Raw genomic sequence first — 272948 nt, 5'->3', positions numbered from 1 at the left:
GCTCAGTCCCTGCTCCTGCCAACCTAGCAGTTCGAAAGCACGTCAAAGTGCAAGTAGATAAATAGGTACCGCTCCGGCGGGAATGTAAAAGGCGTTTCCGTGCGCTGCTCTGGTTTGCCAGAAGTGGCTTAGTTATGCTGGCCACATGACCCGGAAGCTGTACGCGGCTCCCTTGGTCAATAAAGCAAGATGAGCACCGCAACCCCAGAGTCGGTCACGACTGGACCTAATAGTCAGGGGTCCCTTTACCTTTACTAGAGTTACAGCGCCTGCTGCGGCTGTAGAGACCGATGCAGGAGAGACATGTTTTGTTGTAGCTGGGGCAGATGAAGGCGTCCGGTTGTGCTGCTGCAGATGCACCATGGCATTTCTTCTCTCTGCAGTCATTCCTGCTCTGGTCACTGCTATAGATACATGACTTGACTGCCTATCTTCAGGCACTATGGTCATCTGCAAGGGATTCTCACATGGCAGGATTAATGTTGCCAGCCTGCATGTTAGGTTAGCAGACATCTTTGTTGTGCAGAGTTAGTCCGCCAATGGGCCTGGTTCCTGAAGCCAGCTCTCTCCCCCACCTTTTGATTTTCAAAAGGTGATTTTCAGTTTGACCAAACTGCGGGAGGCAGTGGAAGACAGGAGTGCCTGGCATGCTCTGGTCCATGGGGTCATGAAGAGTCGGACACAACTAAACAACAACAACAACATTCTTCTTCTTCTTCTTCTTCTTCTTCTTCTTCTTCTTCTTCTTCTTCTTCTTCCTATTATTATTATTACTATTACTATTACAACACTTTAAAACTGTCTTCCCAGTGACTTCTCTGGTTGGTTCTTCTCAGCATATTGAACTTATAAGAAAAAGACACACACAAACACAGTTTAATATTTATAATTCCTAGGCAGTTTACGTAAGCTATGGAAACCAAAATATAAAAACCTCTCTCTCTCTCTCTCTCTCTCTCTCTCTCTCTCTCACACACACACACACACACACACACACACACAGCGCACTAACATAATTATCGATAAAAACAGAACCACACAGTTGAACATTATAATCCAGGGATAAATATCCTGCTGCATCTTCAAGAGATGTTCAGAACTAAGTTCTGTTTCCAACTCTCAAACTGTAACTGGGCGTTGGGTGTTCCTGATGGTGTTTGTCACGACCAGGAAATGCTGCTTGCTCTGAACATGATGGCTATGCTCTGTCTCCACAGCTGGAGGCAGTAATGCTTCTGACTACCAACGACAGGGACTGGACAGAGGAGGAATGGAGGAGAGCACCTCCTCAGCCTGACCCTTCCAGAGAAGAAGAAGACCATTCAGAATTACAACAGGGGTTTGAGGGAGGTCACAGCTCAGAGGCAGGTAAGGAGAAAAGTTGGGAAATAATGGGAGAGGAGGAGGAGCAGGCAGAGGCAAAGAAGCAGTTGGCTGTCATGTTGTCACTAGAAAGCATTCCAGGCCCACCATCTCCCAGAACCTGGCGAGCCTTAAAAGTAGGAGAGCAAAGAGCTCAAAGACAGAGGGCACTAAGCAACAGCCATAGCAGGGAGGGTTTGCTGTTGACAAATGAGGAAGTGGGAGAGAAGGAAAGATGGAGATTTACTGGGAGCAACGCCGTTATTCCAAGAGGATGCATTCCCAAGCCTCTCTCTGTGAATATTGCATAAAAATCAGATGGTAAGGACTTTTCCTTGTCTATCCATTCCTGGCAACCTTCCGTGGGGGTTGGTTCCTCTGCCGCCGGACACAGGTGTAACCTTTCCTTTTCAACCAGGCTCTTGGCTGATTAACATACTATACCCTTTTAAATGTGTTTGTGGGATTGGGGGGGGGAGAGAGAGTTATTGCGTTGTTTTGCCCTTGCTCTTGTTTTTATTTTGTTTTTTGTTTGCTTTTTATCGTGCATTTTTATGTCCTGAGATCTACAGATGAAGGGCAGCATAAGAAAGAAAGAAAGAGAGGGAGAGGGAGAGAGAGAGAGAGAGAGAGAGAGAGAAAGAAAGAAAGGATCTTTGAAACTCTGTCTTGCATTGTGATGCCCAAAATCTTACTGAGGCATTAAGGCTTTGCACCTAGCAGGTAAAAGTTGCCCATTTCCATAAAGCAGCATGTTCAACACACAAGCAATGGTAGACCTTCACCTTGGTATTTACTGTGTAATCGTTCTCTATTTAAGAGACAAAAAAAAAGGTAAAGAGAGATGTACAAACACCAACACACACACTCGGCCACACAGGCAAGACAGGGAGATTGATTTCTCCATCAAACAGGAAGCAGACAAGTTGCCTCTGACTTTCATCTTCCAGGTTGCTAAGGCAACTGTTCTCTTTTTCTTTTCTTTTCCTCTTTTCTTTACAGTGTTTTGTTTTGCCTTTAGAAAATTGCTCTGTGTTCATTAAAAGGCTTTATTCTCCAGTGGCCTGCCTACATCCCTCTCCTCCCCCCAAATCATAGCATCCTTTAGATAAATATACTTCTAATGTACTTTATTTTGTGGTTTCCTGTGTGATGGTAAACAAAAACAAATTAAAACTGTGACAAGCGCAGCCATGGGAAAATGATCCAGATACCTCCTTTTCTATTATGTTTATAACATGAGCCCATTTTTCATTTGCTCGTCATTGGAAGGTAAAGTGGAACATTCTGTTAATTGGGGAATCAAAGATGATGCAGAGATTCGGGGAAGAGAGCAGGGTCCTCCATGGACTGAACTACCTGAAAAATGTAGGGGTGTTGCAGGGCTGCAGGCAGCTAAGCATGTGGAGAGTTGAATCAGTGGTAATCATAGAATTGTAGAGTTGGAAGGGACCCCAAGAGTCCCTTCCGGCTTCTCCCCCAACATAAGAAATTCGGCACCCTAAGCCTGCTCCTCCCTTCCTTGCGTTTCACCCCTCTGCGCAAGCTGGGCGACAGAAGTGGCATGCATCCCTCCTGGCCAGCCTGGCTAGGTGAGGCGCTGGGGCTCTCAGCAGCATCCTCGAACCCCTTTCCTCTCTTCTCCACTGGAGGTGTGGCTTTTCCCGCCACTGGAAGAGAAACGGCTCCTCAGGAGTTTCGGAGGCTCTCTGTATCCCAACGGCCCCCCTGCCTCCCTCCCCTGTTCCGATGGCATTCCCCTGACAGTTGGAATCTCCTTTCTTGTCATTTTAACCCGTCAGTTCAGGTCCTACCCTCCGGAGCAGGAGAAAACAAGCTTGCTCCATCTTCCATGGAGGTCCTGTGTGAGTGTCTGGAGGCGGCTGGAGGATGGATGGTGGCTAACAGATTGAGGCTGAATCCTAACAAGACAGAAGTACTGTTTTGGGGGGAAAGGGGGCGGGCAGGTGTGGAGGACTCCCTGGTCCTATATTGGGTTACTGTGCCCCTGAAGGACCAGGTGCGCAGCCTGGCAGTCGTTTTGGACTCACAACTGTCCGTGGAGGTGCAGGTCAATTCTGTGTCCAGGGCAGCTGTTTATCAGCTCCATCTGGTATGCAGGCTGAGACTCTATTTGCTCGTGGACTGTCTTGCCAGAGTGGTGCATGCTCTAGTTATCTCTCATTTGGACTACTGCAATGTGCTCTATGTGGAGCTACCTTTGAAGGTGACCCGGAAACTACAACTAATCCAGAATGCGGCAGCTAGACCGGTGAATGGGGGCAGCCGCCGAGACCACTTAACACCATTCTTGAAAGACCTACACTGGCTTCCAGTACGTTTCCGAGCACAACTCAAAGTGTTGGTGCTGACCTTTAAAGCCCTAAATGGCCCCGGTCCAGTATATCTGAAGGAGCGTCTCCACCCCATCATTCTGCCCGCACACTGAGGTCCAGCGCCGAGGGCCTTCTGGCGGTTCCCTCATTGTGAGAAGCCAAGTTACAGGGAACTAGGCAGAGGGCCTTCTCGGTAGTGGCACCCGCCCTGTGGAATGCCCTCCCACCAGATGTCAAAGAGAAAAGCAACTGCCAGACTTTTAGAAGACATCTGAAGGCAGCCATGTTTAGGGAAGCTTTTAATGTTTAATAGACTATTGTATTTTAATATTCTGTTGGAAGCCGCCCAGAGTGGCTAGGGAAACCCAGCCAGATGGGTGAGGTATAAACCAACCAAAATTTGGACTTGGAAGCCTGAGCATGGTCTAGGGTGTGGAATGCTATCTGGAACAGAGGCAGGAACCACTGATTCTCATCTGGTTCCGAACCCAATACCTAGCTTACTGTGGATGCCAAAAGTGATTCCTTAGATGGTGTGGAGTTGCTGAACTAGATTCCTGGCAGGTAGGTCACTGTTACTTATTGGGAGGGGAGCGGTGAAGCAGTAGGGAGCTCAGTGTGATACAAATTAATTTTATTTTTTTATTATTTATTAAATTTGTATACCACCCTACAGTGCTTTTTTTTCTTTAAAAAATGTTTAGGGGTACTCTCATTTTGACTCAAGAAAATAGCCATTTTATAGTTCAAATCGGGGAAAAGAAATACAGTAAATGGACAAAAGTACAAAGAACATGCATTATCACACAACACCGTTGTCCCATCTTTTTTTTTGCAGAGTCGTCATTAACTTTACACTTCTGTCCTGGCTGTGATGATGAAAAATAGTTGGTAATTTTCCTACTCATATTGAAATACGGCCCCTCCATGAGGCCAAACTTTCATCAGGAAAACACCACACATCCACATTCCACACTGCTTCACACATTAAACGCCCGCTTCTGTCTGAGACTCAGGAAACACTGGGAAAGGGAATGAGGCCGCCATTGGAGGTAGCAACGGAACTGACGATTCACCGTGCTAGAGAATAAATTAATTTTTTTAAAAAAGTTTCTTCTCCCATTAGATTCACAAAATGTTTAGGGGTGTGCGTACCCCCAGGAAAAAGCACTGCCACCCTGTAACCACAGGTCTCAGGGCAGCACCAGTGGAGTCGATCTATATTTGCAAGTCACCTGATGGAGATCTACTGAAGTCTCTCACATGCCCAGAGGCTACGAATTTGGCAAGGTGTTGGCCACCCACTGTGACATTGTGCTTCATTTCATTTATTAAATTTGTATACTTCCCTTCGTCCATAGATCTCAGGGAGGTTCACAGCACAAAAATATAAGATTAAAAACACAAAACACAAAACAATAACCCCCTCCCTGCTAGGCTAGGACCTGGGAGACCAGAGTTCAAATCCCCACTCAGGCACATAGCTGTCAAGCGTCCCTTATTTGGAGGGACAGTCCCTTATTCCAGCGCCATGTCTCGGCTGCTGTCCCTTATTGATGGATGTCCCTTAAATGCCCCTTAAATGATGTCTCTTGAATTTCAAAGGAAGCAGCTCCTCTCCCTTCCTGCCTGCCGGCCAGGGAGGAGGGAGGCTCCAACTGTGTTGCTTGGCTGTGTTGCTCACCGAATAAGAAGTCTAAGAATGACTGGGGGGTGGAGCTTGCATGCCTTGTGCTGATCAAATTGGCTGTGTTGCCTGGGGACTCGCCTTTGCTCAGCGCTTCCCAGCGGAGAGGTGACGGTGGTTTTCCTTGAGGCTTCGTTTGGCTGCTGGCTGGGCTTTCTGCCTTTGGCTCAGAGGGGCTCAGAAGTTGAACATACCTGTGCTGAGTGCTCGGATCGGAATCGGATGGATACGTCATCGATGGCCCACTCACCCTTGCCAGCGAAAAGGTCTGTCTGGAGCGGGGGCACATGGTGGGGGGAAAGGAAAGGAGATCTCGTGGGGGGGGCTTTTGAATTTGTTTTGGAGGCTCCTTCGATTGACTTATGGGGGGAAAGAAAGGAGCTGGTTGACTAAAATGGTGGGTGACTGGCGATCTCGTGGCGAGGGGGGAAGGCTGTGTGTGTGTGGCTAGTTAATGCAAGCTGAGGGGGGTTTTGAATGCTGGACAGCATTTTGTTGCTGCTGCAAACTTTGCAGTGCAAAGCCAGGCCGGGGAGCCATCTTAAGTTGAGGCTGCATAGGCCTTGTGGTGGATGTGATTCAGATTCTATTCAGTTGAACCTCTGGTTACAAAGTTGGTTGGACAGTGTTCTCGAAGCTACCAGCATGAGTTTGACCAGACTGCAGGAGGACAGGAAGACTGGAGTGCCTGGAACAGGTGAGGCTGCTGGTCCCTTATTTTCAAGGCTGCTGGTCCCTTATTTTCAAATCTGTAAGTTGACAGCTATGCTCAGGCATGAAGCTCATTGGGTGACCTTGGGCCAGTTACCAACACTTCGCCTAACCTACCTTACAGGGTTGTTGTGTGAGGATAAAAAAAGGGGAGGAAGAGAAGTATCTAAGCCACTTCAAGCTCCTTGGAGGGAAAAGTGGGACAGAAATGTAGTCAATAATAATGTTCATAAAACTCTCTAAGCCTTACAGAATACAGAGAAAGGGTTGTGGGAAACATTCCAGATTTTACAGTCCGCTCTGGAATTTGGACGGAGTGGAACATTTCTATTTCTGGCACAAGGAAAATGTAATGGAGTGAAGGCAACATCTGGGAAGCTCATTCCTCAAGGAAGAGGAGCACTGGAACATTGGTTGGGAAAGTCTAATGAGAACTGTGCCGATATTCTGTGATATTCTGCAGGGCCCGGTGCCATGAGTAAAATTTCAACAGACTAAGTGATATTGCAGGCACTTTAACCATTGCACCACATGACTTCATAGTTTGGGTCCTGCTGGCCTTCCCCCCTCCCCAGAAAAGTGCACTGCATGTTTATAGGAACACTGCTCTGGAAGAACCCTATTAATTTTATTTTGCTTTCCATGAGGGCATGGCTTGAGCGAGAGGAAAGAGAACAATGCATACTCCAGTTTTGCCTGTCTAATGTTAACTGAGGACTAAGCTACATTAGTCAAAAAAAAACACAACAAAACCAATGCCTTCAATACATTATAAACATGCAACACCAGATGGCGCCAGAGAGCAAACAAATTTTCTAAGCCTTTTTTACAAAGGGTTTTTTCCTCGCTTTTGTTATAACGATTTAATTTCGGACTTATTTGTAGAGGTTTTTTCCCTGTGTGCAGATCCACCCCCAATCTTCAGGAAAAGTCTTGTGTCATTTTCATGATTTGTACAATGTCGGCATATTGTGGATGCTAAATAAATCAAGTTGCAGGAAGCCAAAATGGTGCATTAAGCCCACTGAGCCTTGCAGGAAGTGTTCCTACAAAAAAACCAAGTTTTAAGCTGTGCGCAGCCACTGGACTCCTCCTTGTGGTACGCTGGGCAACAGTGCAGCTCCTTCTCAGCCAGGCCTTCAAGGGAATGTGAAGAGTTGCAGGCCTGGGAGGAGCTCATTAATTAGTATATAATCCATACATTAAGTGCTACATCATCTGGCCACAGCTCTCCAGGGTTTCAGGAGTCTTTTCCCAGACTTACCTGGAGATACCAGGAATCAAACTTTTGACTTTCTGCATGCAAAGCACTTGCAAAGTATACCTGAAGGAGCGTCTCCACCCCCATCGTTCAGCCCAGACACTGAGGTCCAGCTCTGAAGGCCTTCTGGTTGTTACCTCACTGCGAGAAGCAAAGTTACAGGAAACCAGGCAGAGGGCCTTCTTGGTAGTGGCGCCCGCCCTGTGGAACGCCCTCCCAGCAGATGTCAAGGAAATAAGCAACTATCTTACCTTTAAAAGACATCTGAAGGCTGCCCTGTTTAGGGAAGTTTTTAATGACTGATGTTTTATCGTGCTTTTTATATTCTGTTGGAAGCCCCCCAGAGTGGCTAGGGAAACCCAGCCAGATGCGCGGGGTATAATTTTATTATTATTATTATTATTATTATTATTATTATTATTATTATTATTACTCTACAACTAAGCTATGGCCCTTCCCCATCTGTTGCCACGTGGCCTCACCTGGGGGCCCCTCCCTGAAACTGGCCTGCTGCCTCAGTTGTGGCACGGGATGCTGTTGCTATCCCATCACCGGTGTTGAAGCAAGATCCATCTGTCAGTCTGGCTGGCTTCTCTACGACGCATAGCAAGGGGCCGCCATCTTTGCCACACGCTTGTGATGGGCCTAGCCCTGACGCAGCAGCTCCAACACCACCAGCACAGCATAAGGTGCTGACTTCTGGCTCGGTGCCATTTTAACGGAGGCCTCTGGAGTCCTTCCCGCAATCCAGGGGGTTGGACTAGATGACCCTGGGTGTCCCTTCCAAGTCTACAGTTCTATGATTCTCCAGAACTGTAGAGCTCAGTTCAGAGCAGGCCGGCTTGGCTGCCGAGACGTAGATCCCATGATGGTGTCTGTCAAAATAAAACCAATTCATCTACCCTCAACCCTGTCTTTGTTTCCTGGGCCCTTTCACAGACAACTCATTATCCTGCCTTCTTGTCTTCCCTCTTTGTTGTTCTGAAGAAGAAAAAGAGGGAACGAGACAGCAGCTTGATGCTTTTGTCCCTCTCTGACTCTTTCTTGGCGCCGTCAAGTTAAAGATGAGGCCTAATTAATTGGGCTTCACATGGCTAGTCTTCCTCAGGCGCATTTTGGCAGAAATGGCTGCCAGACGCCACGAGGCTGGCGGTGTCACGGCGCCCAAATCCTTCATCTCCGTCCTGGGCAAAACTCCCACATTGCGTAGTGAGGGAAAAGGAGGAGGGATGCTGCTGCATGCTAGAGCACAAGCTCTGCACACAGGAAGTTCCAGTTCAATCCCCCAGCATCTCCAAATATGCCTTTGCAAGAGTCCCTGGAATAGGGTGAACACCTGGGCCCCCCCAGGCCAGGACAGCAAGATGGAAAAGTGAGCGAGACTCATGGGGTTTTATCGGCTGTGAAGAAGAGAGAATCTCTCTCTCTCTCTCTCTCTCAAGATATTATCGAAATACAGTAAGCCCACAAGTGACATGCATTTAACTTGTGTGCATTCACTATAGACTATTTATGTATGCTACGACTGCCGCCAGAATCTTAGTAGCCCAAAAATGGAAAACTCAGGAAATACCAACATTAATGGAGTGGCAGACAAAAATGGTCGAATATGTAGAATTAGCAAAACTGCCCCAAAGGATCAGTAACCATGAAGAAACAAAGTTCAAAAAGGAATGGAGTAAATTTGTTGAGTATATAGGTAATAACTGTAGAAGTTTAAAGACTGTAGCAGGATTAAAATAATTCTTGTGATGTGTATAGAATGTAAACAAGAACCTGGGAAAGAGAAAATTTAATATGAAAACTGGATGAAGGGAGGGACAGAAGTCTGTGCGCGATGGAGCGTGTAGTAAATAAGTAGACATATGATGGTTGAACTCTAGAGTATATATTTTGTTTGTATATGTTACAGAAAACTCAATAAAAAGCATTTTTTTTAAAAAAAAAAAAAACCTTTTGCGCATTCAGCTTTACGCCCTTGGATTTTTAAAAAAATTAAAACTGGGCCTGCATCTAAGGGAAAAAGCTCTTTGGCAATCCCTATCGTCATTGCACCCAATATGCTTTGACTACTACATGTGATTTTGGATTTAGGCACATAATCCCCATGTTAAACTGAGGGCTTACTGTAAATCAAACAAACCAAGGCGATAAAAATAATAGATGTACAAAAAAATGCAGCACAGTATATCCGTGAGAAAGCGCCAGGTAGGTGGAATACTTAAGATCACCAGGAAAGCCCAATTTCATGTTTTACTGTGGAGAGGGAGCCCTGTGTGTCTGTATTTGTTGCGTGTGAGATAAAATCCCAGCTGATCATCCTATAGATTTGGTGAGCAAAGCTGTGGTAAAGCTGAAATGGGATGCTTGAGTATTTGGGGTCATGCAAGCTATGCCTGCTTTAGCCCCCTCTTAAAAGCATGGGAAGTGCCCAATGGCTGGACTGGACCAATGGCCCATTTAATCCAGCCATCTCCCCAATTGTGATTCCCAACAGAGACATACTTTCTCCAACAGAAGAGGCAGAGCTTAGCTATCATATCTAGTAGCCACTGGGAGCTGTATCCTCCATCAATTTGTCCAATCTTCTTTTAAAGCCATCAGGGCCGTCTTAAGCTTATGTGGTGCTGGGGTGCAAAGATCTGCCCAGCGCCCCCCCCCCGGTTGCCCAGAGTTGCCAACCTTTTTTTAGGGGGGGAATTCCAAAGTTGAAAGGTTCCCCAGAGTTGTTGACCTTTTTTTAGGGAGCTGACACCACGCTTATCTCTGCTCAGGGAAACAAGCCCGCGGCGTCAACATCAGCAACTGAGTGAAGCCAGGCGCCTCGTGGCGTAAGCAGCGTGTGCTGGGCAGGCCTCTCCATGGCCCTACGTCAATCCCAGGCATGTAGGAGGGCTGGCTCGCTCGCCCCGGAACTCGTGGCACAGAGCTGCCCACAGTAGAAGAGTCTGCCATGGCGCTCTGACCGATGGGCGGGTTTCCCTGGACTCCAACTCTCGGGCCCTGGACTGTTGGCCTGGCATCCCTGAGAGCCCGGCGCCCAGGTGCCCTGCACCCCTGGTGCCTATGGTTAAGATGGCCCTGAAAGCCATCCAAACTGGTGGCCATCACAACCACTGGTGGGAGCAAATTCCATCATATATGCTGCTTCTTCAGCATCAATTTCGTTGGACTGGTCATGTTGATTGGATGCCTGATGATCGTCTTCCAAAGCAACTACTCTATTCTGAACATAAAAATGGAAAGAGTAAAGCTGGTGGTCAACAAAAGAGGTTTAAAGACTCTCTCAAGGCAAATCCAAAAAAAAATGTAGTATAAACACCGACAATTGGGAAACACTGGTCTGCGAGCGCTCCAGTTGGATAACAGCCCATACCAAAGGTGTCATGGGCTTTGAAGACACTCGAACTCAGGATGCAAGGGGGAAAGGTGCTAAAAGGAAGGCATGCTTGGCAAACCCTCACCATGATCAACTCCTGCCCAGAAACCAATGTCCCCACTGTGGAAGGATGTGTGGATCCAGAACTGGCCTCCACAGTCACTTATGGACTCATTGTTAAGTCCGTGTTCATGGAAGACAATCTTACTAGGCTACGGGTGATCGCTAAAGAATAAGGAGGCGGAGATATGCTGGTTTAAGTCTACACAGCTATTAAAAGTGCAACTTCTCACACTAAAGCAGGTGAGACTGGGCAGCACCAGAATAGATAAGAACGTAAGAAAAACTCTGCTGGACCAGAGCAAAGGCCCATCTAGTTCAGTAGCTTCCTTCCCACAGATGGCCATGGGCACTGGTGGAGGAAGGAGGTGCGGTGGGTGCGGCCCAACCTGGGTGTCATCCCTGGGGGGGTTGACATCGCCGCGGCGCCCCCCTGGGATGCTAGCCCCACCCCTGCAGACGGCTAGTCCCGCCCCCGGGTGCACAGCATATGCGCCGCTCCAGGGGCCAGAGCAGCTCTGGCCATGGGAAGCCCACACGGAGCCCAACATATCTGAAACATTAAGGTGCAAAGCCAGACTCCATTTCCTCTGAGCACAATAGCCTTCTGTCCTCCTTCAGTTACCAGAAACTGGCATTCACAGGTAAACTTTGTCCCATACAAACTTGAGGAGAGTCCTGCCGGTTCAGCCCAACGGCCCATCTAGTCCTGCATGCTGTCCCCAAATTGTAGAGCCAACCCTACAATTCTATTATTCTATGTGCGATGGCAGCTTTAGTTGTAACACAGCACCATAGCCCCTGGTTCAGCAGCTAGTTTCTCTTCTCAATGGAACGTCTCTGCCACCTTGTGGCAATTGGGCATAACCATTATAGGAAGGTACGTAGAAGGCTGCTTTTTCTTTTACTGAGTCAGACATGGTGTTCCATCTAACTCAGTATTCCCAGCACTAACTGGCGATCAAACCTATCCATTCTGAAGGAAATCAGCCCTGAGTGCTCACTGGAAGGACAGATTGTGAAGCTTTGGCCACCTCATGAGAAGAGAAGACTCGAAGAAGAAGAAGAAGAAGAAGAAGAAGAAGAAGAAGAAGAAGAAGAAGAAGGGGAAGAGTTTGGATTTGATATCCCGCTTTATCACTACCCAAAGGACTCTTAAAGCAGCTAACATTCTCCTTTCCCTTCCTCCCCCACAACAAACACTCTGTGAGGTGAGTGAGGCTGAGAGACTTCAGAGAAGTGTGACTAGCCCAAGGTCACCCAGCAGCTGCATGTGGAGGAGCGGGGAATCGAACCTGGTTCACCAGATTACGAGTCTACTGCTCTTAACCACTACACCACACTGGCTCTCCCCGGAAAAGACCCTGATGTTGGGAGAGATGGAGGGCACAAGGAGAAGGGGACGACAGAGGACAAGATGGCTGGACAGTGTTCTTGAAGCTACCAGTATGAGTTTGACCAAACTGTGGGAGGCAGTGGAAGACAGGAGTGCCTGGCGTGCTCTGGTCCATGGGGTCACAAAGAGTCGGACATGACTAAATGACTAAACAACAAAACCGACAGCTGCACTCCATGGCTGCAGACAGGAGTCTCTCCCAGCCCTAACTAGAGATGTCAAGTATTGAACCTGGGACCTTCTGCATACGAGGCGATGCTTTGCCACCGAGTCACTGCCCTTCCCAACTTAGGGGCTTGTGCAATTGGTTAGTGTCAGAGACAGGCAAGCCCATCTGAATCAGGCCAATGGCTCAACTAGTCCAGCATCCTATTCTTACAATGGCCAACCAGATGCCTGTGAGAAATCTGCAAGCAGAATCTGAGCACAACAGCACTCTCCTCTCCTGTTGCTTCCAGCAACTGGTTGTCAGGTGTGCGTGCAGGAGCCAGGCCCTGTGACCAGTAGGACTCTGCAGGACTGGGGCCTTCCTAAGTTTGTTCTGAAGAGGCAAGGTGTGGCCATGCAGGTGAGGCCAATTGGTAACTCACAGCACCTGGTGGCAAGAGCCAGGAAGGGATATAAGGCCAGCATTTCCCCTTTGGCATTTTGCCACAGCAACATGTTCCCTGCCTTGCTGCGTTTGACTCCTTGCTTCTTGATCCTTGAACCCCTGACTTTGTGACTCCTTGCTTCTTGATCCTCGGACCCCTGACATCGTGACTCCTTCCTTCTTGATCCTCGGACCCCTGACATCGTGACTCCTTCCTTCTTGATCCTCGGACCCCTGACTTCATGACTCCTTGCTTCTTAATCCTCAGACCCCTGACTTTGTGACTCATTGCTTCCTGGCCCTCGGACCCTTGGCTTCTTGACTCCCTGCTCTCTGACCCTCGGACTCTTGGCTTTCTGACTCCTGGCTTCTGGACTCTCGTTCCTGCTCCCACCCCACCATCTTGCCCCCGGTCCTGATGTCCTCAGCCTGGACTTCAATCACCCGTAGACTGGACCGTGACACTAGTCTTCATTTTGAGGAGCACTTGAAGGAGCTGGGTATGCTTAGCCTGGAAAAGAGGAGACTGAGAGGAGATATGATGGCCATTTTCAGATCTCAGAAGGGCTGTCACATGGAAGAGGGAACGAACTTGCTTTCTCCTGCTCCATAGGACCCGAACCTATGGATTCAAGTTACAAGAAAGGGTATTCCAACTAAACAGGAAGAACTTTCTGACAGAAAGAGCTGTTCGACAGTGGAACTGTCTCCCTCGGGAGGTTGTGGACTCTCCTTCCTTGGAGGTTTTTAAGCAGAGGTTGGATGGCCATCTGCCATGGACGCTTTGGCTAAGATTCCTGCATTGCAGGGGTTGGACTAGATGACCCTTGGGGTCCCTTATAACCCTACAGTTCTATGATTCTATATACAGCAGAACTATCATCTGCCAGACAACTGTTGTCACAAGCTTGGCAAATCCGGACCTATACTTGATCATCAAATAATGCTAATATTATTCACTTGGACTGTGGTATTTGAACCCATGTGCAATTCTAGGTGCCTATTTTATAGTTTTGCTCTTTGTATCCTAATTTTCATCTGCTGTTATAGCTGCTATCTCTGTTTCATATACATCATAAAATGAAACGGAAAAAATCTTTCCGAAAATAAAATCTTTATGAAAATTAAAAAAAAACCCTCATGAGTCCCACCTACACTGGAAGAAAATAATGGGATCTGTTCACATCCCTCATGGTTAGATTACTGCAATGCACCGTGCAAAGAGCCACCCTTGAAGGCTGGGCCACAGGCTGTAGCTGGTGCAGAACACAATAGGACCCTTCCAACTCAAAGATGCTATGATAGACCCAGTTTGGCACCCCCACTACGCACATTTGCGCACGCACACACACAGGCTGTGAGCCTCAATGGTGCCCCTCTGGAGGCTTTACTGGGGGCAGAGAACCTGGCTACCCCTGCCCCCAATGAACTTCAAGGTCCAGATCTGGGTGAGGTCAGCCACAAATGATTCCAGTTTGGATGAGGTCGCTCTAAAGCACTGGTTTGAGCCTTGAATCAGATGGGGGCAGCTAGCACAGCCCTCCTTTCCACCTACACAGTGCTTTTTTTCTGGAGGGGGACGCAGGGGTACACATTCCCCTAAACATTTTGTGAATTTTTGTACTTTTGTCCATTTACCGTATTTATTCCCCCCAATTGAACTATAACATGGTGGTTTTCTTGAGTCAAAATGAGAGTGCCCCTAAACATTTTTTAAAAAAAGAAAAAAAAGCACTGCACCTACCTGTCTGTATGCCTGGCAGAATTTTAGAACTGCTTTAAAAGCAGCTGTAAAAAAAAAAAAACAGAGGAAAAAAAGAGAGAGAAACATGTTTTAAGTTTAATAATGGATGTGTGAAGTGATGAGCACCCTTTGTAGATACTTCTAAAAGGATAAAATGACAGTGGCGCTACTCACTCCCATAAAGCCATGTCCCACGTGATCAAAATCCATTTGGCTTGTTTTCTTTTCGAGAAATTGTGCTCTCCTCTTCTGGATTAAAGAGCAGCTTCACAAAGGAAAGAGGGAAATGGCCGCCTCCTCTGGCATTGAGATTATATCCCCCCCTCTGTTAGGTTTGTACAGTAATCATCACACTGCCGCTGTGAAAAATGAGGGTTTGGGGGCTAATGGAGAAGGCACATTTCTCAGGGGTGGAAAAGATATCACTTGTCCAAGCCTGAATGTTGAAAGGAAGCAGAACAGCCAACCTGGAAACAGGAAGGTTGGATCCTGTAGAGTACTGCTTCTCCTTCCTGCCCAAACTTTCCTTCTTCCTGGCTGATAGCTGCCTATCTTTCCAATCTATCTATGGCGGCTAACAGATTGAGGCTGAATCCTGACAAGACAGAAGTACTGTTTTGGGGGGACAGGGAGCAGGTGTGGGGAACTCCCTGGTCCTGAATGGGGTAACTGTGCCCCTGAAGGACCAGGTGTGCAGCCTGGGAGTCATTTTGGACTCACAGCTGTCCATGGAGGCACAGGTCTATTCTGTGTCCAGGGCAGCTGTCTACCAGCTCCATCAGGTACACAGGCTGAGATCCCACCTGCCCACAGACTGTCTTGCCAGAGTGGTGCATGCCCTGGTTATCTCCCGCTTGGACTACTGCAATGCGCTCTATGTGGGGCTACCTTTGAAGGTGACCCGGAAACTACAACTAATCCAGAACGCGGCAGCTAGATTAGTGACTGGGAGCGGCCGCCGAGACCACATAACACCGGTCTTGAAAGACCTACGTTGGCTCCCAGTACGTTTCCGAGCACAATTCAAAGTGTTGGTGCTGATCTTTAAAGCCCTAAACTGCCTCGGTCCAGTATACCTGAAGGAGCGTCTCCACCCCCATTGTTCAGCCCAGACACTGAGATCCAGCTCCAAGGGCCTTCTGGCGGTTCCCTCATTGCCAGAAGTGAGGTTACAGGGAACCAGACAGAGGGCCTTCTTGGTAGTGGCACCCGCCCTGTGGAACGCCCTCCCTTCAGATGTGAGGGAAATAAGCAGCTATCCTATCTTTAAAAGACATCTGAAGGCAGCCCTGTTAGGGAAGTTTTTAATGTTGGATGTTTTATCGTGTTTTTTATATTCTGCCGAGAGCCACCCAGAGTGGCTGGCGAAACCCAACCAGATGAGTAAAGTAAAAATAATAAATGATTATGATAATCATCATCATGATCCATGGGGGCAAGACCTGCTGGAGATGAGCTGCTGTGCTCATTAGTCCTGACACTCTGCCAAGTGAGCAGTTGCAGGGACTGAAAGTCACCGCCTCTCCATAGTTGTCTAAGTCCCCTCCTCTCTAGGGCTTTATCCAAGGAAGTAGAGACTGTGCCTATGTGCAGCTAATCTCTCCTCCGCCTTTTTCATGCCTCTTCTGGTTCTGGGAGACCAGGGGGGAAGGGAGTTTGTTGCAGCAACAGGAGGAGACACCCATGATTCTTCCCCAGCCTGACTATTCTCTGCCTCTTGGTCTCCCTCCTCTCCTGCTTCAGCTTCTGCCTCTGATTCTGGACTCCTCTCTGCCACAGACTCTCCCAGCTCACTAAGCCCTGTTGCCTCTTCAGCTTCTGACTCCTTCACTTCCATCTTCTCCCTCTTCTCCTTGTGACCACCCATCATCATCCCACCACCACTCCCCAGGCTCTGGGTCTTCTTCCCTTCTTCCCCAGCTGGTTCCTCCTGCCATTCCTCAGCATCCAACCAGCCCATGTCACCTGAGGGCTTGTGGCTCGAGCAAAAAGGAGGGCGTTTTTATTTGCCACGTTTTTATTTAGCAACAAAATCACCACTCAGCTCTTCATAAAAATAGGACAAGAGCCAGGAAAGGTTGCGGATACTAATTAATGAGCAATTAATTGGCTTGGCCATGTGTTCATGATTGCCTGAACAACTCTTTGGGGACTGATATAATTGAGTTGCAAAGTGGTAGGAGATCTGCACGCCGTTGTTCATAGCTTACCCCTGCCTGGGTTGATTTAGAGCTCTTATTTATGGAAGCCCATTCCGTGCCGCAAACTCCACAGATGCCTTGGACTCTAAATCATCGCCGCCTTCAACTGCTGCTCTTTGGCCTGTAAGAGAAATAGATGTTTTCACTTTACCTACACACCAGGGATGGCAGAGCGCAGGGGAAGGCCACGAACCCTCATCTTTCTCTGCTCAGGGTCAGCGATGGATCATTCAGCCAATAAGACTCCTGCTACTCCCGCTATTACTGTCATTTCCGCTCTACTACCGACATTGCTAGCGTAGCTTCAACTGCTACAGCTGCAGCTGTTGCCACTTTCATTGCAATGATTAGTGCATCGTTGCTATGTCCGCAGCAACTACTCATAGAACCAACAGAAACTTATGGACCACTGTTGGTATGCAGACCAGGCTGCAAATTGTCCACCTCTTTCAACTGTGGGGTGTGATCCATGAGAGGCAGTCAAGTACAACATTCCTTGTAATGCTAGAGAAGACATGCAAGGGAATGTTTGGTCCAGCCTGTCAAAACTTCCTGTTCCTCCTGGCTGGAGCATCCTTCCTTTTGCATGTGATAGAAGGTGGGCGTGATCCAACCTGTCCAGGTAACAAAAGGACGAGTCATACAGCACTCCTTCTCTTTTTGACTTCCTTCTTCGTTTGACCAGCTTCTAGCTAGGACTGCTCCCACATATGGGGTAGATCCACATGTACCTATTTGTAACTAAGTCTGCCTTCAGGAATCCAACTGTGAACTGATGTGAGTAAACTTCTCTTATTGACGTTGAATAAGATTGTGGCGTCTTTTAGGAGGGAGAAAAGGGGATCTTACCAGGAAGACACAATTCAATCTAAGGCAGATTGAATTGTATAATAGTGAGAGGCTCACACGAGCCTGCAACCAGCTATCTGCTGTGCATGAAAAAGGGAATGTAACTCTGCTACACAAAGGAACTTGCTAGCACAAGTTAGGAAGGATATTAATAAACAATATATCCTCTCCTGCCACCCTGAACATTCCCACATCAACTTCATGTGACTATGTCCCCAAGCCTCCCACTGTCTTTGCTACCCTGCTCTGAAACTCTCGAATGTTCTTCAAGCAAAGCATGCTCTCTACCAATGAGCTTAAGTCCTGTGAGGTTGAAGGAGTTGGGTATATGCCGCCTGAAGACTATTGGAGAGGTGATAGGATCACCATCTTCTCACACAGATCAGGGATTCCCAATCTATGGTCTACATACCATCAGGGGCCTGCAAGCTTCATTTAGGTGGTCTGCTGAGATGTGAAAGAACACTTACCGTTTAAACTTTGTGGAATTCAAAATACAATTCAATAAAATGCAACATCAAAAATGAAAGAAGCAGTAAAAAAATAAATAAAAGCAATTTTAAACCATGAAGCATCTAGTGCAGCACATTACAGCAGGCAGAAAAATCGATGAGTGATTCCTCCAAGACCCTCAGCAACTATCAAGTGGTCCGGGGATGGGGGGAGTTTGGAAATACTGACATGGAATAAATGTGTTTCCTGTTGCTCCAGAACAAATGATCTGAAATTGCTAGGAAAAAGGATTTACGCTAAAAAAAAAAAAAAAGAATAATATTAAATATTAAATATTATTTTAAAAAAAAGAATATTATAAGTTGATGTTATGAGTTCTTTTAACAGTGGAAGAAACTGCCTTGGAAGTCAGTAGACTCCATTGTCAGATGTTTTTAAGAAGAGGCTGGATGCTCACTGATCAAGGAGTCTGCAGCCAATAGTTTTGTGGGGGTTTGGGGGTTTTTTTATTACTTTTATTTTGCTTTAAGCAAATACAGATAAATAAAAACAACCAAAATTGCAAAAGAAAAATCCTTAATAATAATAATGGGAAAAGCTAAAAAAAACTACAAAAAATATCAAAATACATGGCCTAGAACATAAGCCATTATGGGAAAGAAAAAGAAAAAAGGAAAAGGAAAGAAGGAGGGGGAAGGGGGGAGAAAAAAAGAGAGGAAAATGAGTTAGAATGGCGTGTTCTGTCGAGAACAGAGGTTCCTTTTTGATGAGGGCAAAGCAAAGAGGACATCCAGTCCCTTATTTGATAAACAGATTTTATTTACAGGTGGGTAAGTGGGATTAGATGGTGCTGGAGGAGACTCTTGAGAGTCCCATGGACTGCAAGAAGACCAAACCTATCCATTCTGAAGGAAATCAGCCCTGAGTGCTCACTGGAAGGACAGATCCTGAAGCTGAGGCTCCAATACTTTGGCTACCTCATGAGAAGAGAAGACTCCCTGGAAAAGACCCCGATGTTGGGAAAGGTGGAGGGCACGAGGAGAATGGGACGACAGAGGACGAGGTGGCTGGACAGTGTTCTCGAAGGTACCAGCATGAGTTTGACCAAACTGCTGGAGGCAGTGGAAGACAGGAGTGCCTTGCGTGCTCTGGTCCATGGGGTCACGAAGAGTCGGACATGACTAAACGACTAAACAACAACAAGGAGTCTCTATGGGAGTATATTGTATTTAAAAATGGGATATCAGAGTTTTTAGGGGGCTAACCAGGTTGGGATAGCTGGGATAGCAGGCTTGTTGGTTTTTTCAATTTCATTGTTCTGTATGGGAGAATGACAATAAAGATTATCGTATCGTATCATAACAAACTTCAAGCCTAAAGCCTGCCTTCAGGGACTACACTGTGCTCTGAACGTGAGTAAACTTCTTTTTGTTACTTAGTCGGACACGACTAAACGACTAAACAACAATAACAAGTGGGATTAGAAGTGAAGCCCTAGATCTCTGCCACCTTTGGCATGTCCCACAAGCTCCAGCTCTGTTCTCCACTCCCCCCAATATGTATCAAAATGTGCTGAAAGATTCAGGCTCAATAAAAGAAAAATACTTCTTCGCACAACACATTGTTGGATTATGGAACAGGAGACAGTGATGGCCACCAACCAAAATGGCTTTAAAAGAGGAGTAGACAAATTATCTTATCTTTAAAAATGTGTGCGCTTATGTGTGTATTATAAACAGAATTATGAGAGAGAAAATATTAAGAAATATGCATTTCAATCTACATTTAAATGTGACCTTTCTTGCATTTTTTTTTAAAAAAATGCAAAATTAATACAGAAATGGAACAGCATGAGCTTTTAATGTTCAATTGCAAGTCCTTTCTGTGACCAGCAATAGACTGGTTTCCTTATAGGAAACAAAAACGCACCCATAGCGCATGTTTCAGTGAACGAGATGCTATTCTTTCATTCTTCACCAGGGGGTGGTATTATAAAACACAAAGAAGCTGAAATTGAAGCCGGCAGATTTGTTACTAGAGACCCGTCAAAACCAAAGTAGGGATTTCCAAAGATCCGAAACCATCATCCTCTGGACCTACATTGGTGTGGCCAGTGGCCCATTTAGTCCATACATTTAATTTCTTTTCTTTTCTTCTATGCCACATTTCACTCCCGTGAGACACAAAACAGCTTACACAGTGGCGTAGCGTGGGTTGTCAGCACCCGGGGCAAGGCAAGTAATTTGCGCCCCCTAACCCGTGGATTTGCGCCCCCCAACCCGTGAATTTGCGCCCCCTAACCCATGGATTTGCCCTAACCCCAGATGTTGCGCCCGGTGCGGCCCGCCCCCCCTGCACCCCCCACGCTACGCCACTGAGCTTACATACAATAAAAAAATTACTTCGTGGAACATCACCATTGCAACGTAAATTATATAAAATAATTAACACATCATCCATAAAACAACCCCCGTCTGTAAAACACTATTATCGAAACAACTTTAAAAAGTTGGAAGCTTTTTGCCGCTGTTCTAGGCTGCAATCAAAAGAATGCCAAATCTCTGTTGGCAGATGAGCAGGGTATAAATTATTATTATTATTATTATTATTATTATTAGGGGCAAGACCTACTGGAGATGAGCTGCAGTGATCATTAGTCCTGACACTCCGCCAAGTGAAGATAGTGTTTTTGCTAATAAAGAGTTAATTCCAACTTTGAACAGTGTGATTTATTGCCGGCTCGCTCTTTGACATCAGTCCAGGGATGGGGAGCCTGTGACCCTCCAGATGGTGATGAGAGCTAAATCCAGTGATGCTATGGATATTCTGCTTGAAGCACAATTCAAAGTGTTGGTGCTGACCTTTAAAGCCCTAAACGGCCTCGGTCCAGTAAACCTGAAGGAGTGTCTCCACCCCCATTGCTCAGCCCAGACACTGAGGTCCAGCTCCGACAGCCTCACTGCGGGAAGCGAAGTTACAGGGAATCAGGCAGAGGGCCTTCTCAGTACTGGCGCCTGACCTGTGGAACGCCCTCCCATCAGATGTCAAGGAAATAAACAACTACCTGACTTTTAGAAGACATCTGAAGGGAACCCTGTTTAGGGAAGTTTTTAATGTTTGCTGTTTTATCGCTTTATTAATATTATTATTAATATTACTACTACTACTATTCTGTTGGGAGACGCCCAGAGTGGCTGGGGAAGCCCAGCCAGATGGGCAGGGTATTATTATTATTATTATTATTATTATTATTATTATTATTATTATCCTACAACATTTCCCCAGTGAAAATAGGTACGACCTATTCCAGAAGAAGAAGAAGAAGAAGAAGAAGAAGAAGAAGAAGAAGAAGAAGAAGAAGAAGAAGAAGAAGCAAAAACAACCACAATTTTATTATTTATACCCCACCGATCTGTCTGGATTGCCCCAGCCACTCCCTCTGCTGACCTGAACACCCAAAAAATTCTGTAAGTTCCCACCCACCCCATTCCAAAATGGTATAGTCCAGGAAGGGCTGTATTATGAATTTCTATTTTTATTTTTTCTCAGATTCCTTTTTTATTTTATTTTACATTTGTTACATTCAATTACCCATTTTGACATTCTTTACATTACATTCCAAATTATAACTTCTTTCAGTACTATGCGTATAGATCTATATATGTGTGTACATTTTTCTTATTCCTACCCCTGTGACTTCCCTACACCACATTACAGCTTCTTTTACTCATATTTCTTTTTCTATTTCTATTGTGTCGTGAGTATTGTCTATGTTTCCCCCATGAAACGTCTATCCCTATTTTAGCTTTACAAAATTTAATGAATGTGTTTTGGAACAATATTTTGTCATATATTCTTCCACACATTCCCATTCTTTCCTAAGTTTCTGGTTTGATTGGAATCTAACAGCTGCTGTCATTCTAGCCAACTCTATAAATTCACATAGCTTATTTTGCCTGTCCACTTTTGATGAGACAATGTCCCCTTTCCAAGGAATTTCTTTATTTCCTTTCTACTTCTATCAGCTTTTGCAGTCACAGGGTTAGAGCTAGAAGGAATCGGAAATCTGCCATTTCCACCCTTTGCCTTATAGCCAGTTATAACATCACAGAGAGACACTTTTTAATAATAATAATAATACTTAAGAATGGATAAATATGAAGAAATCTGGAATGAATATTTAAGCGATAAGGCGGATAATGATAGGAGGTGGGGGAGGAGAGAGGGAGGAAAATATTGTTAAAAAGGTGGAGTCATAGGTATATCAGTGTATTCAAATCTGAATTGTCAAATTGTGTTATCATTGTTATTATGGTTTTTGGTGTATGCGTCTTTTGTGGTTGTTGTTTGTATTGAAAAAATGATTAAATAAATTTAATAATAATAATAATAATAATAATAATAATAATAATAATAATAATAATAAATCTTTATTGAGGTCCAAAGGCCCATAGAATGATTTCAGAACAAAATACAGTTAAGACAGCCAACCACAAAAGAGAAAGAAACCGAGGCGGTCTTTTTGTTTTGTCTCGACCTTGATGATCTTTTTTTCTTTTGACTTCTGAAAGAAACTTTGCCACTTTTTTATTGCTGCTGTTGCTCTGAAGCTGGAAGTTTCGCTGCTCCCATTCCCTCCTTGCCCCGTGGATCGGCCCCTCTGCTTTTATGGCAGCACTTGCCGTTTCTGAGCAGTAGGTGGCAGCAGGGGAAAGAAATTTCATTGAGGTCCAGTTGTGATGTTGGCAACTGTGCCGCCATTGGCTGTTTTGCACTCCCTCCTTCCCGCTGCACTCACACAAAACAATTCCTAGACAGAAGTCCTGGAGGACAGGGAACCCCAGCAGCTGCCACGAAATGCTGCTTCCGGGGCAAAGGAAATGGGGGTCAGCAGGTTCCTCCAGGGCAAAAACATTTGTGGAAATGTCAAGAATAAACAAAGGAGTTTGGTAAGAGGTGTGGCATGAGTTTTGCCTATCCCACTCTCAGTGGAACTACTCTATTCCAAACTTTAAAAAGGAAAGCGTAATGCTGGTATTCAACAAAAGAGGTTTAAAGACTGTCTGAAGGCAAATCTTTAAAAATGTAGCATAGGTAAGGTAAAGGGACCCCTGACCATTAGGTCCAGTCATGACCGACTCTGGGGTTGCGGTGCTCATCTCGCTTTATTGGCCGAGGGAGCCAGCAAATAGCTTCCGGGTCATGTGGCCAGCATGACTAAGCCACTTCTGGCAAACCAGAGCAGCGCACGGAAACGCCGTTTACCTTCACGCCGGAGCGGTACCTATTTATCTACTTGCACTTTGAGGTGCTTTCGAACTGCTAGGTTGGCAGGAGCAGGGACCGAGCAATGGGAGCTCATGCCATCGCAAGGATTCGAACCGCCGACCTTCTGATGGGCAAGTCCTAGGCTCTGTGTTTTAACCCACAGCGCCACCCGCATCCCAAAATGTAGTATAAACACCAACAACTGGGAAACACTTGCCTGCCAGCACTCCAGCTGGAGAACAGCCTTTACCAAAGCTGTCATGGGCTTTGAAGACACTCGAACTCAGGACACAAGGGAGAAACGTGGGAAGAGGAAGGCACGCTTGGCAAATCCACACTGTGATCAACTCCCACCCGGAAACCAATTTCCCCACTGTGGAAGGACATGTGGATCCAGAATTGGCCTGCACAGTCACTTATGGACTCATTGTTAAAACCGTGTTTATGGAAGACAATGTTACTCGGCTACGAGTGATCGCCAAAGAAGAAGAAGGAGATTCCAACAATCTGACCACAACACCAACTGTAGACCTGTGACCAGTGTCCCAATTCAGCTTTCTACGTTGCAGAGAATTAAAAAGACTGCCTTTCTGCCTTGTTAAAACCCTGTTTATGGAAGACAATCTTACTTGGCTATGAGTGACCGCCAAAGAAGAAGATGTATTGGTATGCATATATATATATTCGTAGAATGGTAGAGTTAGAAGGGACACCAAGGGTCATCTAGTCCAACCGCCTGCAATGCAGGAATCTCAGCTAAAGCATCCATGATAGATGGCCACCCAACCTTGGCTTGAAATCCTCCAAGGAAGAAAAGTCCACAGCCTCTCAAGGGAGACCATTCCACTGTGTGTGTGTGTTTGTGCGCGCGCACATTCATCTATGCCCACTGCCAGAGACACTATGCCTCTGGCCCTGAGATGGAAAGAAGATAAAAGTCCCGAGCAGAGAAGAATGGCAGATCAAGTCGATGGGTTATGCTGAAATGGCAAAAAACGACCAGAAGAATCAGCAACAGGGAAGACCAAAATTTCAATAAAGAATGGGGAAAATTTATTTAAAAAATCATTGTAAACAGTTAAAACCACTCGTAGGATTGAAATAACACGTGTCATTTAATGGTGAATTTTGGATAGAATGGAGATGTAAAAGATTTGGATTATTATATATATATATTTTTTAAAAAAAGATATTTATTGAGGTTTTACAAAAACATAGGTTCACAAAATAGAAAAAAGTCATATAGAAAGAAAAAGATACAAAAACGAGAGCATACACAAAAAAAAAGAAGAATAAAAATACGAAATACAAAAAACAAATAGATAAAAAAGAATTAGAAACAAATCTGTTTTTTGTAACTTTAAACTCATTTGCTTGTTTCCTTGGCCTCCTCACACCTCCCCTTTTTGTATTCCCATTTAAATAATCAAATCAGCAAATCCTTACCCTCTTTCGTTTATCTTAACTCTATATCTTAACATATTATAACTCTATATTTTCATCCATTATCAATTCATTTTTGCATATTCTTATTAACTTTGTTGCTAATGCCACTTATTTTCAATCCAACATCATTTTAACATTCATTAATTTTACAGTATTTCTGAAGATAGTACAGTATTTAAATTTCTTCCAGTCTTCTTCCACCAACTCTTCTCCCAGGTCTCGGATTCTGCCAGTCATTTCCGCTAATTCCATATAATCCATCACCTTCATCTGCCACTCTTCCAGGGTGGGTAACTCTTGTGTCTTCCAAAGATTTGGATTATTATAAGTGATGCAGGAGGAAATGACTAACAACAGGACCCACAAAGGGGAGGAGGGAAGTCCAGGAGATTCTGTGGAATCTTGTTTTTATGATTTATGTTGGACATTGGATTGTAAAACTTGAACTTTAAAAACCAAACAATATATATATTGTCAGGTTACAGACGGTTCAGGTTACAGACTCCACTAACCCAGAAATATTACCTCGGGTTAAGAACTTTGCTTCAGGATGAGAACAGAAATCGCGCTGCAGCAGTGGGAGGTCCCACTAGCTAAAGTGGTGCTCAGGTTAAGAACAGTTTCAGGTTAAGAACGGACCTCCAGGACGAATTAAGTTCTTAAACCGAGGTACCACTGTATACACACACACACACACACACACACACACACACACACACACACATACACAGTGGTACCTCGGATTAAGCGGGTTTACCCCATATGGGGAGATATCCCATGCAGGCCAGAAGAAGCAGGAAGCAGGAAAAGGAAAGATGGCTATGTGACTTGGCCTTTTACTAGGTTTGGAAGGTTCGCACCCACCTACTGGTCACATGCAAAAGGAGGATGCTCCAGGCCAGGTGTAACAGGAAGTTCAACTGGCAAGAAGAGCATCCCCTGCTCGTGTCCACTCTAGTCAAACAGGAAATGTTGTACTTGACTGCTCCAGTGGATTACATCCCACAAGGTATCTGCAAACAGGAGAAGCACATGAACTGGACTTGTCATGTTTGGCCTTGGAGCAAGCATGGAAGACTATGGGCTTTGCCACCTCACCTCAAGGTCCTTAAGTCCCTCATATGAGGTTTGTTTCTCCTCGTCTTGTCCAAGACGATATGTTGGGAGGGGTTCCCCCCCATCTCCATTTCCATTTCCACGGTAAATTTGCTTAGAGGTCTGGATTTCTGGAAGCAGAGAGAATGCATTTGCTCCATAACCTTTTCGGATCTGACAACTCTTATAAAATCTATTAAACCCTTTAATGAAATCCCCGCTCTGTGGCAGTGCCTGTGAATGAGTGCGGAATCAAAAATTGAATTTAAATTAAAAGGTTGTTTTTGTTGTCCATGTGACTTTGCCAGGATGGAAATGAAAGGTCCTGCATGTACCAACGCTGGCCTGTTTGGTTTTTAACACGGGGAGAATATATATAATATATTCTTTCATTTTGTAGCTTGAGATACGCCTTCAAAAATGATGTCCTTTATTGTGATGCTGAAGACTTCTGCACCCCTGTGAATCTAGAATTACCTTAACTAATACTAGATATCAGTGAGAAAGTTTCTGGTTGAGGCTTCTTGGTTTTCTGCTGGAAGCAGACCAGAGTGGCTGGAGCAACCCAGTCCTTGAAAGGTTTGGGCCATTTATCACATTTGTTCAGTAAGCTGAACAAGAGGTAATAAATGTGTCCTTGGTGTTTTGTTACACAGAGAGGCATGCCATCAGCATACCTACACAAGCAGGTTTAGAAGTCTTTTCAGAGAACAGAGCATCTTCTAGATCACAGTCGCAGTCTAGTGGCTCTGGTAGAGAAACAAAGCTCCATGTATGTGGGACCGCCTCTCTTTTTGCCATAAGAGCACAGGAAGAGCCTCCTGGTCTTCTTCTTTGGTGGTCACTCATAGCCGAGTAAGATTGTCTTCCATGAATATGGTTTTAACGGTGTGTCTGTAGGTGACTGTGGAGGCCAATTCTGGATCCACACGTCCTTCCACAGTGGGGACATAGATTTCTGAGTGGTAGTTGATCACAGTGAGGATTTGCCAAGCGTGCCTTCCTCTTAGCATGTTTCTCCCTTTCGTCCTGAGTTTGAGCATCTTCAAAGTCCATGACATCTTTAGTAGAGGCTATTCTCCAATTGGAGTGCTCGCAGGTCAGTGATTCCCAGTTGCTGGTGTTTATACTACATTTTTAAAGATTTGCCTTGAAAGAGTCTTTAAACCTCTTGTGTTGTCTACTGGCATTACGCTTTCCATTTTTAAGTTTGGAATAGAGTAGTTGCTTTGGAAGACTGTAATCAGGCATCTGCCCAACATGACCAGTCCAACAAAGTTGATGTTGAAGAACCATTGGTGATCTTTGCTTCTTCCAGTACACTAGCATTAGTTCGCCTGTCTTCCCAAGTGATATGTAAACTTTTTCAGAGACAATGGCCCATCTAGTCCAGCATCCTGTTCTTGCAGTGGCCAACCTGATGCCTGTGGGCAGGGGTGTAGCGTGGTGGAGCCAGGGGAGCCATGGTCCTGGGTGCCCAATTTTTGAGGGAGGATGATGGAGGCGACCCCACACAGGTGCCCCCAGCACAGCACAGCCTGGTGCCCCTCTCCACCCACCAAGGGCTTTGCTGTCTGGCCAGGCTCTCCCCTGGGCAAGCAGGCAGAAGGCTCAGCACAGGCCCATTTTGCTCTGGTGGGAGCGGGGTCACTCTGGCGGCATCAGTGGCGAGGGCCACCCACCCCGAGCTCCAGCAACCAACGCTATGTCACTCCCTGTAGGAAACCAGCAACCAGAACTCAAGCGCAAGAGCACTCTTCTCTCCTGTGGTTTCCAGGAACTGGCATTCAGAACCATTGCTGCCTCAAACATTACATTTCAAAGCTATTAAGTATCCCCGCTTGCAGGTAAAGTGTTTGCCTTTACAGCAGAAAGGGGAATTTATTCTGTTCCTTTCAGGACACAATGCATTGCTCCGGCATCACCGCTGCATTATCACAGAGAGACCCTCCTCTCAAATCCCTCTTTCTTCTCCCTCTCGCATTCTGAATCTGCCGCCTAATTAAAATGTTAATGGAATTAAACTGTTGCCTGCATTAAGCCACTGAGCACATTCAAGATCACTTTTGAGGGGCTTGCTGCAGATGGCAAAGTTTCTCTAGTGAGCCTGCTAAACATCGTGAAGTGGGGCGGGAGCAGGGGGCGGGGAAGGTCTCCTCTGCAAACCTTTGACATTTCAGAGGGTGGCTGAGGAAAGTTACCGCAGTGGAGGGTGGTCTCCCTTCCTTAGGCAAGAAGCTCAAGGAAGGCAGAAGTTTGGAGGGTCCCATAAGCCGCCACCCCTGACCGTCCGCCCCATCTCTGGGGCCATATGGCGTGCTGATAATCAGCTGAGCCGCTGCTGGAGGAGGGCTACTCCTTTAATTAGATCAGCTTAGGGAGAACTCAGCCTTCGATGCAAAGCACAGCTATGTCCCTGTTAATGACAGACCTGGGGAGCTTAACCACACTCCTCTGGGAGAAGACAGCGCCAGTGTCCCATTTGGAGGGAGAAGTTAGAGAGTGACTGAGAAAGTAATTAGATATAATGGATTGACAGAATAAGTTACAAGAATATGTGGAAATGGCGCAACTGACCAACAGCCTAAGGGGCAGTTCAAGACAAGAATTTGCACAAAAATGGGATAAATATAAGAGATATGTACAAAAATATACCAGTGGTTTTTCGTCTATGGCAACATTTGATTGACCTTGGATAAAGACATATATGAGAAATAAGAGCAACGGCACAAACTGCTGTAAGAATGTATTAATTAGAGAATATATATAAAGAATAGATTAATAATGGTAGGTACATTCACTATTAGAATAAAATCATGCAATGGGAGTTGACAGGAAGTCCAAAGTCTTTATGATATTTTTTGTTAATAATCGCATAAAAAGTAGCATAAATACAGCTGAAGCTTAAGGTTCGTAATTATGTAAGAAAAGATAAGCATATGGTGTTTTTTCCATTTTTTGTGTACATGATTTATGTGTAATGTATTGTAAGACTATTAATAAAGCTTGTTACAAGTGTATTTTTTGAAAAAAGAGAAAGTAATTAGAAGTGATAAGAGGGAGGCGGAAAAGTGCTTTCCAAATGCCTTTTTAAAAGATTCTTACTTTCCTCTTCCAGCCAAAGGTTCCTCAACTGGATCAAGTCACTATGGGCTGGAACAGTTTTGTGTTACTGGAGGATGGAAGAGTGTCTCCCATTAACACAAAACTAGGTTCCAATCCATTGTGATGTGATCCAGTTGAGAAATATGTTGTGGACCTACTCTTTCATCCCCTCCAACCCATTTGTAATTTCTAATATTTTTTTAAAAATATATATATTTGGTGACACTAAAACCATTCCTGCTTTAGAACAGCCTTCCGTAATCTTTACCCTGGCTTTTGACACCAGAGGCACAGAGTTTCAGGACCCAGTGTGGTTGTGACTGTGATTTTAAACTGTTTCAAAACATATTTTACATCGTTGTTACTTGCATGGGCAACTTTTAGCAAAAGGTCAGGAATGCTGTTGTTATTTTGGTACCCCCAAATTTCCATCATGCAATATGGTGCCTGTTATAGATTGCGGCAGGGATGGGAATAAACACGAAATTAATAGACGGTAGGATTTCAGTTATTCGGGATGTGAAGGGAGAAATACAAGCTGCAGAGGAATTCTTGAGCCAGCCTATGCAAAATGAGCTGGCCAAGCTAGGGCCATTAAGAAACAATACAGGGTCATTGAGGGCCACTGGCAATGCAAGACAACTGTTTTTCCCCCTGCCCTGAGGTGTGAGCAGAGACTGGGGGTTTGGAAGGTTGCCAGGGGAAGTGGGTGTGAAGTGACAGAAAAAGAGAGTTTTTAGCAGGGTGTTCTTGGAAGAAAGAAGGGAAAAGAAAGACTAGGATCCATCTTGGGCAGGCTGGCTGAAGGCTGGCTGGGAGAGATGCCTTGGACTTCAGGGCTGCACTGTTGTGAGGGACAAGCCCAACTTGAAACGGCCACACTGTAAAATCCTCCATGCAGACTGAAGGTGTAAATAGGTGAATCAACAATATTTCTTAAAGCTACAGCAGTCTCCACCGTGTCTCAATTCCCCAAAGGCACACAGACCCTGGTGAGTGCCTGGAACCCCATGGACTCTTGCTGTTGCTCGGCAGAGAGTGAGGTTGGCACACAACTTTTGCAACGGTACCCTTCAGAGGTTTTGAACGACAACTCTCATCATCACTGACCTTTGGTCATACTGCATGGGACTCATGAGAGCTGTACTCCAGCAACATCTGAACAGCACCAAGTTCCCTGTTTCTAGTCTACACCAATTGGCAAGCAGTCCACCAGGGTTTCAGAAATTATTCTTTCCCAGTCCTGCCTGGAGTTACCAAGGATTAAATCTGGGACCTTTCATGTGCAAAGTCAGGGCCGGATTTAGGTTTGATGAGGCCCTAAGCTACTGCAGGTAATGGGGCCCTTTATATGTCCAGCTGTCCTTTGTCCACAACAAATTGTCGCTGGTTTTTGTGTTGAATATATGCTATATGGTAATTTATGGACCTAATAGGTATCTAAAGCCATTTGCACATGTTGCCATTCAACCAGTCCATGCAGAATGTAGGCACCCTATATATAGAAATGAGCAAACCAGTGATACTTTAGGGAGCAAGCTAGCAGGTGGGGCCCATCACTTACATCATAGGAGCCTACACAACACAAAACACTGTTGCTGTATGTAGGTTTTTTTCATTTAATTTTTTGGGGGGGGGGCCAGAAGAGTGGGGCCTTAAGCTGTAGCTTGTTTGGCTTATACATAAATCCAGCACCGTACAGATTGTGTGCTGTACTGCTGAGCTACGGCCCTTTCCCTAAGTTCAACACCTCCATCAAAACTTAGCTTTCAGATTCTCTGTTTCCCTTTGCCAGATAACCGTATGGCAACTCACGTTGAAAACGAAACAAATATCAGAGGCTGATTTCTGAAGACTTACCAAAAACTTTTGCTCGGATCTAACAGAAGTGTTTTGCTGAATATAGTTGAAGGAGCGCAGTCTCTATTTCCGAATTGAGAGGAGGGGGGATGAAAATCCGGGCCCAGGAATCTCAGTTTACCAGGCAGATCAAGCGCGTTTGCATTTATTGGCTGGCTGGCTGGCTGGCACTGCGAAATTGCATGCAACTTCCGTGATTCGGTTTTGGCACGACAATACAGCGCAGGCATCCTTAACCCCATGGGTAGTTGGCAGCCATTTACATTTCCCTCGCTAATCTGTTGCGGAACGTCTGTCCTTTTGAAGGCCCCGCATCAGCCTCCCACAGTGAGCTGAAATCACTCGGTGAGCTTTATAAATTTCCCATGTAGCATCCTTTGGCTCCCTTTGCAGAAGGTGCCATCTGCTTCGCAGCACCCAGCAGCACTGAGCAAGATTCAGGAAGCGGATTCTGTGCGCTCTAAAGGGGATAGAGATCGGAGAAAGGAACTCTTTGATCTGTGGCGTCAGTGGATAGGACACTGGCAGCCTCACCTCGTGGACCACCTAAAACGTCTGCCACTGGCACTCCTGGCTGGACCTGTATGAGGCAGCTAGTATCCTATCTTCTGATCTACCTAACTGCCACTATTAGGTTGTGTGCACACCAACCCGTTCAGAGCACAAACATAGTTTTTCCTCAGTCCATAATTGTTCAATCTGACTTTAACAGATTGGAGAACTGGTCCAAAACCAACAAAATGAATTTCAATTGGGACGTATGCAAGGTTCAACACTGAGGCAGGAAGAACCAGCTGCACAAATATAAGATGGTGGACACTTGGATCGTCAGTAGTACACGTAAAACAGATCTCTGGGTCTTAGTAGACAACAAGCTGAACACGAGTCAACATTATGATGCAGTCGCAAAAAGAAGCTGATGGTATTCTAGGCTGCATCAACAGAAGTATAGTGTCGAGATCAAAGGAAGTAATAGTATCACTCTATTCTGCCTTGATCAGACCACACCTGGAATACTGTGTCCAGTTCTGGGTGCCCCAATTTAAGAAGGATATTGACACGCTGGAACGTGCGCAGAGAAGGGAGAACAAGATGTTAAAGGGTCAGGAAACCAAGCCTTTGAGGAACAGTTGAGGGACTTGGGTATGTGTAGCCTGGATAAAAGGACACTGAGAGGGGATATGATAGCCATCTTCAAATAACAGAAGGGCTTTCACATGGAAGATGAAGCATGCTTGTTATGCTTATTTTCTCTTGCTCCAGAGGTTAGGGCCCAAACCGATGGATTCAAGTGACAAGAAAGGAGCTTCCGACTAAACATCAGGAAGAACTTTCTGACAGTGAGAGCTATTTGGCAGTGGAAGGGATTCCCTCAAAAGGTGGTAGACTTTCCTTCCTCAGAGGTTTTTAAGCAGTGGTTGGGTGGCCATCTATCATGGATGCTTGAGTGGAGATTCCTGCATTGAAGGGATTCCTTCCCTTCAATCCTCAAGATTCCTTCCAACTCTACAATTCTATGATTATTGTTAGAATTCCTGCTCCATGATTACAGTCATGGGATTGTTGTCTTTCACATGACGGTATATGTTTTGACTCCACAGAGTGGGAAGTGACAGAGACAGGATGTTTGTGTTACTGTGTTCCGTGAAGTGGGACTATTGACCTTTGTTCTTTCTCTCTTTGCTGCCTGATGCTAGAGAGTGTTCCATGTGTGTTTATATGTATGCTGTAATGGGAATTGGGGTTGCTTGTGCGTAAATTCCAAACTGCTCCCAGCTGTTGGGGTAGCTAAACCTTTCCCTGATTTGACAGCCCTTACAAGGCGACTGTCTCAGTCACTGGCAGTATCCGTCAGTGGGCGTTCCCTGAACTTCTTCCAACATAAAAGCTGTTTGACGCCAAGTCTCCACCTAGCCTCCCTGCGCGGAAGTCTCCTGCGCAGAGTGGGCGTGGCCAGCGGAGGTCCTGGGCTCTCCCCGCTAGACCCTGTGGAAGGGTCTTGGAGCCCTCTCTCCGAAGACCTTCCCTCCTCCCCTTCTTTCCTGGTGTCACGCCGATTTCCTTCCCCAAGGGAAGTGTTCTCCCTCTCCCTGCTGGTCCCTTCTCCTGCATCATTGGAGAGCCCTACTTCCACTCTGGGCTCCGATGTCAGTTCCCTGACATATGTTATATGTAAATAAAGTAGATTAGCCAAAATGCTGAGTTCTGTCACGCGAGATGCGCAGACTCTGCGGATCCCTAAGTGTGTCAGTGTCAGTTGGCATCGATCGCTGTGATGTTTGGGCTGAAGAAAGCTTTTGAAGCTCCCGAACGATTGACCAGGAGGGAGAGAACATGCCAGTTGGGCATGTGTCTCTACCAGGGTCCTACTCAAGTGTAGGCTGAGCTCCTGACTCTAAGTAATCTCAATTGATTCTAAAATGCTTTGCGTATGCAGGATGAGAAGAAGCCAGCTGATAGATAAACTATGCTGGAGACCACAGGCGGCAGAGAGCTATTGCTGTGCTGCCTTCTGGTGGGCTTCCTGTAGTCTTCTGGCTGGCCCTTGTGACAACGCTAGGCCTTTGCTCTGATGCAGAAGGGCTCATCTTCTGTTCTTATCTACACTATCTCACACTCCTTGACGTGAGAAATTAATTATGTGATGAACTATATTCTAGGAAATAAAAATAAAAAACTGTCCAGTAGCACCTTATAGGCCAACTAAGTTTGTTCTGGTATAAGCTTTCATGTGCGTGCACACTTCTTCAGATACCTTGGTAGTCTGTAGGTTGGAAAGGTTAGAGAGTTGTTTTTCTGTTTTTTCAGTGACTCCAGTTGAGAGTGGTAAGTGGTTTGTCTTTCCTTGTGGAACTCTTGCCAAGCTGGGTGATTCCTTGTAGAGTTGTCCAGTACAGAGAGTTCCTCCTTTATTTGCTTCTGTTTAGAGTACAGAACACTGATCAGATGTTTGAGTAGCTTCTTGGAGAAAGTGTGGCATTGTTTCTTTGCATATTCAGTGGGGCAAGTGGATTGTAGAGGGTTCTTAATTCTAAGATCCTTAGGTATAATGTCCAGGTTCTTGCATTTAGTCAGAAAGGAGATGTTTGTACCTGTGCAAGTTACTTGGTGAGGTTGATGGACTTCCATTTCATGCGGCTCAATGTGGTTCCTTCCATGTTTCTAGATTCAGGTAGGTAGCCATGTTGGTCTGACGTAGTTGGAAAAAAAATGATAAAAAATTGTCCAGTAGCACCTTATAGACCAACTAAGTTTGTTCTGGGTACAGCGGTACCTCTGATTGTGAACGGGATCCATTCCGGAGGCCTGTTCACAACATGAAAAGCCTGCAACCTGAAGCACCATATCTGCACAGGTGCGTGGCACGATTTGGTCTTGTGAGCATGCGTGAAGTGCGATTTAGCACTACTGCGTATGCATGAGCGGTGAAACCCGGAAGTAACCCTTTCCGGTACTTCCGGGTCTCCGTGGGACACAACCTGAAAAAACGTAACATGAAGCAAACGTAACACGAGGTATGACTGTATAAGCTTTCGTGTGCACGCACACTTCTTCAGATTTTCTAGGAAGTAACACAAGGAAATTGTCTACACTGAGTCAGACTATTGGTCCATTTAGCTTAGCATTGCTCGTGCAGCTTGGCTTTGCCTCCAAAAAGTTCCAGATTCAATCCCCGGCATCTCCAGGTAGGACTGGGAAAATCTGAAACCCTGGAGCTCTTCCCCCATGAAGATCAGAAGTGGAGCTAGAGCACACAAGGATGCATCCTCCCCTCTCTCCTTTAAGCCCACATGCATTCAGCCAAACACCTGCATAGGTGCCTAGTTTCATGGGAGACAAAAAGAGAAAATAGCGGAGATGCTCCCATTCCAATCTACAGTTTAATTGTGTTCACGCTGAAGCATGAGCCGAGAGAAGTCTCAAATAAGTTGCACCAGTGCACTGCGGCTGTAGAGTGCAGATAATTTCAGGCAGCTTAAGTAAGTGAGTCAAGGCACATTTGACAGCAAAAGGAGGGGTGCAGAGGTACAAGAGGCACTAGCCAATCTGACCTAGGCGTCCCAACCCCTATCATGAAACCTGCTGTCTGCAGTACTATGGGTGTCCTTTAGTCCTTGTATTACGAGAACAGGTAAATAATATGCCCCTATCTGTTCTCCCTAATATAATTACTAAGCATATATTGAAGAAGAGGAAGATGATTTGGAGACAATAGTCTCCACGCACACACAAAGATTCTCATCTTTCAAAAGGCGCCAGATGCAACACTGGCTCGGTTGATTGCTGCGTCCGTCTGTAATGGAAGTATCAAAAGTCATCACGGCATTTCTCTTCAAATTGAAAGTTTGCCCTTCAGACAGTGGTGTCATCCTAAGGAGAAAGTGGTCATTTAGGAAAGGAATTAAAAAGACGAAGGGGAAAACACCCTTGTTAGCATTCTTTCTGAGTCACCAGTCCGCAGTTGCTTATTCCACTCATGCAGTCATGTAATTTAAAGGCCGATCAGGATATATTTGTGCATTTAAAAGAAAGCTTTCCAGAGGGAGATCGCAGGGGAAGAAACTGAGGAAAGAGGGGTTGTATGAGAGAGAATTAGTGTAATGTACAACATGAAATGTTGGAATGGGAGGGGGGTAGAATTTGATGACTTGTCTAACTTTCCTGTTCAAAATGTTTTTTCTCCTCTTTTCTTTTGAAGATAGACGGAGAGAGAGAGAGAAGGAAGGAAAGTTTTTAATCAACCTAATTTGAGCATCCCTAACGTAATTAGAGAAATGCTTCACTGCTTATACTCCCTGCACACACAAGTTAAAAGCCAGACTGTGGCAGGGTGCATTTCTAATCCATTTACTGGCTCTGCACTCCTCTCTCCGCCTCCTCTCCTCCTAATATTCCCTGGCCCCAAAAGAGCTTCTGCCTTCATTTTGCTTAGGCGTCTGTTCAAACAGGGCATTGTAAAGAGTAAATAAATTATCCCCTGCCCTCGTGCCCTCTTTCTATAGCAGACAGCCCTGTTCCAAACAGCTGCCTGCTTTGTGCATTCAGATACTGGGCGGAAGATAAGAGAGGCAGATCGTCCCGGCTGCAAGCCCACACACTTCCGGGTCAGCACGACTCTTTGTGTGTGTCTCCTCCCCCAACACGCAAACACACACAGACTGCTAGTGACTGTCCCAAAGTGGATCAAGAATCAGAGCTGCGTCACAGCCAGGCAAATCTGCCCATTTCAGTTTCTCTGCTCTTCGGTTCAAGGCAATGTTCTGGTGAAAATTCATCAGTATTGTTATGCAAATTTCTCCTGATATACATTCCCTCCCCCATGCATTTCTTGCCCAATATACACACTTTTGCAACGCTTGTTTCCTCTGATAGAATGCATTTTTGTACTTTACTTTCCCTAACATATGCATTTCAAAATACATTATTAGGATGGAGACTTTCATCGCAAAATTCGGACTGGGGCAAATTTTGAAGGATGGCTGCTTCAGCTGCATTTTGCTTTGTCTTGGGAAGTGTGGGTTAAATTATTCATTGCATTCAGATTCCACCTTTTTTCCATTGAGCTCAAGGTAGTGAGCATGGTTCTCCATCTCCTCATTCAATCCTCACAACAGCCCTGTGAGATAGAAGAGGCAGCGACTGGCCCTAGGTCACCCAGTTAGCTTCAAGGCCATGTAGGAATCTGAACCCATCTGCCTCTTGGGTACCAATCGTTATGTAGTTATTACATGAGAGTTAGTGATGTGATTCAGGGTGAGGGCAAGGAGATTCATTTAGAATTGATAGGCAAATCTATCTAAACTTATGTGCCGTGGTTAGACGGTCACACGAGGACCTGGGAAACCAGGGCTCAAATCACCCCTGCATCCAAGCACTGGTCAAGGGACTCCACAACCTCTTCTGATTCAGATATTATAGAGAAATAGAGTTGAGTGTCATCAGCATACTAATGGCACCTTGCCCCATAACTCCTAATGACCACTCCCAGCCAGTTCATATAGATATTAAATAGCATTGAAGATAAAATAGTGCCATATGGCATGCCATAAAATAGCCCCAAGGGGCCAGAAAGCACTGTCCCAATGCTACTCTCTGGACTCAGTCCTGAAGGTAGGATTAGAGCTACACAGTCCCTGCCATTTCCATTCACCATAGCTAGTCCAAGAGTGGTGTTAAAAGCTAATGAGAAATGAAGAACCAGGAGCAAGGCTGCACTCCTGTCCTGCAACGTCCACACATTGTGCTCCACCATTTCCCACTGTTCTCCAGCAAATTAGCCTTGAAATACCTACGGGACCGCCTCTCTTGGTATGTCCCACAGAGAAACTTACTAGAGCCAGGGCTTTTTCGGCTGTGGCTCCAATCTGGTGGAACACTCTGTCACAAGAGACTAGGGCCCTGCGGGACTTGACATCTTTCCGCAGGGCCTGCAAGACAGAGCTGTTCCACCAGGCCTTTGGCCAGGGCACAGCCTGACTCCTTCCCTCGGCAATCTTTGCGGAGCTCTGGCCCAATAGTTGCCAGTGGCTTGATTTGAATTAATTTTATAATGAATGATTTTAGAGTCTTGTTTGTGTTGTACTTTTGTACTGGTTTATTGTTGTTAGCCGCCCTGAGCCCGGCTTCGGCTGGGGAGGGCGGAATATAAATAAAATTTATTATTATTATTATTATTCTCCAGCAAATGTTGTGTGAAATCCATAAAATATGTAACTGAATGCTTGTCTTAAGCATGTAACTTTCACAGCGGTGTACATGTCTTCTGTCTGAATTGCCATCGCTAAGTGACGGTCAGAATGGGTCAGGATGCTGCCAGCGGCTCCCACCTGGTAGCTCAGGAAAGTATAAAGACAAGGGAAAGTTTCTTACCATCCTTTTTCATTTCAATCTTTACAGAGAGAGGCCATAGAACTTAGCCTCTTGGATAATGGCATTGTCCCAAGTGAATCTCCACCCTCCTTCACTCCCTCTCCCTCATTCGTCATTCTCATCATCTCCTCTATCGGTGCTGCTACATGCCCTCTGTCTTTGAGCTCTTTGCTCTCCTACTTTTAAGGCTCGCCGGGTTCTGGGAGATGGACGGTCTGAAATGCTTTCTAATGACAACGTGTCAACCAGGTGTTGTTCTGGCTCTCCCATGATCTCCCAACATTTCCCCTCATCTGCCTCTGAGCTGTGACCTCCCGCAAACCCCTGTTGTAAATCTATACTGCCTTCCTCTTCCTCCTCCCTGGGAGGGTCAGGATAGGGAGGTGGTCTCCACCATTCCTCCTCTGCCCAGTCCCTGACAGAATGATCCCGCACCATTGATTTGGTATGTTTATGTATTTCATTTAGCACTGTAAAGAACTCCATCTCAAATAACGATTTCACGCACACAGAGGTGCATGTGTGAGAGAGAGCGTGTGGAACGCATGTGCTCTGCGATTAAGCAATGGTCCCTTTTCTAAACCTATTGATTATTAATTATAGAATTTATAGCCTTCCCTGCATCATGAATTGCCTTGTGGTGAGTAGTGACGAGGTAGAATATAATCAAGCAAAATAATTCCTAGCAAAACAAGCCACAATGACTATGTTTTCGTGTTGGAGGCAATACGCCTTTGAATAACAGTTGCTGGAAATCACAAATGGGGAAAGATTTGCTATTGCTGGCTTGATCATAGCTGTCAACTTTTCTCTTTTCTTGTGAGGAATCCTATTCGGAATAAGGGAATTTCCCATAAAAAAAGGGAAACGTTGACAGCTATGGGCTTGATCCACCAGGGTTCTTTTTATGCTATGCAAGCAAAGCTTAACTGTTTATTTTCTCAACTGCAAATGGGAAAGCATGTAACAGAAGTTGCTTGTGTGAACTGGTCAGGGCTGGACCCCTCAAATATTCTATGGGGGGGCGAGGGGACATCAGCCTCTAGGAGTTGGCTCCTATGGGACTGGTTATGAGATGTGCTGCTGGCCGCACTCTATCCTCGTCAAGGTTTCCAGCAAGTCTCTTGCAATTCTGATTCTCAAAAGGGTATCTCAAAGCTAATCGGTCCTGTATACCTGAAGGAGCGTCTCCACCCCCATCGTTCAGCCCGGACACTGAGATCCAGTGCCAAGGGCCTTCTGGCAGTTCCCTCATTGCGAGAAGTGAGGTTACAGGGAACCAGACAGAGGGCCTTCTCGGTAGTGGCACCCACCCTGTGGAACACCCTCCCTTCAGATGTGAAGGAAATAAGCAGCTATCCTATCTTTAAAAGACATCTGAAGGCAGCCCTGTTCAGGGAAGTTTTTAATATTTAACGCTGTACTGTATTTAACACTTGATTGGGAGCCACCCAGAGTGGCTGGGGAAACTCAGCCAGATGGGCGGGGTATAAATAATAAATTATTATTATTATCTTTAAAAAAAAATGCAGTATAAGCATGGAAAAATTGGGAAACACTGCCCTGTGAGCGGTCCAATTGGAGAATAGCTTTTGAGTAAGGTGTCACGGACTTTGAAGAAGCAAGGACTCAGGGCAAAAGGGAGAAACAAGCTAAGAGGAAGGCACGTTTGGTAAATCCTCACCGTGATCAACTCCCACCCAGAAGCCTATGTCCCCACTGTGGAAGGACATGTGGATCCAGAATCGGCCTCCACAGTCACTTAGGGACACACCGCTAAGACCGTGCTCATGGAAGACATTCTTACTCATCTACGAGTGATCACCAAAGAAGAAGAAAGAGGACCTGGCAATCATAGCTGAGGATGCAGGCAGCCACTCCATACCCGAGATTACCTTTCTAATGACAAATCTATTTGGAGAGAGATGCTGGCAGGGTTATGTTATCGCGCAAATGCAAACATACTTGTTTGCCCAGGCAAAGCCAAAGACACGACAAGGTGAAGGCTGAGTGACAGCTGGTGTAGACCACACGGTCCTCCAAGCCAAGCATGCCTCATAACAGGTGCTCCTGTAAAAGAAAATCTTGTGTGGAGCAAAGTTCACCTGCGGCTATATAGGTCCTCAGCTGCAAACACAAATGGCTAAGGACATTTTGTGACTTACTGCCTGCAAAGAGAACTCACGATGCCAGCTTGAAACACAAACCTTGCTTATCATTCCCTTTTCTACAGATCCCTAGCCCTCATCCTTCCTTAGAATCATGGCAGATAAAATAAGGTACTTCCTCGTTCAGCGTATAGTTCAGCTATGGAACTCACTCCCACTTACTTGGACGTCTTTGAAAGAGGATTGGGCATGTTGGAGAGAGCTACCAATGGATTCTAGCTATGATGGCTTTGCTCCTGCCTCCACAGTTGAAGGTCATAATACTTCTGAACACCAGTAACTGAAAACCCCAGGAGGGGAGAATGCTCTTGTGCTTGGTGTTAGGATAACGCTCCCGGCTATCTGCAGCCTCCACGGATCTCCGCGCGTCCTCTGGTGAGCATAGCTCTGAAAAGGCATCCCCTTCTTCTCCAGGGTGCTCCTTTATGCACACTTGCCTTCTCTCTTGACACAGCAAAAGAAATAGGCATCGTAGTTCTAAACTACTATTTATTTACAGAATATTTACGCACAAGAGCATTATGGCGTCGGTTTTCTCCAGCTCCGAGAACAAACAGAACAGCGTAAAAGTGAAAGCACAGTTTCACAGACTGTCATACTGGAAGAGAGATAAGACAGTCTTCCTTTCTCAGGCTCCATTCAGACAGGCATGTGAAATATACCAATCATAAAATCAGCATCGGGGAGCTTGAAATCCTAACACTTGGGTTCTGCTTAAGCGTTTCCGATAGAGGCATCTGGTCAGCCACTGTGAGAACAGGATGCTGGACTACATGGGCCCTTGGCCTGATCCAGCAAGCTCTTCTTATGTTCTCCTGCCTGAGTCATTCTTGTTTTCCTCCTCTCCATCATCCCTAAGCTAGCCTTCCACAACTTGGTGCCCTCCACATTTTGTTGGACTCCATCTTCCATCAACCCCAATCAGCATGGCCAACCATCCAGGATGATGGGAGTTGTAGTCCAGCAACATCTGGAGGGCATCAAGTTGCAGGTGGCTGCCCTAAGCATTCTGGGAAGTGTGGTTCTGAAGGCAAGGCCACTGAGTCTGTAAAGCAGGAGTGGAGAACCTATGGCATAGATGTCAACCGTCCCTTATTTGGTGGGAAAGTCCCTTATCCCAGCGCCGTGTCCCGCTGCTCTCCCTTATTGATGATGTCCCTTAAATTTCTGGGGTTTCAAAGGAAGCAGCTCCTCTCCCTCCCTGCCTGCCGGCCAGGGAGGAGGGGGGCTCCAACTGTGTTGCTTGGCTGCGTTGCTCACCCAATAAGGAGTCTAAGAATAACTGGGGGGGTGGAGCTTGCATGCCTTGTGCCGATCGGCCGCATTGCCTGGGGACTCGCCTTTGCTCAGCGCTTCCCAGCACTGTGTCCCACTGCTGTCCCTTATTGATGATGTCCCTTTGCTGGGTTGCTGCACTGTGGGAACCACCGCTTGAGGCTTTGTTTGGCTGCTGGCTGGGCTTTCTGCCTTTGGCTCAGAGGGGCTCAGAAGTTGAACATACCTGTGCTCGCAAAATCCCTTATTTTGGCTGCTGATCCCTTATTTTCGAGGCTGCTGGTCCCTTATTTTCAAATCTGTAAGTTGACAGCTATGACCTATGGCTATTCAGATGCTGCTGAAATGCAGCTCTCATCATCCCTGTCCACTTCCAATGCTGGCTGGAGCTGATGGGCATTGGAGACCAACAACATCTGGAGGGTTGCAGGCTTTCCAACTCTGCTGTAAATGCTCAAACATCTATAGTGGTACCTCGGGTTACATACGCTTCAGGTTACAGACTCAGCTAACCCAGAAATAGTACCTCAGGTTAAGAACTTTGCTTCAGGATGAGAACAGAAATCGTGCAGCAGCGGCACGGTGGCAACAGGGGGCCCCATTAGCTAAAGTGGTGCTTCAGGTTAAGAACAGTTTCAGGTTAAGAGCAGACCTCCAGAACGAATTAAGTACTTAACCCGAGGTACCACTGTGTATATAAACAAGGGGCTTCATAATTCCATTTATCAAGATGCAGCCATGCTAATTTTCCAAGGTTACTATTCCCCGGTATTTCCAATGTTATTATCCATTTAAGATGTAGATTCTCCATGTCAACAGAGATGTTGAGAGAGAAAAGATCCTTTTATTTTGCTCGTATGTTTCTTCAAGGTGCATCTAGAGTTGATTAGATTTGAAGAATTGCTATTTGAATTTGCAGAACTCTCAAGTATCACAAGCTGTTGCTGCAAGAGTCCTTGTACTCCAAAACACACTGAGGCCCAGGAAAGAGTCTTTGTACCTGCAAGCACCAGAGTCTCTCCCCCCCCCTCCACTTTTATTTGCTTTGTTTGATTCTCCATCTCAGCCATAAATACCCATCACGTGAACTGGTGCCTTCAGCTGTGTAAGTTTCCATGGTCCCTGACAGTTACGGCAGAGACATTGAAGGCTCCTTGTATGATGTTCCTGGTGCACATGCATGTTATGGCTGTGTTTGGGTGATTTACCACACAGAGGCTATTGGGGGGACTACCACATGTCAATTGTAGCCTGTGCACTGGCATGTTCTGACCCATCTACACCAGGTACCCATAGGAGCAAGGCAGGCTGATAGCTACAGCACCATGGATAGCTCCAAGGAAGCCACTTAGCTCCAACAAAGGCTGGAGGAAACAGGAGCAAGACCTCAGAATATTACACCATTACTCAAACTAGGTCTGCACCAGCTGCTCATTTGTAACCAAGCCAAATCTGAGGTGTTGTGATTGGTGTAGAAGGCTCTATTCAGCTTGGGACCAGATTACTTCAAGAACTGCCTTACCCATATATGCCTACCCAACCATTCTGATCTACAGAACTGTGACTTCTACAAGGGCCACATAATGTTCATCCCACACTTGCAAGAAATAGCTCAGTTGGTAGAGCATAAGACTCTTAATCTCAGGGTCATAGGGTTGACCCCCATGTTGGGCAAAAGATTCCTGCATTGCAGGGGGTTGGACTAGATGACCCTCGTAGTCCCTACCGAATCTACAATTCTGTGATTCTATGCTCCTTCTGCGTGGAAGCACCTTCATTCTGGATCTCTCCACCCATTGATATTAGGCAGGGGTCGTCAAACTTTTAAAACAGGGGGGGGCCAGTTCACTGTCCCTCACACATTGTTGGGGGCCGGACTATAGTTTGAAAAAAATATGAACAAATTCCTATGCACAGTGCACATATTTTATTTGCAGTGCACAAAAAAGGGGGGGAATACAATATTTAAAAGGAAGAATGGTTTTAATCAACATAAACTTGTAAGTATTTCAATGGGAAATAGTTCCCACACAAATGCCCGGGAAGGACAGCAAAGGGAGAAACCTGTGCGCTGATGGGTATCGTCCACTGCCTCCAAGGAGCCTCCCTTGCAACACTCACAAGGCAGGGAGACACACAGTCCAAGAGGAACGTGGGGAAGCATTAATTGCATGCGACTCAAGGTTGGCCATGCCTGGGAGTGGAAATTAAGGGAGCTGCAGCCGGATCCAGGGTGGCACGCCTCTTGCTTCCCACCCCCATTTCAGAGGGGCAAGAGGGGGAAAGGCACGCCAAGAAGAGCCTGTCTGGGGGGTGGGGAAGGAGCAAGAACCCCCATCGGAGCCCCTCTCTCCTGGGAAAGACTCGGCCTTTGCTGCCTGGCGGTGCCCCACTTACCAGGCCCTCCAGCAGAGCCCAGCTGTGGCCAAAGTCAGAACTAGAAGGCTTGCAGGCTGTTGGAAACACGCCAGTGAAGGCCACCAACTTCCCAAGTCATCAGGGAATCCCTCTGGTGCTCTTAGTAAAGGTAAAGGGACCCCTGACCATTAGGTACAGTCATGACCGACTCTGGGGTTGCGGCGCTCATCTCACTTTATTGGCCAAGGGAGCCAGCGTACAGCTTCCGGGTCATGTGGCCAGCATGACTAAGCCGCTTCTGGCGAACCAGAGCAGTGCACAGAAGCGCTGTTTACCTTCCCGCCAGAGCAGTACCTATTTATCTACTTGCACTTTGAAGTGCTTTCGAACTGCTAGGTTGGCAGGAGCAGGGACCGAGCAACGGGAGTACACCCCATCACGGGGATTCGAACCGTCGACCTTCTGATTGTCAAGTTCTACGCTCTGTGGTTTAACCCACAGCGCCACTAGGCTTTAAATCTCCCTCAGTCCAGAGAGACCGGTGATAAGCGACCCCTCTCTCCTGAGAGGAGCACACTCGTCTTCTGGCATATCATTGCTGAAGAAAGACTCAATCAGTAGCTCTAAAACTACTTTATTTACAGTCTATAATACAAAGACTCCATCAGCACATCTGTGCTCTTTGAGCACCAGTACAGAACAGCAACACTTTCAGAAGTGAAACTAACTTCCAACAGTACTCCAACAGTACTCAGACTTCCTGTCTCATGCTCTCTCAGACACTCACATGATGTACACAAAAACATAGTACAACAGTACCACTCGCTGGAGCAGCTCAGATAGATAAAAATCCTAACACAGGCCCCGCCTCTCCTGGCGGTGGCCGCAGCATCTCAGGGTCTTGTCAGCCGGGAGGAAGAGGGCAGCCAAGCCAGGCTTAAGACACCTCACCATCGCCGCATGCATTTCATTTCCGCCGTTGCTGTTGCATCTTTATTTTTATTTTATTTTATTATTTGGTTTTGTTTGGTTTGCGCACCTCAAAGGGACCTCCATTTTAGGTTGGGCGCTTGCAATGTGGGGCTTCCTCATTGAGCCGATGATTTGGTTTTACGGCTATAAAAAAATTAAGACAGCAGCGGGTGGGGCAGGTTCAGGACTCTGGCGGACAGGATCCGCCCGCGGACCGTAGTTTGAGGGCCCCTGATATTAGGTAATGGCTTTCACTGCATTCCATTCAGCCAGTGCTAAAAATGTCTTCGCACGGGCAAGCCAACCCAGGCATCTAATTCTGACAGGTAATTAGAACACGTAATTTTATTATATGATGTAGATATTTTTATATCACTATTTTTAATTAATAGGGGGGCAGGAGTCAACTTGTTTCCATATTCCATTGGTATCTTATTATGCATACTTTACATTGTTTAAGTAAACCACTTAGAGGGTTTTGATGATTAGGGGGTATATGAACCATGTTAAATAGAGATAACCATTTTTAAAGTTTTACTGATTTCATCTGTGTTTTAATGATAATCATTTTATGTATATTTGTGTGTTTTTTAAAAAATAAAACATTTCCATAGATTTTAGCTATGCTGTCTCTAGAGTTTTCATATGTGCTCCGCTTAGAGAGCTCTTTGATTAATAATTTATCCATTGTCTTCCATGTTCAGAGCCCCTGAATATCACTTGCTGGAGGCAGTAAACAATTGCCCCCAGACCCTGCTTGGAGGCTTCCCAGAGGCATCAAGATGATGAGCCAGATGGACCTTTGGTCTGGTCCCAGTCTCCAGGCGTCTCCACTGCAGGAAATACGACCCTCTTCTTCTTTCCCCAATGCTAAAGATGTTTCAGCTCATAACAAAAGCCCCATCCTATACACATGGACCATCCGTGCCTTTCTCTAAGGGAGCATTCCAAAGCCAAGGTCCACTGCTAGGATGAGTGAGTAAAGATCCAGTGGATCTCCAGCTCAGCCAGCTGATTTCTGGTGAAGCCAAGCTATGCCAGAGTAAGCACCACATTTCATAAAATTTATACGCCTCTTGATTGCAAAAATAAAATAAAAACAGATGCAAAGATATACTATGTCCACAGCATTCCCCTAATCCACCAAGCTTCTAACTCTATCAAAAAAGAAAATGAGGTTCATCTAACACGACTTATTTTTGAGAAACCCATGCTGAGTCTTAGTAATTACAGCATCCTTTTCTAAGTTTTCTATAGGGTTGCGGTTGGCACTATGGGTTAAACCACAGAGCCTAGGACTTGCCGATCAGAAGGTCGGCGGTTCGAATCCCCATGACGGGGTGAGCTCCCATTGCTCGGTCCCAGCTCCTGCCAACCTAGCAGTTCGAAAGCATGTCAAAGTGCAAGTAGATAAATAGGGACCGCTCCTGCGGGAAGGTAAACGGCGTTTCCATGCGCTGCTCTGGTTTGCCAGAAGCGGCTTAGTCATGCTGGCCACATGACCCAGAAGCTGTACGCCAGCTTACTTGGCCAATAAAGCAAGATGAGCACTGCAACCCCAGAGTCGGTCACGACTGGACCTAATGGTCAGGGGACCCTTTACCTTTACCTTTCTAAGTGTTCACAGACCAACTCTTGAATTCTGTCCTAGGACGTTTCCTGTTATCAGCGTCATGCTCACTGGTTGGTAGTTACCTGGGTCTTCTTTCCCCCCCTTTTTGAAGATGGAGACAACATTTCCCCAACTCCAGTCTGCAGGGACTTCACCTGCTGTTCAAGAATTCTCAAAGATCATAGACAAAGGCTCTGAGGCTACATCCACAAACTCCTTTAGTACCCTTGGATGCAGCTCATCAGGTCCTGGAGATTTGAATTCATTTAAAGTAGCTAGGTGTTCCCTTAATACCTATTTTCCTATCTGGGGCTCCAGCTCCCTCCTTACATCATTTATTCTGTTATCACCAGGTTGGACATCGCCTTCTTTTTGGGTGAAGACAGAGGCAAAATAGGTGTTGAGTAGTTCTGCCTTGTCTCTGTCACCCAATAGCATTTCTTCGTCTTCTCCATGCAGAGGACGTACCATTTGCTTGTTCTTCCTCTCGCTTCAGACACTGCATGGAATAATGTTTTTTTCTTCTTCATTGTGACTCTTTTAGAATGTTATTCATTGTAACTGTTTTAGAAAGCAGAAAGAAAGAAAGAAAGAAAGAAAGAAAGAAAGAAAGAAAGAAAGAAAGAAAGAACGAGCTTGTGGATGTGTTCCACCCCTGACCATTAGGTCCAGTCGTGGCTGACTCTGGGGTTGCAGCGCTCATCTTGCTTTATTGGCCGAGGGAGCTGGCGTACATCTTCTGGGTCATGTGGCCAGCATGACTAAGCCGCTTCTGGCGAACCAGAGCAGCGCACGGAAACACTGTTTACCTTCCTGCCGGAGCGGTACCTATTTATCTACTTGCACTTTGACGTGCTTTCGAACTGCTATGTTGGCAGGAGCAGGGACCGAGCAATGGGAGCTCACCCCGTCGTGGGGATTTGAACCACTGACCTTCTGATCGGCAAGTCCTAGATAAATAAATTTAAAAGTTTGATGCATAAGTAGTGACATACACTGACTGCAACAAACCTACTCATTAAGGTTGAGGAGATGGATTGTATCCTCCACTTTTGTTGCTATACAGTGGTACCTCAGGTGAAGAACTTAATTCGTTCTGGAGGTCCATTCTTAACCTGAAGCTGTTCTTAACCTGAGGTTACCACTTTAGCTAATGGGGCCTCCTGCTGCCGCTACACCGCCGCCGCTGCGCGATTTCTGTTCTCATCCTGAAGCAATGTTCTTAACTTGAGGTACTATTTCTGGGTTAGCGAAGTCTGTAACCTGAAGCATCTGTAACCTGAAGCATCTGTAACCCGAGGTACCACTGTATATATAAAAAAGAGTATCCATTATGGTTAGCAATGGGGAAATATCATATTAGGAGAAGGGAAACTCAAACATCTGCAAGCCCAGCTTTTGGATTTTCCCTCTCTGTGCGCTCTCCTCCATTTCAGCTCCAAAGAACGACAGAGCATTTGCATCAAGAAGAAATCCCAGGAACAAAAGATTTCAGGATCTCTCCAGTAAATCATTGGCCTCCAGTGGTGCAAAAGAACCCTTCTCTTTTAAACGAGATTCGAACGGAGTTCAGCATCGCCTTCTGAGGCTCTTGTCTCCTAGTAGGGGAGGGGGAGGGAGCGGGGAGCAAACTGTAGTGGTGACAGTCTCTGAATTGCTGTTCTGAAGTGCTTTTAGAGGCCAGTCTCTCCTAGCTCATTATTAGCCGTAATTGTTTCACAAAAAAAGGAGAAGTGTCCACTCTTATGAAGAACAGGGACCCAGATGCTGCTAATAGTGGAGGCCTTTCTGATTGCTGCAATTTCCACCACAACAACGCTTTCCCCCCCTCCGCCCCAGCACTGCCGCCAAACTTATGATGTGCATTTTAAAAGAGGGTCTCCGAAGGAAGGAGGGAAAGAGTGCAGAATAAAACACACGCCATTACAAGGAAATAACAGCCCTGGCCCCGAAAGTCCATTAGGGAAGCAGAGATGGACATGTCTGCATTTGATGTTCCCTGAACCCAGCATATAGGCTAATTTGACTCACTCATACATTCAAGCACGAGGCAAAGGAAGCGAAGTTAAGAAAACACACACACGATTTAAAACAATTGTGATACATTATAGGCATCCTATGGAAAGCGTACAGGCTCTGTACTGTGTGTGGCAGGAGTAATTCCATAGGACTGTGGAAACCACCAGACAAGGATGTCTAACTGAATGCACAGCGCAGCTTCTTGGGAATCTCGGCTAGTATGCAAAAATAAAATTTAACTCCAGACAAGTTTCTAGCCCTTATGTGTTTGGGGGACGTGCCTGTCAGGCTCTTAGCAGCTAAGAAGTGGCCAATTTCCATGTTTCAGGAGTCAGTGCATCCCTGACCTGAAAAACTCCCTGTGACCAGGAAAAGCAACATAAATTATGCAAAATAATAAAATAATGACAGAATGTATTAGGCAGATTCAGGGGAACATATGCAAATGTACTCTCTTTGCACACAAGCCACAGAGTTCAGGAGGCGCCTCCCCTATAAGGCAGAATTTCAATTTTACTGTAATGTGCTGAACATACAGTCTCATTTATCATCTGGATCCATCCATGAAAACGTCTTTGTGCCATTATTTTATTTATTTATTTTTTAAATTTGCTCTTGGTTCCCCTTCCACACCTCCCCAATGTGGGAGCGAAGTGGGCCTTCCGAAAGACCACCTGCCCCAATTTTGTCAGGATGCCACCCTATCCTAACTGAGGAAGAAACCCTTTTAAGACAGGCAAATGTGCTATCATCCCAGTTCTGTGCAGTGGCGTAGCGTGGGTTGTCAGCACCCGGGGCAAGGCAAGTAATTTGTGCCCCCTAACCCATGGATTTTAGCACTCGAGCCAGGTAAGGGCAGAGAGCTGCGAGTGCAAGCAATGGATCCAAACTACAAGAAAGAAGATTCCACCTAAACATTAGGAAGAACTTCCTGACAGTAAGAGCTGTTCGACAGTGGAATTTGCTGCCAAGGAGTGTGGTGGAGTCTCCTTCTTTGGAGGTCTTTAAGCAGAGGCTTGACAACCATATGTCAGGAGTGCTCTGATGGTTTCCTGCTTGGCAGGGGGTTGGACTCGATGGCCCTTGTGGTCTCTTCCAACTCTATGATTCTATGATTCAAGCGCGCCCACCCCCATGTTGCGCCCGGTGCGGCTGGCCCCCCCTGCACCCCCCACGCTACGCCACTGGTTCTGTGCATACCTAGTGTAGTCACAGCCACACCATGGCTTCCTGCCTCCCCAAGCAAGAATTCTGGAGTTGTAGTTTGTTAAGGGTGCCAGGAACTGTAATTCTATGCAGAGTAAACTGCAATTCTGGGGCGGGGGGGGCAGCCATGTAAGTTAAATGTATGGCAATGACAATGAGTTTATTCCCAAGTAAGTATGCATGAATTGTGCAGGGAAAATAAAACAGACAGTGAGCTAAGCGCATTAGAAACTCTGTGGTCCCTCTGCAGGCACTTGGCTCAACCATGCACACATACAGACATATGCACACATTTTGCAAACCGTAAGCATTTTGTACATGGGACGCGGGTGGCGCTGTGGGTTAAACCACAGAGCCTAGGACTTGCCGATCAGAAGCTCAGCGGTTCGAATCCCCGCGATGGGGTGAGCTCCCATTGCTCGGTCCCTGCTCCTCCCAACCTAGCAGTTCGAAAGCACGTCAAAGTACAAGTAGATAAATAGGTACCACTCCGGCGAGAAGGTAAACGACGTTTCCGTGTGCTGCTCTGGTTCGCCAGAAGCGGCTTAGTCATGCTAGCCACATGACCCGGAAGCTGTAGGCCGGCTCCCTCGGCCAATAAAGTGAGAGGAGCACCGCAACCCCAGAGTCGGTCACGACTGGACCTAATGGTCAAAGGTCCCTTTACCCTTTACCTTTAGATGGGGACTACTAACCCATCTAGCAGTTGCAGTGAGCTTAAGAAATGGAGGCAGTAGAAAAAAGACCATTCATGCTGTCTTGAGAGCTTTGGAACTAGTCCGGTATGAAAAAACCACCCCCATCGTTCAGCCCGGACACTGAGTTCCAGCGCCGAGGGCCTTCTGGCAGTTTCCTCATTGCGAGAAGAGAGGTTCCAGGGAACCAGGCATAGGGCCTTCTCGGTAGTGGCGCCCGCCCTGTAGAACGCCCTCCCATCAGATGTCAAGAAAATAAGCAGCTATCCTATTTTTAAAAGATATCTGAAGGCAGCCCTGTTTAGGGAAATTTTTAATATTTAATGCTGTTTTGTTTTTAACACCCAATTGGGAGCCGCCCAGAGTGGCTGGGGAAACTCAGCCAGATGGGCGGGTTATAAGTAATTTATTGTTGTTGTTGTTGTTGTTAAAAAACGTAAGTTAAAATAGTCAAATAAATGTGACCTTTAAATAAATGTGAAATAAATAACAGTCAAATAAATAAATAAATAAATAGCGATAGATAAATAAATAAATAAATAAATAAATAAAATAATAGTCAAATAAATGTGACCTTTGCATTAAGAAACAGATTCTTAATGCAAAATTTGTGGATTCTAATTCGATCTTCATCTTTCAGATCATTGCCAGCTGTAGACATTTTTAATACAGTACCTGAGCTTTAAAAGTAAACTCCCTTTTAAAACACACAGATGCAGAGAAATGAATTGAACTACTTGGGGTTTCATTTAAAAAAGAAACTTGAGAAGTTCAATCATGAAATCTAAGTGTGAAAGTTCTCTGCAACTTGCAGCTGTTGCGTACTATAAATTATCTTCCAGTGAAGGACCCTATTCATTAAGAGGGAACTTTTATTGGGGGGGGGGTGGCTTTTAAAAGGGAAACCAGATCATGAAGTAATAGATACAAAGGTCAACAGAGAAAGAGGGTGAGAGGAAACTAGGAGACAAGAACCCATGACCGAGGTGGTAGCCTTTAACCTCTGGCCTTCCAGTTGAAGGGCAATGCTGGATCTCTGAAGAGCAGACTAGGGAAAGCAAATGTTGGTCTGAGCTTAGATTTTTCAAAAGAGTCCACCATCCCTTGTACTTATGCAAACCCTTTTCAATGTGGGTGGTCTAACATTTCACCTTTGGCTGGAGAAAGTCCTGATGAATAAGACCAACACTTTGGGCTCAAATGCATGGGTGGTATTCAACTAAGCTTCACCCATTGAAATGAAGTGGCCTAACTTGATCATGGTCATTGGTTTCAATGGGTCTACTCTGAGTAAAACTTACTTGAAAGCACTGGCTTTCAGGGGCAGAGGCTGCGTGAAGTCAAGGACTGCTCACCTGAGCGCCAAGTTACTTCTTCCCCACCTGCAAATGACAAGTAAATTACAGAGACAAGGATAAGACTCCAGGCTCCAGCACAAACAAGCAGATTTCTATTGTGCCAGCGTGTGAAATGTTCAAGGTAGAAACCTTATACAAGCCCCATTAATCCCTATCCTAGTCACACACAAATGAAGATGTCCCCCCCCCCCAGTTTGATTTCTCTTCATCCCAATTAACACAGCCCCGAAACTCTTTGTGCTTTTAACAAACGGGACACATTTGGCAATGTCTTCAATTGTCCTTTATGCTTCATTTGATTTCTGCAGAATGCCTATTAAGTTTCCACAACTTGAAAGGGAACACTCTGCATCATGCATTTCTCTGTCCTGCCCTTCCCCTGATTTTGCTGCATGACTCAGTTTCAAATTCTATCTTAAAAACTCACCCGGGATGACGAGGTGGCTTCTGATTGTTTTCAAAAATTGTTTTTGGTGGTACATAAAGGAGCAGACTGGGCTGCGATGAGGGGAAGAGAGTAAAGGTAAAGGGACCCCTGACCATTAGGTCCAGTCTTGACCGACTCTGGGGTTGTGGCACTCATCTCGCTTTATTGGCCGAGGGAGCCGGTGTACAGCTTCCGGGTCATGTGGCCAGCATGACTAAGCCGCTTCTGGTGAACCAGAGCAGCGCACGGAAACGCTGTTAACCTTCCTGCCGGAGCGGTACCTATTTATCTACTTGCACTTTGACGTGCTTTCAAACTGCTAGGTTGGCAGGAGCAGGGACCGAGCAATGGGAGCTCACCCTGTTGCGGGGATTCAAACCACCGACCTTCTGATCGGCAAGTCCTAGGCTCTGTGGTTTAACCCACAGCGCCACCCACGTCCAGGGAAGAGAGTAGGAAATACTTTTTTTGCACAAACATCATGCCAATCTCAGATCCTCCAAGTGTCCCTATTTTCTAGGGACAGTGCCAGATTCACAGAAGCTGTCCTGGTTTCTGTTTTGATCCTGGAATGTCCCCCGGGTGTTTTTCCCTGCTGGAACTCACAGGAACTCAATACTGGCACCTCTCAGGTGGGCACAATTGCCATTCTAACAGAACAAGGGAGGTGTTCATGGTGAGTTCTGGCACCTATTTTTCTAGAAAAATAGCACAAGATGTCCCTATTTTCCCTATTTTGGAGAAATATTGGAAGTTATGGGGTTATGCGACCCCTGAGCCAAGGAGATAAGTAACTATGCAACCTTCTGAAGGCACCCCTGCATAGGGAAGGTTTTAATGATTAATGTTTTATTATGTTTTTCTATATGTTGGAAGCTGCCCAGATTGGTTGGGGCAACCCAGTCAGATGGGCAGGGTATTATTATTATTATTATTAAATAGGAGATCCCTATTTTCATTGGAGAAATGTTGGAGGGTATACAATATTCAGATTACGCTCAAGCCAAAATGGGTGGGAAGAGGTTGAGTAACACAAGAGCCGAAACACACGATCCCAAGTAAAAGCTGTTAGACAGTACATAATACCTCTGCTTCTTCCCTAATTCTGTCACCAACTCACTTGTCCACTCATCCACCAGAATGTTAGATGCTTCTACCTTCCACTGCTGCTATTTTGCAGTCTCAATACAGCAAACATGTCAATTCTGTGTCCAGGGCAGCTGTCTACCAGCTCCACCTGATACGCAGGCTGAGACCCTCCCTGCCCGCGGACTGTCTTGCCAGAGTGGTGCATGCTCTAGTTATCTCCCACTTGGATTACTGCAATGCACTCTACGTGGGGCTACCTTTGAAGGTGACCTGGAAACTACAACTAATCCAGAATGCTGCAGCTAGACTGGTGGCTGGGAGCGGCCACCAAGAACATATAACACCGGTCCTGAAGACCTACATTGGCTCCCAGTACATTTCCGAGCACAATTCAAAGTGTTGGCACTGACCTTTAAAGCCCTAAATGGCCTTGGCTCAGTAAACCTGAAGGAGCATCTCCACCCCCATCGTTCAGCCCGGATACTGAGGTCCAGTGCCAAGGGCCTTTTGGCAGTTCCCTCACTGCAAGAAGTGAAGTTACAGGGAACCAGGCAGAGGGCCTTCTCAGTAGTGGCGCCCGCCCTGTGGAACACCCTCCCATCAGATGTCAAGGAAATAAACAACTATCAGACTTTTAGAAGACATTTGAAGGCAGCCCTGTTTAGGGAAGTTTTTAATGACTGATGTTTTAATGTATTTTTAAGCTTTTGTTGGAAGCCGCCCAGAGTGGCTGGGGAAACCCAGTCAGATGGGCGGGGTACAAATAAATTATTATTATTATTATTATTATTATTATTAATCAATCATCTCTATACCTGAAAATAAGTGGACCCAAATCTGACAGATCTGAAGCAGGTTAAGCTGAGTGTCAGTGAATGATCCAAGGTCACCCAATGAGCTTTTGGGCTGAATGAGAATTTGAACTTAGGTCTCCTGAGTTCTAGTCCAATGCTCTAACCACTGCAGAATGCTGTCTCCCCTGATTAATTTATTGATTTAACTTCTTCTCCATGCACTTCTGATTGTGGCTTGGTACTTGCTTCCCATACGGCAGTCACGGTGAGAAAAGCACCAGAAATAATGAAGACTCCACATTTAATTTGCTTATAAAAGGCCCCAAAGACAATGTCCCTGCTTCTGAATGTGTGTGTTTTTCCAATTCTGACCCCTCTTTTTTATTATTACATTCTTCTCGATAGCGTAGCCTTGGGAAATGACAAGAGTGTCTCCCGTTATGATTGAAGCCAAGGAGGAGCAAAGGCGGCGAGATCATCCCTTTGTGAAGTGGAGAAAAAATCCTCTGATCTGCCATTGAACACACACAAGAGAACTTGAGTTGGCATGACACACCTGCAGCAGCGAGTGTTACATTTGGCTGCGAGTGGAGCTCCTACACAGCCTGCATGCCATGGGCAAGGAGAAAGGATAATGTCCTTCGAGTGCAGATCCAACTCTGAATTGGGCCTTTGCTTTGCAGAGAGAGAATTCTCTATCCACATTCAATAGTGCAACATCGCATCCTTGTCGTGCAGTGCCTTTGTCTTACAAATTGAAAACTCGGCAAAGTGCAGGAAGGTGTATGACCCCCTGGCATTGATTCTTTCTCTCTTGAACATTAATAAAAGAATCAGACGAATGCATGTTAATTATGGGCAGAGCAGAATGAATAACACCCTCCCCGATGTTTTATTTCCTCGTTAAAAATAAAATGTTTTGTTTCCGTTTTCTTGGAATCTAGTACTTTTTCATGTATTCAATGTTCTTCTCGAAAGCATAGGCTCAGGGAACGGCCATCCCCACCTCTTTATCACAGGAGCCTTGGCATCATTCACTCAATAAATGCAATGCTCCACTTCAGTTGGTGTTTATTCACACTGATGTCACTGTACAAGTGTAGCGCTTTATGCCTCTGAGAAAATAAATGTCCCAGAAGTCAATACTTGCTTTGATGGACTCAGGAGCTTCTATAGCCATCTAGAGACCAACCACCTGCTCAGTGCAAGAAATCTAGAAGTAAAGCAGGTGGCTGTCCAACCTGTGACTGAAGATCTCCAGGAAGGAGATATCTTCTAGGTCAGTGGTTCCATTGCCAAATTGTCCTTCTTCTTGTTGTTGTTGTTGTTTAGTTGTTTAGTCGTGTCCGACTCTTCGTGACCCCATGGACCAGAGCACGCCAGCCACTTCTGTCTTCCACTGCCTCCCGCAGTTTGGCCAAACTCATGCTGGTAGCTTCGAGAACACTGTCCAACCATCTCGTTCTCTGTCACAGTGTTCCATTGTGCCGGAAGTGGTTTAGTCCTGCTGGCCACATGACCCGGAAAGCTGTCTGTGGACAAACGCCAGCTCCCTTGGCCTGAAAGTGAGGTGAGCACCGCAACCCTATAGTCGGACTTAACCGTGCAGGGGTCCTTTACCTTTTTACCTTTACCTTCCCCTTGGTCTTTTGCAACAGTGGGGCCTCCAAAGTAGCACTGCTTTATTCCATTGGGCTGAGTCCTCTCTCTTGCCACATGTCCTGCCTATGTCCATTTTTATTTGGGTCTCTTCCCACTATGCTCATAACTTTTGATCGTTGTCATATCCAATGATTAGCTTCCCCACCTTTCCATGATATTCCTAACATGATGTCTTCCATGGCAGGCCGTGCTGTTTTAAGCTGTTCATGTTTCTCTGCGTCATAGTCCAGTTCTCCGCTTCACAACACATCACAGGTAATATGCACATATTCAACACTTTAGCTTTCACATCTAAGGAAATATTTCTATTTTTCCATTATAAAGCTGAGTTTTCCTGATTGCTTCATTCTCCTCTCTATTTCCACTGTTTGATTTTCTCTTCCCAATATTATTATTTTGTCCTAAATAGATGTATTCTTCAACTTGCTTGGTTTCCTTACTTTCCATTTGTATATCATTCTCTTGTTTAAACATCTCTCTCTCTCTCTCTCTCTCTCTCTCCCTCTCCAACATTTATAAATCACATCATTTACATTATTCTTCTAACTTCTGACTGTCTTCGCTGATCAGTGCCAATCCCCCATCCTTCATTGTTTTTTAAATGTATTTTTATTAAAGATTTTCTTGGTTTACAAAAGTATGTGCAATGTCTCTGTAGTATTGTTTAAGCAGGCTTACTCAGACAGGCACATTTGACATGTATTCTAACATGCAACTTTATTTTATAATGTATACTTTTGAATCTTCTCATTTCTTTCTGAAAACATTTAAGCTAACTTGTTTTAAAATTATTATGATTAATGATAACCATTTGCCTTCCACATATACGTCTCAAGGCAATGTACACAGTATAATGAAAACAGCTTTTAAAAACCCAGTTAAAAACAACACAGAAAATAACAGCAAATGAACTGTACATGTTACAAGGGAACATCTGTGACAGAGACCCCATTCATCCAGCTGGGAAAGTCTGTCAGAACAAAAATGTCTTCAAATGTTCCTAGAAATTGCAGATAGTGGGCATCTGTCATATCTTGACACTGAAAACTATTCCACAGAACAGGGGTAGCTACACTGAAAGCCCTGCTCTGAGTTACTGTGGAGCAAGTGTCTGATTTTATCAGTAATTATAATGCACAGTGTACATCTGATTTTATTGGTCATTTTAATGTATATTTTATGTAAACCACTTAGAGGTTTTGATGATTAAGCAGCGTAGAAATGCTGCTAAGTCAGGGTTGCCATATTTCTAGAAGTAAAATGCAAGACACAAAAGTTGTTGAGGTTTTTCGGGAATGAAACTCAACATTGTCAAGCAATCAACCTCAACATCCCGGACATTTCTGGGTCATTGTGCGCTTGCATGAAATCATGTGCAAATGATTCTCCCTGTGACCACTCCTCACTGTCCCACCACCACTCCTTAGGTTCAGAGCCATTTTTCCTTGGTAGTTCCCCAGCTGCATCCTCCCACCATTCCTCAGTGTCCAACCAGTTCAAGATAGCTACAGAAGGATAGATCTGGGCTGAACACCAGGAAAAGCAGAGACGTCACCTTGCCAACAAAGGTCCGTATAGTTAAAGCTATGGTTTTCCCAGTAGTGATGTATGGAAGTGAGAGCTGGACCATTAAGAAGGCTGATCGCCGAAGAATTGATGCTTTTGAATTATGGTGCTGGAGGAGACTCTTGAGAGTCCCATGGACTGCAAGAAGATCAAACCTCTCCATTCTGAAGGAAATCAGCCCTGAGTGCTCACTGGGAGGACAGATCCTGAGCTGAGTCTCCAATCCTTTGGCCACCTCATGAGAAGAGAAGACTCCCTGGAAAAGACCCTGATGTTGGAAAGATGGAGGGCACAAGGAGAAGGGGAAGACAGAGAACGAGATGGCTGGACAGTGTTCTCGAAGCTACCAGCATGAGTTTGACCAAACTGCGGGAGGCAGTGGAAGACAGGAGTGCCTGGCGTGCTCTGGTCCATGGGGTCACGAAGAGTCGGACACGACTAAACGACTAAACAACAACAACATGCTAGATAATGGATGGACAGGACTTTCTAACTTTCTAGCTTCTTCTTTAGGTTCCAATTGTGCGCCCAGGGTACAGGGACAAAGGACTGGAGCAGATTTAGATCTTCTCTCTGAACAGAGAGAGAGAGAAGAGAATGGCTTCTCCTCCCTCCTTCCCTTTCTCATCTTGGCTCACTGTTTGTGCAGGAGGCCCTGAAAAGAAAGCGCAAGGCGTCAAGGGTTGCGTCAAGCCGACAGACGTCCAAAGAATGACTCACTTGGGGACATTCCCAAAACCTCCCACTACTTCTCGGCTTCTTTATGTCGCTCCAAGAAATTTATGCATATTTGTCTCACCAACTGATCTCTTTCTTCGGCATCATAGGCTGCTTTCCCCCATTTCCCCACCCACCCCCCAAAAAAGAAAAAGAAAACACCCTCCAGCATCCTCTCTCTCTCTCTCTCTCTCTCTCTTCAACTCCTCTTATTTGGATTTATACCCCATATAATTAGCCCTCTTGATTCATTTGCTTTTGTTTCACATTAATTGCTCACTATTTTGCACAGACTGGCTCCGCCCCACCTCCCTTTTGATTTTTATTTTTTTTTGAAAGGGGAGAGAGGAAGGGGGAATTGTCGCTTGAGCCTGGGCACTTTTTAGTTATTTGCGGAGGGAGGGGGCTCTTAGCACTCCCTTCCATGACAGCTGGGCTTAGAAAAGCTGAGCCTTTGAGTGTCTAAAGCCCATTAGCTGTGCCTGCTTGTTTAATGACGCCTGCAGCCTGGAAGGGGTGGGGTGCAGAGAGGAAGAAAAAAAACCACATCTCCTCCCAGAAGTGTGGCAGGGTCCTTTGTTATTTTAATGGGGTTTTGGTTTATGGAACGCTGCCATTGGCTCACGCCGCTCCTGACAGCCAGGCTTCTCCATTGACTTACAGAACAAAGGCAGAGCTGTGTCAAGTTGGTGCCAAGTTGGAGGCGATGTGTTTGCATGTGTGTGTGTATGTGTACACAGTCAGCAGCCACAGAGATCCACACACAGGCCACAAATTTGCTCATGGTGTTGAGGACCAGGACCCCACAAGACTGACAAGAGCACATTGCCCAGGCTCACATCATTGTTAGCTTCCGCCATCGCGTTATCACCCATTCGGCCAACCACGCCACAAGCTGGAGGGGATGCCTGGTGAAAGCAATGGGGAGGAGATGGTGACAGCCATAACATTCAGTGGGTCAACCTCCAGGCTCCTCTTTTAGACACCACTATGATCCTGAACCAGGGCCAAGGCCATCTGCCCAGGAAAAAAAAAACCCATGACTCTGCCAGACCTGGAATCTGATCTGCAACCGCTTGGAGACTTTTCCAAGGAGGAAGAAGGCAAGTCGTCATCTCCAAAGGTGACAGGCACAGCAAGGCAATCTGGTAGGCTAAATGGCTGGAGGCGTATTTGCTCACCCCAGGCCACTCTCTGTTCCCACCCAACATCTTCATCACTATTGCATACTGGCTTTAGAAACATTTCACATTAACTTATTTCATTGCACTCAGCCAGTCTAAACAGTTGGGTTTCAATGGCAAAGCTATAATCCAAAATCTGAATGTTGAATGTCATGGTCAGTTGTTAATATCCCCTCTACATTAATCCCCACAACAACCCTATAAGATAGGTTAGGCTGAGAACTGGTGTCTGGCCCAAGGTCACCCAGTTAGCCTCATGGCCAAGTGGGGGATTTGAACCCTGGTCTCTCAGGTCCTATTCCAACACTCTTATAAAATAACCCCTCTGCAGCGCCACAAATTCAACTCAATGCTGTAATGTTGGAAAATGTTGATCACATCTCCTACCTGGGCAGTTATCTTTCCACAAGGGCCCACACTGATGCTGAAATCCAGCATTGCCTGAGCTGTGCGAGCGCAGCTTTCTCACGATTGAATCGCAGAGTGTTTGAGGACTGGGAAATTCGCAGGGAAACCAAAATGCTTGTTTACAAAGCTACTTTACTACCAACCTTACTGGACGCTTGTGAAACATGGACCACATATGAATGCCATCTCCAGCTCCTCAAAAGATTCCATCAATGGTGTCTCTGAAAAATTTTACACATCACTTGGGAAGACAGGAAGAAGCAAACATTACCAGTGTTGAAGCAATGAGTCTTCTACATCAACTTCGTTGGACTGGTCATGTTGTGCGGATGCCTGATTATCGTCTTCCAAAGCAACGACTCTGTTGCAAACTTTAAAATGGAAAGCGTAATGCTGGTGGTCAACAAAAGAGGTTTAAAGACTGTCTCAAGGCAAACCTAAAAAGATGTAGTATAAATACCAACAAGCAATTGGAGAACAGTCTTTACCAAAGGTGTCATGGGCTTTGAAGACACTTGAACTCAGGACACAAGGGAGAAATGTGCTAAGAGGAAGGCACGCTTGGCAGATCCACACCGTGATCAACTCCCACCCAGAAACCACTGTCCCCACTGTGGAAGAATGTGTGGATCCAGAATTGGCCTCCACAGTCACTTACAGACTCATTGTTAAAACCATGTTTATGGAAGACAATCTTACTCGGCTACGAGTGATCGCCAAAGAAGAAGAAGAAGATTCCAACAATCTGACCACAACACCAACTGTAGACCTGTGACCAGTGTCCCATATCAGCTTTCTACATTGCAGAGAATTTAAAAGACTGGCTTTCTGGCAAAGCAGTGACACTGAAACGCAACAGGTGGTGCCCTTAGTCGTTTTTCCTGGGGACTTCTGCATAGAACAAACCATGATGGGCTGGGTCATTTAGCCTTCTCAACCTGCTGCCTTCTGCAATTCTCATCACCCCTGTCCATGAGCCATGCTGGTTGGGGCTGATAGAAATTGTGGTCCAAAATTGACCTTGACTCATGGCAATATGAAGCATGTTAATGAGATGGTATATATGGGAAATTAGGGAAATATTAGAGTGACACTCAATTACCCTGTTAAGCGGTGTAGTTCCAGAGGGTGCAAGGTAGAGCATGGAATCCAACACGGAGCTGAGTGCACTTAAGCCCATTGATTCCAATGCACTTAAGTGTGCCTAACTCTGTGCTGAATCACGGCCAAGGTGTCCCAGAGGGAAAATAAAATGAGCAAATGAAATTAATGCCATCAGAGTCACCGTCCGTTATTTTTTAAATATTTTTGGGAACTAGCAAAGTGTCATGTCATCATGAGATTGTGGAAGATCAACAGGGCCTGCTACTTATGAGATGCCTCTCAGCAAAGTCAGAGTCCCATTGGAAATGGAGGCAGTATCCTTCCTGTGGCATAGCCAACCTGGCCCTTTCTGGTCAGCTTACCTCCATGGACTGAATCTGAACCTAAAGAAGCCAAACTATTCGGAAGGAGGAGGAATACACCACCCATTGGTGAGACTACCCCAGTCAACTTTCCAACAATGCTCTGTCCAAGGTCCTGGACACTTCTGCCTTGTCTAAGCCAGATCCTGTTGCCCCTGTGTTTGCTTGCCATTACTGGATGTGACACCGCCTTACCTGCAGTTAAAGGTAAAGGTAAAGGGACCCCTGACCATTAGGTCCAGTTGCAGAAGACTCTGGGGTTGCACGTTCACCTCGCTCTATAGGCCAAGGGAGCCAGTGTACAGCTTCCGGGTCATGTAGCCAGCATGACTAAGTCGCTTCTGGCGAACCAGAGCAGCGCACAGAAACTCTGTTTACCTTCCCGCCAGAGCGGTACCTATTTATCTACTTGCACTTGACGTGCTTTTGAACTGCTAAGTGGGCAGCAGCTGGGACCGAACAACATGAGCTCACCCCATCATGGGGATTCGAACCGCTGATCTTCTGATTGGCAAGCCCTAGGCCAGTGATCAGCAAACTTTTTCAGCAGGGGGCCGGTCCATTGTACCTCAGACCTTGTGGGGGGCCGGACTAGATTTTGAAAAAAATATATGAACGAATTCCTATGCCCCACAAATAACTCAGAGATGCATTCTAAATAAAAGCACACATTCTACTCATGTAAAAACACCAGGCAGGCCCCACAAATAACCCAGAGATGCATTTTAAATAAAGGGACACACTCTACTCATGTGAAAATATGCTGATTCCCGGACCATCTGCGGGCTGGATTTAGAAGGCAATTGGGCCTGATCCGGCCCCTGGGCCTTAGTTTACCTACCCATGCCTTAGGCTCTGGGCTTTAGACCACAGCGCCTAGGGGAAATCGCTTTTCAAGAATGTGTGTACAAGTGGAACCTTGGTTCTCGAACTTAATCCATACCAGGAGTCTGTTCAACTCTCGAATGTTTGAAAACCAAGGCGCGGCTTCTGATTGGCTACAGGAGCTTCCTGCACTCAAGCGGAAGCCCCATCAGACGTTCAGCTTCCAAAAAATGTTCAGAAACTGGAACTGGAACACGGGTTTGCAGCGTTCGAGAGCCTATATGTTCAGGAGCCAAGCCGTTTGGGAACCAAGGTATCACTGTATTGTGCAAAACTGCATACAAAAGCATGTGTATACTAGGAGAAATGTACCCTAAAGTGCTGCTGAAATTTCATATTGATTTAAAAAATAAGAATACAAACAGATGTGGAAATATGGAGAACCAAAAATAAGAATGTGGAAAAAATTAGAAACTGAAATTGACACATCTATGCTAGGGACAAGGGCAGATTTTGGCAATCTTTCATAATATGGCATACTGTGTGAGCCCAAAATTTGGTGACCCCAAATGGATCTTCTCAATTATGGATCTTATCAGTTTGCACCCCCTCAGCTCAGCACCGTGTGCAGGGGAACCACCCACACCACCCTAAATCCAAGCACAATTCAAAGTGTTGGTGCTGATCTTTAAAGCCCCAAAGGCCCTCGGCTTAGTATACCAAGCGTCTTAGTATACTGAAGGAGCGTCTTCACCCCCATCGTTCAGCCCAGACACTGAGGTCCTCCTCCAAGGGTCTTCTGCTGGTTCCCTCCCTGCGAGAAGTGAGGTTACAGGGAACCAGGCAGAGGGCCTTCTTGTGGTGGCACCCGCCCTGTGGAACGCCCTCCCACCAGATGTCAAGGAAATAAACAACTATCTGACTTCAAGAAGACATCTCAAGGCGGCCCTGTTTAGGGAAGTTTTTAATTTTTGATGTTTTATTGTGTTTTTAATAATCCTGTTGGAAGCTGCCCAGAGTGGCTGGGGAGGCCCAGCCAGATGGGTGGGGTATAAGTAATAAATGGTGATGGTGATGGTGGTGAAGACACATGAGGCTGCCATTTTGCTGAAGCGAAGCATGTTTGGGTCTGGCCTTTGCCTGGATGGGTGACCACGTGGAAATTACCCATGTGCTGCTTTGCGTTCCATGATTTAACTCAACAAGGTGCTTTATATTGAGTTGGACCATTGGTCCACCAGCTCAGCATTGTCTTGAGAGTCCCATGGACTGCAAGAAGATCAAACCTCTCCATTCTTAAGGAAATCAGCCCTGAGTGCTTACTGGAAGGACAGATCCTGAAGCTGAGGCTCCAATACTTTGGCCACCTCATGAGAAGAGAAGACTCCCTGGAAAAGACCCTGATGTTGGGAAAGATGGAGGACACAAGGAGAAGGGGATGACAGAGGGCGAGATGGGTGGATAGTGTTCTTGAAGGTACTAGCATGAGTTTGACCAAAATGAGGGAGGCAGTGGAAGACAGGAGTGCCTGGCCTGTTCTGGTCCAGGGGGCCACGAAGAGGCGGACACGACTAAACGACTAAACAACAATAAATATATTGGTCCACCAGCTCAGCATTGTCTATGCTGAATGGCAGCAGCCACTCAGGGTTTTAGGCAGATTCTCCTACCAAGCTGTACCTGGAGATGCCAAGGAGTGAGGCTGGAAACTCCTGTATGCAATTGATACTTTGATAATATGTTTTACCAGTGTATGCAGGGTGGGAATATATCTTGAATTAGCTGTTTCAGGCACTTGAAATGTGATGTATCATCTCTGCCTGGCCCTAATCCCAAAATCTTTCTTTCACCCCTCCTCTGGTTTCCACGAGAAGGTTGCGGATCTTGACACATTTCTGAAAAAACAGAGAGAAGGGGGAATTTTTTTGCTCATATCACCTGGGGGAAGCACGGCCATTTTTTATTTTATTTTTTATTTTTTGCTTCCTCCATGAGCCAATAAACAACCGTTTATTAGCACCTCTCGTCAGGAGCGTTGCCTTTTACGAGCGTTCCTGGAAAACACCTTGCACTCAGCGTTAAAAAGCCCCTGCGGTTGAACTCTCTGAGGTCGCTGTTAATAGGTTAATGAGACCTTCGCATGCCTTTGTTTGAGTGCCTGGTTTTCTAAGATAAAAAACTACCCCGGTGTCGTGAGGAGGCTGGGCCTCTTTATGACTGAGCCCCATTTATTCTGAGTACACAAGAGCTTGCAAATTTAATAAGCAAGAATCCATTTCAGCCTCATGGTCTGCCATGGCAACAGAGAGCACTGGAGGGGGGGTGATGCATAGAGGAGGAAGGGGGACGGCGTGCATTGCTTAGCCTTCATTATTTCCAAAGCCATCTGCTGTGGAGAGCCACAGTTCCAAACTCATTTAAATAGAGCTGGTCTGAAATATGACGGCCGCTCCGTCCAAGATTCGCAACCAGGCTCCAGCAGAGCATCGCACCGTTTTACTCATGTTGTGGTTTAAACTTTAGGGAATGCAGAACGGCGAGGAAATGAGATTGTAAGATTTGCCGGAATGAAGCCTCCTGCCCTGCACCCAAAAGGGAACAAATAACATGCAGCAACAACACTGAGCATTGATTTTGCACTTTCTGGGTGTGCAAACTGCTCAACAGACTTGGCAATCGTTGAAAAAAAGTGTTGCTGGCCTGCACCTCCCATCATCCCTGACCAGTGACCTTGCTGGGTGAAATGGAAAGGAGTCAGATGTTGTTGGACTCTGATTCCCATCAGCCCCAGGCAGCATGGCCAATTGACAGGGTTGATGGGAGTTGTAGCTTAACCACATATTATATGAAGGGCAGGGTATATATATATATATATATATATATATATATATATATACCCTGCCCTTCAGGCTGGGTTTCCCCAGCCACACTGGGAGGCCTCCAACAGAATCTTAAAATACAGTAATGCGTCAAACATTAAAAGCTTCCCTAAAGAGGGCTGGCTTCAGATGTCTTCTAAATGTCAGGTAGTTGTTGTTCTCTTTGACATCTGGTGGGAGGGCGTTCCACGGGGTGGGTGCCACTACCGAGAAGGCCCTCTGCCTGGTTCCCTGTAACTTGGCTTCTCGCAGCGAGGGAACTGCCAGAAGGCCCTTGGCGCTGGACCTCAGTGTCCGGGTAGAACGATGGGGGTGGAGATGCTCCTTCAGGTATACTGGACCGAGGCCGTTTAGGGCTTTAAAGGTCAACACTTTGAATTGTGCTCGGAAATGTACTGGGAGCCAGTGTAGGTTATTATTATTATTTATTAAATGTATATACCACCATCCGAAGGATCATTGGTTCTCCATCCCTGCCTTACAACAACGCTTTAAGGTAGGGCTGTGCTGTTATCTTCATATTGCAAGCTGATTATGTCCAGTCTGGGTACCACAATGTAAGAAGGCTATTGACAAACTAGAACTTGTGCAGAGGAAGGCAGCCAAGATGATCAATGGTATGGAAAGCAGGTCTTATGAGGAACAGTTGAGAGAGTTAGGTAGATAGATAGATACCGGTAATTTATTACAGTCAGAGACCAGCTTATAAAACACACTTGGGGGTACAATCTCAGAAGGAAACCAAACATTTAAAACAATGTATTTTAGCAATAATGTCATAAAGGAGTATGTAAAAATGGATTGATAATAGGTGAAAATGTAAAGTTATAATATATTAAGATAAAATATTAAGATAAAAGTAAAAAGGGTAAGGACTTGCTGAAACAACTATTGAACTAGAATACAAAAAAGGGAGGTATGAGGAGGTCAAGGAAATAAGCAAATGAAAGATAAGACATGGAAAGACTGATTTGTTTTTAATTGTTTTTTATTGTTCTGTATTTTGTATTTTTTTGTTTCTTTTTATTTTTTCTTTTCCTTTTTTCTATTTTTGTAATCTCTTTGAAACTTTAATAAAGATTATTTAAAAAAAAATAAAACACTGTACAGCAATAAATTTAACAATAAATTTAAAATTTATAAATGTGATAAGTGTATAGACACTTAAAACTTTAAGATGAGCTACCACAGAGAGATGACCCACAGTCACCCATGGAACCGAGTTTGGGGATTTTCTTAACAAACTAGTTTGAGTTGGGGGATGGTCTGCGCCTACAGATCGGTACACAGAATCTGGTGACCATCCGGGTCATCTTATGATCTATGCCTAACAGGAAAAGGTCGAATTTTTGCTTTTCCGGGAGGTCAGTGAGCCTCACTTACAGGGGATCAATGGTCTCACTATGTGCCTCTTCATAAAAGGGACATCTAAAGAACAAGTGCTCTGGGCTTTCTATATCCCCCAATGACCAGGCGCAAAGTCTCTGAGCATATGGGACATTTTTAAAGGATCCTTCCAGGACCGGTGAGGGCAGAGCCAAGCTTCAGGAATTAGGTATGTTTAGCCTGAAAAACAGGGAGAGTGAGAGGAGATATGATAGCCATCTTCAAATATCTCAAAGGCTAGGCTGCATGGAAGGTGGAGCAAGCTTGTTTTCTCCTTCTCAGGAGGTTAGAACCGGAACCAATGGATTCAAGTTACAATAAAGGAAATTCCAGCTAAGCATCAGGAAGAACTTTCTGACAGCAAGAGCTGTTCAACAGTGAAATGGACTCCCTCAGAAGGTAATAGGCTCTCCTTCCTTGGAGGTTTTTAAGCAGAGGCTGAATGGCCATCTGTCATGGCTGTTTTAGCTGAGGTTGCTTCATTTCAGGGGGTTGGAACAGATGACCCCTGGGTCCCTTCCAACTCTACAGTTCTATGGTACTCTATTCTGAGCTTAAAAATGGAAAGTGTAATGCTGGTGGCCAACAAAAGAGGTTTAAAGACTGTCTCAAGGCACATTTTGAAAAATGTAGTTTACAGTGGTACCTCAGGTTACATACGCTTCAGGGTTAAAGACGCTTCAGGTTACAGACTCCGCTAACCCAGAAATAGTGCTTCAGGTTAAGAACTTTGCTTCAGCATGAGAACAGAAATCGTGCTCCGGCGGCGCGGCAGCAGCAGGAGGCCCCATTAGCTAAAGTTGTGCTTCAGGTTAAGAACAGTTTCAGGTTAAGTACGGACCTCCGGAATGAATTAAGTACTTAACCCGAGGAACCATTGTAAACACCAGCAATTGGGAAACACAGGCCTGCGAGTGCCCCAGTTGGAGAACAGCCTTTATCAAAGGTGTTGTGGGCTTTGAAAGACACTCAAACTCAGCATGTTTCTCCCTTGCGACTTAAGAGGAAGGCACTGAGTACAAAATTCCCAAGTGCAAAGCAGAGAGTACACACATAAACTTGATTACCATAAATGTTGTGGGGGTTTTTAAAAAAATCATTTTTCAAACATCTTTCTGGAAGAGATGTCTCATAAAGAGCGAGTGATTCATCATTCCTCTCTCACAACAACAGAGCCTTACTGGAACAATTAAACAGCAAAGAAGACACGTCCCATCAAATCATTTTCCTCCCTGAACCGTGACTTATATGGCCCACCTACCTCACTGTAAATGGACACGGTTAACAACACATTAAAGTCATTCCTTCAATAATTTATAAATAAAGTCAGCTATTTCCTTTGTAACACACCATGCTCCTTCTGAGTAGCTTGTCTGCCATAGGTCCCCACACTGCAGTCAGCTCTGATCTGTGGCTTTTGGACAGTGCCGAATTTACATATAAGCTAAACAAGTTATAGCTTAGGGCCCCAGTTTGAAGGAAAAAACTGGATGTACATTTCCGAAATACAGTATAAGATAAAAAAACAAATAAAATAAAACCTACATACAGCAACAGTGTTTTGTGTTGTGTAGGCCCCTATGATGTAAGTCATGGGCTCCGCCTGCTCGCCTACTCCCTAAAATATCACTGGATTGCTCATTTCTATATATAGGGTGCCTACATTCTGCATGGACTGGTTGCATGGCAACATGTACAAATGGCTTTAGATACCTATTAGGTCCATGAATTACCTTTCAAAAAAATATAATATTTTTTATTGGAAATTTTATTTACAACATAACATAAAACCCCCGCAATACAGAAATCCACCCTCATTAAATGTGAACATAACATACAACAATACAAACAACCAAATAAAAGACTTCCTTTATCCTGTATCTGGCCTCCTTATTTACTTCTTACAAGCTGTTTCCTTTATGAATAATTATTAAGATTTTTCTAATTATAACTTAAATATCCACAAAGTCTCCTGCAGACATTAATCGAAACAAGTCCAGGTATGTATTTTAGGGCACTGTTTTGCGAAGTATTCTCTGCATTTTCCCCATGCTTTTTGGAACATGAATTACCATACAGTGGTACCTCTACTTATGAACGCGATCCGCTCATAAGTCTGTAAGTAGAGCGCCGCTACTTCGCGTGCGCAAAGTGCGATAGAGCACTTCTGCACATGCACAAAGCGTGCAGATCGCTTCTGCGTGTGCACGAGCGGCAAACCCAGAAGTAAACACTTCCGGGTTTGCCACATTCGTAACCTGAAAAACAAATGTAACACGAGGTATGACTGTATAGCATATATTCAACACAAAAAACAGTGACAATTTTTTGTTGACAAAGGACAGCTGGACATATAAAGGGCCCCATTACCTTCAGTAGCTTAGGGCCACATCAAACCTAAATCCGGCCCTGCTCCTGGAAGCTGTCAGTGAGAGACAGGGGCCACACCCCGCAAATGGCTTTGGCTGGCTGGCTAAACTAAGTGAGGGTAACCGATGAGTCTCAAACCCTCGGTGAGATAGGGACTTGTCTATTCCCTGCATGCGAAGACAGGCTCTGGTGGATTGAGAAGACGAGACCAATAGCGGTGCGAAGTGTCAAGAAGGTGGTTTCTGTTAGGGTTGCCATACATCTGGACCAGTGCCGGATTTGCGTATAAGTTAAACAAGCTATAGCTTAGGGCCCCACTCTCTTGGGGGCCCCCCAAAAATTAAAGGAAAACTGGATGTACATTTCCAAAATATAAGATAAAAAACAAATAAAATAAAACCTACATACAGCAACAGTATACTTTGATAAAATACATATGTGCAGATGGCTTTAGATACCTATTAGGTCCATAAATTACCATATATATAGCATATATTCAGCACACAAAAAACAGCGACAATTTGTTGTGGACAAAGGACAGCTGGACATATAAAGGGCCCCATTACCTTCAGTAGCTTAGGGCCGCATCAAACCTAAATCCGGCCCTGGTCCGGACATAGCCAGGATTTGGCCATCGGAAACAGTGTCTGGGTGGAAAGTATAGATTTTGGCAAATTTCCTTAAAGATAGTACAGAAACTTCTTCTTTTTTTTTTTTAGGTTTTGCAGAAAAAGCCCAGCATTCTTTGTGTCTGGATTTTCATTTTTTGAAATATGGCAATCCTAGTTTCTGCACATGCTGTAAGAGGGAAATGATGGGGAGATGGGCTTAATAATACATCCTTTTCTGTAACCCCCCCCCCTCCCAGTTTGTGGCATGCTCTGGCAATGTCATTACATATCTTTGAGCCTCAGGTGAAAACATTACTCTTTACCCGGGCCTTTGGCCATTAAACAATCTATGTCCAGGGCAGCTGTCTACCAGCTCCATCTGGTACGTAGGCTGAGACCCTATCTGCCTGCAGACTGTCTCGCCAGAGTGGTGCATGCTCTGGTTATCTCCCGCTTGGACTACTGCAATGCACTCTACGTGGGGCTACCTTTGAAGGTGACCCGGAAACTACAACTAATCCAGAATGCGGCAGCTAGACTGGTGACTGGGGGCGGCCGCCGAGACCGCATAACGCCAGTCCTGAAAGACCTACATTGGCTCCCAGTACGTTTCCGAGCACAATTCAAAGTGTTGGTGCTGACCTTTAAAGCCCTAAACAGCCTCGGTCCAGTATACCTGAAGGAGCGACTCCACCCCCATCATTCTGCCCGGACGCTGAGGTCCAGCGCCGAGGGCCTTCTGGCGGTTCCCTCATTGCGAGAAGCAAAGCTACAGGGAACCAGGCAGAGGGCCTTCTCGGTAGTGGCTCCCGCCCTGTGGAACGCCCTTCCAGCAGATGTCAAAGCGATAAACAACTACCTGACATTCAGAAGACATCTTAAGGGAAGTTTTTAACGTGTGATATTTTACTGTATTTTTGGTTTTTATGGAAGCCGCCCAGAGTGGCTGGGGAAACCAGATGGGCAGGGTATAAATAATAAATTATTATTATTATTATTATTATTATTATTATTATTATTATTATTATTATAAACAATATATGGCCTGTTAAATATGTGAGGAGGGGGGCTGCTATGATGCTCTCTGTTATTATGCTTTCATAGAATCATAGAATAGAATCACAGAATTACAGAGTTGGAAGGGACCCTGAGGATCATCTAGTCCAACCCCCTGCAATGCAGAAATATGCAGCTGTCCCATGCAGGGCTCGAACCTGCAACCTTGGCATTATCAGCACCGCACTCTAACCAACTGATCTATCGAATTATATTATTATTATTTTTATTATGCTCCATAAAATATGCACCTAGAGTTGTACACCACCCTGGGATCTCTTGATAAAGGGTGGTATATAAATTTAAATTATTATTATTATTATTATTATTATTATTATTATTCCACAATGGTTAATCAATGTCTGTTTTATCAACTTCCTGTGGCTCTCATTGTATGGCTATGTTTTTATTGCCATAAACCACTTTGATATATGTTTATGACAGAGTGGTCTAAAAATATTTTCATAACTAGTAAATAGGGCATACAAAAATAAGTTCCTTCAGAGAAATTCACTCGAAAATGCTAATGAATTTTTACAAGGCTTTTTGTTGTTGTTTTTTTAAAAAAATAACACAAATTGCTCTATGAATGTGGAGAACTGAATTTAAGACTAGACAAATGAGAAAGGAAAGTACCCAAACCAACAGATCCATGCCTACTATGGACAGTAGAGGAAGAGGCAGGGAGCTGTCCCAGGTCCTTGGTTAGCGTCTCCTTTTCCCCAAAAGTGCTTTAATTTAGCCTGGGCTGTGCTCAGACTTTCTGCCGTTTCATTCCCAAGCCTTCTATTAAATAGCTCTGTGATTCATTTCCTCTTCCTCCACCACAATTCACTGCATTTATCAAGTACCTTGTCATTTCCAGAATTATTTCCTAACATCACATTCTTCGCAGAATATTGTTTACACAGAATGCTGAAAAGCACATTTGCGAGTGTGTTTCTGAAAGAATGGTTTCTTTCTGATGTTTCATTTATCTAACAGCTGTTGTTTTTGTGCTCTTATCAGTGTTGCTATGGTTTGGTTGCCAATGTTGGTGCCATAATTTTGTTCATCGACCGAACACCTTGAAAAGAATGAATGAAGTGGTGTGTTTTCATTACCAACCACAGCACCCTGGAAAGTATGGATTCAGTGGTGGGGTTTTTCCCCATTACTGCAGTTCGCTTAAAACTCACAGACTAATCCAAACCCCTGATCCACCATGACGGAGGGGAGTTCAGCTTCCCTCTGCCCACGCCAGCTCAGCTCTGCTGGCCTCCAGTGGCAGAGAAGCCCTATCGAGCTCCAATGTGTCCATCAAGAGAGTGGGGACCGGTGCCCACTGGTCCTGATGGGACATAAGGCAGGGGGCCCAACAGTAGGTGGCGCCAGAGCAGATGACAGGCAGAGCCAACTAATTCCCGCTTTGTCTCCATGCATCTCCTCCTCCCTGTCACCTCCTTACTTTTTGTCCTGCCTGCCTTGGCTTCTGCTTTTAAAAGTTATGGTGGTTGTAAAAGGGTTTGTTCAACATTTCTGAATGCTTCCTGGTTTCGGTGTAAATAGCGAATTACAGTGGTACCTCGGGTTAAGTACTTAATTCATTCTGGAGGTCCGTTCTTAACCTGAAACTGTTCTTAACCTGAAGCACCACTTTAGCTAATGGGGCCTCCTGCTGCCGCCGTGCCGCCGGAGCACGATTTCTGATCTCATCCTGAAGCAAAGTTCTTGACCCGAGGTGCTAATTCTGGGTTAGCGGAGTCTGCAGCCTGAAGCATCTGTAACCTGAAGCGTCAGTAACCCAAGGTAAAGGTAAAGGGACCCCTGACTATTAGGTCCAGTTGTGGCCAACTCTGGGGTTGCGGCACTCATCTCGTTTTATTGGCTGAAGGAGCCGGCGTACAGCTTCCGGGTCATGTGGCCAGCATGACTAAGCCACTTCTGGCAAACCAGAGCAGCGCACGGGAACACCGTTTACCTTCCTGCAGGAGCGGTACCTATTTATCTACTTGCACTTTGACGTGCTTTTGAACTGCTAGGTTGACAGGAGCAGGGACCGAGCAACAGGAGCTCACCCCATCATGGAGATTCGAACCGCCGACCTTCTGATCGGCAAGTCCTAGGCTCTGTGGTTTAACCCACAGCACCACCCGCGTCCCTTTTTTAAAAGTTATGGTGGTTGTAAAAGGGTTTGTTCAACATTTCTGAATGCTTCCTGGTTTTGGTGTAAATAGCGAATTATAATGGATTGGAGCAGAACCTGGCTAAGAAAGTGACACAGAAGTGTTTTTTAATACAAACTGGGAAGTGTGGGAGTGATGTGAAATTTCACCTTAATTCTTAATTGATTTATTAATTCAAACACAGGGTTTCCCACTCCACTGCTGCCCTCCCTTCTCTTGTTTCTGCTCCCCCCCCTTCATGAACTAAGAGAAAATTCATTATTTGAGGGGATTCCCGTCCCTTCCATTGCTCCTGTGGCATCCCCTGACATCCCACCAGCACTTTTTTACCGGAGTATTAATTATCGGCTCACCCCTGAGACTGGTTATTATCTCTCCCTCCTTGCACTCCTTGGCTTTCCCTGCAGGGTTCATTCACAGCAAGAAAAAGCAGAGCTTAGACAGCAACTCAAGCAAAGAATGACTGAACCCAAGTCTTAAGTCATCTGACTGGCTGAACAACTCCCAGACAGACCCCAGATTGGTCTCAACTATTCTGCTTCTTGCAGCAACATGTCCTTCATCTGGAAGCTCAGCAGTATGGTAAGAACATAAGAAAAGACAAGTGTTCCTGGACCTATCTAGCTCAGCATCCTATTGCCTAAAATATTATTATTATATTTATTTAAAACCCGCCTTCTTCCCTGATAGGGACTCAAGACAGCTTACAGATAAAATGTTGTTGTTGTTTAGTCATTTTGTTGTGTCCGACTCTTCATGACCCCCTGGACCAGAGCACGCCAGGCACTCCTGTCTTCCACTGCCTCCCGCAATTTGGTCAAACTTATGCTGGTAGCTTTGAGAACACTGTCCAACCATCTCGTCCTCTGTCGTCCCCTTCTCCTTGTGCCCTCCATCTTTCCCAACATCAGGGTCTTTTCCAGGGAGTCTTCTCTTCTCATGAGGTGGCCAAAGTATTGGAGCCTCAGCTTCACAATCTGTCCTTCCAGTGAGAACTCAGGGTTGATTTCCTTCAGAATGGATGGGTTTGATCCTCTTACAGTCCATGGGTCTCTCAAGAGTCTCCTCCAACTCCTCCAGCACCATAATTCAAAAGCATCAATTCTTCAGCGACCAGCCTTCTTTATAGTCCAGCTCTCATTTCTATACATCACTACTGGGAAAACCACAGCTTTAACCATACGGACCTTTGTCGGCAAAGTGATGTCTCTGCTTTCTAAGATGCTGTCTAGGTTTGTCATTGCTTTTCTCCCAAGAAGCAGGCGTCTTTTAATTTCGTAACTGCTGTCACCATCAGCAGTGATCATGGAACCCAAGAAAGTAAAATCTCTCACTGCCTCCATTTCTTCCCCTTCTATTTGCCAGATAAAATAAGAGCAGCTAAAGACACGGGAATGGGGGAACAATCATTTAAGAAAACACACACATATGATCTATTAACGTAGGTGCCATCTCAAGGAGGCCCTGGGTGTCTAAGCATCCACAAAATTTTCACTGTGGGTGCCCAGCCAGGCGATCCAACATGTTGCACACTGTTGCGGGGTGGTCCGCAGGGCCCTCCCACTGCAGCAGTGATGTGTGATGTCACACGCACACACCGGGCCCCCACAATGTTGGACGGGACCTGGTGCTTCTGTCTATTAAAAACTTATAGACATATAGTTGTCAGGTGCCTGTCAGAAGCTAACAAGCAAAGCATGAGAGCAATAGCCCCTTTCCACTCCCCAGCGACTTGTATTTAAGAGCAGGTTCTCAAACTTAATCCATTCCAGAAGTCCATTCCAAAACCAAAGCGTTGCAAAACCAAGATGCGCTTTCCCATAGAAAGTAATTCAAAATGGATTAATAAGTTCCAGATTTTAAAAACAACCCCTAAAACAGCAACTTAACATGAATTCTACTATCAAACAAGACCGTTGATCCATAAAACGAAAGCAATAAAAAATGTACTGCAGTCACACAATCAACACTTCAGTAGCTGAACTGGGTTCCACACAGTTACAAAAACAAAACAAAAAAGCCACAAAAACGCAAAATAAATAGCAAAAACAGATAGACCTCAGCGTAACACTCAAAAGGGAAGTATGGCACTCAAATCGGAAGCGTAACACTAAAAACAGAGCATGTTCGGCTTCCAAAAAAAGTTCACAAACTGGAACACTTACTTCTGGGTTTGCAGTGTTTGGGTTCCAAGTTGTTTGAGCACCAAGGCGTTTGAGAACCAAGGTACCACTGTACAGAAAGTATTAATCTGATGTGCAGAGATCTTTCCTGTTCTACTTAATTCAAGAGGGTTCTGGAAGCTTCTCTGTGTGGAAAAAAATCTTCATGACATTTGGGTTGTTCCTTCTGAAAAGCTGAGTACAGCTGGTTTAAACTGGTTCTGTTATCTCTCTCAGTCAAGGTCATGCTGACTATAATAGGCAGGCCAGAAGGAGCCTGGATTTTCACTTTCTTTTTGTATCTCTCTTCCTTCTGGTGTGGTGTTCTGTATGCTTGGTGTTAAGCTGTAGACTTATTATAAGATAAGTTTAAGTTAAGTCTGCTGCAACTGGATTTCTTGTGTTCAGTGCCAATCCTGAATGTATTGGATTTGCGACCATTCTGCTCATTTCCCTTCAGTAGCAGTAAAGCTCTGCTGGACGAAATGTGGTCTATTTTGGGGGGAATCTTGCAATGTGTTTAAGTTTCTGCTCTGCTAACTATACATTGGAATCTACTCTGGATCAGTATTGAGAAGAATTTCAATGACAAACCTTTGGAAATCATTTCTTATCTTCACAATAATTCCTTTGGGTACTGTTGCTTTCTTGTATGTTGCATCCCCTCTGCTCGGCGCCCCCTTGTGTGGAGGAAATGCCTGCACCACCCTAAATCCATCGCTGCTGAAAAGTCTTCTGAATGTGAATGTTGCCCATGGCCATCATGACAGACCATCACCATGAATTTTGCGAATTCCCACTGACTTTCTAATGGCTCCCTGACTTCCGCCCTACCAGTCCCAAGAGCACTAGCCACCACTGCCAAAGCTTTTAGCATTAACTGAGTAGCTCAGGGGTGAGTCATCTTCAACCCCACCATCAGGGAAGGCCCTTGAGTCATCCTGATGTCCCGATGGATGATGAGGTACAACTAACATGACACAGCATAGTTTTTTGGGAAGCAAGGATTACTTCTTAGACCTGACTCATCCAGATCTATCTGGCTTCTTCCGTAACTTTCTAAACCACTCATTTCCTTCACCCGTTAAGGCTATACTTAAGAACATGCCAACCTTTAAAGAAAATGTCGTTTTGACTTTGACAAAAGATAAAAACCCAAGATGTAATTTCTTTCCTTGTTCTTTCAGTTCTTCATGTCACTACTTTTCTTTCTCCTTAGCCTTTTTTTTTTCAGAGGCCTGGTTGGGTTTCTCCTCCTTTCCCCAGCAATTTCCTATATCTTTTAATCCTAATTCAAACAGGGGCGAGCGGAAAATCTTTCCATGACTCTGATAACAACATCCTCTTCTGGCACATGAACAAAGCATGATATTTTCCTAAGCATTTGTGGATGTGTGCCAAGGGGGATATTTATTCCCCCACGACTGCCAGCAAGCACAGCTTTTCAGAGATGAAAACTGCAAAATCCACCCACCGGCCAACATTGCGAGTTTCTTCTAGGCAAAGTGACAATTTCCTGCCATCGACTCTGCCCCTTGTGGGAGGAGGAAGAAGGGGACAGAAACTGTGAAAAAAGAGACACGTCTTCTCTCCACACACACACACACCCCATGCCTGGCCCGGAAACAAGGTTTTCCCACTGAATCAGATTTCGCAGTGATTAAACTACAGGTTTGGTACAGGTTTTACTATTTGTGCCCATTTGCTCAGGTCAAAATGAAGGTTTTCTGGAGCAACTGATCACCATCAGAACATAAGAAGAACCAAGGCCCATCTAGTCCTGTTCTCCTGACCACCAGAGCAGCAGGGCAGACCCTTTCCAGGGACAGTCCCAGATTTACAGAAGCCATCCCAGAATGTCCTGCTTTTCCTTAGGACGTTCCTATTTTCATCAGAGAAATGTTGGAGGGTATTGAGTTATGCAACCCCCTGAGACAAGGAGATAAGTAACTATACTTATGCGAAAGCTAGACTGGTGACTGGGAGCGGCCGTACTGGCTCCCAGTATGTTTCTGAGCACAATTCAAAGTGTTGGTACTGACCATTAAAGCCCTAAATGGCCTCGGCCCAGTATACCTGAAGGAGCATCTCCACCCCCATCGTTCTACCCAGACACTGAGGTCCAGTGCCGAGGGCCTTCTGGCGGTTCCCTCACTGTGAGAAGTGAGGTTAGAGGGAACCAGACAGAGGGCCTTCTCGGTAGTGGCGCCTGCCCTGTGGAATACCCTCCCACCAGATGTCAAAGAGAAAAACAACTACCAGACTTTTAGAAGACATGTGAAGGCAGCCCTCTTTAGGGAAGCTTTTAATGTTTAACAGACTACTGTATTTTAATACTTTGTTGGAAGCCGCCCAGAGTGGCTGGGGAAACCCAGCCAGATGGGCGTGGTATATATAATAAATTATTATTATATTATTATTATTACTATACAGTGGTACCTCGGGTTAAGTACTTAATTCGTTCCGGAGGTCCGTTCTTAACCTGAAGCACCACTTTAGCTAATGGGGCCTCCCGCTGCTGCCGCACCGCTGGAGCACGATTTCTGTTCTCATCCTGAAGCAAAGTTCTTAACCTGAAGCACTATTTCTGGGTTAGCGGAGTCTGTAACCTGAAGCGTATGTAACCTGAGGTACCACTGTACAGCCTTTAGAAGACATCTGAAGGTAGCCCTGTATAGGGAAGTTTTTTTTAATGTTTAATGTTTTCTTATGTTTTTATATTGGGGTGGCACTGTGGGTTAAACCACAGAGCCTAGGACTTGCCGATCAGAAGGTCGGCAGTTCGAATCCCCGCGACGGAGTGAGCTTCCGTTGCTCGGTCCCTGCTCCTGCCAACCTAGCCGTTCAAAAGCACGTCAAAGTGCAAGTAGATAAATAGGTACCGCTCCGGCGGGAAGGTAAACGACATTTCTGTGCGCTGCTCTGGTTCGCCAGAAGCGGCTTAGTCATGCTGGCCACATGACCCGGAAGCTGTATGCCGGCTCCCTCGGCCAATAAAGCGAGATGAGAGACGCAACCCCAGAGTCGGCCACAACTGGACCTAATGGTCAGGGGTCCCTTTACCTTTACCTTTATGTTCTTATATATGTTGGAAACCGCCCAGAGTGGCTGGGGCAACCCAGTCAGATGGGTGGGGTACAAATAATTTTGTTGTTATTGTTGTTTGTCAGGCATAGAGAGTCCTACTCTCCCTTTGGTAAATTCACAGATAAGAATTAACGAGCAGTTGATATATTTATAGTCCTTTTATTACAGCATCATGTTGCAAGCACAAATACACAGTGCTCTGCAAGGGTGGCTAGTTGGCCACTCTAAATCCTCCTTCTGACTTCCGCAGCATTTTAGGCACCTCCCTCCTCTCTCTGACTCCTTTGCTCTCTGATACATTCGGACCTCCGAGTCTGTGGTGAGAGGGGGTCCCCCACACTCTCAAGTGGCATCTCAATTAGTTGCCCCTTCCCTTCTGGTTCGCTTGTCATTATCTCATAGCTGGGTAACTCCTCCCTAAGCTGTTCAGCTTCCCTCTCTCTCTCTGAACACGCTGTGGACACGGGGGCGGGGGCGACTCTTCCGCCTCCAGCTCTCCATCTGAGAGAAGCTGGTCTGCATAGAATGCATTCCCCAGTCCTCATCTTCACACCATTGCCTGGCATTGTTGTTGTTGTTATTAACACTATGGCATCTTGTGCCATAGTGTTGTAATACAGTCAAAACACTTTTTCAAAAAAACAACTACTAGTGTAGCTGAGTCCTTGGTGTGTGCACATGTGTGTGTGACAACTGTGTGGGGGCTTGTGTGTGAATTGCCATCCTTTTCTGCAGGAAGAAACCCTCCCTATCATCCCAAGCCTGAGTAGGGGGGATAGGAAAGAGGAATGCACTGGGGCCTGTGGGAAGCGATAGACAGAACTTGCATGTACGCATCACACCAGCCTACCAACTGGTCTAAGGGGTGATCTTCACAACTACCAGCTTCCCATCCTAGAGGAGGCAGTTTGCATTCCTTAGTGCAGAAAGTATTGATGTGATGTGTAGAGATCTTCCCTGTTCTAATTAATTCAAGAGGGTTCTGGAAGCTTCTCTGTGTGAAAGAAACAAGCAGAAGGTTCATGATGTTTGGGTTATTCCTTCCGAGAAGCCGAGTACAGCTGGCTTAAACTGGTTCTCTTATCTTTTTCAGTCAAGGTCATGCTGACTATGATAATAAGGCCAGAAGGAACCTGGGTTTCACTTTCTCTTTCTTTTCCTTCTGGTGTGGTATTCTGTACATACAGTGGAACCTCGGGTTACGTACCGTCCTCCTTATGAACACTTCAGGTAATGAGCTCCGCTAACCCGGAAGTAGGTCTCCTGGTAGCGAACTTTGCCCCGGGATGCAAGCCGAAGTCATGCGCCAGTGATGCGACTGCAGCGGGAGGCCCCATTAGCGAAAGTGCGCCTCAGGTTAAGAATGGTTTCGGGTTAAGAACAGACCTCTGGAACGAATTAAGTTCGTAACCAGAGGTACCACTGTAGTATGCTTAGTGTTAAGGTTTAGAGTTATTATAAGTTATTGTAAGTTTAAGTCTGCTGCAGCTGGATTTCTTATGGACAGTGCCAATCCTGAATGTATTGGATCTGTGACCATGATGCTCAGTTGCCTTCAGTAGCAGTAAAGCTCTGCTGGATGAAATTAATTGCCTCTGGTCTATTTTTTTGGAATCCTGCAACGTGTTTAAGTTTTTACTCTGCTAACTATTCATTGGAATCTACTCTGGATCAATATTGAGTAGAATTCCATGACAGTGTAGGTGTTCGTCTAACATTGTATATGCCATCAAATGCCAACAGTGTCCTTCAGCTCTCTATATTGGACAAACAGGCCAAACCTTACGCCAAAGAATAAACGGACATAAATCGGACATCAAGAATCACAAGACAGAGAAACCAGTAGGAGAACACTTCAATCTCCCAGGACATTCTATACAAGATGTCAAAGTAGCTGTATTACTACAAAGGAATTTCAGAAATAGACTGGAAAGAGAAGCTGCTGAATTGCAACTCATTACCAAACTTAAAACCATGGAGAGACCTGGTCTGAACAAAGACATTGGATTCTTATCTCATTATACATGACAAAGCCATTTTTCACCTTCTCACCCCTTGCTTTTTCCTGTAAGACCTATTGCAGTCGTTAAGAGTCGTCAACAGGCTCATCACAGCTATCTGCCAATCACCCATTCCCACCACCCTTCTGAGTAATACCCCTCCCCACCTTCTCACTATATAGAAGGATCTGGCAACTTCTGTTTCAGTGTATCTGAAGAAGTGTGCATGCACACGAAAGCTCATACCAAGAACTAACTCAGTTGGTCTTTAAGGTGCTACTGGAAGGGGGGAAAAAAATTTTTGTTTTGACTATGGCAGACCAACACGGCTACCTATCTGTAACTAGGTGTTACCGGTTGCTCTGGGGCCAAGTAGGACTGTTTCCCTGTTGGACTGATTGGTCCCGGGTGTTAGAATTCTCTTTCACCTACTCTGCACTGTTGCTTAAATGAAATTAGGGTGATTGGCAAAAGACAGGAACCCACATTAAAGAGACTGGCCACAAAACAACAGGAGAGCATCATCTGCCATGCATTTTCCAGCTTTTTGAAGAGCTTCCGGCCCTCATGTTTGCAAGAACGTGTGAAAAGCCAGGTGGAATCTCAAAAGCCAGAGGAGTAGCTGGATGAGATTTCCGGGGATTAGAGATCGGAGAGTCTGCACCCCACCCAGCAACAGCACGTCTGGCAAAATGATGGCGGGGAAAGGGAGAGGACTTAGTCAATTGCCTCTGGAGATCCCCTCCATCCATCCATCCAAAGATACATGGATGATCATGTCATATGCATCACAAGAAATAATGTGTGAAATATCCTGGATATAGAGTTGGATGAGAAGCAGCTGGAGGAGGAAAACGTAGCAGGGATGAAAGACAACACTCATTCCTCGTCTGAGTTCTTAGCAATCTAGTTTTTAAGGCAGATTGTTTATGACTGTATTTTTTTTAAAAAAAGAAAAAGCAGAAAGTGAGCCTTGTCAGCTAAAATGCAAATATTTGGAGACAAAGCATTCATTATGGCAGAACCCGATTTTTTCAGGGTCAAGTCTTTTTTTATTGCGGCAAAATTGATAGGCAGCTGAAATGTTTATTGTCACCACCCTCTGACAGCTTTGACAGTGCTTATCAGGTTGAACTCAACAGCCTGGACTTGTTATTGCTCTATATTTTTTAGTGTAAAGTAATGAGCGGCGGGCTGGGGGTGGGGAGAAGGATCTGAGAAAGGGAGAGAATTAATAGTACTAAAGTAAGTCTGGAGGGAGAGAATTAATAGCACTAATAGTAAGTCTGGAAGAAAAAAGTAGCCTTGTGTTGGTTAAAAAGGAAAAAAAAACGTGCCTTGAGTCTGCCCATATGAGATTGTGCATATATTGCATTGGTTTTGTGAATGAGTCTGGAGATGTTAACCAATATGCAAAGGATTCTGCAGAGAACAGGTTTCTTATGTAGGCTGCATTCTGCCCATACATTTAAGGCACTATGGTACCACTTTAAATAGTCATGGCTCCCCCCCAAAGAATTCTGGGAGCTGTAGTTTGTTAAGGGTGCTGGGAATTGTGAGGAAACCCCTCTCCCAGAGCCACAAATCTCAGAGTTTCCCTGGAAGAAGGACAGTCTGTTAACCCACTCACCATTACCTTCTAATCTCCTGTTCATCAATATCCATTTCAAGGTAGGGCTCCGGTCCATTTTTGGCTCAGCTCATTATAGACATCCCAAAATAAACTTACTGAGACCACATTGTAATCATGGCTACCTAGACGCATTGTTTCGATTGCTTTTAATTTTTTTAATGCAGCGTTGAGAAACAGGTCACTAATGCAAGTGAATATCATGTATCGATTGATTTGGAGTCGTATTGATTTTGGAGTCGTAAATACATCATCTGGGATTCAGAAAATCCCTTGGATTTTTAATACTTCTGAGAACTAAATCATGACAATAAAAATATAGGCACACACCGTCCATAATAAACACAGCACATAGTTAAATTACGGAACTTGCTACTGCAAGATGTGATTATGGACAAAAAAATCTAAGTGGCTGTAAAGGGAGATTTGACAAATCTGTGGTGTACAAGGCTATCGGTGGCTACTAGTTATGGTTAGAGATGGAGGAGGAATTGATTTTTGTGGTTCCAACCTGATCAAACTTTGCTCACATCAGGCCTCCTCAACCTTGCCCCAACCTTGTGCTTATCAGAAGTTTGGGCTGACAGCTCCATGCTGGCTGAGGCTGATAGAAGTTGTTGTCCAAAACATCTGGGGGGCATCAAGTTGGGGAAAGCCTGGGCTATCCTTGGCCACCTCATGAGAAGAGAAGACTCCCTGGAAAAGACCCTGATGTTGGGAAGGATTGAGGGTACAAGGAGAAGGGGACGGCAGAGGACGAGATGGTTGGACAGTGTTCTCAATGCTACCAGCATGAGTCTGACCAAACTGCGGGAGGCAGTGGAAGACAGGAGTGCCTGGCGTGCTCTGGTCCATGGGGTCACGAAGAGTCGGACACGACTAAATGACTAAACAAAAACAATCCTTGGAATAATCCATTGCCGTATACTCAGGATTCCTGCCTTCTTAAAAATGATACCCAGGCCTTAAAACACAGGACTTCAGAGGAAGATTTATCAGAGCTGATCAAAGCAGCAATTAATTCCTGCTTCTCAAAGCAACCTCCTTTGTTTCTGCGAGGCAGCAGTGAGATGGGTCAGCGCTATCGGATTGGATGCTCTCAATCAGTGGATTTGAAAGCTCACTCCTTGGGATCAGGAACGGATACTGGCAGATAAGAGCTGGGGTCTAGAAGGGATTAACCTGCCTGTGATCAATGAGGGAGGGCTGCAACTCAATGGGAGAGCAAATGCTTTGCATGTAGAAGGTCCCAGGTTCAACATATCCAGGTGGGAAAGACCTTGGTTTGAAATGTGGAAGAAGCCCTGTCAGTCAGTGAGGACTATGCCAAGCTTCCATCTTCAGTGCTGAAGGCATTGTGAGTCAATGACCCACCACCCGCATAATAAGACACAAAGACACATTATTTATAGTTAATGGGCAAAATAAGGCCGCAACTTTATTGGTTACAGCATGTGAGTAGTATTGGCTTAAAAGGTAAAGGTAAAGGGACCCCTGACCATTAGGTCCAGTCGTGGCCGACTCTGGGGTTGTGGCGCTCATCTCGCTTTCTTGGCCAAGGGAGCCGGCATACAGCTTCCGGGTCATGTGGCCAGCATGACTAAGCCGCTTCTGGCGAACCAGAGCAGCACACGGAAACGCCGTTTACCTTCCCGCTGGAGCGGTACCTATTTATCTACTTGCACTTGGACGTGCTTTCGAACTGCTAGGTTGGCAGGAGCAGGGACCGAGCAACGGGAGCTCACCCCGTCACGGGGATTTGAACCGCCGACCTTCTGATCGGCAAGTCCTAGGCTCTGTGGTTTAACCCACAGCGCTACCTGCGTCCCTAGTATTGGCTTAGGCATTGGATAAAACAGCAATACATGACTCCACCCCGCTCAGCAGGGAGTCATTTCAGGGTTAACAACCAGTGGGAGGAGCTTGTTGATGCAAATACAACTGGAAGCTTCCCCATGACGTCACCGGGGGTTGTGCCATGGCCCTGGCCACCAGCAGGGCATCGGACAGGATTCACGACCGCCGGATTCCTTTAACGGAATACCCAAAAAGGGGAGGGATGGGCATACCCAATCCTCCAACACAGCACACATATTCCAATGCCTAACCGCCAATACCAGAAAGTTGTGACGAGTTGCTACGAGGTAGGTGAAAAAACCAAGAGGCTGGTGCCAATTTGCCAAATGGATAAAAAAGTCCTACCAGGTCCCTTGGGCAACCAACCAAAGTCCATAGCAAGGTCAATACACAGATCCGATGCAAGCAGGAACAGACTGGGGACAGAGCGCTGCCATGGCTGCTTAAATGCAGCTAACCCCGCCCACTAGCCAGCCCTATTGGCCGGCTGAAGGGCTTGGTCATGGCAGCGGGGCAAATCAGAAGCACGGAGCCGAATACGCCTCTCTGCTGCTGCGGAAAGCTACTCCCACTCACAACCCCTCCACTCCAAGAAGAGGAGAGACCTTATAACACTGGTCTTGAAAGACCTACACTGGCTCCCAGTATGTTTCTGAGCACAATTCAAAGTGTTGGTGCTGACCTTTAAAGCCCTAAACTGCCTCGGCCCAGTATACCTGAAGAAGCATCTCCACCTCCATCGTTTAGCCCGGACACTGAGGTCCAGCTCCAAAGGCTTTCTGTTTGGTTTTTTTTTATAGTAATATTTATTAAAGTTTCAAAAAGTTACAAAAATAAGGGAAAAAAAATAAAACAAAAAAAATACAAAATACAGAAAAATAAAAACAATTAAAAACAGATCAATCTTCCCATTACTTATCTTTCATTGGCCTTGTTTCCTCGACTTCCTCACACCTCCCTTTTTGTATCCCACTTCTAATATTTGTTTCAGCAAATCCTTTCCCTCTTTCTCTATTTTCTGTCATCTTATCAATAACATATTCTTTAACCTTATTTCCCATTACGGGTAAATTACCTATATGTACTTAACTCCTTATATCATTTCTGCTAAATCCATAAAGTGTCATTCCATCATTTTTCTAACAGTCATTACTTTAACAATAATTCTAAATAAACATTTTAAATTATCCAATAATCTTCCAACAATCTCCTCTCCCTGGCTTCGGATTCTGCCAGTCCTTTCCGTCAGTTCCATATAGTCCATCAACCTGGAGATCTTATGTCCGAGGCTCTTAAATCTTTTCCAAGCCCCTTCTGCGGATCTTCTTCATATTCTTTGATACTCAGGAGCAAATCTCGAGAGAACTCCAACCTAGCAACGCTTTTATTCCTTCTGAACAATTCAACCAAATTTCCATAGTTCAATAAAGAGTTTCTGGACATATTTCAGACTTCTTCCACTTCTAGATGTCCCCAAAACTTCAGGCACCTCCAAACCCAAACCCATGTCCCAACAGTCAATCAATCCCTGAATAGAGGAATCTTTCCAACTTTCCTTCTTCAATCCAAGTCGGGATCCAAACCTCCACAATTGGCTTTTGCTAAATTCAATCCTGAATGACCTCGATTTGTAATCCACAACTTGCTTCTGAGAAGTTAAGGGACCCGCTTGTACAACTTTAAGTTCCACAACATCACCTTTCTTCTTTTCCTCCACCATTTGTCCTGCCAAGATATGTCCCTGTGCCAACTCCTGAATTGTTTCTGTATTGATGCTCACTTTTTGGCTCAAGTTAGTCACTTTCTGCTCCAAGCTGTCAATTTTAAATATCGTGTCCTCTGTCTTTTTGTGGAGCTGTTCCAGCGTATAATTTATCTTATATAAAGCAGTCACAATAGCTTCTCCTATCAACATTTTGAAAAAGTCCAAGGTCAGTCTCTGGTTCTCAGAGACTTTATCTTGCAGCTGGGGTACTCCTTGTTACTTTCCTGCAACAGTTTCACATGCTCCCTCTAGAGGGGAATAGTTTCACTTGTAACAATTTTTTTGAACACGACTCAAACGAATAACAATAGCTTCAATTTTCGGTTACTTTTTCCTCCTTTTTTTTTGAACGCAAAGGAGGGCAAATGGAAACAGTATCTTTCTTGTGCTAACTGTCAAATCCGTTCTGTCAATAAACTTTCCCCGAACGTCAACTGGCAGACCTTTTCCAGGCTCGGAGCAGTGGCAATTTAATTTTGACTCTCTCCTGCAGGCACACTAAATCCAAGACCACCCCCCTCTTCTCCTGCTTCCAAGGGGGGTTATATGATTTTGTCCGATGGAAATTTAATCCTTTGTCAAAAACTCTCAACAACTTTAGCTTATGGCGTCTTTGCTTCAGTCTATTTACAAAAAGCGGAAGGCGGACTTCCTGTTTAGAACCTTCCCACTTTGGTGCCAAATTAAAGAATTTCAAGTATTTCAAAACCCAATTTTCCGTTCTACTCACGGGTACTTGTTTAGAGTCCAATTGTCCACAAGAAAAAGTCAGCGCTCTCCGGCAACGGCTATGCGGCTTCACTCCGTAAAAATAGCGGTTGATTCAAAACACCGCGCCGCTCACCCCACGTCGCTTCGGATCCCTGAAAAAGGGTTTCCCTGCGAGTAGGGGGGCGCTCCTGGTGTCAGCCGAATCCCACGTTCCCAGGCTTCCTCCGCCTGGGATTTTTGAAGGGTCTCCGCCTTCGCCGCGGCGGCAAGACCCGATTTCCGCGGAGCGGGTTCATCTCGGTCAGAAGAACTCCGCCATCGCCGATGGCGCTAACCCGGAAGTCCCCAGCTCCAAAGGCTTTCTGGCGGTTCCCTCGCTGCGAGAAGCCAAGTTACAGGGAACCAGGTAGAGGGCCTTCTTGGTAGTGGTGCCCGCCCTGTGGAACGCCCTCCCACCAGATGTCAAAGAGAAAAATAACTACCAAACTTTTAGAAGACATCTGAAGGCAGCCCTGTTTAGGGAAGCTTTTAATGTTTAATAGGTTACTGTATTTTAGTGTTTTGTTGGAAGCCGCCCAGAGTGGCTGGGGAAACCCAGCCAGATGGGCGGGGTATAAACAATAAATTATTATTATTATTATTATTATTATTATTATTATTATTATTATGCCTCTGAATGCCAGTTGCTGGGAAAGTGTCTCTCTCCCCCCCCCCCTTACTCTTGTTCTTGGGTCCTGCCTCCAACCTTCCCATAGGCACCTCCTCACTGTGAAAGCAGAATGCTGGACTGGGTGGGCCCCTGGCCTGATCCAGCACAGCTCATCTTATGTTCTTATGGCTTAATGGATACGCACACACTCCAGCTCCAAACCTCTACTCAGTACGCCATGCTGGTTCTTCCTTTTCTCCAAATGGTTGGCTTCCTGTTTGAATCTTGCCAACTTCTGAGTCTCCATCCATGAAAAACAGGACTCCCCATTCCCTTTGTTCTCCATGCATTTACTCCTTCCCTTTCTCAGAGGTTGTGAATATTACCGTATTTTTCGTTCTATAAGACGCACCTAGTTTTTGGAGGAGGAAAACAAGAAAAAAAATATTCTGAATCTCAGAAGCCAGAACAGCAAGAGGGATTGCTGCGCAGTGAAAGCAGCAATCCCTCTCGCTGTTCTGGTTTCTGGGATAGCTGCGCAGCCTGCATTTGCTCCATAAGATGCATACACATTTCCCCTTACTTTTTAGGAGGGAAAAAGTGAGTCTTATAGAGCAAAAAATACAGTATATAAAGCCAGACTCGTCCCCGTGTGTGTGTGGTTTGTTTTTTCCCCTCGGATGCACGTCAATCTGAAATCTCCCCCATGCATGAGAAGCATGCGCTAAGTGGAGGTGCTAAGTGACCTTGCAGAATGTCTGGCCACTTTGGTTGCAGGAACAGGGACGAGAGAAGAGGTACTTAACTGCCTTCCATTAAAGCCCCAGGAGGCTGAAGATGGGAGAAGAACAAAAGTTTTCAATTGCAATATAATTGTTATAGTCATTTTCCAAGCATGAAGCCCTTCACAACGCCACCTCTCATCTTCAACAGGGGGAGTGCAGCACAATGAAGAGGTTTTTTTTTTTTTGCAAAGGAAGTTCCACTGGTATTTAAACATGGGATTTACAATTGCTCAGATGTAAGCTTTCATTCTGCAGAAGTGATCACATCCCCTCCTCACCAACATTTTGGGGTATTTATGTTAGGTCTGCCTATACTCGAGCTGAGCTAGTATGTGACTTCAGTCACCAGGACTGGGCTCCTCCAGATGACCTGTTCATTGAGAATTCATCCTGATTTGCTTGCATGAAGCTTACATGGAGGCTAGACTATGTCCAGTCTTCAACGAGCCTTCATCCTGATTTTCTTGTGGGATGAGAAAAGGGAGCATAGCTCAGTCAGTAGAGCATGAGACTCTTAATCTCAGGGTCTTGGGTTCAAGCACCATGTTGGGAAAAAGATTCTTGCATTGGAGGGGTTGGACTAGATGACCCTCATGTTCCCTCTCAACTCTATGATTCTATGTTGTTGTTGTTGTTGTTGTTGTTGTTTATTTATACCCTGCCCATCTGGCTGAGTTTCCCCAGCCACTCTGTGTGGCTTCCAATCGAGTGTTAAAAACAATACAGCATTAAATATTAAAAACTTCCCTAAACAGGGCTGCCTTCAGATGTCTTTTAAAGATAGGATAGCTTCTTATTTCCTTTACATCTGAAGGGAGGGCGTTCCACAGGGCGGGCGCCACTACTGAGAAGGCCCTCTGTCTGGTTTCCTGTAGCCTCACTTCTCGCAATGAGGAAACTGCCAGAAGGCCCTCGGCGCTGGATCTCAGCGTCCGGGCAGAACGATGGGGGTGGAGATGCTCCTTCAGGTGTACAGGACCGAGGCTGTTTAGGGCTTTAAAGGTCAGCACCAACACTTTGAATTGTGCTCGGAAACGTACTGGGAGGCAATGCAGATCTCTCAGGACCAGTGTTATGTGGTCTCGGCGGCCGCTCCCAGTCACCAGTCTAGCTGCCGTGCTCTGGATTAGTTGTAGTTTCCGGGCCACCTTCAAAGGTAGCCCCACGTAGAGCACATTGCAGTAGTGTAAGCAGGAGATAACTAGAGCATGCACCACTCTGGCGAGAAAAAAGAGAAAGAAGTCACCTTTGGTCCCATGTGGTGATCTTTTAATCAGGTAAAAGCATACTGGGAAATGATATATAATGAATTGAAAAAGATGCTTAAGTTAATGTTTGTTTAAAAAAAAAATAACAACAACCCAGAAGCTTTTCTTTTGGGAATTATAAGTGTAGGACTACCTAGACAGAATAGAAATTTATTTATGTATGCATCTACAGCTGCGAGAATGTTATTTGCCCAAAAATGTAAAGATGAAGGAATCGCGATGAATAAAGAATGGATACAAAAACTTATGGATTACGCAGAAATGGCAAAACTTACTGGAAGAATACAAAATCAGGATAACAATTTTTTTTATAAAGGAATGGAAATGGTATATTGAATATTTACAAACAAATTGCAAATAGATAAAAGCATTGGCAGGACTATTGTAATAACCTGCAGTTTTTAAAATATAGATATATGAAAATAGATGAATAAAAGAAAGATTGAATATAACTTGGAATGTGCAGAGGATGATGATAAAAAATTATCGAACTGCAGAAAGAGGAGTTTGTTTCTGCACATATAGAATCCTAGCTGCTGTTGTTACATACATAAACAACTTTAAGATTTTGGGGGGCGGGATTTCTGCCCCTATAATCCCTAACAGAAACGTTTTGGGCCTTTTTTATATACTCACTTTTAACATATTTTTTATCTTGTCATGTTATCATTTCCCCAAGATACCCTGGCTTTCTTGCAAATCCGCCCCCCCCCCCCAATTGAAAAATAACCAACTACCTGTTTGCACCTCCAGCAATTATTAGGAACCTTCTTAGACCTTTTAGACAATTCGTTAGATGTTAAGTACCATTTACGCTTATGTTCTTCTGTCATTCTGCAGCAATCTACTGAGGGCATCAGGGCAGCCATCCACACATCAGTCTCGAGGATTTTCCTCGCTAGTTTCTAGCTCCTGTACCTCTTGAACTCTGGAATACTCACAGCAACTCTTGAAACAGGCTCAACATCTTTCTTCCGTCGACAGGCCTGCCACTTACTCGCACCCGTCTGGCATCGCGGCAGCTCCAGCACTGATACCAAACATAATCCTAATTGTGTCATTCAAGGATTTTCGTTCGACTTCCCCCATCCTTTGCTAATAGAGGATGATATGAATATGTTTGGGAGAGGGGGAGAGAAAGCGCACTTAAAGATTTAAGAAACAACATCAGCAAAGCTGTTTTCTTCCTAAACCTCCTACTTTCAAAAACATATCAGGATTAAGAAGTTGAGAATGCATTTGACAAAGAGCTCAGTGGAAGACTTGTGTACAAAAAGAGTGAATTAGCCTCTTGACCCTCCTTTTTTTTCTGGAGGGGTGGGGGCTGACCTTTCTTCCAAACTCCAACCAAAGAAAATGCATAGCCAAGGCCTGCTGGAATAAATTCCCCTTCAGTTAATATCAGCTTTGTGTCTGGCCCTGATTACAGTCACCACCTGTCCCTCGAACTGCAGATTTTTATCCTTCGGTTTGCATTCACCCTCCCACCCAAATTACACAGGGGGTGTGGGTGGGCCTCCAACACATTTTGCTTCGCAAGGACAGAAGCCAGCTCCCTTCCTTGTATGCAGGAGTTGTGTTCCAGAGCCCACAGGATCACAAATGGGCTTTTGTGTAACGTGATCTCTCTGCCCCCAAGACAAGCTGGACCCCTAAGCCAAAGGACGGTCAAAAGGAAGAGATATATCTCCTCCTCCTCCTCCTCCTCCTCCTCCTCCTCCTCTCTTCTTCTTCTTCTTCTTCTTCTTCTTCTTCTTCTTCTTCTTCTTCCTCCTCCTCCTCCTCCTCCTCCACCAAACCTTTCCTCTTTGCATCATCCAACTCTGGGTCATTGGTGTGACACAAGCCCTCACTCTAAAAGTCACTGCAGTCAAAAGTCCCCTCCTGACCTGATTAATGAGCCTAACTTTCCCCTAAATAAATATATTACTAGACTCTAGTGCCACCTTGCTAGCAGGAACTCCTTTTCTGACCCAGAGCCAATTCTTTCTCCACACACACACACCCAAGTTGGAGTGTTGCCATCTGTCCTTCAGGAGAGAAAGCTGCCCTCTGCTTTTTAGTTGGTGGCCACAATAGATGCCCCTTCCACTGTAAACAAAGCCTTGCGATGCAAAACAAGAAGGCCATATTCAGCAAGAGGGCTGGACTGAGCTGAACTGTTGCTAGGTGTCAGGGAACTGCCATCGGAACTAGCGGAGGAGGCGAGGCTCCACAGCGATGCTGGAGAGGGGCCAAGCAGGGAGAGAGGCAGGTCTCCGGCTGGGGAAGAAAATCAGCGCAACACCAGGGATAGAGGGGGGCCAATGGGGGAAGCAGAGAGGAGGCTCCAGGACTCTTTGCAGGAGACCAGCGAGGAGAGCACAGGTCCTCCGCTGCCCACACCCACCCTGCGCAGAAGACTTCCGCACAGAGAAAGTAGGCGGCGACTTGGCGTCAAAGAACTTCTTTGCTGGAAGAGGTTCAAGAAATGCCCACTGACGGATTCTGCCAGCGACTGAACAGCCACGGAGTGGATGGCTGTCCAGCGAGAAACGGTTTAACCAGGCAACTTAGCCCAGAGCGGCGGTAACTTACGCACAAGCACCCCCTAAAGCCATTACACTAGGGAACTCTCGAGATACTTCGGGGATAGTGTAGAGTTGCAATGTTCTGAGCCTGTCCATTGGGTTGCCCATGGCTTGTACTGGCTGTTTGGGGTGGCAAGAGTTCTTCAAGGTCTCAAGCAGCTGTCTTGCTTGCCTGCCTACCTAAAGTAAAAAAAAAAAGTGGGGAGAAGCTAGGGATTGGCCCATGGACTTCCTGTATGCAAAACCTCTGCTCTGTAAACTACACTGCTTCCAGCAGGGATTGGACTCATCATATACCATCAGGTGATTGCCGGGTTAGCAGCCCCTGCAGAGGGCTGGCTAGTTCTGAACCCAGGTAAAGGTAAAGGGACCCCTAACCATTAGGTCCAGTCGTGGCCAACTCTGGGGTTGCGGCACTCATCTTGCTTTATTGGCCAAGGGAGCCGGCGTACAGCTTCCGGGTCATGTGGCCAGCATGACTAAGCTGCTTCTGGAGAACCAGAGCAGCGCACGGAAATGACGTTTACCTTCCCGCCAGAGCGGTACCTATTTAACTACTTGCACTTTGACGTGCTTTCGAGCTGCTAGGTTGGCAGGAACAGGGACCGAGCAACGGGAGCTCACCCCATTGCGGGGATTCAAACCACTGACCTTCTGAATGGCAAGCCCTAGGCTCTGTGGTTTAACCCACAGTGCCACCCGTGTCCCTTCTGAACCCATACGTCCCCCCCAAAAGTGGCTGCCCCACCCCTGCAGCATACAAAAATAATAAAAGATTTGAGTGCTAAACGTGTTTGGCTATTATTCACAAACATTGATTGCAGCCTATGAGTTAAGGTACAACTCTTATAATAATTCACTCCTAAGAGAATGATTTATTATAAGACCCTTCACTCCCCCCGCCCTGAGTACTCAGCAGTCAGGAGGAAAGTCACAGAAAATATTATATATTTTTCACTCCTGGGACTTGATTTATTGTTGTACTAGTAGCGGGAGTTTGCAAGGGCCAGCCTAAGACATTTTGCTATCTGAGACGAGGACAAGATGGTACAGAGTCTCCCTTCAACATGGGCAGTGGAAATAGGCACTGGCTGCATTCGGGTTATCCATCATCCCAAAATGGAAGATACTTCAAGGTTTGCAGTTATCATTACGGTACAAAAACATTTGGAGCCTGACCAACACAGAAAAAAAATATATGCATCATTTGAGAGTCTCCGAATGACTAGTAAACCCAGAACATCTGCATGCTGTATGGTGGGGCGTTATTACTTGCACTGCTGTGAAAGGTCTTCACGGTTCTTTGGCCTTCATGAAATGTGGACATCTCAAGGACCATTTTATGCTATAACCTCCCATTGCCATCTCAACATCTGCATGTAACACCCAAGTGGAACTACCTGATATTTGTTTTCTTTACAATTGTTCTGTTTTGTGTTGCATTCCTTGACAAAAAACAAACACTGGTAATGGGACAGTGTCCTTCCTTGTGCTTGGGGGAAGCAGACTGTCTTGGTGGGTACCCAACAGACTCTGTAGCAGCTACAGCTCTGCCCTCTTGAACCTTGGTGGCGCTTCCAGTCTTCTGCCACCTGAGGAAGCTGCCTCACTCTGCCTAATGGCAGGACCAGCTCTGAAGTCTGCACTTTGCAAGCACAGATTTAAGTTTCTTGTTGCTGCTTGAAGTCCCTACACCCCTAAAACCAGGTTCCAAGAGACAATGAACCTCCCTTTAGAGGTGCACCTGGTAGAGAGATGTGCTAGCAGGACTCCTTGATAGTTTTAGGGCAGCAGCAAAGGCTTCTATCTTGCAGTGCCTTAAATCTGTTTTAACCTCCGGTGGTGTTGGTGGTGTGTTTTTAAGCAGACCCAGCTCAAACTTTCTATCTCACCTTGCAGTCATAGATGGAGTGGTGCTTACCTGCGCTTCTTCAGGTGTGTTGCTTCTCCTTTCTGGAAAGAGGAAGGGTGAGGTGGTGGGGAGGGCAGGGCAGGGCACCAGGAGGAGTACTAGGTGGTGGTGGTGGTGGTGGTGATTCCCTGCCCATCTGACTGGGTTTCCCCAGTCTATCTGGGCGACTTCCAACATAATAAAAACACAGCAAAACACCAAACATTAACAACTTCCTGATTCAGGGCTGCCTTCAGATGTCTTCTAACAGTTGTGTATTTCTTTCTGTCCTTGACATCGGATGCAAGAGCATTCAACAGGGAGGGCACCACCACCGAGAAGGCCCTCTGCCTGGTTCCCTATAACTTAATAAAGACACGAGACGTAGCTGGCTGTGTTCTTAGATAAATAAGATATTAAATTCATGTATCAAATCATAAATTTCAATGGAGGTAACTCATAAAGTTCAGCAAACGAACAAAGCAGAAGACCCAGTGGATCAGATCACTCTCTAGTCAGTTCATGCATCAGGTCCATCCGTGTAATAGTGTCAATTCCACCTGTCTGTTCATAAGGCCCAAACAATCCACATGAAAGCTTGTTACAGTTCCACAGAATCCTTGCACATGGTCTAAGACAAGGATTTCCGGAATATTGGCCTTCTTTCACCGTCCTGGGCTTCAACAGTAGTTAAAGCTCATGTGTGACAGGACAGTGGATCTTATGGCATAGTAGTAGCTGCTTTGAGTATGCGTTACGTGACCTTAGGTTTGTTTGTTGTTGGTTCCCTGTAACTTCACTTCTCGTACTGAGGGAACTGCCTCTAGGCCCTCAGAGCAGGACCCCAGTGTCTGGGCTGGATGATGGGGGTGGAGAAGCACTGAACCAACCTCCCTGCCAACCCTAAACAGATATAGGGGATGGATGGGGGCAGAAAAGGGGAGAATCTTCCACTGTAAAAGGAGAAATCTTTGTGCTAACAGAATCAGCGCTTTAGTGCTATGTTGAATACAAAACCAGCGGTTGTTTGTTTTTTCATTTTGCTGACAAGATCAGCTGGGTCTTGAGAGGCATACAAAAATTAAGTCCCAAACTGGAGTTCTGTGGCAACACAAACTGGGGGGGGGGGGACAGTTGTGGCGGGACTATTTCGGATTTATTTCTCTCTTCCCTCCAAATCTGAATGGAAGCTTCTGCCTAGTCTACAAAACTCTTCTGATTTCAGGTGAAGATCGCCAGCAATTTTAATTGCAACCATTGCTGTATGCATGGTTGTATTCGATTTAAATATGAATATAACTACTTAGGTAGCTTGCAATATAGCTTGCAGCATCAGCATCGGCTGATATTGCCGCCATGACCACACAAATACCAGCTTAAGTGCTTTCTGGAGCATACAGTGGTACCTCGGGTTAAGTACTTAATTCGTTCCGGAGGTCCGTACTTAACCTGAAACTGTTCTTAACCTGAAGCACCACTTTAGCTAATGGGGCCTCCTGCTGCCGCCACGCCACCGGAACCCGCTTTCTGTTCTTATCCTGAAGCAAAGTTCTTAACCTGAAGCACTATTTCTGGTTTAGTGGAGTGTGTAACCTGAAGCGTATGTAACCTGAAGTGTATGTAACCCGAGGTACCACTGTATAACCCTGTACCAAGCCTTGTACCACTGATCCATCTAGCCTGTCTGCACTGATTGGCAGCAGCTGTCCGGGGATTCAGGCGGGGGCGGGGGCATCCCCAGCCCTACCTACAGGAACCAAAGACTCCACTTGGGCCCTTCTGCATGCAGACCAGATGCTCTGCCACTGAGCGACAGCCCTTCGCTTTGCAGAGGAGTTTGCGGAGAGCCACTGCTGCTGTCAACATGCAGCCGCGTCTGCTTCCCCATTCAGTTTCATTCAGCTCAGTTCTATTGTTTCCCGTCTCAATAGCTGCGTGCACCCAGGAACGGCCCGGCCCCCGATTGGCTGCTTTGTTGGCTGCCTTGATTTGCAATTAGCAGCTTGGGAGGCTCCCATTGGCTGGCCTCCCTTCCTCGGAGGCCCTCCGGGATGCATAAGTTTTTTGCTCTGGACTGTAACTTTTTTTGAAATGAAAGTATCCGCGCGTGTGACTTGAACAGTTGTGCTTGGCTTTCATGCTTGTTGTTCCAAGGGAAATAGTGCTCAGGAAAAAAAAGAAAGCAAGAATGAAGCTGTGTGGAACATTCCTAGGTGCGTGTTAAACAAACAAAGATGTATCTTTAACTTTTTCTGGGCTTCTTCTGTTTATTGTTTGCTTTTTCCTGTAGCGTTGCTGCCGTTCACTGACGGATCTGTTGCCTTGCCCTGCGCAAGTTGATCCCCACACAGCAACTTCTGGGACTCGCTTTGTGTCTTTTAGCTGGGCGTGGGGATTAATCTGTGTGTAGATCAACAAGATGTCAATTAGCCAAGGAGATCAAGCCCGAATTAAAAATCAGAACCTGGGTTTGTTTTCTCGGCGGGGTGGGGAGGTGAAATGGTGCTTAAGTTTTGACATGATCTGAACTGCAGCCTGCCAACTAAAAACTGTACCCATCACGTTTTGTGACTGGTGGAGAAGGAAGCAAATAATGAACTGCATGTACTAAATGAAGATTCTTACCTTGTAAAGAATTTTGAAAAAGAGGGAAGGAACTAGGAAGCTAAATGCAGTTTTCATTGCAGCCTCCAGTGACTGAATTTTTACTCTTAATTTTGGCTTTACGTTCCGTTCTGCAAATGTTATTTATGTAAAATCAAAGCGGGAAACTGATGTGTTTCTCGGTAATTTCTTTCTGTTTCCTTATTTCCTCCTCCTTCCTTTCTTGTAGTGCCAGAATGTGAAACCCTTCCATTGTAAACTTGTTGAAAGTTCAACAGGAAGAAACCTGTTCAGCGCTAGTTAAAACAATGTGTATAAGGATCGGTGGGTTTTTGAATGGGGAAGGATTGCCTGGGCAATCAACAGCACAGGAGAAGCTTTGGGGTTTCCAGGCAGATCATTTGAAAAGGAAATTTAAAAAACAAAAAAAGTTGGCAGCTTTTGGGAGGAGGGAAATCATCAGATTAAAAAGATCAGCTTCCAACTGTAAATTTCTTGTAGACAAAGAACTTTTTACTCCAAGGGAGTGATTGTATACATCTCAGAGAAGGGGGTTATTAAATGGGTTCTCCCCCCCTCTCCTTCCCCTCCCCTCCCTTCTGTCTTGTTGTTCCATCTGCTAGGGGCCTTTGCTGGGCAGAATGTACTCCAGCCCTTCAGCTGTTCCATATACAATATTAATGCGGGGCTATTTCTTCTTGGCAAAGCGTTCTTAATTGCCGTCTGAGGCATTAAGGAAAGTCTCCCCATCTGCACAGGGCGGTTTTCTTGTCCACAAAGAAATAAGGGACAATCTTGCCTCTCTTTCCCCCATTTTGACCCCCTCCCCACCAGCCTGCTCCTCCATTCTTCCAGCTGGTAAGCAGAGAAGTTGGTACCCAATTTCAAATGCATTAAGTTTGAGGCCTAAATGACAAAAGAGTTTCTAAGAAGCACCATGGCAGCTTCACAGTTGTATGTCTGGCTCTGCAGAAAGTCATTGTTCTTTTAATTACAGCGATCTTCACAAAGGCCAAAACATTTATTTCATTTTTTTTATTTTTTTTGTAATGACTCTTCTACTTCTGCAGTCTCCTTTCACATCTAGGTGGAAATAAAAACCACTCTGATTTATTTCAAATTTTTTTAATTTAATGCACTTTAGAATTCTTCTCTTTAAATGCATGCACATTGTTTTTATTCTTTGCAGATAATCACACAAACACACCATTTTTTACAGCTCATTTTCTAATAAAAATAATATTCAAGATATGGATCATGGGATCATTTCTTACCACTCAGTTTTAAAGAAAACCCGCGAGCTTTTCCCCAAAGGTTTTCTGCCAGTGTTACTAATGAAATAGTAGATATAATTTCAGAAATTCCTGGAACAGAAATATTAACTATTGAGAAATAAAAGTAGATTACTGCAGCCTCATCAAGGACTGTACTTGCTTTGCCTGCTAACAGCATCTGGTTTTCAGTTCCAAACTCTTGAGAGATTTCATTTAGGAAATTGTGTAATTCAGAAAGGAGCTGTCCATCTCTGAGTGCTGAACTGGTCATTCACTCAGATCCTGAATGTGGCCATTATCCCTGGTTTTAGAATTTACAATGATGAGTGAAGATTAGGACAGTGCTTTTGGACAGTTCCTGAATTTAGCACCCCTCCCCGCAAGGACATCCCATGTAACAGACAACACAACAGTTCTTCTATGCATGGAGACATTTTTGGAAGCAGTGATAGCCTAGAAACATACCATGCTGCAGGAATTACCCATATATCAAACTACTGCATTCACTGTAGCTACTCATGGGGCAACTGCTATGTGGTCACACTTATAGATTCATCAGAATCAAATGGCATCTTTGAATGATTGCTCATGAGACACAAAAAGCGTCTCTGAATGAACACAGGAAAACAAATGTGAGGAAGAAGGCTAGGCAGAATTCTCATCCATGTGTTCAAGGTGGCATTTTGTGAAGTGCAGGGTGAGATAGAGAGAACTGCCCACCTGCAGTCAAAAGTAATACTGTCCCCAGAAACAGCTTTGACATTTGATGCTCTTGAATGAATAAGCAAGCCTACAGCAAGTCTGTCTGGTGCCCTCAAATCTATGGCCATTATGATGCACAGACTGGGCCCCAATAGCTTGGGAGAAAAATCACCCAGTCTTTCTGCTGGGCCACAGTCTGTGAATTGGCACAGAGAGAGCCAACACATGAACAGTCTGAAATTATCGCCATAATCTGAGTGTAGAGCCAAAGGCAGCATCCTACAGGCATCCTGTTTCTTACTATTCACTCTTCTTTCTTCCACCACCTTGATGCCTGCTTTTATGGTGGATTTCTATGAGTCTGTGCTGGTACATGTTGGGCATGATCCAGCCAGAGTTAAACTCCCGCATGTTAAAGTCCCACGGATTACATGAAGAAAACCAGGCAGATGCTTTGTGATCTCCCAATGAGATTTTAAATGGCTTAGGCCACAATCCAAAACTTTTGGCCAACAGTGGCAGGACTTAATGGAATTTAGTAGCCACCACTTCAGCCAGATTTCCACTACTCATGCCAGCCAAAGTGGAAAGTGAGGGCAGGAAAAACAATTCTTTGTTATGCCTGGTCCCAAGCCGGCATAGCAAAGAGGCCCAGGCTGAATCCATTCCTGCTGTGTGATGGAAGCAGGGATGGTCCATAATTTATTTATTAAATTTATATACCACCCTTCATCTGAAGTTCATAGGGCAGTTTACAGAATAAAAAATACAAACAGGAAAGACAAAATACATAAAATCATAACTGCAGCAAACGAAAACCAATAACCCCCTCCCACAAAAACATCAAAAGGCCATAGATTGTTTAATCAGCCATATTGTTTAGGAAGTGCAAGAAAAGGCAGAATGATGAATAAAAATATGAAAGGAAAGGAAAAGGAAAGGAAACAAGTGATCACATCAATGAATCCTGCACCAACCAAACTCCACCCCTTCCCTGAACCTATAATGCCCTTTTCCTGGAATTCTGGTGGCTATCACCAGCTGGGATACCACTAGCTGTAGTTTCTGGCCATGCTTTTGGCAGGTGCAGAATTCCTTGGAGATGTCCTGCCACCAGAGCCTGGCAAAACCAAGCAGAACTGGGAGGAGGTACACCTCCACTTCACCCTCCAACATGGCATTCTGGGGCCTTGGATTGTTTTGCCCAATTTGAGATAGATCACGTCAATCCATAATCTTCCTTTCAAGAAAAGGAAAGTATTGATTTAGACCTCATATTAGTCCATTGCCCTGCCATTTACTTTTTTCTTTTCCTTTTTGGTAAAAAAATAAATGAACCTTTGGTACTCTCTGGCACTGAGCCTATGGTTTAAGGTTGGCAGTTTGTCATTATGTTAAAAAAGCAAACGAAGTATTAGACTTCCTTTTTGTAATAATCTTATTTAAAAGAGCATTAACAGCATATAGAGCTGGCATCCCCAAACTCGGCCCTCCAGATGTTTGGGGACTACAACTCCCATCATCTAACAGGACCAGTGACCAGGGATGGTGGGAACTGTAGTCCCAAAACATCTGGAAGGCTGAGTTTGGGGATGCCTGATATAGAGCAATGCTTGGTAGGACAAAGGTCCACATAGTTGAGCATCCTCTTTCTCACAACATCCAGATAGATGACTCCTGGAAGCCCAAGGCAAAAGGGTATGGAGGCAATACCTCTCTCCTGTTCTTGCTCCGCAGACACTGATATTGACAGACATTGATAATGAGTGAAAAAACACTGTGCCTGAACAAGGAGGTTCAGCAGAGCTAGCCAGGCTAAAAGCCATTGAGAGATCTCTTCCCCTTCATGAATTTGTCTAAATCCCTTCGAAAGCCATCTAAACAGTAGCCACCTCATCATGTGGTGATGAGTTCTGCAAATTAACAATGTGTTGAGTGAGGAAGTAGTTTCTCTTGTCTATCCTGAACCGACTGTCAATGAGTTTCATCAGATGACCCTAGTCCTCTTCAGGCATCACAATACATTTAAAGTATAGCCTTAGACTACCTGTGAAATGTGAATCACTATGAGATTGATCATATGCAGGTGCTAAAAAATGTTAAGAATTGTTATTTTTACTACAAAAAATGCCCAATAAAAGATAGGAGTAGGCATAATAATCAATAGACCTTTTGGGCAGCCTGAAAAACATCTTCCAGAAGGGCACTTTGGGGCGACAATAGGTAATATTTATTCATTTTGAGTTGTTGTCCATCTTAGTCAACCTCAGTGATGCCATCACATGTCCAAACTGAATTGGCTACATCACACCATAATGTCACCCCATTCATTATGGGCTTCCTGATTGGGTAGAATCGCCCACATGACTAATCTGAGGAGGATAATAGAGCAACAATCAGAGAGCAAATGGCACTGAAGGAGCAGCAGCCAAGTGGAAACAATGTCAGTAACCAGGGGAACTATAGTGGCAAACTACATTGCAAAAGGTGAATATTCATGACTGAAGTTTGCCCTGAAATCATGAGTTTTGACCTGAAAATCAAAACCGTTGAATAATCAAGAGCTGCAGAATGAATGTGAAGTATTATTACTGATGCAATCACTCATGCTTAGCCAGATGTTTTTTGTTTTGATAAACCGGAGGAAACATCAAACATTATTGCCATAGCAATGTATTCTGATGATGATCTAGGCGCAGATCCAGCCAAATGTTCTTTGTAGTCTGAGTGACTTAGGTGGAAGAGATTTAAATGTGTTCTTAACTATGACTGGGGGGAATTAGTCCATGAAAGATGTGTGACAGTTGGATATGAGCATGATCCTCTCGATAGGCACATCCACAAATGACATGACGTCAGGAAATCTTAATATCATATTGGAAAAGTTAAATATTTTTTGCCGCTTGGCTCCGAAAAGCAGTAAATCTTGAAATTAGCTGTATTATCAGAGTATCCCCAAGCTGCTTAATATAATGCGTATGGTTTGATCAATGGCTGTTCCTCCATATGTAATAGTCCCATGATCATGCACAAGGAAAAAACAAAACTGTACACTTTGGAGTACTTCGGAAAACAATGACATGAGCATGCCTCTCTGTGTCTCTCTCTTCCTTGTGGGTCTATGTGTTTGTTCTGAAATATATTTAAATTAGCATAGGAGTGTGTGGGCCTCTACATGCACACACAATCACACTCCTACCCTTCCTACTTCCCACAATATTTTGCTTTTGTTTTCCAAGTTGGAGCATTACAGATCTGAATTAAATAGCAGTCAAGGGGACCATCTAGCATTGTTCACGGGATAAAGTTGATCCTGCCTTTCCCCTCCCTTTGATTCTATCTTGAATACAGAACAATGAAATGCAGTTAAAGCACCGTGCCTGGTGCCTGATGATAAGGCTTTAATAGAATTTCTGAATGCCAGAGGTTTAGGATGTAAAATATCCCTGTCTTCACAGCATGGTCAAAGGCGATAGAGGGGTTTTTTGTGTGTTTTTTTAGGAGTACTCTCAGCTGAACACATCCTTTTATGTTAATGGCTGAGCTTGCAAGAAAAAAGGGGGGATTTCAATGTCTGAAATGGGCCGTTGCAAGTCTTTCCTGGGTTTTCTGGTACATTTGAATACGTGCATTCAGAGACAGGCCCAAAGAGAACTTGAAACAATGTTAACTTATTTGAGCAGAATCTAAAAGTCACTTGCCTAAAAAATAGATTGAACTTCTGAAAAAGAAGAATCGATCAAGGGATCCCCTAATAGTTGTGGTTACTAATAGAGGCAAAAGTTTGGGGGCAATAGAAGTTCTTAATTTCAGAGACTGGAGTTCTTACATGAGAAACCTTATTAAATATGGGTCTTTAGGAGAAGTAGTATACAGAGGTACCTTGGTTTAAGAACAGCTTAGTTTAAGAACGACTTGGATTAAGAGCGCTGCAAACCTGGAAGTAGGTGTTTTGGTTTGTGAACTTTGCCTTGGAAGCAGAACACGTTCCACATCCTGTTGAGTGTGTTCCATTTGTAAATTGAGTCCCCCACTGTTATGGGAAAGCACACCTTGGTTTAAGAACGCTTTGGTTTAAGGACAGACTTCCGGAAGGGATTAAGTTCATAAACCAAGGTACCACTGTACTGGGCAAGCTCTGCCTGGGGAAAATAGATTGCCTTACTGTTTGGGGAGGGGCTGTAGGTAAGTAATAGAGCATGGACTTCATATATAGATAGTTCTATTCACTGCTTCTCCACCTAGAACATGGGTAGGCAAACTAAGGCCCAGGGGCCAGATCCAGCCCAATCACCTTCTAAATCCGACCCACGGACGGTCTGGGAATCAGTGTGATTTTACATGAGTAGAATGTGGCCTTTTATTTAAAATGCATCTCTGGGCCATTTGTGGGGCCTGCCTGGTGTTTTTACATGAGTAGAATGCGTCCTTTTATTTAGAATGCATCTCTGGGCTATTTGTGGGGCATAGGAATTCGTTCATTTTCTCCCTCAAAATATAGTCCAGCCCCCCACAAGGTCTGAGGGACAGTGAACCGGTTCCCTGCTGAAAAAGTTTGCTGACCCCTGACCTAGAAGCAACAGAGGCTGCTGGAAGGTTTCCCTCAAACCCTGAAGACCTGCTAGTTGAAGTAGATAGTTGTAGACTCATGGTCTAAGCCATGTGTGTGTGTGCTAGATTCTATTTTCTATCCATAAGGTTGATGGGATGGTGTCTTGAAGACTTCTGATATCCCATCAACACATACATACACACATAAAGGTAAAGGTAAAGGGACCCCTGACCACTAGGTCCAGTCGTGACCAACTCTGGGGTTGTGGCGCTCATCTCGCTTTACTGGCCGAGGGAGCCGGCGTACAGCTTCTGGGTCATGTGGCCAGCATGACTAAGCCGCTTCTGGCGAACCAGAACAGCGCACGGAAACGCCGTTTACCTTCCTGCCGGAGCAGTACCTATTTATCTACTTGCACTTTGACGTGCTTTTGAACTGCTGGGTTGGTAGGAGCTGGGACCGAGCAATGGGAGCTCACTCCGTCACGGCGATTCAAACCGCCAACCTTCTGATCAGCAAGTCCTAGGCTCTGTGGTTTAACGCACAGTGCCACCTGCGTCCCTAGTATTGGCTTAGGCATTGGATGAAACAGCAATACATGACTCCACCCTGCTCAGCAGGGAGTCATTTCAGGGTTAACAACCAGTGGGAGGAGCTTGCACATTTATCAGACAGAATTCTGGGGTTCTGTGTTTGTGCTCTTCCCATGAAAATGTATGTATGTTGTATATTTCGTTGTCCCTGAGAGGGGGCAATGACAATAAAGATATTATTATTATTATTATTATTATTATTATTATTATTATATGGTGTTTTTCAAGAATTGGTCACTGAGTCTGACTATGGTCAGGATTCATACAGACAATGTGTAAGAACCAGGTCCTACAGGTTGACTAGCTGTAGGAATTTGCTGTCCAGATATCCCCTACAGGCTCTTGGTGCTAATTCACACATGCATGCTGATGACTTGCTAACTGTACCTTCAAGTGTTGGCTTGCATGTGTGAGCCAGAGCCTGTCAAATGATAGGACTTTCATATCATCTGATCAAAATCAAAGCACAATACTTTTCAAGGGAAATAGTTCACATGTTTAGATGATGGGCATTCCATGCTGAGGAAAGAATCAAATAACAAGCATTGTGTAACAACTTGACTTTAATTGGGGGTTGTTGTTGTTTTAAAAAAAATGTGTTTTAATTGTTGTAACCCATCCAGAGACCTTAGGGTGAAGGGTGGGTAATAATTTGTAGTAATAATAAAACTTGTAATATGCAGATGTCAACCAATTCCTAGAATTTAACTCATGCATGAAACAAAACATATTTGATTCCCCTTTAAGTCAAAATGTTGACACTAAGGCAAGGAAAAACAAAGGGATCTTAATTTGCCCCACAAGTCCATTTTCACCAAACTGTAGTCACCCATATGATCAGAGTTTACTCAGGGAGCTGAGGCTGAGCTGAACCGCAATCTCCCTGGCCATTATAATGTTTTGGCCAAGACTTAACTAGTGAATTTGTGGCTAAGACTTTAAATGTGAGCCAATACTGCACATTACACCAGCTCTCATTCTCAAGCACACTGATATCACCTTAACCAGAATTAGAGTCTTAACTTGCCTTTCCCTCACAACAGCTCTTTGAACTAGTTTATCACAGTTGTGAGACCAAGAGAGATTTGACCGAGGCCAAACAAATAAGACAATGGCAGAGAAGGTATTTAAACACAACTCTCCAAAGGTTTAAGCCCAGTGACATATCCATTCTCTGGGTCATTTGTTATATAAATCACTAAACACATTCCTAAGTGGTTCAGAAGCCTTTCACAACAAGCTTGCCAGGACTCTTTTGATGCTGTGTTTTTAACAAGACTCACCAGAACTTTGAAGGCATTGTTCTGATAAAAATATGGCATTGACTTTTCTTCCACTCAATACTGAGATAAAGGATAGTGGCCGGCTCAACCATAATCCATCAAATATGACATCAGAGTCATATTTACACAACACAAACACACACACACACATCTGTGCCACATTTCTTAGAACCAAACATTGCCTACAACCTGGTCCAGCCAAGGAAATTTGGGTTCCTGAGACAGGAAACCTAAAACACAGACACACAGACATACAACTCGAAATGGGACCCAATCCATCTGAGACATTATTTTTCCAAAGCCCTATTGAACAATGCTCTTTTGCTTCTGCTGTCCATTTCGATCGGGCTTGTGAGGGAGAACTTTCCTGTGCCTCATGGATCCAGTCTGCTCCCTTGAAGGCAACCAAATTCTTAAAGCCCTCTAGTAGAGGAAAGGAGTACTTGTTTTGAGAAAGGTGGATCTGATGGTGGAAGGAGGTAAAGACAAGAACAAACTTCCCTTTTACTCATCTGGATAAACTTTGCAGATTTTTTTAAACTGATGCAGCAACTCCAAGATTACTATAATCTGCATGGGAAGTGTATGCTGTGTTGTGTTGTGTGCCGACATATCCAGCCAAACTCCTGGACTTTTCAATATATTAGCTCAACCACTGCTGGTCTCCCAACTTGCCTCTGGTCGTGAATTCCCCACCCTGTTCTTTATGGCGATGGGTCATCTTTTCTAACCACCAATAAACATTGTAAAGTACTTTCGCTGCAGCTGGGCTAAGCCGGGGCATCTGTCATTCCCTGCTTGTTGCTATTAGAAATTATGGGACTGTACCATAGGCTGGAAATGTGGAGGGGGGGATTAAGCTGACAGTTGTAACCTTCCCAGCTCCTTTTGTCTCCTTTGCATAAAAGGACTTTCAACCCATGCTGCATATTAATTATGGATCAGATTGGATTTTGAGGGGGGGCCGAGGGGAGATCTTTCACCTTCTGTTAGAGCCCGAGGAGTGGTGGAAAGAGGGGGAAATATATTCTGGGGCTCCCTCCCACGCTCACCCCCCTCCAAAGGGAAAAAAGTCAGCACCTCCATGTCTTTCTCTTTTTTTTCTCCCCTCCTTCCTGTACTGTAGATTTATTTCACCTCGGAGAGTAAACAGATATATTGCAAGCCCAAAGGGTTGATGGGTAGTGTATTTACAAAGGGAAGGAGAAGAGCGGCCCCCCCCATCCACGTCCTCCTCCTCCTTTCCACCGCCCCCCCCCGCCATTCCCATTAATGAGAGCGATCATTAAGTGAGACACTGCCTTTAGCGAGCTTAAAGAGTTCACACACTAAAGACTTATCAGCGGTTTTAATTGAAAGCTACGAACCTTCTTCCACGCATGTTCCCGGCGTAAGGGAGTGGGGAGGGGGGGCCGCTTTCAGCAAGTGCTCTCTCTCCTCTCCACCTCTCCCCCCCTTTCCAACCTCTCCACCTTCCAACTCTCCCGCTCCCCTCCCATCTCCACCCACCCACCACCCCATGTAAATTTCATGATTGCTTTCCGTGATGTCATTTTGAAAAGAGACAGACAATAGGCTGTGAGCAAAGGTAAGTCAATGTTATGCTCTGTTGTTTGTTTGTTTGTTTGTTTGCGCGGACAAAAGGCACATATTTATCAACTGTGTATGTGTTGGTTTTTAAGAAGGAAAAAATATTAATAAGCAATGATCGTCGTATTCTTCGGGTGGTTTCTGGAGGGTGGGAAAGAGAGTGTTTGAGAAGAGAGAGAGGATAAAATTATATATATATCCGGATAGTTCTAGAGGTTGTCCCGATCTGTAGGGATCGCTTTGGAGGAACCGTCCCCGTGGTGGTGGGGTGTCTTTTTGTATTTGACGGCCTATTTGCTTATTGTTATTTTTCCCCCCTATTCCTGGATCTTTGATGGCCGAGTTTTTCTCGCGGGCGCGCTTTGGATCTCGTTGCAATTGTGGAAAGATGACTGGAAGAGCGAGAAGAGACGAAGACAGGGCAATGGGGGGTGGAAAGGCGAGATCTTCTTTCTTTCCTTTTTGCTCGCTGCTTTTAAAGTTTCTCAGCATTTTCTTCTTTAAAAAAAAAAAGTAGAGAGACTAGTCTGTGGACTTTGATACTCTCTCACCTGGGGAGGGATCCCAAAGCGGAAGAGAGAGAGAAAATTGCGGGCGGAGGGAGAGGCAACCGCCCCGAATGTCTGTTTCGGTTCCCTTACTTGACACACTCCCGGAAAAGTTGCTGCCGTCCATGGTGCTGAAATTCCCTGTTTTTTCGGGTTGAAGTTGCAGACAGCAGTTCTACGGTCTTGTGTTCTCATTTCTGGCAATCTCGTGCGAATCGGGAGGAAGATAATTTTTTGTTGTTGTTGTTGGAAAAGATTTTAAAGGTCCATTATTTCCCACAATTCTTTTTCCCCCTTCCCTGTATCGGTGATAAGAGTGGGAGACTTTACAGTTCTGCCCTGATGTTCTAGGGTAAAACTAAAACAGGGTAAGGTTAAAAAGTAAGAGACTGTTTTAAAAGTGTCAGACATTTAGGAAGTCAAGTTACTTTGCAGCGTTAAGAATAACAACTAGGGGAGTGCTGGCTGGTTTTACTAGTTTATGGCTCTGGTTTTCTGTGTAATTCAGCTTCCCTTCCACATATATAATGTCCAGAAACAAAAAGGACATTTTACTCTTTATACTTCATTGCTTTTATTGCTTGGATTGTTTGGTTATTTCACTGCAGGCAGCTCCCCCCGCCCCCCCCGCCCCGTGAAATGATAAGATTGGGCAGGAAGTATTTTGGAGTTGGGGCTTCATTTAGAGCCTTTTCCATGACTTTCCCATGCACGTCTGACAGTGCAATCCTATGCATGCCTTCTCAGAAATAAGTCCCATTGTTTTTGATGGGGCTTGGTCCCGGGTGAGTGCAGGATTGCAATCTCAACCTCTGAATCAATTGTTAGGAGGTAGGATTTAATGGAAGTTTTTAAGGACCAGATTGACAAAGCAGAAGATGACGATATTACACCAAAACTAGCAAGGGAGGCCTTTGTCTGTTTCTGAGCCATTTGTTCGTTTCCCATTGGGAGGTCTATTGTTGAACTGGAGAAGGGTTGTTTATTTTCACATTCATCACAATTCCCTGTTTTGAGCTGGAGGCTGGACTAGCTGGGGAATGACCCACGGTTTTTCATGACAGCTATTTCCTACCTTTGCCAGGGGAGGAGGAAAAGGTTCCTGTATGACTCAACCAGCTGTCAACACAAGTATTATAATTTTGTGTTCTTGCTCTCTGGCTGGGTCCCATTTGCTTGTGGTTTCTTGGAGATCCACTTTGGGCAAAGTTCTCTGTCTCTCCAATAATTACAGCCAGCCTCTCTCTCTCTCTCTCTCATTGGCTCATCTGTTCTTATTATCAGCTTCCTCCATATGTCTACTTTAATTAATGGCAGACAAAAGAAGAAGGAGAATGTGTGTGAGTGAGAGAGAGAGAAAGAGAGAGAGAGAAGGAAGGGGGTCATTGTAGGAATTAAAGTTTAAGAGTTGTCATGGCTGTGATGGGGTCACTGAAACTGGAGACAAAGATTGCCGGGTGCTTGCTTGTATGCACGTATCTTTTGTAAGGTCATACATATTGCTCAGAAGGCAGATTATTAACGGGGGGGGGCGGTGTTGCAGGACACTCAGCAGGGAAAACAAGACTGCTTTGCTCTTCGCCTAACCTGTGAAAGAAAGAAAGAAAAGACTGGTGTATACCACAGCTACAAATGCAGCTGGCAAAGTACTTTCTCCCTTCTGCTAACCTTTTGTTAAGCATGCTTTATTCCCGTTGGCTTTGCTAGGTTGTTGATCGTGTATTAGGAGTGTGTATATCTCATATGTCTGCAGGAGAGGAACAGCTAAACATCTGAAGGCTAGCCTCTGGCCAGCAAAAATAAGAATCAAAGTTGCGAAAAGCAGGCCAGTTTGCTCACCCCAGGAGAACCCTGGGAAGGTTGTGTGTGTGTGTGTGTGTGCTTTGTTTGTTTTTTGCTGAAGGTTCACTAATCAACTCTAGATCTATATTTAGACCAGTATAAATAGCATATCACATAAGGAGCCAGGATGCAACGTCTTGGAAGAAACCAATAAGGGTTTGTTTCCTTCTGCTTCCCTTGCATGCCTGTGAATATTCAACTCTGTGGCAGAATCACATGCTTCCCCCCCCCCCCGTCCCCTCCCAATGGAACAAAATGCAACTTTTCTGTGCAGGAAAATCATAGCGTGATCACGCACACAGAGCCATTGCTTGATTGTTAACAGATATTAAAATAGTCCCCCTGCCACGTCATCCTGGCGTCATGTGGTTACTTGAGGGCATTCATTGGATGATTCCTTTGAGTCAGAGCCATCTATTTACCTTCCTATCTAAGCTCCTGACATTCTGCCCCACTTCCCTAATGTTCCGTCATGCTGAGCTGTGACCAAGAAACCGAACCTGTGGTGCGCAATGCAAGTGGGGACAGACTTAGTTCCCGGTGGCTCCCAGTCAGTAGACGCAGCTGGAAGGAGGCAAAGGCAGTGGGACCAGTAGGGACAGGTGGCAGGTTTGGATCCTAGCTCACCCACTCCCATGGAACCTGTGCATGCCTTTAACCCTGTCATATAGGTAAGTGGCAGCAATTATTTCCCAGGAGAAAAGTTGCGTGCTGCACTTGGGGGGTCAATACCTTTCCACAGCCTCTGATAAGTGGGATCCCAGCTCCTGAGAGGAGCAGCAAGTTTATAGGTGTGGGGCAATATGTTTCCAACACTACCCTTCCCTCCCAGGAAGGAAGGAAGGAAGGAAGGAAGGAGTGTGGACCTCATACCTTTTTCTCTTCTTCCACCTTGAACTTACTTTCTGGGTTGAGAAGGAAAAGCCTTCCTCATCTCCTCCTCCAAGCATGAATGCTATTCTGGTTCAAGAGAATGGGGAGCCAGGCCAGTTTTGAGACCGCAGGTCTTGTTCCTCCCCTTGATCTGCTTGAAGTCATGGCCTCTGCAATGGATAGGAGGATGTGGAGTGGGAAAGGAGAGGGAGCTGGCAGAAGGGCTAGGACTCTCAATTTTTCCTCCTTTCGCTGCTCATCTAATTTTAGCTAATTACGAATACATTTATTTATTTACTTTAACTAGCTGTAAATACATTTATTTACTTGCTTTTGCAGGAGATGATAAAGCAGCCTGATCTCCCAATGCAGTTTAAGTCACAGAGCTTGAGTGTAAGCTCATTTCATCCCTAATGAGGGACCCTTTGCTATAATATGAACAGATGTGAATCTGGAAGAACTTAGAAGAGCTGCTTCCCCAACTCAGTTGAGGCCAAGTGCATGGAACCACGCTGATTTAGGGAAATGTGTCCAAGTTGGCCACTGAAAACAGGCGTATAGCAAAAGTCAGTGGAGCAGTTATTTGAGTGCACTGTCCTTAAGTTCGGTTAAATAGCAAAATGAATAAATGAATAGGCAGTTGGAATGGGAGATGTCAAAAATGGACAAAAAGTAATATCATCTCTCTTGACTTGTGTAAGGACAAGGGGGAGGGACTCTTTTTCCCTACTTCACAAAACCTACATGGTATTTTGCTATGTATTGCAGTTGGTAATGTGGGTTTTCTGTTGCTATTTATTAGCTCTCATCTTGTTCACTTAGGGTAGAATTCAGTGGAAAGTTCTTCCATGGAAGTCTCGTTGACACAAAAGTTCTGCCCACAGTGTTTGGTTGATGGAGACCCATTCACACAGGCAAAGCATTGTTTCTGAACCTGCAGCCATTGTGCAAATGACCTTGCATGTGGGAACTGGCCTCAAGAATTCAGAAAACCGAGAACGAGGAAAATAAAGCAGTGACGCAGCCCTTGGCATTATCATTTATGAATAATAGTATGAGATGTGATAAAAGAGGGATGAGATCAGCTCAGATGCAAGAGCGTTAGCTTAATTGGGTCATGGATCAGACTGAAAGGAACACATTGCTTACTTTTCTGCTCCTAAGACTGCATAGCTTCTGAGACTCTTCTAAAGCTTTTCCCCTTTTCTCACAACAATTCACTTTCCCAAAATGCATGGGCACGTGAACGCTCCCAAAGTCGCTGTGCATCTGAGCTCACTTTATGATTTCTCTTGTTGTTTAAGCATCAGCTAATCTCCTGTGAAGGTTTTTTCGTAACCTTTTAGCTGTTCGACAGACCTTCCGGGGAACTGGACCAAGGCATTATGTAGAGTAATCAGAAATGCAGCTAAGCCAACGCAGCACTCATGTGAGATCCTGCCATGCAGAAGAACTGTATTTTATCCCCTTGGGAAGTGGCTCAGGTTTTTATTGTTGTTGTTATTTTTCCTCCTCCTCTTAATCGCCAAGGAGAACCCAGTAATGGATTATGTCTCCTTCTAAACTTCCAATGGAATGCTCTCCAAAGGGATTCTTCAGTATTTAAACCAAGTATTTAAACCATTGCCAAGTACTGACATACCATGACACAGTGGTGCTAACTGTGCTCAGCACTTAGATATCCCTTTTCAAGTTTCCGGTGTGTTTTCCATAAATTATGTCAGAACTCCTTACAACGGGGGTGGGAATCATAGAACTGAGTAGAGTTGGAAGGGACCCTTGAGCCCATGTAGTCCAAGTCTCTGCAATGCAGGAATATACAGCTGTCCCATACTGGGATTGAACCTGCAGCCTTGGCATTATCCAGGCTCTAACCAACGGAGCTATCCAGGATCTGTTGCCCCCCGATGCTGCTGGACTCCAACTCCTTTCAGCCCCAGCCAGCATGGCAATTGACCAGGGATGCTGAGAATTGTAGTTAACAAACTCTTGAGGGCCACTGGCTCCCCAACCCTGCTTTTCAACAACCAAGTAAGGTTGGCCAATATTCTTATAGGCTATATTGCTGTGAGCAACAGCTTGAGTTTGAGGTCAACCACAGGATTGACGCTGCAAAGAGAAGCTGTTTGTTTTGCTCTCCCATCTCCTTTCATGATGCATGGTAGAGAAATGGTCAATGTCCTGATGTCACAACACTCATTTCATTTCATTTCATATATTTCTATGCTACACATGAGTCAAAAAGTGGCTTACATACAATAAATAACATCACAACTGCCGCATAAATTATACAAAACCATTAACAAATCATCAGTAAAACAATCACCTTCTATAAAATGCTATTAACAAGACAACTTGGAAAATAGATTGAAAAGCACAACCACAAGAAAAGTCATGTTATAAAATGCACAAAGCATTACAGCACTCATAATCCTATGTTAACAACATTAACAAACTAACAACCCAAAACAAACTAAGCTGAATTCACACACACTCTCCCCATCCCCATGACTCATGGTCCTCCACTCAGTTCATCAAAAGACACATTCTCATAATGTTGCCTCACCTTTCCATGGCTCCATCAGCAGCAACCAATGATCTGCAGCAAAGTCCACAGAACATCATGGGACCAGGATGTGGGCAAGTTACACTGGACACGTGAAGAGGGTGCTAAGCATGTGGCCGGCATTTCAGAAGCAGAAATGCATTTTGTGCATCATTCAGTGAGCTCATGGTTGATGTTTTAATTGTGGCCCTGCTTTTAGCCAGGGCACAGCGACTGCTGCACGGAAATGGGTTTGCAGGGGAATGGCCTGACACACAAACAGAGAGATGCCTTAGATCACGACACACTTGTCCATCTGGCCACCATCTCTGACTGGCAGCAGCTCTCCAGATCTTGGGCAGAGGAAGCTACTTCTGTGTTGTCCTTTTAATGGGAGATGCAGGCAGATTGAATCCGGGGTCTTCTGCATGCAAAATGTGGGCTCTCCCACTGAAATATGTTGAGTTGACTCATGTCTGCCCGGCAGGACACAACTGGGGGAAGGGGGTGGAACTAGGTCACTGCGGTGCGAAAGCAGGCATTTTCCCAAATATGCCTTTCAGGCCTCTGGGCCAAGGAACCCTTTTCCACAATGTCCCGTTTTTGCCACCCACCAAAACCCTGGGAGCAAAAAACATTCCAGCTTTTTCAAGATGAATATTTAGTTCAAGCTGCCAAGGCCTGTTGGGGTTCATTGTGACCTTGCATATAATGAAGGTAGTAGACTCCGCCTACAACAAAGCAGGCCACAATAAACTTGCTAGTTTTTCAGGTGTCACAAGACTCTTTGTTGTGTTAAAAGACCAATTTCTTCTCCATTTTGCAAAGTAGCAAAGGTTGCAGAGCTAACCAGGAAAGGCCCATAGCTCTGTGACAGAGCATAATAAGAGCTCTGCTGAGTCAAGAGGGGTTTTTTTTAAAGGAAGGAATACTGGGAGACAAGATGGCCTGTAGCTCAAGGGTAGATTATCTTCTTTGCATGCAGAAGGTCCCGGGCTCCATCCCTGCTATCTTCAAGTAGGGCTGGAGATGCCACTGGCAGTCAGTGTGGACAATCCTAAATTAGATGCAGCAGCATAAAGCAGATTCCTGTGACAGCAAACTTCAAAGATCTGAAAAGCAGTCTCACCCAAGAAGATGGGGCAAACTTGTTCTGTGTTGCTTTCAAGGGTTGGAAATTTCAGAGAAGCAGAATTCAGTTAAACTTGATTAGAATTTTTCTAATGTTTGACAGCAGAGTGCATGGGCAGTTGATGGGTTCTCCATCAGTGGAGGTCTTCAAGCAGAGGCTGGATGGTCACAGGTCAGGGATGCTACAGTTGCATCCTGTGCTGCAGAACCAACTCTTTCATCCTGTGAAATTGTTGCCTTGGTGGAAACTGAAGTCACTGGGGCTATCAGAGAGCAAAGGAAGACCTTGACAAGCATTGGGGATGTACAAGGGGAGGGGGGCTTGAGTTAGACATGGTGAAAATCTGGTGAAAAGCAAGGAGCTGTCGCCTGCATGCTAAGATGAGTGATGTAGAGGAACTGGCTTCTATTAACCTGGTTTTTAAGGAGAGTTATCAAGTGACCAGGAAAAAGGCCTGCTCTTCTACCGTGTGTTTGAAGCCAATCTGCAAAAATCCAAAGATGAAACTCTTCACGACATGCATATATACATCACAGAGCCAGAGCTATTGGTCTGTATTTTCCCTTCTCCCTGCCCCAAGGTAGCAGTGAGAGTTGCCCATTTTCCTTTACATAATGTGTGAAATGGTCATAAGCTAAAGCTTAGCCTGTCCGGTGAAGGTTCACAGAAATACAACCCATTGTAAAAAGGGTGGAATAAAGCAAACAACAAAACCTGGAATTTATATTTATTCATTACATTGATAATTCACTTCATCCACATGGACCCCGAGTGGGTAGCAACCTTATAAAAAAATAAGATTACTACATAAAAATAAGAAGCATGAAACAATACATTTAAAATATATGAGCACACATCTGAAAAACATACCACCACAATAAAGTCTTATTTATCCCTGACCGGTAAGTGCTTGCCCATACAGAAATAGTCTTTCATTGCCACTCCAGATATGTTGAACCTTAACTCCAGCTTTTTGGCATGGCAGGCCACACTGCAGAGGTTCCCCTGCCACCTCTTCTTCCTGCTTTTCCATGGTAGTTGTTCAAATGTTCAGCTTCAAGCCGTAACAGGATTAGACAACGGCAGTACCGACTGCTCAGCATGCATTCATCTCCAGACAGGACCTCTGCCTGAAACCCTAGAGTTGTTGCCAATTCTGAGCTGGATGGGCCAATGGTCTTGTTTAATAGAACTTGCTTCACAATGTGATGCTATGTGCCCAGGGAAGATGGAGGAACCTTTGCACCTCTTCCACTTTGCAAATCAGATCTAGGAGCTCAATGATACTTTAGAAAGACATTGTTGTTGCTGCTGCTGCTTATATGCCACCCATCTGACTGCCCCTGCCACTCCAAAAAATGATAAAACCACAGTAAAACATCAAACATTAGAAACTTCCTGGAACAGGGCTGCCTTCAGATGTCTTCTAAAAGTCAGATACAGTGGTATCTCAGGTTACAGGCACTTCAGGTTACAGACTCTGCTAACCCAGAAATAGTACCTCGGGTTAAGAACTTTGCTTCAGGATGAGAACAGAAATATCGCAGCAGCGGTGGGAGACCCCATTAGCTAAAGTGGTACCTCAGATTAAGAACAGCTTCAGGTTAAGAATGGACCTCCGGAATGAATTAAGTTCTTAACCCGAGGCTGAAAAAGGCCGAGGCCATTTAGGGCTTTAAAGGCCAGCACCGACACTTTGAATTGTGCTTGGAAACGTACTGTAGATCAACGTAGATCTTTTAGGACCAGTGTTGTATGATTCCATGAACATGGGAACATAGGAAGCGGTCTTATACTGAGTCAGACCCATTGGTCCATCTGGCTCAGTATTGTCTACGTTGACCCTCCAGGGTTTGTTTGTTTTTTGCTTTCTCCAGGGTTTCTGGCAAGGGACACTCCCAGGGATTGAACCTGGAACCTTCTGAGTGTAAAGCAAATGTTCTACTACCAAGCTATGGCCTTTCTGCAGCATCCAGGCATGTACAAATCAGCAGATCAGTCATAACTGAGTTGCAGACTTGGGACACAAATTATTTATAAGGTGGGGTGGGGGGAATAAATCAGAGAGAGATGTGCCCCATGCCAGCCATATCTTTTAAATATAGAACCACTCTTCATTCACCGATCTTTTGAAGGAAGACAGGAGGCAGTTGTTGTTGTTGTTTAGTCGTTTAGTCGTGTCCGACTCTTCGTGACCCCATGGACCAGAGCACGCCAGGCACTCCTGTCTTCCACAGCCTCCCACAATTTGTTCAAACTCATGCTGGTAGCTTCGAGAACACTGTCCAACCATCTCGTCCTCTGTCGTCCCCTTCTCCTTGTGCCCTCCATCTTTCCCAACATCAGGGTCTTTTCCAAGGAGTCTTCTCTTCTCATGAGGTGGCCAAAGAACTGGAGCCTCAGCTTCAGCCTCTGTCCTTCCAGTGAGCACTCAGGGCTGATTTCCTTAAGAATGGAGAGGTTTGATCTTCTTGCAGTCCATGGGACTCTCAAGAGTCTCCTCCAGCACCAGAATTCAAAAGCATCAATTCTTCGGCGGTCAGCCTTCTTTATGGAGGCAGTATTCCTTCTAAATACTACTTGCTGGAAGCCACAAAAAGGTGGTGGTGTGATTTTGGTCCTGCTCCTATGAGTGCAGGATGTCTGTATTTAGGAAACCAATGTGGAAATGTTGCTTATGTCGAGTTATTTCTAAGTTTATGTGCCTTTCTGGACAGTTTGACTTCAGTGAATGTTATTTTTTAGGGTTGTTGTGTTTTTTTCTATACCCCAACTTTCAATCTAAATTATCCCCCCCCCCCAAACAGCTTACCGTAAATTATATAATGCAGCATAAAGCTGTGATGATGGAACAATTTTAAACGGATGCCTGGGGGGTGATATGAAAGCCTCTCCTCAGCTCTCAAGCGTCCCTGTTACTACTACAGGAATTTTCAGTATACACAGAAGAGTCCCTTGGAGGCATGCGCTGAGTTTCGAACACCAGTGTGCGTGTTCATTGGTTTTGTCCCCCACGACACACTAATTTTCCCATGTAATGAGACGCTCCAGGGCAACCTTACAGAGTTGTGGGGGCATTCCGGAGAGCATAAGCTTTTTATTTGCAAATTTACAGGGAGAGAGGGTTGAAAGCAAGCAGGTTACACAAGAAAGGATGCTGAGACCCTAAAGCTGCACCGGAATCATAGAGATAGGGGAGAGTTATCTCGTTTCTTGGCATGCTGGCACCACCTGTCAAAATATTCAAGAACACTTAATTATTCCTATCCCCCTATAACTGTCTTGTTATACTCCCGGGTTGCCTCCAGACTGCTGTTATCTTGAGGGAGGGATTCACGTGCATACCGGATATTTATATATTTGCACAATTAAAGTGAATGAAAGCACTCTGTTGCTCAAATGCAGCAAATCACACACATACCCCTTTAGAAATAATAATAAAACCCTGACTTTCTGCAGTGAGAAAAGCGATCGGGGGGAAAAGTGAGGGCTTTGTAACTGCCAAAAGTTCAGTGTGGGGTCAATGAATGTCGAATGGGAAAATGCAAGCAAATCAGGGCAAATTCAGAATGAATGTGAGACGGTAGGCTGGGTGGATTGCAGTAGGTTGGACTAGATGACCCTTGGGATCCCTTCCGACCATTTGATTCCATGATTCTATACTTTTCTCAGTGGCAATTTGAGGTGGTACAGATTTGAACATTTTATCTTGCTGCAGGTATAGCCCAGTCCCAAGAACTAATCTACACTTTAGGAAGAATAAGATTATCTGTTCTGGACTGTACCACTTGAGATCTTAATGCTCCCACCCCCACCCCCCACCTTTATTCATAAAATCTTCTCTGCATACGGTAAACCAGCAATACTAAACCTTTCTTCTCTGATCTGCAAGGAAGTTTTCAAATTAGTGAGGGAAAGGGGCCCATTCAGATAGATGCTGGCCCCACCCTGGTCCTTCACACACAATCCACTCTGTAGTGATAATCAGAATTCCTCCACCCACCCGTGTTTTGAATAACATCATTTTTATATTGTTTTTGAAATTAATAATAATAATAATAATAATAATAATAATAATAATAATATAAATTTATTTATACCCCGCCCTCCCCAGCCAAAACTGGGCTCAGGGCAGCTAACACCAGGTATAAAAACAATTGATTAAAATACAACTTAAAAACAAGATTAAAGTACAACATTAAAATGCAGCCTCATTTCAGTAGAAACTCAAATCAAAAACTTTTTGGGGATGAAAACATCAAATCTTCTCCAAGGCCAACTATCCAGACTGGTCCTACGTGGGCCAGAAAAAGCCAGGGAAGTCCCCAAATAGGAGTTCTATCACAGAAGGAGAAAAGAAAAAGGAAAGAGGGGGAGGGGATCAAATTACTTTTTATCTCTTTTTTAAAAAACAAAAACAAAACCGTGTTTGTTTTACTTTTGGTGAACCGCCTCGAGTCCCCATTCTGGGGGAAAGGCGGGATAACTAAATCAGGATCGATTCCGATATTCTCTACTACTGTAGTATAACTAAGGCAGCAGGACGTGGCAGCTGCGCTGGGTTAAATGGAAACGCGATGCCAAGACGAAAGGAGTTGACTTAACCAAGGTGTTTTTTTAATATCTCGGCTGCGTTGGCTGGGGCTGATGGGAGTTGCAGCTCGAGCCACCAGTTTGCGGCTGCCGTTCCTAGGGCAGACTTCGTTTCAACCCTTTCCTAATCACGGGGCGGGAAAGGAAGCAAGGGGAGGTTATGGGGCGGGAGGACCAGGCGACTTCCAATCGGGAAGGAGCGAGGCAACATTTATCCCGGCGAGGAAACCAGCTGGGTCGAGGAGGTCTGGAGCAGGGAGGCGCTTAACAGACAACGGAGGGGGTCAGAAGCCGCAGATCATAGGGACGGGCGAATGCGCACGCGGCTGATGCGCACAAGGAACAGCCTACCAGGGAGAGAGGCTGGGAAGCTCCGCGCGTGCGTCTAACGTCCTCAGCAAAGAAAGGGAAAGTGCAAACTTCATAGAATCGTAGACATCTCGAGTTGGAAGGGTCATCTGGGGTCATCTAGTCCAACCCCTTGCAATGCAGGGATTAGAGAACTGCAAGCCAAGGCTCTGTTGCAGCCGTGGCCAACCTGGTTTGGAGTACAGCTCCGGTCCAAGCCCTCCAGAGGGCACCAGGTTGACGAAGGGGCGCCGTGTACTTGATTGACTGCAGCATCTTCCTGGCCTTGCTCCCACTACAGGCAGTGCCCCCCCCAAAAAAATAAGTGTCTTCCATCTTTGTTGTTGTTGTTGTTTAGTCGTTTAGTTGTGTCCGCTTCTTCGTGACCCCATGGACCAGAGCACACCAGGCACTCCTGTCTTCCACTGCCTCCTGCAGTTTGGTCAAACTCATGCTGGTATCTTCGAGAACACTGTCCAGCCACCTCGTCCTCTGTCGTCCCCTTCTCCTTGGGCCCTCCATCTTTCCCAACATCAGGGTCTTTTCTAAGGAGTCTTCTCTTCTCATGAGGTGGCCAAAGTCTTGGAGCCTCAGCTTCAGGATCTGTCCTTCCAGTGAGCACTCAGGGCTGATTTCCTTCAGAATGGAGAGGTTTGATCTTCTTGCAGTCCATGGGACTCTCAAGAGTCTCCTCCAGCACCATAATTCAAAAGCATCAATTCTTCGGCGATCAGCCTTATTTATGGTCCAGCTCTAACTCACTGCAACCAGATCCCAGTGATTATTTGAAGGGGGAAACCGGTCTGGGCATGCACATGTTACATATATTCAAAGTGCTGGTAAAGGCAATGGGACCCCTGACCATTAGGTCCAGTCATGACCAACTTTGGGGTTGCGGCGCTCATCTTGCTTTACTGGCTGAGGTCAGTCTTCCTGGTCATGTGGCCAGCATGACTAAGCCGCTTCTGTCGAACCAGAGCAGTGCACGGAAACGCCGTTTATCTTCCCGCCGGAGCGGTACCTATTTATCTACTTGCACTTTGATGTGCTTTCGAACTGCCAGGTTGGCAGGAGCAGGGACTGACCAATGGGAGCTCACCCCGTCACGGGGATTTGAACCACCGACCTTCTGATCGGCAAGTCCTAGGCTCTGTGGTTTAACCCACAGCACCACTAAATGGCCTCAGCCCTGTATACCTGAAGGAGCGTCTCCACCCCCATCGTTCTGCCCGGACACTGAGGTCCAGCTCCGAGGGCCTTCTGGCAGTTCCCTCAATGTGAGAAGTGAAGTTACAGGGGACCAGGCAGAGGGCCTTCTTGGTGGTGGCACCCTCCCTGTGGAATGCCCTCCATCAGATGTCAAGGAGATAAAGAACTACATAACATTTAGAAGGCATCTGGAGACAGCCCTGTATCCGGAAGTTTTTAATCTTTGATGCTTTACAGTATTATGTTTTATATATTCTGTAAGCCACCCAGAGTGGCTGAGTATTCTTATTATTCTCCTAAGCAATTCCAGGGGGTTGGAGATGAGTCTTTGGGTCCCTTCCAACTTGACACTTCTATTATACCTCCGGGTATAGGGCGGTATATAAATTCTAATAATAATAATAATAATAATAATAATAATAATAATAATAATAATTCTAGGAAGCATGCCTACTTGCTAAAAAGTTAACTCCAGAAGATTCAGTGAAGCGGCATTCCTCTGCGAATGTGGAAGAATATGTGGCCCTACAGATGTTCATAGAACATCTTTGATTATCACCAACCCAAACCACACCAAAAGTGTGAGCAAGCTTTCGGATCCCTCAGAACTCTTCATCAGGATGGATGTTTGAGCAAGACTGGAAGTGAAGATGGGGCAGGCTGAATGGTGCCCGAGTTGCGACAGCTCATTCACTAGAGCGTGAGACTCTCAGGATTCTCATGGTTGTGGGTTTGAGCTCCATGTTGGGCAAAAGATTCCCGCATTGCAGGGGGTTGGACTAGATGACCCTCGTGGTTCCTTCCTTCCAACTCTACAATTCTATGATTTTATGAAAAAGGCAGTTTGGGATTGGAACCATAAACTCTGCCCTCATCAAAAGTTCGTTTTGGTTACATTAGATGGGGCCCAGAAGGGGCGTGGCTGGAAGGATTAGGGCGAAGAGCCCATGAGCGACCTTTTTTTCCCAGAGCATCCTTTCGGAGAGACGTAATTACTGGCTGTCTTTTATATGTATATATTTTGCAAGGGATCGGGTCTTGTTCCGCTCCGCTGCAATTTATGGGCGCTTCCGCTTGCCTTCGATGGGCATCACGCGGCACGGAGCTGCTGCAAAAACCAGGAGCCTTTTTTTTTAGTTTTTAAGTCTCCTTTTCCAAAGTTTCTCCCCCTCGGCTCCCCAAGGAAGAGCCATCTTCCTTAACCCCCAGTCCTGATTGCAAAGTTTCTTTTTCCTCCGCTCAAGCGTTGATTTCATGACGATTTCAACTTCCCATCTTGCAAGGCAATTGGGGAGGGTCTCCCGAACGCAGTTTCTCTTTGATCGCCTTGATTTTCGCCCTCCCCCGCTTTCCCACCCGCTGCGAAAATTCGAAGTGAACTCGGACCCATTTCTCTTGCTTTCTGAATTGCTTGGCGTCCCCCAAATTCGGGAGTTAAAAACGACTTCAGAAAGATTTGACGCGCGGTTCTTCCGGGGAGGGGAGGACGATCGGGATTTTACACGTGGAGGAGAAAGACAGCTTTGTTCGAATTAGTTCTGGCTGAGCAGAGGGAGCAGCAACGTAGCTCGGCGTCACAACAGCTGCCATTTTAGCTCCGACATTTTGAAAGCTTCGGGGTGGGGGGGGAGTTAATTCTTTGATCCGGCCGTTCGCGACACAGAAAAAGAGAAAGAAACAGACGTACTCGCGCCTTGTCGGCTCTCCTGTTTGCCTTCATAGGCGAGGAAGGGGTTAAAAAACAAAGCGGACATTTACAAGCCCCCCCCACCAATAACAACAACAGCCCTAACCTTAATCAGCTTCTGCCGCTCGTTAATTAAATAGTCTGCGAAGGTAGAAAGCAGTTAGGAACCGCTGGTCCTCTGTGGATATTTGGCACCCTCCTAGCCAGGAAAATGCGCTCTAGATTCCTTTCCCCACCCCGATCCTCGTTACTTGGTCACTTTATTTTAAAGCAAAGAGTAGCTTTCCAGGGCCTTAAAAGTTTGTGGATGATCTGAACACTCAATGAAATTACCTTCCAAAGGTGCAGTAATAACTTTGCACAAGGATGGGCTTTTGTTCCAAGAACCTTGCATGCCACTTTATAGTTGGAAAATTCCAAAACTGCACAGACAAAACCATAACAATAAAAGCAATATAATGCCAAAATGGGGCAGGGGGGGAATGCAATGCAATTTTTATTTGCACAATTAAAGTGACTGAGAGCCAGTGTGGTGCAGTGGTTAAGAGTGCTGGACTAGGGCCTGGGAGACCAGAATCCTGGCTCACTCGTGAAGCTCACTGGGTGACCTAGGACCAGTCACTGCCTCTCAGCCTAGCCTGCCTCACAGGGCTGTTGTGGGGATTAAATGAGCAGGGCGAGAACCATGTTGAGCTTCTTGGGGAGAAAAAAAGTGGGATAGAAATGCAATAAATATTTGTCAATTCAGTATTAATGGCACAGGAATGATCGAGCGAACAGATTACCGTATTTTTCTCTCTATAAGACGCACCAGACCACAAGATGCACCTAGTTTTTGGAGGAGGAAAACAAGAAAAAAACATTCTGAATCTCAGAAGCCAGAACAGCAAGAGGAATCTCTGCGCAGCGAAAGCAGCAATCCCTCTTGCTTTTCTGGCTTCTGGGATAGCTGCGCAGCCTGCATTCGCTCCATAAGACGCACACACATTTCCCCTTACTTTTTAGGAGGGAAAAAGTGAGTCTTGTAGAGCAAAAAATACGGTACTTTTAAAAACAGACATTTAACACATCTTCAGTGCACACTTATGACTGGAGATGGAAGCTGAAGGTGGGTCATTTTCTTCCGAAAGGATTACAAGATTTGATCATGTGTTTGTGTTACCTGCCTTGTGCCCCAAAGGAGTGTGCAGGTGAATAAATGTGTTTGACTTGAAGTGATTTGGTTACTAAATAATGTGTGCATGCACACCATATGACTGCCAAATGATGAAGAGATGAGGTATTCCTCTACTTTTTGCTGATTTAAATGACGGAAGGCGCTTCGTCAATCTGGGCACTCACTCCTGGAAGATATCTGCAACTGGCTTTTGAGAGCTGTTGGCTGCCAGCAGTTGAGACCAGCCTGCTTCCTCAGGTGCGACCTGGGGGGAAATTCTGGCAGAGTATGGATTGCAGCCAGTGGCAAGAGCTTGGCTTTTGCAGCTAGATGAAAGCGGTAGACTTTTTGGGAGGGAAAACTTAATGCATACCCTGTGCTTTTGGAGTAGTAGTGGGAAACCTGTGGCTCTCTAGGGGCTCGTAGACTACAGCGCCCATCATCCCTGCCCATTGACCATGCTGGCTGGGGCTGATGGGATTTGGAGTTCAACAACATCTGGAGGCATCTGAAGAAATGGAGGCAGTGAGAGATTTTACTTTCTTGGGCTCCATGATCACTGCAGATGGTGACAGCAGCCACAAAATTAAAAGACGCCTGCTTCTTGGGGGAAAAGCAATGACAAACCTAGACAGCATCTTAAAAAGTAGAGACATCACCTTGCGAACAAAGGTCCGTACAGTAAAAGCTATGGTTTTCCCAGTAGTGATGTATGGAAGTGAGAGCTGGACCATAAAGAAGGCTGATAGCTGAAGAATTAATGCTTTTGAATTATAGTGCTGGAGGAGACTCTTGAGTGTCCCATGGCCTGGAGGAAGATCAAACCTCTCCATTCTGAAGGAAATCAGCCCTGAGTGCTCACTGGAAGGACAGATCCTGAAGCTGAGGCTCCAATACTTTGGCCACCTCATGAGAAGAGAAGACTCCCTGGAAAAGACCCTGATGTTGGGAAACATGGAGGGCACAAGGAGAAGGGGACGACAGAGGACGAGATGGCTGGACAGTGTTCTCGAAGCTACCAGCATGAGTTTGACCAAACTGAGGGAGGCAGTGGAAGACAGGAGGGCCTGGCGTGCTCGGGTCCATGGGGTCACGAAGAGTCAGACACGACTAAACGACTAAACAACAACAACAAACATCTGGAGGGCAATGGGATTTGGAGTTCAACAACATCTGGAGGGCAACAGGTTCACCCCCCCCCCCGACCCGTTTCGAATGAACTGATTCTGCTTAACAACAAGGGCAGTCTATGATTGTGGGCTTGCCTTGGTTAGGCAGAGGCTATTCTTGCTTTCTGGATGTTTTCATTGGCCTCAGAAGTCCAGGGGCAGTGGTTACCAGAGCTTGGTGTTTTGTGACAGCTGCATTTTACTTACAGATACACAAGATGGACGTAGGTGGAGGCAGACAGAACAGTACTCCTATTTTTTTTAAAAAAAAAATAATATTAAATTTGTATACCACCCTTTATCTGGAGATCTCAGGGCGCTTCACAGCATACAAATACAAAATAAGAACGCAAAATACATAATAAAAACAAGGACAGAACAAAAACCATAACCCTACTTCCCACAAACACATTTTAAAAGGACGTAGAATGTGGATCAGCCCAAGGCCTGGTTGAAGAGGAATGTTTTCGCCTGGCAAAATAACAATTTGTCTATCCATCGACGCCAGTTTCCAACATTGCATCCCTCAGCACACCGTCACGCCTTTAAAGTGTTGGTCATTATATGTAATGTAAGTAATGAAATGGCCAGGTTACTTGGAGTCTATGTCTATGCATCCTTTAATCAGCTGTGTTTTTTTTGTGGGTTCTTCAGCCTTTAGAGGCACAGTTAGTTGCAGGGCCTTCTCAGTCGCAGCAACGAGGCTTCCTCCAGAATCTTGGGTATGTCTCTACCGTCCTCTATTTTAGCCTAGAGGCAAACAGACAAACATTTATCTACTTCACAAAGCATTGGGATTGTATTAACTTCTCTCCCTGCTGTCGAAATTTCTTTCTCGCTGTTATTTCACAGTTTATTGTTATGCCTTGTACAGTGGTACCTCAGGTTAAGAACTTACGTAATTCGTTCTGGAGGTCCATTCTTAACCTGAAACTGTCCTTAACCTGAGGTACCACTTTAGCTAATGGGGCCTCCTGCTGCTGCCGCTGTGTGATTTCTGTTCTCATCCTGAAGCAAAGTTCTTAACCTGATGTACTATTTCTGGGTTAGCAGAGTCTGTAACCTGAAGCATCTGTAACCTGAGGTACCACTGTATATGCTTATGTATGTTTTTACCTATGTTATAAGCTACTTTGGGGGGCTCTTCTAGCTGAAAGACAGGATAAATAGACAGATATGGTGTGGGATTGCATCTCAGTAGCTGGGATCCCAAGGGGGCAGGTTTGGAATAATAATGCACAATTTTCCTTCATCCCATATAACTGTATGGTAGCTACTCCTTCCTATGGGGAGAAGTTGTAGTGGCGACCAGGACTGCTCCCCATCCTCCAAACTGGCCCCGTACCCCAAAATCCCACAGAGAGAGCATACAAGGTCCCCTTCAAACACTCCCCTCTGGCCATAGTACCTGCAAGAACATAGAGAAAGCTCTGCTCAATCACATACCCTCCAACATTTCTCCTATTCCATAATAACAACAACAATTTTCTTATTTGGGAAAGGTAGAGGGCCCCTGGACGGTTAAGTTTCGTCAAAGGCAACTATGGGGTTGCAGCGCTCATCTCGCTTTTCAGGCTGAGGGAGCCGGCATTTGTCCACAGACAGCTTTCCGGGTCATGTGGCCAGCATGACTAAACTGCTTCTGGCACAGTGGAACACCATGACGGAAACCAGAGCGCACGGAAACACCATTTACCTTCCCGCTGCAGCAGTACCTATTTATCTACTTGCACTGGTATGCTTTCGAACTGCTAGGTGGGCAGAAGCTGGGACAGCTTCTTATTTATATCCTGCTGCCCTTCTGACTGGGTTGCCTCGGCCATTCTAGGCAGCTTCCAACATATATAATAAAACATTAAACATTTAAAAACTTCCCCTACACAGGGATGCCTTCAGATGTCTTCTAAAGGTTTAATAGTTACTTATCTCCTTGTCTCGGGAGGTTGCATAACTCCATTCCCTCCAACATTTCTCCAATAAAAATAGGGGCATCCTGCTATACTCTCGCAACATTTCTCCGACGAAAATAGGGACGTCCTAAGGAAAAGTGAGGGGATGCGGGTGGTGCAGTGGGTTAAACCACAGAGCCTAGGGCTTGCTGATTGGAAGGTTGGTGGTTCGAATCCCCATGACGGGGTGAGCTCCCGTTGCTCGGTCCCTGCTCCTGCCAACCTAGCAGTTCGAAAGCACGTCAAAGTGCAAGTAGATAAATAGGTACCGCTCCAGCGGGAAGGTAAACAACGTTTCCGTGCACTGCTCTGGTTCGCCAGAAGCGGCTTAGTTATGCTGGCCACATGACCCGGAAGCTGTATGCCGGCTCCCTCGGCCAATAAAGCGAGATGAGCGCCACAAACCCAGAGTCGTCTGCGACTGGACCTAATGGTCAGGGGTCCCTTTATCTTTGCCAAGGAAAAGTGGGACATTCCGGGATCAAATCAGAAACTGGGACGGCTTCTGTAAATCCGGGACTGTCCCTGGAAAAGAGGGACACTTGGAGGGTCTGCAATCAGGCCAACCAGATTCCTATAGGAAGCCTACAATCAGGAGATGAGTGCAGCAGCTCTCCCCACCTGTGTTTTGCAGTAGCTGGTACTCAGAGGTGTGATAAATAAGACCTCCACAGAAATGATTATGTTGTTCTGCTGAACTAGCTCGAGGCTTGCTATAAAGCGGGTAAATGACTTTATCTTGGTTCTTTTCGGTCAGTACATGCTCATCCAGCGCTGGCCACAATGACCATCTCTCGGGAGTCTGTGATCCAAAGTAATAAACCAGCAGGGACATTCACTATTACTTTGCACCGGCAAATTACAGTAAAGAAAGAAGAACCTTCTGCAGCCTTGTAAATGTGGGAAACAGATGAACTCATCCCGATAAACAGAACGGTTTCCCAGAAACTGTGAAATCAGCAGAGGAGAAAGTAGTTTCCTATTACTCAGGGATGTAAAGTGAGAGGTTTCTGTTAATTGCTAGAGGGATGGCTGGACAGCCAAAGGCAGAAAGGGAGGGGTCAGCTTTGCATCCCTTAGGGTTCTTGCTTCAGTTAATAAATACCAAATACTGTTTCAAAATGCTCTCTGATTACATTTTTTTCCAAAACTAGTTTAGGGCTTTTGCATAGTTTGGCATTTAAAGCTGGTTGACAGGGTCCTGGTTCATGGCCTTGGGTGGCTGGTGGGGTACCCCAAGAAGCTGGAAAATTGTGACACGCCCTCAAATGTGCAGACCGTGTCAAGGGAAACTTTTCAAGAGGCAAAGGAATAATAATCAGAGTTTAAACCTTTCTGCAATAAATTGCTAAGAGGCTTTGGAGTGCAGATGTACAGTAGACGTCTAAGGTATTGAGGGCACTGGGATGATATTGCATGGGATACTGCATTGCCTGCTCAGCCTATACATTTGCAGCTGGGAAATGTGTTGCAAAAGGTGCAAAGCCACTTGGGAAGGGCGAACCCAGGAATGAGCATCCTAGCACTGTGGAGGTACAGTGGTACCTCAGGCTACATATGCTTCAGGTTACAGACTCCGCTAACCCAGAAATCCTGCTTCAGGTTAAGAACTTTGCTTCAGGATTAGAACAGAAATCGCGCGGTGGCAGCAGGAGTCCCCATTAGCTAAAGTGGTGCTTCAGGTTAAGAACAGTTTCAGGTTAAGACTGGACCTCCGGAACGAATTAAGTTCTTAACCCAAGGTACCACTGTAGAGGGTACAAAACAGTACAGTCGTACCTCATGTTACATCTGCTTCATGTTATGTTCTCTCAGGTTACATCCTGCGGTGACCTGGAAGTATCGTAAAGGTTCTGCATGCGCAGAAGCGCAAAATGACATCACTCGCATGCGCAGAAGTGGCGAATCGCAACCCGCGTATGCGCAGACACGCCGCTGCGGGTTGCGCTGTTTTCATGTTGCAAACGGGCCTCCGGAACGGATCCCGTTTGCAACCAGAAGTACCACTGTACCCCCAAAATGGTATCTTTTAGAGGACTGACTTTACCGGCAGAGAAACATGCACACTTTTGCGCCATATCAGACGCGCACTGTCAAATTGTCTCCTTGTCTGCCAATGGCCCAGAATGATGTAGGGCTTTCAACTGGGCTCTCAATTCAACTCCCTTTCATTACAGAATGACGGGGCTGGTTTGCCCATGAGGTGGATTTAGCTAGCCCACCTTGGGTGGTGGAATTCTGTGGGGTGGCGCCGCCACGGGTGCCACGTCCCTGCTCCCACTGTTGGAGAAGCAGCTTTAGGCTTATTATCTCAGTGGAGGCCGTGAGCAAAGTTTTGGCAGAGGGGTGGCGGGGACAGCTAGAGGTGGAGGAAGGGGTGCGGTGGGGGCAGACCACCCTGGGTGTCTTCACTGAGGGGGGTGACATTCGGTGTACCACCCGCCCGTGACTCCCAAGCCTACCCCGAGCCATCGGGGGAAGGGGGAAAGGTGTGTCGGAATCAAGCCTTCAGTCAGAGGAATTGGCCAGTCTCCAGGTGCCCGGCTTGAATTCCTTGTTGATCTCCCCCGTCAGCGACTCCCGGCAAGACAAGGCGAGATCCCAGCAATCCTCCTCAAAACGTGAGAAGAACACACCATTCCCTCCTCCCATCCCCAGGGAGGGGAGAGAGACAGACAGAAATGTCTTTACATGCCTTTATTTCTGTCTTTCCAGCAGTACAGAGAAAACGTGTTTGCACTCTCTCAACACCAACAGCAGAGAGAGAATAACTCCTCCCATGTACTTCCAGTACAGGGTCATGTGACACTCTGAGCTAACATCCGGTGCTCAGTGCACATAATAGACTGTTCCTTGTTCCCACGGTACAGTCCCAAAACATCAACATCCTGTTTGGCTTTCCAGCCATCTGGAGAACTCAGCAGCATTGCTCCTTTTTCGTAACAAGGTGTGCCACTTTGCTGGTTCGTTTTGACAGCTGGGGGAGGCTTGGGAGTCATGGGCAGGCTGCGCGCCGAATGTCAGCCATCGGCGGCTCACTCTGCCCCTGGCTGCAGGGCGTGCAAGTTGCTCTGTGCACCCAAGTAGCTATCCCGCGCCTGGGAGGGCACACTCCACACCCCTCGGGAGCATGCCCACTGCTGCCCATATGCTCCGCTGCTGGGGACGGCACCTTACTGTTTCACCTCAGGCGGCAAAACAGAACGGGACACCCCTGATAGGTAATCATATAAAATGTAACAGAGCTGATGGGTGCCAATCTCAATTTCATACAAAGGGCTTTATGAATGACTGGAGAGAGTCAGCAAAGAAGCACTGGAATGGCTAAACCAGGCATAGGCAAACTCTGCCCTCCAGATGTTTTGGGACTACAAGTCTCATAATCCCTAGCTAACTGGACCAGTGGTCAGGGAGTTGTGGTCCCAAATCTGGAGGGCTGAGTTTGCCTATGCCTGGATTAAATTAAGCCCAACCCACCTCCAAAAACTTGCTGAATTTCGCATAGCATGTCAGGGGACATTTCTCCCTGAAAGGTTACATTTTTATATGTGTGGAGCTTTTCCCATGGGGTACAATTCAAACACTCAACACACACACACACTGCAGCTTGAAATAATGTCTTTCAAGTATAACTTTACCACCTGAGTCTCCTGAATGTATGTGGTACAGTCTGTTTGTACAGGTACTTTTTCTGTACCTGGAATCTGTTCTCATAAGGTACTTTACCTAAAGGTACATTAGCTTAATACTACTTTGATTCTCAAGGCTTCACAATGAATTATGGGAACTGTAGCTGAGTGAGGATGCTCAAAACTAGGAAGAAGGGGTGGCTGATCTGTCTATATCTGCACTGTGGGTGTGTCCATTGCCTCATAAAAAAAACTTGCACTGTTTGATTTAAAATGCAAACGTCTTGTGCAACTATTCTTCTGCAGTAAGCGGGCTCGACTTTTTGACAGACGTTTTGGTTCCTTCACAATGCCATCATTAGAACAAAAAGTGGTTTCGGCATAGGAGAATGACCTGTGAATCAGAAAGATTCAAATCTTACCCCTGCCAAAAACTTGCTAGGTGATCCAGCCTCTTTCTCTCAGCCTTTCTCCACTCCCTACACATGGGAATAGGGTGGTATACAAATTTAATAAATAATCATTTATTGCAGAAAGCATCTGCAATATGGGTATAGTAATACTGGCCTATATTACAAGGTTGTTGCAAAAACTGAAAAAAGCTAAAATTTATGGGTGGATGAATTGTTTTCACCTTTGTTTACCCATAATTATGCCTCATTACCTTCCAATATTTATACAGTATATATTTTTTAATTTTTAAAAGACCTATCTCATACTACATATTTTTACACGATTCAGCAAGTTTACATGCATTTTGTGCATATGTTTCCACATATTCAACAATACTGGTCTAATGTGCACGTTGTAAAAAAGTTTGGTGAAGCAGAATACATTTTTCCATTTGTGTGGGCAAGATGTGTTTGTGTGTGTGTGTGTGTGTGTGTGTGTGTGTATGTGTGTACATTTAAAAGGTAAAGGTAAAGGACCCCTGACAGTTAATTCCAGTCGCAGACGACTCTGGGCTTGCGGCGCTCATCTCGCTTTACTGGCCGAGGGAGCCGGCGTTTGTCCGCAGACAGCTTCCGGGTCATGTGGCCAGCATGACTAAGCCACTTCTGGCGAACCAGAGCAGCCCACGGAAACACCATTTACCTTCCTGCCAGAGCAGTACCTATTTATCTACTTGCACTTTTTGGCATGCTTTTGAACTGCTAGGTTGGCAGGAGCAGGGACTGAGCAACGGGAGCTCACCCCGTCTTGGAGATTTGAACTGCCGACCTTCTGATCGGCAAGCCCAAGAGGCTCAGTGGTTTAGACCACAGCGCCACCCGCGTCCCGTGTGTACATTTAAAGAGCCGCAAACAGTGTTCTTGCATCCAGCGAACTACAGAATCTGGTGGATCACAAATTCTGTTTCATGAGCAGGTTGTGCGTAGTGGAGTGGAGAGAGATCAGGTAACTTCAGCTTTGAAATTCACAAGGATCTGATTTCTAAAGCAATCTTTCCTCTGTGTCCTTGGTGCCTGGCCATATCTTCTCCTCACTTTCGCTTCTGCTCCCTTGGTGTGAATACCACTACAAGACATGCTCAGCTCTGAAGGCACATGACACAACCAGCTCACCTTGAGCTAACAGTGTCTGGAGCTGGTTTGCAAACGCTGCCTGCAAAATGTTACATTAAAATGTGTCTATCTGCATATTTTCACGTGTGTGCTCTTAAATGAGCAGCCACAGGGGGATCTCTGATCATGTGCAGGACAGGGAGAAAAGGCTAAAAATAAACAAAAGCCTCAGACCATTCCTTTCCCAGTCTAGATTGGGCTCCCTCCCATTTGTAGTTATTCTTCTGAAACACAGGCATATGCAGTTATGGCTCTAATGCAACATGGGGTTTTGGCCATTTGTCACCATTGGCTGCTGTATCTAAACAGTGTAGGACATTTTTGTCTGTTACAATGGTGTGTATTTTTGTGTTTTTATATTGTAAACGGCCCTGTGATCCTCGGGTGAAGGGCGGTATAGAAACTTAATAAATAAGTAAGAAAATGAGCCTAAGAGTAGCCATCTTTGGGCATTCAGGTATTACATGCAAGGAGAACTGTTTGAGGATACCACGGACGAGTGAATCTGACGTTTTCAGTTTCTCCCTGAGACGTCCAGTCTTAAGTTCAGTTCTCCGCATCACATGCTTTCTGTACACATCATTTGGCTGGAGTACATCGGCACCGCAAAATTCAAAGAAGAGTAAACGTTGATTTATGGCTGTGTTTTGCTTTGCATATTTTTTCAGAAACTGCAAACTGGGCAGCCTCGCTTTGAATTTCTTCCCCACCCCTAGAGGGCGCTGCCAGCTCCATCACCTCTTCCCCCACCCAGGTCCTTCATAGGTGGAAAGGCAAATTTCTGATGTTGGGCCACTTCCTGTACTCATGGAAGTTGCCTGTGAAATATGTAACCCTGATTATACAGGTTTCTAAGCGCGGGGAGGAACCTCTACGAATACAGAAAGCTCATGCTTCACCCACCAATTAAGGTGTAGGGAGCTGTCCTCCAATTAAAAGTGGGGTACCAACGCCAACAGAAGGCATTGCTGCAGACCTGTACCCAGTCTCCCTAACATAATTTCAGATAATAAAATCAAAATTTGCTCGTGGCGCATCATTTTTTTAATTGATAAAAAACACATTGGGAAACCGAAAGAAACAACTCGTAGCAGTCCTTGATTTCCAACAGAGAACACAACTACTTTACAACATGATCATGGGATAGTATTATAAAGTATAAAAACAATGTTTTTATACTTTATATTATGCTTTAATATAAGAACATGCATCATTCCCATAATATAATTATAAGTGAGCCTCTTGCATGTGTACTTAAGTATGTACAGTGGTACCTGGGTTTTTGAGCATCTCGGAAGCCAAACGTTTCAAAAACCTGGAAGTAGACGCTTCCTGTTTTTGAATGCGCTTTGGAAGCCAAACAGCTTCCGCTGCATGTTTTGTCAAATTTCTCTATTGACTTTGGAAACTGCTCTTTGCGCCTCGGTTGTTGAACGTTCCGGAAGTCGAAGGGTCTTCAGGAATGGATTACATTCGACATGCCACTGTATACAAACTCAATGAGAGCTTTGAGCTTGCTTTTGCTGGGTAATTTGTCCTCAATATCACTTGATGCCCTTGCTCTCATCATATCTATATTCTGCAAATTACACACACTCGCACACACCAGACCCTCCAAATGTCCCTATTTTCCAGGGACACTTCCAGATTTATTGAAGCTGTCCCGGTTTCTGATTTCATCCCTGCTTTCGTCCTGCTTTCATTGGAGAAGCGCTGGGAATGTATGTGCTACACTATAGTGTACTGAAATGTTTCTTTGATTGTCCTTGAATCTACCCACCATACTTCTCATCCTCTCCTGCTACACCAGTGTGGCGAACCCATACCCTTTGAGAACAACTGCTCTAAGCATATGTTCTTGTTGTTTAGTCGTTTAGTTGTGTCTGACTCTTTGTGACCCCATGGACCAGAGCACGCCAGGCACTCCTGTCTTCCACTGCCTCCCGCATTTGGTCAAACTCATTTTAGTAGCTTCGGAAACACTGTCCAACCATCTCATCCTCTGTCATCCTCTTCTCCTTGTGCCCTCCATCTTTCCCAACATCAGGGTCTTTTCCAGGGAGTCTTCTCTTCTCATGAGGTGGCCAAAGTATCGGAGCCTCAGCTTCACGATCCGTCCTTCCAGTGAGCACTCAGGGCTGATTTCCTTCAGAATGGATAGGTTTGATCTTCTTGCAGTCCATGGAACTCTCAAGAGCAGTGGCGTAGCATGGGGGGTGCAGGGGGGGGCGGCCGCACCGGGCGCAACATCTGGGGGTTAGGGCAAATCCACGGGTTAGGGGGTGCAAATCCACGGGTTAGGGGGCGCAAATCCACGGGTTAGGGGGCGCAAATTACTTGCCTTGCCCCGGGCGCTGACAACCCACGCTACGCCACTGCTCAAGAGTCTCCTTCAACACCATAATTCAAAAGCATCAATTCCTCGGTGATCAGCCTTCTTTATGGTCCAGCTCTCACTTCCATACATCACTACTGGGAAAACCATAGCTTTAACTAGTTAAAGCTCTAAGCATATACAGAGTTGCTTTTCTTCCACCATCCCCAGTCTGCTTCCCAAATCAGCACAGATGACTCCCAGGCCAGCTTGAGGCCAGAACATTTCTCCTTTTCAGAATGAAGGGATGTTGCCTGATGCTGAAGGGCTGCCTGTGATCTGAGGCAGCTCTTGCACCCAGTAACACTAGTGCAAATGAACGTGATTCCTCCCCTCACCCACACCTGGAAAGTCTCTCAGCCAAGCCCAACCAAAACTGATGCTTGCTCTGAAAAATTATCAGAAAGCCCAACTATTGACTCAGGAGTGTCTCTCTCGTGGTTTTCGTATGAATAAATGTTACGTTTGGGGGAAATCAGTGCAGCCTGTCGCCTATTCAGGCTATTCCTGCCAGCTGACAGATCTCTTTTTAAAGAGAATAATGAAATGACAGTGCTCTTTTCCTGCTTCCCTTTTTCTAAAAATCAAACCCGGAGGGAGGGAGGGGAATCATTTTCACCTGAATTAAAGTATCTTTGATCTTTGCATTTCATTGAACTTTTTTTTTTTTTTTTGCTTCAGACAGAATATATTAATAAACACTTTCAAATAGAAAATATTGTTGGGGGGGAAAGGGTCTCTGTTTTATCTTTTTAAGCAGCCAGCTTTGTTGCTAACCTGTCTCTGGTATTCTATCCATTTTCCCTTTTTGTCTTCCTTTTTATGTTGCTGGAAATTAGGTTTTGTTTTTTGTCGTCGTCGTCATTCCCCCCCCCCCCTTGCCTTTTATGATTTGTGAACTTCCTGGCCATTCTGGGGCCATTTTGTGTAATATATATATATATATATATATATATATATATATATATATATATCTGTCCTCTTCTTTGTTTGTTAATTTTGAAGGAAGCAGATGATAAAAGCAAGAACAACAAACAAACGAATGAATGCAATGTTATTTTAATCAGGCCGAATGAAAGAGCAAATCAGAAAGAAGGGATTTTAATCTCAAACCCTCCCCCAGCCCCCAGCCCAAACAAAAATGCCTCATACATCTGTCATGTTTTGGATTAGTGGAACTCTTCTAAGAAGTAGAAGACTTTTTTTTTTTGACGAACTATTGAACATGAGTGACCTCGTTTCCATTCTTGCAATACTCTCATTAATAAGAGTGGAAAGGCCCGAGACATCTGTTAGCTCTCTTTTTAAGAATATTACATGGGCCCTTACCAACAGAGCAAAACAACAAGCAAATCTTCTAAATGGAACAATTGACATAATTTGCCTGCTGGGCTCAAAGAGGGTCTTGCCCATCCTTCTGAAGTGGGGAAAAGCAACTACGCATTTCTTTACGGCCCTCATTGCATTCACCAGCCCAAAATGCTCACAGGCCTTTGTTAACATGCTCCTTGAGTATTTTTGACTGGCTGAAATGTCTCCTTGGACCCTGATCTTGCTTGCCTGGATAGGTAGAGGTGTAGGTGTATGGAATCATAAACTGTAGAGTTGGAAAGGACCCCAAGGGTCCTCTAGTCCAACCCTCTGGAATGCAGGAATAATAATAATTATTATTATTATTATTATTATTATTTATTTGTACCCCGCCCATCTGGCTGGGTTTCCCCAGCCACTCTGGGTGGCCTCCAACAAAGATGAAGAATACATTAAAATGTCACACATTAAAAACTTCCCTGAACAGGGCTGCCTTCAGATGTCTTCTAAATGTTAGGTAGTTGTTTATCTCTTTGACATCTGATGGGAGGGTGTTCCACAGGGTGGGTGCCACTACCGAGAAGGCCCTCTGCCTGGTTCCCTGTAGCTTTGCTTCTTGCAATGAAGGAACCGCCAGAAGGCCCTCGGCGCTGGACCTCAGTGTCCGGGCTGAACGATGGGGGTGGAGACCCTCCTTCAGGTATACTGGGCCGAGGCCATTTAGGGCTTTAAAGGTCAACACCAACACTTTGAATTGTGCTCGGAAACGTACTGGGAGCCAGTGTAGGTCTTTCAAGACCAGTGTTATGTGGTCTTGTTGGCCACCCCCAGTCACCAGTCTAGCTGCCACATTCTGGATTAGTTGTAGTTTCCGGGTCACCTTCAAAGGTAGCCCCACGTAGAGCGCATTGCAGTAGACCAAGCGGGAGATAACTCAGCTAAAGCATCCAGGACAGATGGCCACCCAACCTCTGCTTAAAATCTTCCAATGAACAAGAGGCCACCACCTCCCGAATGAAACCAGTTCATGGGCTAACAGCTCTTACTGTCAGAAAGTTCTTCCTGATGTTTAGTCAGAATCTCCTGCTAAAACTGGGCAGGGTTACATCTCAGTGAAGTTACATGGCATTGGCACAATGTTCCCAGACCTACCTCCCCTGCTCCGTGGACAGGGGAAAACTTCTCTCTGCTGGGTCTCTAACAAGATGGGAGTGGAGACGTTCTCCCCCTCTTGGCCCATACCTTGCAAGAGATGTGGTTGGTGGGAAAGACCTCATTGTTCTTCTCCCCTATCTTCATCAGTCTGTCACACTCAGCCTCCATCACCAAATCTCCAGCAGGAAAGGCATTTGGACTAGAAGAGGACTAGAAGACAGGGAGGTTTATGCTAAAATGAAATGCGCAGTAGAATATTGCACTTTTAGACGGGCAGAACTTGGAATGCATCAAGCTCAGTTTCCTGGTCCTGAATGGGAAAACTGTGCCCCTGAAGGACAGCTGTCCATGGAGGCGCAGGTTAATTCTGTGTCCAGGGCAGCTGTCTACCAGCTCCATCTGGTATGCAAGCTGAGACCCTACCTGCCCACCGACTGCCTCGCCAGAGTGGTGCATGCTCTGGTTATCTCCTGCTTGGACTACTGCAATATGCTCTATGTGGGGCTACCTTTGAAGGTGACCCAGAAACTACAACTAATCCAGAATGTGGCAGACAGACTGGTGACTGGGAGTGGCCGCTGAGACCATATAACACCGGTCCTGAGAGATCTGCATTGGCTCCCAGTACGTTTCCAAGCACAATTCAAAGTGTTGGTGCTGTCCTTTAAAGCCCTAAATGGCCTCGGTCCAGTATACCTGAAGGAGCGTCTCCACCCCCATCGTTCAACCCGGACACTGAGGTCCAGCTCCAAGGGCCTTCTGACAGTTCCCTCACTGCGAGAAGTAAAGTTACAGGGAACTAGGCAGAGGGCCTTCTCGCTAGTAGCGCCTGCCCTGTGGAACGCCCTCCCATCAGATGTCAAGGTAATAAGCAACTATATCACTTTTAAAAGACATCTGAATGCAGCCCTGTATTAGGAAGTTTTTAATGTTTGATGTTCTGTTATGCTTTTATGTGTGCTAGAAGCCACGCAGAGTGGCTGGAAAACCCAGCCAGATGGTGGGATATAAATAATAAATTATTATTATTATTATTATTATTATTATTATTATTATTATTGTTATTATTTATACACATCCCCTCTTTAGAGCCTTTTCTAAATTTCTTCCTGCTGTGCTCAAACCTTGTTTTAAACTGGCACTCCCTCTCCCTCAGTGTCTCTCTAACTTCTGCCATTTGCCATTTTTTTAAATCATCTTTTTTGTCTTCTCGGTGTTCCTGTGTTACTCAAACCTCTGCTGTTGTTTAAAACCACCATTTTCCTTTCAGTGTGCCTCCACTCCCATTTTATTCGAACATCTGGCACTGTTTAAAACAGCCTCTATTTCCCCCTTTCAGTGTTGCTGCATATGCAAATAAGGAATTGAAATAAGGTCTGCATATGCAAATAAGGGATTGAAAGTGACGTTCAGTGATTGGATAGTTACAGAAAATGGTTACTGTTGCTTTGTAGTTGAGCTCTATATAAGCAGGTTGGCTGAACCCTTCAGTTCAGTTCTGTTCTGGCCTGTGAATAAACAAGAGCTGTCTGAAGAACCGCTGTGTCGTCTGATATGTTCACCCAAAATTTAACACCTGGTTTACTCAAATTTCTGCCATGATTTTAATCAACTATGTTTCCCCTGTCAGCATCCCTCCATTGCCACTTCCATGGCACAGCCACTAGAGTTGTTCACCCTGCCTACTCTTTTGCTCCCCTTCCTTTTGTTCTCCACCATGACTTCATGCAAATCCCATTTGTAGTGATGCAACACTACAAATCCCCCAATGTGCGATGACAGCCTTACATATATATATATATTTGTCTGTAGGAAGAAATTGCATTTTCTCATGTGGTTTTGAGGAGGAATCATGGGCTCGCAGGTCAAATTGATCTATGCCCCTTATAGAGGTTGGACTGAAAATGAACTATCAAGTATCACAGTGCCGTTGTATAAGTACATATATTGTGTGGCCTGGTTTTATTCTTTGTACATTTGTGGCCGCCCTAGTTCAAAGACAATATCACAGAGCTGCAAAAGGAAGGAAGAATGGGGAGAACTTAAATGATCAAAGGGATGGAACACTTTCCTTTTGAAGAAAAGCTAAACGGTTGGGGATTTTTAGTGAGAGGAGGGACAGCTGGGGAAGCGAGGGATAGAAATTTATGAATGATGCAGGGAGAGTGAACTGAGAAATTCTCTCACAATACTAGAACAGCGTTAGGGAACCTGAGCTCTCCAGATGTTTAACAACTCCCATCAGCCCCAGGCCAGTGGTCAAGGCCATGGGAGCTGTAGTCCAGCAACTTCTAGACAGCCAAAGGTTCTTCATCGCTGTACTAGAAGTCATGTGGGACATGGGTGGTACTGTGGTCTAAACCACTGAGCCTCTTGGGCTTGCTGATCAGAAGGTTGGCGGTTCGAATCCCCATGACGGGGTGAGCTCCCATTGCTCTGTCCCAGCTCCTGCCAACCTAGCACTTCGAAAGCATGCCAGTGCAAGTAGATAAATAGGTACCACTGCGGCGGAAAGGTAAACAGCATTTCCGTGCACTCTGATTTCTGTCACGATGTCCTGTTGCGCCAGAAGCGGTTTAGTCCTGCTGGTCACAAGACCCGGAAAGCTGTCTGTGGACAAACACTGACTCCCTCGGCCTGAAAGCGAGATGAGCACTGCAACCCCATAGTCGCCTTTGACTGGACTTAACTGTCCAGGGGTACTTTACTTTTACCTTTACTAGAAGTCATCCTGGAAAACTGGCTGTATTTTCAGGATAGCAATAAGGAACTGCTTGCTCACGAAACACAAGAGTTAATGTATGTAATTCTTTGCCACATGATGTCGTAGTGGTTGCTGAGCAAGCACAGATGCTTTTAAAAAGAAATTAGAAAACGGAGTTATCAATTTCTGTTAGCTATGATAGGTGAAAATGGAATCTCCTTATTCAGAAATATATCCGATTATCAGTTGCATAGAGCAAAGAACAGAGGACAGCTTTATATCCCTGCTTGTTAGAAGCCAACTGTTGTTACATGTTTATTTGTTTTGTTTAAAATTATTAATAAACCACTTAATCAAAGAGCTCTCTAAGCAGTGCACATGATAAAATATAGACTAAACATGGCTAAAATCCACAGAACGATTAAAATATACTTAAAATAATTGTCAGCAAAACACAGATTAAAATCAGTAAGATTTTTAAAGCGAATAGGTTTGAGCTGTATCCAATGCTTGTCCCACTGTGAATGGGGTTACTGAAATGAATGAACATGACTAGCCTAGGTACATTAATTCCAATAGGTCTACTTTGAGTATGTCTTAGTTGGACTTACTAAAACTATGTCTGGGTAGGCTTCATGAAACAATAAAAAAAAATGGTTTCAGCAGACATCTCAAACAATATAAAGAGGCTATCTTACTAATGTCAATAGGCAGGGAGTTCAAAGCACACTTTCTGCCCAGTGAAGATACTGACTCCTCACAAATGTGGGACAAACATTATGTGGCACTTGTAGAAGTGCAAATTCTACATATCCCTTGCAAGCATCTGCAAGGCAGCCCTGATGCCCTTTATCTTTTTTTAAAAAATAACTAGCTTTGGGAGGCAGGAACTGGCATCAGGCAAGCACCAATTAAGGAACTGCTCAACTCTTTCCATGTTTGCAGCATCTCATCCCTAAAGACTCCCTCAAACTGCAGGTGCTTTAGCACTGAACCATGGCCCATCCCATGAAACTTGCTAGTATGTGGATGAGTTTTGAGCTGGAGGTGAGGCATGGTGGAAAACATGGGGCTGTGGATGGAGTCGCAACCTTGTTAAAGTCACATGTTTCCTAACTTCTGGTTCCCAGGTTTGGTTGCTGCAGGATGAGGTGGGGAGGGAATCATAGAATCAAAGAATTGTAGAATTGTAGGGTTGGAATGGACCTGAAGGTCACTTAGTCCAACCTCCTGCAATGCAGGAATCTCAGCTAAAGCATCCGTGATAGATAGCCATCCCAACCTCTGCTTAAAACCAGGCAGAGGGCCTTCTCGGTGGTGGCACCCTCCCTGTGGAACGCCCTCCCTTCAGATGTCAAGGAAATAAGCAACTATCTGACTTTTAGAAGGCTGTCCGTTTGCATTTCTTAGCGCAGAAAGTATTGATGTGATGTGTAGAGATCTTTCCTATTCTAATTGATTCAAGAGGGTTCTGGAAGCCTCTCTGTGTGAAAGAAACAAGCAGAAGGTTTGTGGTGTTTGGGTTGTTCCTTTGGAGAAGCTGAGTACAGCTGGCTTAAACCGGTTCTGTTATCTCTTTCCTTCAAGGTGATGCTGACTATGATAATAAGGCCAGAAGGAGCCTGTGCTTCACTTTTTCTTTCGATGTCTTTTCCCTCTGGTGTGGTGTTCTGTACCTAGTATGCTTAATATTGAGGTTTAGACTTACTATAAGTCTGCTGCAACTGGATTTCTTATGGGCAGTGCCAGTCCTGAATGTATTGGATTTGTGACCATTATGCTCAGTTGCCTTCAGTAGCAGTAAAGCTCTGCTGGATGAAATTAATTGCCTCTGGTCTTGTCTTTTCTTTTCTTTTCTTTTCTTTTCTTTTCTTTTCTTTTCTTTTCTTTTCTTTTCTTTTCTTTGGACTCCTGCAACATGTTTAAGTTTTTACTCTGCTAACTATACATTGGAGTGCTGCTCTCAATCGATATGAGTAGAATTCATTGACAAAGGCAGTCCTGTTTAGGGAAGTTTTTAAGGACTGATGTTTTTGTTACATTTTTGGATATGTTGTAAGCCGCCCAGAGGAGTTGTTGTTGTTGTTGTTGTTGTTGTTGTTGTTACTGAAAAGGAAGGAGAGTCTACCACCTCCCGAGGGAGATCATTCCACTATTACTTTCAGAAAGTTCTTCCTGATGTAAACAGGAATGTCCCGTATCGTAACTTGAAGCCATTGGTTCGGATCCTACACTCTGGAGCATGAGAAAGCAAGCTTGCTCCATCTTCCAGATATTTGAAGATGCCTATCATATCTCCTCTCGGTCTCCTCTTTTCCCAGCTAAACATAACCAGATCCTTCAACCGTTCCTCATAGGGCTTTGTTTCCAAGAAGAAATGAAGGGATGCAGAGCAGAATGGCACCACCTCATGCATTTCGCCTAGGTAAACATTGCAGGAAAAAGAGGGGAACCAGGCAAGGGGTTGTCCACTTTGGTGCTAACCTGCTGTCCATTAGGGGAAGGACCTAAGCTCAGCAGTAGACCATCTGCTTTGCTTGCAGAAGGTCCCACGTTCAGTACTCAGCCCCTCCACAAAGGGCTGCAGAATGCTCCCACCTGAGACTCCTGGAGAGCTGCCTCTAGCCCAGGGGTCAGCAAGGTTTAACTCGCCTGGGCCGGTTCACTCCAGCGGAAATCCCTCCGTGGGCCGGGTTGTGTACATGCGAGAGCACATGCACCCGCGATTTCCGGTGTCAGCGTCTGCGCAGACACAATTTCAGGCACCGCAGAAGTGAGTCCCAACGCCACACGGTGCCAGTTTAGCACAGCGTGCGGGGACTCACCAAGCAGGCGGCTCGGTTCAGGACAGCTTGTGGGCCGGTTAAACGATCCCCATGGGCTGCTTGTGGCCCATGAGCTTTAGGTTGCCTACCCCTGCTCTAGCCAGTACAGACAGTACTGAGGCAGATGGACCGTTGTCACATCCGATTCCATTCTATGATGTGACAGCTATGATAAGCTATGTGCTTTTAAAATGTGGGTTTGGTGGGGGGGCTATTGGGTTGTTTTCATTTTGATTATGTATTTTGTGGTTTTATATTTTGATTTTATTCTGTAAACCGCCCTGAGATTTCTGGGTAAAGGGTGGTATATTATTATTATTATTATTATTATTATTATTATTATTATTAGACTTGCCATTAGACTTTACGCGAACTCTGTGTCTTTTAAAATAATGTTTCCACCTGGTCTTGGGCTCTGGGGTTGGGGGCTTGCCAAACATATGTTGACACTAGGTTTGTGTGTGTGTGTCTAATTTAGTCGCTAGTTGGTCAAGGTAGTGGATGTGAGTCATCTGTGGAGGATAATTGAATGGTTGCACCGTAGCTGTTGATGAATGGGGAGAGGGGGGAAACGGGGAGGGGAGAGACTGGAAAATGACCTTGATTTGTATGTATGCTTTGTGGGGATAATAACACAGAGGAAACAACCAGCATGGCTTCGACCCCCCAAGGAAAGAGCCACGCGCACTGCAGATTCCTTGCAGAAAGGAACAGCTTTCCTTATTAACAGGGCTATATCATTTTAAGGAAAAGGTTGCTGTCAAACACATTTTTTGCATCTTGTTTCGGTATGCCGGGTAAAATATTAACGAAAGCCTGCGAAGACAAAGTTGTGGTGTGAAAGAGGAACAGCGGGGCGGAGGCAGATGGTGCCAGCACGCCGGCAAAATCCCAAACACGGAGAGGGTTTCCCCCCCCTCTCCCACTCTTATTTTCAGAAGAATAAAAATTGAAATCACCTCTGGCATTCTCTGGTCCAGTGCTTGACGTCATGGGTGGAATTTCAGCAAGGCCAAGATGAGCAGAGTAATAAGTGAAACACCCCGATACAGTTTTGTTTTTGTTTTTTCCTGCAAGGTTAGAAACAAAGTTTTCATGTAATTTCCCCAGGATTTCAATTATTAGCTTCTGATTAGACTGTGTTTGCCAGGTGCGGTCTTCAGGTGGTTATATTGGTTGTATGCCATTATAAGTATTTTTTTTAAAGATCTTTCAAAATAATACTGATAAATAATGGAAGCCACTTCACAAATTATTGTTGTGTATAATTATTGCAATTACAATAATTGTATTGTTCATTATGCATACAGCCTCATTAATGTTACGTGGCATTTGATGAAGCCTCATTAGCAGAAAATAAAATACAAGTCGGCCCCTGCCCTTAGGAGCTTACAATCTAAAACAGATAACGGGGAAGAAGACAGAGGGTGAGGAGAAATTAGGGAGAGCAAATGCAAGGACTTAAATTTGGCTGGGAATGAAAACATTCTAAACAGGAGAAGCAGTTCATACATTTTGTTAGTCAATAAAACGTAAATAAACCCCTCTCTATCACCATCCCACGCTAACACTGTGGGAGGTTGTGGACTCCCCTTCCTTGGAGATTTTTAAGCAAAAGTTGGATGGCCGTCTGTCATGGATGCTTTAGTTGAGATTTTTGCATTGCAGAGGGTTGGACTAGAGGACCTCAGAGATCCCTGCCAACTCTATAATTCTATGTTCCCCAACGCTCAGGATGGGGAACAGGCACCTTTTGACGAATCAATTTCCCTCCGCCCACAGCCGTTCCAGGCCAGAGGACATTGCTTTGACATCCTCCTCAGATTCGGAAGACCCATGTCTCTGAGTCCCTGCACCACACACACAGAACTGTAGCAGGTAATAGCTGCAGAATAAGGCCCTGGCCCTTTTTGGGGCACAGCTTCTCAAAGAGGGTGGAGGGAACAGCAGGATTACTTCAATCAGTCTTCAGAAAACCTTGGCACATTGCAGGAGCGACAGCTCCACTTTCCATTGGTGTGAGCAAGCTCCAGCCTGCTTTCTCGCAGTGCTCTGTCCAAGGTCCTGACCAGAACTGGCTGTAGCTGCCTTGGCCCGGCTGGACCAGACAGGACCGTGGTTTATCTTCAGCTATGCTGCCCTACCAGTTGGTGGAAGGTGCATTCTACTGAGCTAGACAATGGTCCATTCTTCCTCAGCATTGTCTACACAGACTGGCAGTGGCTTTCCACAGTTTCAGACAAGGGGTGTTCCCAGCCCACTTGGAGACTCAAAGGTCTGGAGGCCCATTGGGTTGTCGATATTGCTCTTCAGTCCAGAGGCTGTAAATATGATGAGAATGCCACCACCTCATCAGCTCAGGCTCACAAAACATTTGACCCCTAGGTCACCACCATGATTTATTCAGTCGAGTCCTCCAGCTGCGAATTGTGGCTTGCCAGTCAATCGGCAACCTTCCTGTTCCAGGAAGTCAGCATAAACAGAAAGGCTATTAACTCTCTGGCAAGCCACTTTGCAAGGCTGCTGGGCTGCGCCCGGTCAGGAGTCAAAACCTGGGCAGGCCTGCTCTATTATGATCAGGGCTTGATGGCCAATACTCAGTGAGCAAGGAAGCGAGAAGATGGAGGCAGAGGCTTCTAACTTCAGTGATGCAGGGAGGATGCTAAGGACAAAAGCAACTTAGAGATTTCCCCTTACTGTCTAAGGTGATCACTTCTCAGGAAATCTCCAGAGAGCAAGTGCTTCCTGAGGTCATCCTTGTTAAAAGCTATTCCCCCTCATCCTTTCAAGACACTGCACACTCAAATAAGTAGATAAGGCTCTGGGCAACCTTTATCTGTTAGGCTACTTTGGTCTTATCTACATGGCAGTTTTATACCACTTTACAGCTTCCCCTGAAGGATCTTGGGAATTATAGTTTGCTGAGGAGCAAAGACTTATCTCTTGGACCTGCCCAGGCCTCCCATGCAGAACTGCAATGAAAAAAGCAAAAGCCACACACCCATAGCAGACTCACATTGGTTTCATTGTGGTTTTCTCTTCCTGGGGAATTCCAGGAAATCCACTTTGAGGGTTTGGCCTCTTGTATATCCTACTGATCCAGAATGAAAGGACTCAGACACAGGGAAGGAACCTTAGCTCAGCAGCAGAACATCTGCTTTGCATGCAAAAGGTCCCAGGTTCAGTCCCCAGCATGTCCAGGGGGAACTGGAAGAGACGCCTGCCTGAAACCATGGAGAACCACTGTCAGTCACTGGGCTGGATTGACCAATGGTCTGACTCAGTATAGGGCAGTTTTCCATGTTCCTGACTTAATAATAATAATACTAATAATAATAATAATTTATTTATACCCCGCCCATCTGGCTGGGTTTCCCCAGCCACTCTGGGTGGCTTCCAGAAAAATATTAAAATACATCAAACATGAAAAGCTTCCCTAAACAGGGCTGCCTTCAGATGTCTTCTAAAAGTCTGGTAGTTGTTGTTCTCTTTGACATCCGATCGAAGGGCGTTCCACAGGGTGGGTGCCACCACCAAGAAGGCCCTCTGCCTGCTTCCCTGCAACCTCACTTCTCGCAGTGAGGGAACCGCCAGAAGGCCCTCGGCGCTGGACCTCAGTGTCCGGGTAGAACGATGGGGGTGGAGACGCTCCTTCAGATATACTGAACCAAGCTTCCTGAGGTCCTGAGACAGAGGCAGATTTAGGGGAGCATAACTGGGTCGTCTGCCCTGGGCGCCAAGCTGAGAGGGTACTGCACAACAATGACTTAGAACAGAAGATGAGAGGCAGGAGGAGCTGAATTTTAGTGCTGCACAGGGTGCCACTGAAATTTGAAATCCCAAAGCCTGCCATTACCTGCTGCTTCCAAGCCGCATTCCAGGTTCCAGGAAGCCAGTAAATTATGCCCTAGAATAATTTTGTGAAGTTGCAGCTCCTATCATGGATTCCATCAAACCTGCTTGCTGAGCTCAGTGGCAAGACAGGATGAAAGTGAATTGCCTCCTCCTGCTGGAGCCTCGTGCCTTATTTAGTTAAAGTGTTCTCTTCTGGCTTAAGGGGAAAGTCAGGTGCATTTAGCAGACACAGTTTTGCTGAGGCCACATTACAACGCTCCCACAGCGAATGTTATTACAAGGTACATGAGATATCTCTGGAGGTGGCTGCATATGTATGGTACTTAAATCCTAAAGTACCATTGGCTTAATCTGCAGGTAACCCAAGAGGGGCTTTTTGATTTGATGCGAGGCGGGGGGAGCCAAGAAATTCCTCAAAAGCGAGATATTTTTATATTGAATAGCTGTGCTCAGTTTGCCAGTCCCTCTGATACTCCCGCATACGGCGTGCTAAGTTTTCTTGTCAAAATATTGAGGTGGGGTTTTCTTTTCTCCATAACACCTACATGCCATTTGCGAGCTATTTCAATGGCAGATTAAGCATCAAGAATTACCAGGAAAGTGACTGAACATAGAATAACAAGCGTAAAAAAAAAAACCCCTCATTATACAAATATATGCACCACACACATTTGGAACACTCTGTTCAGTTTTAGACACCCTCATCTCAAAAAGAATATCAGTAGGGCTGTGCCAAATGTTCACCCCTTAATATTTTCAGGGTGAACATTGTGCTTTCAAGGGAACCAAAACTGTTCCTGAAAAGCCATTGCGTTTTTTCCCCGGGGGTTTGGCGCTATTTGCAGCTCCTTATATCATTTGTTTTGTGGCCTGCTGCTGCTTCAGATGCCATTTCCCTCCCCCTCTGATCTCATTACTGGAGGGATCCCAACCAATTAGAGAGCAAAGAATAATCGAATTGTAGAGTTGGAAGGGACCACAAGAGTCATCTATTCCAACCACCTGCAATGCAGGAATCTTTTGCCCCAGGTGGGGCTCGAACCCACAACCTGGAAATCAAGAGACTTGTGCTCTACCGACTGAGCTATTTGTGATGGCATCACTGAGGCCAAACATAGCCAAGTTAGTGTGAGTGCCGTGCTTCGTGAACTGGGCACATGGGTGATCCCAACCAGTCAAGGGCAGGTTGCTTCTCTTCTGAGCCAGCAAAGTGCTTTGCAAATTGACTAGGGAGAGGGTCTATTGGAAAGTGCTTTTCTAAGACACGGGGAGAATTGATGCTTTAAAGAAGGTGCTCCTTCATGCTCTCTTAGTATCATTTTAGAGAAAAGGTGAGTAGAGAGGGAGACATGAAACAGGTGCATTCAATTGCCATGGTGTAGAAAAGGGGACAGGGACACGGGTGGCACTGTGGGTTAAACCACAGAGCCTAGGACTTGCCAATCAGAAGGTTGGGGGTTCGAATCCCCGCGACGGGGTGAGCTCCCGTTGTTCGGGCCCTGCTCCTGCCAACCTAGCAGTTCGAAAGCACGCCAGTGCAAGTAGATAAATAGGTACCACTCCGGCAGGAAGGTAAACGGCATTTCCGTGCGCTGCTCTGGTTTGCCAGAAGTGGCTTAGTCATGTTGGCCACATGACCCGGAAGCTGTACGCTGGCTCCCTTGGCCAATAAAGCGAGATGAGCGGTGCAACCCCAGAGTCGGCCACGACTGGACCTAATGGTCAGGGGTCCCTTTACCTAGAAAAGAGGAGAGGGGAAAGTCATTCCCCACCTGTCATAATACCAGAACCAGGGGGCCACTAGATGGCGCATCGGAAGATGGCTGACAATAACATCTCTCCGACCCACACGAGGTAATTTGGAGGCTATGATGGGGGTAATTAGCCTCCTTAACCCCCCCAGGATTGTGGGGGGGACGGCCCTTGCCTGCTGTGCCCTATACCACCCCCAAATTTGTGGGGGCACTAGGCACAAAGCCCTCCTGTGGGATTCCGGCACTCCTGGACGCCGTCCCTGATTTGCGCCGCTAGTTGCAAGCATCTTCAAAAGAAACAATTTGGACGAGATAAATTGCACATGCTTCAAGGAAAAAGGGGAGTAAAGACTGCTGACAGAAGAGATCTCTGATAACAAGACAAGAATAAAATATGAGAAGATACGTCAAGATATGGTATGACAAGTGACTGAGGGGGGAGGGGGGAAAACCTGCCTTCCTTTTTCTTATGTGATTTAACAAGAATCCCCTCCCCTAATGAGTCAGAAACTAAGGACTTAAGCTGTGGATTTAAGGCTGTGTGGAGATAAACTTTCGAACCAAAGCAAAGTTTCAAGATGAAGCTGGAAAGCTAAGCATTTTGGAATGACGCAGTTAAAAATGCCGTCGCCATTTTGGGAGGCATTGTTGGAGCTCTTGGGTCTGGGAGGAGAAAGAGAGAAATAGAGTTGTTTACATATCGTGGATCAACTCCTCGGTGGGACTTAAGAGTGACAAATGCCAATTTCATGATGGAAAGAGCGATGCTATCTACGAAGGAGATATATGGAAACCATCTGGACTTAGTGGAGGAACGGGAAATCCACACAGGATTATTATTTTGCTTATCGGCTTAAAGAGACTAACAGAAGAGATCGTAAAGGAAAAATAGAAATTATATGAACAAGATATGATGTGGAACACCAAGATAAGACTGGATAGAATTATGAATTTTGTTTGGACTGATTGGGACTGATTGGGACATTAACGCAGTAATAAGAAGATGATTTGAACCCCCCTTTGGATCTTGAAGTATGGGTTCCCCCAACAAAATTTAAAAATTTGGCTTTGTAATTTGGAATTATGTGATGTGATTTAATTTGATGTGATTGGCCAGTTAATAAAAATTATTTTAAAAAAAACACATAATACCAGAACCAGGGACATTCAAAGAAGCTGAACAGTTAGGAGATTCAGAACAGAGAAAAGAAAACACTTCTCCACACAGCTCATAGTTAACCATGAGATTTGCTCTCAAATGAGGTAGCAATGGCCGCCAAACTTGGATGGCTTTAAAAAGAGGACTGGGCAAGTTGGTGGGATATCAGGCTATCAATGGCTACTTGCCACATGAAGGAGAAGAAGGAGAGCTAGGTTTTTGCTCCACTGTCATAGGCAGTGTGTCTCTGAATACCAGCTGCTGGGAATTGCATTTGAGGAGGAGGAGGAGGAGTTTGGATTTGATATCCCACTTTATCACTACCCGAAGGAGTCTCAAAGTGGCTAACATTCTCCTTTCCCTTCCTCTCTCACAACAAACACTCTGTGAGGTGAGTGAGGCTGAGAGACTTCAGAGAAGTATGACTAGCCCAAGGTCACCCAGCAGCTGCATGTGGAGGAGCGGGGAAGCGAACCCGGTTCACCAGATTACGAGTCCACCGCTCTTAACCACTACTCCACACTGGCACTGGAGAGTGCTGTTGTTCTCAGCTTGTGGGCTCCTCATGGGCATCTGGTTGGCCACTGTAAGAAAAGGATGCTGGGCTAGATGGGTCTTTGGCCTGATCCAGGAGACTCTTCTCGTGTTCATATGTAAGGTCCTGCTCATCCATTTCATTGGCTGACGTGCGAGTTCTGGTGCTGTATGAGAGCGTGAAGTATTTCACTCTTGCAACCTTGGAAATTATCACATTCAGCTTGTGGTGGGCTAGGGCGGGGAAGGACAGATGAGCCGACATTTTCATAATTGTGAGTTCTGCGCTAGACCCCAAATTTCCTGCATGCATGGGGTAGCATGCTTGGGAGTCAATGGGAGTGCGTGGTGACTCTCCTATTCAGCTGTTCATTATAGAGTCTCCGTGCCTTTGTCAATTGATAAGCCACTATGGGCAGTCAGCAGACAAAGTTGTTTTGTTTTAATTGAATAGTCCTGTGACTAGGGCTGCACCAAATTTTTAAGATATCTAAGCTTTCAATGCAAAAATGGCCCTCCTTGCTGAGAAAAAAAAGTTATGAAATCTCTGCCACCTTTCCTTTTTGTGGGCACCTCCTCCCCACCAACTTGCTCCAAGGAATTGTTACCTGAATCTTCTGTTGCCTTGGCACTATTTTATTTTATTTTATTTTTACTTGAAAGGAGATGCCCTGAGCTTTTTTTCAGCTCTGTTCCCATGAGCGGATGCAGATGTGCATCCACATTAAAATACTTACTTTCCAACCCACTTGCTGTGTGCTGACATGCATATAAACATCTGTCTTAAAAGGACACATGCAATTTGCAGATTATTCTTTTTTTCAAAAAAAAATACTCTTTTTGAAGACTCCTTGTTGTCTGGTGTAGTACACGTAATGAACATCTGGACTGTTCTTGTACAAATCTACACATGACCCCGCAAAGATTTTCAGTGCATTCTGAATGCTGCCACCATCACCAAAAGCGTTGTGGGTTGGCGTTTTAAAAGGAGCACAAAAAGAATTCCAGAACACACTGTTCTCACCTCAGCCTGGCTTGGTAAAATTGATGGTTTCTCTTTAAAAGGCAACCAGCTTCTGCTATTGCTTTGTTTCCTTGTTTCTTCTGTCATTTGAACTCTTCCCTTTCAGGACCAAATGGGATCTCTCTAAGCCCCTTCTGAGAGACTCCCTACAGCAAGCTAAAGGCACCCTGAATGCTTCTGACTTTGCCAGCAGGATGCTGCAGGCAACATGTGATTCGTGTGACTTGCCTTCCTCTTCCCAGCTTCTGCCAAAATAAAAAAATCACAGCCATTAGCTTATTATCTTACTGTCAAAATTATCTTTACTATCCAACATTTAAGAATCCTTTGTGGTGCTCCCCTCCATTTATGACTTTGGGGGACTTCAGTATTTGCTACAGAAGGTCCCTGGGGGACTGTCGAGCCGAAATAAAGAGGATGGACAAGAAGTTCCTTTGTAAAAGACAAGGGCAGGTGATTACTCATTTATTGACTCAGCACCGTCCATGTGCAGGGTTCTTTATGGCACGACAACAAAAGGACAGGTCCCTGCCCCAAGGAAGTTCCAGGCTAAACCTCAGCACAAGGGAGACAGCAGAGGGAAGGATAAACAGAGAAGCAAGACTAAGAACTAGGGTTCAGTCAAGATCAATGGACCACAGCTCAATGGTAGAACGTCTGCTTTGGATGCAAAAGCTCCCATGTTCAAGCCCTGCCATCTCCAGTTAGGGCAGGGAAGGATTTCCACCTGAAACCATGAAAACCCAGTCGGTGTACTGAGCAAAGTGGACAAAAGTTCTGACTTGGCAACAAGGCAGCTTTGGGTGTCATTCCTATTTTCACTTGCATGTACTTAGGCCTGCTCTTGTCAGATGGTTCTTTAATCATACCGGGAAACCGAAAATCTGGGTAATTGAGTTGCGGTGGTGGTGGCAATTCAGTCTTTTATTTTGTTCCATTTTCTCTTTTTGAAATATTTACATTGCACCTTTCAAACTCGCAGTGAGACAGACAAGGCAAGGAGTAACATGTCAATTTTTAAAAAACAAACAGGCATACAGGAGAAGAAAAACAAAGCGAAATAACAGAAGCAGGTGGGTCGGTTTCATAATATTCAGCAGTAGGAATTTAGGAGCTGGACAAATCACAAAGAGCAGCTGGAATAAAAGAGTTTTGGTCTGGCATCCAGAGGCTTTGAGGATAAAAGTGCTTGCCTGTTTTGCCTTCTATCTTGGCTTCTACAAATGCTATTATTGTTATTATTATTAATTTAATTTGTATACCACCCTTCATCTGAAGATCACAAGGTGTTTCACAACATGAAAATACGAAATGAAAACACAAAATACATAATAAAATAAAAGCAAAAGCAAAACAAGCCAATAACCTACCTCCCATGGACAATCTTAGAAGGTCATAGAATGAAATTAATTGGTAGCCAATGGAGTCAGGCCAGGATCTGTGTAATATGCTCAAACTGTCTTGTCCCAGTGAGCAACCTCAAAAACGTCCACTTTTTCTTTAAAGCAAACTTGGGATCTGGGGGTCGGGGTCAGGAGAAGCCCCAGAACAGCACTGAAGGGGAGGGGAGATTGTCGCATCTGGCAAGCAGAACTTCATGCATGATGGAGCCATCAACAGAGCATGACACTGTATTCCACCCCATGTGCTTATATGCATGTACTTTGTTCCGCTGGCGTGTGGGCATGCGCATTCCTGCCATCTAGGAAAGAGCGTTGTCAGAGGGCACCAGGAAGTGTTAAACCACCCCAAGGGGGTTTTCTTTTTGCTTATTTCAGAGTGATTTCGCCTCCTCATTACGCCTTATTGCTTCTGTCTCTTTGGCTCGGCATGACACACATTTTGTGTCAAGTTTTCACTTCTCATATGACAAGAGGAAGGACGGACTTAATATTAGGACGACAAGCTGGCACTGCCAAAGGATCCCTCTTAGTCATCGCATCCCATGTCAACAAATCCCATTAGCTAGCTAGCTCCTTAGCTGCTGCCTTGCACGGATGTTCTAAGTTTTAATGACAGATGTGGCAAGACGCAGAGAGATCCATGCAGTAAACCCCATTGGTCTGGGCTGCAGGCCTCTGCATTTTTGCTCAGAAGTATATTCTGTTCCTTCACAGAGCTGGTGGGGAGAACGGAGGGGGGGGGGGAGAGAGACAAAGGACTTTCTGTATCCCTTTGGCCTCGCTTTCCCTTGCAATTCCTCATAGGTTTCCTTCCAGCTTGTTAATGAAATTAATGATCTACTACTTCACAGGGTTGCTGGGGACAAGCGCATGAGACAATTCCTCTAGAAGACTTTGCGGACTATGTGCTCAAGGGAAAGGGAAAGTAATCAAAGCTGCCCATTCTGTGTAGATTGTGTAGAGAAGGCTGGATAGCTCCATGGTAGGAAGTGTTTGATTTGCATGCAGAAGGTCCCTGGCATCTCCAGGGAGTCTGGGAGAGACTCCTACCTGAAACCCCGATTCCTATATAGCATGCACATTGTATGGGACACAGGTGCGCTGTGGTCTAAACCACTGAGCCTCTTAGGCTTGTTGATCAGAAGGTCGGCGGTTCAAATCCCCGTGACGGAGTGAGCTCCCATTGCTCTGTCCTGCCAACTTAGCAATTCGAAAGCACACCAGTACAAGTAGATAAGTAGGTACCACTGCGGCAGGAAGTTAAAAAATGTTTCCGTGCACTCTGGTTTCCATCACAGTGTCTCGTTGCGCCAGAAGCGGTTTAGTCATGCTGGCCACATGACCTGGAAAGCTGTTTGTGGTCAAACGCCGGGTCTCCTGGCCTAAAAGCGAGCTGAGTACCACAATGCCATAGTCACCTTTGACTGGACTTAACCGTCCAGGGGTCCTTTACATTTACCTTTACCTTTACCTTTACTAGAAGTCATCCTGGAAAACTGGCTGTATTTTCAGGATAGGAATAAGGAACTGCTTGCTCACAAAACACAAGAGTTAATGTATGTCATTCTTTGCCACATGATGTCGTAGTGGTTCTGAGCAAGCACAGATGCTTTAAAAAAGAAATTAGACTTAACCATCCAGGGATCCTTGACTTTACTTTTTACTTATACACATTGTGCATTGACAGCACGTTGAAAGGCCATTTCCCCACCCCAAGAATCCTGGGATCTGTAGCTTGTTAATGGTGCTGTGAACCGAAGTTCTATGAGGGGTAAACTACAGTATTAGTGTGTACGCAGCCTATGCTTGTTGTTGTTGTTTAGTTGTTTAGTCGTGTCTGACTCTTCGTGACCCCATGGACCAGAGCACACCAGGCACTCCTGTCTTCCACTGCCTCCCGCAGCTTGGTCAAACTCATGTTCATAGCTTCAAGAACACTGTCCAACCATCTCGTCCTCTGTCATCCCCTTCTCCTTGTGCCCTCCATCTTTCCCAACATCAGGGTCTTTTCCAGGGAGTCTTCTCTTCTCATGAGGTGGCCAAAGTACTGGAGTCTCAGCTTCAGGATCTGTCCTTCCAGTGAGCACTCAGGGCTGATTTCCTTAAGAATGGAGAGGTTTGATCTTCTTGCAGTCCATGGGACTCTCAAGAGTCTCCTCCAGCACCATAATTCAAAAGCATCTATTCTTCAGCGATCAGCCTTCTTTATGGTCCAGCTCTCACTTCCATTCATCACTACTGGGAAACCATAGCTTTAACTATAAAGACCTTTGTTGGCAAGGTGATGTCTCTGCTTTTTAAGATGCTATCTAGGTTTGTCATTGCTTTTCCAAGAAGCAGGTGTCTTTTAATTTCGTGGCAGCCTATGCTACTTTTGCAAAATAGCCAGAGTTTCCTGGGAGAACAAAACCCATGGAACTGCAGGCTCGGTTTGTTTTCGTTTTAGTCTCCTCTTCTAAATGAAATGCAGGGAAAGCAGGAGTATATTGACGCCCGCATGCGCCTTCCACAGCTGACGGTGCCACGGTCTCCATCCCTGTCTTTTGCCACTTAAACTCGGGTGCTTTTCATAGCCAAGTTTTAAAAAGTCAAGTGTGAATTGGCCCTCTGGTACATTTATGCGCATCAGGGTGGGGGAGGAATGATGGGCTGTTGCTTCGCTCGCCTTGTTATTTCATCCCAATTTGACTCTCATACCACCTTCTGTCTTCAATAAAAGGCAAAGATGCAAAGTGTGTCCCTTAATCTCCAAAACAGCAGCTCACCGCTGAGAAAATGATATAGATGCAACTTCCAGCTTCATACACTTTCTTTTCCATTTATATGCAAATGCCGACCTTTCACCCAGGCTGTCTCAAAGAAGTATTTCCTTAAAAATGCAAATGGCATGTTTCAGGCAGTTGCTCCGGCTGAGGCTTTCTTATGCTATTATTACTATTATTATTTCTCGCCAGCGCTGGGGGAAAAAACCAACAACTGCTGAACTGCACCCTGGTAGTCCTTTACTTCCGCATCCTAGATTCAAAGCTGCCCAATGGGGAGCAGGGGGGGCTGTAGAGGAAATGCAGGGGCACAGTGAATTTGGGGTTCAGTTAACCCTTAACAGTTGTACATACTGGTGGAAACCCAGCATGGAAGTGGCAAGTCAGCCCTCAAGGCTTCAGGAAATACTCAGTGCATGTAGTTGTGAGATGTGTGCAATGAATTTCCGAATCACCCATATTTTTTATTACAGTGGTACCTCGGGTTACATACGCTTCAGGTTACAGACTCCGCTAACCCAGAAATAGTACCTTGGGTTAAGAACTTTGCTTCAGGATGAGAATAGAAATTGTGCTCCGGCGGCGCAGCAGCAGCAGGAGGCCCCATTAGCTAAAGTGGTGCTTCAGGTTAAGAACAGTTTCAGGTTAAGAACGGACCTCCAGAACGAATTAAGTACTTAACCCGAGGTACCACTGTAGTTCTTTATTTAAATGAATTTATGTTATTATTATATTGTCTGTCGTTCCCCATCAGCAACAACAGTCCCTGTGAAGAGCATTTTCATTCATATTCGTGTGTGTGTGTGTGTCTTCACAGCGGAAGATATAGGGCAAATCCCAGTGCCTGAGCTAACTTTTGCTGGAAGAGAGTCTGACAGCATCCGCCCATGAGTCCTCAAACAATTCAGATGCAATTTTTTCTCATCCTCTAACAAAAATATGTACCTTGTCCCTAAGATCAGCTTCCATACTTAAGAACTAGGAAGCAGTCAAGGTAACATTTTAAAAAGGGATCCTGGCAATTATGGGCCAGTTAGCTTAATGTCTGCCCTGGAATGACTGGTGGAAATGGATAAAATAACCAAACATATAGAAGAACAAGGCTTGCTGAAGCACAGCCAGCGTGGCTTCTGCAATGGCAAGTCCTGTTTCATAGTCATAGGCATTATTTGAGATTGTCAACAAGCATATAGGTAGAAGTGATCCAGCTGACATAGTGGGACTTTCAAAACCTTTCAGTAATGTACCTCACTAAAGGTTTCTGTGTGAGCTTAGCAGTCATATATATTCTTGTAGAAAGACGTGAGACAATCTCTGCCTGCAGACTCACAGTAGAATGGGCAAGATAAGAAGAGGTTGCTGGATCAGGCCAATGACCGATCTAGTCCAGCGTCCTGTTCTCACAGTGGCCAACCAAATGCTTGTGAGAAGCCCATAAGCAAGACCCAAGCGCAGGAACAATCTCTCTGCCTGCAGTTTCCAACAACTGGTGTCACAAGACATGCTGCCTCCAACAGTTCAAGTAGAACATAGGTAAAGGTAAAGGGACCCCTGACCATTAGGTCCAGTCGTGGCCGACTCTGGGGTTGCGCTGCTCATCTCGCTTTATTGGCCGAGGGAGCTGGCGTACAGCTTCCAGGTCATGTGGCCAGCATGACTAAGCCGCTTCTGGCGAACCAGAGCAGCGCACGGAAACGCTGTTTACCTTCCCGCCGGAGTGGTACCTATTTATCTACTTGTACTTTGACGTGCTTTCGAACTGCTAGGTTGGGAGGAGCAGGGACCGAGCAACGGGAGCTCACCCTATCGCGGGGATTCGAACCGCCGACCTTCTGATCAGCAAGTCCTAGGCTCTGTGGTTTAACCCACAGCGCCACCCACGTCCCTACTACAAGAGTGGGGAGGGACTTATAGCTGAGAGGCATGCTGGAAGATTGGGGAAGTGTGAGAGCTAGCAGATAAGGAGGTTCCAATTCGCACATTAGTCTGGATGGTGTGGCTCAGCTCAGCCCCTTTCAGAATTTGTAGCCAGCAAATTGCTCGAACACCCCTAGTTGAGCACCCTCCCCCCTTCCTTTTTAAATGTCAGCCAACTGAAATAAACTTGTTGCCTCCTAGAAAAATAATCCAAATGAACATGTTTGCAGTATGATTCTACCAAAGGCGAGTCTGTAGCCTTGCAGAACCCAGTGGGAAGTCACAGCTGATGTTAAAAGAGCAGTGGAGAGCAATGAAATGGGCTCCCCACACACACCCCACCCTGGCTGTGCCCTGGTGGAAGACTTTGCCCTTGTCTTTCTAGCCACCCTCCCTCTCCTTTGCCCCGTGCCAGCGGATTTGAACCAGATTACGCTCAGCTGTCAGCGGAAAACACCTCGGAGGCATGTTTCTGCTGAGCTGGGAACATCCGTTCTACAGCGAAACCGGCACAAGATCTGACCCTCCTGAATCAGCAGCTTCTTCCCCCACCAACCCACACACTCCCCCCTTCTTTTGATTAGAAATGAGAAGCAAATTTCAGAAAACACTTGCCCTGCGTTGTCACAGGGGTGAGTTGACTGCTGGAAAAACCATACAAGGAGGGGAACGGTCTCTCGCGGGTTTTGCACCTATAGCCGGAGCTGCATTTATTTCCTATTTTAAAAAATAAAGGTAAACCGTGCCTGTATAAATTATGCATACACACAGTTTGCATATTTATTCCGGTTTTTCCTAGGAATGGAAGGGCACTGAACTCACTCACTCCTGTCACTGGGAATCAGATTCAGACAGTGCTCTCTGGCAGTGGCCCACACACATTGAAGCATATCTTCAGAGGCATAAGAGCTAGAAATCTGTGAAAGAAAGAAAGAAAGAAAGAAAGAAAGAAAGAAAGAAAGAAAGAATCATAGAATCATAGAATCATAGAGTTGGAAGAGACCACAAGGGCCATCGAGTCCAACCCCCTGCCAAGCAGGAAACACCATCAGAGCACTCCTGACATATGGTTGTCAAGCCTCTGCTTAAAGACCTCCAAAGAAGGAGACTCCACCACACTCCTTGGCAGCAAATTCCACTGTCAAACAGCTCTTACTGTCAGGAAGTTCTTCCTAATGTTTAGGTGGAATCTTCTTTCTTGTAGTTTGGATCCATTGCTCCGTGTCCGCTTCTCTGGAGCAGCAGAAAACAACCTTTCTCCCTCCTCTATGTGACATCCTTTTATATATTTGAACATGGCTATCATATCACCCCTTAACCTCCTCTTCTCCAAGCTAAACATGCCCAGCTCCCTTAGCCGTTCCTCATAAGGCATCGTTTCCAGGCCTTTGACCATTCTGGTTGCCCTCCTCTGGACACGTTCCAGTTTGTCAGTGTCCTTCTTGAACTGTGGTGCCCAGAACTGGACACAGTACTCCAGAAAGAAGCTGAGAACACAGTAGCACACTTTGCAGTTCTATTGCATCCTTGTGGAACTGCAATGGACAGACTATTGCCTGGTACCTCTGGTAACTGACTGAGACCTCCACGTATAGAGCGGTATATACCGTATTGGCCTGAATATAAGCTGCACTCGAACATAAGCAGCACCTTTAAAATTCAAGGAGGGGGGAGAGACAATACCCGAATAAAGCCGCTCCCTTAAAATTCCTCAGGCACTCACACCTGTTCCGTTTTACTGTATGTCTGTTTCAGCAGCAATATCGTATAAGCCAATTTTTGTAAGGTCGTGATTTTAAGCCACACTTTAACTTTTTCACTATCGGAATTTGGGGGGGGGGAGTGAGGCTTATATTCAGGCCAATACAGTAAATGCAATAAATAATAATAATGGCCAGGTGTGACAGTAACCACAATAAATATTCATAAAATGCACTGCTTTTGCTGTTCAACCTTGTATACCTCAGGTCTTTTGACCTGGTCATGACTTACTTCCACTGAAATCTCCAGTCTCCTTTCACCTTACCTGGCAGTGGAGGGGAAAAATCACACCCATAGAAACCTTTTCTGGCACAAGGGGAAAGGGGTAATTCGTCCCTATGCACGACACACAGAGGATCACGGGGTGCATTCCTACTGTTTACTTTGTACAAGCTATGGGACTCTTACATCATACATTTAAAGCACTCTTAAAGGTAAAGGGATCCCTGACCGTTAGGTCCATTCGTGGACGACTCTGGGGTTGTGGCATTTATCTCACTTTACTGGCCGAGGGAGCCAGCGTACAGCTTCCAGGTCATGAGGCCAGCATGACTAAGCCACTTCTGGCAAACCAGAGCAGCGCATGGAAATGCTATTTTCCTTCCCGCCGGAGCGGTACCTATTTATCTACTTGCATTTTTGGCGTGCTTTCGAACTGCTAGGTTGGCAGGAGCAGGGACCGAGCAACGGGAGCTCACCCTGTCGCGGGGATTCGAACCGCCAACCTTCTGATCAGCAAGCCCTAGGCTCAGTGGTTTAACCCACAGCGCCACCCGCGTCCCTTGCACTCTTATACCACTTTAACAGCCATGGAGAATCCTGGGAACTGTAGTTTGCTGAGCACGCTGTAGCTCTGTGAGGTCAGCACCCTTTTTTAAAAAAAACTACAGTTCCCAGCATCACCCATGACTGTTAAAAGTGGTATAAGAGTGTGTTAAATGTATGTGCTCCTGGGAGTTTTTCCATAATGGTCGGTTTCAGGACCTTGGATAGCTCTAAACAGACCCCCCCCACCCCCTTGGCTTAAAAGTTTAACATTCAGTCTGGGGGCAAATTCAGACCGAAAGCACTTATTCATGCAGCACATTGTCAGCCTATGGAACTCCCTGTCACAGGAGGCAGCGATGGCACCGATTCTGATGGCTTTAAAAGGATTGGGCAAATTCATGGAGGAGGAGAGGGCTATTAAACTCGGTGAGACTTACTTTTGAGTCGATATGCATGGGCCTTGCATTGTCAGACACTGCACTGCACAATTTCTTGAAGATTCAACTGGGAGACGCATTTTAGTCTCATGTGAATAGTACTATGGTGGATAATACAATGATGTTGATGATGATGTGATATTGTTACCCTTTGATGCATATATAATTGACATCTTTTTCCACATATTTCATAGGGTATCTTTTCTGCCTGCGTGTGGGCTTTCCCCCCCTGTAGTTGAAAGCTGCCGTGCTTAATTGCCCTTTGTTTGTTTAATCTTTTTCTCCTCTCCTTCGGAAAAAAGCCCCGCATCTATAGTTTCTTCCATCCCATGTGAATATTATTTACTTAAGCAAAGCAGTGAACGATGCCTGGAAAATTCAGCTCTTGAAGCGTGCATTTAATTTAAACCCTAACACAGAATGTTAAACTGTGTATTGCACCACTAATGGCTAATCATTAAAACCTATTAATTGAGGTTTAACAGCTGTGTAATAGAGATACACGACGCTCACTCCCTCAGAAAATATGATGTAATATCTGACTGGGATAAAAATGATGCCAAGCGGGGGGTGGGGGGGCAGATTCATTGCTGAAAACTAACAGCATAGCTATCCTAATGGGAGACCCATTTCCCTGCTTTTCACATTTTCTCCGTTCTTTTAAACAAATTGTATTTTAAAATTTGAATATCGCTTCTGAAAAACAATAATAACGGCCCATTACCATCCCAATGGACTTCCAGCCTGCTCCGTGACACAATCTGAAATTTCTCATCCTTACCTTCAAATCTCTCAATGGACCTGCTCCTGCTCACCTTTCCAACCTGTAGCTCAATCCTGGAGAACATGTTTTGCATGCAAAAAGGTTCCTGGAGGACAAGGAGACCAGCAGTGCTGTGTCGAAACTGGGCCTCCCAATTTCTCACAGGTTTTGTTCCACTACCAAATAAGCCTGCATAGGAAGATCGGAAGCTGCCTGGTTTGGAATCAGACTCATTGGTCTGTCTGAGTCAGTATTGCACACACTGGCTGGCAGCAGCTCTCCAAGGTTTCAGGCAGGAATCTCTCCCAGCCCTCCCTGAAGATGCCGGGCATCGAATATGGGACCTTCTGCATGCAAAATAGCTGCTCAGCCTCTGAGCTATGGTCCTTCCATTGTCCTTCCATTTTTCAGCCCTGCTCTCACTTCAGTATTTCTTTGGAATCTTTGTGGGTGCAAGGTTTGGTGCTTCCCTTAGCCCTGTAAGCTGGGCAGGGTATGCATGTCTTTCTTTCCAACAAACATTTCCCCAGCACTCTGTAGCTTTTTCCTGGCTGCCTGTGTTTCCTGATCTCCTTCCCATGGGCAGAGTTCACCTCGCAGTGTCTTACCCTGGGCTTGCACTGAAGTGTGGACACCCAGGAAGGCTGCAGAGTGCAGGCCACTGGCAATGAGGTGTCCACCATGAAAGAGAAGGCACTCACAAGCCACCCTCCACCACCTCAAAGTCAGACAAGCCGTACACCCCACCCCATGAGAATTTCACCAAAATTCCATCTCTCCTTTGTTAATTTTCAGATGAGATTTCTGTTCTCATTAACCAATAGAGAATGAACTAAAATTCTGGATGTCTGCAAAGAGAGAAGAGGAGACTGTTCAGTAAGGTTCAACTGCAGTGCAGAACTCCACTCAAAGGAGTTCAGACTCGCAGAATCAACACACAAGGTTTGCAACATTAGGGGGTGCCTTACACACAGAAGCTTTCTTTCAATGGGCTCAGTTCACACATTCTCCAGGAATTACTGAGTGCACCAAGATGATTGACAAATCCCTGTCCGTCAGCTGGTGAGCAACCAAGTGATGGCTTCCCTGCAGTTATCCCAGAACTTTTGCATGTCCTCCCCAACATGTGCTTTCCAGTGGATGTAACTAGCTGCCAGCGAGAGAGAAATCAAGCATGTGTGAATCAAACCATTGTGTGAATGAAATATCAAGTGGTGTGTGTGTGTTTATCAGCCCTGGGCTTTTAGGCAGAAGCCTTGGGACTTTCTGTACTCTGTAGCCTTGACTTAATAGGGAAACTGAATTTTGCCATTCCGTGTTCTCAAGGTAGCTACATCCTTCCCTGTTGAGAAGAGTCCTCTGCCTGGCAGTGAAGGGCAGTTGCCGTCCTTTGCCTGTGACCTCTTTGTCAACATTTAATATGTCTTGCTATAAATCTGCACATTGGGAGGACAAATTAATACCTTGAAGGTTGCTGCTGGTGGTTTTTTTTTTCTAAGTTGCCACGATCAGGGCAAAGCAAGTTACAGAGATGTCCCTGTGAATCATGCTGCCCCTTCACAGCTTAGGGTCCCTTTTTTATTGTGCATTTGTCATGATTTGTGAAAATGGGCTGTTGGACTCGATGGCCCTTGTGGTCTCTTCCAACTCTATGATTCTATATGCGATTCCAGACTGCTTGTACCTGTAAAACCTTCAAGGAAAGACATCTTGCTTCCTTTGCACAGCTCTGGCATCTGCAGGTAGAGCTGGTGTTGTCCCCCACCTGGAATGCTGGAGAGCCACTCCCAGTCAGATTAGATCAGGGGTCAGCAACCTAAGGCCCATGCGCCACAAGCGGCCCATGGGGGTCATTTAACTGGCCCACCCCCGAACCGAGCTGCCTGCTCAGCGAGTCCCCACACGCTGTGCTAAACCGGCCCAGCGCGGCGCGAGGACTCAATTCTGCGGTGTCAACAATTGTGTCTGCACGTGCACAGACACCGGAGATCATGTCTGTGCAGACACAGATGCCGGAAATCACATCTGCGCAGGCGCAGGCACTGGAAATCGCGGGTGCGCTTGGGCGCGTGCACATTCTGGCCCACAGAGGGATCTCCGCTGGGGTGAACTGGCCCAGGCGAGGTAAACATTGCCGACCTCTGGATTAGATAATACTGAGCTATATGGATCAATTTTCTCACTTGGTATAGCGTCCTATGCTACCCTGGTCCTATGTCCTCATGCTATCCTGTCCCTACCTGCACCCCACCCATGTGAACTCTGATGAACCTCCATTGACTATCCTCCGAACTAAGCCTCCCGGAGAAAGCATCACTAAAGTGGTGCCAGAGGCCTCCCTAAGCTGCCTTCATTGCTGACGCCATCTCTTTCTCTTAAATCCTTAGAAAATGAGTTCCGAGGCAAACTGCTGAGTCAAAGGTGGACCCGTGGAGAAAAGATCAGCAGTTGCGAGACAGCCAAAGGCCTCCACAGCAGGCACATCAAGGTGAGGTCCTCCTTAGAGGGAAGCATCAGTAAACTCACAAAGCTAAGATACTAACACCCTGGTCTTGCTGTGCATTAATTACCAGGAGCACCAGCAGACAATGGGGGCAGGGTTTTTCCCAGAAATAAGACATTCATTGAAGCGTTTGCTTGTTGAATTTGTATCCCATTCTTCCACCAAATGGTGCTCAAAGAAGTGAAATATGATTTTTAAAAATACAATAAAATGCAATGATGCAGGAATAAGATGGGTCTGCCAGTGACTGTGAAACAGGAGAGGGGGAGCTTCGAGGTTCCAGAGACATCTTGCTGGTTGTTTTCAAAATACGATGCTGGACTAGGAGGACTTGGTCTGATTCTACAGGCAATTGGTAATGCTCACACACAATAAACACTGCATTGTCACTCTTTCTTGAACTTTTCAACAGTCCAGAGAGGAAGTTGCAATCCCCAATGCATTGACCTGGGACCAAGTCCCACCACAGCTGTCAAAGTTTCCCTTTTTTTAAGGGAAATTCCCTTATTCCGAATAGGATTCCTTGCAAGAAAAGGGAAAAGTTGACAGCTATGAGTCCCACTGAACTCCAAAGGGCTGGTCTCTGAATTACTGTGTGCATTATTGCACTGTCAATAAGGCTCCTCCTCAACCCAGACTAAACTTGCCTCACTTTGATACTGGTGTCCATTCTTCCTCTGCTTACCTGCCCCATGAACTGAATAGCCCTTACCAGGGTTTTTTTTGGGGGGGGGTTGCATGAATTCACACACTTAAATATATATATATATTGATTTAAAGGAAAGTGGTACAATGAAAAGATTGCACAACTACAACTGTTATTTAGTTTTGATTCTCAAAGGAGAAATAAAATTAAAGGACCCTGTATCTCCCCCCACCCAACCCCCCGGGGAACAAAAAGCAGAGGGATCAATATTTTGAGCAGGAAGAGAAGGTGTTCAGTAGCACCTCCCCTTTTACCATTCCTCCACTCCCAGTTGCAGCCTCTGAGGGCTCACCTACACTTATGATTGTGCTATGCCTAGAAGCCACAGGTCCAAGCAGTCTTCCACTTGACCCATACTTTCTGGGCATGGGTCCAAGTGGTTTCCCCCTTGCCCCACTTCTTTCCCAGGGAAAACCCACTCTTTAGCAACAGATCAGAACAAGTGGCAATCCAGGGAAACTCCAAATTGCCTGCTTGCTCTGAATGAGCAGTAGAGAGTGCTAAAAAGGGGAAAGCAGTAGGGGAAGAGGAATGGTGGATAATCCTTAAGGCTGGTTATTGAGATTGAGAGAGAGAGAGGAGACTGAGGTTGCTTCCAGGCAACCTATTTATTTCACATTGGTCCTGATTTGCTTGCACAAAGTTTGCCTGAAAGGTAATATGATGCTCATTCTATATTGAGCATCCATTCCGATTGGTTTGCTGGAAGATTATACAATATTGCATCTAGCAATTGTGATCCCACAGTTTCTAGTGCATTTCCCTGTCACTTTCCTTCCTGCAAACAGTCAGGGGGCTTTTCTTTTCTTTTTGGAATCGGGTCTGCCGTGCAAGGATCTCGAATCTGCTTTAATTGTGCAGCCTAAATTTGCTGATATGCAGTTGAATCCCACCAGCAAAAGAAAGTAAGTGGTCTGACTCTGGCTCTCCCCACCACCACGTTTCATCTAGCTTGGCCCTAACATTGCTTGAGGCCCTACATTTACGCTTGGCTCGGGGAGACTGTTTGCAAACTCCCTAAGGCCATAAACAAAGGTAATTTGCTTCCAAAATAGGTTTATTCACCAGTAAAAAGAGAGATAATAAATATCAGCAAGACAAACCCGCGAGCTAAGAAACTAACATAAAAGGTCTAAGATACAGACTTGTCAGAAAGAGACTCCTGACAGGCCAGGTGAAAGGCGAAGTCTTTTGGAAGAGCTAAATGAATTCCTTCATTCATTCCTTCATTCATTAGCAAAGCAACCCTAATTAGAAGTCTCGGTGAAAGGAAAGCAAGTTTTAAAAAGAGAGTGGGTGTTGTTGTGTTAACACAGGAGGGTATTTAAGGAAAGCGACCCAGCTGCAACTTTTTGAAAAGGAGGAAAGGGGAAAGGCGGAACTGTCAAAAGTTCAGGCTAAAGTCTCTTGCCAGAAGATTAGGAGGCTTTTATGAAGGGATACTTCCGGTCTTATCTTGGTCCTCCTGAAACACGGAGCCCTGTGTCCCCCTGGTAACAAGGCATCATCTTGTGGTGGTTAAAACAGGCTCAGTGTAAGATAGCTGAGCCAGCCTGTATCTAAAGACCTGCTGCCAGTTACAGAGGAGAAACCAAACAGGGTGGTTGTTCAGCCTGCCAGAATCCAAACCCTGAAAGGTCTCCTGTTACTTTAAGAGCTGCTGAGGAAGGCCACGCATGGACAGGTGTGGCTTTTGCTCCTCACAGGGCTGCATTGACAGGGGAAGTTGCACCTGGTGGGGTTTTCCCGCTCTCTTCTGTGCAGCTCTTAAAGGTCCAGAGGCTTCTGGGGGCCTAGTTTCCATAGAGCTCTCGTTGGGACATTTAGGTTGGTTTATCAATCTAAATGATGATGTCTAGTCACCAACAGTGGGCCCAATGGCGAAAAAGGCTATTTCTGCATGTGCTGTAGAGGGAAGTGAGGGGCAGATGGAGCTCGTCAACCTGGGAAGCCAGCCTATCTAGGATAATAATAATAATAATAATAATAATAATAATAATAATAATAATAATAATATTATTTATACCCCGCCCATCTGGCTGGGTTTCCCCAGCCACTCTGGGCAGCTTCCAACAGAATATTAAAATACAATAACCTATTAAACATTAAAAGCTTCCCTAAACAGGGCTGCCTTCAGATGTCTCCTAAAAGTCTGGTAGCTGTTTTTCTCTTTGACGTCTGATGGGAGGGCGTTCCACAGGGTGGGTGCCACTACCGAGAATGCCCTCTGCCTGGTTCCCTGTAACTTGGCTTCTCACAGTGAGGGAACCGCCAGAAGGCCCTCGGTGCTGGACCTCAGTGTCCGGGCAGAACGATGGGGGTGGAGACGCTCCTTCAGGTATACTGGACCGAAGTAAAACTCTGGTCCTAAACCTCCACTGCCTTATGGGACATCTTTGGGAGAAGAAAAGACCAAGGAGTAAACCTTACACAAATCTGGAGTGTAGTAGCCTTGCAACCTCCTTCTGGCAACTCCAGCAGCCAGGTTGGTACCCAATGTCTTGCTCTGCTTTCCTTTGAATTTTTATTCAGTTTTCTTTTTCATTCATTACATACATCTCAAATCCATAACATTTACTACACATTCCTTCCTCCCTCCCCTCCTAGGCTTCCCCCAATTTCCGCTTCTGGTTTGTTTCTCCTTTCGCCCACCTTGCTACCCCCTAAAAGAAAAAGTACTAATAACATATTTATACAATAACATCTAACCTAAAAACATAAAGATGAAAATAAGTACACCGTATTATTTCTCTATCTTCTACACATTTTCTAATACTAATGATGTGAATGTTTATTTAAATCCTGCCATCAAGTCTATAGACTTTCTTTGTTTCTGCAAATATAATATAAACGGTTCCCATTGTTTTTCAAAGTCATTGTTGTCTTTTTCTCGTAGTCTGTCTGTCATTTTTGCCAGTTCTGCATAGTTCATCAACTTCTCTTGCCATTGTTCTTTAGTTGGTGTTTCTCTAGTCTTCCAGTTTTGTGCAATCAACATTCTCGCAGCTGTAGTGGCCTACAAAAATAATGTCCTCTTTTCTTTTGCTATATCTTGGCCTAAGATACCTAGTAGAAAGGCTTCTGCTTTCCTTTGGACCACATCAGAACGGCAGGGGGGGGCTTGTCATCTCGACAGCCCAGGACCTCCTTGCACACTGCCCAGGCTTGCACCCCAGGGTGCTGTTAACACAGTGGTTTGGCTTCACTCCAAGAGGCACACGCCTTGCCTCTCAAGACAGACAGATGCCAATTAAAAAAACAAGGCTAGTCCCTGAATCATCCAGCCAAGTGATGAGAGTTTTGCCACACATGTTCCACCTCCACTATTGGAGGTAATATGTCTTTGAATGCAAGTTGCCAGGAATCACAACTGGGGAGAAGGCCGCTGTTGCATTCAGATCCTGTTTGCTGTTTGTGAGCATCTGGTTGTTCACTGTGAGAACAGTATGCCACTGGAGTGATCCAGCAGGGCTTCTCTTATATTCTTTTGTGCATAAAACTTCATATTTTGTTGTTGTTTAGTCGTTTAGTCATGTCTGACTCTTCGTGACCCCATGGACCAGAGCACACCAGGCACTCCTGTCTTCCACTGCCTCCCTCAGTTTGGTCAAACTCATGCTGGTAGCTTCGAGAACACTGTCCAACTATCTCGCCCTCTGCCGTCCCCTTCTCCTTGTGCCCTCCATCTTTCCCAGCACCAGGGTCTTTTCCAGAGAGTCTTCTCTTCTCATGAGATGGCCAAAGTATTGGAGCCTCAGCTTCAGGATGTGTCCTTCCAGTGAGCACTCAGGGCTGATTTCCTTCAGAATGGATACGTTTGATCTTCTTGCAGTCCATGGGACTCTCAAGAGTCTCCTCCAGCACCATAATTCAAAAGCGTCAGTTCTTCGGCGATCAGCCTTCTTTATGGTCCAGCTCTCACTTCCATACATCACTACTGGGAAAACCATAGCTTTCACTATACGGACCTTTGTCGGCAAGGTGATGTCTCTGCTTTTTAAGATGCTGTCTAGGTTTGTCATTGCTTTTCTCCCAGAGATCATTCTATCATTTTTGAGATTGCATCCCAGTACAGCTTTCGCCACTCTTTTGTTGACTATGAGGGCCACTCCATTTCTTTTACGGGATTCTTGCACACAGTAGTAGATATGATGGTCATCCGAACTGAATTCGCCCATTCCCATCCATTTTAGTTCACTGATGCCCAGGATGTCAATATTTATTCTTGCCATCTCATTTTTGACCACATCCAGCTTACCAAGGTTCAAGGTTCTTACATTCCAGGTTCCTATGCAATATTTTTCTTTACATCATTGGACTTTCCTTTCGCTTCCATGCATATCCGCAACTGAGCGACCTTTCGGCTTTGGCCCAGCCGCTTCATATATTAGTGAAAATAACATGCAGAAATGCATTGCGCTAAGGCGACACGCTCTGCAAAAACGTGTATGCTAGTGAAAGCTGCATGCAAGGTTGTGTCTGTTACGAGAAATTAGCCCTAAGATCTTCATGGATTTTCATTCGGACTTTGGAAAAAAGAGAGATTCACAAACTGATGTGGAAATGTGGAGAAATGAACTTAAGATGGGGAGGGGGAATGAGAAACCAAATCTGACAGTTTAGCCCATCCTTGTCCTCTTCTCATCAAATGCAGGCTTCTTCATTGCAAACAATTGGAAGCTCTGTGCGCGCCAGAAGACTGCGCATTATTGTGCCTCAGCAGCCTTGCGCTTGAATGCCAGCCCCACAAATTGAGACGATGGAAGCATTATAATGTCAGGCACAACGCCATGTAGCAGGTTTTCCAATCCGCTTCCCTCGCAGTGGAGCAAAAGCTCTCCTGGTTGCACGTAGTTAAATGTTTCATTTGCGCCCTTCATTTCTGCAAATGAAAACTGACAACCCGGCTTCGTTAGGCTGTTTATTACACAGCGGTAATTTTTAATTTGGGGCCTTTGGAGGCGAGAACAGCAATCTCTGGTGCACACACACACAACAAGAAATGTCAAGAGAAATTCTCCAAAGATGTAAAGCTGGGGATGCCATGTTTGTTGCTTAGTCTATGGAACTGTAAGAGATGCAGCCAGGGAGGAGGAAGGGCATAAGTTGAAACAGCAAACTCCTAGTTAATTCAGCTGCGAATGAGACTTGGGATGGGTGGGATGTCAGGAGAACTTAAACAGAGCAGCTGGGAGGGCCCTAAAGGAAAAAAATGGAGGCGGGGGAGAATTCAGAGATGTCTGAGGAATGTGTAGCTTGGAGCTCTGCTACTTGATGTACCAGCTACAGAGCAAAACACAGGCAGTGCTTTTGCAAAGGCATACATTTAAAGCTAGTAGTCTTCCTGCTTCCACTGGTCCCTGTTTTGTTCCCCTGGGCTCTGCACAACCAAGAGGCAGACTTTGGAGCCGGTGTTCTTTCTCCCTCTACAACTTCCATCATCCCTGACCATTGGCTAGGCTGACCTGGGATGAGGGAAGTTGAAGTTCAAGAACTTCTTGAAGGCAGCACACTAGCTACCCCCTGAAGTAGGAAATCTTTCCCTACCATTTGGTGGCTGATAGATGATGCTAATAATAATAATAATAATAATAATAATAATAATAATAATAATATATATTCTACCCCGCCCATCTGGCTGGGATTCCCCAGCCACTCTGGGCGGCTTCCAACAAAAGATTAAAAAATACATTAAAACATCAGTCACTAAAAAGTTCCCTAAACATAGGGAATAGAGGATTCCAATGTAGTACTTTGATTGAAGCATGAAGGAAATTTGCTCTCCTGTTATGTAGATAGGATATCCCAATAAATATCACATATGGTGTCCTGTAATATGATGTATGGTTGTTGTTGGTTTTTTGGTGGGGTGGGGGGTTATAGAATCAGTGGGGTTGCTTTTTTCCCCTATTTCGATTGCATTTTTATATGCCGTAACATTATTATTATTATTATTATTATTATTATTATTATTATTATTATTATTATATTCAACAAAGATCTCACGAAATAGAACATTAAAAAAAATAAATGAATGCTTTTTCTGTATAAACTGCTCTCTTTGGTAGCGCATCCACAATCCACGCTGATCGCGTTGGCCTGTTATAAACATCAGGAAGAAATTTCTGACAGTAAGAACTTTTTGATAGTGGAACGGACTCCCTCAGGAAGTCGTGTCTCTCCTTCCTTGGAGGTTTTTAAGCAGAGTTTGGATGGCCATCTCTCATGGATGCTTTAGTTGAGATCCCTGCATTTTAGGGGGTTGGACTACATAAAGGGTCCCTTCTACAATTCTGTGATTCTATGGGCACTTTCCCGTCAACTGTGGGTGCAAACTTAGGGATGGAGGAAAGCAGCCTTATGCCTTACAATGGGTCAATCCATTGGTCCATCTAGCTCAGCCTTATCCACACCAGAAGTGACCAAAGTGGTACCCTTTAGATGTTGTGGATTACAACCCCTGACCATTCCCTGTGCTGGTTGGGCCAATGGGAGTTAACAAAACATATGGAGGGCACCACGTTGACTTCTTCTTCTTCTTCTTTTTTTACATATACATTTTTATTAGTTTTTTTTAACATATCATTTCCAACAATCATATAACATAACTTCTTATCTTATACAACATTTAGACTTCCGACAACACCTCTGATGATTTTCTGTTCTTGATCACTTATTCTGCATTTCTTAATTTATTACTCTTAATTATCATTGTGGGTTAAACCACAAAGCCTAGGACTTGCCGATCTGAAGGTCGGCGGTTCGAATCCCCACAACGGGGTGAGCTCCCGTTGCTCGGTCCCTGCTCCTGCCAACCTAGCAGTTCAGAAGCACGTCAAAGTGCAAGTAGATAAATAGGTACCGCTCCGGCGGGAAGGTAAACGGCGTTTCTGTGCGCTGCTCTGGTTCGCCAGAAGCGGCTTAGTCCTGCTGGCCACATGACCCGGAAGCTGTACGCCGGCTCCCTCGGCCAATAAAGTGAGATGAGCGCCGCAACCCCAGAGACGGTCATGACTACAGCTGCAGTAATTGGTGAGCAAGAAAGACGGGGGGAAATAAGATAAAAATAAGATAAAAGTTCTTCCCTTGCCAAAGATTGGAACTAAGGAGGTTCCTTGAAAAGTTGCGGACGGCTCAGGGGCACACCCTACAAGCGGGGAAGCCATCTCAAATCACTCATGGCAGAAAAGATTTAGCTACCTTCTGCGCCATCACAAAATCGTTGGGAATCTAAATGCGACGCTGCCCCCCTCCACACACAGAGACAAATACTGTCTCTCTTCTTTTCTTTCCGAGGGGCCAAGGGAATAAGTGCTTTCTTAGTGGTTGTTTCCTTTCATCGTTTCTAAATTACGAATGGGGAAAGGTGATGTAGAAAAGCGAAAGAAGAAAGTCACAGCTGTTGTTGTTCATCAAGAGGCATCCATAGTCAGCATGCAGGCCCCATTGTGTTTTCTGCAACCTTTTCTGTTTTCAGGATGGTATTTTTTCCCCCTTTTTCGTTTCTTTTCAAACAAAAATAATTTATCTGCATGGAACCCAAATTGCTAAGGCATGCTTGAAAACCAGCAGAACGTTTGCCAATTTCCCTGGGAAAAGTGACAAAATAAAAGTGAGGGGTGGGGGGAGGGAGAGAGAGAGAAAAAAAAAACCATGCTAGATTTCATTTCAGCAAAAACACACACAGCCGTCCAGCAATCAAAAACATTAATTCTATTGTGAGGCGTGCATCGGAAGGCATTAACTCTGGCGAACACCAGGAACGGCATATTTGAAAGGCTCGTAAATGTAATGAAGTCCTTTTGACACCTGCTCCTCTCCGCACTTTAAATGTGAGCCATCGGTCCGGAGGGAATCAAGGCTTTAAAAATAGAAATTATAGTAATTGTCTTCTTGGGTTATTGGGAAGGTTGTAATAAACACGAGGCTCATAAGGCGATGGGGCGGCAAGAGCGTGGATGACAGGATGCATAAATTACCCCCTTTTTTTTTTTATTTCCCCTCCCCCCCTTCCAGTGGCCCCCTCCAGCAAATCACACAGTATAAATCATTGTACGTTAGCGCTACATTACTGCAAGGGGAAATAATATGCATGGAAATTCCATCTGAGATATTCGGTTCACAGACGAGACTTCAGGGCGCTTTTGTCATCCTTCAGCATTTTAAACAAAACAACTCGGAACAACTCCTGGCGAGGAGCAACCTTCCGTTGCCCAGCTCAGGAGAAGAGCGCAGGGGGGAAAAGGAATATGCGGGGGGTGAGGAACTCTGGCTGCAGAGCCACACTGCAGACTGGTACCCGTTTAATACCGGTTTAAACATCATGGCTTCGTCCAAAGAAGGCTGGGGTTTGTAGCTTGCTGGGGGCAGCTCTGTTCGAGACCCCCTAGGCCTTCCTGCAGACAGATCTGCAGCGCCCAGGAGTCTCCAAGGAGGGGGAATCAAACCAGTTTTAATTCTGCGCCGTGCAATCCAAAGAAGCCCACATTTAAGAGCAGCCTCCTTCCACCTCCCTCCTTCATTGAAGAACAACAGATCACAGCACGTGTCTGGCAACTGGCGTGTACTCATGACTCTTTGCCAATGAGAAAGCAGTACACTTTGTTTGCGTCCGACACTCTGCCAGCGAAGGGACAGAGAAGGGAAACAGCATGTGCTGTTCGATGCAGTTCGTGTTCCAGCTGCTGCCTTCGGCCCTACAAATCCCCCCCCCACCCTTCTCTCCTCCTCCTTAATTTCATTCCATGGCATCTTCCATCCCCCCCCCCCCTTTTTGGCTTCTTCCCATCACACTAAGGATATTGCCGGCCTATGATAGCCGGTCAATGCTTTCCATGAAACGTTGAGCCTGGGATGTGTGTGTGCTGAAGCCTTTCTTGGCAACCTAACCCAATCTATTCTAGGCTTTCATTTCTCCGGGGAATTTCATTTCCTCCTGTGGGAGGGGGCCATAGTTCATAATAATAATAATAATAATTTATTATTTATACCCCGCCCATCTGGCTGAGTTTCCCCAGCCACTCTGGGCAGCTCCCAATCAAGTATTAAAAACAATACAGCATTAAATATTAAAAACTTCCCTGAACAGGGCTGCCTTCAGATGTCTTTTAAAGATAGGATAGCTACTTATTTCCTTCACATCTGAAGGGAGGGTGTTCCACAGGGTGGGCGCCACTACCGAGAAGGCCCTCTGTCTGGTTCCCTCTAACCTTACTTCTTGCAATGAGAGAACCGCCAGAAGGCCCTCGGCGCTGGACCTCAGTGACCGGGCTGAACGATGGGGGTAGAGACGCTCCTTCTGGTATACAGGACTGAGGCCATTTAGGGCTTTAAAGGTCAGCACCAACACTTTGAATTGTGCGCGGAAACGTACTGGGAGCCAATGCACATCTCTCAGAACTGGTATTATGTGGTCCCGGCGGCCGCTCCCAGTCACCAGTCTAGCTGCCGCATTCTGGATTAATTGCAGTTTCCGGGTCACCTTCAAAGGTAGCCCCACGTAGAGCGCATTGCAGTAGTCCAAGCGGGAGATAACCAGAGCATGCACTACTCTGGCGAGAGAGTCCACGGGCAGATAGGGTCTCAGCCTGCATACCAGGTGGAGCTGCTAGACAGCTGCCCTGGACACAGAATTAACCTGTGCCTCCATGGACAGCTGTGAGTCCAAAATGACTCCCAGGCTGTGCACCTGGTCCTTCAGGGGCACAGTTACCCCATTCAGGACCAGGGAATCCCCCACACCCGTCCGCCCCCTGTCCCCCCAAAACAGTACTTCTGTCTTGTCAGGATTCAACCTCAATCTGTTAGCTGCCATCCATCCTCCAACCGCCTCCAGGCACTCCAGTTCAGTGGTAGAGTGCCTGCTCTGGGCCAAGAAGGTCCCAATTTCAATCTGTAGCATCTCAAGGTAGAATCCTGGGCGTAGCCAGGAGGGCAGGAGGGCAGTTGCCACCCCCCCATAAAGTAAATAAATAAAAAATACTTAACTAACTGGCCAATTGCATTGCAGGTAACTCGGTTCTGTCCCACCCCCCAGCATAAAGCCTGCCCCTCCCCATTAATCCTGGCTACACCCATGGGTAGATTCCTGCCTGAAATGATGGGGAACTGCTGCCAGTCGGTGTAGACCAGTGTTTTCCAACCTTGGGTCTCCGGCTGGTTTTGGACTGCCAATCCCATCATCCCTGACCATTGGTCTTGCTAGCTAGGGATGATGGGAGTTGTAGTCCAAAAACAGCTGGAGACCCAAGGTTGGAAAAGACTATACTGAGCTAAGGAACCCATTGTATGACTTGATATAAGGCAGATTCTTGTGTTCTACACACACACACACACACACACACACACACACACAAACCAGATGCGTCAAATCATACAGCTGTAGCAATGGAGTGTTTCATGACAGGGTTAGCTAAGCTATCAGGTATGTACTGACCAGAGTAATAATAATACGAGTTCTCAGGAGTGTCCTCGCAAATAGCTATGCTTAACCTGTTCAACCAACCTTTGCAAATATTCCGAACTTTTCAAATGTCGACCTTCGAATCTGAAATTCATATATGCTTTTCGACTGCAAATTTCTACCCCAGCCTTCAAAATTTGGGTGGGTTTTCTTGGTTATTTGTTGGCGTTCCTTGGTTGTTTTGATTTTGCAGGCGTGAAGTGTGAGATCTGTCAACTATCAAATGCAAAATTGCCTCACGCATCTGTTCTCAAATACGGTCAAAGGTCCATTGTCCTGGTGGGTGAAGTCTTGCTCCCACCCTCCTTCTGACAGGAAGTCTCTCTTCCATCCTTTCAAGATGGAATCTCCCTCTTTAACTCACAGAAGTTATTGTTGACTCGCAGAAATAATATTGAAATCAAATATCAAAGTCAAACACCAAGTGTTGAAATGAAATCTTTGGGTGTCAAAGGCATATATCAAATATTTGGTGAATAATCTGTGTATTTGGAGAGTAAATTCACTGCAGCTTTCTGTTGACAGCCATTTGTCAGGATTTCTTTCGGTATGAGTTGTCTTGGGGCTGGGGGTGGAGACCGAAAGATGGTAAAATATCTTATTGGTTCCAAGTTGGGCCTGCATTTCAGTTAGTAGATAGATCTATGTGACCTTACAGTGAATATGCTAATAGTTTCTGAGATTTTGTGATGTCTGTGTAACATAACCAACCGTCAGCTGCCCCAGAAAACGTGGCTCTAGACTCCTGAACTGCACACTGCGATATAGTTATGCTTAATTAATAAATGTACTCCCAGCACTTGGAAGTTACAAATATTATTTATTCATGATGCTGTTCCTTGCTGAGCATCATGTTAGATGTCCCAAAATTAGAGAGGATATTTGAATGGATCGGCCTCTCTAGGTAAAATTTCACTCTGTGCAACCTTAATTGTCTGCTCGCTATAAAGGTCTGCAGAAAATCTGAAAGCGTGCTATCACTTTTCTGGCCCACACTTTAATAGCTGAACAGAGAGAACCAAAGCAAATGTTCTTTCAAAGAAACCTAGTGAAATTTCTGTCAAGGGGAGTGCGATGACTCATTCACACAACCATTTTTTCCCCAGCCTGGTGGATTTTATTTGAGTTGGCATTATCTATCACATCCTGAACATACATGGTTACTGCATCTTGTCTCCATAACCAGAACATTATTTTGTTTGGTTTGTTTTTTTAGTTTCTAATCTGCATCTCTGTGAGAGCATATCCAAGAAAATAGACGCAAAGCTTATACAGTGGTACCTTGGGTTAAATACTTAATTCGTTCTGGAGGTCCGCACTTAACCTGAAACTGTTCTTAACCTGAAGCACCACTTTAGCTAATGGGGCCTCCTGCTGCTGCCGCACCGCCGGAGCACAATTTCTGTTCTCATCCTGAAGCAAAGTTCTTAACCTGAAGCACTATTTCTGGGTTAGCAGAGTCTGTAACCTGAAGTGTATGTAACCTGAAGCGTATGTAACCCAAGGTACCACTGTACAGCAGAAGGTCCAGAAGGAAACAGATGCCAAAACATCTAAAAAATGTAGTCTAGTGGATGCAAGTTTGTCGCACCTCACCCCAGTTTGTGACAGTATGGTTGAGACAACCAGAACATCATGGTAAACCTGTTCACACTTATGGCTTGCCATGTAAATATGTCCCCCCACCCTCGTGTGCCAAACCAAGCCACTGCTTTGCTCCTGTGACATTCTGCCCAAGTGGTGGTCTTCTTGTTTATCAGCCATGAATGGAGGCAGTTTCCCAGACAGCTCGTGTCTTAGATCTTTTCCGCTTGCCTTTGTGCAATCCAAGCTCATGGTTTCCAGGGGCACATTAGCTTTGATTGCAAATTGTTTTCATTAAATAAAATGTTAATTCTGTTGTTGTTTGATTCCAGATGAGTTTAGAGAATGACGATAAGCGAGCACGTACACGATCAAAGGCAATCAGAGGTGAGCACTTTGTGGAATTATGCACTCTGGCAGTTAAACCTGGCTCTGTGGCTCTGTGTGGTTCATCAAAATGCTTCTGTCTCTGAGGCCAACAATCTTGATCTTTTTCTCTCTGTGTGTATGTGTTTAAAAGCTGCACACACATACCCTCCTCAACTTTTCCCAGGAGATCTCTTCAGAGAGTGACTCACAGGGACGCTCAAAACATTTTCAATCCGCATTCTGATTTCCCCTCTCCCTTCCCTCTCCCTTCTTTTAAAAAACAGCCTCGCATGCTTTGCTTCATAGAAATCTTGATAGCTTCAGATCACTTTTATCACATGTGCTCGGCCGGAGGCTTTGAAGTCATACATCTGAGAAAGCCAGAGAGAGACTGTGCATGTTGCAGAAGCAAACAAGGCTGATGTGGTGGGAATTTGAAGACAAATGACTTGATAATTTGAGGCCTGATTGCTATTTATTTTCCGACTTTGAAAGCAAAAATGCCTTGGTGTATTTCACCTGGCAGAGGGAAGAAATTCTGGCAAATTCTGGCAAATATTGCCTTGGGCAAATTAATTGGTTTCTCATTTCTGAGTGAATTGTTCATTGTGAGTGTGTACATTAGGGAGAATATCAACTGAGTGGTATATGTGCATAATAACCAGCCATTGTACACATTCACCAGGCCTCATGGAGAATGTGCACATAATCTGTCCTTAAAGATGGAACTGTACACATTTCCCAGTCAATGCACACAATCTCAAACAGGTCTTGGCGATTATGCATATATTGGCTGAATTTTATACATTATCCAGTCTTTACTCATAATCCCCAGTAGGCTTTGGGGAATGTGTAAAACTAGCCTGCATTCTGTACATTTTTCAGGCAATGTGCACATTCTCAAGTCTGTATGCATAGTCTCTAAAAACCATGCCTTTCTCCACTATCTCTAGTTCAGAAGTCGACCTCATGGGCTGCTTCTGACCCACTGCCTAATTTTATGTGGCCCACAACACATCCTTGCACTGATCAGCCGAACAGTGGGGGGAAAGGGTGGGGCTCCAGGAAAAGAGTATATGTTTTTGCAGGCCAGACGCATTTTCACCCCTCAGCTGTTCCTCAGTCAACTGAGCAGCACAAGGGAATCACAGGGAGAGGAAAGCTTCCTTCCCATGATGCACTATAGCAGCATGGCACAAAGGGACATGGGTGGCGCTGTGGTCTAAACCATTGAGCCTCTTGGGCTTCCCAATCAGAAGGTCGGCAGTTCAAATCCCTGCAATGGGGTGAGCTCCCATTGCTCTGTCCCAGCTCCTGCCAACCTAGCAGTTCGAAAGCACGGCAGTGCAAGTAGATAAATAGGTACCTCTCCAGCAGGAAGGTAAACAGTGTTTCCATGCACTCTGGTTTCCGTCATGGTGTTCTGTTGTGCCAAAATTGTTTTAGTCATGTTGGCCACATGGCTCAGAAAGCTCTCTGTGGACAAAGGCCGGCTCCCTCAGCCTGAAAGCAAAATGAGCAATGCAACAGCATAGTCGCCTTTGACTGGCCTTAACTGTCCTATATACCTTTTTATATAGGAGCATGGGGTCAATCATCATGGGACTCTCACAGGAGGGAAGAGTTGGCTAACGGAGCAAGTTAGCAGTCTCTGTACTGTAATTGCAAGATAGGCTCCTCAAAAGCCAGCTGTAAGTCTCGATCCCAGTGTAAGGTCTCCTCCATAATATGTAGGGTAACTTAGCTGTATTGTGGTATCATCACATTTTCGTACACACACACACACACAAGCAGCCAATAACAGGGAGCATTATGCTATTGGGGCATGAGATAAGTGACCCTACATATAACAGGGGAGGAAATGTAGAGCCCGTGCTATGCAAGCAGAAGGTCCTGGGTTCCATTTCTTGCACCTCCCATTGGAATTAATCAAGTAACAAATGATGGGAAGGTTCTCAGACTGAGATTCTGGAGACCTGCTGCTAATCACACACAAAACTGTTGACAGCCATGTTGGTCTGTTATGGCAGGAAACCCAAATGCCCTAGTAGGGTCATACTTTTTTAGGGCCAACCACAGTGTCCAGGTCATCAGCAAGTTATTATGTTGGCCTGAACTGTTCTTCAGACTAGATGTTTAAAAAATAGAGGGAGGTGAGAAACTGGGGTGGGGTGTAGGGCATGGTATTAAAGCCCTGAAGTCTGAAGGAGTTAATGGTCATAAAATGGAGTCGGTGGGAATTATGCACATTTAATTAGACTAGCCACTCATAGGTGATAAACAGATTGCACTAAGGGTAGACAATACTGGTTAGATCAGGGTTCTTCAATATTGGGTCTCCATATGTTCTTCGATTGCAACTCGACCAGCATTCCTGGTCTTTGGCTAGGGGTGTTGAAAGTTATAGTCCAAGAAAATCTGGAGATCCTGGGTCAAAGAACACTAAACTAGATGGATCAATGGTCTGATTCAGTATAAGGTGGTTTCATATAACGGGGGTGTTGTTTTCGGTGGCTAGTTCCACCTGTAGAAATTGCCAGAAGGGTGACATCTTGTGTGACTTTTCTTTTTTCTGCTTTGTTTTCCTTTTCTTCTTCTCCGTCTTTCTCCACAGTGCCTACAGAACTCATTGGCCAGGAGGTGAGGTAAGGAAATTTTCTTCTCAGCAACTCAGGGCTGATTCACATGTGCGTGTATTTCACCCAATTAACAACAATAATTTTATTATTTATACATGACTCTGAGCTAAATGTGTGCGTTGTTCCCCCCTCGAGAAATATTGTGTCTGAGGTGATGTGAGCTGATATGGAAACTCAGCCGTCTCTGGTGTGGGAGAGGTATCTCACAAATGCCACGCATCATCACTTGGTGTTGCTTGAAGGCAACTTTCATTTGGTCAGGGAAAACAACAGGCTGCCACTTTTTAAATAGGAGATCAACCAACTGGGATTTTAAGGGGTACGTGTTGACTATGTACACACACACACACACACACACACACACAAATATACAGCAAAAGAAACAAATTATGACTTCAAACTAAAACAATGCCAAGGATGCTCATTTGCATCCACTGACAAATAAAGATCTAACCATCAATGCTTTTCAGTCCAATCAATTTCTTTCTAATATAATAATTTTTATTAAGTTTTCAATTTTACATTTCAAAATAAACATTTTACAAACTTTAAAATATCCAGTGACTTCCCTTCTTCATTTTACATATCATACATTCCGGCACATTTTACTGTAACCATTCATATCAGTTTTCCCCTTTTACATCAATAAAATATTATTTACACCTCTGAATTTATCTTAATGCTGCCAGCGTTTTCAGCTGTGTACAGTTATTTTCCATATAGTCAATAAATGCTTTCCAATCTTCTTTAAATATATGTTCTTCTTGCTCTCTTATTCTATGTGTTAAATCTGCAAATTCTGACAAGTTGCCAATCCTCTTTAGTTGGGACTTCACTCACTTTCCATTTTTGGGCTAACAAAACATGTGTCACAGTTGTTGCATACATAAATAAACTTTTCTGACATCTAGGGATTTCTGTCTGGGTTATTCCCAGTAAAAAGAACTCTGGTTTTTTGGGGGGGGGTGTAATTTTAAACATTTTTTTCCAACTCATTTTTTTCAAACCATTTCCCAATATACTTTTACCTTTTCATATGTCCACCACATATGAAAAAAAGGTTCCCTTGACTTCTTTACACTTCCAACACGTATCTGATTCTGTTAGATAGATCTAAGCCAACCTACTCAGAGTTAAATACCATCTAGGGATCATTTTTAATTCTATTTCAGTGAGTAACGTGCAGTAAATTTCAAGTCACTTTTCCAAAGTTTCTCCCAGAGGTTGAAATCTATATTGTGTCCTATATCTATTGCCCAGTGTGTCACTGAAGCTTTCACAAGTTCATCTTTTGTTTCCCATTCTAATAAAAATTTACACATTTTAGACAGAAGTTTATCCTTATTTTATAAAAGTTATTTTTCAAATTGTGAGCTTTGGTCCAAAAATCCATTTTTAAATTCTAATTGAAACATATTGTATATCCAGTGATATTGTAGCCGATCCGTAACTTGGCTCCTTACATTTTCCATTGGTTTCAGTTTGGGTTCTCCTCCTATAAAATCCAGCAGTTCCCTGTAGGTCGCTCACTGTCTATCCATATTAACTATCTTAATTGTAATTGCCTCGATAGGAGAAAGCCATAAAGGTGTTTTTATTTCCAGCAGATTCTTATATTTCTCCCAGACTCTATACAGATTCTTCCTAAGAATGTGGTTCATGAAACTCTTATAAATTTTAGCCTTCCCATATAAAAGACATGCATGTCAGCCGAATTTTAAATCTTGGCCTTCTAAATCTAAACTGTCTGCATTGTCCAATACAATCAATTCTTTTAACCAACACGAACAAGATGCCTCATAATACAATTGCAAATCTGGTAGTACAAAGCCTCCCCTTTCTTTTGCATCTATCAGTATTTTATGTTTAATTCTTGGCTTTCCCCCTGCCAGATCAATTTAGAGATATTTTCTTTCCATTCTTTGAAGCAGTTTGAATTATTTACAATTGGAATTGACTGGAATAAAAACAGCATCCTAGGGTGTATGTTCATTTTAATGGCTGAAATTCTACCTAACAGGGAGAGTTTCGTTCTCCCCCATATCTCCAGCTCTTTTTTGAACCTCTTTCCACAATTTAATATAATTATTTTCAAATAGGTTGAGATTCCTTACTGTCAGCCAAATTCCCAAAAAATGGATCGTGTTGGGGTGGCCATAGCTGCACACTGCCAGCCATCCGGGGGGGCGCAACTCTCCCCCATGCCGCTGTGGGAGAGCGATCCCTGCAGAGGCTTGGGAGTGAAGTTGCACCCCTCCCAAGCCTCCTCGGAAGGAGAGGGATCCTCACAGAGGCTTGGGAGGGAAGCTGCACGCCCGCCAGCCATATGGTTGGCGGGGCGCAGCTTCCATCCTAAGCCTCTGTGGGGGTTGGTCTCCTCCCGAGGAGGCTTGGGAGGGAAGCTGCATGCCTGCCAGCCTTATGGTTGGCGGGGCACAACTGGCGGGCGTGCAGGGAAAGGGGAGGCCGCTGGCAAAGCCGAGCAGCTCCCCCACTTGCTGGGGCGCCCCTGAGAGGCTGGCGCCCTGGCGCAACGTGCCACTAAGCCCTATGGGAAAGACGGCTCTGCCCTCATAGTCCCTTCCAACTCTACAACTCTACGATTTTAGGTGGACAAGTCAGTTTAGGGCAGCTTCCTACGCTTCTATATTCTTCCTGTGCTCCTCAAGCTGATCATGCACTGAGCAGCTTTAATTTCTGAAGCAGGAGGGGCACAAGAAATGCCTTGGTGGATAAAGGGTGCCAAGCTCTGCTATCCCCCCAGCCAGCCCCAAGGGAAAGCTGTCGCCTCTTCCTCGCTGTTAGGTTGGCCAACTGCTCATCTGAGTATTAGCCTTTCATAACCTGAGGCTGAATTGTTTGGTGCTCTATAGCATTACCCGCACTCACCAGGGGCAGCACGGGAGAAACAGAAGCAGCCCTTGAAGAACTTAACACAGACCTGAACTCGAGAGCATACAAATTATAGGCTCACAAAGCCACCGAGCACTGTTAGAAGCACACCGAGTGTGAAGGTTCAAGTGAGAAGAGCTCCGTAAGCACAGCACAAATGATACAGGCTGTCTTTACTCTCCCCTTTTGATTAGAACGCTTCCTGCATCAAAGAGTAATTGGACCTTATGTGACCCAGCTTCCTAGGGTGTTTCTGCTCTGAGAGCCTGCTGTTTCTCTCTCAAGATACTGGGTTAGAGAGCGGCAGGCGTACCACTTGCCTACGTTTTATTGCTGAACACATGAGTGGAGGTGGTAATTGAAGCTGGCGACATATTTAAGGGGCAGCTCGGAGGGCCTGCACACAGCCATCACTGCAGCTGTCCTCTAATTGCCTGATTAACTGGACGATTAATCGACTAATTGAAGCCCAGGCTGCGTCTGCATGACAAAAGGAGAGGAGGCCATGGTAAAAGAAATTAGCAGTCTTCCAAGAAGTAAGGGAGAAATATCCAATGGGTGATGGATGTGAGTGCCCTTGCAGGACAAGGAGGAAGATGGTCTAGGCGTGCAGCAGAATGAGGGGAGTAGAATCCCAAGGTGTTGGGGAAGACTAAGCAAAGTGCCATTTTTGAAGGCTCCCCTACGATGGACAGAATAGGTTTCTTTTTATGGAGGCACAATTGCATGTGTATTGGGAGCACAGAGGTGGTTCCTGTCCTGGAGAGTGGCAAAACCTGGAGGTCACGTGGTGATTTTATTTTATTTTTAATAAGATCTCCAGCCACAATCATGCCCAAGTTGGGCGCAAAACAATAGTTCAGCAATGCCTTTTCACTGGTAGCTTGAACAGGTTCACGGGAAGAATGAGATATTGTTCTTAGACTTAGAACAGTGCCTGATTTGTAGAAAACAAATACACAGATGAAGATACAACATGAAACTTCGGGGCCATGAAACCCCCTACATTTTATTCAGCTTACAGACTTTCCTACGGGTTATGAGAAAAATTTCCATTCATTTCTTGGAAGCCAGTCCTGGAAATGCAGCAGCTCTGCCTAGCCAGGAAATCTGGCTGTGATCCTGCCTCCAAGTCCTACTTTAGTTGATCACCAATGCAAAACTATTGCCCTCTTTCCCAGGTGCCTTCCAAATGGACTTACTATTTTTGCACTGGAGCCCAGACTCAGGTGCTCTCCCCTACGGGAGGATGAGGTGGTTATGGGGAGAGAGAGTTGAGATTGGGCCCTGTGGACTATAGCCTGCCCTCTTTCCTTCAGCTCCCCAATGTAAGACTTAATTCATTCCCCAAAGACCACAGCAAACCCTAGAGACTTTGTATGAAAATAAAAATCAGGGTTTTTCCCACCTGCTTTTGTTCATTCAGTTCAAGTCACAATGTAGTGAAACAAAAGCCCCTTTTGCTTGTTCCACTGGAAGCACTTACAGAGAAAACTGGATCACAGCTGCTGCCCCCGTCATACATGCATTCATGCGAAGGTCCCAAATTACCAATGCATGTACTTACTGTATGTATGTTGCCTTTGCCCATGCAACTGCAAACCCTTAAACAGGCAAGTTGAATGACTGTGTGGACAATGCCTATAAATGTACAGTTTATATGCATGCAAACTTCAGCCAGATGTGCACGGTCAGCAGCAGCAAGCAGATGTGATCCCCATTTGTATACGCCAGGGGTCAGCAAACTTTTTCAGCAGGGGGCCAGTCCACTGTCCCTCAGACCTTGTGGGGGGCCGGACTAGATTTTGAAGGGGGGGGAATGAACAAATTCCTATGCCCCACAAATAACCCAAAGATGCATTTTAAATAAAAGCACACATTCTACTCATGTAAAAACACCAGGCAGGCCCCACAAATAGCCCAGAGATGCATTTTAAATAAAAGCACACATTCTACTCATGTCAAAACATGCTGATTCCCGGACCATCCACGGGCTGGATTGCGATTGCAATTGGGCCGGATCCGGCCCCAGGCCTTAGTTTGCCTACCCATGGTATACGCATTGCCCTTGTTTACACATGATGCTAAACCATGCTGGACTAGATGGGCTATTGGCCTGAGTTATGTTCTTAACTCATGGTTTGCTAAACAAAGCATGTCTCAGTGTTATGTGAGAACCAGGTCAATCTGTTGAACATGTGACAGAGGCTCAAATTCACCATTCTTGAAGCATGCAGTAGACTTCAGACTTGCCTCCCTCTTCTTCAAAGCGGCCACAAACATAAGCTTTTAATTCAGGTGAGCCACAGCTGATATCACCCAGAAGCTCAGGGTCCCAGGGTCCAGCTACATTTAGTGTGTCTGGGGCAGCCTATTATGCTGCAATCTCCAGTCCTGAGGGAAGGCAATTAAAATTAAATAGACTTTTACAATCATCGGAAAAGGGCAAAAAGAGTAGGCAGAAAGGTGAGCTGGTCCAATTGTTATGGGAGACAAATCTGTTGTTCATGGAGGTTAGAATTATGGGAGTGCATTCTGTATGGCAACAAGGCTGTATTTAATCGCATTTGCTCAGGAGTGGAACATATAGAACATTCCCATTTCACTGGAAAGGAAACTATTCTTCTCAAATCCTGAATCACCTACATATAAGTTGGACCTTATGAATATTCACAGAAGAACTGGGGTAGTAATTGGCCTCAGAGGAGGAAGCACAGTGGGAGCATCAAACAATCTTGATGTAATCATTGTAACCACATCATAAATACCACAGTCATGCGTATCTGAACATCAGAAGTAGTTTTGGATGTATGAATGATTTCAGGATCCAGCACTGAAAGACATAGAGCTGCGGAGGAAGTCCAGTTGTGTGTGTGTGTGTGTGTGTGTGTGTGTGTGTGTGTGTTGGTAATAAATAAATAAAAGCACCATCGGTAGGAGGTGAGTGCAAGAGTTGTCTGGTTTTAAAAGGCTTGCTTTCACACATGCAAATCTTTAATTAAACCTACTCATAAAACTATAATGAACCGTTCATTTAATTAAATGGGGTGAGTCATTTCATTAATTTTTAGCAAACTGCAGAGCTGCTGTGTTGCCCTCATCTGCTGGAATTCAAAGGGAAGAGATGAACTGTTTAAAGGAAATTACCGTATTTTTCGCACCATAGGACGCACTTTTTCCCCTCCAAAAATGAAGGGGAAATGTGTGTGCGTCCTATGGTGCGAATGCAGGCTTTCGCTGAAGCCTGGAGAGTGAGAGAGGTCGGTGCGCACCGACCCCTCACGCTCTCCAGGCTTCGCACACCTCTCTGCAAGCAGCGGGAGCCCAGCGCTGGGCTCCCGCTGCTTGCGGAGACTTGCCTGCATGCCGAAGCCTGCGCGCGCTGAACTCAGCGCGCCCAGGCTTCGCGGACCTCTCCGCAAACAGCGGGAGCGCTCCCGCTGCTTGCGGAGAGTTGCCAGCATGCCGAAGCCTGCGCGCACTGAGATCAGCGCGCCCAGGCTTCGCGGACCTCTCCGCAAACAGCGGGAGCGCTCCCGCTGCTTGCGGAGAGTTGCCAGCATGCCGAAGTCTGCGGGCGCTGAGATCAGCGCGCCCAGGCTTCGTGGACCTCTCCGCAAACAGCGGCAGCGCTCCCGCTGCTTGCGGAGAGTTGCCAGCATGCCGAAGCCTGCAGGCGCTGAGATCAGCGCGCCCAGGCTTCGCGGACCTCTCCGCAAACAGCGGGAGCGCTCCCGCTGCTTGCGGAGAGTTGCCAGCATGCCGAAGCCTGCGCGCGCTGAGATCAGCGCGCCCAGGCTTCGCGGACCTCTCCGCAAACAGCGGGAGCGCTCCCGCTGCTTGCGGAGAGTTGCCAGCATGCCGAAGCCTGCGGGCGCTGAGATCAGCGCGCCCAGGCTTCGCGGACCTCTCCGCAAACAGCGGGAGCGCTCCTGCTGCTTGCGGAGAGTTGCCAGCATGCCGAAGCCTGCGCGCGCTGAGATCAGCGCGCCCAGGCTTCGCGGACCTCTCCGCAAGCAGTGGGAGCGCTCCCACGGCTTGCAGAGAGCTGCCTGTTTGGGGGCTGGGGTCGGGGGAAGCTCGAGCTTCCCCCGCCCCAGCCCCGCGCCTGGGGGAAATATAATTTTTCCCCTTTATTTCCCCCCCAAAAAACTGGGTGCGCCCTATGATCCGGTGCGCCCTATGGTGCGAAAAATACGGTATCTTTTCTTGCATGGGGTATTTCAGTGGCTCCTTTGTTTTTCAAATGCACATGCGACTTGTTGGCTTTTGTTTAAACACGCTACACACTTTGATTTCGAAAACTTTGTTGTTGTTGTTTTACCCCTTGAAGTCATGCCTGTTTTTGTTTCTTGGTTATGTCACCCTCCTAACTTAGCTGCCCTACTCCAGGATGTAACGGATCGGGACACATCCGGGGGAAGTACGCAAGACACAGGAGGTGAGTTTTGATCACGATCACCAACACGGCTGCCATTGTTGCCATCCTCATCAAATCCTCCAACCTGTCACATCTGGAAGACATTACCTATGCCCTGTGTTTCTTCCTGACCTTTCAATTCATTGCATGCTGATTAAGGATGAGCAAATCTGTCAGTTTCGGTTTCTCTCAGTTTCTCACTTTTTCAGTCTTAAATCCAGGCCTCCGTATTAGTTTGTGATATTTATTTTTTTTAAGCCTTCGTGAAAATTCGTCAACATTTTGATGCCGATTTCTCCTAAGACACATTGTTGTATGCAATTTTGCCTGATATACGAAATATTTATTGCAAAGCATATTTTCCCAAACATAATGTATTTTTGTATGTTATTCTCACAGATGTTATTTCTATGCACACTTTAGCTTAGTCCATGCATTTCTGTGCACACTGCTTGGCTAAAGAACCACACTGCCAAATTCAGAGAAGTGTAAATATCAAAGGATGAATGGGTTATAGTCTGCATATTGTTTCAGAAAGTGCAAATTAGATAGATTTCACTTTTAAATACAAACCAAATGCCTCCAAACTGTCTTGGGCTTCTCCAATATCACACTTGATGATAGTAGTCCATCCAAACTTTCCAATCAACAATGGGGGCCATGGATAGGTTAGAGGGTTAGAGATGGATATTTTTGACTCAGGAATTATTGATAGAGTTTAATGAAATAAAAAAATTATGCTATGGACAAAGTTGATTTGGAAAAGTGTTTCTTCCTCTCTCATAAAACTGCAGCTTGGGGTCAGCCAATGGAATCTGTTCAGGACAGATAAAATGCATTACTTCTTCACACAATGCACAATTCACCTGTGGAATTCACTGCCACACATGAGGATGACAGCCACTAGCCCTAGATGGGTATAATAATAATAATAATAATAATAATAATAATAATAATAATAATAAATTTATTTATACCCTGCCCTCCCCAGCCAAGACTGGGCTCAGGGCGGCTAACACTAGATATAAAACAATTGATTGAAATACAACTTTAAAAACAAGATTAAAATACAACCTTAAAATGCAGCCTCCATTCAGTAGAAACTCAAATCAAAAACTTTTTTGGGGAGGAAAACGTCAAGTCTTCACCAAGGCCAACTATCCAGACTGGTCCTACGTGGGCCAGAAAAAAGCCAGGGAAGTCCCCAAGTTGGAGTTCCATCACAGAAGGAGAAAGGGAAAAAAGAAAGAGGGGGAGGGAATCAAATTGATTCCAAGCCAAAGGCCAGTCGGAACAACTCTGTCTTACAGGCCCTGCAGAAAGAAATCAGATCCTGCAGGGCCCTGGTCTCATGAGACAGAGCGTTCCACCAGGCCAGAGCCAGTGTTGTAAAGGCCCTGGCTCTGGTTGAGGCAGGAGACAAATTAGCAGGAATATAAAAACACAGGAAGCTACTTCATCCTGAGTCACACTGTTGGTCCATCTAGTTCAGCTGACTTGCAATGGCTCTCCAGGATTTTGGGCAGGGAACATTCACATCCCTACCTGGAGATGCTGGTGATCAAACCTGGGACCTTTTGCATATAGGTCAGATGCTCTGCCACTGAGCTACAGCCCCTGGAGGCATTTTTTCTATCAACGGCTGGTAGACATGAGAGCCTCCATGTTCAGAGCTAGCATAGCTATGAGCACCAGTTGCTGGCAGTGAGGAGGACTGTGGTTTCTGCACCTTCCTTGTGGACTTCCAAGTGGCTGGACACTGTTGGAAACAGGACGCTGAACTAGATGGAAATTTGATCTTCTCTGGCAGGGATCTTCTGACATTCCTGTGTTTTCTGGTAATCACTTCTGAGATCTTTAACAGCTCTGGGTACCAAACTGTGTGGTTACTAGGCAGCCACCAACTGCTTTGCCTTCCCCTTTTCCAGTACGGAAAAGAAGTTGTTCTGTGGCTTTGAGCTTAGCGATGCTAAAGGGAAGCAACAGCATTCCTTGCTGTGGACCTCAAGTCCCTGGAGCCTCAAAACAACTTTATGGGGTTGGTCTTGAGCTAGCATTGACCTCTCTCCAGATATTCTGGTATCAAGTCTCCAACAACAGTGACAGCTGCACTGAAATTGCTATGGTGTGAAATTTGGCATGTCACCTGACAAGTGACAGCTTGGATACCTATCTCATTTAAAGCCAGCTCAGGAGACCTTGAAGAACTGGAGATCAGTTTATATATAGGGGAAAGGTTTAAGTGCAAAACAGTTTGTGCTACTCAAGAATGTAAAGCATGGGGAGGAGGGCTAACTTTTTTATTCACTAGCGCCATTTATCCAACACGGTGCTTTGCAAAGAAAAGGTTTGCAAGGTCCCTGCCCCAATGAGCTTACACTCTTGTAGACATAGAAAAACAACGTATGAAAAGGATGAAGCGTGGGATATGCATTTATTTCAATTACACATACTTTGGCTCAGTTATAGTACAGTATCAGGAATACAGTGGTACCTTGGCTGTCAAATGTAATGTGTTCCGGGAATCCGTTTGACTCCTGGAACCATTTGAAAACCAAGGCGCAGCTTCCGATTGACTGCAGGAGCTTACTGTACTCTAGCGGAAACCGCAGAAGCCGCATCAGATGTTCGGCTTCCAAAAACCGTTTGCAAACCGGAACACTTACTTCCACGTTTGCGGCGTTCGGGAGCTGATTTGTTTGGGAACCAAGCCATTTGACAACCAAGGTACCATTGTACTACTACCATGGCACAAATCAGAGAGTGAGGATTATCTGTTGCACCTTGACTTGTGTACTTTGGGTGGCATGTGTGAAAAGGCTCCAATGAAGGTACTATATACAGTGGTACCTCGGGTTACATACGCTTCAGGTTACATACGCTTCAGGTTACAGACTCCGCTAACCCAGAAATAGTACCTTGGGTTAAGAACTTTGCTTCAGGATGAGAACAGAAATCGTGCAGCGGTGGCACAGCGGCAGCAGGAGGCCCCATTAGCTAAAGTGGTGCTTCAGGTTAAGAACAGTTTCAGGTTAAGAACAGACCTCCAGAATGAATTAAGTTCTTAACCCGAGGGACCACTGTACTCTCCAGTGAGCAAGCAAATGAGGAGAAATTATCTTTGTCACTAGTGGCCCAGGCACAGCAAGGGGAGCAGAATACAATCAGAGAATAAGAAGATCCTGCTGGATCTGGAAAACAGAAGCAGGAAGAAGGGCTCCTTCCTTCCTCCCCGAGCATCTCTCATGGAGTTTAGCTCCAGACTCATTACATCAGCTAGAAACAAAGGGAATGGCTCATTTCATGCCTTCGAATTGTTTCAATTAATCAGAGAGTGACAGTTTCATCACATGTCCAGAATGAAGCCATTACCTAAACATTGCAAATGAAGACACATGTACTTCAGCCAGTCTAGCCGGTTGTGTGGCGAGTTCCCGCCTCCCCCTTGGAAATAAAGACACAGGACACCAGTATTTTAGGCTAATAGGCCACAACTTTATTGATTACAGGAATTGAGCGGTATTGGCTTAGGCATTGGTCCTATCGTCTAACCGGCTTCAGCCTGATTGCTTGAAGACTGGCAAGGGTTAACCACCAGTAGGGGGAGTCCTGCTGATGCAAATCAACTAGGAGCTCCCCCGGGGTCACCGATCGGGGGCGTGCCTTAGGCCCACACCTCCATAGGCTTTGGACAGGGCAACGCCCCCCGGAATCCTTTATTGGACTACCCTTCAATATGCGGGGCAGGTGATGGCACTTCCTCCCCCCACTCATCTGCATAACAATACCCTTACCAATGCCTAACCGCCAATGCCGAGGAAGTGATGATTTGCTACGAGATGGGCGACAAACCAAATGGCTGGTGCCAATTTGCCAAGTGGAAAAATTTCCTACCAAGCCCCTTGATGGCAACCAACCAAAGTCCTTAGCAGTGTCAGAGAGCCCAACCTAAAGGGTGGGAAACCAGAGCAGCTGGAGCGGAGAAAGAGGGAAATCCTCGGCCACGCCGGCCCTAAATAGCGCGGGCCAAGCCTCCCGGGCCAGCCGATTGGCTGGCAAGGGAGACGACGCGGCCGAGGATTCCCTGATCTCGCGGGGGCTGCAAGCCAGCCCCCGTACACATGGGGGGAGGGCATAAAGCCCGCAACCCCACCTCCTCTCCAGCTAGGAAGTGGCTTTAGCTCTCGGGATGCCAGTACATTACAGTGACAAAGCTCTCTCCCCCCCCCTTTTTTTTTTAGTTTACAAAGTTGCCCCCTCGCAAAGAAGAGGAAACTTCAAGGTGCAGAAGCAGAACATCTGGCATCCAAGAGGAAATCCCACCCACTTAAACTAGCCCTCGATGAAGGCTACAGCATTGACAGCGATGGCAGCGAAGAGGCAGAGGCGAAAGAGGAGTCTGTGACGGATGACTCCGAGGGCACGCTGGAGGAGGAAGAGGCAGAAGCAATAGACCAAGAGGAGGCCTGCAGCAGCTGTCCACCGGAAGAAGGTGCCTTATTTCATTATTGGCTCGACTGCAAAGATTTATTTCATGGGTAGGAATAAGAAAGGGAACGTTGACAATCGATAGAGTGAGAGCTCCTCTAAATAATACGTAGATGCTGTCATGGTAGGCATAGAGGACATGCTAGCCAAGGAAGCGAGACATAAACTTTATCAGCTCTCACAAATCTAACAGGAAACTCCTGACTCCACCCAGAAGATGCAACTAAGTCCAGTGCCTCCTAGTGACTAAACTATATAATGACACTATCCACATATTTCATTTGGTTGGAAGTCACTTCAGGTTGCCTTGGGCAAGATAAAGCAAATAAAGATAACAAATTTTAGTAGTAGCAGTAATATTTTTTTTTAAAAAAGGAACATTTGATGCTTCAGGTATTCAGCCACGAATCTCTAAACCTGAAAGGTTTCTAAATAACTCAACCAGAGGAAGGTACAGTCTGAGTAGTAACATTGCTATGGGTGGAATGAAACTCACTGGGTGATCTTGGGCCAGTCACTACCTCTCAGCCTAACCTACCTCACAGGGTTGTTGTGGGGATTAAATGAGGAGGGGGAGAACTCTGTATGCCACCTTGAGCTCCTTGCAGGAAAAAGTCAGAAAGAGCTGCAATAAATAAAATAAAATAAACTCAACATCATGCTATTTAATTTTAATTACTTCCAATATTCACGAGACCTTTGGTGCCTATTTTGCACTATCCACGTTGTGCCTGGGGGCCAGAGGGGGAGACAGACATACCTTTCGCTTGACCCTAGTTACAGTAATGGTACTGCCGTATGTGCTTTCAACATGTTACCAATCCATTAGCACCTCTTCTGTCATTAGCCACTAGAACCTTTTCATTAACTGCAATGGGCACCAGTTCACCCAAAGACTCGTTGGCACAGCAACGAGAGAACTATTGGCAATAACCAAAGTTATTGCCATGCTTAGCTTGGGGAGCCCAGATTCATTGCTTTCCCCCATGTAAATGAAGGCGACGCTGTATGTTTCCATTGACAACATCCTTCCGTGTGATATTTTCCCCACATAAATATCAGTCTAGAGAGGCATTAGACAAAGCACACAAGTATCTAGTTGATGACTTCTGGAGGCATCCTGGGGAAAATAAATGTCAGGCACTGATGTTCATCTCATCAGAGGGAACAGTTTTAGGAAAGAAAACGGTCTGTTTACCTGCCATGGCTGAATGCTATAAATATGGCCACACCAGGAGTGTAATAGCAAGGCACGGGTTTCAATCAAACCTTTAAAATGGGCTATTTAAATGTTTATGTGGGGGGGGTCCCCCAGCTATTTCTTCCCTGCTTAAGTTGGGTTGCCACTTTTCAAAAAGTGGGGGGGGGGTTGGACATGGGTTGCCATATGTCCAGATTTTCCCGGACATTTCAGCAATCTCCGTCCGGTCACTGATTCTAACAGCAGAATCCCAACGATGTCCAGGAAATTCTAGATGTATGGCAACCCTAGCTTAAGGGCCAAAACCCCAAGTCACAACAGAATATGGCACCCAGCCTGCTCCAGACCAGCTACAAGAGAAAACAACAAAGACCTAATGAAGAGAGCACAGGAAAGGTTATATTTTCTGAGAATCCTCCGGAAAAACAATCTCTCAAAGGACCTGTTGATGGCATTTTACCATTGTACTGTGGAGAGTGTATTAACGTATGGTCTGTGTGTGTGGTTTGGGAGCTGCATGGTCAGGGGAAAAACAATGCTGTCCAGGGTTGTAAAAACAAAAAAAAATTTTTTCTTTCCAGTAGCACCTTAAAGACCAACTAAGTTAGTTCTTGGTATGAGCTTTCGTACACGGCTACCTATCTGTAACAGGGTTGTAAAGACTGCAGAGAGAATAATTGGGTGCACTCTTCACACCTTGGATCAAATCTATGCTGTCAGGTGCCATAAGAAAGCTGCAAAGATAGCGCAGGATAGTGCGCACCCCGGAAATGATCTCTTTCAGCTTCTGCCTTCTGGAAGAAGGTACAGGGTTATAAACACCAGGACTAGCCGCCTGAGAAACAGTTTCTACCCAAATGCAATTCTGGTTCTAAACACAGTATAAGGAGTCTCTATAGTATATTGTATTTTTAAATGGGGTTTCAGAGTTTTTAGGGGTTTTTGGAAGTCTTATGTAGATTTTTCAATTTCATTGTTCTGTATGGGACAATGACAATAAAGATATTGTATCATATCATATCGTATCAAGAAATAATTGCCAACTCTCTTTTATTTCTAGGCCAAATATCAGAAGGAACTCTTTCAGGCAAGGGGCAGGTGTCCAAAAGCGAAGGACAGGTCTCTAACACTGGGGAGGACGTGCACTTGCTACATGAAGGAGCAGCGGAGGAGGAGGAGGAGGAAGAAGAAGAAGAAGAGGAAGAGGAAGAGGAGGCAGTTGAGGAGGAATGTGAAAAGGAGATCATCATCCAAACGGAGGATGCGGAAGAAGTCATTGAGGTCACCAGTGAACGCAGTAGTGATTTGTGCCTGGAACAGCGGGGTGATGAGGTGAGCTATGAGGAGTCTTGCAAACTGCAAAAGGAGGAGGAAGACGAGGAAGAGGAGGAGGAAGACAATGAAGAGGAGGAGGAGGAGGAAGATGAAGAGTATGAGGAAGAGGAGGAAGAGGAGGAGGAGGAGGAAGAAGAGGAGGAGGAGACATCGACTGCAGTGATCTGTGAAGAAGCTCCTCACACATCTCAGGACTCCCCAAAAACCCACTGTGAAGGACAGATAGTCGGCTCCAAGCCTGAGTATTCTGTCATTGTGGAGGTGAGATCAGACGATGACAAGGACGATGATTGCCACTCCCAGAAATCCACTGTGACTGATGAATCTGAGATGTATGACATGATGACCCGGGGGAACCTGGGTCTCTTGGAACAGGCCATTGCTCTGAAAGCTGAACAGGTTAAGGTTGTGAGAGAGCCTGGCCAGCAGCTGGCCGGGGAGCATGTGAAACTTTTCCAGGTCGAGGACAAGCAAAACAAAGCCCTGGACTCCATCAGAAAGAGCTACTACAGCAAAGGTGAGGACGTTGTCCTTCCAGTGGCAAATAAACTGCTATCCCCACCCCACCCTGGTGGCAATGAAAATGAGTTTGGTAGGGTCTGGGAGCCCCATTCCTATAGATCTGTAACATCTGGATGCCCCTGTGTCCCTTCCAGCCCACCGTTCTCAGGGCCCATGAAAAGTTTGAATGGTTCCAGTAAATACAAAATAATCAGAGGATGGTGGAACAGAAGTAACTCATCTTCTGTCACGCTGTCTTTGTGAAGCCTAATGGAAAAAAGCAAATGGTCCCTGCAATGGTTTGGTCAATGGTTGTTTCTGTAATGGTGCTGCCATATTGTATTCTGCAACCTTCATTGGCTGCTGTTTTGTGTTGACCTCAGTACCCTACTGTGTGCTCCTATAAGTGACAAAGGAGTAAAACCTTCAGAGTCTGCATACGCTTGAATATCCCCCCCACTCCTACTCTAGGGAGAGTGCTACTTCCAGATGGGTGTTTCTTGTGGGATCAGTGTTTCTCATGAGTTTTTTGCAGCATCCAAATGAAGTCATTGTCACCCAAATGTCAACCTGTGTTTTTCCTGCATTTAATCCAAATTTACCCTTTCTGGGGGAAATCCGATAAGATTAAAAACAAAAAACATTTGTTGCCAGCAATATCTAATTGACCCATTAGCAGTCTTAAGCTCCTATCTGGAAGCACCTGGGCAATCCTCCCTCCATACAAGCCCTGCTGGATCAGTTGCCCAACATCCAGTCCAATATTCTGTTATCACAATGGTCAACTGATCCGTTGCCCGCAGGAACCCCACAAGCGATGATTGCACAATAGCTCTCCCCAGCTACTGGCGTTTAGAGACACACTCTTTCATATACAGTAGGTCATAATGATACTGGAGAATAGAGTTTCCCATACACTCACTGGGACTATTCAGTGAAGTAGTTCGCAAGAAGCTTTGGGGCAAACAAACACCCTAAGCATTCTTCATACAATTCTGATTCACCTGGGAAACTCATTGCCATTAGACATGCCAACAGACTCTAGCCCAGTTTATCTTCTTCTTTCTTCTTTCTTCTTTGGCGATCACTCGTAGCCAAGTAAGATTGTCTTCCATAAACACGGTCTTAACAGTGAGTCCGTAAGTGACTGTGGAAGCCAATTCTGGATCCACACGTCCTTCCACAGTGGGGACATTGGTTCCCGGGCGAGAGTTGATCACGGTGTGGATTTGCCAAGCGTGCCTTCCTCTTAGCACCTTTCTCCCTTGCGTCTTGAGTTCCAGCGTCTTCAATGCCCATGACACCTTTGGTAAAGGCTGTTCTCCAACTGGAGCACTCACAGGCCAGTGTTTCCCAGTTGTCAGTGTTTATACTACTTTTTTTAGATTTGCCTTAAGACAGTCTTTAAACCTCTTTGGTTGACCACCAGCATTACGCTTTCCATTTTTAAGTTTGGAATAGAGTAGTTGCTTTGGAAGACGATCATCAGGCATCCACAGAACATGACCAGTCCAACGAAGCTGATGTTGAAGAATCATTGCTTCAACACTGGTTATACCAGTTCATGGAAGATAGATCAATTGATGCATATGAGCCACAGTGGCATAAAATACACCCAGGGGGTGGGTGACTATCTCAATAACACCTTGCTTCCTAAGGATGTCTTGGGGGTTACCGTGGGTGATGCTGGATTAGAGTGATTTGGGATAATCCATCAATCCATTCCTTAAATTCTTTGTTCTTATGTCCATAGGATTGCAATCCAGTAGCATAAGTGGCTACTTGCATGACTGCAGCTTAGATTGATCCATAGAATCAGACTGTAAGAAACCTAAACCTGCATATCAGCTTCCTTCTATCATGGGTTTTAGGGGTAGTGCTAGGTAACAATATCTGAAGAGCCACCTATCTTTCCCAGAGCTGTTTGGTACTATTGGCTGACTCTTTCCCACTGATCTTTTGTTGTTGTCATTGAGATGTACATTACTGTCCCTCTGGACTGGTGTCCCACAACCTGGTGCCTGCCAGATGTTTTAGAAGACAACTGCCATTGGCGCCAACCACCATGACGGGCACTAGGTTGGGGAAGGCTGGTCATGTAAGTAAATTTCACCTGAAATGAAATGCAAAAACAGATTCAGAGGTATTCTTAATAAGACTGGTTTGATTTTCTTGTGGACTTTTTTTGCACGTCTCATGATGTTCTTCCTGCACCCTCTCCTCCCTGCATTTCCTAGATCCTTCAAGACCCGAGAAGCGAGAAATCAAATGCCCAACCCCTGGCTGTGATGGCACAGGGCATGTCACAGGGCTGTACCCTCACCACCGCAGTTTGTCTGGCTGCCCGCACAAAGACAGGATCCCTCCTGAGAGTAAGTGCGACTTGGAGTTATTTACAGGACAGAAACGGTCCAGCTTCTTCTTTTGCAACAAATACTACTGCTGAATGAATGAATGAATGAATGACAAATCCATCATCTCCAATGAATGTGGAGAAGGGGGACGGGGTGTTCCAGGTGCAGCGAGGCAAAGGTGAAAGTGGAAAAGAGAACAGAACAGTTGGGTGGCAGCTGAGCAAGCAGGGAAGGCAGGAGGGTCTGTGGCCTAGTTGCTTCTGCAATGTTCTGGACCAGCCTTTCTCAACCTGTGGGTCCCCAGATGTTGTTGGACTACAACTCCCATCACCCCTAGCTAGTAAGGCCAGAGCTCAGGGATGATGGGAGTTGTAGTCCAACAACATCTGGGGACCCACAGGTTGAGAACCGCTGTTCTGGATGCTTGAAGGCCAATCCCATGCCTGCTTACTTGGAAATAAGTCACATTTGAAGAAAATGGGATTTGCTTCCAAATAAGTATACAAAGGACTGCGCCCTTCGATAAAGTGATATCTTCCTTAATATGCTTGCATGTATGCAGGAAGACCCAAATTAATATCTGTTTTCTCTAAGCAGGCATAATTTTGCAATGCAGTAAGCATTTAGGCTGTTATACCAACCGCTCAGTATGTCTGCTTAGTCATGAATGAATTTCAAAATGAGAAAGTCGATTTAAATCAATTGTTTACACCGAGCAGGTGTAGCTTCCTGGTTATTTAAATCATGGTTTAAAACAATAATTTAAATGGACTCAACTTAAATCAACCCACCTGCAATCAAAATTGGGCCACATTCACTACATTTCCAATGCTTTCAATGGGCAAACATGTTTGCCCTCTTGTGGAACAATGTCTGAAAAATCGCCAAAAGGATTTTTTTAAAAAAAATTGCTGCCCAAAATGTTTTTTAAAACTACCCATCCCCCTTTTAGCTCACCCATATATTCAAAAAAGACATGTCAATGGCTTACAAAATGCCCTTAATGTTAATTTGTGATCTCAACATCATTGTACTCGTTTATGCTAGGCACTGTAGCACACTGGTTAAGAGACTGAGCTGCGAGCTAAGCTAGTTTTTCACTTCAGCTATGAATTCATTCAGTCGCCTCAGGCAAACCACTGTCTCTTAGTGCACACCCACACAAGTTGTAAGCTAAAGGAAGCCTTTCCAAAAAAAAACTTTGAGAAAGTTCTTTGGGCACCTTCATGATGGGGGGTTCATTTTCCCTCTCCCACCCCCAACCCCAAAATGGCCAAAAGCGAGGATTGCAACATTTTTTTCCATTCCTCTGTTTTCAAGGGAGAGGGTGCTTATGCATATACAGTACTTAACTGTCTTCCAGTGAATTAAGTGGAATTTCAGACTGATCAACTTTTGCTGAATTCGGCTGCTAGCATTCATAAGATAGTTGCCATAGCTCTCAGCCTGCTACACCCCTGTTTCCTTAAACACAAAGTGAGGATAAGCCACCTCTGAAAATACAGTTTCTTAGAAAGTATTCCATCTTGTCTGGAATGAATCAGACACTTCATTCGTACTGATTTCCATGAAATGTTAAAGAGGGAAAGAGAGATGTTTGCAAATTATCTTTTCCCTCTTTTTAAAAAATGCAAACAGTATGTATGAGGCAGGCGTGGCAAAACACAAAGGAAATGGAAAAGTCAACTTTTTCCTGCTATTAAATATAAATTGGTATTGGAAAGTTTCATATACTTTCTCCCCAAAGGGCAAATGTTTGTTGTTTGTGGGTTTAATTCATGTCTTCATAACAACATCACAGGAATCGCTGTGTGCATATATGAAAATAAAGTGAAAATCTGCCTTATCAGTTCACTTCAAAGGTTTTAGGCTTGAGGGGAAATGAGACAAGGGGACATCAGTTATTTTCTCATATGTGTGATTTTTTTTAAAAAAAAGAACTGAAAAACAAATTAATTCCTTTGCTTTTAAGGTCATCACCGCAGGAGGTAGTAATCCTGAAGATTAAAAATATTTTTAAAAAACAAAACAAAATAAGAGACTATAGATAATTCCAAATGCTTAAAAGTACCTGAAACGGATAGGCAGGAGAAGCGCAATGTAGTAGGAAATAAAATAATAATAAGACATTTTTATTTTATTTTTAAAATTCACATTTAAACTCATTCTATTATGGGACCAAGACACCTTGCATGTGGCTTCCAGGGCAGGGAGTTCTGCAGAGAGGGTTGGGCTTTGGGGCACAAGCCCAGGGTTATGCAGGCTAAAGGTAAAGGTAAAGGGACCCTTGACCATTAGGTCCAGTCGTGGCCGACTCTGGGGTTGCGGCGCTCATCTCGCTTTATTGGTCGAGGGAGCCGGCGTACAGCTTCCGGGTCATGTGGCCAGCATGACTAAGCCGCTTCTGGCGAACCAGAGCAGCTCACGGAAACGCCATTTACCTTTCCGCCGGAGCGGTACCTATTTATCTACTTGCACTTTGACGTGCTTTCGAACTGCTAGGTTGGCAGGAGCAGGGACCGAGAAATGGGAGCTCACCCCATTGCAGGGATTCGAACCTCTGACCTTCTGATCAGCAAGTACTAGGCTCTGTGGTTTAACCCACAGCGCCACCCACGCATTGGTTAATTTTTTGCTTGGTGATGGGCTGTGCCTGCCCCTACAATGCTGCTGCTGCAAGGGAATTTCATTAAAGGACTCCAGGGGCTCACCATGCTTTCATCTGAATCCCTGGCGTGGGGCTTGGTGTGCACAAGCCCCTGGGAGCATGTGGGGAGAGGTGAGGGTATGGTGCCCAGCTCCACTTTCTCCCCAATATTGTTTTCCCTTACTGGTCCCAGAGTCAGCCATGACGGGACCTAATGGTCAGGGGTCCCTTTACCTTTAACCGCAACCTTACAAATTGTGGCGATTTGCTACGCAGTGGGCAAAAACCAAATGGCACCAGCCAATCAGCCAAATGGACAATATTCCTACCAGGCCCCTGCCCCAAAAGCAGACGACCCCATGACAGGCATAGCAAGGTCAAATGCAAAAAGCTCTAAATTAGGGAGGGTGGGCGGGTGATCCAGTGCAGTCAGCGAAAGAGAATGCTCAATGCTGCGTGCTCAGTATATAAAACCCTTGGTCCATCCCACAAATTGTCAACAACAAAATTTCCCCAGTAGCTCAAACAGCCAAATCACTGCTATGGCCATCCATACGATGCCACCCAACAACAGAGGGTTGACCTGTCAGACGCCACCGCAACACATGCTCTCCATGAAGGAGAACATGCTTTACCAGCTTTGGTTGGTGCAGCTGAAGGATATGGGATGAGGTGCCCAAAGCAGTTGTTTTCTGAGACCTGATGAGCCATCTATTTTCTCTTCGTTCTTTCTTTAATCGTGTTGTGGTTTTTCCCCTTCCTCCTCTGCATCCCTCCCCTTTCCTTTCCTTTCCTTCCTTTATAATAAAGTCTTGGCCATGCACGAGAATGTATTAAAATGCCCGACGCCAGGGTGCACCGGACAAGGCCACGTGAACAGCAACCGCAACACTCACCGAAGGTACGTGGTTCACAGCAAGAGCTCAAAATTATCCTAGAGCCAATTTAGAAACTGTTCAGGATAGGACAACAGAAGTCTTGGGTTCAAGAAGGCATTTTGGGGCAGAAAAAGGCAGATAACTGTTAAATTGTGGGTGAACATATCAGACGACACAGCGATTCTTCAAACAGCTCTTGTTTATTCACAGGCCAGGACAGAACTGAACTGAAGGGTTCAGTCAGCCTGCTTATATAGAGCTCCAGTACAATGTAACTGTAACAATTTTCTAAAACTATCCAATCACTGAACGTCACTTTCGATCCCTTATTTGCATAACTATCTACAGTATCCCCCTGCTGGCCCAGGGTGAGAACTTCAGTACATAACAATAACAAAAGCGTAGCATTTGGTGATTGTACATCTATGGACTTCTAGCCCAGATATAAGCAGTGCGAACCTACAGGAAAGATGATAACAATTCTGTCCTACCACATGTAGGTATATAGTGAAATGTATGTGCATGGAATGGTCAACACGTAATGATATTTGCATGGCTTAATTGCAGTGTAGGAATTCTCTTGTACGATACAAAGCGGTTTCAGAAACAGATTCTATAGATTGTAAGACCTATTTGGGAAGGGAATGTGTTATATGGAAATGCATGTAAGAATCTAAGCAATCTCTAAGAATGGTTGTTTCCCTGGAAAATGTTAAGAGCAACAGGATCAGGTTAGGAACTGAACTCACTGGATCAAAGGTGTCACACATGGCACACAAAGTTGCTCAGTTTGTTAAACGTTGTTTATGCATTGGGCTGGGGACAAGAAACGTACCCTTTTTTGTGGGCCTAGATCAGAAGGAAAAAAAATAGATATGTTTCTTCAATTAATTGAGAAGATCAATTTGGCTTGAAGCACTAGCCAGCGAGCGAAGGAAAGTGAAATTAAAATCTCCACTGTTGCTGATGTGCAGGGCAAAGACTATGTTCCCTTTCTCAGTCCCTGTGGCCTGAAAGCTCCCCCACATCCTCCTCTCCCCTTCCTGCAGGTGATATTCAGATTCCCTTGTATGGTAAATGATCAAGTGTGGCAGGCACAGGGCAAACTTTTGGCGCAATAGTGGCACAAGCTGCTTTTGGGATGGATCCGGGTTCAGTCCTGCCGTCAAGGTATCAGGAGCATGGACTGCATGCAGTAATTTGAGCATCAGATCCCATGAGTTGCTTTGATGCTCGTATAGAAAATAACGCCGGGGTATAAGCAGCCAAAATCGTGCTAAGTGGCTAGTTCTATCAACAGAAGGATTTCTGCTTTCCCTCCTCCTCCCTGCATGTACCCCCCAAAAAAAATTGTTATGCAGGTGTCAGGGAATCAGGAGCAGGAGCACTGGGGAGAGAGGATTGGGAGAGCGAAGGGGAAGAATCCGAGGGCAGCGTAGGGGAGTATGACAGTGGCCCGAGAGATTCCATGAGCTTCTCCAGCGAATCAGAAGATTCCCAGAAGGGGGCGCCGATGGTCAGGGCAAGGGGGGTCCCAGGGGGGACGCACCAGAAACAAGGAGCCAGAGGGGAACCCCAAAGCAGCAGTGGAGGATCGGGACCAGTTTCCCCACCAGAGCGTAGTGGGGGGGAAGAGTCACATGTGTCAGGGGCAGTGTCTCCTCCAGAGAGGGAGTCAGGGCTGACCACGCCTCCAACGGAGGGGAGGTCAGTTGCAGGTAGCCCCCCCGAAGGGGGAAGCAGTGACAGCAGCAGTGAAACGGTCAGGAGGAAAGCTGCTGGCTGGGCGTGCGCGCCAAGTTCAAATGTGCAGGCGCGCGGAACAGCAGGAGACCCGGATGGGGAACCAGCTCCTAAAGCCTGCCGGAGGGAGGGAGAAGGCTCAGGGGAATCAGCGGGAGAAGAGGCTAGAAAGGGCGGAACCCCGGCGGGCAGGTGGACCCAGAGGAGGAAGGAGCAGTGGAGAAGGTGGAGCAAGGCTAGAATCTTAAATTGGTGTCAAGGGGGAGGAGACTCAGACGGAGCATCAGCGGTCTGACACTTGAGACGTGGGGCTGCGCGCTGCGGCTCTGGAAGTGAAACTGAACTTCAATAAAGACTTTTATACTTAACAACGAAGCAGCGTTGGTCCTTTGTGAGCTGGGACCTAGGGTAGCTCTGACAGTAGGTTACCCCAACCCTCTGGAGCAGATTTGGGGAGGGTGTAGGATGTGCATTCAAGGATGAAAGAGGGGAAAGTTCCATTGTACGAGAGTAATGGAATGAGTGTATTGGATAGTGACCTAAATCAATGTAGCTGACTATGGTTGTCAAGTTGCAATGTGGAGAATTCTTTTTAACTTTAATTCTGTTGCCCAGTTTCTTGCAAGGGTTTTGTGGCTCGTCTCAGCCTATGATTGCTGCCCGCCCTATCCAGTCCTCTCCTGCTGAAGCAAATTGGAATTTATTTTTGCCCCACGCCATGCAATTTTTCTTTATAGAGTATGTCCAGGTGGCAGCCTGCCAGCCCTAATTAACTGAACACATTTTTGCTGGATTACGCAAACAGAGATTGCTTCCCAAAAATAAGATTGGTGGCCAGCTCAGCTTAAGTCCTGGACTATGGCATTCATAAAGCCGCTATCTACATTTCATATTGCTTCGGGGAAACAAGGGGTAGAATTCAACATCGCACTGTTACAATTGTCGCCATTGTTTTATTTTTCATTTCGTTTCTATACCGCTTTATATTTTAAAGAGAAAAAAACCCCTCAAAGCATGATCACATCAAATGAAACAATCCAGAATAAAACAAATTCAAGCTTCAAGGAAAGTATTTCAGATCCCTCTCTGTGTGTCATTTTGCTTTCTCCGTATTTCGTTACCCACTTGATTTATGTAGCTGCCACATAGCAGAAGAACTCTAGGAAGACAGTGTGGTGTAATGGTTAGAGTGATGGACTAGAACCTGAGAGCACAGGGTTCAAATCCCCACTTGGTCATGAAGTCATTGGTGCAAGAATTTCTGCTCCCCGGATGGAACAACCTCCCCTTTCCTCCCTCTGTGTGCTGTTCTAGGGGTACTTCTGACACCCCAGAACTTATATAGGGGAAGTAGAATCAGAGTTGGAAGAGACCCCAAGGGTCATCTAGTCCAACCCCTTGCAATGCAGGAATCTCAGCTATAGCATCCATGACAGATGGCCATCCAACCTCTGCTTAAAAACCTCCAAGGAAGGAGAGTCTAGAACCTCCCGAAGGAGACCGTTCCACTAGGGAGGAGCTTTCACTGTCAGAAAGTTTTGTATGTTTAGAAGAGAGGGGAAAGTCCAGTTTTGCTAGAAAGACTCACTGTGCCGGCTCCCACTAAATTTTAATCTCACCTCTGCCATGCAGTCACTAGATGGCTTTAGGCAAGCCGTATCCCTTACCCTTCTTCCATTTCCAATATTAGAATAATACTTAAAAGGTAAAGGTAAAGGGACCCCTGACCATTAGGTCCAGTTGTGGCTGACTCTGGAGTTGCGGCGCTCATCTCGCTTTACTGGCCGAGGAAGCCGGCGTACAGCTTCCAGGTCATGTGGCCATCATGACTAAGCCACTTCTGGCGAACCAGAGCAGTGCCCAAAATACCGTTTACCTTCCCACCGGAGCGGTACCTATTTATCTACTTGCACTTTGACGTGCTTTCAAACTGCTAGGTTGGCAGGAGCAGGGACCGAGCAATGGGAGCTCACCCCGTCGCGGGGATTCGAACCGCTGACCTTCTGATCGGCAAGTCCTAGGCTCTGTGGTTTAACCCACAGCGCCACCTGCATCCCAGAATAATACTTACTGACCCATTATACCCAGTTCTTGCATGGATTACAGCAAGCCAATGCATGTGAAGTACTCTGAGCGCTCTAGAGTAGCCTTCCCCAACTTGGTGCCCTCCAGATCTTTTTGGAGCACAACACCCATCAGCCCAGCCCAGCATGCCGAATGGGCAGGGATGGTGAGAATTGCAGTCTAACATTGGGACGGTACCAAGTTGGGAAAGTCTGCCGTAGCAGACCCTCCAAAAGTCCCTATTTTCCAGCAACAGTCCCGGATTTACAGAAGCCATCCCAGTTTCTGATTTGATCCTGGAATGTCCCACTTTCCCTTAGGACATCCCCATTTTCATCAGAGAAATGATGGAGGGCATGTTAGGGCACTCCTATTTTTCATCGGAGAAATATTGGAAGATATGAAGTTATGCAACCCCCATGCAAAGGAGATAAATCATACCTCCGAAGTCAGACAGAATCTGTTCCGGAAGTCCATTCGACTTCCAAAACATTCAGAAACCAAGGCACGGCTTCCGATTGGCTGCAGGAAGTTCCTGCAGCCAATCGGAAGCTGCAGAACCCACATCAGATGTTCAGTTTCCAACGAACGCTTGCAAACTGGAACACTCACTTCTAGGTTTGCTGCGTTTGGGAGCCAAAATGTTTGACTCGCAGGGATTTCGACTTCTGAGGTATGACTGTACAACCTTTAGAAGACATCTGAAAGCAGCCCTGTGTAGGGAGGTTTTTTAATGTTTAATGTTTTATTATTATTTTTATATGTTGGAAGCCGCCCAGAGTGGCTGGGGCAACCCAGTCAGATGGGCGGGGTATAAATATTATTATTATTATTATTATTATTATTATTATTATTATTATTATGAAATAGGATGTCCCTATTTTCATCAGAGAAATGTTGAAGGCTTTGCCGTAGAGTGCAGTATTTCTATTATTACTTTCCTCCCTAAGATATTGAATTATTTGGGTAGGTTTGAACAATTTGGGGCAATTAAAATGTTAAAAGTTAAATAAACCTTGTGGGTGGAGAAGTGTTAACGTATACAAAATTGTACATATTGTTGATTTGAATATGTTATTATTGATTATGTATGCCCAATGTATCAGCCGCCTGGGGGGGGTTTACTGTTTGTGTTTTGGTTGTTGGTAAAAAAATAAAAAAAAAATAAAGATTAAAAAAAATGTAACACACACACAGAAAAATTACTTTCCTCCCTTCCTCTCTCATGCCATTTTTCCATTCCTTCCTTCTTTCCTTCCTTACTACAGCTTATCCGGGTGCCCCATCGCCGCTGCTGAAAAACTAGCCAAATCTCACGAGAAGCAGCAGCCCCCAACTGGTGACCCATCAAAGAGCAGCTCAAATTCTGATCGGATACTCAGGTAAGTGGACAAACAGATCCTAAGCCACCTGCTCTTCTTCCCTCCCTCCCCCCAACTGCCACCAATAATACAATATCTCTGAAAGAACAGCAAGTCACCACTTATGGAAGTGCCAGCATATCTTGTTCCTGCTGGTGCTTTTCTTACTGTCAAATGTCTCTGCAAACAGTTAAAAAAAAAAGTAATTGATGTTTCTAGGCAGGGCATGGGAGGACAACGAATGGCTTCTGTAGCATCAATTAGTGCTGAGACTACAGGCCAAAGGGTTTTTCACAGTGCAGACATACTGCGTCCGTACTGATTACACTGCATTGCAAACTGACAGAGAATTACAGCTATCATATTGACATTATGAGGATAGAGGCAGAAAGCCACAATCCAATATTTCAATTTCTGTTATATTGTTAACACATCCCCAAGCCCTTTTGTTTCTTACGACTGTGTAGCTTTCAGGAGCAGAACTTGTCTCTGATTTAACGAGAGCTTAGCATGTTTGCTCGTGGAATGACTATGTTTTTGAATACATACAATCGTGATATATTTGAACAGGTAATGATGGAAGATACATGGGAAAGCAAATGTCAAAAGATTTTGAATAAATGGACAAGTTATAGGAATTGGATAGCGCGGGGGGAAGCCAGCCCAAGCATCCAAATTAGAATGAATAATCTGTGCACATGGTTAAAGATTTGAAGAGAGAACAATTTTTGGGGGGAGGTGTTAAAGGGGAGGGAGGAAGGGGGGGAATTAGGATAAATGAGTAGGGACAAAAGTATATACTGTTATATTAACAGTTGCCATTAATCTGATTTGAATTAATTTTATAATGAAATGTTTTTAGAATGTTGTATCATTTTACTGTTGTTAGCCGCTCTGAGCCCGGCTTCGGCTGGGGAGGGCGGGATATAAATAAATTATTATTATTATTATTATTATTATTATTATTATTATTATTATTATTAATATTATTATTATGCAAAACTAATAGGAGGATGGTTTTGATGCATGTTATTGTTAGATTTTCGACTGAATGGTGTGGAGGTTTTTTGTAAGTTATTCGACGTCCCAGGATGAAAGTGTGATTATAAAGAATGGAAAAAAATTAATAATAAACTTTAAGAGGCACTTAGCACTATTAAAAAAAAAAATGCTTTCTTGTGCTACCCCTTCACCAGCTGACTACAGATTGTGCCAGCCAGACTAGAAATGGTTGTATCACACACTCACACACACATCAAACCTCTTCCATCACGGGCTTATAAATTTGGAAGAAACTACTACACTTTGGGTGCAATCCAGCATAGCACAAAGTCTCTCCCATCAGATTTCTTCTTGCACAACAGAATATTCTCCCCTTTCTTTACCCCAATGCACCCCTTAAATTTGTTCTATGGGATCCTCCAACCCTCTGGAACAAATTTGGGGGTGACATGTGATACGCAGGCATGGGGAAGAATGAATTCCTGTTGTGCAAGTGGAAATCCTTGCGCTTGACTAGACATGGTAGTTACAATCATTTTTTAAAAAATCTATTATAATCCTCTTGCAAAAAACACCCGCACCCCTGTTTATAGTATTTCTTCCATCTCTAAATCTCACCACGTGGTTTCCCCACAATAGATGTCATATTCTACACTCTCTGTGCTCAAAGTACCCGCTGCTTTCCTTCTCACGAACGACACCGATAACTCATCTTTTGTCTTTCAAAAGCCTCCCCGCGAAATTACACCCGGAATGGAAGCGTTCTACGCGAGTCTCAGTCTCTTCTTTTCTCGTCCTCCTCAGGCCGATGTGCTTTGTGAAGCAACTGGAGGTGCCTCAGTACGGGAGCTACAGGCCCAATATGGTTCCTGCCACGCCAAGGGCCAACTTGGCCAAGGAGCTGGAGAAGTACTCCAAGGTCACCTTCGATTATGCAAGTTTTGATGCTCAGGTTTTTGGCAAACGCATGCTTGCCCCAAAGATTCAGACTAGCGAAACCTCACCTAAAGCCTTTAAATGTAAGTTGGGGCTGGTCACGGACACTGCTTTGGAATGTCCTGGAGGGTGATTTGTTGTTTCTTGTTGGTGGTGCATAAGTCTTGCCCTGTGCTGGATCTGACCCAAAGTCGATCTGGTCCAGCCTGCTGTTTTCGCAGAACAACTACGAATCCCCATGGTTTACCCCACTGAACCAGGGGAATCCATTTTGCTGTTGTGGCTAGTAGTCACTGATAGACCTGCCGTCCATACATTAGTCTAATTCCTAAAACACAACTAAGCTATCGGCTGTCACCAAATCCTGTGGCAATGGATTTCATAAACTGATTATTTTTTTTGCAGAAGTTCAGCCTCTTGTCTATCCTGAACCTTCTTCTGTCAATCCATTTCATTGTGCAAATCTGTGCTTTAGTTATTTACAAGGGATAAATTAACTGTTACCTGCAAACATGTGTAATGTAACCCAAAGGTTCTTTTTTGCCTTGCAAAAGCACCTCAGTGTAGAGTTGGTGGGTGGGGGGCTCTTTAACCCTTCCCTGCCCAGTTTCTCTATTCCGCATCAACGTGTAGCCAACCACTGGGTTTCAAACAGATGTTTGTAAGTACAGGCTTTATCCCTGATCCTGGTGATAGTAGCCTTTGAAAATAAAGTACATAGGGTTATATCCAAATAAGTTCTAAGAACACAAGAAGAACGTGCTGGATCAGACCAACGTCCTATTCTCATGGGGAGCCCAAAAGCTGAACCCAAACACAAGAGCATTGTCCCCTCCTGTAGAGTTGCCATATCTGAAAAAGTAGAAACCAGTACACCTCAAAAGTTGTTGAGTTTTTTTAGGAATATCCAAAGATTGTTGAGCTTTTTCTAGACAAATCCCCAAAACTTTTTTTTTTTTTTTACAAAAATGCCCAAAAAAGTCGGTTGACTTGCCTAAGATCCAGGACAAAGCACCGCCTTTTGGAAATTCCCCCAGGACGTCAATTCCGCCTTTGAAATCTCAGTAACGTCCGGCAAAATCTGGCAGACATATGGCAGCCCTAACCTCCTGCACAGCCTTTCTCAACCTGTGGGTCCCCACATGTTGTTGGACTACAACTCCCATCCCCCCTAGCTAGCAAGGCCAGAGCTCAGGGATGATGGGAGTTGTAGTCCAAGAACATCTGGGGACCCACAGGTTGAGAACGGCTGCTCTTGCAGCTTCCAGCAAGTGGTATTCAGACACATATTGCCTCTACAGAGCATAGCCATCACAGCCTTATCCTCCAAGAATTTAGCTAATCCTCATTTAAAACCATCCAGGTTGGTAGCCATCACTGTGGGCATGAGTTCTCATACCGTATTGGCCCAAATATAAGCTGCACCCGCAAATAAGCCGCACCTTTAAAATTCATGGGGGGGGGACAGAAAGACAATATCTGCAAATAAGCCGCTCCCTTAAAATTCCACAGAATTTCACACCTGTTCCATTTTACCGTATTTCTTTTTCAGCAGCAATATCGTAAAAGCCAATTTTTGTAAGGTCACAAATTTAACTTTCCACTGTCGGAATTTGGAGTGGGGAGGGAGTGCGGCTTATATTCAGGCCAATGCAGTAATTTAACTATACACTTTGTGAAGAAATACTGTCCTATACCTATCCTGAATTTTCCAGCATTCAGCTTCCTTAGCTGCCCACGAATTCTAGTGTTACAACTGGGGGGGAGAGAGAAAATGATCTAGCCACTTTTTCCATGCCTTGCGTAATTTTATAAACTCCTATCAAGTCAGCTCCTTCTCGCCTTCTCCCTAAGCTAAAAAGCCCCCAAATACTGCAGCCTTTCCTTACAGGGTAGTTGACCCACCCCCTTGATGATTTTGGGTGCCCTTTTCTGAACCTTCTTGGAATGGGCCCAGTAAAATGAATGACCAACTTAAATGAATCTACTCTGAGCAGGATTTGGTTGGATGCAAGCCATTGCTCTCTCAGCATAGCCTTCCTCCTGGGATCTGTTTGTAGCAAGATGCTGGTTATATGTAGAGAGAGAGAGACTCGTGTGAATCCTTTTGCAATTGTTCCGTTGTGGGAGAGGGAAAGCTCTGTGCTTTTCTGAGAGCCAGGGCAGCATTTTGTTCCCACAAGGCAAAAGCTAGCGTGAAGTGTGCCCATTTTCATCCTGCTAAATGCATTCCGGTGGGCGAGGGAAAGAAAAAGGACAGAGAGGCGAAGCTTTCCTCTTTCCCACCCCTTTGAATTCCTCAGAGGCATCCAGCAATATAGTTTTAATGGAGAAGATTGCAGTGTTCTGAGAACTTGATGGCGCACTCAGTTAGTGGCTAAACCTTTCACCCTTAAGAGGACCTGCTCATATATTTCTCGCTCTGCCCGACAGCCCAGTTTCTTTTCACATCACTTTATACAGCAGTGTCATTGGTTAAGAAAAGATGAAGAGCCTTTCCTGGACCAGATCGAAAGGTCTAACTAGTCACATTTCTAGTGACCAATTTAGGTGCTTTGGGGGAGTCCTGAAGCAGGATGTGAATAGCCCAGCCCTGCAACATTCAGTAGCCTAAGCCGTGTTTCTGATAGCCCTTGTGGCTAACACTGTTTGGGGGAGGGAAGAAAACATCCTCTGTGAATTTATCTAATCTCCTTTTAAGCGAAGCCAGCGGTCATCAGTACATCTGGTGGCAGCAAATTCTATCAACTAATTACGCGTGGTGCAAAGAAGCACATTATTTTTCCTGTCCTAAATCTACTGCTAATTGATTTCATTCAATGACCATGAGTTCTATTATCACAAAGGGAGAGAAAACATCCCACAGCCACTTTTTCCACACCTGTGTGTTAGGTATTTATTCCAAAGCATCAATTCCTTTTGTTTGCTTTAAATATATATATAAATATACAGTGGTACCTCAGGTTACATACGCTTCAGGTTACAGACTCCGCTAACCCAGAAATAGTACCTCGGGTTAAGAACTTTGCTTCAGGATGAGAACAGAATTCGCAGAGCAGGGGCACGGCGGCAGCAGGAGGCCCCATTAGCTAAAATGGTACCTCAGGTTAAGAACAGTTTCAGGTTAAGAACGGACCTCCAGAACAAATTAAGTTCTTAACTCGAGGTACCACTGCATTTTTGCAAGTTCTGTATTGGTAACACGGCTGGAGTTATTGCTCCTGAAATTCACTGCTCTAATTTTCAATTCTGCACAGAGTGTATTCAAGATTGTGATGCTGAAACTTGCTAAATCCTTTCCCTACCCACACCCCGAACTGAAATCTGAAATGAGCAGGGCCGTCTTTAGTATATGAGCCGCCGGGGTGCAAAAATCCGCCCAGCGTCATCATCCCCCCCCCCCCCGATTGCCGGTGGCCAGGAGGTTGCTGTTCTCCGTCGCCGGGCCCGAGGGAAGCGCCTTCCTGCTCCAGCCCTGCCAGCGAAAGGCAGAGACCTCCCGAGTTTCCCCTTCGAGGGGGAGGACAAACCTCTAAGGGTGTCGGGAACCCGGCGGGGTTTGTCTTGCCGAGACCCCGCGACAGCGACATTGCATTCTCTTGCCTTGCCGCCCAATGGTTGCCTTTTCAGTTTTCACATTTGCTACCCCCGGCAGCGGGCGCATGGCACACACCCACACCCCAGAATTCGGTGCCCGGGTGCCCCGCACCCCTTGCACCCTCGGGTAAAGACGGCCCTGGAAATGAGGCATCTGGCTCCGGAAGCCTACTGCACAGGATTGATTTTTTATTTTTATTTTTTTGCACCTGGTCCTTTGCCAACCTTCATACATCACCCCCCCTGTGTTACTCCCTTTTTGCAGCCAAACCTTTTCCAAAGGCCTCTTCCCCCGGCCACAGTCCCTCCAGCAGTTACGTGAAGAGCACTTCGTCTTCATCCACAGGCTTCGACTATTCCCACGATGCGGAAGCTGCGCATATGGCTGCCACTGCCATTTTGAACCTCTCCACTCGCTGCTGGGAAATGCCTGAGAACCTCAGCACCAAGCAGCAAGATCTCCCCAGCAAGGTGAGTCTGAAATGGGCTTCTAAACCAGATAAAAAGGTAAAGGTAAAGGAACCCTGACAGTTAAGTCCAGTCGCGAGCGACTCTGGGGTTGCGGCGCTCATCTCACGTTGCTGGCCAAGGGAGCCAACGTTTGTCCGCAGACAGATTTTCCAGGTCATGTGGCCAGCATGACTAAGCCGCTTCTGGCGAAACCAGAGCAGCACACAGAAATAGGTTTACCTTCCCACCGGAGCGGTACCTATTTATCTACTTGCATTTTGACATGCTTTCGAACTGCTAGGTTGGCAGGAGCTTGGACCGAGCAACAGGAGCCCACCCTGTCGCGCGGATTCGAACCACCGACCTTCCGATCGGCAAGCCCTAGGCTCAGTGGTTTAACCCACAGTGCCACCTGCGTCCCACTGTACAGATATTAGGACTGTCCATATTCAGCACTGATGCAATTGTAAGCATGAGATCCTTGAGTTCAAGATAACCCCGGAATCTCATGTGGACATCTCTCTCATTTTAAGTCTCTCTCTGCCATCCACGTCCAAACCAGAGATATGAGTAATTGAAGGGAGGGGTGATAAAGCAGAGATTTCCAGGTGAAGAATGATTTTGGATTGTTTCCAATAGCTGGGTAGCCATGACCAGCTATGGCCCTGTCCCATATAACCACCTAATTAACTTCCAGGGGATGAGGGGTACTTGAAGTTTAGTCTCAAGTGGTAATTTTGGTACATGTGAGGTTTGTACAGAGGAAGACCTTTATGGATCAAAATCAGCATATTGAAATACAGTTGTACCTTGGATCCCAAATGCCTTGGCTCCCAAACAAATTGGCTCCTGAACAATCAAAACCCGGAAGTGAGTGTTCTGGTTTTCAAATGTTCTTTTGGAAGCCAAACGTCTGATGGGTGTTACGCTTCCTGCAGCCAATCAGAAGCCGTGCTTTGGTTTCTGAATGTTTTGGAAGTTGAATGGACTTCTGGAATGGATTCCGTTCATCTTCCAAGGTATGACTGTACACTTGGTCTTTAGCAAGACCCGAGTAACTGCTGGACTGGGTGAGGCCGAGGCAATCCTTCATATGTCAGAAGTTGTGCCAATTGCACATCCCGTTTAAGTTTCAGCTTGCAGGTGCTTCCAGATCCATATGGCTCAGAAAGCTTTCAGTCAACTTTAATTTGTATGCTGCTGTGACCTTTATAAAGGACATTGAAGTGAGGCAGCAGGAAGTTGGAGGGATCAAAATATTTCTATGGCTTGCTCAACTTTAAATGCCAAAGTCAGTTATGCCCTTTGGACCAAGAAATTATAGGTAGATAAGACTTGCTTTGTCAGCATCATGCCAATACAAAATAAAATGTATGCTTGTAGAAAACTAATTCAGGAGTTAACCTGTTCAAATTTTCACTAGAAAAATATTTCCTGGAATAACACACCCCTTGTGCCAAATTCCTTTGAACTGGCATTGCCATGTTGGGTTTATGCATTTATCTTTTGTGATTTGCATTTACAAAGGAAGTATTGTGATTGTGCAAATCATGGCTGTCTCAGGCATATGCCCCACCAGGAGGAACCTATCCATACAAGTGGTGTTTCCACTCAGCCCCTGTTGAGTTATGAGGTCGCTTCCAGCCATGAACTCTCCTGCAGGCAATGGTGTGGGTTTCACTGAAGTAGCCATAGCAGTCAAAAGGGACCAAATCTGCATCTGATGCAGTCGCCATCCACAAATCAGAACCCAAGCAGTCCACTGTGGCATAGCCAGACAGATGAGGCACACCGCATTATGGTGTCGGGACAACAGGGTCAGGACCGTCTTAAGCATATCCAACGTTGTGGTGCAAAGCTCCCTCCAGCGCCCCCCCCCTTCCCAGAGTTTTTTTAGGAAGGACAGCGCTGCCAATGGGGCTGGAGGAGACGGGCAGCGGCTGAAGGGAGGCTCCTCCGGTGGGGAAGAGGTGGAGGCTGGACGCAGTGCCTCCCGGCTCAGCTGGCCACTTCGTGCCGCGGTGGCCACGGCAGACGGAGGCTCAGGCGCGGTGCTGCTTCAGTGTGGCATGGTGGAGGCGGGCAAGGGTGGCGAGCTGATGCCGGGAGGCGCCACGTCCAGCCTCCGCCTCTTCCCTGGCGCCCTTCAGAATTTGGCACCCCGGCGCCCCGCACCACTATGGGTAAGACGGCCCTGAGCAGGGTACTGAAGGTGATTGCGAAAGCGACGTCAAGGCTGTTGTTTCCTTCATTTCAGTCAATGGACATTGAAGTGGATGAAAACGGGACTCTGGATTTAAGCATGAACAAGCACCGGAAACGAGACAGCGCCTTCCCCAGCAGCAGCAGCTGCAGCAGTAGCCCCAGCATCAAATCCCCAGATGTATCCCAACGCCAAAACAGCACCAGTGCCACAAGCAGCACCATGACCTCACCCCAGTCCAGCCACACGTCCCGCCAAGATGAATGGGATGGGCCCATCGACTACACCAAACCAAATCGACAGCGGGAAGAGGAGCCAGAAGAGGTAAGTAATCACAGGGGCAAAGTCACAGCCAGGGACGTCTTAAGCATATCTGGCGCTTTGGTGCAAAGATCCCTCCAGCAGCACCCCCTTCCCAGAGTTGTCGAGTTTTTTTAGGGGGGACCCCAGAGTTGTTGACCTTTTTATGGAAAGGTTCCCCAGAGTTGTTGACCTCTTTTTTTAGGGAGCTGACACCACACTTACACATTATCTCCAACAAGCCCCCTTAGAACAAAATAAAATGAAAAGGCAGAAGAAAATCTAATGAAGTCCTCGATTCCAAAGCAGGACTCATTCAAGACTCCGCAGTCCTTCTAATTCATCCTCATGATTCAAATCACCACATATCAAAAAGTTAAAGCAATCACCAGTTTGTTGTTCTTTAACTAAATTGATAAAGACACAGAGAATGAAGTTCCCGGCCAATATGTGTTTAAGTACAAAGCTGAAGTTTTCAAATATTGTGGGGGGTGGGGTGGATGTGGGTATAAAGCAGTGACATCCTGAACCTAAAAAAGGATCCAAAACTTTGGTCACAAAGGCTGCAGCCCTAACGACTTACCTGAGAGTAAGCCCTGCTGAATCTAATAGGACCTTAAAACCCGCCCCCGTCTTTAAAGGACTTTTTGTTGGTGTTTGTTTGTTTTTATTTTTTTTAAGAAGATATTTATTAAGATTTTCCATTTTATACAAACCAAGAAAAAAAGAAAAAATATTAAAAAGAAAAAATATTAAAAACACATAAATTTCATATCTTATTTTTCAATAACATATTTCCCTGACCTCCTCATACCTCCCCTTCTTGTATTCCAGTTCAAATTGTTCATCCAGCAAATCCTTATCTCATAGCATTACAGCTAAAAGCCTTATTTTCTATCCATCTTCTTAAATTATTGTTACTTATACTTTTACTTATATACAAAAAAAAGAACTATTTTTTCATATTCTTTTATACCATTACAGCGAATAACCCCTTAATTTCAATCCAACATCACTCAATATTCCTTAATATTACAATGTTTTTGCAAATAGTCTTTGAATTTCTTCCATTCTTCTTCTGCCGATTCTTCTCCCTGGTCACGGATTCTGCCAGTGTTTGTTTGTTTTTAACCACTAACTGAATGGAGAGCACGCTCTCAAGTCCATCCTTACCTCCGAACTGAGTCCTAATGGTAGTGCGCGCGCCCCCAGCTTTCCCCTTGCACCACCCCAAATCTGAATGAATCCCTCCTCCACCTTTTTCCTCGTCAGAAGGGGCGGGGCGATGTTCTCAGTGCCCCACCCCCTCCCCGTCCTCCCCGCCCCCTGTGCTGGGCGGCTTGAGGCTCGCTTGCCATGTGGGCTTGCTCAGCAGCCCTGCTACTGCTGAGGCTGGGCAGGAGGGAGAAGGGCGCCACTGCCTCCTCTCCCAGGCAGGAAGGGAGAGAGCGCAGCTAGCCATAGGAAGAGCCGCCACCACCGCCCAACATGCCCTCGCAGCTGTTCCTGGTCGGTCCCGGACTCCTGCTGCTGGGCGCCCCTGATGGGCGGGCGCCGTGGTTCAGGGCGCCACTAACCCTAATGGGTAAGACGGCCCTGGGCACAGCTGCACCAGTTGGGTTGCAACTCCCATCATCCCTGACCATTGGCTATGCTGTCTGAGACTGGTGGAAGCTGGAATCCAACAGCTTCTGGAGGGCACACTGTTGGCTACCCCTGCTATATCCAAGTGGTCTCTCCCTTCCAGAAGTGGCTAGCCATGGTGAGAGCCATCCTTCATTTTAAGTTCCTAGAGTTTGGTAACCAAAGCTAAACATTCCCTGAAAATCAAGACTGAGCATCGCTTCATAATGGTTAATAGCCAGAGAGACCTGTTTTCCATGGCCAACTGAAAGTTGCATTTTATAAGGCATGCACAGTCCAAGACAGTGGTTGGGGGATGCGCAATGCCATCTGGATTTCATTGTGAATGGACATGCACACCTCAGTTACATTGTTATTTTATTTTTATTTATTGAATTTATATTCCGCCCTGTACCCGGAGGTCTCAGGGCGGTTCACAGAACAAAATCAAAATATAAAACCACAATATAAATAATCAAAATAAAAACAACAACCCAATAACACCCTCCCCCCAAAAAACCCACGTTTTAAAAGGGCATAGGATGTCAATCAAATCAACCAAAGGCCTGATTAAAAAGGAACGTTTTTGCCTAGTGCCTAGAGGTGTATAATAAAGGCACCAGGTGAACTTCCCTGGGGAGAGCATTCTATAGATGGGGAGCCACTGCAGAGAAGGCTCCGCACTCGTGTTGCCACCCTCTGGACCTCTCGAGGAGGAAGCACATGCAGAAGGGACTTGGGTTATTATCTCAGGGTCCAGGTAGGTTCATATGGAAAGAGGCAGTCCTTGCGGTATCCATTCTATGTACACATTTCCCAGTCTGCCAAGAGTATCTGTTCACAGAAGCTGCTTCTTCGTTAACTTTTTGCTGGATTAGATTATCTCGTCCCTCTTCGAAAGCCATTTTATACTACTAGTCACCCCAGTGCCCTGAATTCCAACAGGCACATGAAATTCTGGGAGCCAGTGGCCTGTAAATTATCTTGCACCGGGAACTACATTGCTGACTGGCTTCCTCTTTACAGTTCTTCCTATTTCCTTACTTTGCTTCCAGCAATGTAAGAGAAAGAAGAACAGGATTCGAATTAAAGCTCGGCCAATGTATTTGTCCCATGGCTCAACCCAAAGAAACTGCATGGCTTCATCATGAAAGGGGGCCATGCACACAGCTGCTGGGGAAATTCACTGAAATTAACATTGCATCTGCTTGCACCACTGAAGACCCCCACTTTTTCAGCACTTTGGAAGAAATTGTTATCTCTTCATCATCTTACTCTATTATTTTAATTTTGTTTGACAAGCACTTGGGCCAGACAGATATCTTGAAGGAAGGATTGCTATAGGACAGGCATTTCCAAATTCAGCCCTCCGGATGTTTTGGGACTACAGTTCCCATCATCCCTGACCACTGGTCCTGTTAGCTAAGGGTGATGGGAGTTGTAGTCCCAAAATATCTGGAGGGTCGAGTTTGGAGATGCCTGCTATAGGACAAGGTGGAGACTGAGTGGTTGGCTGCAGACCACTGGTCTAGTGTAAAGAATGACATGGTCTCTCCCCATGCGCCAAGATGCCCAGACTGATGAAGTCTTCTTCTTGGGCTTAATGACACAGCAAGGCCAAAAAAAGGCCCCGTTTACTGCCACCTACTGGCAAAAGTAGTTTCACTTCTCAAGCACAGGCTTTCATAAAGCGTCATAAACTCTCCACTGAGGAAGTCAACAAGGACAGAGACTTTACAATGGATGGGTGGGAGAAGGAAAGAAATTTGATCCAGTTCACATTCAAAGGCGAAACAGTACGTCAACTGAAACACAGCTACCCTTCAGAATTTGCACTTAGCCACATTTTGTGAGGCAAGCAGTGTTTCAAAAAAATAATAATAAATGCTTATATTATGCTAAAGTGTTGAGCGCAGAAATGAATCTATTGGTGAAAACGGCATGCAAAAATGTGTTTATCAAGAGAAATTCTCATTAACGTGCTGCTGAATTTTCATGAGGGCTTTAAACGAAAACAAAAAAATCTGCATACTGCTGCCGAAATGGGGAGAACTGGATTTAAGAATGGGAAAACACAAAACTGAGAGAAGTCCGCTCCCCTTCCCGTGGGGGGGGGGCGATGTTGTGGAAGGACATCTGGGACCACAGTAACCCGGCTGTGGGTGGAGGGATGTCGCCCACGTCATAGGGACTCCTGGCTGCGTTATGCCCCCCCCCCCGGCCAGCCAGATTGGGGGGGTGGGGCTGGCCCAGGAGGCCTTGTTTCGCAATGATGGCATTCGCTTTTCCGATATAAGAAATGGTATTTCGCTGGTCGATATTGTTAAGGGCATTAGAGATTGGGTGCAGGTGTGAAGGTGTTGGCGGCAAACCTTTGGGGCTTGAGTTCTTCTTCTTCTTCTTTGGCAATCACTCGTAGCCGAGTAAGATTGTCTTCCATAAACACGTTTTAACAATGAGTTTGTAAGTGACTGTGGAGGCCAATTCTGGATCCACACTTCTAAGGGTATCTCGTTAAAGGGATCTGGGGTGTGGATCCTGTCCAAAGCCTGGGCGTGGGCTAGGGCCATGCCACGACCTCATCGGGGACCCTGGGGGTGCTTTTAATTGATGTATATCATAGGGCTCCCCCTACTGGTGGTTAACCCTTATGAGACTCCCTGTAGACGGGCAGGAGTCAGGATATAGTCTGGTTTCACTCAGTGCCTAAGCCAAACTGCTCACATCTGTAACCAATAAAGTTCTGGCCTATTTTATCCCATTAACCGAAACCAGGCATAGGCAAACTCCGGCCCTCCAGATGTTTTGGAACTACAATTCCCATCATCCCTAGCTAACAGGACGAGTGGTCAGGGATGATGGGACTTGCAGTCTCAAAACATCTGGAGGGCCGGAGTTTGCCTATGCCTGACCTAAACATTCATGGTCATGTGTTTATTATCTAAGGAAACTGCGGGACCCGGGGCCTCGCCATACAAGTGAAATTAACCGATCGGTCCACCCCTTGTCTTTCTGCTTAAAAGTGGCAATGGATTGGCAGTCCAGTACTAACTGACCTCCCAGGCCAGAATGATTATGGGAAGTTGTAAAACCCCTGGCTGGAATCTCTTGTCCAGCTTTCATTGTGAATGTAGAAGAGAACCACCGTTTGCTCTGAAGGGATTCTGACTGGAAAGCTGTCGCCTTTAGCCATGGTCTCAGAGACCACCTAGGAATCTGATGATGGGCACCTATTAGAGCAGGGGTCCCCAAACTAAGGCCTGCGGGTCAGATAAGGCCAGAGGGACTCATTTATCCGGCCCGCGGCGACCCCCGCTGCCCGCTGCTGCCTCCCACTCTTACCGGCGCTGCTTGTGCGAATGCACAAGCGTTATTTGCGCATGCACAAGCATTATTTGTGCATGCACAAGCGTTATTTCCAGTGCACATCTGAGTCAGAGGAGGCCCATGCACATGCACACAAGCTATTTCCGGTGCTCCTCCAACCTGGAAGTGCGCTGGAAATAGTGTGTGCGCACACGTATGGGCATGCGCTCCCCCGCCCTCCGGCCTGCCGTGCGATCGGCACTGGAGACACCAGCCCGAGACACGGTAAGTTTGCTGACCCCTGTATTAGAGAATCCTCTGCACTTTTTACAGACTGGTAGCAAAAGAGTTTTGTGCACAGCTCTGTTGTCCTTCAGTCCCACCAACATCCTTTGCTGGTTTCTTGCAGTCAGAGGCTGCCGTACGTTCCTTCGCCTCTTCCGAAGTAGATGACCAAGAAGTACCCGAAGAAAACTTTGAAGAGAGGAAGTATCCTGGGGAAATCACCTTAACCAACTTCAAACTCAAATTCCTTTCCAAGGAGATCAAGAAAGAGCTACTTACGTGAGTCTTCCTACGTGGGCAGCGATGCCTTGCAGTAACATGGGGGGGGGGGAGACAACAAGAAGGAAGGGGTGATTTTGCAGGATGGGTGGATAGGGGAAATTCTTCAAGAGAAAAAAATGTTCAAGTTGATGTTTCGTAATGGGAGGGTCTTATTTAATCCAAACACTTCATAGCAAAAGCTTTAAAGAGAAACTTTGTGCTCCAATTATTCCTGATTGTTGAGATGACGCGACCACTCCGTACAGCCTCCTGAAACTGTGCAATTATTGAAGGAAAGGCAGAGACACTTGACTAAAGCACCAGAATCTTACCATTCATTAAACTGACTATACAAGCATAATTACCCCCTACTTATTTCTCTCTGTGCTCAAGCTAGCCTTTCTAATGCAATGGTAGGAGGAAAAATCTTTCGCCAATCCTATCGCTTTGTTTCCTTGCTCGTAAAGTGTGATGTTATACGCCGGGAGCAGCTTTTCTGAAACACCCCACATGGTTGGGAACATCCTAAGCTGAGCAGCATCACTCAAGTGTTATGGAGTTGAGGGGGGGGATAAACAGGGGGCAGAAAGAGAGTCTGCGTGCCTGTGTGAGTGTGGGGTTCCCTAAGAAGTTCGAAATCTGAAATCCAGATTTCAATGTGTGGGTTTTCTAAATGGAAAGTGGAAAACTTGTGTACTTCCCACAACTGATCGTAGCTGTAATTGGAACATTGATCAAATTGCAGGAGGAAAAAATACCGTATTTTTTCGTCTATAAGATGCCCCCATGTATAAGACGACCCCTATTTTGGGGGACTCCGATTTAAGAAAATGGGGGGAGATGGCCCCTGTGTATAAGACGCCCCCAAATTTTGGACATTATTTTTTAGGGGGGAAACCTAGTCTTATACATGGAAAAATACGGTAATTCTCATATCATTACAGTATACTTCTGAGAAAATGGGGGCAGGGTTGAATTGGCTATTTACATTTTGACTCTTTTGTCCTCTTAGTCAAACATTTTGTAAGCAAAATGTTAGATACAAAACGAGAAAATGTAATATCACCGGCACCTGCAGAGAACACCATCTGCAAGCATTGCAAAAGTGGAGAGATCCTTAAAGCCTAAGACTCAACTTGAAAATTCAAACTCTGGAGTCTCCTGCCGACTCTGTCTCCATGATCTGTTCCTCAGAATCCCATTGACTGCAGGGCCTATGAGACATCAGTCTCACGTGGGAAAAATATATTAATGTCAGTGAGGACAGCAGAGAATGGGGGAAATGTAGAATCTCCAACTGGGTAGTGAAAGACTTTACAAATTACTGAGATAAATGCCAGTGTCTTGAGTACTGATGAGTCACGTAATTTTCTGCAGAAATGGTGTGAGCAGTTATTTATGCATTGGTAACCAAATTTTCTCCTTAAAGACAGGTGTAATTGATAATCACACATTTAGCATCACATCTAATTTGGTCGTAAGATCTGAGTTATATGCTGTTCTCCTGGACTGCACCAGGTGGGAGATTCACAAGTTTGAATCCTCACTCATATTTTTAGTATTAAAAAAAAGACAAATATTCCTGCACATAAAATATTAGCACAGCAAGGGAAAAGGATCCAGTGAATTATCTGACGAAACCTAATCTTACAGTACTGGAGATGCTAGGAAAATGTGGGCCACATCAGTGCCTAGATGGGAGGGCACTAGGAGCTCCCAATTTTTTAAAAAATGAATAACATATCTAAATAATATGAAAACATTCAGAGTCGTGCCAGCAATGGGTGAATAAGACCCAGGTTTTTACAAAACAGATGTAAATCTTCCCTCATATGGCATTTATATTCCCCCCAGTATTGTGGATGGTAAACAATACCCTTTTAAACAATTTATCCTTTTAAAAATACTAACGGTAATGTATACAATGAAAACAAGCACGTGTTTTTCAACACTTAGTAACAGAAACGTATCAATGCTTACTTGTTTATCAGTATTAATGTGACCTGGAGGTTTGGAGTGGTGTTTCTTCAAACCTAACCTTAGCGATTATGAGAGCAGAAGCAGAAACTGCGTTTCAATTTGGGTTATATTAATCTCAAAGTTAATGTTGTGAAAGCTCCCTGCCTGAAGCTCTGGAACGGAAACGCATCATTCAGGACCTCCTGAGCCATAATCTCAAAAGTGGCACCACTTTGCTCGCATCTAACCCTTGAGAGGGGGACGCGGGCGGCGCTTTGGGTTAAACAACAGAGCCAGGAGTTGCCGATCAGAAGGTCGGTGGTTCGAATCCCTGCGATGGGGTGAGCTCCCGTTGCTTGGTCCCTGCTCCTGCCAACCTAGCAGTTCGAAAGCACGTCAAAGTGCAAGTAGATAAATAGGTTCCACTCTGGCGGGAAGGTAAACGGCGTTTCCGTGCGCTGCTCTAGTTCACCAGAAGCAGCTTAGTCATGCTGGGGTCCCTTTACCTTTAGCACTTGAGAAGAGGGACTTTATCGAACCTGCTCATTGGGGAAACTCACCAAGCTCTTGTAATTGCCAGGTTGGTTTCTTAAAGAGGCCAGTTTGCTTACCACAGTGGCAAACCAGTCATTCCTGAATGCCAAGGTAGCAAATCAATAAGGATGCCCATCTTCCATTACCCTTAAAGGTAAAGGGACCCCTGACCGTATTGGCCGAGGGAGCCGGCGTAAAGCTTCCGGGTCATGTGGCCAGCATGACTAAGCCGCTTCAGGCGAACCAGAGCAGCGCACGGAAACGCCATTTACCTTCCTGCTGGAGCGGTACCTATTTATCTACTTGCACTTTGATGTCCTTTCGAACTGCTAGGTTGGCAGGAGCAGGGACCGAGGAACGGGAGCTCACCCCGTCGCGGGGATTCGAACCGCCGACCTTCTGATCTGCAAGTCCTAGGCTCTGTGGTTTAACCCACAGCGCCACCCGCGTCCCTCTCCATTACCCTTAGGGAGACCTGAAAAACGCACAGAGGAGAGTGTAGTGTCAAGGAGTCCCTGGATCATCCTGTCTTCCCCATACACATTTGTCTCTTCCCAGTGATCTTTTGGTGGTAGTTGGATAATGATTTCATAGCTATTTCTGGCCCAACAGTGGCATGGGACCCATCCCAGTCTAGCCAGTACAGCCCTCAGCTGTTCAGTAGGGATGACTTGCTACAGGTTTCAGAAACGGCAGAGCCAGTTCCATATCAGTGTCTCCTCCCTGATACAGGCTTATTGGCAGCAGCTGGATCTGGAAAGCCAATGGGGCATTTGTGGAAGTTCAAAATGGCGGCTGGCTTGTATGGTGCCACCAGGAGGACTGGCAGTCAGGAGGCGCCCAACAGGTGTTTGTGCTGGGTGTTCAGGCCCCACGAGATGCCCCAAAGTGACCTTGAGTAAATGGTTCCGCCATTTACCTTGTTTCTCCGCCACACCTTGTTTTTCCATGCTCTCCTACAGCTCCCGCCATACCCAAATCATGTCCCTCCCTGCATTCCTTGTATTCTTGTATGGCTAAATAACTGACCTGACACTTTATGAGTAAGTGTCCAGTAGAATGTAGAAACAGAATGTCTACACATTTATAGTCAACTTCTAACTCAGGGCAACAACATTATTATTTTTTATATAAATTATTATTTTTTATATAAATTATTATTTTTATATAAATTATTATTTTTATATAAATTATTATTTTTTATATAAATGGTAAAACCATTCGGAAAGCTCACCTCTTTGCTGCAGTGCAGTAACCAAGAACGTTAGCTGTGAGCCTTAGTTTCAGATCTCACCACAGCCACGATCTCACCGTGTGAGTAGACTTGGGCAAGGTACACACATTTTCAGCCCTGGACCCACCCACTCACCCCCAGAAATATGCGGGTAAAATTGTATACTGGAAGACTACTTGCCTTACATGGTTGCCGTAAAGATATGGGGAAATGGAAACACTTTGAAAGCTCTAAGGAACTGCATAACAGGCTAAGAAGATGTTGAGCTCCATCTTGCCAACCACCACAAGAATGGGGTGGGGTGGGGGTTAAAGGCAGCAAACCCCTCAGAAACCCTTGTGAGTACTTTTTATTTTTAAGTATGTCTTTCCAGGAAGTGTAATCCATTAGAAATCTGACCAGAAATGGGGCAGGAGAGACTTAGAAATGGGACTGGCCAGCCTTTCACTTTACAGGAAACAGGAGCAGGCTTGAACCCTGCCAACACAACATCTCGTGTTTCATTCCTCGTTACTTGTTAGACGTAATTAAATTGTATTTTATATGCATGCAAAAAGTAGAAATTGGGGGGGGGGGATCTGCATTTGAAACCCGGCTGAAATCAAACAAAGGAAGAATTCACACCAAGATCATCTCTGCTTCCGAAGAGATACTGGATCATTCACCCGTTAATGTGCTTTGCCCCCCTCCCCCCCCCAAAAATAGCCACATAATAAAAGGTACACTGAAATAAAAACTTTATGAACTGCAAAAGATATAAAAGACTTATGTTCTGGAACTTATAGAAATTGCCACTTGTCCTTCATTGAAGTCTTAATATTGTTGCAGAATTAATCTCCTTTTAAAGTTTTTGTACTGTGCAATTCTAACGCTGCAAAGCACCTAAGGGGACATTTTGAAGGTCAAGGCAGAATAAAATAATGTTATCAATAAATGTGCATTTTTCTTAGATTGGGCACAATGAAATCAAGCTGCAATTTATTTTCAGATTTGTTGTGTTGAAGGTTGATGAGGTTTTTTTAAAAAATGTGTAAATTTTATATGTGTGTGTGTGTGCCAATTATTTTTATGGATTTTCCATAATGTTTAACAAATTGTCACCAAATTAATACAAATTTAAAAGCTGACTCCCCCCCCCGATGCCCCCTCTATTTTCCTCCCTCCTTTGCTGCTTCCAATAAAATAACTTTTTCCAACTATCATTTCAAAATACTTTCGTCCCTTCTCCCTACACATCACCTGCTCAGTTACCAATTCCTGCTATGGCTTTTATACATTGCTATAACCTGTCCTCAAAATAGTCGAGTAGAGTAAATCCTCTTTCATCTTTCTATAATAGTCATCCGTCAGTTCTGAAACGTGGCCAAAGAGGGTGGGGGGCAGCGCTGGCCCCCCCAATTCTCCTGTTCTCTTCCCCTGGGTCAGGCCTGTTGGAAAAACACCCTGGGAAGGCTGCAAACTTCCCCAAGTCTCCAGAGCATTCCCCGGTGGCTCTCTCTGGCTGTAAATCTTCTTCAGTCCAGAGCGGCCGGTAATAAGCGCCCCTTCTCTCCTGAAAAGAGCACACCGGTTGAAATATACTCGGAGTCGAGAGTGGATTTCATGCTCTTTATTCAGCTCATAGTGATGAGGAGGAATAGAAGTTCCCCCAGAATGTCTGCTTTATATACATTATTTCACAATGGGCCAAACGTGATTGGCTAATTCCGGGATTCTCCTGTAGGCCAATCAGGTTGCGGATTCACTTCCACCTGGAGCTGGATTGGGTGGCTCCTGTGGACCAATCAGACTGCTGCATTCTGGGTCCTATTGTTCTAGGACCAATCAGACTGCTGCCTTTTGGATCCTATTCAACTCAGTACATAACACCAGTCTTCTGGTATATCTTGATCTCTGATCTTCGCGGTCATCTTTGCCATTTCGGCATAGTCCATCATCTTAGTTACGCATTCTTCTTTTTTTGGTGTCTTCTCCTGTTTCCAGTTCGGGCAAGCAGCATCCTGTTGTCTCATACATAAATAACCTTTTTAGAACCCTAGGTATTCCATCCCCTGTTAGTCCAAGTGAAAAGGCTTCTGGTTTTTTAGCGAAGGTTATCTTAAACATCTTTTTGAATTCATTATATATCATTTCCCAGAAGTCTTTTACTTTTCTACAGGAACACCTACCTGCTCTTTTCCTTGCTTGTCCATCCAAGCCCCTCCTGTTAGCCGTAGCAGCTTAACAGAAACTCTATGTCCAGAGGTACCACATCTCTGAATTCCATATCCTGGGAACAAACAATAGGGGGATGTTCTCGTGCCCTACATTCAAGCTTCCCAGAGGCATTTGGTGGACTACTGCCGTAAGAAAAATAATGAACTAGATGAAAACAAGACACCATTCTCCAGCTCCACCTATTGCTTAAGGAAGCAATAGGACACAATGCACGAAATTTTAGAATTTTTTAAAAGGGGGGAACTGCTGTCCATTCAGTAGCTTGCCTCCCATCACCTGTCCTCCATAAACACAACACAGGACCTGCTCATGTGTGGCATCCCAGCTTTTTCTATAGGGTCAAGCAGGGAGCAGTCCTAGGAAATCTCACTGCAGTTTAAAAAGTTTAAAAGTGAGCACCAGCATTAATTATGGACATTCATAAAAACTGCCTTTCCTTCATGTCCCGGGATGGTTTACATCAGGCATGTTCAACTCCCAAGAGACTGCGATCTACTCCCACTATAAAAAAAACATGGCAGTGATCTACTCATTGGATTGACCAAAGTTGGTGAACTTTTGGGGGGGAGGAAGACCGGTTGGACATGCCTGGTTTACATGGGGGGGGGGGGAAGGGGGATAGGGAACCCAGCAGAACCGTTAAAATAATAATACAGTGGTACCTCGGTTGTCGAACGTAATCCATACCCGGAAGACCGTTTGACTTCCAAAGCGTTCGACAACCGAGGCACAAAGGGCGATCTGCAAAGTCAATGGAGAAAATAGAAGAAGAAGAAATTCAGCGGAAGCTGTTTGACTTCCAAGGCGCGTTCAAAAACGGAAGCATTTACTTCCGGGTTTTCAGTGTTCAGGTTCCGAAACATGCGACAAAGGAGACGTTGGAGAACCGAGGTACCGCTGTACCAATAAAACAAGGCAGGACATCACAAAAGCATAGAAGCCGTTGACAGAATTAAAATTCAGTCTGAAAATTGAGTGTTTTATTGTGGGGGGTTTTTTTACCTGGTGCCAAAAATGCAACTGTGTAGGAACTAGGCAAACCTTTCTTGGAAAAGTATCCCATGGCTGGGAGATCATCACTGAGAATGTCCTTTCCATGCTTGCTACCTGCCTCACCTGAGAAGATCCTTTACTATACATCTCAATGTATAGTAGGTGCATATGCGTGCAGGCAATCCTTCAAGTGTTCTCGTCCCAAGTCTTGAAAATCATTGTATATTGATTTTATAAAAAGGAAAGGGGGGAAGCAATGTGGTGGGGGTTGCCCTTAAGTTGTCAGTCACTTACATAGCCCCGCACAAAAATGCCTTAGCCAGTGTATGCAATTTATATAGCTGTATATAAAAATATATATATAATCCTGCTGACAAGATGCCAAATTTCCTAATCGAAGGTGCTTACGAAAGAAGCGTGGTTGGACTCCTAAAAAAAATCCCTATGGTAATTTTTCTCCCCGATTTCTACAGAAGAAGGATTTTCTTCTCCCTTTTTATATTTTTAAATTTTTTTACATATGCATGAATCTTACTGGTTTCTTTAATTTTTTTTGCCACTCACGTTTTTTTCCCCATAATTATTTTTGTTCAGTTGCCCTACCCCAGGCTGTGATGGCAGCGGACACATCACGGGGAATTATGCCTCTCACCGCAGGTTAGTTGACCTTACCTACGCTATTCTTTCAGGCTCTGACAATCTCTTAAAGATCTCTCTTTTAAAAAAAAATATAAAAATAGTGTGGATACTTTGGTTCTATTCCCTCTTCCCCTTTTCTTTTACCTCCCCTACCTTTTTTCTTTTTTTTTTTAGCTTACCCAAATATTCTATCTCTTCTTTTTCAGCCTTTCTGGTTGCCCTCTTGCTGACAAGAGCCTCAGAAATCTCATGGCTGCCCACTCCGCTGACCTCAAGTATGTTTGCGCTAAACTTGAATCTCTCTCTCTCTCTCCCCCCCCCCCCTTTTCGCTACCTCTCTGCCTTTTTCTCCCTTCCCTCTGCACTTTTCCTTTAGAAAAAGGCTAATAAGAAACCTGCCTGTGAGTTTTAAAAAAATTGATCTTAAACTGCCAATGCAAACAAAACAATATTGAGCTGGGAGATACGCAACATGTTGAATAATATTCAATTGCTGGTAGGAGATCATTGGCTTAGAACCTTCCGATACATATATTCCTTTGAACTCCAGGCAGATTTTTATTATTTTTTATTGGCTATCCTGGAGATGTGTCTTTCTTTTTCCCCCCCTCACACTTCTCTCTTCATGGTCTTTTGGAGATTGCAACATTGCCAGAAATTTTCTTGGATAATAAAGCAGTACTATTTCCCACCCCATCCCACCCCCAGACAGGTTGATTAACTTTCTGCCACAGGCTGAGAAAAAAGGGTGATTTGTGAAAGGGGTTTGTGCAAGATTTACACAGGGCCTTTCCTCTTTACTTGAGGAACAGCTTAGTGAAGCCCAAAATATTCATACCGGTTCCCCCCATCTGAAGATGGCTTTCTCATCATGTTGACAACAGTAAATTAATGACCGCTCAAACTATCCGTTCATACTTTATACGAAGCCAAATCAGGTGAATTGCACTTGGGTGGTATGTTAACTTTTAGGAGGAATTCTGTTTGCAAAAGAAAAATTTTAATGGGGGATCTAAGAGGAAGAAAACATGCATTTTTCAAGCGTGAATGTAAAGGTCTCCAGTAAGCGAGGAAAATCAGTAATTTGGTTGTATTTCCGTCAGTCCTGTTTTCACATTCACATGACTGGTTACTTCACATGAACAGTTGTTTTAACACTTGTTTCTCAGCGGAAGTCAATTGACATGACTGCTTTGAGGGCTTAATTTTTTCTCTCCATTGTGACTTTTGATGTTTTTCGGTCAGGCTAACCCTGAACTGAATGTCCAGCTATCCAGTTCGACCAGCCAGTACTATTCCATCAGGAATGGTTTGCCATGGTGAACTAAACTGGAATCTAGGCTGGAATAGTTGAGAGACTTGTACTCCATTAACATTCAACCTATGCAAACAAGGGAGGAATAGTAAGAATGGATGGAGGCTGAATCCAAAATGTACTTATGTGAATCAGTTTGGAGAGAGGGGGGTATTGTGCTAAGTATGTATCCATTCTAATACTAAAAAATACATTCTTGTTGGGAAATAAGCGCCATTTGGTGAAACCTAAGTAATTATTTTTGGGGGGGGAATGTAGCCCTCAAAATATAATTAAACAAGGGATAGTTTATTTCTAAAGTGCACTGGGATGTTTAAGAAATGAAGTTCCTCCTCTGGAATAATCCCCAAACAAGTTACCGTATTTTTCGCTCTATAGGACGCACTTTTTCCCTTCTAAAAAGTAAGGGGAAATGTGTGTGTGTCTTATGGAGCGAATGCAGGCTGCGCGGCTAAGCCCAAAGCCAAAACAGGGAGATGGAGCGCTGCGCAGCACTCCATCTCACTGTTCTAGCTTGGGGTTAGCTGCGCAAAGCTTCTACAGGGCAGCGGGGTGAAGGCACCTCGCTGCCCTGCGGAGGCTTCAAAGGCTGTCCCCAAAGCCAGAACAGCAAGAGGCTATCCCAGAAGCCAGATCCCTCTTGCTGTTCTGGCTTCTGGGATTCAGAATTTTTTTCTTCTTGTTTCCTCCCCCCAAAACTAGGTGCGTCTTATCATACAGTGTGACCTATAGAGCGAAAAATACGGTATTTCTTTGCACATGAACACAAAGTGCTTCCAGGGTGATTTCAGACAGATACTTATTGTGGGGCAGAGGACGGTTTAAGCCAACAACCTGCTTGCGATATCTGAACCGCCCATTTGCAATATTGAGCCCCTGTCTGGAATCACCCGCAATATATGGTTAAAAAGCCAGACGCAGCTGAACTGTGCTGTTGCCTAGAATGTGCCCAAACACAGCTTGCTGCTGATTTCACCATAGCCCAATTTCATACATTGGTTCCATCTCATTTCCCCCAAAAGGTAAGTTCTTCCCAGCCTGGTAGACTTCTTTTCCCCTCAGAGATGATTGAATGATTCACTTTTATTTTATTTTTTATTTTTATTTTATTTTTAAAATACCCCACTCTTCAGCCAAAAAGGAGGGGAAACTACCCAGAGCAGTTTACAAATATCAATAAAAATACAATAATAGGACCAAAACGTCTTGACAGGATATTTAATAACACCGCGGGGAAAGAGAAGCAGATCACAATTCTGTGCACATTAGAGTTCATTCTTTCATTCCAAGTCACAGTGCCTCAACCACATTAGTTTCGGTGCTTTCATTTCACTCATTCGGCAGCAAGTCATCAAATGTCAACAAAACAAGCCTTGAGAAAGCAAGTTATATACTTGCATTCAATGTTCTTCACACAGGTACGTGTGGCCCTGATTCAAATCAACCTCCAGGAGCTGCCAAGTGTCTTAATACGGTGTTAATTACTCCAGAGGAGTTGTGAATAGTTGCTTGGGGAGCCTTAGTGCAAGATGAAGCAGAATATAATCCCTGTGTCCCCAAATTACTGCTACCCTCAAGTCTCCCGCCACGTTCCCCATTCAAGATGCTAGATGAGATTTTAGTCATCCAGCCATTTAGTCATTTAGTCCTGGAATGGTCAGTGTTTTGTTACAGTTCTTTAGAACATGTCCCAAAATATTTAGCGCTGTGTGGGCTGCACCTCTTCAAACTTGAAATATTTTAAGAAGTACCTGCTCTCTGCTAGCAGAAACAGCATTCTGTGCACTGTGTTCCCTTCCAATGTATTACTTTGAATCAAGAGAGTGAAATTACGGTGGTGATTGTGATTCATTACCTGCCCGTTGCCCTAAGGTCCCAGGGTGGGTCACAGCCATTTAAAATACAACATTAAAAACGGTTTAGAGAACAAATTACAGTCACCAGAATAGGGCGGGTCTTCAAAAACATACACCTCGAATGTCAAAGGCCAGGGTGCCCTTACTCAGTTGTTTCTCATTGCAAAGCTGAAATGGGAGAAAGCGTTTGGATCAAATAAGAGCAGACCTGAAACTGTGAACTGAATTAAACTCAATTTCTCCCTCACCCCACCCCGTGACCGGAAAAGGTTTAGTATTTTGTCTTATGATCAATGCTGCATTTGTTTCCATGTATCTGTACAAATGTGTGTTCTTAGGAGCATTGCCTGATTCTGAGGATGCTGTCAGGTGTCTTTCACTTAAAGTCGGAAAAGATTACAGTCTTAGAGAAGAGAAAGGAGAAGTAAAGGGTGTGGGAAACAGATCTGTGGAGTCTGGGACTCCATCAGTATTGGGTCTGACTCATAAATGGAGATATCAACACAACTTCCACCACAGAGAAAGCCAAAATATGTTGCACGGGTAGTAGAATACTTCTTCTTCTTCGCAATCACTCGTAGCCGAGTAAGATTGTCTTCCATAAACACGGTTTTAACAATGAGTCCGTAGGTGACTGTAGAGGCCAATTCTGGATCCACACATCCTTCCACAATGGGGACATTGGTTTCTGGGCAGGAGCTGATCACAGTGTGAATAGGGCACCTTTTCTAGCTCCTCCCCCTTTTCAGGGCAAGTAGAGTAGATCCTAAAAAGCTGGTGTGCACTTGTCATTCTCAAGACTCAAAGCAGGAAATCTGATATCCATCAGTACTCCAGGATGCCAAGACCAAAACAGAGGAGGTGTGGGTGATCCAAGTTTAGGTGGCTTGACCTTTCATGGCTAGCTACAATTCAGTGACAAAGCTCCTACACTTGTACATCAAGCATTACTGCTAAAGGAAAAGATGAGAATGTGGCTACTTTGGTGGCAAATCCCAACATTTGCATCTCCTTCAACAATGGGCACCAAACATGTTGCCCTCCAGTTGTTGTTGGAGACGCAATTCCCAACAGCCTCAATCGGTTGTACTTCCGCAACATTTGGAGGGTTACAACAACATTCAAAAGGCGGGAAGCAAAAAAGCACCATCCCCTTGTGAGATGAAGCATAGGTGCCCATGATATGCAGAGACAGAGTAGCAAATACTAAGAGTTATGAGTGGCAAAGCTTACATTTCTCTACATCAGTGACAGTGAAGAAGCAACGAGGTGGAAATGGGAGAATGCATCGTGTTCCTCCTAAGCAACTAAACTTAGCAATGAAACCAAATTCAAGGTTTGCTTCTCAGAACTTGAGCCCTGCAGGGCATCAGGTCAGAGTTGTCTGTCCCCCTTCTGCCTATTACAGCACTAAAGAGGAAGACAGGTGAGCGAAGCACCAGAAATTTCTGCTTCGTATTCGAAAACATTTTCTTACTGATAAGAACAATGAATTTCAAGTTGTACTGGCGGTTTCCGTTGGAGGAGAGCTTTGCTCCCTAGACAAGTATTCCGTACAACTGAATAAAGACTGTTTGCTTACATTGAAATTTGAATTTGGTAAAGATGAGCGTAGGAAAATGGTTGCATTTTTCGTTCCAGCGCAAGTTTTAATCCTCTCGTTTTCACCAGGTTTCCCATACCCATCCTATAGCCATAGCCACGGAGCACTGAATAGGATTGTGCATCTACTTCTGTTATTTTTGCATTTTCTTCTTTGATACTGCCTGGAAATCCATGTTGTTAAGTTATGGGTGAACATATCAGACGACACAGCGATTCTTCAAACAGCTCTTGTTTATTCACAGGCCAGAACTGAACTGAAGGGCTCAGTCAGCCTGCTTATATAGAGCTCCAGTACAACGTAACTGTAACAATTTTCTAAAACTATCCAATCACTGAGCGTCACTTTCAATCCCTTATTTGCATAACTATCTACAGTATCCCCCTGCTGGCCCAGGGTGAGAACTTTAGTACATAACACATGTAAGGTCTGAAACACTGACAAATAGCTCAGTAGCGAGAGAGGGAGACCCCAAACATGTATGGCAAATCAATTGTCTTCAAAATCATTTTATCCTTGTTTTGCTGTGGAAGCTGAAGACAAACAGGTAGACAGCAGTCGTGCCGGTGTCATTTGACGTAGATTGACTTGAATGCCACCATCGGTTTGCAGCTTTGTTCCTCAGCTACTTCTCTTTCTTTTATCCTTCTTCAGGTGCCCAACGCCCGGCTGTGACGGCTCCGGCCACATAACAGGAAATTATGCATCACACAGGAGGTGAGTCAGACTTCTTTGTGCAATGTGGAGAGAAATGAGGGGAAACTGAGGAGGAAGCAAGATGGAAGCTGCCTGGGACAAACTGAGGAGGGGCAGGCGCAAGGTTTTTTAAGGTCTGAATTACAGTGGTACCTCGGGTTACATACGCTTCAGGTTACATACGCTTCAGGTTACACACTCCGCTAACCCAGAAATAGTGCTTCAGGTTAAGAACAGAAATCGGGCTACGGCAGCACGGCAGCAGCAGGAGGCCCCATTAGCTAAAGTGGTGCTTCAGGTTAAGAACGGACCTCCAGAACGAATTAAGTACTTAACCCGAGGTACCACTGTACTGTGTTGTGAAATGATGCAGGTCTAAAAAGTGTGTGCCGCCAACGTGAAAAGTTCGGAGAGCTCTGCTTTAAAGCCTAGATCATTCGTGAGTGACGGCTGATACGTCTGGCTTTGTTGCTGTTTTATGCGAGGATGAGAAATTGCCACAAAGCATGGCCAGCACGGTCCTTTGAGGCACTTCCGTGAGGTGGAATGGCTGCTGTGCGATAAAAAGGAGGCAGCTTTGAGTACAATTTCCCTCCCCTCGTATGTGACTTGTCAGCAACAACTGAGACTTTTGAGATCCTGGAAAAGGATTCGAAATGCACTATCGGGCAACCATGAGGCCAAGTGAGCAGTCGGCAGCCACCCCTCACGAAATAACCAGCTTTTAAAGGGATGGAGCATGTGAGATTTATATTTTACCTCAGCCAGCAAACATGTACTGAACTCTGACTCGCTGCACCCTGTGTTGATCACAGCCCACCCATTGCAAAGGTTTCTGGCTTGCCAGCCCCTGTAGCCATTTTCCCCCCTGAAACAGCATATCTGGGGTGGCTATATGCCCTACTTTACAGAGGACAGCCCTCTGTTTTGAAGAGTTTGAAAAGGACAATTCTCTACTTGAAAATGTCCTCTGTTCAGGCCAAGTCTGCTTTAAAGACACTCAGGAGAGGCCTTAAAACTGCCCATACACAGTTGAGGTGGCAGTTGGGGATTATTTGCAGCAATCATTTCTAAGGTGGAATCTACACACATATAAAAAACGCTGTGAAAATGCTTTTTTTAAAAAAAGTTTTGAAAAATGCATTGAATTTGGCATAGCTCACTATCACCATCTAGTGTCAAATTTGTATATTGCACTTTACAACACATTGAAAACATTTTATTTGCAGCTGTATGGCTGAGTCCTAAGTTAGAGGCAATACATATAAACTGCCATACACAAACTGGTGCCCTCTTCTGTGATGCAAATTCTTATTTCTTTTTTTTTTTTTTAGCACATCTCTGTGATGGGAGGGCAAGTGAAACCAGAAACAGCCTCTCGGGAGAATGGGGAGGAAGACATTGAAAGACAGAGGATATATGGGGAAAGATGGTCTCAGATGTCTATTGGGTTTTGACAGAGAGCTTGAGAAAGGAATGGTGGATCTAGGAGGGCAGGGCCCAGAAAAATCCTCAGAAGTTTCGTGAAGGGCTAATGCCACTTTTGAAGGCCAGGAGATTCACGGGGCAGAGGAAGGAGACGCAAAATTAAAAATGCTTATCGTGCAGATAGGGTTTGCTTCCCAAGGCCTCCCAACTGGCTCCATCGCAATAAATTATCCTAATAATAAACCACCTCCCTGAAGTTCTCTTGCATTTTGCTTGGCTTGGGGAAGGGGGGTTGTAGGAAGCAAATGGCCTATTAAAGGCAAATTCCTTCCGTGATCAATGAAGGAAAAAGCAGAGAAAGGGAAACAAGTTGAGGAGAGAATATGGATTGCAGGTGAGGTGGGGTTGGTGCGCCGTGCAATGAAGAGACAAGTTGCAACATGGCACAATAAATACGTCAGGGATGATAACCCGCCCACCCTCCAACCAAGATGTTCTCGCTTTCTTATGGACTTCTGTTTTCATTTGCTGTGCCCTTCCGCTTTAAAGTGCTGCTTCCCGATTTTGAGGTGGGAGATACGAAAGCCCAGCTTTTTTTGTAACTGGAGGAGTAAGGGCTCACCTCAGCCAGCACCAGTCTAACTCCCAGTTGCTGGCTGGATAGTGGGCCCCCCCTCTAATCAGGGCCGGATTTATGTATAAGCTAAACAAGCTATAGCTTAGGGCCCCACTCTCTTGGGGGCCCCAAAAAAATTTAAAGGGGAAAAAACTGGATGTACTGTACATTTCTAAAATATAAGATAATAATAATAATTAATAATAATAATTTTTTATTTATACCCCTCCCTCCCTGGCCAGAGCCAGGCTCAGGGCGGCTAACACCAGTAAAATTACAATTAAAAAATATAAATATAAACCAATGTAAAATGCAGCCTCATTTTAATAGAAGCCCATAGATCAAAACCATAAGGGGAGGGAAACTTAAGGGCCAGACTGAGTCCAAACCAAAGGCCAGGCGGAACAGCTCTGTTTTGCAGGCCCTGCGGAAAGATGTCAAGTCCCGCAGGGCCCTAGTCTCTTGTGACAGAGCGTTCCACCAAGTCGGGGCCAGTACTGAAAAGGCCCTGGCCCTAGTTGAGACCAATCTAACCACCTTGTGACCTGGGACCTCCAAAATGTTGTCATTTGTGGACCTTAAGGTCCTCCATGGGGCATATCAGGAGTGGCGGTCCCATAGGTACGTGGGTCCTAAAAAACAAATAAAATAAAACCTACATGCAGCAACAGTGTTTTGTGTTGTGTAGGCGCCTATGATGTAAGTCATGGGCCTTGCCTGCTAGCCTGCTCCCTAAAATATCACTGGTTTGCTCCTTTCTATATATAGGGTGCCTACATTCTGCATGGACTGGTTGCACGGCAACATGTGCAAATGGCTTTAGATACCTATTAAGTCCATAAATAACCATATAGCATATATTCAAGACAAAAGAAACAGTGACAATTTGTTGTTGACAAAGGACAGCTGGACATATAAAGGGCCCCGTTACCTTCAGTAGCTTAGGGCCTCATCAAACCTAAATCCAGCCCTGCCCTCTTTAATGCATGATTGTTCTCATGTGAACACCCAAGAAGGGCGACAATTTCCTTCCAGTTTCACAGGTGTCTTACTTGCTCGTGGCTCAGTGGGCAAGCTGCAGTGCGCTTGTGAAAAGTTGGCAAAAAGTGAGCCTTCCTTTCATCTCTTGAATCATATATATTTCCCCGAATCAGATTAGAAGCTCTCGCTCTCTCCAGCAAAATAAAAGACAAAAGGGTCAGATTTTAGCTGACACAAAATTTCCAGTTAATAACACCACCTATTTATGACTTCTATTATCTTTTTTTTCAAACATTAATGGGCACCTCACAGCCTCCCAATTGAACACTTCCATTAACAGCCGCCGTCTGCTAGCAAATATCTTCTTATCTAGGCACTATTAATTGCGAAGTCTCTCCCCCTCAAAGCAAATGGCTTCCTCCCCCCCCCCCCCCGCTTTTCCCTTCTTAATTTTCACCACCACTTTGTCCCTTTGTGAGGTGCGGGAACAGAATGATCAAAGCACCCAGGCAGGAGAATCAAAGGGGAGAAATTGTTCCTTTTTTGCTGCTGGAAAATGGGATGTTCGGTTGAAGGGAAGGAGTTTTGCAGAAAGTCGATGTTGTGCAGCGCTGAAGGGTAAAACAGGGGTAAAAGTGGCTTTAAAAGATTTCAGTAAACGAAATAAGGTTACACAAAGCACTCTGAATGCACAAGTATTCTTATGCAGGAAATCTGGGGTAGGTGTGTGTGTGTGTTGGCAAAAGTGAAATAGGGGCAAGACTGAGAAATGCAGAGGTTTTCCATTGGCCCAGCAGAAGAGGAGAAAGGGAATTGAAATGAAACGGGAATTGAAATGAGGAATGTTACTTTGATGCATGCAACAGGGTTGCAGTGTGGGGACATTAAATGGAGGTGGGAAAGTTGCATGATCACCGAGATGCAGGGAGTTGAATACAGTGGTACCTTAGTTCTCAAACTTAATCCATTCCAGAAGTCCGTTCCAAAACCAAAGCGTTCCAAAACCAAGGCGCCCTTTCCCATAGAAAGTAATGCAAAATGGATTAATCCGTTCCAGACTTTTAAAAACAACCCCTAAAACAGCAATTTAACATGAATTTTACTTTCTAACGAGACCATGGATCCATGAAATGAAAGCAATAATCAATGTACTGTACTATAAAATAAATAAGACAGTATTGCAGATGATAAAAATAAAAATCAGTTTTTTGTTCTCGCCTGCACTGATGCTAGTCATTGTTTGGATGGGGGGGCTTTTATCCATTTCCACAGCCACACGATCAGTCAATCAATCAATCAATCAATCAATCAGTAGCTCCACACAGTCACAAAAACAAATTAACCGAAAAAGCCTCAAAAACAAAAACGCAAAATAAATAGCAAAAACAAAAGCGCCAAACTTAATCAGTTCCGGAAGTCTGTTTGACTTCCGAAATGTTCGAAAACCAAGGCGCAGCTTCTGATTGGTGCAGGCGCCCCAGAAACAATAAATGACAACTGCATCGGACGTTCGGCTTCCGAAAAACATTCTGAAACCAGAACACTTATTTCCGGGTTTTTGGAATTTGAGAACCAAGGCATTTGAGTACCAACGTGTTTGAGAACCAAGGTACCACTGTATGTGCTCTCTGCGGAAAAGACTTGTTACATAGTCAGGCTCTCCACGCAGGTTTGGTAACATCAGAGTTCTCTGCATTTCCTGGTGTGGCTCTTAGCCCAAGCTTGCAGCAGGGTTTCTACGAGTCCATGGGAAAGAAGGAAGGGGAGTCCATATGCTGCACCATGCCCAAGACAGCAGTGCACAGCTCATTCACAAGAAAAGGTGCAAGTCTTTTTAAACAACAGGAAAGGGCTTTATTCTGCCTGGCCTCAGCTAGCTTAAGCACCATGCCCCAGGCCAAGCGAGCAGCCTCAGAAGCGGGAGCTCAGGAGGGACAAATCGGAAGCATGCAATGCAAGGAAACTCATCGGTGGCTGTTTTTGCACATTACAACAGTGCCAGGGGAATAAAATACAGTCATACCTCGGGTTACAGATGCTTCAGGTTGTGTGTTTTCGGGTTGCGCACCGCGCTGAACCCGGAAGTACCGGAACAGGTTACTTCCTGGTTTTGGCGCTCACACATGCACAGAGGCATTAAATTGTGCTTTGCGTATGCGCAGAAGCGCCGAATCGTGACCCACGCGTGTGCAGACACAGCACTGTGGGTTGCGAATGTGCCTCCCGCACGGATCACGTTTGCAGCCCAAGCGTCCACTGTACAAATCCCTTAAATAAGATAGGAAGCCTATGAAATAAGATAGAAAGTCTATGAAAGTCACAATAGTCCAGCTGAAAGGTAAGGTCCAGAATCAGAGTGCAAAGGACATGGAAGATCCTAGCCGTACAGAGAAGAAAGGGTTCACTTGAATATAAGAGGCAAACGGAAAGAGTTTAAAACGATGTCAGCAATGCACGTATCTGATTCACGGTGGAGATAAAAAGGAAGGGTTGCACAGAAAGACGGTGTGTTTCTAATATTGTCAGCCCGGGCCTTTGGTGCATTGAGTGCTGCGCTATAAGTCACACTTGGCTGTCCTTGCGTGGGTTTAGAGAGACCGGGTGAATTCCTTGGGTGAAGCCCAGAAAATGAGTTGAACAGGATAGCTGATACGAAAGGTGTTCTCTCCCATCTCTGCCCACCTCAGTTTTAGTCTACCCCTGTATACTTTATCTAATTCAGATCGTGCGCATTTTGGGACAGGGAATATAACCTCTTCCTATCCTGAGTCCTTGAGAAAGGGGAAGGAATGATAAATGAATGGAGGCTGGAGGGCGTCAGAAGCGACTTGAGTTCTGGGAGCAGGAAACACACTGGCAGGCTGAAAGTAAGGTGCCTTCTCTTTTCTTCTTTTTAAAAAATGTAGTCTGTCGGGCTGCCCTCGTGCCAAGAAAAGTGGGATCAAGATCACCCCCACCAAGGATGACAAAGAGGATCCAGAGCTGATGAAGTAAGTGAGGAGACAGTTCCCAGGCAAAATGTGGACATGATGATGTACATCGTTTCCTTTCAACATGCAAGATCCTAGCATAAGTCTGGTGTCCAAATGTGGTCCTTTCTAGTTTTTGTAATTTTCCCTGGGCCCGCCCCAAACAAGGACTGGGCATCCTCTGTGGCTGAATTGCATCCTTGAACTTTGATGATGATGATATTATAATTATTTGTACCCCATACCCACCTGACTGGGTTGCCCCAGCCACTCTGGGTGGCTCCCAACCGATACAAGAACACAGTAAAACATCAAACATTTAAAACTTTCATATACAGGGCTGCCTTCAGGTGTCTTCCAAAAGGACCGGACATCATTTAATAATAGAATTGAGGAGTTAGAAGGGACCCCAAGGGTCATTTAGTCCAAGCCCCTGCAATGCAGGAATCAGCTGGTTGAGTTGATTGATTAAGTGGAATGATTTCCTGGCTTGTTGTTCTCAAACTAAAGTGATATGATTCCACTGCGTTGAGCATGCACTTAACTGTTAGCAGTTCAGTGGGATTACCTGTTGTACCTAATGACACTTTGGTGTAAAACTGGTGGTGCTGTGGTGTAAACCACTGAGGCTTGGGCTTGCCAATCAGAAGGTTGGCGGTTCGAATCCCCGCAACGGGGTGAGCTCCCATTGCTCGGTCCCTGCTCCTGGCAACCTAGCAGTTCGAAAGCACATCAAAGTGCAAGTAGATAAATAGGTACCGCTCCGGCGAGAAGGTAAATGGTGTTTCCGTGCGCTGCTCTGGTTTCACCAGAAATGGTTTAGTCATGCTGGCCACATGACCCAGAAAAACTGTCTGCGGACAAACTTCGGCTCCCTCGGCCAGTAAATCGAGATGAGCGCCGCAACCCCAGAGTCGTCTGCGACTGGACCTAACAGTAAGGGGTCCTTTACCTTTTACAGGTTTTTGTTGTTGTTGTTGTTGTTTAATGCCAGGAAAGTTTCTATTTGCTGGTTGGAGAGTTCTCGGATTTTGGCATCCTTAGCTTAGCTCTCACTAATCTGCATGATACCGCCTTTCATCAACTCATTATCAATCATTAGTGTGCTTAATTTGAAAAGCTTTAATCATCCTTTCCATTCCTGATTAATCAGTGGAACTCACAATAAGAAAAGACTCCGGGACGTAGAATTCTTGAAAGGGCTACTGTTATCGTACAAACTGCAGTGTGGTGTCGACTCCTTCCTCTCTGTCTACCGTTTGCTGCAAAATAAAATGAGAGAGAACAGGGTAGCCTTCCCTTCTAGCAATGAGTGGAAGCTTTTGCTCATTTCAGTTGGGGTTTGATAAAATTGGGGGGGGGGTCCTATTCTGAATCCCTCTGTTCTGAAATTTGCTGCATCACTAATGCAGCCCCCACATCTTGGTATGAGTTTTCCACTCATCTGCTAACACACTAACTTTAAAGCAGATTTGAAGCACATTGTTTACCTTAAATAATTCTGGGTGTTGTATTTTGTTAAAGGTGGCTGGGAGTTGTAACTCTAGGGGGGGAGCGTAAACTATAGAGGGATAAAATGTGCCCAGTTATTTGAGGGGAATCATGTGCTTTAAAAATATTGTGTGTACACAGCCCAAGACAGGAAATAAGCAGTCCTGCAGAGCTGAAGAGACTTGCATTACCCTATGCCCCATAGCCAGACTGTCAGGCTTCAGGAAATCAGCTTTGTCCCCATCCCCCCTTTGGCAGTAGATAAGCAGAACAAAGGGAAAGGAGTCTTCTTACCAGTTAGAAACTTTAATGATCACAGCGAGAGAATGAAGAATCCATTTCCTAGGAATGAAGATGCTCCCAATTAAGGGCTCCACCCACTTCCTCCCTAGTCACCCACGTCACTACCACGTCTTGTAACCTGATCTCATAACTACCGTGCTTGGAAACGTACTGGGAGCCAATGTGGGTCTTTCAAGACCGGTGTTATATGGTCTTGGCGGCTGCTCCCAGTCACCAGTCTAGCTGCTGCATTCTGGATTAGTTGTAGTTTCTGGGTCACCTTCAAAGGTAGTCCCATGTGAGCACGTTGCAGTAGTTGTGGCGATCACACAGGGTCCCCGGATGTTTCACCGTCTATTGATCCCTGTGCCACCATTTTATTTCTCGCTGCCACCACCCAGGCCCTACCTGGTACAATACCGAGTCCAGTCAGGTTTAAATTGGAACATAAACTTCTGTTTATTTATTGCAGTTTAACAAGCGTGTGGTTTCATAAACGGTATTGGTCCATTACAATCATAGGATTCCTATCCAGACCTATAACTTCCACTACCTGCTCTCACTCACTAAACCACTTCTCAGATATTTACTCGTCTTCCTAGCTCCTAACTGTTCTTGACTCAACTTATTGCGCTACGCTAACTCAACCTCCCCACAGACTGTATCCCAATTCACTCCCACTCCAACCAACCACCCAACTCCCAACCAACTCCCCCCTTCGCCCCTCCCAGAGCTGGTTTTATAGTCCCTCTGACTCCACCCCCCTGGGTTCTGATTGGGTAACTTGTTTAACTATTTCACCTCCAGCACTCTCATATGTTAACGTCACAGTAGTCAAAGTGGGAGATAACTAGACCATGCACCACTCCGGCGAGACAGTCTGTGGGCAGGTAGGGTTTCAGCCTCCCTCTCTCTCTCCCAGTGCTTCTTCTCCATCCAGTATTTCCCAGCTTCTGCCTTCTGAGCTATGCCCCTCTGCAAGCTACTGTTCCAAATCTATACTGTCCTCCTGCTCCTGGAAAGATTCAGGATCTTGATCGGGGGAGGGGGAGGGGGAGGCTCCCACCATTCCTCCTCAGTGTAGCCCTCCTCAGCACAGTCCCCAACACAGACCCATCTTCTGCTGTCCACAGTAGCATCATATGTCAGCAAATTGGCCATCTGCACCCCAGAATGTGGTGGTTTTTCGGAGCACTGAAGGGGAATAAGCCAGTGATGAGCTAGGACATTTGGCTGTGCTGCCTCTCCTGATGATGTATGTTCTTCCCCCTCTGGTTCCACAATTCCCTACACACTCCTTGGTCTCACCTTGCTTTTCCACCGCCCTGGGATATTCCAGGGTCACTGTCTCAACAGAAGAAACAGCTTCAAATTCTTCACACTTAGGAGACCATAGTAAACACTGATGCTGTAAGTGATCCAAAGGTCTTTGTAAGAACCAGATGACGTTTCGGAGCCATCTGCTCCGACTTCTATCCCCAGGATAGCGCACCATTTGCATTAAATGAGCCGTGTCGCAATTAGCAGGAGTAAGCAGAGTTTATTAAAAATTGAGCGAGCCCAGTTTTAAAAACTACTGGAAAAGCAGCAGCAGCAGCAAAGCTACTTTGCTTTTGACTTTAATGTTCTAAAATTGCTTGGGGAGGTAGAACGATGCATAATCCATAGTGTCGTTCTGCTGTCCAATGACACACAGAGAGAAACAAGAATGAAAATGGATCACACTGCCAAAGATAAGTGCTGTGTTGTGCAGTTTATAGCCCATTACTGCAACTAGTGGGGCTCTGTATCTCCTTCCTCTGCAATGACTTCCTTTGCATTCCTTTCAGGAGTATTGCAGCGCAATCGATGCAGCCCATAAATGTGTCCACATTTACTTAGGTTGCTGCTAGGTTTGGGGGAGGGGGGAATGGCTCTCCCCAAGATGGGTCAAAAGAGAATCTGGCAGGCCAAGGATTGTCGAAGCAGAGTTGTGGGAAACTTGGTAGAGCCAATGTTTTGTAGACTTCTTTCTTTCTTTCACAATCACTCATAGCCGAGGAAGATTGTCTTCCATAAACACAGTTTTAACTGTATTTAAACAAATACAAACAGTTGCAGAAACCTTAATGGCAAGGACCCCACGTAAGGGGGGGCACCAACTTTCGATTTCAGAAAAACAAGTGAGATGTTCAGTGGAGCCAGGGCAGAACTTGATGTGCCATGGAGAGAACCCATGGGGGAGAACCCAAAGAGAATCTGGATAAATTTGATGGCTCAGGGTATAAAGAATAGGTGAAATTCAGTGGATGGGGCTGAGAATCAAGGAATCTCCTGGGCCAGGAAGATTGCATTCAGCACAAGGTCTGAACATAGCCTTACAAACATACACTTGTCTCCTCCTCCTCCTCCTCCTCCTCCTCCTCCTCCTCCTCCTCCTCCTCCTCCTTCTTCTTCTTCTTCTTCTTCTTCTTCTTCTTCTTCTTCCTCCTCCTCCTCCTCCTCCTCCTCTTCTTTGGCGATCCCTCGTAGCCAAGTAAGATAGTCTTCCATAAACACAGTTTTAACAGTGAGTCCGTAAGTGACTGTGGAGGCCAATTCTGGATCCACACATCCTTCCACAGTGGGGACATTGGTTTCCAGGTAGGAGTTGATCGCGGTGTGGATTTGCCAAGTGTGCCTTCCTCTTAGCACGTTTCTCCCTTTCGTCCTGAGTTCCAGCGTCTTCAATGCCCATGACACCTTTGGTAAAGGCTGTTCTCCAATTGGAGCTCTTGCAGGCCAGTGTTTCCCAGTTGTCAGTTTTTATACTACATTTTTTTAGATTTGCCTTGAGACAGTCTTTAAACCTCTTTTTTTGACCACCAGCATTACGCTTTCCATTTTTAGTTCGGAATAGAGTAGTTGCTTTGGAAGACGATCATCAGTGTTGTAGTGGATAGGGCCTTGGATGCTAGAACCTCGGACACCAGGGTTCAAATCCCCATTCAGGACTTATTTACACTTACCTTTTGCTCTGCTCCTTCCAGGTACAGGGCCACACTTTAAAACTCCGTGTTCGAGCGTTCCCACCCACCCCTTTTCTTTTCTTTTTTGCTCCGCAGATTGCCATTCCCTCTGATTCAGCTTTATAGAGAGTATTTTTCTGGGGAAACTCCAGAGCAAAAAAACCCCCATAAAAAACAGTCCTCAGACACAGAGCTTTAAAGAACAGACTGTGCCTGGAAAGCGTAGAGGAAAAGTTAAGTGTAAATAAGTCCTCAGTGTTTTGACACCTGAGATGTGTCTATTTTTAGGACCATCCCTATTTTTGCGAGTGTAAGTTGTTTTTTGACATTCTGTTCTAAGTGTTGCATCCCACCCTGGGACCATAGGGGGAAGGACAGGTAAATAATAATAATGATGATGATGATGATGATGTTCCTTTTTAACCAGGTCTTTGGTTGATCCAATTTTAAATGTGGGGGTTTGGGGGTGGTATTGAGCTGTTTTTGTTTTTATTAGGTATTTTGTGCTTTTATATCTTGATTTTATTCTGTGAACTGCCCTGAGACCGCCGGGTATAGGGCGGTATATAAATTCAATAAATAACAACAACAACAGCTTACAATACATTTAAAAACAAACATAAATATATTCAGTACATTTTTTCTTAAAAATGTTTAGGGGTACTCTCATTTTGACTCAGGGAAACTGCCATTTTTATAGTTCAAATCAGGAAAAAATAAATACAGTAAATTGACAAAAGTACAAAGATTCACAAAATGTTTAGGGGTATGCGTACCCCTGCATACCCCCAGAAGAAAAGCACTGAATATATTACACTATGAACAAATGCATACAAATCACAGCGTAGTGTTTTGTGGAGGGCAGAGGAGGAGTGACTGATCTCCAGCAAAGGCTGGGACAGACCCTGTCTGAAACCCTGGAGAGCTGCTGCTGCTGTCGGCCAGTGTAGACAGTACTGTGTTTGATGGACCAATGGTGTGTCTCAGTACAAGACAGCACCCTGTATTCCTCATGGAACAGATAAGAGGCTATATGAAATGGACGGGTGGAGAAAATTGCAGGAAGGCAAGCTTTCCCCTCCCTTTCCAAACTCCTCCAGTCCTTGGGAAAGTAGCATTTTGTCTTCTCTAACAAGGTACGCTCTCGTGGAGGTCCCTGCAGGTTTGCGATAAAGAGGCTCCGCTGTAATTCCAGCACTCCATCTGCGTGCCAGAAATCTGCTTGGCTGCGGTCCGAGATTCGCACGCCGCCACCGAGAAGAAGAGACTAATATAGTCCCTGGTGCCTTGTTGCTCTTTCCTCACGCCATTTACATCGGAGGGCGTGCTTTCTGGCCTGGCCACGCAGCATCACGCAGCTCATCAATTGCAACTGCCTTCCACAAATCATCTCGACCTTCCCCTTCCCTCTTTAAAATAAAAAAGGAAAAGACAATTCAGGAGAGCGACTATTCAATTGACCGGCCATTACCGCAACTTCAATTAAACAGCAATAATAAAATTTTAAAACATACACACGCCACACATCCCAAGCCAGCTGTTTGCCACAATAAGACTCTGGTTTATTTTTTACAATAAAAGTGTAATGAAAGTTAAATTAACAGTGTAAAATATGTAACGGCTGGGCCGTAAACGCTGCATGCTAATCGCTCCCTTCCCCTTTCTTTCCTCCCTCGGCCTCCCTCTTTTTCTCCTGAGGTTTCAGTAATTTGCTTGCGATCATATAAACAGCGACGCAGTTATGAATTTAGTGAGCATCCTGCTGGCAACGATATAATAAGTGAATTGTGCCGCATTTGCAGATGATTAAAAACAGGATCAGCGTTTTTCAAATTATCTCAGAGCGGGTATGAAATAACGGTGGTGCAGCCCCTCGACTGTCAACTCCTCTGTTGTTGTTTTTATGGAATAAAATAAAAATAATGATGATAACAATGAAACACAGAACACGAGTTTCAAGAGCAGGCAAGCACTCTTGTTTTGACAGTCGTCGTTGACGTTCCTAATTGCTGCCTTGCATAAAGGGGCGGTTGTGCTGTTCCACATCGACTCCTTCTTTGAAAGCTTTGAGTAGTCGCAAACTTGTGTGTGTGACTGTAATTGACATGTATATTTAAACAAACGCAACCAGTCGCAGAAACCGTAATGACAAGGACCCCACGTAGGGGGGGCCACCAACTTCCGATTTCAGGAAAAAACGGGTGGGATGTTCAGTGGAGCCAGGGCAGAACTCGATGTGCCAGGGAGAGAACCCATGGGGGAGAACCCAAAGAGAATCTGGATAAATTGGATAGATCAGGCTACAAAGAAGTAAGGGTGAAATTCAGTGGATGGGGTTGAGAATCGAGGAATCTCCTGGCCCAGGAAGATTGCATTCAGCACAAGGTCTGAACATAGCCTTTTGTTGTTTAGTTGTTTAGTCGTGTCCGACTCTTCGTGACTCCATGGACCAGAGCACACCAAGCCCTCCTGTCTTCGACTGCCTCCCGCAGTTTGGTCAGACTCATGTTGGATCTGTCCTTCCAGTGAGCACTCAGGGCTGATTTCCTTCAGAATGGATAGGTTTGATCTTCTTGCAGTCCATGGGACTCTCAAGAGTCTCCTCCAGCACCATAATTCAAAAGCATCAATTCTTTGGCGATCAGCCTTCTTTATGGTCCAGCTCTCACTTCCATACATCACTACTGGGAAAACCATAGCTTTACCTATACGGACCTTTGTTGGCAAGGTGACGTCTCTGCTTTTTAAGATGTTGTCTAGGCTATAACATAGCCTTACAAACATACAATTGTCTTCTTTGGAGATCACTCATAACCAAGTAAGATTGTCGTCCATAAACACTGTTTTAACAGTGAATCCGTAAGTGACTCTGAAGGCCAGTTCTGGATCCGCACATCCTTCTACAGTGGATACATAGGTTTCTGGGCGGGAGTTGATCATGGTGAGGGTTTGCCAAGCGTGCCTTCCTCTTAGCACATTTTTTCCCTTTTGTCCTGAGTTCGAGCCTCTTCAAAACCCATGGCATCTTTGGTAAAGGCTGTTCTCCAATTGGAGCACTTTCAGACCAGTGTTTCCCAGTTGTCGGTGTTTATATTACTTTTTTTAGATTAGCCCTGAGAGACTCTTTAAGGCTCTTTTGTTGACCACCAGCTTTTGGCTTTCCATTTTCAAGTTTGGATACATTTGTAATTTGTAAATACAATTGTAATTGCACAGTAACCAGGCATATGATAGGGGATCTGCTGCTGATGTTTTGTTTGGGTTTTTTACATGGAAGAGCATGCATGGGCTCTGTTCAGGCTTTCCACTGAATGGGGCAATCTCCCCTCTCACCCAAACACACACAAATATTCTGTTGGGGGACCGAACCACCATCATCCCCTAGGAGTTGGTTTCCATGCAGCCTACACAGTTTTGAATAGCTGTGCAGAGTGAATGAGTCCCCTTCTTTCTGTGATTCAGAACATTTTAATCTGCGTACACACCAGGCATTGAAAGCATCTCCCCAATTTGAATCCTGGGAGCTGATTTTTAAAAGGGCTTGGAACTGTAGTTCTCTGAGGGGTGAGCTACAGTTCCAAAGAACCTTTGGGGGAGAGGGTGCGCCTTAAATACCATATATGGTCTTATGGTTCCTTAGATTCCTTCTTTTATAGCCAGTTTCAATGTTTGATTGACCTGGGTAGTTACCGGAGCTGATACAGTGGTACCTCTGGTTGTGAACGGGATCCGTTCTGGAGGCCTGTTCAAAACATGAAAAGAGCACAACCTGAAGCACCGTATCTGCACAGGTGTGCAGCATGATTTGGTACTTGTGCGCATGTGTGAAGCATGAGTGTTGTGTTGTGTTGTACTGTTTTATTGTTGTTAGCCGCCCTGAGCCCGGCTTCGGCTGGGGAGGGTGGGATATAAATAAAATTTATTATTATTATTTATTATTCTGCACATGCACGAGCGGCAAAACCCGGAAGTAACCCTTTCCGGTACTTCCAGGTCGCTGCGGGACGTAACCTGAAAGAATGTAAAGGTTAAAGGGACCCCTGACCATTAGGTCCAGTTGTGACTGACTCTGGGGTTGCGGCACTCATCTCGCTTTATTGGCCGAGGGAGTCGGCATACAGCTTCCGGGTCATGTGGCCAGCATGACTAAGCCGCTTCTGGTGAACCAGAGCAGCGCATGGAAACGCCATTTACCTTCCCGCCGGAGTGGTACCTATTTATCTACTTGCACTTTGACGTGCTTTTGAACTGCTAGGTTGGCAGGAGCAGGGACCGAGCAATGGGAGCTCACCCCGTCGCGGGGATTCGAACTGCCAACCCTCTGATCGGCAAGTCCTAGGCTCTGTGGTTTAACCCACAGCGCCACCCGCATCCCTTACCTGAAAGAACGTAACATGAAGCAAACATAACATGTGGTATAATGCTGATGCTGTTTTACTGCCTTCTAAGGCAGGCTTCTAAGGTTTGGGTCCTGAGCTGCCTTCTGCAAAAGCAAAGCGCTTCCCCATCATACAAGGGCTTGTGGTCCAGCAGAGAGTTTTGGGGAAGCACAAGGGCTGTCGGGGGGAGGAAGGAAGAGTGAAAGTGATCTCCCACCCCTTCTGCCGGCTGGAGCGGAACTCATGAGACACTTCCACCAGCAAAATGGACCCAAGCTGTAATCTGTTTGTTTGTTTGTATCCGAGCAAAACACCACCCGTGTTGTTTCTTCTTATTTCTGTAGGTGCCCTGTTCCCGGTTGTGTTGGGCTTGGACACATCAGTGGCAAATACGCCTCCCATCGCAGTGCCTCGGGGTGTCCCCTCGCAGCCCGGAGGCAGAAAGAAGGGTCTCTCAATGGTTCGTCCTTTTCATGGAAGTCCCTCAAGAACGAGGGTCCCACTTGTCCAACCCCAGGTTGTGATGGCTCAGGTCACGCAAATGGAAGCTTCCTCACTCACAGAAGGTAACAGTTATGCATGTGGTCCCGGTGTCTTTTGCAAAAGGTAGCAGTGAAGTCCATTTTGCAACACCATCTCGATACTTGCTCAGGAACTGAGCCCTGGGACCAAACTAGAGATCTAGATATTGTAGACTCTCTTGTGCTGATCTGTACTAGACTGCCTGAGGTTTCAATGAAGTGTGCACTCGTCACCCATGCCCCCTTGTTTTACCCCTTGAGATGAAATACAGAGAATGATCGTGGATCTATGTGGATCCTCTCGTGCAACAGTCACTGAAATCCAAAGAGTGTATTCACATAATCTACAAATATCCAGCCTCTTGATAATTTTGGTTGCTCTTTTCTGAACCCAGTTATACAAAGCTCTTGAAGTTCTACAAAACTCATTTACAACAGTAAGCTCATCCAAATACGGAATAAACGTGTGTCAGTGGTTTAAGGGGGGGTAATATAATTAGCTACCTGCTTCAATAGTCCAAACACAGTTCGTATGAACTTCAGGGATTTGGGGGCAGAGCGGGCAAAGACATCTTTTCAGCTTCTGATGCATGGATGTTGAAAATTCACTCCATTTCAAATCCAGGCAAAACTTGTTCCTGATCTAGATATTTCATCCTTGCCCAGTGTTGTTTAACCTACTGCATCACAGCATGGATGGAGGAAATTAGGAACAAAAAAAGTCTCCCAAGAATTTACTTGCACGTAGACGAGTGAGATTGTGAGAGATTTGTCTTATTTTATACTAGTTATTATGGGTCATTTCTTGAACCATCTCTGTTTGTATGTCTAAGCCCAGGGGGTATATAAACACAATTGTAGCTGTTGATTTTGCAGGATATAACTATCTTGTGCAACCTACACCAGAGGCCAGTTTTGCATCTGTCATGCATTGAGCCGATGGATCTGGAAAGCAAGCTAACAGTTGTGGAGTTTTCCACCGGGATAACAGATGTGAGAGATCCATGCCCAGCTATATCCTTCTCCCAAGATACGTCTGGTACTTGTAAACTGAGACTAGGTCACCAGAGCTATTGTAATTCTTCAAAGCAGGTGGAGGATACACACAGGGGCATCCTATGAAATTGTGCCAGTTGTTTCAAAGAAGAAAGAAGAACTTACTGTTTTGCTGGCTCAGACTAAAAGTCTGTCTGGCCCGGCAACCCGTTTCCAGCAGTGATCAGCCAGATGGACATTACATAGAACCAGAACTGGAAGAAGAAGAAGAAGAAGAAGAAGAAGAAGAAGAAGAAGAAGAAGAAGAAGAAGAAGAAGAGTAATAGTAGTAGTTTGGACTTGATATCCCACCTTTCACTCCCCTTAAGTAGTCTTAAAGCGGCTTATAATCTCCTTTCCCTTCCTCCCCCACAACAAACACTCTTGAGGCGAGTGAGGCTGAGAGACTTCAGAGAAGTGTGACTGGCCCAAGGTCACCCAGCAGCTGCACGTGGAGGAGCAGGGAAGCGAACCCGGTTCACCAGATTATGAGTCCACTGCTCTTAAACACTAAACCATGCTGGCTCCCTGGAAGAGGCCCTGAGGATCATCTAGTTCAACGGCCTGCAATACAGGAATATGCAGCTGTCCCATACAGGGATCGAAACTGCAACCTTGGCGTTTGTCAGCACCATGCTCTAGCCAACTGAGCTGTTTCACAACACAACATGGTAGCTTTCATGCTCACTGTATCTGCTCCACCCACCCTGCACCTCTGCCCAGGCCGCAGACCTCATGCCACCAGCTCCTGAAGGGACCATCAGTGGCCTGGGAGAACTGTTGGGGTCCCTGCCCCTGCACACATTTTCCCTGGGTCTACTTAAGAACTATCTGCCTGGAGGGAAGGCAGATGTGAGGAAGCCCAGGCCAGGAAGCATTTAATCGCCAGCTCCTGAAGTTGGCCTGATAATGTTTTGTTTTGCTTTGTTTTGCATTTATTTATTCTAGTGTTTCAAACTGGTAGAACAGCGGTATATAAATGCAATCAATACATAATTAGTATAGTTAAAGCTATGGTTTTCCCAGTAGTGATGTATGGAAGTGAAAGCTGGACCGTAAAGAAGGCTTTTGAATTATGGTGCTGGAGGAGACTCTGGAGAGTCCCATGGACTGCAAGAAGATCAAACCTATCCATTCTTAAGGAAATCAGCCCTGAGTGCTCACTGGAAGAACAGATCCTGAAGCTAAGGCTCCAATACTTTGGCCACCTCATGAGAAGAGAAGACTCCCTGGAAAGATGTTGGGAAAGATGGAGGGCACAAGGAGAAGGGGACGACCGAGGACGAGATGGTTGGATGGTGTTGTTGAAGCTACCAGCATGAGTTTGACCAAACTGCAGGAGGCAGTGGAAGACAGGAGTGCCTGACGTGCTCTGGTCCATGGGGTCACGAAGAGTCGGACACGACTAAACGACTAAACAACAACAACAGCAACATAATTAGTAAATAAATAGCTGTTGGAAGCCTGGGGGTATCTCATGAAAGGTTCTAATGAAGTCCTGAACAGTACAACAGGCTATCCGCAACTACAACTAATTTCAGGAGGAGGATATCTTTGGATTTATGAGACATAAAATACGTGCTTTGATTAGAATCCGCATTTTATTGCTGAATCTTTTATGGGGCAACCTGCAAGGGAATTTCTCTCATATACAACTGTCAATTTATTTATTTATTTCGAACAATTCAGCCAAGCTAATCCAAATGACTGAGTTCCTGGCGGACTTATAAAAACTTACTGCGTCAACTGGGGTGGGAGGGGGATGGAAACATCGCTGGGAAATGATTTTACAATGAGCATTAAATAGCTATATTCATTTTGTGATTTTTCCATTGAATGACAAGGAGGAAAAAAGAGAGAGAAATGGTTATTTCTTCCCCCAGAGAAGTAAAACACATTATTTTCATTTTGTTTTGAAATTTTATGCAAACATTTACAGTTAATGTAAACATTAACAATGAGAAAGGATGCCAGAGGTGGAGAAAGATTTCCTCACAAAAAAAAAATTTTTTTAAGAAGTTCTTTATGCTTTCCCACATCAACAAATTTCTGCTTTAGGATCAGAACCAGTGATTTCAGCAGAGCTGTCTATGTTTGCTGTTGATTTTGCACCTGAGGTTTCTGCTTCTTGGGAATGTAGGAAACGACCTTAAACTGAGCCAGGGTGTTTGTCCACTTTGTTTGTCCACTGTTTAAATGCAGTGGCTCACATAGATTTCAAACAGAGTCCTTTTCCTAGTTGTTATGTACTGAAGTCTCACCCTGGGCCAGCAGGGGGATATTGTAGATAGTTTTCACTCAGGTCCACATATGCAAATAAGGGATTGAAAGTGACGTTCAGTGATTGGATAGTTACAGAAAATGGTTACTGTTGCGTTCTAGTGGACCTCTATATAAGCAGACTGGCTGAACCCTTCAGTTCAGTTCTGTTCTGGCCTGTGAATAAACAAGAGCTGTTTGAAGAATCGCTGTGTCGTCTGATATGTTCACCCACGACTTAACACTAGTACTCTCTAAATTGCTCGCATAAGTAATCTGACCTAGTCAAGGATCATGTAATGAATATCACAAAGCTACATCTGACAGAGCATCGTAAGACATAGGTGATCTTGTGGGTCACCACAACCAGTCAGATTTGCTTACATGAGTATGGCAAGGAAGGCAACTGGGAGCAACGCAAGTTAGGGCAATAGATATGAATAAGGCTGCAATTCTTTGCACACTTTCTTGGTATTAATTTTCTTAAATAGTACTTAATTCTGAATGCACGAGATTGCACAGTGACTGAGCATATTTACAAAGAATGCTGAATTTCACCCCACAAGGGAGGCTTTTATGCTATTGCAAGTAATTTTAGCTCAGCCTTAATTACCTGGCTGCAATTAATCCTGGAGGTTCTAATAAAATCCACTTTTGCTTATCATTTTAGCCTGTCGGGGTGTCCAAGAGCTACTTTTGCTGGGAAAAAGGGGAAAATCTCAGGGGATGAAATTCTCAACGCTAAATTCAAGACCAGTGATGGTAAGAGAACCAGATTTATCACTTGGCTAGTTTTGCATATTTGAAAATTTGATTTCGGAAAAATTAACATAACCTTACAGATTGTGTGTGTCCACACCATTAGCATTTCCACTGGACCGAGATGATCCATGCCAATTGAATTAGTACTTGCTAACTTACTTGCTAAGAATTTGCTCTGCTATTCAGGCGGCATGTTTCTTGCAATCTGGAAATCCCTGACAGGAGTAAATATCCATCTTGCTACCGATTGCATACTCTCCACTATTTGATTCTTGCACAATTTCCAAAAGCTAAAAATATGCCTCGCCAATAAATTTGCTCTTAAAATGCCCAGTTTTTGGCCTTGTGATATCGTGACCAAAATGTTGTGGTTTCAGTGTGAAGGATCTAGTTTAAATCATTATGCAGTACAATGCTCACCATATGATAAAGCCAGTGTTGTAGAAAGTCCTTGATTCTCAGCTGTAACTCACTAGCCAAACTCTGTTCTTTCTGTTTCACCCCACCCTCCATTTTTAATATGATTGGGGGGGGGGCGCAACTTACCTTGCCATTAAATATTATAATTAATGAGATGATATGATTGTAAATTTTGCAAGGGCCATTAAAGGTCATTTCACCAACCCACTACCAGTGCAGGAAACCCATTGCTATAGCATCCCCCAAAACTGACCTTCCAGTATCTGCTTAATAACCTCTAACTAAGGAGAACCACCACCTTCCAAGGTGATTATTTCTGATAAAGGTGTGTGGGTGGCGCTGTGCTCTAAACCACTGAGCTTCTTGGATTTGCTGATCAGAAGGTCAGCGTTTCAAATCTGCACAATGGTAGTGAGCTCCCATTGCTCTGTCCCAGCTCCTGCCAACCTAGCACTCAAAAGCATACCAGTGCAAGTAGATAAATAGGTACCACTGCGGCGGGAAGGTAAACGTCGTTTCTGTGTGCTCTGGCTTCCATCACGGTGTTCCATTGCACCAGATGTGGTTAAGTCATACTGGCCACAAGACCCGGAAAGCTGTGAACAAACGCCGGCTCCCTCAGCCTGAAAAGCGAGATGAGCACCACACCCCATAGTCACCTTTGATTAGACTTAACTGTCCACGGGTCCTTGTTTAACTGAAGTCCCCTTTCTTGAACAGTGGTACCTTGGTTATCAAACAGCTTAGTTGTTGAACAAATTGGCTCCTGAACGCCACAAACCCAGAAGTGAGTGTTCCGGTTTGCGAACGTTTTTTGGAAGCTGAATGTCTGACGCAGCTTACGCGGCTTCCAATTGAGTGCAGGAAGTTCCTGCAGTCAATCGGAAGCCACACCTTGGTTTTCGAACCGTTCCAGAAGTCAAATGGACTCCCGGAACAGATTAATTTCTACAACCAAGGTGCTACTGTAATGTGAACACATTGGTTTAGGTCCTACCCGTTAGAGCAACAGCAAGGTACTCTCACCAGAAGTTGTTAGAATACAAGTTCCACCATCCCTACTCTGCATGGTCCTAGGACTACAGAAAACAAATTTATTTTTATGATCTGTATATTAAGTGCTTAGAGCACTCCAATGGTGTTACATGAGGGCTAAGCATTATTATGTAGACAGTACATTTCAGAGCACAATTCAAAGTGTTGGTGCTGACCTTTAAAGCCCTAAACGGCCTCGGTCCAGTATACCTGAAGGAGCGTCTCCACTCCCATTGTTCAGCCCGGACACTGAGATCCAGCGCCGAGGGCCTTCTGGCGGTTCCCTCATTGTGAGAAGTGAGGTTACAGGGAACCAGACAGAGGGCCTTCTCGGTAGTGGCGCCCACCCTGTAGAACGCTCTCCCATCAGATGTGAAGGAAATAAGCAGCTATCTTATCTTTAAAAGACATCTGAAGGCAGCCCTGTTTAGGGAAGTTTTTAATATTTAATGCTGTATTGTTTTTAACACTCGATTGGGAGCTGTCCAGAGTGGCTGGGGAGACTCAGCCAGATGGGCGGGGTATAAATAATAAATTGTTGTTGTTGTTGTTGACAGTACACTGGAGTCCAAGGGTGGTATTCAGTGCTACTCAGAGTAACACTGAAGTTAGCAGAAATGATTACGTAATTTAATTTCATTAATTTAAATGGATCTACTCCGTGTAGGTTCTATCTGCATATATTAGAGCAGGAAATTGTCTGACCGCTTCTTTATTTCACCCTTGCAGTTCTAGAGAATGACGAAGAAATTAAGCAGTTAAACAAAGAGATTAGTGAGCTAAATGAATCCAACACTGAGATGGAAGCAGCCATGGTGAAGCTGCAGTCACAGGTAAGTGCACTTGTACTATTTGTTTATTTAAAATAGTCATATACACCCGCTCTCCTTAAAATAACACCACGGTGCTGTGCAATAAAACAATTTGGTACAGAACAACAATTTTAATATGCAACAAAAGCAATCTAATTTTTTAAAAACCACAATGTATCACTGTTACAGTAATGAGGAATTATTCAGCTGGTATCGGAAGCCAGGAAAAGCTTGAGTAAATAGACGTTACTATCAGCCAATGGAATTTCACCATAAGTTCTTTCCCTATGTTGGTGGGAAGCTGAAGCAACAGGCTGGGGGTCCACAATCGAGCAGGCTGTCTTCCAGGTTCCCACAAAATCCACCTCTGCAGGCTGCTGCGTAACTCACAGAGCCTCCTCCTAAGATCTTTGTGAACGGGGAGGTCCATGTGGAAAAAGGCATTCTTTCAGATAACCTGGTCCTAAGTTGTTTAACTAAAGGTAAAGGGACCCCTGACCATTAGGTCCAGTCGTGACCGACTCTGGGGTTGCGGCGCTCATCTCGCTTTACTGGCCGAGGGAGCCGGCGTACAACTTCTGGATCATGTGGCCAGCATGACTAAGCTGCTTCTGGCGAACCAGAGCAGCGCACAGAAACGCCGTTTACCTTCCCGCTGGAGTGGTACCTAATTATCTACTTGCACAGGCCTGCTTTCGAACTGCTAGGTTGGCAGGAGCAGGGACCGAGCAACGGGAGCTCACCCCGTCACGGGGATTCGAACCGCCGACCTGCTGATTGGCAAGCCCTAGGCTCTGTGGTTTAACCCACAGCACCACCCACGTCCCTAAGTTGTTTAGGGATTATTAAACTAAGAACAAAACCTTAATCCTGGTTCAGAGATGTTATATGTGCTTGACAGAATTCTCAGCAGCCTAGCTGCTGCATTTTGTACCAGCTGTAGCTTCCCAACCAGCTTTAAGAGTCGCCACGCATAGAACACATTACAATACAGTGGTACCTCGGGTTAAGTACTTAATTCGTTCCGGAGGTCCGTTCTTAAACTGAAACTGTTCTTAACCTGAAGCACCACTTTAGCTAATGGGGCCTCCCACTGCCACCATGCCACCGGAGCATGATTTCTGTTCTCATCCTGAAGCAAAGTTCTTAACCCGAGGTACTATTTCTGGGTTAGCGGAGTCTGTAACCTGAGGTGTCTGTAACCAGAAGCGGATGTAACCCGAGGTACCACTGTACTCCGGTTTCGATATCATTGAGGCTTGGTAATCCCAGTCCAGAAACATTCGTATCTGGTGCACCTTGGTAAAGTGTACAAGTGTGCCCCTGAATGAGAATTTATTTTTTATATGCATTGGACTTGATAAACTTCTGTGCACCTGGAGGTTTCCTCCCTTCTTTTCCTGTTCTTGATGCCTTCCCATGTTTGCCTTTTTCTCTGTTAGGTAAATATAACCTAGTTTACATTGTTGTTGTTTAGTCATTTAGTCGTGTCTGACTCTTCGTGACCCCATGGACCAGAGCACGCCAGGCACTCCTGTCTTCCACTGCCTCCCGCAGTTTGGTCAAACTCATGCTGGTAGCTTCAACAACACTGTCCAACCATCTCGTCCTCTGTCATCCCCTTCTCCTTGTGCCCTCCATCTTTCCCAACATCAGGCTCATTTCCAGGGAGTCTTCTCTTCTCATGAGGTGGCCAAAGTACTGGAGCCTCAGCTTCAGGATCTGTCCTTCCAGTGAGCACTCAGGGCTGATTTCCTTCAGAATTGATAGGTTTGATCTTCTTGCAGTCCATGGGACTCTCAAGAGTCTCCTCCAGCACCATAATTCAAAAGCATCCATTCTTCAGTGATCAGCCTTCTTTATGGTCCAGCTCTCACTTCCATACATCACTACTGGGAAAACCATAGCTTTAACTATACGGACCTTTGCTGGCAAGGTGATGTCTCTGCTTGGGAGCAATGGTGAGAGGAGAGCAGGAAGAGATAGAGAACGATTGCCCAACCTAGGGCCAGATCCTGGTAACCATGCAGTTCAGATGACTTAGAAGCAACTCAAGGGACAAAGCAAAATAACTAGTATTTGGAATATATTAATAGGGTTGGTTAATATGTAATGACAAAACTGCCCTGAGATATTTTTTCTTTAAAATGTAAAGTGGTATAGAAATGAAATGAAAAATAAATAAATAAACCAAAGCTGACAGAAGGCTCTAGCAGCCGCCAAAGCTTCCGGTGACAAAGCCTTGAGCTTTCAGTGACAAAGATGGATCAAGGAGCATCCCCCAGTACGTACCTGTCCCTTTGGAGTGCAGCTCCATCCGGATCAGGCACAGCCGCAAATAACTCAGACCCAGGTATCATTCACCCACAGGATTTGGTATCGGTTTCTTGGCCTGCATCCAGCCACAACTGAATCATATTTAACAGGGGAACAAAGCTGGGTACTATCTGCAAACCAGTGACACCATGTCCAAATCCCCATACGACCACACCCAGCTGCTTCCTATAAATGTTGTGGTTGTTTTGGTGGTGGTGGCGGCGGTTTTATTTGCCGCCCATCTGACTGGGTTGCCCCAGGCACTCTGGGCAGCTTCCAACAAAATACAGTCATACCTCGGGTTGAAGTAGCTTCAGGATAAGTATTTACAGGTTGTGCGCTGCGGCGACCCGGAAGTAACAGAGCGTGTTACTTCCGGGTTTTGCTGCTCGTGCATGCGCAGATGGTCAAAATGACATCACACACATATGCAGAAGCGCTGCATCGTGACACGCACAGACGTGTGGACGCGGGTTGCATTTGCTTCTGGATACGAACAGGGCTCCGGAACAGATCCCATTCGCATCCAGAGGTACCACTGTATTAAAAACATTTTTTAAAAAAATCTCAAACATTAAAAGCCTTCCTGCACATGGCTGCCTTCAGTTATCTTCTAAATGTCAGATAGATGTTTACAGTGGTACCTCGTTGTACAAACACCTCGGGTTACAAACACTTCGGGTTACAGACTCCGCTAACCCGGAAGTAGTACCTTGGGTTAAGAACTTTACCTCAGGATGAGAACAGAAATTATGTGCCGGCAGTGCAGCAGCAGCAGGAGACTCATTTAGCTAAAGTGGTACCTCAGGTTAAGATCGGTTTCAGGTTAAGAACGGACCTCCGGAATTAATTAAGTTTGTAACTAGAGGTACCACTGTATTTCGTTGACATCTGATGGGAAGGGGCAGTGGCGTAGCGTGGGTTGTCAGCACCCAGGGCAGGGCAAGTAATTTGCGCCCCCTAACCCGTGGATTTTAGCACTGATTTTAGCACTGCGAGTGCGAGTGCCCCCCCAGATGTTGCGGCCGGCCCCCCCTGCACCCCCCACGCTATGCCACTGGGAAGGGGTTCCATAGGGTGGGCATGACTACCGAGAAGGCCTGGTTGAATGTACAGTGGTACCTCGGTTTTTGAGCGTCTCAGAAGCCAAACGTTTCGGTTTTCGAATGCCAAAAACCCAGAAGTAATTGCTTCCGTTTTCGAACACGCCTCAGAAGTCAAACGGCTTCCACTGCGTTTTTCCCCATTTTCTCCATTGACTTTGCAACCAGCCCTTTGCACCTCGGTTGTCGAACGTTTCGGAAGTCAAACGGTCTTCCTGAATGGATTGCGTTCAACAACCGAGATACCATAGTATATGAATGTACAGTGGTACCTCGGGTTACAGACGCTTCAAGTTACAGACGCTTCAGGTTACAGACTCCGCTAACCCAGAAATAGTACCTCGGGTTAAAAACTTTGCTTCAGGATGAGAACAGAAATTGTGCGGCGGCGGCATCATGGCGGTGGTGGGAGGCCCCATTAGCTAAAGTGGTACCTCAGGTTAAGAACAGTTTCAGGTTAAGAACTGACCTCCGGAACGAATTAAGTTCTTAATCTGAGGTACCACTGTATGCTTGTAATGAGATTCCACAGCAGCCTGGTGTCAATTGCTTTAATTACCCCACAATATTGCTGCATTGCACATTCCTCTGCCTTTGCAAACACTAGTCAATGAAGCTGAGTGAAGGCTGGGAGACTTACGGTGTGATAATTTAATGTCCTGCATCTGGCATTACAAAAAGAGAGGATGACCGAGAAGAAGGAAAAGGTTCAGACTTACTGTTTGCAGCAGCGGCAGCAGCCATGAACCTGTTTGTTCCACTTGTGGAGCAGGATATGAACCTAATAAATATAAGCCTTGTGGCGCTCACAGAATGTTGAAAGACAGTGACCATTTCTCTTCCCTAATCCATGTTTCCCTCCCACCTCCTACAGATCTCAAGCATGGAGAAGAACCTCAAGAACATTGAGGAGGAGAACAAGATTATAGAGGAGCAGAACGAAGCCCTCTTCCTTGAGCTCTCAGGGCTGAGCCAGACTCTTATCCAAAGTCTTGCCAATATCCGCCTTCCACACATGGTGAGAATCTCTCCCGTGCACCGAACCTTTGGCAGTGTGATAAAGAACCAGATTCAGAAAGCATCCTTGCAATGCACTTTGCGTATAATTAAGGAGTGGCAGAAAAAGAGCTCCACACTATTAGTTCTTTCCACCTTTCATAAAATTCAGCAGGGGAAAAGGGCCCAAGTACCATTTAGAGATAGAGTCCATGCCTAAAGGTAAAGGTAAAGGAGACCCTGACCATTAGGTCCAGTCATGGCCAACTCTGGGGTTGCGGCGCTCATCTCGCTTTATTGGCCGAGGGAGCCGGCGTGCAGCTTCCGGGTCATGTGGCCAGCATGACTAAGCCGCTTCTGGTGAACCAGAGCAGCGCACAGAAACGCCGTTTACCTTCCCGCCGGAGCGGTACCTATTTATCTACTTGCACTTTGACGTGCTTTCGAACTACTAGGTTGGCAGGAGCAGGAACCGAGCAACGGGAGCTCACCCCGTCGCGGGGATTCGAACCGCCGACCTTCTGATCGGCGAGTCCTAGGCTCTATGGTTTAACCCACAGTGCCACCCGCGTCCCATGCCTTAGTCCATGCCTAAGGTAGAGCAATTTAAATGCTTGAAAGCAAGGAAGTGCAAAACTAAGCAATCCCAGGCAGCTTTACCTCTGCACTGCAATATGTGGGTATAAAACAAAAAGAAGGTCCAAGCCCAGTGAGCCCAGCACTCACATATATATTTTGCTTTCCACCACCCCCCAGCCCCCGCCCCCCGTGGTGGCAAAGTAAATTCACTTAATGGTATCAATTACTTTTATTCCCTCATGTTGCTCCACAGAATCAAGGCTACCATACCTGCCAGATCAGGCAGGGATTTCTTAGCTTCTATATTTGGTGGTTAAACTGTGCTCCTTCTGGCATAGTTTGTCTACCTACAGCTCTCACCTGTAGCTGCTAGAAGCTGTCAGCATGCGACAGCAGCCACAGGAAGTGGCTTCAGCTGGCCGGCTAAACCAGGTGAGGGTAGCCGATGGGTCTCAAATCCTTGGTGAGTTAGGGACTTCCCCTGAGTGCAAAGACTGGCTCCAGTGGATTGAGTGGACAAGACCAAAGGGGGTCCAATGGTCAAGAAGGCAGTTTCTGCACATGCTGTAGAGGGAAGTGAGGGGCAGATGGGGCTTGTTCACCTGGGAAGGGAGCCCATCTAGGAGAAGGAAAACTCTGATCCTAAACTGCTGCCATGCGGCTATACTATTGGCGCTGTGGTCTAAACCACTGAGCTTCTTGGGCTTGCCAATCATAAGGTCAGCGGTTCTAATCCCTGCAATGGAGTGAGCTCCTGTTGCTCTGCCCCAGCTCCTGCCAACCTAGCAGTTCGAAAGCACACCTGTGCAAGTAGATAAATAGGTACTGCTGTGGCGGGAAGGTAAACAGCATTTCCGTGTGCTCTGGTTTCCATCACGGTGTTCCATTGCGCCAAAAGAGGTTTAGTCATGTTGGCCACATGACCCAGAAAGCTGTCTGCGGACAAACGCCGGTTGCCTTGGCCTGAAAGCGAGATGAGCGCCGCAACCCCATAGTCGCCTTTGACTGGACTTAACCGTCCTGGGGTCATTTACCCTTTTTACCCATTTTTTTTTTTACTCATTGGCAAGTAAGAGTTTGGGACCAAACCCCAAGAAAAAATCCTCCCCACTCAGTGGCGTCACAACGGGGGTGGGGGGACGGTTCGCCCCAGGTGCCATGTCTGGGGGGTGACAAGAAGGCACCCCGCAGGGGCTCACGGCCGCGTGAGCAGCCATCACACCACCGCAGCCGCATGTGGAGGATCCTCTGTCGCCATTACAGTGGCAACAAACCGCTATGTACAGCACATGTGTGGCATCACACGCATGCGCTGTATGTAACGCCGAACATGCGCTGTACATAGCAGTTTTCTGCCGGCGCCCCCGAGTGTCGTACGGACAGTAGTGGGATCCCTCCGTCGCCGCTACAGCCACGAATGGAGGATCTCAGCACCGTCCGTACAGCGCTAGAGCAGCGGCGCCGGCACACCACTATGTACAGTGCATGTGCAGCGGCGCTACGTACAGTGCATGCGTCGTACGTAGCAACGCCGCACATGCACCCTACATAGCAATGCCCCGCCCCGGGTATCACAATGCCTTCATTCACCCCTGCCCCCACTGCCTTGCAGGACATCTTTGGGAGAAGAAAAAGCTACGGAGTGAGCCATACACAAATCTTCTGGAGTGGAGTCTCTAAACAGATGGATGGCATCTTGTATGCCTCCTGGCAATTCCTGTAGCCGAGCTGGTGCCCAGTGTATTGCTCTGCTTTCCTTTAGACCACATCAGTGAGGCTGAGTGCGGGGGGCGGGGGAGCTTATTGTTTGCGGAGCCCAGGAGTTCCATACACACTGCCCAGGCTTGCTCCACAAGGAGGTCACTTCGGTGCTGCTATCGCAGTGAGAACAATGTGAGAGGCAGCAGCTACAAGTTTAACTTCACCCCCAGATGAAACAAACAAAAAAAATCCTTCCAGTAGCACCTTAGAGACCAACGAAGTTTGTTATTGGTATGAACTTTCATGTGCATGCACACTTCTTCAGATACCCCAGAGACTCACTCTATTGTCTCTCAAGACAGACAGATGCCAACACACACACAAACACACACACATTTTAATAGGAGAACACATAGGTAACTTGGGAAGTCTAATAAAATGGGCTACCAGGTTTGCAGCTGCTCACCGTTGTCTGTTTAAGCTGCAAGATCACTGATCTAAAAAGTGTTAGGAAAAACTGAAATTTCACAGTTCAGCCCAAATGCTTTGTCTGGCACTTAATTTTTCGGAGGCGGCAGCACCCTCTGTATGTTTCTGAAAGCTACATTGTCCCTCCTCCTCTGCTGTCTTTTCCCCACTGATCTCATCCTTTTGTGCTTTTTTTGGTTGTCTCTCATTACATCTCATAGCCCAAGTAGGTAAGGAAATGACAAAAGGAGCTCCATCAACAGTGCATGTTGCCTTTTTAGTCTAAGACAGCATGAGTGGAGATAGGACAGGATTGGACTGCAATGTCGGAAAGATCTTACAGCTCCCATTATAGCGCAGGGAGCTTCAGTTCTGCCCTGAACAGCTGTCAGCTGAACAATCACAACGATAAAGAGAGTATATTATATTTAACATAACAAGGTCTTAACAGTAACCAGCATGATGCCACTACTGGCTGTGGAATTTTATTTATTTATTTATAATCTGCATTGAAGTCGGACAGCTGAAAGGAGATGCAATTTATCTGGATTTTCGGGTAGTTAATTGCATCGCGTGTGACACACTACCCTTGGTTAAAGCACATTAAATGTGGCACAGGGGTTGGACAAACAAGAAAGCTGGCTAGAGTGCTACAGCTTGATCCTTAATACGTTTTCACACAAGACAAGCCCCACTGAATTTAAGACTGAGGCTAAAGAAGCCCCTCATGTGTGTTTTTTGTATCGTGTATGAAAACGGGAGAGAATTTGGAAGAACAAAATGAAAGACAAGATCTCGGCTAATGCGGGTTTTGCTTTCACATTAGGGGTTTTATAGCAAAGCTGATTTAAACTTTGCTGTGAAATTGATGTTGGGCTCAGTGAATCAACAGGCCCAGCCCTCCGCTTGAGAATAGCCCTCATGTGTCTAGATTGTAAATCAGATATGACAGCCTTCCACCTTCTTGATTTGGGGGGGGGTGCTCAAAACTCTGTGGGACACAGTGTTCTAGATTTAGAAATCAAGAAGGTACGCCCAAGCTCTCTTAAAAGTTCATAGAATCATAGAGTTGGAAGAGACCACAAGGGCCATTGAGTCCAACCCCCTGCCAAGCAGGAAACACCATCAGAACTCCTGCCATATGGTTGTCAAGCCTCTGCTTAAAGACCTCCAAAGAAGGAGACTCCACCACACTCCTTGGCAGCAAATTCCACTGTCGAACAGCTCTTACTGTCAGGAAGTTCTTCCTAATGTTTAGGTGGAATCTTCTTTCTTGTCGTTTGGATCCATTGCTCCGTGTCTGCTTCTCTGGAGCAGCAGAAAACAACCTTTCTCCCTCCTCTATGTGACATCCTTTTATATATTTGAACATGGCTATCATATCACCCCTTAACCTCCTCTTCTCCAGGCTAAACATGCCCAGCTCCCTTAGCCGTTCCTCATAAGGCATCGTTTCCAGGCCTTTGACCATTTTGGTTGCCCTCCTCTGGACACGTTCCAGTTTGTCAGTGTCCTTCTTGAACTGTGGTGCCCAGAACTGGACACAGTAAAGTTAAAGTTAACCTGAGTTAAGTGATTTGAAGGATGCACTTCTGCTTAAGGCGAAGGCAGACCTAAGCGGTAATCCTGCACCTGGGAGTAATTAAGTTCTGTTGAATTTTTCATTTTTAATTTGTTGATTAATTCATCTCCTTTGGAAGATCAGGATATTGTCCAACTGATGCTAAATAGGATTCCACACTGTATGCCAAAAAGGTCTGTGAGGTGGACATAACAATGGACACTAATATGGGCCTTTTTAATGTCAAAATGAAAGAGAAGCACATTTAGTAGTGGTTATTTAGCAGTAATAGATAAGGGAGAAGCACTGTGGCCCAGCAGATAATGTGGATCTAGTCCATGGGTAGGCAAACTAAGGCCCAGGGGCCGGATCCGGCCCAATCACCTTCTAAATCCAGCCCACGGGTAGTCCGGGAATCAGCATGTTTTTACATGAGTAGAATGTGTCCTTTTATTTAAAATGCATCTCTGGGTTATTTGTGGGGCATAGGAATTCATTCATATTTTTTCCAAAATATGGTCTGCCCCCAACCCCCTACACCAAGGTCTGAGGGACAGTGGACCAGCTCACGGCTGAAAAAGTTTGCTGACCCCTGACTGAGCTGGGTCCAATATTAGAGCCTTTTCTCTCTGTGCTCTGCTTCTAAGTTTGATTCATATGTTTGCTTGCTTATTTACTCTTTTTCTTTTCTCTCTCTCTCTCTTTTGAGCAGGAGCCAATCAGTGAGCAGAACTTTGATGCGTACGTCAACACCCTTACTGACATGTACACGAACCAGGAATGCTACCAGAATCCTGAGAACAAGGACCTGCTGGAAAGCATCAAACAGGCCATTAAAGGAATTCAGGTCTAATTACAGTGGGACAAAGAAGAAAAATAGGGGGGGGGGGGAATAAAAATTTTAAAAAAGAAGACGTTAAAAGTAACTGGAAGGACCTTCACTCTGCATATTCAGGTTTACAAGTTAGGAAACTTGTTGAATGAATGAATAAAAGGACCAAAACTTAACCAAGAGGCCATTCACAAGAAGCAGAACTGAACTCAAATGTTTTCGTTTACTCAGTGGCATTTCTTTGGCAAACTGTGGGGCTTTGTTTTGTTTTTATTTTTCACCCCATACCGTGTGGTGGTGGGAGTCAAAGATGGTGTTGGGAGCAGATGGAGATCAACGGTCTTCACAAGCTGCTAGGCACCTCCACCATCAAAGAAAGTTCCATAATAGAATTAGTCCCGGGTTTAGAGCATTCAAAGAACAGGGCTTTTGTCTGCGCCGCAACGAGATCCACAACCCTGTATCGCTTATGGTCATGTTCCCAAGATAACACATGATTGATGTGGCATGTTGTAGTACGTGAGAAACAGGAGCTGCAGGCGAGCCACCCATCTGAATCTGCTGGACATGAGAACTCTTACAAGTATTCTAGAGTAGCATTATTTTTTATTTTCTGAAAGAGCAGCTCTGGGTCTCCAGTAGAAAGCGCAATGGAAAAAAAAAATACAAAAGGTTCTCAGGGAAGCTTTTTTTGGAGTTTGCAACTACAGTATTCCTTTGTCCGTATTAAAAATAAAAAAAAGATAATAGCTATTAATGAACAGACCAATATTGGAACATTTCGTATGGAAGAATTTTAAATGTGTCATGGTCCAGTGTACATGAGTATGGAAAGTCCTTTTGCTGACCGTTCTGGTTCTGTTTGTTGTCGTGGTCATCGTTGCGTAGCTGCACAGCGCTGCAGACATCCATGCCGGAGACATGTATAAGAAGCGATTAGGAACAAAAGGAAGTCTACAAGGAGTATTTACTCTTGGCTATGGACTTTGGCTCATAATACATGGCAATGTTTCTTGGTTCTGAGCTTTGTTTTCTACATTTTTTTAAAAAAAAATTAGTTTAACAAAACAGAGTGATCACCATTCTACAGAAGGAACAGTTGGGTATAGATCTTCCAAAGAACCACTTTGTTTTGTTTTGTTATAACCCCTTTGGTACACATAGTCCGCTGTGCACTTACAAGAACTACAGTGAAGTGAATGTCTTTTGCAAAACAAATTTCTTCAGCACCTCATTCGTCCACATTATGTATTGCTGGATTTGTTTGAGGAGGGAAGAGTGGCGGGGGAAGGCGCCAACGTTGATTCCGTGTGTGGATTCTCAAATTCTCCCCTAAGTCAAGGAAATGAACTTTCTAAACTTCTCCATTAGCAGTTGGCCAAATGTAGGTCACTGGTGCCATCTTAGTGCAGAGGGGTTATGGTGGAGAACAAGACATCACAAACTCCCCATAGTTGTCTGCCCTATACTGGTTGACTAGGGGACATTCCACATCTTGCCACCAGATCCAATCCAAAATGCAGGAAAATATAGCTCTGAAGGGTCAGGAAGCATCTCTTATCTCCCCCTTTTCCACTCTTGCCTCTTTCTACAGGTCCTCAGTTTGTGAACTGTGGTCCCGGCATATCCAAAAGCCGGGAAATGTGTTAGATTAAAAATTGAACACGATAAAAGTATTAACTATTCTGCGAGATGGCATATTCTGGTGCTGAAATCTCCCTTCTCTCGGCAATAATTTAGTTTCCGCAACTAAACCCCCCTGATAACTTCTAAATATATTTTCTAGCCAGCTTAAGATGGCCTCGGTCAGGTCTTTCCCTGAAAACAAAAAGCAAAGAAGAAGAAGAAGTCCGGGCTTCATTGAAGTGAATGACAAAGCTTGTTGATTCTGTGAGGAGAAGGGCTGATATCAAAATAGCCTCCATGTGTACAGCTGAGTCACCACCTCCTGCACACGTGTTTGTGTGTGCCAGTTTTTTTCCTTCTGGTGTTGCCCCTTCCAACACCCCAAATACTGCTCCAGAGGGTCCCCCAATCTTCAGGAGTGGCTTTTGGAGGAATGTGAGGGACTACAGTGGGAAGGGGGAACGATAAATATTCACCCGCCCGTGGAATGCTACATGCCTTTTAGAGCATTTTCATAGGTGAGCTTTTGAGCCTCTTCCCTTTATATATGAATACTTGGTCATTGTTGCAGCAGAAGCGAAAATGCAGGAGAGGCACTTGTAGTGCAAATGATTAGTCTGGCCAGTGTAGGTTTTTATATTCCGGCTACATGCCTGATAGAAACAAGAACCACTTTAAAGTCTCGGTATGAAAATGCCTTAAAAGCCTAGCCCTGCATATACTTAGGCTATAAACTAAAACCCTTTGAAGTCTATGAGAGAACTCCAATGGAGAAGGGGCGAAGTAGATATTGGTGACTTTACTCATATGCTTAACTTACTCATCTGAGTAAATTCACTTGGGCGCTAGAGAGGATCACAGCATTGGGCCCTTTGACTTGGCTTAGTTATACAACCCATGGAAAGTGCAAAAAAAAAAAACGAAAGAAGGAAAAAAATAAGTATTAAAAAAAGACAATGCTTTTAATATGTAAATAGAGTCCAATTTGATGGTGATTGCAGATCATTTAGTATTTCAGAGTAGAGAACTTGCACTTCCTTTAAAGAAAAAGAAGGGTTGGGGGGAAAGTAGTTAGCTGAATTATTCTGTAAATTATTTAAGGGTGCATTCAAATGCACATCCTTTGAGTGGTGCAACAGCTGTGGAAGGGCACTCACTGTGTTTTTGACTATATGTACAATCTTCTCCAGAGAATAGAGCTGTAGGGAAAAGCAGTTTCTACCAGTCTGCAGCAAAGGCCAGATATGCATAGTGCTGACTGGCTTGTGCCTGAGACGTCAAAAACCCACCTCCTCAAAGCATTTTTCTCTAATCTTTTAAAAAAAATAGAGTGTGCCCATCCTTCTGTTTAAAGCACTGATCAAATTGTAGATTGGACAAAACTGCAAGTGGTACTTTTAAAACTAAACACTTTCAGAGTCAAGCAAACGACTGTAGCATGGGAAGTTAGAAAACAGATTCGCTGATAAATACTAGGCCTGTCAAAAGCATTGGGAGTTGGGTTTACATAGCAGGAGGCAGGGAAACACAGTGAGTCATATTTCTGTATGCACCCTAATTTTGGGGAAATGTGTGTAATTTGTATTCGCAACACCTTATTTTATTTTATTTTTGACTATTTATTGAATCATTTTTAATTTATTAAATTTATACTTCTGTTGAAGCTGGACATCACATCATGAGAAAGGAAAGGAGGCAGGAAAAAAAATCCCTGAAAGAAATACAACTTTTTGATCAATAAAACAATAATATTTCCCTCTAAGAAGAAATAAAAAAAAAATCTAACTTTCGTGTGTAATTTTGATGCAACCAAGTTATTTTTATATATTTTTGTTATTTATTCTTTTAACAATGGGAATTTTTTTAAAGATATTTTATAACTGAAGCGCTTTTTTAAAAAAAGTTTTTTGTTTGATTTTATTTTGGGTGGGGACAAAATGCAGAAAGAGAGAGCGAGAGAGAGAGAGAGATTCCTTTTCTTCGTTTGTTTTTGTTATTATTTTGTCTTCTCGACGATCCTATTGTTTCAGGCACTGATAACGGTTTAAAAAAAAATTAAAACATGTAATTTATTATTTATTTAATATTTAAATTAAACATAAAAAAATTGATCTGTGCTCTTGTTGTATATTTATTTTGTCATGTTTGTGTGTCGGTTATGTGATGGCTGAGTAATTGTTTATGTGAAGGAATACTGTTCATATTTAAATAATAAAGAATCACATTGGAAAAAAAGGAACTGCAGGCTACATGTTCTTCTGTGAAAGAAAGAAAAAGAGAAAGCAAATTTAATACTGTTTCTCTGCTCAAGAAATACATTCCACAAATGAGACTTCACTGAATGGATTTCCACGAACTCTCCTGGATCAGATGAAAGGTCTAGCTAGTTCAGCAGCTGGTTCCTGGGAACTGTAGTCTGTTAAGGGTGCTATAAATTGCAGCTATGCAGTAAGTACGCTATAGTTCCCAGGATTCGGGGGGGGGGGGCTGGGGAAACATACAGTCAAACCTTGGTTCTCGAACGGCTCCGTTTTCAAACATTTTGGCTCCCGAACGCAGAAAACCCAGAAATGCTCTGGTTTTCGAACCTGAATGAAAAACTGAATGGTTTTTAGGAACCTGAATGCCTGGCGCAGCTTCCGTTTTGAGTTTCCCTATATGAACTGAGGCTTCCCCTCTCAGTTTTTGAACGTTTCAGAAATCCAGTGGTCTTCCAGAATGGATTATGTTCAAAAACCAAGGTTCCACTGTACCAACATTTCCCCAGTGAAAATAGAGACATCACATTCCAAGACAATTTTGCAATTTATACCCCACACATCTTATTGGGTTACCACAGTGCTCTGGGCAGCTTCCAACCTATATAAAAACATAATAAAACAGTAAACTTTTAAAAAAAAAAACACTTCCCTATACAGGATTACCTTCAGATGGCTCGGGAGTTGGATAACTCCATACCCTCCAACATTTCTCTGATGAAAATAGGGACATCTTAAAGAGAAGTGGGACATTCCGGGATCAAATCAGGAACTGGAATGGCTTCTCTAAATCAGTGACATTCCTGGAAAATAGGGACACTCAGAGGGTCTGGAGACAGCTGAGACCAACAAGGTGCAAATGGCCCTCTCACACAGTCATTCCCGCAAAAGAAGAGAAGAAGAAGAGTTTGGATTTGATATCCTGCTTTATCAGGAGTCTCAAAACGGCTAACATTCTCCTTTCCCTTCCTCCCCACAACAAACACTCTGTGAGGTGAGTGGGGCTGAGAGACTTCAAAGAAGTGTGACTAGCCCACGGTCACCCAGCAGCTGCATGTGGAGGAGCGGGGAAGCGAACCCGGTTCACCAGATTACGAGTCCACCGCTCTTAACCACTACACCACACTGGCTATTCAAAGGGATGGTACCTCAGACATGGAGGCAGTACAGTGGTACCTCGGGTTACAGACACTTCAGGTTACAGGCCATAGCTGTCAACTTTTCCCTTTTCTTGCGAGGAATCCTATTCGGAATAATTTCCCTTAAAAAGGGGAAACCGTTGACAGCTATGTTACAGGCGCTTCAGGTTACAGACTCCGCTAACCCAGAAATAGTACCTCAGGTTAAGAACTTTGCTTCAGGATGAGAACAGAAATCGCATGGCAGTGGTGTGGCGGCAGTGGGAGGCCCCATTAGCTAAAGTGGTACCTCAGGTTAAGAACAGTTTCTGGTTAAGAACGGACCTCCAGAACGAATTAAATTCTTAACACGAGGTACCACTGTATATGATCAGTAGCCACTGATAGCTTCTTTTGCCATCAGTACGGAAGAACCTTTGCTAAAATTGCACTCAGTACTCCACAATCGGGCTCCTGTTCCCCCTGACGGTAGGGATCACTTGGGGGGGGCAAAAAATATATTGGGTGAAAAATGCTCGGCCCCCTGGAGTTGATGCCCCCCAACATAATTAGGTCTGCAGAATCCAAGGTCTCCTCAATTATGGATCTTTGCGGTTTTGCACACCCCCCCTGCTTGGAGCCCTATGGGAGGAAGAACTGCCCACATCACCACCCTAAATCCAGCGCTGCTTCCAGGAGATGCTTGGGGGTTGAAATTGGGACCACCTGCACGCAAGATAGATGCTCTCCCACTGAGCAATGACCCTTGCCCAATAAGATGCCTATGGGAAACCCACAAAGCACGACATTTATGTTGTTCCTAATGGGGCAAATTGCAGCTGGTGGGAAGGGAGGGAGTTTCAACTGAGAAAACAGGGAGGGAAAGACCCTACCTACCCCTGCAGGACAGTGGTCCTGATGCGTCCCAGGGGGTCTCTGCAGCTGGTTTTTAAAGAGATGAGGAATCTCACCATAGCTCTCCAGCATCTGTTATCTAAGGTAAAGGTAAACGGACCCCTGACCATTAGGTCCAGTAGTGACTGACTCTGGGGTTGTGGTGCTCATCTTGCTCTATTGGCCGAGGGAGCCGGTGTACAGCTTCCGAGTCATGTGGCCAGCAGGACTAAGCCACTTCTGGCGAACCAGAGCAGCGCACTGAAATGCCATTTACCTTCCCGCCAGAGTGGTACCTATTTATCTACTTGCACTTTGACGTGCTTTCGAACTGCTAGGTTGGCAGGAGCAGGGACCAAGCAATGGCAGCTCACCTCGTTGCGGGATTCGAACCGCCAACCTTCTGACTGGCAAGTCCTAGGCTCAGTGGTTTAACCCACAGCGCCACCCACGTCCCTTATCTGTTGTCTAGTTTGGCCCTAAACTAAACATTTTTATTGAAAGAAACAAATGGAATGCAGCTACTTGTCTAAGAACTTCAAGGTGCTTACCCCATCGTTCCTGTTTTTCCACCACCAGCAGCAAAAAGCTAATGCTATTCTAGGATGCATTCACAGAAGTATAGTATCCTAATCAAGGGAAGTCATAAAGGTAATGGGACCACTGACCATTAGGTCCAGTCGCGGACGACTCTGGGGTTGCAGCGCTCATCTCGCTTTATTGGCTGAGAGAGCTGGTGTACAGCTTCTAGGTCATGTGGCCAACATGACTAAGCCGCTTCTGGCAAACCAGAGCAGCGCACGGAAATGCCGTTTACCTTCCCGCTGGAGCGGTACCTATTTATCTACTTGCACTTTGATGTCTTTCGAACTGCTAGGTTGGCAGGAGCAGGGACTGAGCAATGGGAGCTCACCCCGTCACGGGGATTCGAACCGCCGACCTTCTGATTGGCAAGTCCTAGGCTCTGTGGTTTAACCCACAGCGCCACCCACGTCCCGCAAAGGGAAGTCATAGTCCCACTATAGTCTGCCTTGGTCAAACCACACCAGGAATACTGTGTCCAGTTCTGGGTGCCACGATTTAAGAAGGATATTAACAAGCTGGAATGTGTGCAGAGGAGGGCAACTGAGATGATCAAGGGTCTGGAAACCAAGCCTGATGAGGAGCGGTTGAGGGAGTTGGGTATCTTCCAATACCTAAAGGAGTGCCACATGGAGGATGGAGCAAGCTTGTTTTCTCCTGGTCTGGAAAACAGGACCCAGACCAATGGAGTTAAATAGTGGGTAGACATAGCAGACGACGCAGCGATTTCTCCAAAGCAGCTCTTTATTTGTAAGCTGGAACAGAACTGAACAGCAAACAGCTCAGCCGGCCTGCTTTTATAGGCAGCCGGCTGTCAACATTGTAGCAACAACAACCCAGGGTTTCCCACCTAAAGTAACTGACGTGGACCTGAGTGAAAACTATATACAGTGGTACCTCGGGTTAAGTACTTAATTCATTCCAGAGGTCCGTACTTAACCTGAAACTGTTCTTAACATGAAGCACCACTTTAGCTAATGGGGCCTCCTGCTGCCGCTGTGCCGCTGGAGCACTATTTCTGTTCTCATCCTGAAGCAAAGTTCTTAACCCAAGGTACTATTTCTGGGTTAGCAGAGTCTGTAACCTGAAGCGTATGTAACCTGAAGCGTATGTAACCCGAGGTACCACTGTACATGATACTCCTGGTGGCCAGGGTGAGAACTTCAATACATAACAAATGGCTTGAAGTTACAAGAAAGGAGATGGTGACGCAACACCAGGAAGAACTTTCTGATAGTAATAGCTGTTTGACAGTGGAACAGTCTCTCTCAGGAGATGGTAGACTCTCCTTCCTTGGAGGTTTTTAAGCAGAAGTTGGATGCTTTGGTTGAGATTCCTACATTGCAGAGGGGTGGGCTAGATGATGTTCAGTGTCCCTTCCAACTCCACGATTCTATGATTCAAAGACCTTGTCTATTTACCCAGCACTCCAAATTGCTGGGGGGGTGGGGGGTGGACAGCCTCTTAGGCGCTCAAGTGCTGAAAATCAAAATGATAAAATGACAAGTGCAAAAGTGCTGTTTCTTTATTATTATTTTTTAAAAAACCACCCCACTTCTCTCTCTACTGAATGCATAGCACAGCTATAAAACAACAGGGCCTTTTGTTCCAGAAGCATTACACATTTTGCTCGTTATGATTTTTAAATGTCCTTATCCCTTCAGTGAACCCCACCTCGTGCCTGTGTGGAGCAATTTACTGAATAATGGTGATTCCTGGGAGATAGTCTCCATACTGCTCTTCAGTGAAAGATGTTGATGGAATCAAAGCCGTAGCGGGTTCCTCGTTGGTTTTTACTGGCAACAATAAAACGCCAAACACATTTACGAGTAATCTTTTGTTGTTGTTGCTATTTCTTTTTTCATTATCTGGTTATTATTTGCAAGGAAATCTAATCCAGGGCCGAGACAAAAGTGAGTACTTTCAGCAATTTTTCGAGGGCATGGGGTGGGCCCTTCAAAATGGGGCAAAAGTGCCCTGTTGCCGTGACAACGCGGATGACAACAGCAAGGGGCCGGCATGTCAAAGTTAAGTGCAGTTGGCTTCATCAGCCCCCTAGTGACGTCATCACACAGGCAAATCTGATTGGCTACATTCGCGTCATGGCATCATCGTGCTAAATCCATGATCACCGATTGGCTGGGATCGCTGCAGGATGGAGGGGCGACTAAGCAAAATGGCACCATAGCAGTAGCAGAGAGTGGAAACAGTAGCTACACATTAATATTGTTTTTCCTGAAACATACCTAGTCCCCCAAATATATTGGCAAACATTTCTGCACAGTCTTAACTGTGCTAATATTTCCAATCTATTTTGCATCACTCAGTGTGGGGCTGTGACCCGGGAGGAGATCCTTGTAACATGTCCTTTCCTAACAAATCGGCTGCATGTACTGAATAATTGAACGCTTAGGTTGTGTTTCGAACGACCGCGTTGGGAGCCATTATTGCACAGTGCTATCTACTTGGAACTGGCTTGCTTTATCGCAGGGAAGGGAATTGAATTGGTTTAAGATGGCACGCTGTATGCTTTGGAGGGCTCTCAGGTCTCTTCCAATATCCTTTCTGGGAAAACAACCTCAAAGACACTCTCTTGTGTGCCACAGGCACAAAGTGATGGATCTCGTCATAAGAATCCTCCCAGCCACTTCAAATCATCATTAACCTGTTATTGCTAAGACAAACATCAACAACTGGGATTTTAAAACCAATAGTTGCTTACCCAAACAGCTGCCAACACAACATCGTTTAACTCATTTTTCACTCGGCTCCAATGTTTGGGGACGATCATGTGGTATAGCCCTCCAGGGCCAGTACCATGACAGAATGCACAAGGAGGAAGATGTTTACATATGCACCCCTCATTTTAAAATCCCCATACACAAGCAAAACTGGGTTGATGTGATTCAGCTCCAACCGAGGACCACATCCATCTCAAGAATTTAAGCAAAGCCTTTGTTTCAGAGAGATTCCATGCAAAAATCCCACTGCACCCAAAAATGACATTTGCAAAAACAAAGCTGTGCTAGAGGCTAGAGTCTCTAAATGTACATTGGAATGTAGACATTGGGCAGGGAGCGTATTCAAACCTGTGACTGCCTCCAAAACAAAACTGTCATCTCTTTTAATGCGTAAGGGTCTGTGCATGCAGAGGACAAGAAAGGGTTAAGTTAGGTGTGCTGGTTAATTTGGGTGTGTTTATCCTGCACCTGCAACTTGTTAAGCATGGAAGAGTCAGCAACCCTGGGAGAGTGATTCAGAACAATCTGAAGCATAGATGTTGTTGTTGTTGTTTAGTCGTTTAGTCGTGTCCGACTCTTCGTGACCCCATGGACCAGAGCACGCCAGGCACTCCTGTCTTCCACTGCCTCCCGCAGTTTGGTCAGCATAGATACACTTCTGTAAAGAGTGTTCTCCTTCATGGAGAGCACGTGTTGAGGTGGGGGTCTGACAGCCCCCCCCCCCTCTGTTGCTGGGCGGGATCATTTAGATGGCCATTGGCAGTGATTGAGCTGTTTGGGTTACTGGGGAAATTTTGATGCTGCCAATCTGTGGGATGGACCAAGGGTTTTATATACAGGGCACGCAGCATTGAGCGTTCTCTTTCGCTGCGTGCACCGGATCACATGCCCACCCTCCCTAATTTAGGGCTCTTGCGTTTGACTTTGATACGCCTATCATGGGGTCATCTGCTTTGGGGGCAGGGGCCTGGTAGGAATTTTGTCCATTTGGCTGATTGGCTGGTGCCATTTGGTTTTTGCCTGCTGCGTAGCAAATCATCACAACTTGTAAGGTTGCGGTTAGGCATTGGTTAATTTTTCGGTTGGTGGAGGGGATGTGGTTGGCTGTGCCTGCCCCTCCAATGCTGCTGCTGCAAGGGAATTCCATTAAAGGAATCCAGGGGCTCGCCATGCTTTTCGTCCGATTCCCTGGCGTGGGGCTTGGGCATGCTAGCCCCTGGGAGCATGCGGGGAGAGGTGAGGGTCTGGTACCCAGCTCCATTTTCTCCCCAATATCGTTTTCCCTTGCTGGCTTTCGCTGGAATCCAGAAGTCAGTTCTGTCCCTGGGCAATGCCTAAGCAACCACTCACAGAGTACTGGTCAGGGGTCCCTTTACCTTTACCAGTGTATAATCAGACGTACCAAGAGGCTAAAAAACAGTTTCTATTTGTGGGTTGTCAGGCTGCTGAAGGGAAAATAATATAGTGCAACTGACTTTCGGGATTGGTGTGTTGTGCGACAAGAACACAGAGTACAATGAGATTGAGTGTTTTGGGGGGGAGGCTCAGTTAATTTCATTGTACACAGGTTGTACACTGACAATAAAGGTGTTATTATTATTATTATTATTATTATTATTATTATTATTATTACGGGTGGCGCTGTGGGTTAAACCACAGAGCCTAGGAATTGCCGATCAGAAGGTTGGCGGTTCAAATCCCCGCGGCAGGGTGAGCTCCTGTTGCTCGGTCCCTGCTCCTGCCCACCTAGCAGTTCAAAAGCACGTCAAAGTACAAGTAGATAAATAGGTACCGCTCCGGCGGGAAAGTAAGCAGCATTTCCCTGCGCTGCTCTGGTTCGCCAGAAGCGGCTTAGTCATGCTGGCCACATGACCCGGAAGCTGTACGCCGGCTCCCTCGGCCAATAAAGCGAGATGAGCGCCGCAACCCCAGAGTTGGCCACGACTGGACCTAATGGTCAGGGGTCCCTTTACCTTTACTACTACTACTACTATTATTATTATTATTATTAAACAACAAACAGTAACAATAACCCCCTAATAGGTCCTCCTGACCATTCTTCCTTAGTGAGGTATTCTCTCTCTGGTTTTAACAGGCCCCTCATTGGGGACTACAGATGGCCTTCTGCTCTCCAGGCCGTTTAACAGGAGCTGGGTCTGGCAGCAGTGCCATAAACTTATTAAAACTGCCATCACTAATTAACCATTTAAATGTAACTACATTTCCGTATTACCAATAGCCATTATACAGGTGCAGTTTCTGAGAAGCTGAAGGAAGAGTAAGATAACTTCCCATCAAGCAATCAAAAGCCAATGCTCTTTGTTAGCAGGAATAACATTTCATTTTCATTTTCTTTAAATTCATTCCACAGTACAGTAACACGTAGGAACAAAATTGTCTCAAAAATGTAAACATACCTCCAACTCCCAGCTCTGCTGGTTATAATGGGCTTAGGCTGATTAATCAACTAAAGCTTTAGTTGTTTTAGTCAGTGGTTAAAACGTGAGGTCCTAATTTGAAAGGCAATTAATATGTATTAAAACAAACTATTAACCACATACAGCCACAACAAAGGAGGTTTGCCTTCACCCGTCTAATTTTCTAATGAACAACAGATGTGCTTCTTGCATTTCTCAAGAATTCACCATATGGACAGCATCTACTGTGCTGTAGCTTGTTAATACTTTTTGATTATTTTATATTACTAGGAGCACAGGAGTACATTAGCATCCGAGAAGTGCCTTTAAAAATGCACAAGTGGGAATTGGGAAACTGGGACTGACCTCTGTTTGAAAGCTTCCTCTATTTCAAGGGTGGAGAAGCCGTCTCAGACCAATTCACTTCGGGAATCTTATTTGGTGGGTGGGGCCGAAAGTAAAATTTGTGTGGAGCAACAAATGCAAATTTTACCTTTAGCAGTAGCCTAGTTCCTGCACATGCATCGTGTGCTTCACCCAGACAAGCTAGAGACATTGTGAGTTCAAAGACCAGTGGAAGGTGCGGCCAGAGGAGATTTCCAAGATGCCACATTCAAGCCCAAGTCCTGGGGTCCATCCCCCCCCACTCTAATTTCATTTAAATATACAAGTATCTTAAGGAAGCACACAGCTGTGGATGGGGTAGGAAAAGGAGTGCCTTTAAGCTGCTCATCCACAGTCAGAACCTAGACCTTTCCCACTGTAGCGAGATGCACTGTATTCTCTATATAAGAATTTAATAATAATAATAATAATAATAATAATAATATCTTTATTGTCATTTACGTCTGTGAATATAAATTGACATGCACAAATGTTACGCCAATATGCACCCTCTTTTGGGAGGTGATGCAGAAGTGGCCCACTGTAGCAGGAACTGGACTTCTGCTTGGAAA

General features: G+C 45.4%; 1 protein-coding gene across 6 annotated transcripts; it reads left to right on the top strand.

The window, feature by feature from the left end:
• The first annotated feature begins 94452 nt into the window (after positions 1 to 94452).
• On the top strand, positions 94453 to 264217 carry MYT1 (myelin transcription factor 1). Of its 6 annotated transcripts, none has more exons than XM_083618425.1 (23): positions 94453 to 94531; positions 160055 to 160155; positions 173255 to 173309; positions 175906 to 175936; positions 183201 to 183263; positions 187484 to 187734; positions 189992 to 190783; positions 193005 to 193139; positions 196579 to 196669; positions 201722 to 201835; positions 203621 to 203835; positions 207696 to 207820; positions 210057 to 210326; positions 215641 to 215795; positions 223309 to 223371; positions 223560 to 223628; positions 228782 to 228844; positions 234755 to 234838; positions 244301 to 244522; positions 248442 to 248533; positions 250718 to 250821; positions 255094 to 255237; positions 260237 to 264217. In XM_083618425.1, the coding sequence occupies exons 1-23, from the start codon at positions 94456 to 94458 to the stop codon at positions 260375 to 260377; spliced, it is 3456 nt and encodes a 1151-aa protein (XP_083474551.1). In that variant the 5' UTR covers positions 94453 to 94455; the 3' UTR covers positions 260378 to 264217. The 6 variants fall into 6 exon arrangements, with proteins under 6 accessions (XP_083474551.1, XP_083474550.1, XP_083474554.1 ...); XM_083618424.1 differs by having other exon boundaries at positions 207615 to 207820; XM_083618427.1 differs by lacking the exon at positions 94453 to 94531 and adding an exon at positions 104475 to 104914 and having other exon boundaries at positions 207615 to 207820.
• The last annotated feature ends 8731 nt before the right edge of the window (positions 264218 to 272948 follow it).

This window comes from Podarcis filfolensis, assembly GCF_964270895.1.
Source record: "Podarcis filfolensis genome assembly, chromosome: 6".
Taxonomy (NCBI): Eukaryota; Metazoa; Chordata; class Lepidosauria; order Squamata; family Lacertidae; genus Podarcis; species Podarcis filfolensis.
Note: the sequence above shows the minus strand (reverse complement) of the source record. Positions and strands in the feature narration are given on the sequence as shown.

Coding starts and splice junctions, on each gene's coding strand:
- MYT1 (XM_083618424.1), top strand. CDS start 94,456: ATGCTTGTTGTTCCAAGGGAAATAGTGCTCAGGAAAAAAAAGAAAGCA. Junction 215,796..223,308: donor ATCAAGAAAGAGCTACTTAC/GTGAGTCTTCCT, acceptor ATTTTTGTTCAG/TTGCCCTACCCCAGGCTGTG. Junction 248,534..250,717: donor TAAATTCAAGACCAGTGATG/GTAAGAGAACCA, acceptor TCACCCTTGCAG/TTCTAGAGAATGACGAAGAA.